This window comes from Hemitrygon akajei, chromosome 23 (genome assembly GCF_048418815.1).
Source record: "Hemitrygon akajei chromosome 23, sHemAka1.3, whole genome shotgun sequence".
In the NCBI taxonomy this organism is placed as follows: Eukaryota; Metazoa; Chordata; class Chondrichthyes; order Myliobatiformes; family Dasyatidae; genus Hemitrygon; species Hemitrygon akajei.
In genome coordinates this window covers 58,952,821-59,171,243 of record NC_133146.1, presented here as the reverse complement: position 1 = coordinate 59,171,243, position 218,423 = coordinate 58,952,821, and the positions used below count along the sequence as shown (strand labels likewise).

Sequence of the window (218,423 nt, the reverse complement as noted above, 5' to 3'; positions counted from 1 at the left end):
ATCTACACAGGTTTTTTTTAAGCTGTTAGTACAAGCAAAGCTACTGCTTTTGAGTTACAGATCTAATGGATAAAATAGACCCAAGAAGATCGCTACCTTTCAAACATCAGGAGTCGTATTGCATTGAACCACAAAACTGTTACAGCAGCCCTAAACAACGCCAATCTGGCAATGCAACAGACTTTCAGTATTGGGTCTATTTGAACTCATTTTGTAGTTTGGATATGCTGTTTCTGACCCTCTCATGTCAGATTGATGTGCTTATAGTGTCTAACTTTTAATGTGTATTATCCAGCCATCTTTAGGCAGACAGTTTCTTCTCCATGAACCAGAATAGGCTTTGAAATCATCCTGCTGTTGACATTGCAACCGCCCCAACATTGCAGGATACTCCAAATGGTAAACATTTGAACAATTTATAATAGGCTGTTCAGTTACGTGTCTTAACGGTTACTTAATTTCTTTTGAAATCATCCTCGCAGCAATTATGTAAAATATAGTCTGACAGCTTGCAAGCAGGTAGAAAAGTATGGTATTTCCCTTCATTAGAATCCTGAAGTTCAGATGTTACCATGGGGCAAAGTTATTTGGAACATGAATTTGCTTGCCTTAATATTAAGGATTTTTATCAGACGCTGCTCCTTAACTGCTGTGTTTATCGCCAAAGAGCAATATTCCATGAACTGTAAGTCCATAAGCAAATTAGACCATTTGGCCCATTGCTCTGCCATTCTATCATGGGTGATTTATTATCCCTCTCAACCCCATTCTCATAACCTTCCATTCCCTTACTAGTCAAGAAACTAGCAATCTCTGCCTTAAATTTACCCAGTGACTTGGCCTCCACAGTTGTCGGTGGCAATGAATTCCACAGATTATCGACCCTATGACGAAAGAAATTCCTCACCTCTGTTCTAAAGGGACATCCTTCAATTCTGAGGCTGGGGCCGTTGAGGGTAAAAGTGGTGTGGTCGTTTACCGGGCCTCAGTTTGGACCTCAGTCACCATTTGGAAGTGACAACCCAAGTACAACCTCATGCATTACCAGTTTCTATCACATCAAGGTTGAGATGTCTGATTTTGCAGCAACTATGGGCTTGGTTATGCAACGTTTTGACATAACTATGAGCCTTCCAGCAGTCGAGTGCACAATGTGTGCTGACGGCCAGTGGGGGAAACGACGCCAGTCCAGCAAGGGTTTAAGTTGGCTCCGTGTATTTGGGGAAAAGACGGGAGACAGTAGCAGAAGCCAACAGCTTTTCAGAAAGAGGTTCCAGGTGGGAATACTTGTGTAAAAAAAACATTTGAGATACTATAAGCAAATGCAGTAACCCATGACAAGAGCTTCCGACAGGAGGTGCTCCGGGGATACCTGGAGGCAGAGGTAGCGGCTTTTCGGCGGTGCGAGCGGCCCAGCAGCCGGTTTTATTCCTCCCATCTCTATTCCTTTTATGTCTAAATCTGGTCCCGTTTCTTACGTTGTATAATGTAATTCGGAACTAAAACGTACCCATTGTTCAAATTACAGCGGAAACACTTCATAGTGTTATAAAGTTTAAATTGTGTATCATCTAAGTTGTGTATTCTTACTGACGGCTAGTATGAAAACTTACCGCCAGCTCTTGAATGGCGGGTAAAACAGGGTATAATCGGCTTTCATATGACCGAGCTGGTTTTGAATATTTTAAGTTAACTCGCGAGAAATAGGCTTAAGTTTTCTCCTTGTATATTGACGGGAAGACGGCGAGGCGACTTTTTCGAGTTTAATCTTACCCGAGTTTGTTTTATACCGTTAGTCGTTAATCAGCGAGGGATGTTAGAGCTGCCAAACAAACAAATTTAGCTGTCGCAGCAGGGAGTTAACATCTTCGCACTGGGCCTTGAAGCAGCCTCAATATCAGTTGTGAAGTGAGTGCATCCCAGATACATTCTACAAGCCCAAGATTCCTTTTGTGCGACCGAACTACATTTTTCGCTTGTGTAAACTGCATCAATCTTAATGTCACCTCAGCAGAAACAAAAGCATCAAACACTAAGCGGTAAGAATTGTTGGTTTTAAATTTCATGAGTTAAATTCCCGACATTCGCAATTCGTGTTCTGTCGGCCAGAATTAAGCAGCAATACAAAATGTTATCCTTACGTGCTCATTGGCATGGACATACAGCAAACATTAGATATTGCACATTGGAACTTGCTCCTACAACGAAACGACGTCAGTTTTTTAAATAAGAACTTTCATCAACAAGCCTTATCATCTTCCAGTGCCTCATGCATTGACTGCGGGCGATAATGGAGCCACCGCGGACTCGGCGTTCACTTATTGCAAGATAACATAAACATTAACGTGAAATGTTTCATTACGTTTATTGCACGTATACCAAATAGCCACACATTTAAAAGATACTACATATAAATATTTGCGGAGAAAGCAGACGTTGTAACAAGTATGTTATACACGACGGCACGTGAATTTCATAACTTTCTTGGCAAATGCTACAGTGCAAAATAAAACTCTACGATTTTCCCTGTTTTCCTCACCGAAACCAATACCTTGTTTCCGAAAATCTAGCGGGAGATTTTTACCATAACTTTACTAACGTTAGTATATTAATTAACTTATATAGATAATGTCCATATTCGAAAAATACCAACTCCCCGGGACTGCATGTAGGTTAAGTTGGTCCTCCGTAGAATTTAACTTGTATTAAATAAGTAACAGTCACATCTTCATCCATCTTGAGTACTGTTAAAAGTTCAAAGTACATTTATTATCAAAGTATATATACAATTTTGAGATTCGTCTTCTTGCAGGCAGCACTGTCCACTGAGACTGCAGGTTAGTTCACCTAGTTTTAAATATACAAAATGCGACTTGTTTAATATAAACAATGCCTAACATAAATACCTGTACACACGCTGTACAGTCGGAGGTAGTCTCAATCAACACACACTCTTACCATGAATTTTGTAGCATCCATCCTTGCCCATCGATAATTCCAAAGCTTACACAGCACGATAATAAAGGTGAGGTTGGGGTGGGGTGGGGGGTGGGGGGGGGGGAAAGAATCATAGAGTACTGCAAGATAATGAATGGTTCTTTAAAAACATCTTTTAAGTCTCTTTAGAAAGTATAGCCACGGTGGTCAAGTGTTTTCCCCCAAAATCATGGTTGCTCCGTTACACGTATTATAAAGTGTTTAAGTAAGAATATCACAATAAAAGTACAGTATTATTTCTCGCCTAAGTGCCACGACCATCTATATTAAGGCAATCGAAGTGAAAATCCAGGGGCCCCACGCTCTGCGTTATCGGAAATCTCTTCACTTGTGGAATGCAATGTAAACAGAGCAAAACCATTTTAACTACAAAGTAACTCAGCCTCACAGTTCATTCCTTTACTGCCCAGATTATCCCAATCATCACCAGTGCCTACCCCGCCTGAGAATGCTGGATTCTCTACCCTGGTCCGAATCTTAGTGTTGATACGAAGTAGTCTTCTCCAATATTGCTAGAGGCGAACGCTTATGGAGAAATCTTGCCGCGAAGGCTTGGTGGTTTTTACAATGATTTGACACGTACAGAAGTAGACAGCAGATGACACCTGTCCAGCCACGTGGCTTCCCGTCCTTCAAACCTGCTTTAACCTCACAGCCGGCTCTCGGTTTTCCGGTTGGGGCTACTAGAACTGTGACTCTTCATCTTCCTGACGGAGATTGTCCTTTAGAGAGTTCACATCGGCCCCGTTGCTTTCCTGCGTCCTGCCCCACTCTGTCCAATTCTCTAGACTGCTGGGATCCAGCGTATTGCCAAACATTCCCGAGCAGCGGGACAATTCCCCAGAGCCCGAATACAGTCTGTTGTCCGCGGCGCTGGGGCAGAAAAGTAACCTTTTAAAGGCCGCTCTGAAGTCGGGACTCTTGCAGTAAATGATAGGATTGAAAGCCGAGTTGACATAGCCGAGCCAGTTAAGAAACACAAAGAGTTTGCCAGGGACTATGTCAGGGCGGAACGCCTTCACCACATTTGCCACAAAGAATGGCAACCAGCAAAGGGTAAACGTCCCCATAATAATCCCCAAGGTCTTTAAAGCCTTGTGGTCCCTGATGGCTATAATCCTGGAAGGTCTCCTTCGGCCTGCCCTGCCGTTTGGGATGAAGTGGTTGGTGTAAAACCTTCCCTCGCACTTGTCGATCTTCTTCATCTGCTTCTTGGCTTCTTGAAAGACGCGAGCATAGACGAAGATCATTATCAGCAGGGGCAAATAGAAAGAAATAATGGACGAGGCAACCGCGTAGGCTTTATTGGTTACGAAGTCACAGCAGCATGGGTCATTGTAACAGCGAATGGCTTCGGGGCCGTCATCTCGCCACCACCGCATCATGATGGGGAGCAAGGAGATGAGAGCAGAAATGGCCCAGACCACGCACACGATCACCCGCGCCCTGGTTTTGGTCAGCAAACTCTGGTAACGGAAGGGCGAGATTATGGCGATGTAACGGTCTATGGCGATCACACACAGTGTCCCAATGCTGGCTGTCACACACAGCACGTCAACAGAAGTCCACATTTCGCAGAAAACCGAGCCGTACAGCCATTTACCTCGCACCACAATTGTCGCGCCGAGTGGGACCACTAGGAGACCCATAATCAGATCTGCACAGGCCAGAGATACAATGAAAACATTGGTTAGGGTCTGGAGCCGCTGGTTCTTAGCGATGGCATACACCACCAGCAGGTTGCCCAGCACTATGATCAGGACGATGACTGCCATGACTGTGCCCATGCCTATCACCCACTGTTCAGAGAAGTCTTGCTGATGAGGTAGGTTTGGACTTACCCCGTTTGCAGAATTGACAAATATTATGGCAGTTGTCTTATTATTATGACAATCCATAGAGGAGAGTCCGTCTCCCATCGTGGATGCTGCTTGTAGAGGAGCCGAAAAGAGGCTGGAGTCTCATTTGCACGTCTCCCAGCTGATGTTGCTTCCTTCTCGCATTCTATTCCTTTACCGCCAGCAACAGGCGGCTTGCTTCAGATAAGCGGCCCGCCCGCCCCCTTACGTTGCCAGGCGGATAATCCAATGAGCTGTTACCCTGCTCTCTCTCTCCCCTCCCAGTCCAACAGCCTTGTGCGGAACCCGGAGAGTCAGCAGCACCGAGCAAACTTTTGAAACAATTGCCTCCGGATGCTTTGCAAATTTTCTTTAAGAATGTTTCCAAATTGTGAAAATGGTAAAAAAAAAATTCCGGACTTTGCAGAAAGGATAAAGGGTAAAAAAAAAATCTCCTTACAACGTTAATACAAATTGTCAAGTTGCCGTCGTAGCCGTTAACATATGACACCTGTTCTGCATCCCCAGTTTATAATTCTCAATTAGCAATCCCATGGAATTAACCTGATAGATCTATTCACACAGTAATGGTAAGTCTCTGCTCCTATTATGTGTCCTTGAGCCAGCCGCAGATTGCATGTACAACTCGTTTTGACTTCTGCTGCCGCTGAATACGTCCCACCCTTTTCCTTAGCAGAACTGTCCGAGAAGATTATTTGCTGTGCAGCGATTGTACACTATTCGTCTGAAACTCGTAATGCAATTAAAGTGGCAGCCACAGATGCAAAAAAAATCCAACTCTTTGCAGCTTGTCGAACAATGTCGGTGGCGTTCCCTCCTTGTGCGTCTGTATGCAAACCACGAGACGCGTTTCAGACCTTGAGCTGTTACAGCGAAGATTTCAATAACGAAAACAATTTAGACATAATAAATACGCTTTAAGTCCATCAATGCAATTCGTTTAAGCCTGCGGTAGTCTTCTGCATTGCACAAAGAAAGATTAAGGGGGAAACGGTGTGTATTGCACAATTACGAAAATTGAACATCAGAGTGAAAAGTAGGATACTAAATGCGCGCTCTGCTAGTCCACGGTAATCACAGATTCCAATTGCACTTGATACTGATATAGACACTGGAGACGAGACAGTGTGCAAGATTTTTGAATATTGATTAGTCCTTAACACTTGATAAGTTTTTTTCCTCCAATTTTTGGATGTAATATTTTTGATAGCTAAGTTACATACACACTTTTCTAGACTGGAAGCTGTCCTCTGTATCTTCCCCCACCCTCCCCGTTTACCCTAGACTGTGCAAATTTCATATTCTAATTTTGTGCTAAAACAATTCATTTAAATCTGTGCTTTCAATCCTTTGATGTGAAAAATAGACATCCTTTGAAACTTTAATTATGTAAATCTTTCCTTATCCTAAGCATTTCAGTTCCCAGAAAAAAACTGCTTTTGCTTGCATAACTATTTTCAATTTATTCTTACTCTCTTAGAATTATCATGCCACAATTGTAGTAGTGACAAATGAAATAATTAAATATAAAACATTTTAATTGTTAACAAATATTCTTGGGGATGCACTTGAACAATGAGTTTGTATTTTTAAACAGTTCATCTATCTTTTCTTTACCAAAACCCTCCTCTATTAAAACATGTTAATCAAAGTCATGAGATTTTGTTGATGGTGTCTACATATTGTGGGCAAATAAATTTATGGCCTTTTATGAAAAATTAAAAATCAGATTGGAAAGCAGCTGAAATGAGAACTCTTTGTATAAGTTGTAGTTATGTTCATATTTTGATATGTTTCAGAAGGGAATAGTTGCTTGAATATTAGTGATATACAGAGCCAGGTGAAGAATGGAATTAATTCAGGTGTATCATAAAGAGAAAAATACTTACACAGGTTCTCAATGGTCTACTTTTATAGAGTAACTTTTTTGGAAACCAGTCCTTAATTGTCAAAGCATCCTGCAAGACTTGTACTGGAATTTTGTGATGTGAAGGAAAGCCATTATCCATTTCTGCAGAGAGCTATTTTTGTGGCAGATTTTCTTTGGGAGTTGATGAAAAGAAGCAAATCTGAAATAGTGGATAATACTCAAGAAATGAAGATTACTTTTTCAAATATTTGTCACATGACAGCTTCTGAGACTGACACTGTGATTATTGAAAAAGTTTTTGAACTTTTTCCTAATGTTGGGCTCCTCAACTTCAGACCATAAGACCATTACTTCCTAGTTACTGTGTCTCAATCAAGATTAGTCCATCTATCATTAATCTTGTCCTTCTAACACCGAGCCAATTTTCTGATTGCTGCTTTGCAATTAATTTACTGTCCATTTATCTTCCCTAAGAGCTTGTGAAGTAAAACTTTGGTCAAAGAATAATGACAAAAACATATTTTAACTGGCAAGCCTTTAGCGACTAACATTATTCCTTACAATATTATTAAAGCCTGGTCTGAAATCCTGCTGATTACTCGTGTCCTCTTTGTTCTTGAAATGACACTCTGCTCAGTAATGACCTCAACTCTCTTTAAATATTTATTCATCTTTACCTTGCATGTTGTCAAGAGGTTTGGCAGCAATTTAACACAATGTCTAGTTAAGAATACAAAGTTTGACTTAAGTTTTGATTTTTGTATTTCTTTGTAAGACAGAACTAGACCACTTGGCCCTGCAAGTGTATGCTAGCTCATGGATCAATTTCATTCCCCCACTAATTTTCCTTGTAACCTCTTCTCCCTACATTTCTGACAACTCCTATCCGACTTTACCACTTACTCATTGTAGGGGTAATTCAGGTGATGGGGTTTACGGACTGTGGGAAGCAATATTTACGGTAACGGGGAGAGCACACAAACTCCTTAGAAAGGTGGGAATTGATCCCCGAGCTTCTGATCGCTAACGCTGGAAAGCGTTAAGCTAATTGCTACGCTACTGTGTTGCCCATCCATCTATGAAAACGGACGGAGAAGTCATCTATCTACTTCAGGAAACAGAAGGAGGGGACTAGGAGGGACAGTACCTGAAGCGCCACTTCCTGGACAACAATAAAACTGCCAGAGTAAGTTCAATGATCTAGACACATGGTAAACAGCAGCAAAGACTTCCATAAATCTTCTCTCTCCGTTTCAACCACACTACATATCACCATACAGTGAACAATTTCTGCTCAATTCCAATCCCTGTTTAACATTCATCCGTCTCCCTTCTGTGGAGTTTGCACATTTAGCTGGGGTGATGATTGGGTGGCTGGGTGGAGATACATCTCTACCAAAGGAGGTGTAAGGTGCAAACTCAGAGGGTTGATTTTCACAATGCCAAGGTTTAGAATAAAATCAAAATAGGTTTAAAATTAAAAATATTTTAACTTTTACCTTAATGACATGTCTATAGCCTAATCTTCATTTAATTCATTTGAAAACAGATGATGTTTTTCTTTTGGGTTGACTCTGAAGATCCTTCAACATGATTGGGTATTGGAGACATCGCATTTGCTAGATATCAGAGATCTTCTGAGGCCCTCCATTGGTCAGGGTCAACTGTGGATATTGTGATCCTGCTGTCTAGATATGCAAGCCTGGGTAATACGATATGGAGAGCAAGCTGTTGCCCATCTTAACAGGCTTCCACTCTCTGCATAGCTGATGAATTCAAAGGAATGGCAGAGACTGATACAGTTTGGCACCAGCTGTGTTGGAGTTGCCAGTCAACGTTGAACGCAATATAGAACTGTCTTAGGGACTCCAGCTCCAGATTTTTCCATGGGGTTTATTCCCGAAGCCTTACATGTGAGTGGGTATAGCCGCAAGGCAGCAGATGTTTGAGATCAGAGCTCTACTTCTCCTAGATGAGCTGCCAGCCATGGCTGATGAACCCCATCTGTCCAAAGTGACTGGTTTTAAGATGCCAGTATCCTGCTTTTGCTCTTTCTCCTGTCGATAGAAATGGTTCTACTAGGCTTAGTAGCTTAGTCACACCTAAAGACCAACAGCAGGACTTAGTTGTCAGATACATGCCATTGGGAGCATTTAATGGGCAGTGGGTATTATGCCAGCCTTAAAGAACAGACTGATTGATGGATGATGTAAATCAGTGTTTGCCAACCTTTTTTTAGCCCAAAGGCCCACTAAAGCATCTTGATGCTTACCAATGCCCCTCTTTGGCAGAATGTACTTTCTGGCAAGCGCCGTAGTGTAGAAACATGTCTACTGTATGTTAACATGAGAAAAACAATCTTGCTTTAAATTTTTATTTGTCTTTAAACCTAGTTTACACAGAACCTGCACACTACCACAGCCTCAATGTCAATGTGATCCTTGAGCTTGATGGTTTCTAGGAAGAGTTGAAATATCTGGTTCAAGTTCTGACAGCAAAAGCCTTAAGTCCCCACGTGTAACAATGTCCAAATGGTTTCTGTTTTTTGTGAGTATATGGTTCTCTTCTCCAAAGACCAGGAAACTTCATATGACAGGATCGCCACATGCCACAAAAGCCAACATTTATGTAAAGCATTCTGAATGTCAATAATTTCTTCTGGCAAGCTGTCTTCCTGTTCTTCCACCTTGCAAAGGAATGGGTTAATTACCCAGTCCAGAATTTCCAGGTCATTCAAATCCTTGAATCAATTCTGAGAATCCTTCTTCAGTGACTTGGTGTAAGCAATACTCTTGCAAATCACAGTCTGTGAAAGAGAGTGCCATACTTTCCATGCAGGGAAACTGTGAGAACATTCTTCTCCCAACGTTTTTCTTATACTGTGTATTTCCAATTTTCTGATAAAAGTAGACACTGTGCTTTTTGCCGGGATTAAATTGAAATTCTCACCCTGCAGTGTCAATGTCTCGCACAGTTGACTCATCCAGTTGTATCCCAAATTGTGCTTATTTTTGTAGCTCTGTGCACAGTTGTTACTCAATGTCATCACTCATTCCGTCAATACGATGAGCTACAGAGTTATTACTTAGAAGAATTCATTTCAAAATACTGATATCCATTTTGAGAACTGGTGAGCACTTCTGATAGAGCAAGCATTATTAATCTTTCACCAATTGTATGAGATTTTCTACACTTTGCTATCATCTTGGAAATGTTATAAGTTGCAGTGCGACCACTATCAAGGTCATTTTTAGCATTTTTGGCAAATGGCTCGAGTGTGCAGTGCTTTTCAAATGCTTCTTTCATCTTTTGGAATAGAGTAATACCATAAGTAGCCTTTTCAGGGTGTCTTTTATGGAAGTGTTCCTGCAACCTTGATTGTTCCATGCCTTCATTAGACAGAATTCTCGTAAAATAAGACACATGGGGTGTTGCTGATCTGATGGGAATGGAATAAAACTGCAGTCCAGGTGTGGAACATTGTATTGCCGCACTTTCTGTAGTTTCTGTTTCTTAGCAGGATTACAATTCAAGGCTTCACTGCCTTCAGAGTCATAGAGATTGCACTGTACATATTTATTCATCATTACTGGGGCTAAATTAAACTTTTAAAAGAACATATTCTGTGAATGCCTATCAGACGGCCAGTTAGGTCTCATGCCTCAAGTTAGGGTGCCACTTATTGTGCCCCCCGATGACTTTTTTTCTCCTAACGCCCCCTTAGGACACATAACCGCCCCCCAACGGGAATCACTGATCTAAATTAATGTCAAAGAGATGAATTTAGATTTTTTTTACAGATTTCCCACAAGTGCCTTCGCTTCACTACAGACCAAAGAATTGGGCTATTATTAATCTGAAATGTGAACATATAATAAACACGCAATTGTAATTTTTCCTTCAAAGTTTATCTTCAAACTGCATATTAATACTGTTTTAAATTTCAGAATAATTAACTTTTGATTATAAAATGACTTTCTCACTAAATTCTTCATATTTGCAATAATTTTAATTTTCATGTTATTTTGTATGACCTAGATTATTCTTGTGTTATTTAATAGAGCTGAACATTAGCACTTCTTACACCCACGGGTTCATGTTATCCTCTCAATTTAATTTTCCTCAACAAGGTTTGTCAGTATGTTTCATAAATAATCAGCTATGGTAATAATTAAGCACTCAGTATTATATGACTGCAAACACACTGATGCCGCAAAACTTTGGAAAAACAGGGCTGAATTGCAACAACATGTTCTTCCATTTTAATAAAAGGCCTTTGCCTATAATTGCAAGCCTTGCCAGATTTGGTCATTTGCATTGAACCTCACATTTTCCAAGCATCTTTTTCATTTCAAATAGTATAACCAATTCAAGATAATTCTGGAGAAAGTGATTGGGGTGAGTCAAAGTTATTATCCACTGGCACACTAAACTTGGTCCTTATAACGAGCAAGAGTTTGACTACTCCAAAAGAAAATCTGCTCTTAAATCTTTTTGCAGAATAATTTAAATCATAAATGTTAATTACTTTGTAGGAGTATGTGATTAAAATGATAAAACTCCAAGGGGTTGCTTGGGTCATCATACCTGTGCCAGCTCTTTGAAGGGATAATGATTCATCTCATTTTCCCCTATAATCTGAGTTGTTATGATTTGGAATGCAGTGCTTATCAACTTGGAATGCCATGCCCCCTTAAAAGGTCTCTGTACCTTTATAGGCAGTGATCATAATAGTTCATTTTCACTCATTTGCTTGTGTTAATTATCTTGAATTTGTCTCCTCTGGTTACTGACCCTTACAGCAATGGAAACATATTTTGAATTGTTCTTTATCACTCATAATCTGTAGCATCTCCAGTAAATGTTGCCTAGAACAAAGATGACAACCAGGCAGGGAGGATGCAGGAAAGGACACTCTACATCAGGGCTTCCCAAGCTGGGGTCCACAGACTCTTCGGTTTAATGGTCGGGGTCCATGGCATATCAAAGATTGGGAACCTCTGCTCAACAATCACCTAACAACATGACATTATCAATACCCTCATTCTGTCACATCAAGGAAATACACACACGTGCTCTTGAAAAATACTTCAGATCTGAATTTCTCTGCAGTTCTGTGTGATTGTCAATACCAAAGCTAACAATTAGAGTCTGAATCTGTTGAATTAAAACTTTTGTTGTTGACTTTTGTTATGTTTTGTAACTTCAAAACATTAAATTAATTCAAATGAAGACACGGGGAGTCCAATATATGGGATATGTGTGCAATTAATATTTATACTTATAACCTGTAATTAATTATTTAAATGAACAGGAATGCTTAATCAAACAAGAGTACTCAAATATTATTGAAATCGTAAATACACAACAACTCCCCTCAGGGATCTAACATGAAGCTAAACCTTCGGTTGTCAACTAATTGTATTCCAAACACCATCTCTTGAAGAGGATTCCCCCAAATTTTGTAAGTTCCCTTACTCTCCGCTTTATTTTCTTGTGGTCACATAGTGTCTAAAACTGCCCTCAGGTGTTGTGTCTTATTTTTCTAGTTAAGTCAAGCTGAGGAGATAGGTTCTGGAAAATGTAGGCAAATTGTTAGTAACTCAGAAATGCAAAGAAAGTTAGTTACCAAAGTTAAACAGTATTTTCAACATTATTCCAAATAATTCAAATGAATGAGTTAAAGGATTAGACCAAAAAAATACTGTAACTAGCAAATCTCAAAGTTCAAATTCTCAGATTACATACACGTCACCACATACAACCCTGAGATTCTTTTTCTGTGGGCATACTTAGCAAATCTATAGAACAGTAACTCTAAACTGTAACCATCAGGAGCTGTTAACTGTAAACTGTGCAAATGCAGATATAAATAAATAGCAATAAATAACGAGCATGAAATAACAGTAGAACACAGTCCTTAAATGAGTGTAGCTAGCCACTTCGGTTCAAGAGCATGATGGTTGAGCGGTAGTAACTGTTCTTGAACCTGGTGGTGTGAGTCCTAAGGCATCTCTACCTTCTACCTGATGACAGCAGTGAGTACTCTTAAACTTAGTAAACTATAGTCTGAGAAAGCAGCCACTCACTTTGCTTTACGGTTTGAAATGTTTTGTCTGGCCGATGGTCTGAAGTGCTTTGAAAGGCTGGTAATGGCACACATCAAAAACTCCAATATGCGTACCGACAGAATTACTCTCTGAAAGATGCCGTGTTGTCTAGCTTGCACTTGGCCCAGACATACCTGGAAAACGACACATGTCAGAATGCTGTTCCTAGATTTCAGTTCGGCATTCAACATTATTGCCCCACAGACCATGGTGAACAAGCTCCTACCTCTCATTTTAAGTGCAACTGAGTGCTGGACTTGCTAACCTCACGCAGTCAGGATGCATAACCACTCCTAACCCCTCATCATTCTCAACTCTGGAACATTCTGCTCGCACCGGACTGCGCAATCTCACTGTCAACTCTGCTGATGGCTCATCACGAGCAACGATGAGATGGCTGACAGAGGTGGTGGAAGGGCTCGAGCTCTAGTGTCCGGTAAATAACCTATCCTCAATGTCAGCAAGACAAAGGAGATGGTTATCAACTTGAGGAAATTCTGCACCACTCACATCCCTCTTTACGCACAGCACAGAAGCGGAAAAGGTGAACAGTTTCAAACTTCTGGGAGTGCACATCCGGCACAGTCTCTCATGGTCCCCGATCATATCCTCCATCCACAAGAAAGCTCACCAAAGCCTCTACCTTCTGAGGAGACTGGTCGATACACATCAGTACTCCAGACTTCCTGCAGATTCGCCGTGGAGAGCATCCTCACATGCTACATCACCACGTGGTACAGAAACAGCACTGTGGCTAACATGCAGGCTCTGTAGTAGGTAGATAATGCATCCCCAGCACCAGCCAACCCGACATTGAGGACATGTATACAGAAAGGCGCCAGTGACATCATGATGCATTCCACCCATCCTGCTATGGACTGTTTGTCTCACTCCCATCAGAAAGGAGGCTACGTAACATCCAGGCCAGGTCTCAAAACCAGTTATTTTCTGCAAGCCGATAGCTGTTCAACACTTCCACCCATTAACCTGCCCCACCAAAACTACATACACATCACCTAGCGTCACATCTACAGTACTGTGCACCAGTCTTGTGTGTATATATTTTTGCACAGTACTGTATTTGGCAACGTGGAGCAGAGAGCAAGTTTGTAAATCTGTTGGGAATGGCAAGAGTGGAGTGTCCTGGGAGGGGTGTGGGACAGGTGACAGATAATAATAATAAGTTCTTTATTGATCCCGAGTAGGAAATTTTTTAAGAAGCACCAGGGCAGGGAATGGTGTGGTTGCAGACACACCCAGCCCTCAGACACCAGGCAAGGTCATTTGATTCCGGACAGTTGCCTATTGATCATCACAGAACGTCTCTCCTCTCCTCTCCATTCCCTTTTCCCCAACCATGATTCCCCTCTCCCTGCCCTATTCCCACTCTCACTCCACAATAGAGACCCAGATCAGAATCAGCTTTATCATCACTCACATATGTCATGATTCTTTTTTGGCAGCTGTACAGAGCAGTACTTAAAGTTACTACAGTACTGCACAAAAGTCTTAGGCTCCCTAGGTATATCCACGTGCCTGAGACTTTTCCACAGTATTGTATGTAATAACAGTTACTTGTACATTGTGTTTTATAGGATTGCTTTTACATTTACCATGTTTTTTGGGTTTTTTTATGCTGCATTGGATCTGGTGTAGCAGTCATTTCATTTTCCTATACACTAGTGTATTGAAGAATTGTAATAAATAATCTTGAATCGAATAATAACAATAATGAATTCCCACAAGAATGATGAAGACTAACTCAGAAAATGGAAGAATTCTCCCTCTGGCACCTTATCAAAGCTCATTGAGGCTGTCGTGGTCAAATAGCCATTGGTTGTTGTTATGTCCAGTCACCTGTGGCTTTCAGTGTGAATAAAATAGGTTAAAATAGGCATACATTCTTAATCCTTTATGTCTACAAAGTGATTAAAAGTTCAAAGTATGTTTATTATCAAAGTATGTACACATGCAATCCTGAGATTCATCTTCCCACAGACAGCCATAAAACGAAACACCATAGACAGTAGGTGCAGGAGTAGGCCATTTGGCCCTTGGAGCCAGCACCACCATTCACTGTGATCATGGCTGATCATCCACAATCAGTACCCTGTTCCTGCCTTCTCCCTATATCCCTCGACTCCTCTATCTTTCAGAGCTCTATCTAACTTTTTCTTGAAAGCATCCAGAGAATTGGCCTCCACTGCCTTCTGAGGCAAAGCATTTCATAGATCCACAACTTTCTGGGTGAAAAAGTTTTTCCTGAACTCCGTTCTAAATGGCCTACCCCATATTCTTAAACTGTGGCCTCTGGTTCTGGACTCTCTCAACATCGGGAACATGTTTCCTCCCTCTAGCATGTCCAATCCCTTAATAATCTTATATGTTTCAATCAGATCCCCTCTCATCCTTTTAAATTCCAGTGTATACAAGCCCAGTTGCTCCAATCTTTCAACATATGACAGTCCCACCATCCCGGGAATCAACCTCATGAACCTACGCTGCACTCCCTCAATAGCATGAATGTCCTTCCTCAAATTTGGAGACCAAAACTGAACACAATGCTCCAGGTGTGGTCTCACCAGTGCCCTGTATAACTGCAGAAGGACCTCTTTGCTCCTATACTCAACTCCCCTTGTTATGAAGGCCAACATGCCATTAGCTTTCTTCACTGCCTGCTGTACCTGCGTGCTTACTTTACATGACTGATGTACAAGAACACCTAGATCTCATTGTACTTCCCCTTTTCCTAACTTGACACCATTCAGATAGTAATCTGCCTTCCTGTTCTTGCCACCAAAGTGGATAACCTCACATTTATCCACATTAAACTGCATCTGCCATGCATTTGCCCACTCACCCAACCTGTCCAAGTCACCCTGCATTCTCATAACATCCTCCTGACATTTCACACTACCACCCAGCTTTGTGTCATCAGCAAATTTGCTAATGTTACTTTGAATCCCTTTATCTAAATCATTAATATATATATTGTAAATAGCTGCAGTCCCAGCACCGAGCCTTGCGGTACCCCACTAGTCACTGCCTGCCATTCTGAAAAGGACCCGTTAATCCCTACTCTTTGTTTCCTGTCTGCCAACCAATTTTCTATCCATGTTAGTACCCTATCTCCAATACCATGTGCTCTAATTTTGTCCACTAATCTCCTATGTGGGACCTTATCAAAGGCTTTCTGAAAGTCTAGGTACACTACATCTACTGGCTCTCCCTTGTCCATTTTCATAGTTACATTCTCAAAAAATTCCAGAAGATTAGTCAAGCATGATTTCCCCTTCGTAAATCCATGCTGACTCAGACTGATCCTGTTACTGCTATCTAAATGTGCCGTTATTTCATCTTTTATAATTGACTCCAGCATCTTCCCCACCACTGATGTCAGGCTAACTGGTCTATAATTCCGTTTTCTTTCTTCGTCCATTCTTAAAAAGTGGGATAACATTAGCTATCCTCCAATCCTCAGGAACTGATCCTGAATCTATAGAACAATTGGAAAATGATTACCAATGCATCCACAATTTCTAGAACCAGCTCCTTAAGTACCCTGGGATGCAGACCATCAGCTCCTGGGGATTTATCAGCCTTCAGTCCCATCAGTCTACCCAACACCATTTTCTGCCTAATGTGAATTTCCTTCAGTTCCTCCATTACCCTAGGTCCTCTGGTCACTATTACATCTGGGAGATTGTCTGTGTCTTCCCTAGTGAAGACAGATCCAAAGTACCTGTTCAATTCGACTGCCATTTCCTTGTTCCCCATATTAAGTTCACCCGTTTCTGCCTTCAAGGGCCCAACTTTGGTCTTAACTAATTTTTTCCTCTTCACATACCTAAAGAAGCTTTTACTATCCTTTATATTCTTGGCTAGCTTACCTTCGTACCTCATCTTTTCTCCCTGTATTGTCTTTTTAGTTATCTTCTGTTGCTCTTTAAAAGTTTCCCAATCCTCTGGCTTCCCGCTCATCTTTGCTATGGAACCATGGAACCTGTTTCAGGAAAACAAATGCCAAAAAAAACCACGCAAACGGGAAAACCCAAGCAAGAAACACACAGAATATAAAACGTCAAACTACAGTCATTGAAACAGACTGGGAATGTTCAGTTCAACATAGCGCGCTGTTGTTTGTTGACTGTTGGCTGCAGAGCCAGCATGCCCCGATCAAAGTAGCAATAAAATAAAAGGAGTAACCAGGCACACATTAACATGAACTGCAGAGTAACCCTTAACATTTTCATAAGCTTAACAAAGAATACATTGCTGGCACACTAGAGATTTGTTCCACTAGTTTTAGATAAATAATAGCTCGCTTGTCTTGAGCTTGGCTTACAGAGCTTAATGTCAAGAATGTCTTTCCAAGAACTCCATATGTTTGTGCTGTTGTTTCCACTAAGAGTGTAAAATTACAGCCAAAAAGGAAGCTTAGTTCCTAGAAATGTGTTTTAACAAAGTTCTTTGGTATGCCCCAGAATTTGAAGATGATTTGCTTCCAGTCTGGTTTTGTAGATGCCCATCCTCATCCTATCCTATGTTTTGGTGAATGATTTGTTACTGTCTAGGGTGTTGGCCACTAAGCATGCACAGGTGTACCTGTCATCTGCATCCTGCAGCTCCACAAATGAGGTCAGGGGGCCTTTGTCCTCATGTATGTTGCCATAGGTGAAAGAATTTCCATTAGTTTTGAAGATTTACTCCAGTTCTGCAGGAGGTTTGTTGGTGGTGAGCCACAGCATCACAGTGAGAGAGAGGGAGAAAAGTACTGGGGAAATTACGCAGCCTGAATTGGACACCAGCTTTCAATGAGGGTTGACTTTGGTACTGATCCATCGGTTAGCATCATGGTTTGCATGCTAAAACACTAACAAGCTGAATTTATAATGGGAGCAGAACCTGAAGAGGTTCTACAATCCCTCCTGCTTATGGAGTGAGGTAAAAAAAGGTCACCTACTGTGGATGGGGCTGTTCCACAGTGAAGATCATGTCCACTTTATTTCTAGGTGGACAAAATCTACTGGGATTCTGGGGAACAGTGCTTTGGCCACTTGAAGGTGGTGGTTAAGGTAGATGCAGGGCGTTATTTTCCCTGTGGCAGCAGGAAGAACTTCTTCCAACCAAGCAGCACAGTTAGCACAGAATTAACAGTGTTAGTATTGGTGACAATACTCGTACTTTTAAGGGGAGCAGAATGAATGTTAGAAGAAAATGTATGAACTATTATAGAATTATTTCTAGAATAAAGTAATACTGTAAACTGAAAATGTTTATGACATGTAAAAGTATTTGCATAGAGAGAGACACATACACACACAATATATACACATACCTACACAATAGAATGTTGAACTGAATATACCCTTCCTTCATGTTTAGTGAAGTTCAAAGCACAATTTATTACCAGAGTACATCTATGTCACCATATACAACCCTGAAATTCATTTTCCTGTGGGCATAGTCAGCAAATCTATAGAATAGTAACTATAACAGGATCAATGAGGAATCAACCAGAGTGCAGAAGACAACAAACTGTGCAAATATAAATAAATAGCAAAAAACTAATGTGAACATCAGATTACAAGGTAAGAGTCCTTAAAGTGAGATCATCGGTTGTGGGAACATCTCAATGGATGGGCAAATGAGTGTAGTTATCTCCTTTTATTCAGTAACTGGTGGTGCGAGTCCTGAGGCTCTTGTAACTTCTACTGATGGCAACAGCAAGAAAAGAGCACGGGTTGGGTGCTGAGGATCTCTGATGATGCATGCTGCTTTCCTACGAAAGCGTTTCATGTAGATGTGCTCAATGCTTGGCAGGGCTTTACCCATGAAGTACAGGGGAGAATCCACTATCTTTTGTAGGATTTTCTGTTCAGAGGCATCGGTGTTCCGATATCTGGCTGTAATGCAGTCAGTCAATACACTCTCCATTAGAGAGGTTTGTCACAGTTTTAGATGTCGTGCCAAATCTCCGCAGACTCCTAAAGGAGTAGAGGTGCTGTTGTGCTTTCTTCATAATTGCACGTATGTACTGGGCCCAGAACAGATCCTCTGAAATAATAACACCCAGGAATTTAAAGTTGCTAACCCTCTCCACTAATGAGGACTGGCTCATGGACCCCTGGTTTCCCTTTCCCGAAGTCTACAATCTAACGTTGGTTTTGCTAACATTAAGTGAGAGGTTGTTGTTATGACATCTCTCAGCCAAATTTTCAGTCTCCTTCCTGTATGCTGATTGCCTCACCACCTTTGATTTGGCCCGTAACAGTGATGTCATCAGCAAACTGGAATATGGTGTTGGAGCTGTACTTGGCTGCACAGTCACAGATGTAAAGCAAGTAGAGCAGAGGGCTAAGCACACAGCCCTGGTGCACCTATGCTGATGGGGATCAGTGAGGAGATGTTGCTGCCAATCTGAACTGACTGGGGTCTGCAAGTGAAGAAATCTGGGATCCAATCGCTTAAGGAGGTATTGCTGCCAAGGTCTTGGATCTTTTTGATTAGCTTTGAGGGGTTGATGGTATTGACTGCTGAGCTGTAGTTGATAAATTGCATCTTTGCTGTCCCGATGTTCCAGGATTGAGTGAAGTGCCAATGAGATAGCATCTGCTGTGGACCTGTTGCTCCGGTAGGCAAATAGTGCAGTATTTCCAACTTTCAACGTGTTAAATTGTGGTTGTTGTGATATTGGGTCTCTGGTAATACTGAAATTTGTCTCACGATCACTAGCTACCCAAAGGGAAGAAGGTAGAGTGTAAATGGACTGAGTTGCAAAGGGAGGTATTGAGAGGGTTCACAGCTGAACTGTGCCTGTGTTTCTTTTCCTGATATTTATTTGTTATGTAAGTAATGGTCACAGTTAAATGCACAGCTGACACAAGACCATGGGACAGGGAATTTAGAGGAGGCAATTAGAATTTCATAACAAGCCTCCACCTGGTCCAATTAAAAGCAATTCAAGTTGAATAGAGACAGGTGTACTTACTTGATTATCATAGGACTGCACAGTGTGGACATGGGAGGAGTATCGCCGCAGTTGGACACTGAGGTCGGCCTTCTGCAAGAACTGGTTTCTATATCATTCAACTAGCAGACTACCAGAATGACCTTGGCAATCAATGCATTGTGACATGTGATCTGACAGTTTGAAATAGTTTTACCTACCAGATCATCTGAATTCAAAACTGCAAAGTCAGGATCTTGTAATATTTGTGTGGCTGTCCAGAAATGAAGGATCATTTGGTCCAGGAAGCCTGACTGATAGAGTGAAAAGAGAAAAAATATCATCTAGAACCTGTCACAGGGAGACACTGAGAATGGAGTTTTGAAGAATCTTACCAAATGGGATCACTATCAGATTGCCTTGATTTTTAAGTTAAACTTCTTTTCTATCTTAAAATTGAATCACTCTAAAATAAATCAGCTTCATGACGTTAAATAAACTTTATATATTCAACTCTTTTGTTATGAGAATGTAATTTGATTACAGGTTGATTGAATTTCATAATTAAGTTTTATTTTTTTCTACAAAGCAACTGACTGTTTTCTAGCATTGGAGTAAATGCGTTGCTGTTTGTAAGGTGCAATCAGACAGGAAGTGTACTGAGAGGAGTGTAGAGTTTCATCAGAATGTTTAAATGCTATGCTTCATAAAAACTTTGACTTGTATCTTACCTTTTCCTGTGCAGCCTTTCCAGCTCATGCTATTGTAATGTGGGTGTTGAGTCATGGAGAGTTCATCATGATTCATGTCGAAATGAAAATGGTAACAGTCAACTGATGTAATTCCGTATTGGTTGAACATCAATGTAACAATTATTTGGCTTTTCTATGTGAGAGGTTACTTCTAACTTTCCTTTACTTGGAAAAATAGGAAAATGTTGGGAACATTAGATGATTCATGTTTGGACTAATATCAAAAATCTACTTGTGGTGAATTAGATGTAGTTTTCAAAGGGTATATTATTTTTTCAAATCTGTTGGAGTTCGTTCCCATTGATTTGTAGCAAAATAGTTAATTAGAATGCTGTAGGACAGGGGTCCGCTGTCCCCTTGGTTAATACTATTGACCCATGGCATAAAAAAGGTTGGGTACCCCTGCTGTAGGATATATAAACTATCTCTCAACAATGGTGTGGGGAATGTTCATCAGTTTCACTAATTCATGAGAAAAGTTCTCAATCAGAATCATTATACCAAAATAAGTATAATTGATCTATTAAGGCAGGGGTACCCAATCTTTTTTAGACCATGGGCCCTTACCATTAACTGTGGGGTCCATGGACCCCAGGTTGGAAACCCCTGTATTAAGGGATTAGTTTTGACATTAATAGCATTGATAAATATGTCTATATTCAAAACTGATGACAAACAGCAGTTCTTAAGTGAGCATGAATAATATATTTATGGTTTTGCTGAAGGGTTTCGGCCCAAAACGTCAATCGTACTCTTTTCCATGGATGCTGCCTGGCTGGCTGAGTTCCTCCAGCATCTTGTGTGTGTTCCATGAATCATATATTGGTTTGTTTCATTTTAAGAAAGGTTGAACTGAATTATGAAACTTGACTTTGTATTCAGGCTAAAATATCTGGTTAAAGAATAATTAACTGCTGTCACAGTAATTGACCATTTGCAGTTTAGAGGCTTTCACCAATAAGTTATAATCCTCCATATTAAGGCCTTGTATGTTAACAGCGAGGTGTCATTCACATATTCTGTCTCGGTGCGAGTGTTCCTGGGCAACAACAATCAAAGGTAAAGTGACAGATGAAGGGATAAGCTATGTAAAGGTCTATCTGATAATGACAACCTTTAGGTAAAATTACAGGAAAAAGACAAGCTTACCATGTGAATCAGCACGTAAGATCTTGGAGATGAATCTCGTTATGTTTGCTTTCACCATATTTGCTTTAATCTAGCTGTGTTTTGAAACAGATACTGTCTTAAATGTTCCAGAGGTGGATTTTTTTTTTTGGAAGCATTAATCTGTAAATACTTAACATGCACAGAAGAAGTCAAAGGTTTGAGAATAGAACTCTTTGAAACAAAAACTTCCTAATGATCAGAGTTTAAATTTAAAAAAATTACTGACCCTTACTGGTACCAATTTTTCTCAGATTCTTGTTCAATGTATTGTAGATCCAACAAGAAATATTTTCCACAGATCTGTTTGGTGAGGGTGTGTATTTGGAAAATATGCAGTGAGGGATATGTGTTAAAGTAACCTTTAGTTACACTGTAAATGAGACGTTTAAATTGGCTTGAGAGGAAAAACAAACAGTTTCTATGGTTTAGGAGTTCTGTGGTTTTAGCTATTGGTAGATAGAATGGTAAATTGCTGGGGGTCATGTTGAGGCAAGAAGTTAAATACATGATTCATGCTTCCCCCACCTACTGGCACTAAATCAGAAGCGAATCTGAGATAAGACTATATGATATGGGAGCAGAATTAGACCATTTGGCCCACTTCATCATGGCTGGTCCATTTTCTTTCTCATCCCCAATCTCCTGCCTTCCCATATCCCTTCATGCCCTGACCAATCAAGAAACTATCGATCTCTGCCTTAAATATACCCAACGATGGCCCCCACAGCCACCTGTGGCAATGAATTTCACAGATTCACCACTCTCTGGCTAAAGAAATTCCTCATTTCCAAGCTAAATGGACTTCCTGCTATTCTGGGGCCATGTCGTCTAGTCCTAGACTCTCTCACCATAGGAAACATCCTCTCCACATCCACTCTGTTGAGGCTTTTCAACATCTGATAGGTTTCAATGAGGTCACCCCTCATTCTTCTAAATTCCAGTGAATGCTCATCATGTGCGATGAGATGAGAAAAGAGGATGGTGCATTCCCTTGAGGCCTGATTACACACAATGCTGCTCACAGTGATTGTGTGCCACCTTCTCATGCAAGGCATATTAGTGCGTCCACCATGGGTTAGACCAGAAGAAGTAGGAGCAGGGTTAAGCCAGTTGGTCTGTTGAAGTTGCTCTGCCATTCAGTTATGGCTGATTCATTTTCTCTCTTAACTGCAATCCCTTGCCCTCCCCATGATACCGCCCAATTCACATCCATGTCACAACGTGTTTAAACAGCTGTGATGTGTATGTGAGTTGTGCAGCTTTGGAGTGGGTCTGAGCATTGAACAGTGGTGGAGGTAGAAGGATGAAGACATGGAATTGTAGACTCATCAAGACAAACAGCACAGTAATAAGCCATTGAGCCCACCGACTCTATGCTATCAACCCATATCCATGCCAACCCTACATTAATCCGATTTTTTTTCAACCCCATCCATATCAATTTCCCCCAGGTTCTTCCCACACTCACCTCCTGTCCAAGAGTAGTTTAGTGACTAGTTAACTTACCAACTTGACCCAAGATATTAGCAACTTCTTTCTCCTTCCAGATGCTGTCTGACACGCTGAGTCCCTCCAGCAAATTGTTTGCTGCTCTGCATTCTAGCACCTGTAGCATCTTGTGTCTCCCGTCTATCAATCAGCACATTTTTTTTAGATATGGGAGGAAACGAGAGTACGAGTGGGTAGCCAAGCAGTCACGGAGAGAATAACATATAGAATATTACAGTACAGTACAGGCCCTCCAGCCTGCAACGTTGTGCCAAACGTTTAACACTTGGCTACAGTTAGCGTAATACTTTTCAGCGCTAGTGATCAGAAGCTTGGGGATCAATTCCTGCCACTCTCTGTAAGGAGTTTGTGTGCTCTCCCCGTGACCATATGGGTTTCCTCCAGGTGGTCAGGTTTCCTCCCACATTCCAAAAAAGATGCACAAGTTAGGCTTAGTAAGTGGGTCTGCTATGTTGGTGTCAGAAGGATGGTAACACTTGCAGGATGCCCCCAGTGCATCAACATGTTTCACCATGCATCCTGATGTACACATGACAAGTACACTTAATCTTTCTTATATTTAAGAAGAATCTTCTCTCCACCTTGTCAACTATGGTGCACAGAGGTGGGCCTGAAAATCATATTCACTCTCAACAGGGTTTCCAGTAGCTTCTCAAAGTTCTGGAATGACTTCCAAGGGAGTTGGAGGCAGTGAGACAGGTTTGGGTTCAATGCAGTGGCTACCTTCAGACAGTCCAATCCATTCACCATAAATCATCGCCAGTTTGTGCAGGCAAATGCTGCAGTTATGACAGAACCAAAGCATAAATTATATATGCAAATTAGTTACACATGGTTCCAGTACAAGTTTTCCACCATGATCTAATTTCTCTTCCTAATGTTTTTAAAATGGTGAGCCTTCAAAATCATTGCATGGCGAGTGAAAGGTATTTGTATTGGATTGAGGAGAAGCTGAAGGTCTCCACCACACTCACATGGCAGCATCACGGTGAACTGCATCATTTGCCCAGGGTAATTTGTTCATCTGCGCCACCAGTTCTCAGTCTTAATGTGCAGAGTGAAATATTTAAATTATTTTGCAGCCAGACAGATGATTGATGATCTACAGGGTTTCATTTCTCTTGGTGCCTCTGTAGGACTGGAGGGTGCATTGGATTCATTTTACATAAAGTAGTAGACCATAACATCACCAGCCGTTGATTTAATAAAACAATTCAACTCTGTCTCTCTCACACTATTAGCTCTGATATTACATAACAGGTTAAATATCAATGGAAATTTCAAATAATTTTGGTTGTAATTCTTGGCTAACTTTATTGAAGTTGAGTGTGGAGCTATATTGTTCAGATTTATGAATTGGGTGCCTTTAGATACTCTCACTGGTTCAACAAGTAGATCTGGTAAATACAAGACTCTGCAGATGCTGGAAATCCAGAGTAACACACACAAAATGCTGGAGGAACTCAGCAGGTCGGGGAAAACCTATGGAAAGGGATTGTTTGACAAAGTTGACATTTTGGTCCAGGATCCTTCATCAGGTCTCCAAATATTATCCAACCCTGACGAAGGTTTTGGCCCAAAACATCGGCTCCTTTATCCCTTCCATTGATGCTGCCTGACCTGCTGAGTTCCTCCAGCATTTTATGTGTATTGCTCTGGATTTCCAGCATCTGCAGTATCTCTTGTGAGGTTGTACTCCCTCACCTGGTCTCACCTATCACTTGCCAGTATGTACTCCTTCTCCTCCCTCCACTTTACTTTGACTTCCTCTCCCTCCCGTTCCAGTACTGCTGAAGGGTCTCGGCCCAAAATGTTGACTCTTCATTCCTCTCCATAGATACTGCCAGACCTGCTGGGTTCCTCCAGCATTTTGTTGGTAAAATGTATTCTGGTGCTTTCCTAAGCCTATCTTTATTGATGCTTTAATCACTGAGGAGATGAAACTTACAAGTAGGTACAAATGTTCCTTCTGATTACTGTCCAGCAAGCCATCATGGTGTAGTTCTTTATTTCTCAGCCTTTCTGAATGAAGGCTAATCTGTTTACTTTAGGTAGCATTGGCTCTCTTATTAGCAAGTACTAACACCACTGGCTACTCCTGTGATGGACTTGTGACTGTCCCTAGTCTTCCTAAGAACTGCTATCAGCCAAGAAGCTGGTGTGCCATGTATGTTTGTATTTACTTTTACTTTATTTTTCACAAATTCCCCAATTAAGTTACCTCAATATTATCCAGATACTGTGGACCATTTTCTCTGTATCTTTGGCAACCACTCCCTATCCTTTACAGAGGGAGTGGGTGGAGGGTGGAGATGATGCATCTGAAGTTGGGATCCTGAAGCATAAGTTATCATGTATGACTGTACAGCCATGCCAGGACTGCAGTCAAGATAACTTGTGGACCACTGTAAGTTCTAAAAAATGAAGAATCTGCTTCTAAACCAGGTGTTCCCAACCCAGAGTCCACAGACGCCTTGGGTCCACGGCATAAATAGGTTGGGAACCTCTGCTCCAAACACCGGTGCTTCACCAGGTTGTGTCTTTAGCCCCCTACTCTACTCCTTGTGCACCCGTGACTTGCATGGCCTGATTCTGCTCTACCTTCATCTACAAGTCTGTAGATGATGCCACTGTGGTGGACTGTATTTCAGACAACGGGTACAGGAGGGAGGTCAAGAGCATGGTAACATGGTGTCATGACAACAACCCTTCCTTCAACATCAACAAATCAAGGAGCTACCATTGACTAAGGAAGGTGGGAAGCAGTGCACATGATCCTGTTTACACCAGCTTGAGAGGGCTGAGATTTTCAAGTTCCAAGGAATGAACATCACCAATAGTTTCTCCTGATCTAACCACGCAGACACCATAGCCGAGGAAGTTCACCAACACTTCTGCTTTCTCAGGAGGCTAAAGAAATTTGTCCTGTATAGCACCATCCAGAGACAGAGAAGCAGTTTCAGCGACAGGTTACTATCGATGCAATGCTCCTCAGACAGGATGAAGAGGTCAATACTCCCCAATGCCATTAGGCTTTACAATTCTACCGCCAGGACTTAAGAACTTTTTAAAAGCTATTATTAATGCTTCTTGAGATAGTGATTTAGATGCATATCATATTTTTTACTGAGTTAAGTATTGTATGTAATTAGTTTTGCTACAACAAGTGTATGGGACATTGGAAAAAAGTTGAATTTCCCCATGGGGATGAATAAAGTATCTATCTATCTATCTATCTATCTATCTATCCCCTCGCTAACTAATGTTTATCGATGCACTACAGAAATCATCCTGTCTGGATGCATAACAGCTTGGTGTGGTAACTGCTCTGCCTGTGACTACAGGAAAGTGCAGAGACTTGTGGACACAGCTCTGTGCATCATGGAAACCAGCATTACCTCCACAGACTCCACCTATACTTCTCGCCTCTTCAATCAAGCAGCCAGAATAATCAAAGACACTACCCACCCCAGAAATCCTCTCTTCTTCCCTCTTCCTTTGGACAGAAGATACAAAAGTCTGGAAACAAATGCTAGCATGTTCACGGACAGCTTCTATCCTGCTGTTATAAGATTGTTAGTTATTCCTAGTACAAGAAGGTGGACAACGTCACAATCTACCTCATTATGAGTTTGCACCCATTGTCTACCTGCACTGCACCTTCTCTGTAGATTATTCTGTACTGTTATAGTTTTACCTTGTTCTACCTCAATGCACTGAGCAGTGATCTATATGAATAGTGTGCGAGCCAAACTTTTTACTGTGATAATGATATTCCTATTCCAAATTTTTAAAAAATTGTTAATGGATCACCAGCTTAACCAAATTTATTGCCCATCTCAAATTGTACAGGAGCTGGGTATGTTGGCTATTTTCGAGAATAGAGTGTTAATCGCACTGGTATGTGTGGAGTCACAGGGGCCAGACCACATAAGGAGAAAAACACAGTTCTGTACATTTTTAATATATAGTCAGTTGGGTCAATGGGTACAGCCATGTGCGAATTAATATTTTATAACCACCATAATTTAATTGGCTTAATGTAGCATTAACTATGCATTAAGCCATGTTGAACCAGAGTTACGATCAGAAAAATTGTGGTCACACAATTATTTCTGCTCAAGCAATAAATTTATAAGTAACTGCAGACAAAAGGCATGTTAGCTATCCAGTTTACTGCAGGGGGTATTTTCATAGTCTTCAACACCACTGCAATGGATTGGTGTGATGTTTCTGTATCTAAGCAGTAGTCACAAACTCAATTATCTGCAAAAAGATAGGGTGTGTTCTTTTACTTGAAGTAATCCTGTAATGGCAGTAAATTAAATACTCTCAAATTGCCACTTCAGCACTGTACTATTACAAGCATTTTTTAAGGTATTAAACTTCTGCAAGATTTTTTTAAATGTTAAATTTGTGTTTTTAATTCTAACTTTGTCTCATCTTCGATTTAGTGCCTTTCTTTGCCATATTTCATTTGACAGTCGATTCGCTTACACTAATTTGCACTTTCTTCTCAGCCCTCATTATTAGAAATTTAATCCATTCATCGCTTTAACACATGAGCAAAATGTCGTGTAAAAGTACATTTCCCCTATTTGGATGTGGTCTAGAATGAAGGTTTCAGTGTCAGGATAAGGGTAGGATATACACGTGTGAAATGAGAAATTACTCCACTCGCAGATGAAGTTCATTGACACAGAGACACACTCAGTGGCCACCGTATTAGGTACCTCATGATAAGGTTTGTGATCTTCTGCTGCTGTAGTCCATCCACTTCAAGATTCAACTTGTGTTACATTCAGAGATGCTCTTCTGCGCGCCACTGTTGTAATGTGTGGTTATTTGAGTTCCTGTTACCTTCCTGTCAGCTTGAACCAGTCTGGCCATTCTCCTCTGACCTCTCTCATTAACAAGGCGTTTTCATCCACAGAACTGCTGCTCACTAGAAGCTTTTTGTTTCCTGCACTATTCTCTGTAAACTCTAGAGACTGTTGTATGTATATATTATTTTTAAAATCCCAGGAGATCAGCGGTTTCTGAGATACGCATCTGACACCAACAATAATTCTATGATCAAAGTCACTTATCTCACATTTCACATTTCTTCCCTATTCTGATGTTTAGCCTGAGCTACAACTGAACCTCTTGACCATGCCTACATGCTTTTGTGCAATGAGTTACTGTCGCATGATTGACTGATGAGATATCTGCATTAACAAGAGGATGTACCTAATACAGTGGCCGCTGAGTGTATATGTATGTGAAATGAGGAGAAATTGCTCCCCCCCCACCCCGCAGGTGGCTGACCTGTTGAATTCACTGCCACAGATGGCTGTAGAAGCCAAGTTACTGAACCTATTTGGGGAGATAGACACAAAGGCATCATGCAGTTTGCAGGAAGAGTAGATACACCTTTGCAATTATATTGAACATACAGCAGAGTGGGCTCTGAGGGCTGGATGTGTTGCCCTTGCTATTTTTCATTATTCTCCTGCAGCGTACAACACGGTATGCACCAGACTAAGCAAAATCAGCAAGAAGACTGGGAAGTTCAAGATTCAAGATTGTTTATTATTTCCTGTACACAAGTGTAAGGAGAACAAAATATTTGTTACTCCGGATCTGATGCAACACAAAAGATAAAGAACATGATAACAATAAAACACAGCATGAACATTAATACATAGCTTGTACACATTGATTCTATGTTCATAAAGTGACACTAGGTTATACATAAGGTGAATAATGGAGAATAATAATGTGGTGATTGAGCTGGTGGGTGGAGGTGTTGATCAGTCTTATTGCTTACTGCTGGCTTCATCTCATAGTCTTGATATTTATTGTTTTTTTATTTACTTATGTTTGTATTTGCAGGTTGTTATCTTTTGCACACTGGTTGAATGCCCAAATTGGTCTAATCTTTCATTTCAGCACAACATGGAAGGCTGAAGGGCCTGTAATGTGCTGTAGTGTTCTATGGTATCTGTGGTATGATTCTGTTATGGTTATTATTCTATTGTGGATTTATTCAGTCTACCCTTAAGAAAATGAATCTCAGGGTGTATATATGTACTTTGATAATAAATTTACTTAGAACTTTGAACTAACTGTTTTTGAGTCTGGAGGTCCTGGTGTGGATGCTGTACAGCCTCCTCCCTGAAGGGAGTGGGACAAACAGTCCACGAGCAGGTGGTGTGGTCCTTCACAATGTGACTGGCCCTTTTCTGGCACCTTTCTGCATCTGTGTCCTTGATGGCATGTAGGTTGGTTGATCAGTAGTAGTCGATCGAGACCAAGAATGTGAGGCTAAAGCTGTATCTATCATGTCATTGTCATTTAGATTATGATATGTTTAACTTAGCAAGAACACACACACACACACATTTTTCCACTGTCCAATTAACCTACTAACCCATATGTCTTTGGTTTGTGCGATGGGAGGGGGCTTTGGGGTTCGGATGTCTCAACCATTCATTCTATGAGATTTCCTGTTTTGTGGATGTCTGGGAAGAGTACAAATTTCAGATTATATATTGTATACATTCTCTGATATTAAACTGAACCATTTTTGAAACCAGAGCACCCAGAGGAAGCCCACTAAGTCATGTGGAGAACATAGAAAATCCTTAAAGAGAGCAGCGAAAATTGAACCTGGGCCACTAGCGCTCTAATATCGTTATGCCGACTACCACGCTACTATACCTATTTGACCCAGGTATGAGTACTTCTGTAATATTACTTAAAAATTGACTGAAGTTTCAATAGAAATATGTTTTAGAAAGTTACTTGATGATATTGCTAGATAATAAAATATAAATACTTCAACTGGTGAGAACAATAAATGGTGAAGATGGGAGGATGCTTTTAGTTGAATACACTTCATTTATGATATAGTTACTACCATTTTCACATCATTTGATCTGTAGCATTGCAGTAATGTAGATTGCTATGGCGAGTTGGCAGTCATTGCTTTATAAGAGTACTCTTGTTTAAGGGGAATCAGAGAGAGAGTATTCATGCAAATAGTTAAGCCACTAATCTCAAAATATTGAAGTATTTTTTTTCTTAAGATAGCCATTGAAATTTGTAAAGTTCAGGACTTGTGATTTATCAAAGAGTTATTCAAGTCAGAGAATTAAAAATACATGAGAGAAACAGACCGAGTGGTGCACTCTTAATTAATGTGAGGTAAAGCGCATTTAATATTTTGGAACCTGGTGACTATCCCATTTACAACAGTTCTCTATAACCTGGTATGCTGAGGCATTTTGGCACATTTTTACCAGGAAATGAGTTCCAACTTGAATTTCACAAAAATGGCAGTCTTTTTTTTAAAAAAGATTAATGACTTTGGTCACTAATTAAGTTTATAAAAAGGCATTAATGTACAAAAGTAGCTGTGTTTATGACTTGCAGATTTTCAGAAATCCATAAATTGCTTCTCCATCCAGCAGTAGAGAGGGCTACGATATAAACAGGAGTGGTAATCTGCACATTTATCACACAAACATTTAACATGCCTGTATTAAGATCCTTACTCGTCTAACAGTAGCATTGGACCGTCTGCAATGAATATTGCCTGCAGTAATTATTACCCTCGGCTATTACTGTGATTTGCCTTGTTTTAGCCGTATGAAGTCCATTAGTGCAGCATTAGATCAATTGCCAGACTTTTCTCAGCTGCATCCCATTTGAAAGCTCATTTGTACTTAAAATTATAAAATAAGAACAATACTAAATATGGATTGGTCTAGAGATAATTTCTAAACTTAGATTAAATTTGATATGTTTATACATGTAGATAACTAAATTTTTGTGTAGAATGTTATTATTAGTCAAACTCTTGTTTATATGATCTTAAAAATGTTTCAATTTAAAAATTGATTACAAAATCAGATACCTTTTCAAAGAATGTCAGGCTATAAAAGATGGCTGTAAGGATTTTCAGAATGCATTTGATAAGGGGCTTACTAGAAACTATAAGGGTTATCTAATAGTTATGAAGTCATCTAATGGTTGTTACAGAAAAATATGAGAAAACATTGAGAAAAATGTTTATCTATTTTGTATAGTGAAACAATGCAAAGTAGGCCCTTCGACCACGCTGCCCTAGTAACCCCTGACAAGCCTAATTAACCCTATCCTAATCACACAACAATTTACAGTGACCAATCAACCTATCCAGTACATCTTTGGACTGTGGGAGGAAACTGGAGCACCAGGAGAAAACATACGCATACCACAGGGAAGACAGACAGGATCTCCTTACAGAATGGTGGCAGAATTGAACTCCGGAATGCTCCGAACTGTCATAGTGTTGTGCTAACTGCTACTCTACCGTGGCACCGGTGTTTGTGAGAAGTAATATTCTCAGCAACAAATGAAACAGCTCTCATTTCAGTATGTAAAGGTGAAAATTTACAACATGGGTGGCATATCTTACGCAACTTAACATTATTGACAAAGATAAGGGAGTGGATAAGATATACCCAACATTCCTAAAAATTAAAACAGAAATCAGAGAAATGGTTGAAATAAATGTCAGCAGATGTTGATGTGTGAAATTTGTTTATTAGAAAAGGTAATGGTTTATTACAGATTGCAATGGAAAATGTAGCATAATTTAGAAAAGAATTTAATGAGTTTTAGATTAAAGATGTAAATAGAGTGAACATTTTATTTGCATTTCTAGCACATTTTGAAATGTTAGTAACACCATGATGGTCTTTGTTTCTGTATTATACTTTACACAAAATGGAATCTGAAGTATTTTTGACTGATTAATAGTCTGACTTAGTTGGAGTAAAAATATTTAAAATTCAGCAGGAAATGTGCAATACTATGACTCGAGCCTTTCTTTAAATCCAGAAGCTTGCATTGGCCAGTTTTCCATAAGTAACAAGTAGAGAAGCAAAATCTTTCAAGCAAGTTCGATTCCCGGAACACTCTGGAATGATCCATTGTCTTTGATTATTCTTCTTATTGTGAGGAAGTTCAGATAATAATGAACAATCTTATGGGTGATGACTGCTGGACTTGAGCAGACCAAAACATTCTCTGCCAAAAGTAACACTATTATATGGATACATTGGATCAGTGCCTAGGTGGGATGATTAAAGTGGCTTGAATCTCAATCAATTACTGAATAAGTACTTTTTATATTAAAACTGCATGATTTTCTTCGCCTTGAAACCCACTGAAACCAAATCTAAATAGAAGGAGCCCACTTTTCATTCTTCAGTGATAAGCTTTGAAACTCCCAGAATGAGAGGTGCAGACAGGAATATTAAGCAGTAAAGCAATGTGTCTGATCCGTGGGGCTTCCAATTTCCTGGCTGTTATAACAAATAGGAAATCAGAACCACTGCAAATAGGATGTGTACCTTGTTCTACGATCCATCAGCACAGTTCTATAAGGAGGATGGAAGTGCAAAGCACGGAAGTAGTTTTAGTTTAAGTGATAAAATTTTATGTAAGAATTCAGAGGTTATTACAATAGTCATTAATATAAAGAAATTTCTAAAATCATTTGACTTTTTAAACATGAGGTGCTTCAATTTTCCTGATTTTATTGCAGCTGACATTTCACAGAGAAATGGTGATTTGGAAGCTAAAACATATTCAAAGGTTTTCTCCTTTGCTTTTGTCAACTTCTGGAAAAAAAATATTATGAGTTTATTAAAGGCCAGAACAAAGTTAACGAACCCACTGTGTTACTTTTAAATAATCCATCATTTTTAAATAATAATTCTCTGACTGACAAAGCAGTCATTATTTAATTGAATGTTCATATGTTACCTCATTTTGGTTTCTGTGTAACATAGTACTGTATATTTGGACTAATTCTCTGTTGCTGAGAAAGCAGAAGAATTGGTGCGGTAAGGGAGAATTTTTTTGATTAATTTGGCTGCATTTCACAAAAATCAAATGAAAATATGTAATGAAAAGAATTGAATCTATATATATCCTGTTAGTAGTGGTAGTCTGTGGTTAAATCCAAGAGATATTGAATACTATATACTTTGCTGATTTTAGATGGCTAACCATTTCTTTTGGGTGGTGGGGTGGAGTTACTTCTCTACCAAAGGAGGTGTAAGGTGCTCCTTCCCTCTGCTAGCCTGCAGGTCACCCTTGGGCAAGGTGTAGCACCCCCTCCCCGGATCAGGGTCACCTGAAGCCATGGGAGCAGGTGGTGGATGGTCGTATGAGCAGCTGGTGCAGATCACAAGTCCTGGTTATGTGACCACTGACGCCAGGCAGACAATCTCTGAAGAGTGTTGATAATGGTTGGGGTCACCCATCTTGTAAAGGCATTGGCCAGAAGAAGAAAGTGGCAAAACACTTTTGCTAAAAAGTTTGGCGCGCACAATCATGGTCATGAGACCATGATCGCCCATATCATACGACACGGTACATGATGATGATGATGAGCCATTTCTAATGGGATTGTGGGTGTAGCTAACTATTGAACACTTCGCTCTGTTGGCACACAGTAATCACAGGAAAATGAGCATGCACAGATCACAGGGCCTGTCCATGCATTTACATAGCTTTAATTAACAATATTCTAGGAAGCAACTGAGGGACACAAGTTAAAATCTCCTTACATTTGTTCCACTCTAGAAACAGATGCAGTGACTTCAGTTGAATTCCATACATTTTCATGCTTAATCTTCCAACAGGCCTTGAGGCAGGAATGATAGCGGCTCTCATCTGAAACAGGCAACACTTGACCCTACGTTAAAAGGAGGGCAAGTTGCCTCTATTACAAGGTGGGACTGATCTTATGCTTTGATAATGTTGGCTTCAGTTCACATCTTTCAAATTTCTGTTGTTGTCAGGCAGGGTATTTTGGCAAAAAAATATTATTTTCGTATAACTGAGTTATTATTAAAGAATTCAATTTACCACCAGTGGTGAGAAGATTATTTTAAAAAATAAGATGCTAGATTAATCTGCATTTGAAAATGTAATGATTAATCAGAATCAATCAGCATAGCTTTGTCAGGGCAGTATCCTGAATGATTAATTTTACTAAATTTTTTGAAGAGGTAACACAAAATGTTTTGATGAGAGCAAGAGTAGCCAATCTAGTCTAGATGGAGGGCAATACACACACACAATGCTGGAGGAACTCAGCAGTACAGGCAGCACCTATGGAGAGGAGAGTGGAATCATCTTTCTGAAAAGGGGAAGGCAGGGGGAGGGATTGGGAAGCATCAGAGAGACATACTGTAATGATCAATAAACCAATTGTTTGGAATCAAATGACCTTGTCTGGTGTCTCAGGGCTGGGCATTCCTGCACCCACAACATTCCCCATCCCGTGCCTCTGGCACTCCTCTGCCACCTGTCCCTCACCCCTCCCGTGGCACTCCACCCTCACCATTCCCAACATCCTTTGCTCCTGCCAGATTCACAAACTCGCTGTCCACTCCACATTGATAAGTACAGTACTGTGTAAAAGTCTTAGGTAACCAACTACTGTATATATACAGTGTGTGCCTTAGACTTTTGAAAAGTACTGCTGTATATATTTTTTAATTAAGTACAGTAGTGCAAAAAGAAATACTGAAGTAGTGTTCATGGGTTTATTGCCCTTTCAGAAATCTGATGATAGAGGGGAAGAAGCTGTATCAAAAATGTTGAGTGTATAACTTCAGGCACCTCTGCCACCATCTTGATGGTAGCAATGAGAAGAGGGTATGACCTGAGTGATGGGGGTCCTCAATGATGGGTACTGCCTTTTTGAATCATTGCCTTTTGAAGTTGTTATCAGTGCTGGGGAGGCAAGTTATTCTCCCATTCAGCAGCAGAAGCATTAATTTCTCCAACTTTGGTGAGAATGTGTAAAACAACACCAGTCATAACAATGTTGTTATGACTCTTAAAATGGGATTTCAAGCCATTGCCTGAACAATCCCTGGGGTCCCAAGCTGCATTTCCCCTCTGTGATCCCGAACACTTAATGTTTCAATGTTTACATCATTTCTCCAGTTTGTAAAACTTCCTGTATGAATCTTTTAACTGGTCATCTTTGGAAAATAACTCGGGATATATCATCAGTAATATCTGGTTCGGGTTTCTTTCATAGGCCATTAATAGCAAAAAGATTAGTCCTTGCATCACTTCTCATCATACTTCAGAAGAGATAAAGTCACTGGTTAAATCACCGAGCGGATAACAAACAAATCTGCAAATACTGCATGTTAAAGTCTTTAATGGTTTCAACTTGCTGACCAATCATTTTCCACAGCACAAAAACAAAGAGTGGCTCAGGTAGTATTGTGTGCTTTGATCAGGATCTTTTCTACATATACACCGTGGGAATCAATTTTTACAATGTAATTGAATAACTGTAAGAGGCTAATCTGCAAAGTGGCATGAGAAGGGATCGTAACAGACTTTAAATTTTCTCTGCACTGCATTGAATCCCGCAGATCACCGTCAGGTTTTGAGTAATTATAACCACCTGCTTCATGGCATCACATTTACTTATTGCCTCTTCCAGAACCAAACCTTTGATCTTGTTTAATTTATTAAATGATATCTTCTTGGAGACCAAGTGAGCAAAATGGATGTATCAGATGATCTCTCAAAATCTCACTGATTGTTACTGCGCGTTTGTGTTTTGTGGAATCAATCAGCCGGTTATTGGGTATTGTCTTGAATCTCTTGTTGAACGCTCAAGTTCCATGCTGACGGTTCTGTCAGCACCTACCACCAAGTCGCACCTGCCTACACCTCCCCTTCCTGTGCTTTTGACTCTAATTAGACTTGTGAGCTGAGGGGCAGTTTATTTACAATAAATAATCTCTTTTAGTTGTGCTTTATAAAGTTTTGAACTAATTGAGAAATTCAAGGCATAAGGTATCAAACACCAAAGAGGATGCCAGAATAGAAATTACGATTGTTTGGACATCACTGGAGCCTCTGGCATTATGAGATCTGGAGTTTCCAACGTCATGACATCTTAAGGTTCTGTTAAGAACTTTCTACCATTTTTGCCATCTTCCACACTTGAATGTTATATACATAGATCTTATTTGTCATGCACATTCTTTTTAGTCTGCTATAAAACACAGGGTGGCGGGGTAGAGATGCGTCTCAACCAAAGAAGATGTAAGGTGATCTTTCCCTCTGCTGGCCTGCAGGTCAGCCTTGGTAAAGGTGTAGCATCTGCTTAATCCTCCATTCCCCCCCCCCCCCCACCCAATCAGGGTCAAATGAAGTCAAGGGAGCAGGTGGTGGATGGTCGTACGAGCAGCTAGTGCACATCACAAACCCTGGTTATGCGACCACTGACGCCAGGCAGACAATCTCTGAGGCGTATTGATAATGGCTGGGGTCATCCGTCCAGTAAAGACACTGCCCAGTAGAAGACAGTGGGAAACCACTTCTGTAGAAAAAATTGCCAAGAACAATCATGGTCATGGTCATGGAAAGACCCTGATTGCCCACGTCATATAACATGGCACATAACGACAACAATAAAACAAGGATTCAATGTACATTTCTTATCAAAGGATGCATAAGTTAGCAACCTTGAGATTCATCTGTTTACAGGCAAACACAAAACAAGAAACCGGAAAGAACGCAATTAAAAAAAGACTAATACCCAATGCGCAGAGAAAGGCAGGGGAATATAAAACACAAATCATGCAAACAATAAAAGCAGGCACCAGCATTCAGAACAAAAGTGAGTCCATAGGCCCCAAGCCTGGAGCACTCAATGTTCTGCCTCCTTCAACCAAATTCATTGTCCATCCTCGTCTTTACAAGTTCACACATCCAAGCAGAGCACTTACTTGAAGAATAGATAGAACATTGTCAGACAATAATGACTTTCTCAAGGCTGGGATTTATTTGGATTTCTAATGAAAGCTCATGCTATCTTGTTAAATTCCAATACTATATCATTAAATCAATATTTTTAAAATGTTATATCAGAATAAAATATATTTGTGTTATTTTCACAAGAAATAAACATATTCGGGAGAAAGCTTCTGTTTTTGAATATGTTCTCAGGTATACATCTACCCTTTGAAGTACCCAATATCCTCTCTTGTTTCACTTTGACAAAGGAAGTTAATTGAAACATTGAATAGTACAGTTTCATTATATTAGAACCCAAGATAATATTGGTTGATCCAATAAAATTAATAAGACAGATAAGGAAATGCAAAACAAACAGGATGCCAGGGGAAGAGCCACAGAGACAAGAATACTAGACAGTTTAATTTGATTTTCGAGAAATGATGAGTGATTTTAGACAATAGACAATAGACAATAGGTGCAGGAGTAGGCCATTCAGCCCTTTGAGCCAGCACCGCCATTCACTGTGATCATGGCTGATCATCCACAATCAGTACCCTGTTCCTGCCTTCTCCTCATATCCCTTGACTCCACTATCTTTAAGAGCTCTATCTAACTCTTTCTTGAAAGCATCCAGAGAATTGGCCTCCACTGCCTTCTGAGGCAGAGCATTCCATAGATCCACAAATCTCTGGGTGAAAAAGATTTTAAAGGAAAGGTTTGGCAGGAAAGTTACAGTAAGGTGTATCACTATTCAAAGGTGTGTATATATGAATATTACCGCATTATAGGATAGTAAATATATATACAAGTAAAAATGGGAGCTTCTTCACTCAGAGGGTGGTTAGAGTCTGGAACAAGCTACCAGTGGAAGTGGTAGATGTGAGTTTGATTTCAACATTTAAGAGAAATTTAGATAGATACATTTATGGAAAAGGTATGGGGGGCTATGGTCTGGGTGCAGGTCAACGGGACCAGGCAGAATAATAGTTTGGCATGGACTAGATGGGCCAAAGGGCCTGTCTCAGTATTGTAGTATTCTGTGACTCCATAACAATGGTCATTTACATGAATAGATTTATTGACAAGAAGAGGGGGATGTATTGCAATGGATAGCAACTCTTGGCTCTGAAAGGGTTCACTTCTTGCTGCTGTCTGTAAGGAGTTAGTATGGAGCGCTGCGGTACTGTAGTGGTTAGCACAACGCTATTACAGCTTGGAGCGTTCTGAAGTTCAGAGTTCAATTCCAACGGCATCTGTAAGGAGTCTGTATGTCCTTCCTGTGGAATGCGTGGGTCCAAGCGCTCGGGTTTCCTCCCACAGTTCAAAGTCCTACCAGTTAGTAGGTTAATTAGTTATTGTAAATTGTCCCATGATTAGATCAGGGTTATGAGGCTTTCAGGTGTTGCTGGGATAGCGTGGCTTAACGGACTGGAAGGGCCTACTCCACACTGTACCACTAAATAAATAAATAAAAACAGTCTAGTAACATTCTAGTAGGTTATTTATCAACAACATGAAGCTACTTTTCTCCTTACACAAACATTCACATTTGTTTAGCACTGCTCATTTGGAGTGTGATCACTTAAAATGAATTGCTTCTCTCTATCCTGTTCACCCTATGCTTTACCTGGGTAAGTTAAGCAGAGAACTTCCCTCAGAATCTACGTGTGCAGTTATGAAGATCCCTGCTTCAGGAGCAAACGAAGCGCCATCTAGTGGTTGGAAGTACAGCTGTGGGTGTCATGCCCAAATAAGGACTGCGTATTGAAGCTTAAGAAATTTCTCAGCAAATAATGTAAGCTGAGTTGGGTTGTTGGAAGTTCACTTGTACTAATCACAGAAATTTTTACCCAAGTATTTGTCATACAAAAGCTTGAATTTATATTTTCAGAGCAGCACACACAAAATGCTTTAGGGACTCTCCAGGCTAGGCAAGCATCAATGGCAAGGGTTTCCTACCATTTTTATGCCATGAAGACTTACAAATAACCAAAGGGTCTGTTGGCTCCTGGTTGGGAATTCCTGATCTCTGGAAATGAATAAATCAACATTTCAAGCCACGACTCTTCGTCAGAATCATTCATTGCATTAAAATAATCATCAGGAATAATTTCATATTCAGTTATGAGATAGGAGGACTCTTCTTCAAACCACCCAGTCTATACCAGCTACAGGACAACTCCTTTCCTAGTGCAATCTTCCATGAAATCTATTTTCTTCTTCTCATTATCATCAAACACACCCACCTTCCACACGCCTCCCACGCACACAGTCACACACTCAGCTACATCCTATGGAAGATAAACTGAGGTGTGGGAGGAAATCAGATCCTGAGGAAACATGTGCAACCACAAGGAGAGCCTGCAAACTCCACATAGACAGCACCACAGGCCAGAAATGAACCCGGGTTTGTGGGGTGCGAGGCAGATATACTGGTCCACCCTCAAACCTTACACCTCAGAATGTCCCAACACTCTTTGTAAGCTATCAGAGACATATGGGGAACATGGCAGCCACATTTTCTCACTAAGAAGGAGCACAGCCCCCCTCACTCTCAAACCCAATCCCAAAGGAGATGTGTGGGGCTTTTTTTACAATGAATATGTTGGGTGCTGCCTGGGATGGTGGCAACTAAAATAGAGGTTCTTCAATAGACCTAAGAATGTGTAAGAAATGGAAGTGTTTGGACATTGTGTAGCAGAAGGGGTTAGTTTAGTTTGGCATTTGATTTAATTAGTAAAGCACAGCATTGCAAGCTAAAGGGTCTGTTCTGTGCTGTACAGTTTGATGTTCTGTATCCTATTCCACTTGCATCAAGAAACTATGGATTTCAAAGCCTTGTAAATCTGATTAAAGAAAATAGACCTAATAGATCTCTGCAGGAGAGCAGAATACACAAAGCCCCAATGTGATTTGAGCTGAAAATTTGAAGTAACTGCAAATGGCTAGTTGCTGGGTCAGATTTCAATCGTCAGCATTCCGTGATCCCTTCAGTATCAGAGGAATGAAAAAAAAATGGTTGAGCATTTAATGAAAGACCTCTCCCCATAGAAAAATATGACCCTTAACTTACGGTGCCTATCAGTTTAATTGATTGCTCCATTACCCCTGACCTTTCGGGCTCTTAAGACTGTTGCAATGAAGTTCAACGTAAACCCAAGGAACAGCACTTCGTTTTTAATTACTTAACAGCCATATCAAATTCAAAAAGGCATATATTAATTACACGTGATCTTAATAGATACAATCTTAACAAAGAGTCAACAATTTAATTATGGTTAAAACTGGAATGTACAGTAGACAAGGACATTGTATTCAGCTTCAACCTATGCCAGCTTAAATACTATCTGTATGAATTTATTTTCCTGCATACTTTATGAATAAAAATAATAATTTAAAATAAAGAATCAAGTATTTGCTGTTGTAATCAAAATATTTTTATATTTTCCTATTTGAACAACATATAAATTTTGGTTTAAAACCATTGAGCCCATGGACTAAATGAAGTTTGATTTGTATTTTTTGTATGTTTTGGAAATTTATTTAGTTTAGAGATATTATTAACTGGCTGTCAGAATAGAAATCAACTATTGTTAAGGTTCTTTGAGTTGTATTATGTACACTTGCTTGGGATAGTCAGCTCTCGGTAAAAAATTTAATAGTAATATATAGTTTGATATTGCCTCCAAAGCTATTGTCTAACACAACCATTAATGCAATTCCATCAATCAGCACTGATATTTTCACTCCCCCATCCTGTGTGGGTGGAAAGAAATGATTGTTCAGCTGTCTATGCTCATCTGTCACATCATTGAATAACCTGCATTCAAATTACCTTTAAATATGATTCCGTGTAGCCATTAAATTATATAAGTCTTGAATGTACTTGATTTTGATAACTGATTAACTAATATTTTTTAGTAAGCAAATCAACTGATTTTACTGTAAAGTTACCAGCTGTGATTATTACTGATTCATTGTCTGAGGCAGTTTGTGAATATGATTGAGAGGAAATTCTTCTAAGTTAACAAGGAAAGTGCATGATTGATTTAAACAACAAAGAGAGATTCAACATCAGCCTGCTTTGAATAAGTAACTCCCTTTAAATTATAAAGACAGAACATTCAGTGGATATTCAACATATCTCACAGTATTTGTTTTAGACTAGGATTTTTTGAAGATTAATCTAACTTTTCTGCATTGTGTTCTTTGCACAATTAATGATTTGTGTCTTTGGCTGTGGCCTGTCCCAGGCTTCATGACTATGGACTCACTTTTGTTCTGAATGCTATTGTTTACTTCTATTGTTTGCACAACTTGTTTTTATTTTCTCTCTGCACACTGGATGTTTGATGGTCTTTTAATTTTTTTTGTGCTTTTTTGTTTTGTGGCTGCCTGTAAGGAGACGAACCTCAAGGTTGTAAAATGTATATACACTTTGATAATAAATGTACTTTGAACTTGCGTGTTTGTTTTATTTCACTATTCACTTTCGAACAGCAATCTATTCCATTGCACATCCAGCTCAACTGTTTTCTTCTTCTATGCCTTTTTCTTCAACTAGGCTTCACCATCCTTGCATTTGTTGTATATCCTGCATTTCTGTTCTCAAATCTTTGAGGGGCTTAGGAATTGCTAAGTTGTTCCACATCTTCACTCTCAGCAGCCTTCACATTTAGCAGTTCATCTTCCATCTCCAGCAGTGTCGTCACTAAATGAATCTTCTCCTTGTGTGTATATTTCTTCTTTGATCCTGTTGTCCCCTAAATCTCTCCAATTGCTGGTTTGTGTATTTTCCCTTTCTTGCCATCTGCACTTTCCAGTTTATTTGTGTGGTTTATGATGTACGTGATGGGTATTGATATATTGTATTGAATGGAGTTTGTGCAAGATCTCCAGTCAGTACAAGAGAGTGACTCTGACTCTGAAATGTTGGTTACTACCTTTATATTTCTACTGTACACTCTCTCTGATCTCTCATGTTTTACTGAAATAGAATGGAAGCCTATGAAACAACATTTCATCATTTAATTAGGCATACTGCAGCCTCCTGGCTGAACATTGAATGCATTTTACATCACATCCATCAGTAATACTTATTTCAAGGCTACAGCTTTTTTGAAAAGAAGTATTTATGGGATTTGGGTCTCATTGGACATGCAACATTTATTGGTAGTCTGTACTGCCCTTGAGAAGGTAGCGATGAGCTGACTTCACAAACAATTGTGGTTCATCTTTAGAGATACATCGTGGAACCTGCCCTTCCGGCCCACCAAGCTGTCTCCCAGCAACCCACCAAATTGACCCTAGCCTGATTGCAGAACGATTTACAATGATCAATTAACATACTAACTGTAAGTCTTTGGACTCTGGGAGGAAACCAGAGTACCTGGAAGAAACCCAAGTGCACATGGGAAGAATGTACCAACTTTCTAACAGAAGGCTCTGGAACTGAACTCCAAACTCCAATGCCCCGAGCTATAATAGTGTCATACTAACAGCTATGCTACTGTAACATCCTTTGATTGGTAGGGAGTCTTAGGATTTAGATGAAAGGACAGGGATTATGTTTCCAAATCAGACAGTGCAACATTTGGAGGGAATTTGCATTAATGTGCCCTTGTCTTTCTAGGTCTTGTGTCTGAGAGGTGCAATGGTGCATTTTTTTAATATAAGGTTGGTGGATCGGATAACCTGGATGTTTCCAGAGTTCCACTCAACTTTGCAGTTGGAGAATATTCCACTTGTGTCTTAACAAGGGTGACGAGCCTTTGAATTTCAGGAGTCATTCACTGCAGGAATCTCAGCTTCTTATCTGTTTTGTAGACATGATGGCTCTCCAATGAAGTTTCAGGGTAGTGATGCCAACAGTATTGCTATGAAGTGTCAAGGGGAAGTGATAAACGCTTTTTTTGGGGATAATCACGGTCCTTGTTGAGACCTCATGGGACATGAAGTCAGTGATGAGACCTCCTTGAGTCGCTGCATCCTGATTATATTGCCACTGCCTGTAGATCTGCCCTGTGGGTAGGAGTGACCAACACCCAGAGACTTGAGGAATCTGGGACAATGGCTTTGAATTTGACTTACAGGATTAATCAGCGAGACAGCTCTCTTAGTTTAGACATCACTTCGCAGATGACTGTGTAGATTTAGCAAAGTCAACAGTGAGTGCCTTTGTATCTTGTTTTGTAGGGACTCATTTTTTTATACTGCTGAATAGCTTACCTTATGGGTATTCTTACAGATTAATTTTTTCCCCTACAGATATGATTTTTTAATTAACAGAACTTTAATCCCACCAGATCAGCTGTGGAATTTCACCTTTCATCTTCATATCATCTATGTAGGCTGCTGTTCCCCTAGTTCAGTAATTCTAGCTGCTATATCACTGTCTTCCACATTAGTATGCTGTTTGCATCTCCTATAGAATTATCTTCTGTTTATTTGATACATTGTGGTTTGCCTCGCCAATGCTTTTGTCCTGTTAATTTCTCCTGCCTCTACACTCCTAATGCTTCCCCACATTCCTGTTCCTGTATTTGCTTTAAATCTGCAGCACCTCCAACTTTTCCCAGTTCTGATCTGCCTGAAGAATTAAAGGAAAAAGGGGTGTGTGTGTGACTCTCTCACTCCCTCCTCACAGCTGTCTGGTTGTTAAATACAATTAACATTGTTTTTAATTGCCCTTTCCAATATCCAATGCAGTTTAATTTCCAAATTTTCAGAGTTCTTAAAGATTTCCTGCACAGATGTACAAGATAAATGGTTTTTATACCCCATTTAAGATATAAAAATTCTTACAATTAGTAAAAGTACTTCCTGAGAAATTAACACTTCTGTTAAGCTTTACAGCAATTACAATTCACTGAAATTAAAGAGGCTGTATTTGGAATACTCTGAAATATTTTGGTTCATTTGCCATGGGCAGCTGTGACGCCAAGTCTGTATGTATATTTAAGGTAGAGGTTGATAGATTCTTGATTGGTCAGGGCAAAAAGGGAAACGGGGAGAAGGCAGCAGAAAAGGGCCGAGAGGAAAATGTATCAGCCATGATGAAATGGTGGAGCAGACTCGATGGACCAACTGGCCGAATTCTGCTCCTATATTTTCTTTATTCAAGGAAGTACATAATCTAGTTGTTCAGAAGTCCCAGTGGTTCTGCATCTGGTGTTCCTATGCTCCATTCCCATTCACTGGAACCCTACACTCTATGGGCTCCAGTTTCCATATTTACATTAAATTTACCTGGTTCAAAGGAAAATTAATAACTATTTCAAAAAAGAATTATGAGTGTTAGGGAATTAGTAGAAATAACATCCAGCAATCCAGACATCCTGCTCCTCTGGCATCACTATAGCACAAACACACTGGAGTACTTCAGTTCCATTGTTCTCGTCTTGGAGAGCATATGAAGGTTCTTTTCATGGACTTTTGAGATTCCCATATGAGCAGACATTGAGAAACTTTGCTTTCAGGGGAACAATCCTAATAGTCTCATTCCCATGCTCATTTTTTTTGTAAGCTGTCTTCTCTCTCAAGTGCCCATTGTTTCCTCTTTGATTCTTTTTGCTATTAAGCCATACTATGGGATCTTTATAGAAGCAAATTAATCTAATGTGTGTCTGTCATCTGTGGGACAAAGGAGGAAACTGGAGTGCCCGGGGTAAACCTACATGGTCCTGGGGAAAATAAGAAAACTGCACACAGGCAGCACCAAAGGTCAGATCAAAACCAAATCCCTGGAGCCACAAAACAGCAACTAATTCCAGCTCCAATCTAATCAAAGCAAAGATTGATTTATATCTGAACATTAGATGATTAGGAGGCTACAGTTGGAGTTGAAGGAAGAAAGGCAGAGCAGGTTTGAAAGACTGAACTCCCTATTCCTATTTTTCTGTTGTTACGAAGCTGCTTTTAATGCATGTTATTTTGAACTGGCAAAAGCAGATGTATAAAATTTTAAATTAGGATATTGTTCAATGCAGTTTCAAAATTAACAAGACAATACAATTGTTATGAAACATCAAGTGTTCTCCACACAGCATACACAGAGCTGAAATGACCAGAAATAAATTTAATGCAATAGACTTTGCACATTTATGACAAAACAAGTTACAATTTACACTGAAGGGTTTTGACTTTATTGCTGGTGCAAAACTGGCTCTCTAGAAAGAATTCTATACATTTATATAAGAGAATATCTATACAATGCTTTGCTACGCTGTCCTAAAGTAAACAAAGTATTTTACAAATATTCAGAAATGAATAAAACACAATGAAAAAAATATAGAATACAAAAGCTTTCTTTGGTTTTACTTTGTAGCATGCCTATCCTGAGAAATTAACGAGATTAATTCCATGCTGGGCTTAATGGCACCAAATTATTTTTTTTAGTCCAGACTGTAAAATAAGGTCTATCATTATAGAACCTTATCAGAACTCCAAATGGTTTTGTGTTTACTCATCAAATAAGTTCAGTGTGTAAATTTAGAAACTCTTTAAATACTAACATAGCTTATTTAAATCAATAATTCATCCAATTCTACTGATACTTTGCTAGATACTTCAATAGATAGAAATTAAAATGCAGACCTCTGCATCTGTAAACTTTTTAACCACATTCATAATTTGATTTGGAACTTTGCTTCAAAGTCACATCTGTTTGTATTTTAAAAATAAAATTACATTGATTGTGACTGTGAGATGCCACAGAGGTTTCTTACTGCTGCAACTAATTTTTGCTGATGATTAGTGAAATAGTGAAGCTGAGCCAACTCTTGCACAAAGCTCTTTCATGTACTTGATAAAACTTTGGTTAGGTGTATTTTCCTTGAGGTTTAACCTGTTTTATAAGGAACTTTCAGTTACAATTTGCAGAATAACCAGATATATTTTTACATTATTACTAATAAAGGCTAGAACTTTCCTGAAATAAATGTTACATTTAGCAAATTAAGTGAGATTAATGTTCGGGAATTCAGCATTTCCTCATTTCAAGCATTGTTTCCATAACAAAACAATCTTAGCTCTCCAGCAAAGTGCAGAATAATGATTCCTTGGTCTTTCCCAAAATGAGTCCAATTGCAACTGCAAAACATTAATCACTATTTCCATATCTAGATTAGCTTTCTTTGTGACAGATATAATGCTGTTAGTTTCAATGCCAAATTCAAGTTGGGATTTTTACAACAGTAGGCCTCTCCCAACTGAATTTAGATCGCTAGGTCATGCTGAGAGTTTCAAACTTAAGTCAACAAAGATAACCATTCTGTTTATTAACTCATTATTTCAATGCTAATATTTACCCAGCTATTCTAATGGGTCAAACCTAAATATTCATATGTTTCTAATTCTTTATTTATCAGGACAGAAATTTCTAAGAGTTAACTGTTTTTATTTATTTAAAAGCTGAAGGGAAGATCCACTTTTGAAATGGTTTCCTGGCATGTACTGGAGAACTGTAATGGTTGTTTAAATGAGATTCCTTTCATTTGGCAATTATTACTATCTTTACTACAGAAATAGAGGCACACATCTACTGATAACACAAGTCCATCTGTCTGTACTTGAGAGGGAAGTACAAAGATGATTTCAGGTTCTTTCTCAAGATTAACAATTTCTCCAGTGATCTTCTGGCCCACAAAGAGCCATTCATGCTCTGTAAAAATAAAATACATAAATAGAAATTACATGTCCACATTTAAAGGTGATACTGTATACAAATTAATCAGCATTAGAAGATGAACCACAATATTCATTGTAAGAATTATGACTCAATTAATCACCACTGTTGCCCCAGACAAGACAGGATTCCAGAATGTCCACTAACTTCTAAAGACAACATATTCTAGGACATTAATCTCTTTCAATCCTTTGCTTCATTCATTTTCTACCTTCAATTTTATTTTTACATTAGTTCAATTTGTTCAGTGTTGAACTGCAGCATTGCAAAAATGTAACTGAGGAACATAGAACTTTGTCTTAACAGAAAATTATCAACAAGTGGTTGCAGCTTGAAAATGGAACTCAGAAAAAAATAAATACATGATGTGAAATCAATAAATTGATTATATATAGTAGATGGATGTTTGTATCGAAACTGATCAGTTTTGATGGAAGGTTATCCATCTCATCGTTTTACTTTCCTCAAAGACTGCCTGAACATCATGGGCCTCCAATATTTCTCATTTCGGTTTTACGTTTCAACCCTGAAAAACATTTCACACCTTCACACGCCACCTTGTCCATATTCTCCTTCATTCTCTCTCTCTGTCTGTCTCCCCTCTCCCTCTCTCTTTCTGTCTCTCTCTCCCCATCTCTCTCTTGCCTTCTCCCTTCCTCTCTCTTTTCCCCCCTCCTCTCCCTCTCTCTCTGACTGTGACTAAAAGAACCCTGGACTTGCACTAACAGAAATGTTTCCTGTGTACTGTTCACCCTCTCCTTTCTCTGCAACTGATGAACAACGTTTGATTTGAAATCTTAGCTCTGTTTCTCTTACCCCAGATGTTGCCTGACCTGCTGAGTTTTACTGTTCTATTTTTGTTTCATATTTCTAGTGTCTGCAGTAATTTGATTTACAAAAGTTCCTGGACTCCCATTCTGTTCTAATTACAAATGAATAGTAAAGAATAATGTTTCACTTTCTCAAGAAAAGCTTTCTGTCATTTGCAGTGTTCTATAGGATCCAAGGTATTTCTGGACACTTTAAAAATACTTGATAACGGGTAAATTTTGTACCAATGGGGGATAAAACACTTCCATTTATGTCTGGTTTGCATTACAGGCATTAAACACAGACATAATTGTATACATGCAAAATGCTAGAAAGGAGATCAAAATAGACGAATTTTAGTCATTTTTGTCAAAGTGAATAATAAGTTTGTTCTCTTAAGAGGCTTACAACCCTCCTGAAATGTTATACAGAAAATTATGTAACTAATGATACACTTATAATCCATTATACCTGAGCATTATCCAATGCACTATTTCATAATGTAACAATCAAATTTGGTACATTTGGGATTGTTTATTTGCAAAATAATTATTGTAATTAGTTTGATTGAGTGGTACAAATGATTATGATATACTATGATAACAGCATTTAGAACATTACCTTCTGCCCAGAGAGCCCAGAAACTCGGTGCCCCCTCTGTTAGTTTGGCTCCCTCTGGAAGTTCAATTTTGAGACAAAACTGCAGTGTCTGAGCTGGTCTTACAACTAATGGACTCTTGTGCACTGAAACAGCAGATTTTGGTAAACGATAACCTTTCTTTGGTTTTATAGGCAAGGAAGAGTCCACAGCATCGACAAAAGTGATTGGCAACTATAGAAAAATGAAATGTAACGAAAATGACAGTTATCACTATAACCAAATGTGAGTTCATAATCTAGTTTTTAAGGCAATTTAACTTTCAATTCAGCATTCAGTTGTTAGTACAGAAAAAGCAGAAATCACAAAGTGCAGAATACACGCGGTCTATAGTAATAAAAAGCTAAATTTGATAATAAATAATTAAATAACTCCAAATTTCAAACACACAGATTGGATTTTATACAAAGAATAATGAAAAAGTCCATGTATGACAAGGTAATACATTACACTATATTTAGAACACTTGCTTTCTTACCAGAATTTGTTTCCAGTAGGATATTTTGCAGGAATAGTTATTGGATCATCCATTCCTATATATTAAGGGTTCCCAACCTGGACACCATGGACTCCTTGCTTAATGGTACAGATCCATGGCATAAAAAAAGGTTGGGAACCCATGCTCTTTATCAAGGGTGTTGCCTGCACATACGCTTAACAATGAAATTGATGCCAAGATGTAAAATAATTTGGGTGGGAAATGTAACTTACCACAGAGACAGTCTTCATTTCCAAATCTAGCACTTTAACTTGGTGATTGTTGGTATCGGCTACATAAAGGACATTCCCATTTTCACCAACACACACATCTCCCGGCTCATTAAAAGTAGCTTGGTTGAAGTCAGGACCGATTACATTGCTGGCTTTACCAGTTCCTGCCAGTGTAGTACACTGTTTCGTTTTTGGATCTATTACTTTGATCTGAGTACAAAACAATTAATATATTATATTTGAATGCCCCATAATCAGAAACATTTAGGTGCTCAGAATTAGAACATACTCTGTTTACATTTTCTTCATTAAGGAACTTAATATTGTAAAAAGTATGTGAATTGCTGTATCCCTTGACAATCATAAAAAATATGCATGTCATTACATAATGAGTTATCTGAGACAACTTCATAATATCAATATATTCAATAGATAGACACTGGTGTATGTTGAACGATCAAAAATTGTTTTTGAAGAGGTTATTAATCTAATGATTTCCCAACATACCCAAGGGTTCACAATCTGGAGTCTACAGACCCCTCAGTTAATGGCAGAGGTCCATGATATAAAAGGGGTTGAGAACCTCTGTTATAAAGCTTAATAATCATTGAGACCCATGAAGTTGCAGTTTCCATTTCCTTTCTATTTTGATGCCAGATTTACAGGGTTATTGTTTCTGAAGCAGTTGTTATAATTCCAGATGACATATTAGATATACATATTAGATATTTTAGATATATATTTAAAACAATGAAAGCACATACTACAAAGAGGTAAACACCATTCAGCCTTATCTTCATAATGCTTGCAAATATGTAAAGCTTATATTTCAAATAAATATTTTGATATAATATTAATACCATTCGTACTGGTGAATGGCTGATACATTTTATCTCAAACCACTAAATTATACCTACCAAAGGAAAATAATTGAAAGAAAATAAATTGATAAAGACATGCCTTGTGATTGTAGGAGTCCGCCACATACAGTAAATTCCGTTTTTTATTCCAAGCTACTCCAAGGGGATGCTGCAACTTCGCATTCATTCCAATACCATCAAGATCTCCGAAAGCAAAGAGATTCTGAGAATTAATAACACATGCTTTATTATAAAATGTTTTGAACAGGTTGAAATGATTTTTAGGATAGAAAAGGGATCTTATTATATTTGTTTTTAATTATTTGGCTAATTTTTCAGGCAGTAGCCTATAATAGACTTTGCACTCTTTATATTTAGCATCGAGAGGTTTTACATTAATCTTAAGGATCTGGCCAATCCCAAGCAGTGGGAACTTCTCAGGATTTTCAGGCACGAGTGCAGTGATCATTAAATAATTTCATTATTGAAAATGTTTTTTTTTAAATTATGCAGAGGAAGGATGACAACTTGTGCTCCTAATTCTAGGGCACACTTAGTTCTGCCAGCAATGAGTGGCTTGTGCCTTCCTTGTCTCTACTCTTTCCCAGTGTTTTCCTAAGGGGCACTGGCACTAGGTCAGTCAACAGTTTTGGAGAAGAGTGTGGAGATCCCTTGCCAAAGTATTAAAGGAATGTGTACTGATCAACCTCAGCTCAACAATTGGAGAATGTGTTATCAATGTACAAATCTAAATTAATCCAAATATTATAATTAATTATTTGTAATCTTGCATTTAATTAGTTCCTCCATCTATCTTTAGTTTTGGTTTCTGTTGCACTGTTTTCTACCCAATCTTTATAATGAACTGGGTGGAGACTGTGCTCTCAGGTGCAAAATTAAATAGAGTGAGGTATCATAGAGTCATAGAACACTACAGCACAGAAACTGGCCCATCTAGTCTGTGCTGAACCATTAATCTGCCTAATCCCATCAACCTGCACCTGGACCATAGCCCTCCATACCACCCCCATCCAAGTACCTATCCAAACTTTTCTTAAATGTTGAAAGTGAACCCGCATCCACCACTTGTGCTGGCAGCTCGTTCCACACTCACCACCCCCTGAATAAAAAAGTCCCCCCTCATGTTTTCCTTAAATGTGTTGCCTTTCATCATTTATCTACTTGTAGTCTCACCCAACATCAGTGGAAGGAGACTTCTGGTATTTACTCTATCTATATCTTTCAAGGTTTTGAAGGCTCAGCACAGATGGACCGGCCATGTGATCCGCATAGATGAGTCCAGAATGCCGCGTCAGTTGTTCTACAGAGAACTGGAGCAGGGCAACCGTGCCCAAGGTCGTCCAAGGAAGAGGTACAAGGACAACCTCAAGTCAAACCTTAAAGTGGGCCAAACTCCAGCCCCGCAATCTTGAACACACTGCTGCTGATTGGTCCAAGTCAACTTCCAAGCCAACTGGCACATGCAGCGCCTCAAGGCAAATCAAGAAAGACACAGGAAGGCGTCCGCTCCTGCCCCAGCAGGCGGTGCTCCTGGCCCCATCTGCAACCGTATCTGCGCTTCGGCCTTCAGCCTCAGAAGTCATATGCGTGCCCATAGACATTGACTGTGCAACACATTCGTCTTCCTCGGACTTCGAGAGACTACTACTACCTCTCATAATTTTGAATACAAGACCTCTCAAATTTCCCTTCAATCTTCTCGGTTCTAGGAAATAAAATCCTAAACCTATTCAGCCTTTCCTTGTAACTCAGGTCCTCAAGTCCTGGCAACATCTTTATAAATTTTCTCTGCACTCTTTCAGTCTTACTCACATCTGTGCTATTGGTAGGTGACCAAAACTTCAAACAATACTCCAAATTAGGCCTCACCAACATCTTACACAATTTAACACAGCATCCCAATCCCTGTACTCAATACATTGATTTATGAAGGCCAATGTGCCAAGAGCTTTCTTTACGACCATATCTACCTGTAATATGACTTTCAAGGAATTATAGATTTGTATTCCCAGATCCCTCTGTTCTACCACACTCCTCTGTACCCTACTGCTCACTGTCTAAGACCTATCCTGGCTGGTCCTTCCAAAGTGCAACATCTCACACCTGTCTTCATGAAATTCAATCTGGCCCTTGTCAGCCCATTTTTCCAGGTGGTCCAGACCCCACTGCAAGCTTTGACAGTCTTCTTCACTGCCCACTACACTCCTAATCTTGGGCTCATCCATAAATTTGCTGATCCAGTTCAGTACATTATCATCCAGGTCATTGATATTGATGATGAACAACAGTGGACCCATCGATCCCTGTACACACCAGTAGTTACAGGTCTCCAGTCTAAGAGGAAACCATCTACTATCACTCTTTGGCTTCTTCCCGCGAAACCAATGTCTAATTCAATTTACTACCTCATCTTGAATGCCAAGTGACTAAACCTTCTTGACCAATCTTCCATGCAGGACTTTGTCAAAGGGCTCGTTAAAATCCATGTACGCAACATCTATTGCGTTGCCTTCATCAATTTTCCTGGCAACCTCCTCAGAAAACTCTCTGCTAGAGCCCATGCATTTTCTGCACTTTCCTCCCACAGGGTCCATGGGTCCTTTTCAGGCCCTGGGGATTTGTCCACCCTAATTTGCCTCAAGACAGCAAGCACCTCCCCCTCTGTAATCCGTATAAGGTCCTTGAAGTTGATGCTGCTTTGTCTCAATTCTATAGACCCCTTGTCTGTCTCCTGTGTAAATACAGATGTAAAAAATCCATTTAAGATCTCTCCCATCTCTTCCGGCTTCTTGCATACATTACCACATTATCACCTCCTTGTTTTTCTTAACTAGGGCCTCAATATCTTTTGAAAACCGAAGTTCCCTAAACCCATTGTCCTTGCCTCATATTCTGACAGGAACAGGTATCTGGAGTTACTTTAAATTACCTATCTTCACTCCTCCAAAATAATGGATTCAAATATCAGACCATTTATATGAATAGTTTGTTTAAAGCATGTGAAGGAAATGCTTTTCAAAAGTATTCACTTACAAAATTGTCCACTAAGAATGCATTAGCAGACTTGCTATCTAGGTGATATGTTTAACATAATTTTCTGTCCATTAACTCAAATACAGTTGAGCAATGATCTTCCATTACCAGATGTACGACTGTGAACAGCGCTAAATGGAATCATGCTGAAAAATAAACTTCACACCCACTTTAGCTTGACAGCATAGGAGAAGATCAGTGAAACTCCCCTTTTCACCATAATCATACTCCAGATCTCCAGAAGATGCAATGAGATAGCAATTGTAATCACATCAGGCCATTTTCAGCACCGATTCTGGCAACAAGGCAAAATGACTACTTTTAACAACCTTCAGCATAAGATTAAGGCTTTCCAAACAATTTGAACAAAGATAGATCACTAAAAGGGTACTTGCTTCAATCTTAGAACATATAACATGCAACAGTACAGCACAGTATAGGCCCTTCTTCAGATTATTGCCGACCATTAAACTTTAAAAGTTCCTTGTATAATTTTTACTGTATAGCACCATAATCCAGCTATAAATATTGGAACTTACTGAATAAAACATGACCACACATTATGGGTAAAATACATAACATACCAACATTGAAATGGATGTCAAAACTGAAATAAGCATTTAATTAATTACTGACTATAACTTTTTTTTTGGTTGTTTTACAATTAATGATTTTGAAACAACCACCATGAGTGGATGAACATGTTTAACCATTTAACCAATATTGATGTCCTGGCCAAGATTTTCCAAAGGTGGGAAGCCCACAACCTTGTAGAAGCCTGCCCAAAAAGACTAGATGGCTCACAGTACGACTAGCTCCAACCATCTGGATCATAGTGCTGGGATACAGAGGCCTAATAAATGAAACTGATTGAATCTAGGATGGGTAATATAGGCAAGGGCTGAGTACAGGATGAGAAGGATCAGCCCACCAATACCTGACCTGTTATCATACCATTCCATTGAAAGTTATACCTTAATTCAATACTTTCAACAGCAAGTCATTCATTTTGTAATGGGCTAGACTCCACCATTGCACCCAGAGGAAGACAATAATGCCAATGGCAAATTCTGAAGCTCTGAAATATATTTGAATTACTTTAAATAAATGAGACCCACAGTATATTTCAGGTTTGTCAAGAGTTAAAAAAGAAACTGATTCAAGAATGGGTGTTTGGACCTGAAACTTCCTGTCACAGGTGGAGTCTATAACCTCTTTGAAGGTTATGAGCGCATTGCCAGTGTGTGGTCTTCAGTGACTAAACACCAATTTTATGTTTGATTTGCAAATTTATTTGTTCAACCATAAATTCTCTTAGCTCTGTAATTTTAAATTATAATGATATGAGATGTTAAACAAGAGGCTTTTAGCACCCCATGTGAATTAGAACCTGTAAATCGAATCAGGTAACTCAAAGGCAATTTTACCCTGGACAAGAAATCTGTGGACTCACTGTAAAGCACAATGTTTTTTTAGGAGCCTTTGATGAGTAAGAGACATCAGTAATGGAAGTATAGAGATTAATTAAGTTTAACAATGGTTATTTTAGGCTAGGTGACATGCTTCAGAATCAGAATCAGGTTTATTATCACGGGCATGTGACATGAAATTTGTTAACTTAGCAGCAGCAGTTCAATACAATACATAATCTAGCAGATAAAAATAGTAAATAAAATAATAATAAATAAACAAGAAAATCAATTACATATATTGAATAGATTAAAAAATTTGCAAAAATAGAAATAATGTATATTTTTTTAAAAAGTGAGGTAGTGTCCAAGGGTTCAATGTCCATTTAGGAGTTGGATGGCAGAGGGGGAAGAAGCTATTTCTGAATCATTGAGTGTCTGTGTTCAGGCTTCTGTATCTCCTACCTGATGGTAACAGCGAGAAAAGGGCATGCCCTGGGTGCTGGAGGTCCTTAATAATGGATGTTACCTTTCTGAGACACTGCTCCCTAAAGATGTCCAGGGTACTTTGTAGACTAGTACCCAAGATGGAGCTGACTAGATTTACAACCCTCCGCAGCTTCTTTTGGTCCTCTGCAGTAACCCCGCCCCCATACCAGACAGTGATGCAGCCTGTCAGAATGCCCTCCACAGTACAACTATTGAAGTTATTGAGTGTATTTGTTGACATGTCAAATCTCTTCAAACTCCTAATAAAGTATAGCCGCTGACTTGCCTACTTTATAACTACATCGATATGTTGGGACCAGGTTAGATGGTTAGATCCTCAGAGATCTTAACACCCAGGAACTTGAAGCTGCTCACTCTCTCCACTTCTGATCCCTCTATGAGGATTGGTATGTCTTCCTTCGTCTTACCCTTCCTGAAGTCCACAATCATCTCTTTCGTCTTATTGACGTTAAGTGCCAGGTTGTTGCTGTGGTATCACTCCACTAGTTGGCATATTTCACTCCTGTATGCCCTCTCGTTGCCACCTGAGATACTACCAACGATGGTTGTATTGTCAGCAAATTTGTAGATGGTATTTGAGCTATGCCTAGTCATGTGTATATAGAGAGTAGAATAGTGGGCTAAGCACACACCTCTGAAATGCCCAAGTGTTGATCGTCAGCGAGAAGGATATGTTATCACCAATCCGCACAAATTCTGGTCTTCTGGTTAGGAAGTCGAAGATCCAATTGCAGAGGGTGGTACAGAGGCCCAGGTTCTGCAACTTCTCAATCAAGATTGTGGGAATGATGGTATTAAGTGCTGAGCTATAGTCGATGAATGGCATCCTGACGTAGGTGTTTGTGTTGTCCAGATGGTCTCAAGCCATGTGGAGAGCCATTGAGATTGCATCTGCCATTGACCTATTCTGGTGATAGGCAAATTGCAATGGGTCCAGGTCCTTGCTGAGGCAGGAGTTCAGTCTAGTCATGAACAACCTCTCAAAAGCATTTCATCACTGTAGATGTGAATGCTACCGGGCAACAGTCATTAAGGCAACCCACATTATTCTTCTTAGGCACTGATATAATTGTTGCCTTTTTGAAGCAAGTGGGAACTTCCGCCCATAGCAGTGAGAGATTGAAAATGTCCTTGAGTACTCCTGCTAGTTGGTTTCAGAGCCTTACCAGGTACTCCATTGGGGCCTTCCACCTTGTGAGGGTTCAGCCTCTTTAAAGACAGTCTAATATCAGCCTCTGAGATGGAGATCACAGGGTCGTCAGGTGCAGCAGGGATCTTCACAGCTGTAGTTGTGTTCTCCCTTTCAAAGTGTGCATAGAAGGCACTGAGTTCATCTGGTAGTGAAACATCGCCGCCATTCATGCTATTGGGTTTCACTTTGTAGGAAGTAATGTCTTGCAGACCCTGCCAGAGCTGCTGTGTATCCGATCTCGCCTCCAACCTTGTTCAAAATTGTCTCTTTGTCCTTGAAATTGCCCTCAGCAAATCATACCTGGTTTTCTGGTACAGGCCTGGGTTGCCAGACTTGAATGCCACAGATCTAGCCTTCAGCAGATGACGTACCTCCTGATTCATCAATGGCTTTTGGTTTGGGAATGTACAGTAAGTCTTTGTGGGCACACACTCATCCACACAGGTTTTAATGAAGTCAGTAACAACTGCAGCATACTCATCCAGGTTCGAAGATGAACCCCTGAATACTGTCCAGCCCACCAATTCAAAGCAGCCCTGTAGGGGCTTCTGTGCTTCCCTTGTCCATACCTTCTTGGTCCTCACTACTGGTGCTGCAGTCTCCAGTCTCTGCCTATACTCAGGGAGTAGATGTACAGCTAGGTGATCAGACTTCATTATCAGACTAGGTGAGGACGTGGAATAACACAGTAGGTATTTTTTTTTCTATTCTCAGTAATTTTTTTTTATTGAAGTTCATCATCAAACAAACATTTCCATAAGATGTATTTCAGACGTTGTACATATATATCATATAATCATATATGTCACAAATCTCCACATAGTATTTATCCGAGGTATACACTTTTAGAAAAGAGTGGAGAGAAAAAACAAACAGTAGGTATTCTTGATGATGGTGTAACAATGGTCCAGTGTGTTGTTTCCTCTAGTATTGCAAGTGATCTGTTGATGGTAGTTGCTTAGTGATTTTTTAAAGACTGGCCTGGTTAAAATCTCCCAAAATGATGGTGAAAGCACTAGGGTGCACTGTTTCGTGCATATTGATCTCATTACTCAGATCATCTAAAGCCTCCTTAATGTTGGCCAAAATGACCCCAGAGAACTCCTGTGGTAGGTAAAAAGGACAGCACTTTACTGCTTGATATTCCAGGTCTGGAGAGCGGAATTGGGACAGCACTGATATATTTGCGCACCAAGAAGAGCTGATGATGAGGCATACTCCTCTAAGCTCAAGTGTATTGGAATTGATGAACACGATTGGAATCCTTCGTCAGCACACCTATTTTAAATGACTGCAGTTGAAAGAGCTTTGGTTCAGAAATGAGGAGCTACAGCCTGAGATGGCAATGAATCATACAGGGGATGGTTACTTAAAACCTTGCTCCTGGAGATAGTTACACCCCTTAGATCAGGGATACCTAACATTTTTTATGCCATAGACCAATACCATTAAGCAAGGGGTCCGTGGACCACAGGTTGGGAACCCCTGACTTACATTAAGCACTGTAGAAATGATCAATCAAGAGGAGCAAGAGGGTTTGACTGCAAATGAGATAGGTATGAAAAAGCAGAAGGGTATGTTGCAGCAATGTCAGCACTGGACATGTCCAATATGCTCTAGGTTCTTGCAGCCAGTTTGGATAAGCGCAAAAAATGCAAGGTAGATGAACAAACTATGTAAGTCACCATGATGTAAGGAACCAAACAAGTTGGGGAAATGAAAAACACAATTCATTAGAGGACAGTTGAGTTAGGAAGCTACTGTTCTCAGTAGTCATGAGTATGGGATTAAAGGCTACTCCTCGGGGTTAGAGAGGAATTTTAAGTAGGAAGGGAAAGAACCAGTTGCAATGTTTGTTGTGGGAATGATTGACAGTGATAATATACAGAAGGTTCTGCAGAAGGATTATGAGAAGCTAAAGTCCAAATTAAAAAAGCAGAACCACAACGATGATAATCACTGGATTGTAACTTGAGCCAAATTCAATTGTCACAGGGAAAGTAAGATAAGAAAATTAAATGCATTGTTCAAAGACCAGTATGAAAGAATTGGTTTTCAGTACATGGACTACTGGTGCCTGTACTGGAAAAAGGGGGAAGCTGCTCCACTGGGAGCAGTTTCACTTCAATAAGTCTGAGATGAATCACATAAGTAAGGCTGTAAATAAACTAACTAGTGAGGGACTGGTTCTAGTGAGAGGACATTTAACACAGGCATTGGGGTGTGTTATTCCAAGTGTTTGACCCTTTTTGAGAAAACAACTGGCACTTTGTGTACAAGTCTGGTCTCCTGACCTACAGAAGGATATGATTACCATAGGGGGAGAGCGTGAAGATTCCAGGGATACTACAGTTGTATCAGGAAAGATTATGTAGGCAAGGCTTATAATCTCTTTAGTTTAAAAAAATGAGAGGCAATCTCATTGAAATGTGTAAAATTCTTTCAAAGATTTACAGGGGACACATGGGAATGATGCTTGAATCAAAGGTCACAGTCTGAAGTAAGAAATTTTGTCACCTTGAATGTTGACACCTTCATTTTCACTTCCCAGTTTTATTATATGTTCACTATATTCAAGATATAGAGAGACATATATACAAGGGGTGATTGATAAGTTTGTGGCCTACAGTTTTCATTACATGCACATGCAGTTCCACTCTTTGAGTGATTATGCAGAAAGTTTGAAGTTAATAACTCATCGGGGTGATTGATAAGTTCGTGCCTAAGGTAGAAGGAGATGAGTTATTAACTTCAAACTTTCTGCATAATCACTCAAAGAGTTGAACTGCATGTGCATGTAACGAGAACTGTATAACTCATCTCCTTCTACCTTAGGCCACGAGCTTATCAATCACCCATCTGTGGCCACTTTCTGGAGGTCCAAGATCCGTATGCTTCACGATCACTGGACTAACTGTTTAAATGTAGGAGGAGACTATGTTGAAAAATAAATGTGCTAGGTTTTCTAAAATTGACTCCTTCTACCTTAAGCCAGGAACTTATCAATCACCCCTCGTATTTTAGATATTAAAGATTATGGAATTAGTGATGCTGAAGTCTGACCAGATGTGAGGGGCTGAATGGCATCTGTCTGTTCTACCCCTATATAACTAGCCAGTGCCTTGAACATTCATGTGCAGCCTGGGCAGAGGGATTAAATCTGATGACTCAAGTGAAAATTAAAATCAGAATTGATCTGATGAGCCAATTAGCCAATTCCTTTTTATAGCATATTGACTGGAATAATTACTATCTTATCCTGTCTTATCTGTGAGTTTTAAAAACAATTTCAAAACAACTGCTGAAATGTAGAGACACAGCCTTAGCTAGATGTACTATTACTTGTACTTACTGTAACCACAGAAATAGCTAAACTATGAAACACATTATCTCGACAAACTTCAAACTTACTTATGTGTAGTTCATTCATACTTGCTACTAAATAAAGTCAAATAATGTGATCACTTGAAGCACAAGATGTAAGTTACTGATGCATTAATCTAATACATTGGCAAACTGATGTACATTGCCAAACTCAAATACCAGGCTACAATTAATGGATAAGTGGAAGGATGAATGATCAGTCATAAACTTTATGTTTCCCAAATGGATTCTGCATTAAAGAAATAAACCAAACCGATAAAAGTAAAAAGCCAGACTTAATGTTATTTTCATCAGTGCCACCATGAACTTAGTCATGCAACACACTTGTGTGAGAGGATCCATTTAACTTTGGAAACTTCAAATGTTCTTATGCTATTATTTTTTCAGTTAATTAAAATAAGGTTATTTGCTTCATCTGGGTTATAGCACCAGACTGAGGTATCTTAGCTATTTTGCCTTGTTTGACCAGAAGATATAGGAGCAGAATTAGGTTTTTGGCCCATTGCAACTGTTCCGCCATTTCATAAAATCCATCAATTCCATCATCCAAATAATTGACATATAACATAGGAAGAATCTGTCTCAACACAGACTCCTGTGGAACACCACTAATCACCGGCAGTCAACCAGTAACTTGTTAAGCAGCCTCGTGTGTGGCACCATGTCAAAGACCTTCTGAAAATGACAACAACTGATTCTCCTTTGTCTATCCTACTTGCTATCTCTTCAAAGAGTTCCACCAGCTTTGTCAGGCAAGATTTCCCCTTGAGTAAACCATGCTGACTACCACCTATTTTATTATGTGCCTCCAAGTACCCTGAGACTTTATCCTTAATAATCAACTTCAACATCTTCCCAACCACCGAGGTCAGACTACCTGGCCTGTAGTTTCCATTCTTCTGCTTTTCTCACTTCTTGAAGAGTGGAATGACATTTTGCAATTTTCCAGTCTTCCAGAACCTTTCCAGAATCTAATGATTCTTGAAAGAACATTACTAATGCCTCCACAGTCTGTTCAGCTACCTCCTTCAGAACCCTGGGGTGTACACCATTTGGTCCAGGTGACTTATTGACTTTCAGACCTTTTTGTTTCCCAAGAACCTTCTCTCTAGTCATGGTAACTTCACAGACAGACAGACATACTTTATTGATCCCGAGGGAAATTGGGTTTCGTTACAGTCGCACCAACCAAGAATAGTGTAGAAATATAGCAATATAAAACCCATAAATAATTAAATAATAATAGGTAAATTAAGCCAAGTGGAAATAAATCCAGGACCAGCCTATTGGCTCAGGGTGTCTGACACTCCGAGGGAGGAGTTGTAAAGTTTGATGGCCACAGGCAGGAATGACTTCCTATGACGCTCAGTGTTGCATCTCTGGTTGAATGTACTCCTGTGCCTAACCAGCACATTATGGAGTGGATGGGAGACATTGTCCAAGATGGCATGCAACTTGGACAGCATCCTCTTTTCAGACACCACCATCAGAGAGTCCAGTTCCACCCCACAACATCACTGGCCTTACGAATGAGTTTGCTGATTCTGTTGGTGTCTGCTACCCTCAGCCATTCACATAATTCACACGCTTGACACCTGGAACTTTCACCATACTGCTAGTGTCTTCCACAGTTAAGAGTGATGCAAAATACTTATTCAGTTCATCCATTATTTCGTTGTCCCCGTCACTACTTCTCCAGCATTGATTTCCAATGGTCCGACGTCCTCTCTCGCCTGTCTTATACACCTTATGTATCTGAAGGAACTTTTGGTATCCACTTTAATATTATTGGCTAGCTTACTTTCATATTCCATCTTTACCTTCTTGACTGCATTTTTAGTTGCCTTCTTTTGGTATTTGAAAGCTTCCTAATCCTCTAACTTCCCACTAATTTTGCTCTATTATGCTCTCTCTTTGGCTTTTATGGTGGCTTTGACTTCTCTTGTTGGCCATGGTTGTGTCATCTTTCCTTTAGAATACTTTTTACCTCTTTGGGATGTACAAACATATATATCCTGTTTCTTCCAATTGCTTCCAGAAATTCCAGCCATTGCTGCTCTGCTGTCATCCCCACCAATGTTCTTTTCCAATCAATTCTGGCCAACTCCTCTCTCATGTCTCTGTAATTCACTTAACTCCACTGTAACACTGATTCAGCTGACCTTAGCTTCTCCTTCTCAAATCTCAAGGTGAATTCAATCATTTTATGATCACTTGCCCCTAAGGGCTCTTTCACCTCAAGCTGTCTAATCAATTCTGATTCACAACCGTCAATCCAGAACAGCTGATCTTCTAGTGGGCTCAACCACGAGCTGCTCTGAAAAGCCATCCCGTAGGCACTCTCAAAATTCCCCCTCCTGTAATCCAGCACTAACCTGATTTTCCCAATCTACCGGCATAGTGAAGTCCTCCATGACTATTGTAACATTGCCCTTTTGACATGCATTTTCTATCTCCCATTGTAATTTGTAGGCCTCAGCCTTACTACTGTTTGGGGGGTCTGTATACAACTCCCATCAGGGTCTTTTTACCCTTGCCTCCATCCACAATGATTCAACACCTTCTGACCCTATGTCATCTCTTTCTAATGATTTGATTTCATTTTTTACCAATAGAGCAATGCCACCCCCTTTGCCTTCCCATCTATCCTTAGACATCAAGCTGCCAGCTATAATCTTCCAGCCATGATGCCTAGAACATCATCCCTGGCAATCTGCAACTGCGCTACAAGTTCATCTACCTTATTCCATACACTTCACACATTCAGACACAACACCTTCAGTCCTGTGTTCAACCTTTTCGATTTTGTCACACCATGCTCAACCTTTTGATTCGTAACTGTCTGAGGTTTTATCAATATCTGCCTCTACAATCTCTCCTCTAACTGTTCTGGCACTCTGGTTCCCATCCCCCTGCAACTCTAGTTTAAACCCCACCTTGCAGCATTAACAAACCTTCCTGCTGGGATATTAGGCCCCCTAGAAGAGAGCCCAATTGTCCAGAAATCTTACGCCCTCCCTCCTCCTTAGCCACATACTAAACTGTATAACCTTCCTAGTTTTTGCACACTAGCACATGGCACGGGCAGCAATCCTGAGATCGTAACTCTTGAGGTCCTGTCCTTTAACTTAGTACCTAATTCCTGAACTCCCTATGCAGAACCACATCACTTGTCCTACCCATGTCATTGGTACCTACATGAACCAGGATTTCTGGCTGTTCTCCCTCCCACTTAAGAATGCTGAGGACTTGATCTGTGATATCCCAGACCCTGGCATCTGGGAGGCAACATACCCTCCGGGAATCTTGTTCTCACCCACAGCAGCTCCTGTCCATTCCCCTAACTAATGAATCCCCTATCATCACAGCAAGCCTCTTCTTCCCCCTTCCCATCTGAGTCAGAGAGGCAGACTCAGTGCCAGAGGCCCGACCACTGTGACTTTCCTCTATTAGGTCATCACCCTGCACAGTATCCAAAGTTGAGGGGGATTGCAACAGGGGTACTCTGCACTGGCTCCTTAACCTCTTTCTCCTTCCTGCCTGTCACTCAGTTTCCTGTGTCCTGTACCATGAGTGTAACTACCACTCTATATGTCTTATCTATCACCCCTTTAGTATCCGGAGATATCCAGTTCAAGCTCCAACTCCTTAATGAGGTTTGTTAGAAGCTGCAGCTGAATGCATTTCCTGCCGTCGTAGTGGCTTTCCACATTCTGCTTTACACTATCCTACCTGACAATTCTACTGACCTAGCTGAGCAGATATAAAGAAAAGAAGGAAAAACCTTGAGTTTTTATTTCTTTTGAGTTCTCTGAAGACTCAAAGAGCTAAAGCCTCAAATCACGACTCTGAATCTATTGACTCAGATGACGGCTGCTGCAACGATAGCCGCTGCGCTTGCCTCTGCCTTCTTTTAATTTGCTCTTAATAATTAATCCAGAAAGGCAATTGGCCTCTGGTCAAAGCTTCTTTATGCTGCCATGACCCAGTCCTGCCTTTTATGCTCAGGCAGTGGACCTGATTTGAAGTCTCTCCTCTCCAAACTTCTGATGTCCGAATTGGCCACTGGTCAAATTTGGTCAGTTAATTTTAATTTGGAACATTTTTATAGGAAAGATGTCAATAAAATAGAGAGAGTACAGAGAAGATTTACTAGAATGTTACCTGGGTTTCAGCATCTAAGTTACAGGGAAAGAGGGAACAATTTTGGTCTTTATTCTTTGGAGCGTAGAAGGTTGAGGGGGGACTTGATAGATGTATTTAAAATTATGAGGGGGATAGACAGAGTTGACGTGGATAGGCTTTTTCCATTGAGAGTAGGGGAGATTCAAACAAGAGGTCATGAGTTGAGAGTTAGGGGGCAAAAGTTTAAGGGTAACACGAGGGGGAATTTCTTTATTCAGAGAGTGGTAGCTCTGTGGAACGAGCTTCCAGTAGAAGTGGTAGAGGCAGGTTCGGTATTGTCATTTAAAGTAAAATTGGATTGGTATATGGACAGGAAAGGAATGGAGGGTTATGGGCTGAGTGGGGGTCAGTGGGACTAGGTGAGAGTAAGCGTTCGGCACGGACTAGAAGGGCCGAGATGGCCTGTTTCTGTGCTGTAATTGTTATATGGTTATCTAATAACAATCAATGCTTAAAGTATGATAAATAATAAGTTTATATTTGCCTTTTAGGGTTTAGCTACCTCTAGAGAAACATGGGCCATGATTTTGTAGTTAGTGGCAAAACAGCAGTGCTTCCTTCTGACCTTGAAGAAAGCTGCTCGCAGAGATCTAGCAAATGGTTTTCCTCCTGGTTCTAATGCTTTTAAGTTCAGCAGTACTCCTCCCAGCAAAACCAAGCTGGCTTACTTTTCTTAACTTGGCAGGAGACAAAATAAAGACAGGACATAAACATGAGCCTTTCGAAGAAGATGAAATATAGTAGATATATAATAGAATTCTTAATATTTATGAGGTCACTACAACATACTCTTAGAATATTTTCATAAAGAAGAGTTCTTAACTAGTAAATATGGTCCAAATTTTACAGTTGAATTATTAGTAAACCTGTTGGTTTATGCTGTCATTACACTTGAAATTGACAAAATCTTTTCCCTTAAAAGTAATTTATTGTAGAAATCCATAAGTAGTTGCCAGTCACCCATTCCACTCCCACCGGCTCTATTTTTGCAGACTACTCCAGCATAATAAAGAGAATTTAGTTAAAATGACTAAAATTTCAATATTAAGCAAACTAGCCCATCTATAAAATATGCTGTAAATGTAATACACACAAAGTGCTGGGAGAGCACATTGAGCCAGGCAGCATCTATGTGGAGAATTGAACAGTCAATGTTTTGGCCGAGACCCATCAGCTGCACTGGAATGAAAGAGGGCAGAAGCCAGAATAAAAGCATGTGATAAAGGGGAGGAGCATGAGCCGGCAGATGATAGGTGGACCCAAGGAAGAGGGCTGGAAGATCGAGTTGGGGAAAGTGTGAGGTGATAGATGGAAGAGGCAAAGGGCTTTAGAAGAAGGAATTTGACATGAGAAAACAGTAGACCATGGAATAAAGAGAAGGAGGTGGGGACCTGGAGGAAGGTGGATGATGGACAGATTGTGAGGGTGAAGGAGAGGAATGAGAAGGGGTGAAAGGGCTAGAACAATAAGAGAAAGCCACCATGCACCTTCGCTCTGTCTGCTATTACTTCCAGTTGGCCAGCCATTTTAATTCACCCCATTCCCACACTAACATTTCAGTCCATAGCCTTCTTTACAGCCAGTTGAGGTTGGACACAGATCAGAGGAACAACATCTCTTATTCTGACTTGGTTACCTCCAACCTGATGGCACCAACATCAATTTTTCTAACTCCCCACTTTTGTTTTTCTTTATCCCTTTGTCTCTCCCACCTATTACTTCCCAGTTTCTCACATCATTCCCACTTCACACCCCTCACCTGGAACCATCTATCACCTGCCAGCTCATGTTCCTTCCCTTCCCTCCACCCTTTTATTATGGCTACAGCCCTCTTTCCTTCCAGTTCTGATGAAGGGTCTCAGTCCGTAACGTCAACTTTTCACCTCTGTCCAAAAAAGCTGCCTGACCAGCTGATGTTCTCCAGTGTTTTCTGTGTGTGGCTCCAGATTTCCAGCATCTGAAGTCACTCTTGTGTCTCTATTACCTGATTAGATCAGGGTTGCTTAGCACCATGGGTCCCTTTATTTTGACAACTGATGGACAAAGATGTTGGAAAAAGGGAAACATAGACCCTAAAGATCTCTAGACCATTGTGGGCAGCTTTGTTCAAGGTCCAAGGTGATCACTGTTGATTCTCTGCTGATCATTAAATCCAGGCCAGTAGCTTACCATGGCATTAAAAACTACTTTTACCTCATGCAACAAAGCACAACATTTGTAGGGTATTTTACATATTTATCTTTAATACCTAAAGGTTCTCAAAATTCACTAGTTTATGCTGGAAGATGGACTTAAGGTTTTTCAGCATAAATTGGTGAATTTTGAGAACTCTTAGACAGTGCATCATTGACATCTACTTCATTTCCTGTGTTTGATTGCACGTGTATTTTAAAGGAGCATGTTTCAGCTCCAGAGTGCAACAATATTCTTTGCATTCCCATTATTAGAACCTGCAAAATAGAGCCAGGCACTGGTTTTGTTGCAGCCTCTTAGTTAATTTGTTCATGTTATGCTGTGTTGCAGGCGATCATGGTCTTCCCAGAACCATGATTGTTCTTGGCAAATTTCTTTACAGAAGTTAACACGTACAAACAAGCTGGATGAGCTCAGCAGGTTGGGCAGCATCCAGTGAAAATCATTTTCAACAGATGCTGCTCGACCTGCTGAGTTCATCCAGCTTGTTTGTATGTTTTGATTTGACCACAGCATCTGCAGTGTACTTTGTATTCTCTACAGAAGCTGTTTGCCATTGCCTTCTTCTGAGCAGTGTCTTTACAAGATGGGTGACCCTAGCCATTATCTATACTCTTCAGATACTGTCTGCCTGGCATCAGTGATCACATAATCAGGACTTGTGATATGCACCAGCTGTTCATATGACCATCCACCATCTACTCCCATGGCTTCAAGTAATCCTGATTGGGGGTAGGAATGGGGGGGGGGGGGGGTGTGCTAAGCAAGTGCTACACCTTGTCCAAGGGTGACCTGCAGGCTAGCAGAGGGTAGGAGCCCCTTTCACCTCTTTTGCTAGAGACACGTCGCCAGCCTCTTAGTTAATTAGGTTGCCAAAAAGGTTCCAACTTTTGAAGATGATTGAAGACTCTGTGCATTGACGATTTAACACCCTTCATACTTCATCTTATCCATAATCTAATGGTCAAGACCACTGTGCCTTTGTGCCAAGACCTGAGTTTACCAGAGTTAGATCTCCTCCCATGCAGGCTTCACAACTATTTTTTCATTTGTTGAGATTCAAAATGAAATTGATTTATTGCAAGAACTGGACTGCATTGGTAGACCACTGTACCATGCTCAGTCTGGGAATTTGGGCTTTGCGTAGATTATCTCAAGGTGAAATACTGTATGTTGAGAGGTACGGCAGAGTGACGGTTATAACTCACAGACTATTTCCTGAATGTAAAAGAAGAACCTACTGCCTAACTCAACAATAGAGAGAATAGTATTGAACACTCAACAAACAATTCAGATGGAGAGGTGTTACAAAATCTGTAATGTTAAAAGACAAACGTAGCTGCTGACATCAGACCAAAATTAAATATACAATTCTGAGGTGAAACACTTGAACAGTGTAACCCTGATGTGCTTCGATGGGGACAAAATATACACCTTAAACAGTCAGAAAGCTGAGGTTAATGAATAATTACTAGTTAATTACTAGTGTGAATGGATTTGTCTTGATGTGTGAGGTCTAACTTCTCTTTATTCAAGATTGGTACAATAATGAATTTGAAATAATGATTCAAGCTATTGAAAATGTAGAGATCAATCCATCAGATACAAATATTATTTTTTTTTTAACATTCAGATGGAAGGTACACTGTGTGATGCAGCATTTTGTGCGTATTTTTGATACATACACATGCAGCTTTCTGACAACCAGCTCTGATTAGCCAATTGTCCAAATATAGGTAGACATGCAAACACTTGAGCATGCAAGTGTGCAGAGATAGGTCAATACATCGTTGATGACTGAAAAAAAGACTTAAGGGGAATGATTTCAGAACAATATGTTATATAAAATGAAAAGGAAGATAATTATTATTAAAATGACAGTTTACAGAAGAACCATGTTTAACAGTGTCTTTTATGAGTAACAAAATGTCTGAAATCATTTGAAAAATAATGTATTTATTTCCTGAATGCTTCAAAGGAATGGATATCCAAGTCCTGTCAGTTTTGGACAGCCACCAAACCTAATGCTTTTGGTATATCTGAGATAATTTATAGAAAATCCACACTGAGTCTGGTGCTCAGAGGTTGCCAAGCTAATATTAGAGCAGAAAGGAGTACTTTAGATATAAATTTTATACAGCCTTTATAAACATTATGTAGTAGACTTTAAATATTGGTGACAGCTATAATAGGAGATCCAGCCATTTAGATTCAGAAAATCTCTGGTGGAAATGTATCCTGGGTCAGCAGCCCAAAGGCTTGGTTGTCTTCAATCTGGAAAAAGATAGATCTGTTCTTGTGGAGAGCAGACGTACCTAATGTAAAGGTAGCTTAGCCCAGATGATCATGCAGTGGACACATTGAGGGGGGTCAGCATTGGAAAGAATGAGCAGCTTTAAGCTCCTGGTGTCAGCTGTCAGAGGACCTATCTTGGCCCCAGCATATTGATGTAGTCATGAAGATGGCATGTCAGTGGCTCTACTTCATTAGAAGTTGAAGAAATTTGGTATGTCGGTGTGAATTGGATACAGCCACAAAACCTACCCCTCTCCCAGCTCAGCAACCATTGTCAGTAATAGCAGCAGATGTGAGAACTTAGCAGGGGGTCACCCCTGTAAGGTGGCCAAGACAGAAACATCCCAGAGAGTACTCAGTGGGCACACCAACTGACTGATGTCCTCACGGACATCTTCAACACATCGCTCATCTTGGCTGCTGTCCCCACATGTCAACCACAATCATCCCTGTACCAAATAACTCTACACCTTCAGAAGTAGGTGTGGTAGCTGTCCAAAACTGACAGGACCTGGATATCCATTCCTTTGAAGGATTCAGGAAATAAATACACAATTTTTCAAATGATTTCAGACATTTTGTTACTCATAAAAGTGGCACTGATGCCAATCATCACGAAGTGCTTTGAACGGCTGGTAATGGCACACATTAAAAACTCCATTCCTGTCACATTGGACACTCACTAATATGCTAACTGACAAACCACTCTACAACAGATGCCATAGCACCTGTCACGTTTTGCTGTGGTCAACATGTAATCTCAGTTTTCCAGCATATCCAGAATAGTTGTCTCCAGCAATTAATCTTTTCCCTCAAAAGCTTGCAAATTTATTTAATAAAAATTACTTTATGTTTGCTAAACTGTGTAGTTAACATTCTTTGTCATGTTTATGTGTGGCATAATCCATGCTCCAATAGACTGTATTATCATGAGACTCCATGTTGAACCAGTCATTTGATAACAGTAAATCTCAAATTTCAAACATACACTCCAAATGCAGCTTTAGTCTTGCACAGCATGTTTAAAGTTCCCAGATTCTCAACGTCACATGGGCGAAACTACACTTGGTGTTCATTTAACACTGCCACTGGCTTAGTTACAGCTGAATTTACAGTAATTCTGATGACTAAATCCAGCTTTAAGAAAATATTTTGCTCAGAATTATACAGCCTTTTAAGGTTATAAGTAGTACTTTAGCTAGAAAATTTAAAAAATGGAATAAACAGAAAATTGGACTTACTGTATGGGAATTAGAACTAAGATATAGGAGTAGGCCATTCTGTCCACTTGTGTTTGGTTTGCAATTCAATACTAATAAGTGATCTTTTAGATCAACACAATTTTCCTGCACTCTCCTCATATGCCTTGAATTTCTTCCTGTACAATTAAACTAATAGTAGCAATGTAACAAGAAATGTAGCAAAATATTTTACTTTCTAACTCCAGCAGCTATCCATTATAGCCACTGAAATAATTATTGTAATTCTCTGGTGATAACCCAAAATCTTATATTCTTCAACCAACAGTCTTACAGTATTTGCTTCATAATTTAATGCACAATGTTTATATAAACCTCACTTCAAAATATTAAACTTACCAGAGGATCCCTTTCTCCTCCCACCAGGTTTTTAACAGCACCATCCTTTAATGATACAGAACGTATTGTGCTGCTCTCACTGTCTGCGACATAAATACAATTGAGTTCCTCGGGAGCTACAGACAAGCCCGATGGCTGAGCAAATCCTGCTTTATGAGGGTAAGAATTGTTTCTATTTTCCTCATTACCACTTCCAGCAAAACGAATGCAAGTTCCTTTCTTGTATTCACTAGGAGACACAAGTAAATTAATACATAAATAAAATAAATATAACAATTTCAGCTGCATTAAATCATATTAGATGTGTTTAGTTAAAGAAACAATGAAAAATATGTTAGTATTTTATACAAAGCTATGTAGGTAAACCCAGTTATATAAAAAACTGCAATATTTGAATTAAATCAACAGTTCTAACAATGATAAATTCTGTATATGGTCCAATTCAAGTTATAAACACAATCTCTCCCCCTCCCCCACCCCCTTCTTCTATTCCTCACTCTGGCCTCTTACCTCTTCTCACCTGCCTACCACCTCCCCCTAGATCTGTTCCTCCTTCCCTTTCTCCTATGGTCCCACTCTCCTCTCCAATCAGATTCTTTCATCTCCAGCTCTTTATCTTTCTACCCACCTGCTTCACCTATCACCTTCTAGCTATCTTCCTTCCCCTCCCCCGCCGGGTTTTTTCCCTTTCCTTTCCAGTTCTGAAGAAGGGTCTCTGCTGAAATGTTGACTATTTATTTGTTCCCATGGATGCTGGCTGACCTGCTGAGTTCCTCCAGCATTTGTGTGTTGCTTTGGATTTCCAGTATCTGCAGACTTTCTCTTGTCTATGAACAACATTTTCTCTTAATAAATAATTGGAACCTATTCCCAAAGAGCAACATAGCAATTTACTTCTTCCACGTAATATGCATCACTATTTTGGAAGATGCATTAAGCAAGATTTTGCAGACCCATGACACTCCCTGGAATGTATCTAGGCAGACTGGCAGCAGCCAGAGAGATATGTGGCTGCTTTTAGATTTTATTTTTGGTTTGGACTCCCTGGTGGCTCACAGGAGTACAGAGGAGCTGCATTGAAATTTCCCAGTTCCTACCTTGGAATAAATCTTTAATTGTTGCTTTTGAATTTTGAGTTTTAATATACCATGTTCAATTGTTTTGAATCTAAGGTCTTAATGCTAACCAGTAAATATTATGTAATTGGCTATCTCCAGGGATAAATTCAAACAGTAACTTCTTAAATAACTGGATTAATTAACTTTGATATAATTCCCAATTGATCACATTATTGTCTTTGAGTCAGAAGTCTTAAGGTTGATGAAACCTTCAAGACTTTGGGACAAAGATTTAGGTGGTGTACAACAGAGGCCAACTGTATTGCCAAGAGACATTCCCTTTCAGCTGAGATTTTAAACAAAAGTTCCATTTATTTTCTCAGATGAGCGAAAGGATGGGTAATCTTTTCAGATTAGATGGGTAATAAATGTTCACTTGCCAGTCTGAACTAGATCCCATACAATGATTAAATTAAGAAAAAATAAGATAAGGGATTATACCGAATGATATAATTGAGGAATTATTCCCAGAGACTTGGAAAAATTTAGCCTTTTAATTATCATGAAAATAATAATTTTCATGAAATAACTGTTCATTATTATATTGCCATAAAAGCTTGCTGAGTTAAATTGGCTGTAGTACTTCCTAAAAGGGACTACTTTTCAAAGTACTCTATAAGCATTTGGGGTGGAAAGCACTAAATAATTGCAAAGCAGATACAGATGTTTTACCAGAAATTTCCTCCAGTTAAGGTAAAGTGAATTTTAAACTGAATAAATTGAAAAATGCAATCTTCAAGTAGTTCCTGAATCTAGACAATTGATAGTGATTAGCACGTTTCTGAACCGACAGTGTCCTGGTACTATACATAATTTCATACATTTCTGATGGCCCAAAATGTTTTTATGCCTATGCCAGTAATTTGCTACTGAATAAACCTGAAGGCATGAACATTGATTTTCCCCAACTTCCAGTAAATTATCCCCTCCTCTTCCTTCTTCTTCAATAGCCTCTCACCTCTTCTCCTCACTTGCCTATCACCTTCCCCTGGTGCCCGTCCTTCTTCCCTTTCTCCTTTGGTCCATTCTCCCATCTGAATTATTCTTCTCCAGTCCTTTACTTTTGGCATAAGCACCACCCAGCTTCTTATTTCAAGCCCCCACCTGGCTTCACCTAGCTTCCCTTCCCTCCATTTTCTTATTTTGGCATTGGACCCTTCTTGACTTGAATTATCTATTTATTTCCATGGATGTTGCCTGACCTGCTGAGTTCCTCCAGCATTTTGAGTGTGTTGCTCTGAATGCCTTTATGTATTAACTGCTGTTGGTCATTTAAAAATAATATTTAAAACCAAGACCAAGGAGATGGTGGTGGACTTTAGGAGATCTAGGCCTCATATGGAGCCAGTGATCATTAATGGAGAATGTGTGGAGCAGGTTAAGACCTACAAGTATCTGGGAGTACAGTTAGACGAGAAGCTAGACTGGACTGCCAACACAGATGCCTTGTGCAGGAAGGCACAGAGTCGACTGTACTTCCTTAGAAGGTTGGCGTCATTCAATGTCTGTAGTGAGATGCTGAAGATGTTCTATAGGTCAGTTGTGGAGAGCGCCCTCTTCTTTGTGGTGGCGTGTTGGGGAGGAAGCATTAAGAAGAGGGACGCCTCACGTCTTAATAAGCTGGTAAGGAAGGCGGGCTCTGTCGTGGGCAAAGTACTGGAGAGTTTAACATCGGTAGCTGAGCGAAGGGCGCTGAGTAGGCTATGGTCAATTATGGAAAACTCTGAACATCCTCTACATAGCACCATCCAGAGACAGAGAAGCAGTTTCAGCGACAGGTTACTATCGATGCAATGCTCCTCAGACAGGATGAAGAGGTCAATACTCCCCAATGCCATTAGGCTTTACAATTCTACCGCCAGGACTTAAGAACTTTTTAAAAGCTATTATTAATGCTTTTTGAGATAGTGATTTAGATGCATATCATATTTTTTACTGAGTTAAGTATTGTATGTAATTAGTTTTGCTACAACAAGTGTATGGGACATTGGAAAAAAAGTTGAATTTCCCCATGGGGATGAATAAAGTATCTATCTATCTATCTATCTGATCTCCACTGTTCATTTCCTCTCTAATCCATTCTGATTTTCCTTCTTGTTCTGTACCTGACTTTATGTCAAACTCACTTACTGTACCTTATGCTCCTTTCTCAGTCTACGCACTGATAATTTCACAATCATTCAATCTAACTAGTCAGCTTCGGTTCCAAATGCCTATATTCCCTCATTGCACAATCAACTTGTACTTTCAACAATAATAAGAACAGAAGATGCTGAAAGCACTCAGCAGGTTAGACAGCATCTGTGGATAGAGAATTAAATCTTTTGTCATAACTGTGAAAGAAAGAAAATTAATTAGGTTTCAATAGTAGAGCAAATGGGAGTAGATGGGGAACATGCCTTGCAAAATAAAATCAAAGTTAAAAATTTATATATACTGTACACAGGGAAATTTAAATAACGCAGACACTGTTTCGGTTCATTCCTGGAGCAAATAACGGCAGCTAGTTTAAGCTGTGGATTGTTTCCATTAGATTGTTTCCATTGTGAAGCCTTGTTTACATTTACTGATATTTAGCAGATATAAATAGACAGCCCCACCAATTAAACCATTCCTAATAGCTGAAATACTCTAGGTAAAACTATTCCATGGCAGAGTTTTTTTTAACTACAAAAAGTATTCATTTAAAATTGGTTTCAAGCATTTTATTTGAGGTAACACATAAAGGCAACAAAATATGAATACAGGAACCCCATAATTAATCAAATGGATTGTCATATTCCTTAGCGGAATCCTTTTTGTACCACTTCATTAATCAACATTATTTTAAAAACTCAATTTAAAATTGCATTGCTTCTATTAATTACAATGCTTGTCAAACTACTCCAGGGTTGTCATTAATGAACACTTTAATGTGGACAGATGAACAATGAAAAACTGAAACTAATTATCACTACCTAACAGAGCATTCTTGGAGTATTTGGAGTTCCATTCACATCATCGTCCAGTGTGCAATGGAATTTAAACCATGCAGCTTCTATAAAAAGCGTGCAAATACCACTTGAGAGAGAACTACCATGCAATGAACACAAATATCTACGCCAATTGGTTAATTTTAAACTACAATTGAATGTTATGGAAGATAACTCAGTTTAATACCGCTGCAGGGTGACAGAGAAGTTAATGAAAAATTATCTTCAGTTACTTACGCTCCCCTTGGAAGTTTTCCATCTTCTAAAAAAATGACCCATATCTGATGAGTGCCTGCCATGGCAATAAACAGAACATTGTCTTTCGCATCACCTGGATATAGAAGAATTAAAAGATTGGGGATTAATTGAGAAGTATAAAATACAATGTCTAGATTGTCTAGAAATAGGGGTACCTCAACGAGAGTGTTATTATTTAAATTCACTGTGAATCTTTGGAACAGTGAACTCAGTGATGCACAATAATATTCAAGTCTGAAATCAAAATAACATTAAAGGAAGAGAAATGGGAATAACCTGCGGCAGTAGAATAACGCAGATAGATCTCCATTTATTATCTGCCTCTAAAAATCAAGGAAGTGGTGATCACTTTAATAGTTGGAGTGCTATACTCCATCTCATCAATATATTCCCACAGTATAGATTGGGAGAGAGTTCCAGCACTTGGGCCTGGTAACAATGAATGGTGATATGTTTTAAGGTCAGGATGATGTGCAACTTGGAGGAGAAACCTATGATCCAGAAATGACTATAATGATCAAAAGTACTAGAACCAGAGTAAATGTTCTGCTTTCCCCAAAGTCTGTGCCGTATTCATTGCTCATTGAGCAACAAAATTGGCCAATGCCTGTCTTTTCTGACTCTGGAATCCTCACAGGAAGTTAAGATACATTATTTACTTCACCATTCAAAATGAACATGGTCATAATACTTGTCTGGTTCTGTTTCTGACTTGCACTCTTCACTGAACCCAGACCAATCCCTTGATTGTAACAGAAGAGTGAGAGACATGCTGTGTTGTGACATTACTGATTGTGGTGATGTACATTTCTGCTGTTGCTCACATCTATGGGAGGTGATAACCATTTTGAGCTGTTAGATGTGTTCTCAATCTATTCCATTTTGCACAATCTTCAGTCATTTGAATAACAAAATCAGACCACGATTTTGGCCCACCGACTTCATGCCAATAATCACTGACCACACACCAACTCTTACTTATTCTCTCCAATTTCCCACCAACTCCCCCACCCCACCCCCAGATTCTACCGCACACTGTGAGTAATTTATGATAGTCAAATGAGTAACCAAACTACATGTCTTTGGAGTATAGGAGCAAGTTCACCTAGGGAGAACATTTAAGTTCCATCAACGTAACATTGAATTTGGATCACTGCATTATCGGTCTAGGAGCTGTGCACAATGATCTTATAGTAAGCAGAAGAAACAGTGGTTGGCCACTTGGTCTCTTATATCTGCTCCACAGGGTCACAGCTGAACCTTTACATCAGCTCTGTTCTCTTAACTAATGACACAACCCTTGATTCCCTTACTATCCAAATATCTAGTAATATCTGATTTCTGATAGGATTTTCTAATTTAAATCCACACAAATCTGCCATTTCTCCATATACATATATTTTCAATATATTGGTTACATATTAAGAGAATTGTACTTTTGAAACTTTAAAACCATAAGTTACACAGCTAATGCTAAATACTTCTATATTTTACCAACAATATTCAGAATGGTCATTTTCAACATGTTTATAGAAAATCTAGAAGAGAATCAAGCACTATCCTTGATTTAAGTCCAGTATAAACTGATGAAATGAAAGACTTCCTGTTTACACTAAAAATAATCTGTGCAAGCAAATAGCATGTAGTGGTTGAAACAAACTGTCTCTATGCAGTGTCTTTAAAGAAGCAAGTGTCTTAAAAAGCATTTTATTGAAGCATGACCAAACAAAAAAATGGCAACAAAACACATAATAGGAGAGATAACTTGAAGCTTCTGAACAGGAGTTCCCAATTTTTTTTATGCCATGGCCCCTACCATTAACCAAGGGATCTGTGGACCCCAGTGGGAAACCCCTGTTTCAGGAACTAGTTTGGGGGGGGGGGGGGTGTGTGTGTGTGTGTGTGTGTGTGTGTGTGTGTGAGAGAGAGAGAGAGCGAGAGAGAGAGAGAGAGAGAGAGAGAGAGAGAGAGAGAGACAAACAGACAGACAGACAGACATGTTTAGGTATGGAATTCAAGATCACTGGTCTCCAGCTGCAACTGCAAGACCATCATAGATGAAGTGAATAAACAATAGCAGGGAACCTGAATTAGAACAGATATTCTGAATGGCAATGGAAAAGATTACATATGATGAGTAATAAATGATTTGATATGCTAAAATTAAGACATTGCTTAGCTGAGTGGCATATAAGTAGGTGAGTGAATTAAGTCTCAATGTAAAAAACTATAGATGACGGTATCAGCAAGAGATTAATTTCTACTTACATAATTAACTAAAATGCAGATTCACCATAGTGGAGTAGCAATATGAAAATGTTATACAAAAGATAGATTTGCATTTAAAATATATTTTAACCTCTATTGGCTGGTACACCGGAGAGAACTTGATTGCTTTTCTTCAAAAATAGTGCAAATGAATTTTGTGTATCCACCTGAGGTGGCAGATTTACACAAAAGTACATCACAGTACATCCTTTGGCCTAACCAATGCTCCACTTGGGGTTCTGCACAACTTTCCAACCCAGTTCTATCAGTGTGACACCATTTTCCAGATCTTGAAATGCACCTTTACCAATTGCTTTTACCATTCCTCATGGAAGTGTATTCTACATTCTCACCTCTCTAAGTGAAGGTTCTTCTGAATTCTCCATTTGATTTCATAACATCTATGTTACATTGACAGTCTCCAGCTTACCACATCCCTATATTGCCTTTGACTGTATTTTCATAATACTAAAGATCTTTATTAGGTTATCGCTCTGATTTTTTTCTAGAGAAAACAAATGCAAATATGCTTATCGTTTTCTGAAAGACAATAGCATTGTCACTGCAGGACTTTGAATTCTTACCAACACATCACAGAGCACAGAAACAAACCCCTTGGCCAATCTAGTCCATCGTGACCTGATCTTCTGCCTATCCTGTACCATATCCCTCCAGTGCTTCCCATCCAAGTACCTATTCAAACTTCTCTTAAATATTACAATTGAACCTGTATCTTCCAATTTCCTCTGTCAGCTCGTTCTACTTCACTCTCTGAGTGAAGAGGTTTTCCCTTGGATTCCCCTTAAACATGCTGAATAGTATTTTTAAAGTTATTGTATTGATTTTGATTTGAAATCTTCCTGGAATTTGTGCAAGTTGTTACACTCAATAGTTCTGTCATAGAACCATTCAGCAAGTATCAAGCACATATTTTACACTAATTTCTTATTTTCTTCTCCTGCATTACCAGCAACTCCCCCACAAATTCTAACACTCATCAACACACTAAGGGCAATCTTGCAGCGGTGAATTAGCAATATGCACATGTTTGGAATGTTGCTGGCAATTGGACTACACTTAGTACACTGGAGGGAAACCCATATAAACTTAGGAAGAACATGCAAACTCCACACAGCCATGACTGAACCTGGGTTTTTCAAGGTGTACGGCTCTAGCACTGTGCTTCCCTGCACTGTTACCTGTTGATCGCATTTACAGTATTTATTTATTACAACGTAGAAAGTGGCCATTTACCTATAGGGTCCATGCAGATGCTAGCAAAGCAATCCTATAGTCTCATCACCCTATTTCTACTTCCTTGTAACCCTACAACTTACTTTCCAACAACAACCATCAACTCTTCTTTTATTACTTACTTACAGTGTTAATTTACAGGAGCTAGTTAATTTACCAGCACATCTTTGGGATGCAAAAGAAACCTGATCATCTGGTGAAAACCTGTACAGACATGGGAGAAAAGAATGCAGACTCCACACAGACAATGCCCAAGGTCAGGAATTAAATCAGGTGACTATCCATGAGGTAGCAGAGCTACTGATACACTACTATTCATACTGTGGCCACATTTTACTGTGCTTCCTGGGTCTCTTGCTGCATTATGTTGTAAACAAAACTATTATCTGATAGAACATATGCTATAGCAAAATTATATTATTTTCAAGAGGAAAACAATCACACACTGATGCAAATATGCAATGCTTTGAGCAGGGATTTGGTTCCCACAAAGGAATGCTTCAAATGCAACACTCCAAGAATTGTAAAGGTGAACTATCTACTGTATATATAGCATATTCTGAAAAATTAAATTAAAAGCTACTGCTTGTGGCTATACTCCAAAATACTAAGCTTACAAAATAATTCCTACTAAATTCAGTATTTTAGCTTTTATTAAAATAATTCTCCCATGTTAATATACTGTACAGGTTTAATCACTAAAACAATCTGAGGATTGCTAAAATAACAAAGTTTAACCAGTAAAACCTTCTTTTGAAAGCCACAGTGAATCTCCTGGTGTATGTGCTGAAACTCAATGAAAGAAATGCACTGTGAGGAGAAACAATTATATACGCAAGCAGAGTATGCTGTGATTAGCATTTTAGTTTCTATAAGGGAATGTTCAAACGTTCAATTTCAGAATTTACAAAGATGAGGTATGTAAAGCACACTATTATCACAAGCTGTTGTTATCATCACATGTAGATACTTGTGTTAGAAGAGACTCTACACCTTGCTGATGTACTGAATTTTGCACTCACAGTGAAAGCCTGTACCCCATAAGAGAGAAAAGCATACAGTTTAGCAAACTGGGGAGTGATCAGGGAATATTTTAATTGATAAACCATTAGTCAAATTATTTTACATCGCTGATTCTAAAGTATGTTTGTCTATTCTGCAAGCAAAAATATCTTTGATAAAGTCAGTTCAAGTTTTGTTCCTATTTATCACAGTTAATGAAAAATTATTACCTAACTCAACTAAACTTTTAAAATAATAAAATCAGAGATTTAGAAAATTAAATATATCAACCTGTTTCTGTGTTTACAGTTCAACCATGAAATCAGTGTGCTTCAAATCAAGAGTCAGACCCAATATCCACATAAAAATGAAATTAAATGAGAACACTTACTACACTAGATTTGGCCTGTTATCTCTGTAAACGGTACTAAGTGACAATGGCTAAACAGCTCCTCATTAGCCAATCAAGCATATACAAGGTTGATTTTGGACTATTTATTGGTTTAATAAACATCATGATGATTAGATTATACTAAGTTTAATCTTCAAACTATAAAATAAGCACTTACAGAACACTTGTTTCAGATGGTCCCATAATCAAGTGTTTCAAGAAAAATGCAAAGGACATATTTTGTTACTCTTGACATATTGTGTAAATATCTTAAGCACAAAGCATCCCATTAAAGTTGTTTCTCTTAAAATCAAATAATTAAGTATTGCAGTGGTAGCCCAAAGTGCAAGAATACAGATCTACCAGTGAAAGAATAGAGATGTACAACTTGTGCTATCTCATTTTTCAAGGACATAAATAGCAAGCATTGTTGTGACATCACTGTGGATAATCTGAACAATCCCTGGACTTTTTTTTCCATAATGCTGATTTAATAATTTTAAAATAGTCAATGAAGCTTTATTTGTAGTGCAGGAATTTCCAGATTTCCACAGTATCCTGCTGTCCAAAATATTCCTTGTGTAAACGTTCATGAAATGATTAAGGATTTAAGAAAATGAAGACCATCTGAATATAACATATCTAACTAAGAAAAAGTCTTTGCTACCCTGTAATGATCCTTTTTAAGTCAACATTTTTCACCACTACTTTTCTCTTCTTAGCTAGCCGGTGATGTAATGACATCCGCACCGGACTTTGAGGTGAGTGGTCCTGGGTTCGAATCCGGCCAGCTCCTTGCACACTTTCTATCTGTGCTGGGTTGAGCGTTGAGCTAGCTACTTGGCCTCATAAAAAAACAGACAAATGCTAAAGAAATGGCAAGGTTGCTGCCCGATGCGCCAGAAGGCGCAGAGAGGAATAACATTTCATCTTCTTATGCATTCCAGTAATGTTATTACGAATTAGTGCTCAGGTCTGAGGCATATCTTGTGTGGAATGAGAGGTTTTGTTTATTATCCCACCATACAGATCTTGCATTTTCATGAAGGTGCTCAGTCAACTAGTAAAGCTCTTTAAAACCAGCAAGAAGCTTTTCTGATGAATATTAAACTAACTTAGATTTGTAGAAGTTTATCACACATTTAGTCGGCTAAATATATTTTTTGACTATTTTAAAGCAACATTTTACTGCAAATTAGTAGTAATATTTCCTGCTTTTGAAAGCTCTAATAAATTTGCTTGCAGTTCCAAACAAGTAGTGGAAAATCTTTCGTTATCCTGAGAGCATAAGTCAGCTTGCCTCTTCTGGTGTGGTCCATGCAGTTTTCTGCTGAGAGCCTGGCTTTTTGCTTATCAACATAGCACAAGTAGCAAGTGACAGAATAACTTTGACAACCTATGAAGTTCCACCCCCAGTGCTGACAGTTAAAATTTATGTTTAAAAACACATTGAAACTATAAATTACAGCAAATAAAAAACTTCACTCATCTTTGTGGCAATTGATTTCTGCAATTTATTTCAATGAACCCACTATACTTGTGTCAGGTTAATGTGGTACTGGTTTCAGGCATATTTCTCAGCCTAAAACCAAGTTAATCTACAGAACAACACACAAAGAATGTTGGAGGAACTCAGCAGGTCAGGCAGCGTCTGGAGAAATGAATAGTGAACTTTACAGGTCGAGATCTTTCATCAGGCCTAGGAAGGTAGGGGGAAGATGCTGGAATAAGATGGTGGTGGTGGTGGGGGGATGGGGTGGAGAACAAGCTAGAAGGTGATAGGCAAGGCCAGGTGAGTGAGGGAGGGGGTTGAAGTGAGAAGCAGGGAGGTGACAGGTGGAAAAGGTAAAAGGGCTGGAGAAGGAGGAGTCTGATGGGAGAGGAGAGTGGATCGTGGGAGTAAAGGAAGGAGGAGGGGCACCTAAGGGGAAGTGAGAGGCAGCTGGGGCTCTGCTGTGGGAATAGTTCTGCTACAGCTTCTGCTTGGGAATTGCTAGTTATGTGCAGATGTGGCATTAGATTTTGCCTGTTTAGATTCTTAAGTAAAGAAATCACATTTCCAATTAAATTATAAGATGGAAATATTAGAATTATTGATTGAAACAGCACAAAAAACATTCAACTAACTGTACCTTTACTGGATTTTGAAAGTGATTCTACTAGTCACTCTCTGCACTCTTTTCTCTAACTCTGCAAATCTCTTCCTTTCAAGTATTTAGCAAACTTCTTTCTGAAAGTAATCACTGAATCTACTTCCATCACCCTTTCAAGTTGTGTTTTCTAGATCATAAACATCCAAAGATGTTTAGCTTGTACAGCTTCTGGTTCTTTTCCGAATTACCTTCAATATGTGTCCTCACGTTACCAATTTTTCTACCACTGGAAAGTTTACTCTATTATTAACTTTCTGTTTAAGCTGTTTCAGTCTCTGTGAGAAAAAAAGTTTTCTGTAGTATTACTCATAATTATCAATATTTTCCAATGTCCCACAGCCATATTCTAATCAGAATCTAAAGAATTAATAGCTGATTCTTTGATGAATTTACCACATCAATAATTTATAAATGGTTATGAAAATAAATGTGGCAGCACACCTTGGTCACATATAATGTCATTCACATCCTTCAATGAACATGATGGTAGGGATGACTGTACTTTTTACCATATTCTGCCAGCATATTCATAGCAATCTGTAATGGCTAGAATATGCCACAATCATATAACTTTGCTTTGTTCTGTGGAAAGATCTCCCAGGTTTCATACTTTTGTTACACTTGGAGAGAGAATTCTGAATTGCATCTGACATGGTTAAGTAATGTCAGCTATAAATACTGGTTTTAGCACTGTTTAGAACAAATGTAATGAAATTAATTCGGACCATTGCATAACCTTAAATACAGTGCTTATAAAAAAATCTCACTCCCCCCCTCCCGGAAGTTTTCTTTTTTTTTTAAAACTGTTTTACAACACTGAATCACAGTGGATTTAATTTGGCTTTTTTGAGACTGATCAACAGAAAAAGAAGCTTTTGTGTTAAAGTGAAAACAGATCTCTACAAAATAATCTATATTAATTAGATATAAAACACAAAATAATTCAAGGTTCAAGATTCAAAAACTTTATTGTCATTCCAACCGTACATCAGCTCTGCAGGGCAGAATGAGACAGCGTTTCCCAGGAGCAGTGCAATCATAACATAACAAACGCAACAATAAATAGTAAACACAACAATAAATAGTAAAACACAACAGCCACATGTCAGTTAAGATCAAGTTATAGCTGTCCAGTGCAGTTAAAAGTGTCCAAAGCAGAGTCAGGTAGGGCAGCTATTTAGCAGTCTGACTGCCTGTGGGAGGAAGCTGTTCAGTAGCCTTGTGGTTTTTGATTTGATGCTCCTGTAACATTTGCCTGATGGCAGAAGAACAAACAGTTTATGGAGAGGGTGTGAGGGGTCTTTAATGATGTACCGTGTCTTCTGGAGACATCTACTCTGAAAGAGGTCTTGGACAGAAGGTAGGGAGACCCCAATAACCTTCTCTGCTCCCCTAACCACCCTCTGCAAGGCTTTTTTGTCGGCAGCACTGCAGCTGGAGTACCAGGTTGTGATGCAAAAGGTCAGCACACTCTCAACCACGCCTCTGTAGAATGTAGTTAAGATGTTAGTGGGGAGTGATGCTTGTTTAAGTTTCCTCAGAAAGTGCAATCTCTGCTGGGCCCGTTTAACAATCCCAGTGGTGTTCCTGGACCAGGTGAGATTGTCCGAGATCTGCACCCCAAGGAACTTGAAGTTTTCCACTCTCTCCACTGTGGAGCTGCTGATGCTGAGTGGTGTGTGCTCAGGCTGAGACCGTATGAAATCGACGATCACCTCCTTGGTTTTGGTGACATTAAGCATCAAGTTGTTGTCACTGCACCAGCTCGCTAGGTGTTTGACCTCCTCTCTGTACATTGTTTCATCATTTTTGCTGATGAGCCCCACCACTGTGGTATCATCAGTAAATTTAATGATCAGGCTCCCCTTGAATCTGGCTGCACAGTCATGTGTTAGCAGTGTAAACAGCAGTGGGCTGAACACACAGCCTTGTGGGGATCCAATGCTCAGTGTGATGGAGTCAGAGATGTTCCTGCCAACACGGACTGACTGTGGTCTCTCTGTCAAGAGGATCCAGCAATGAGGGCTGAATTGCATAAGTATTTATCCCCTATTAATCCCAAATTATCCCCTTTAATATGACACACCAAATCATCACTGATGCAGCCAATTGGGTTTAGAAGTCACATAATTAGTTAAATGGAGATGACTGTGTGCAGTCAAGGTATTTCAATTAATTGTAGAAAAAATACACCTGCATCTGGAAGGTCCATCTACTGGTGAGTCAGCATCCTGGCAAAAACTACACCATGAAGACAAAAGAAAACTCCAAGAAACTCCATGAAAAGGTTATTGAAAAGAACAAGTCAGGAGATAGAAAATTACCAAGTCACTGATTATCCCTTGGAGTACAGTTAAGTTAATCATCAAGCAATGGACAGAATATGGCACAGCTGTAAATCTGACTAGATCTGTCACTCGACCATGCAAGAAGGGGACTAAAGAGGGAGGCCACCAAGAGACCTACGACAACTCTGGAGGAGTTACAAGCTTCAGTGGCTGAGATAGGAGAGACTGTGCATACAACAACCAGGTGCTTCAGCTGTAGCAGCTTTATGAGAGAGTGGCAAAGAGAAAGCCACTGTTGGAAAAAAAAATGCACTTGAAATCTCAGCTAGAGGTTGCCAAAATGCATGTGGGAGACTGAAGTCAACTGGAAGACTATGGTCTGATGAAACCAAAATTCAACTTTTTGGCCATCAGACTAAACACTATGTTTGGCATAAGCCAAACACTGCACATCATCAAAAACACACCATCCCTACCACGAAGCGTGGTGGTGACTGCATCATGCTGTGGGGATGCTTCACTGCAGAAGGCCCTGGAAGGCTTGTCAAGGTAGACGGTAAAGTGAATGCAGCAAAATACAAGAAATCCTGGAAGAAAATCTGAAGTAATCTACAGAAGAACGGCAACTTGGGAGAAGATTTGTTTTCCAGCAAGTCAATGACTCCAAGCATAAAGCTGAAGCCACATAGAAATGGCTTAAAAACAAAAAAGTTAATGTCCTGGAGTGGCCAAGTCAGAGTTCAGACTTCAATCAATTGAGAATTTGTGGCTGGACTTGAAAAGGGTTGATCACTCACAATCCCCATGCAATCTGACAGAGCTTGAGCAGTTTTGTAAAGAGGATTTGGGGAAAATTGCAGTGTCAGAATGTGCAAAGCTAATAGAGACCTATCCACAGCTCCAAAGCTGTAATTGCTACCAATGTTGCACCTACTAAATACTGACTTGAAGGGGATGAGTAATTATGCAATGAATTATTTTGTGTTGAATAATTGTAATAAATTTAGACCAATATGTAGAAATTTGTTTTCACTTAGACACAAAAAAGTCTTTTCTGTTGAAGTGTCAAAAAAGTCAAATTAAATCCACTGTGATTCAATGTTGTAAAGTAATATAATATGAAAACTTCCAAAGGGGGTGGGTATAGTATATGATCTAGGTACAGCACTTTTTATAGGTACAGTTTATGATCCAGTGTGAATTTTTCCAACAGTATGTTATTGCCTCAATAATAAATAACCTGCAAAAACTAGAACAAAACTAGAACTAGGAAGCTAGAACAAAAGCTGCAGAAAAAAAGCATGAAGGAGGTGTGGGATGGGATGAAGATCATCACCGGATGCGGTGCAAAGCGGGGGGCGAACATAAGTGGAGATGTGGAGAAAGCGAACCAGCTGAACAACTTCTTCAACAGGTTCGACAGCTCAATCTCATCCTCACCACAGAAATCCACACCAGGCTTACTTCCCTCACAGGAAAATAGCCACTCACAGGAGACCTTGCCCACGCCCAGGATTACGGCTGCACAGGTGGAAGGTCAACTGAGGAAGATCTGTACCAGCAAGGCGGCTGGACCGGATGGAGTTTCCCCACGATTACTGAGGGCCTGTGCGACTGAGCTGGGAGAACCACTACAGCGCATCTTCAACATGAGCCTGGAGCAGAGAAGAGTACCCAGACAGTGGAAAACATCCTGTATTGTCCCGGTACCGAAGAAATGACTTCAGACCTGTTGCCTTGACGTCGCACGTGATGAAGACCATGGAGCGGCTGATAATACAGAATCTGAGGCCACAAACCAGGCACGCCCAGGATCCTCTTCAGTTTGCGTATAAGGAGAAGGTGGGAGTGGAGGATGCTATCACGTATTTGCTGCACAAATCACTCTCTCACCTAGAGGGGGTCAGTTGTGCTGTGAGGATTACATTCCTTGACTTCTCTAGTGCCTTTAACACCATCCAGCCCAAGATCTTAAGGCACAAACTAACGGAGATGGGAGTAGACTCTCACATGGTGGATTGGATAGTGGACTACTTGACAGATAGACCTCAGTATGTGCGGTTGGGAGACTGTAGGTCTGACACGGTGGTCAGCAGCACAGGGGCGCCGCAGGGAACCGTACTCTCTCCGGTCCTGTTCACCCTGTACACATCAGATTTCCAATATAACTCGGAGTCCTGCCATGTGCAGAAGTTCGCTGATGACACGGCCATAGTGGGGTGTGTCAGGAATGGACAGGAGGAGGAGTATAGGAAACTGATACAGGACTTTGTGATATGGTGCAACTCAAACTACCTGCGTCTCAATATCACCAAGACCAAGGAGATGGTGGTGGACTTTAGGAGATCTAGGCCTCATATGGAGCCAGTGATCATTAATGGAGAATGTGTGGAGCAGGTTAAGACCTACAAGTATCTGGGAGTACAGTTAGACGAGAAGCTAGACTGGACTGCCAACACAGATGCCTTGGCAGGAAGGCACAGAGTCGACTGTACTTCCTAAGAAGGTTGGCGTCATTCAATGTCTGTAGTGAGATGCTGAAGATGTTCTATAGGTCAGTTGTGGAGAGCGCCCTCTTCTTTGTGGTGGCGTGTTGGGGAGGAAACATTAAGAAGAGGGACGCCTCACCTCTTAATAAGCTGGTAAGGAAGGCGGGCTCTGTCGTGGGCAAAGTACTGGAGAGTTTAACATCGGTAGCTGAGCGAAGGGCGCTGAGTAGGCTACGGTCAATTATGGATAACTCTGAACATCCTCTACATAGCACCATCCAGAGACAGAGAAGCAGTTTCAGCGACAGGTTACTATCGATGCAATGCTCCTCAGACAGGATGAAGAGGTCAATACTCCCCAATGCCATTAGGCTTTACAATTCTACCGCCAGGACTTAAGAACTTTTTTAAAAGCTATTATTAATGCTTTTTGAGATAGTGATTTAGATGCATATCATATTTTTTACTGAGTTAAGTATTGTATGTAATTAGTTTTGCTACAACAAGTGTATGGGACATTGGAAAAAAGTTGAATTTCCCCATGGGGATGAATAAAGTATCTATCTATCTATCTATCTATCTAAAACAACACTGACATGCAAAATGGAAGGTACAATATCTACATTTTACTCTTTTCCATCGTATTCAAAGAATATTATTGTTTGCACCCCTGCAGTTGAAACCTTATATTTGCCTAAATGAGATCAAACACTAAATTAAAGCTTCTGGTTTAAATGTATGGCTCATTTATCCTCCATCTGAAGTTTGGATTGCATTTTCTAGGAAATTATCACAAGAGATTCATTAATTTGAATTATCACTGCCTTGAATTAATAGAATAATATATTACAAATTCAATGGAAGGAAGCCTATGGAAATATTCAAGAAATTCCTGTTTGAAGAACGGGATGGAATAGAGGAATACTGGGTAATTTAAAGACAGAATTAAATGACTCCATTACAATTTTAAATATATACTCTTCTGAGAGAGAACTATGGAGAATAGCTTCAGTGAAGAAAGGTCAACAATTTGAATGGTTAACTCTTGTCTTCTGTAAACCTGCTGTCTGACCAGCTGAATAAATCAATCTGCAATAATCAGTATCTGATTATTCGGCATTTGCTGAATTACTTGATGTCTGTAATTTCCACTCATCAGGTTCTCTGTTCCCATGCTCCCTAAGCTTAGGACTCCTTGACGTGAGCTGGTGCTCCTTGACCACTTGCCAGAACTCCAACTCGTGTTTACATTCCACTAACCATTGCCCCTGCTCCTGCTGTTTTCAATTCCATAACACCCCAGTTCATTGAAGCTAGATTTGCTTCGACTCTCCAGGGCCCTAGTTCCCTTTAAACTCACCTGGTTCTATGGCCTGCACTCCCTGTAAAGTTGACAAAAATGTGACAATGAACAAGGTGTCATCTTTTAAAAATTTCTGATTGTCTAGAAATCTGCAAACCCACCATCCCAAAATCCTGAATGGGCAGGTTTAACATAGTTTTGCTGTATCTATTTTCTGTTTTATCATCAGATTTCCAGCTTCTGCAGTTTTTAGCTTTAAGAGAAATTTTGAGAACTTAGTTTCTTCCTGTTCTCAAGTTAATTTTTAAATTGATTTAACTAAGCTGTGACAAAGTAGCATATAGCATTTAAGGGGAAAAATGTACTAATAATTCTGATGTGGCTGTCAAACCTTTGATGATGGCATTGTAAAATAAGGTTTTGTAATATTTTGCTTATGTTGATTTATGTTAAGTTTGATTGTGCAACTAATTCTGAAACACAGTCAAAGAATTTTGTTTGGGATGTCTAAACTGTGGATCTGTCCAGTACAATATCCAAGCCATAGCATTCCATATTGAAACTTGTACAATTTTACAACTGTCAAAAATTGTATCCATGCAATTAGATTGAATTTTTACTAACTATTCCAGTTGTACATTTTAATAGAAAAATTTTGAGTCTTAAAACATCTGAAAGAATTATCTATAAGCATGAAATACTTAAGCCTTAATGGTTTAATGAAACACAATGTGAACACTGGGGAACAGAGGTTTACATAATCAGATACATACATTTGGCCACACTAGTGACCTTTGCATATTGCTTTGCCACAATGCCTATATTCCCTTGGAATGAATTTCTGGACACAATCTTCCACTGGGAAGTGAGCTTAATTGAAATTTGGAGGGTAATAAATCTTTGGAATTCTCTGCTCCGGAGAGATGCATAAACAGATTGAGGAATCTGGCACAGAGGATAAATTTAGCTTGATCACATTGAACAGCAGGCAGGCTAGAAGTTCCAGGTAGCCTGCTCTTGCTTCTATTTTGTGAGTTCCTGGCTTTTTGGCAATTTCTAGCACAACATGGGGTCTCTCTGAGTTTGACTGCAGAAATACAATTACAAACAGTGATGTGCTAGAAGACAATTAAAAACTATATGTGTCTGAATTGACCAAATTAAACCAAATAATAAAATGAGGTACCATATATTTTACTTACTTTTCTCCGTGCAGACAGTTTATTCATTTGAAATAAGTAGGACGGGAAATTACCTGGCACAAGTTCAGCTGTCTATTTCACAGCTGATGTGCCGGGAAGTCTCTGTAAAGCACAACTGTCCAACCACAAGGAGAAGCACATTGGAGTCTGCACAATTTGGGCAAAAGTGGGCATTTCCCTCATTGTTGAAACATCACCAGTAATCTGGATCACAAATGTATGAGGACAGTTCTCATCATTGACTGCCTTTCCAACACCTGAGGCAACCAATAGTGCCTTTTAGACTATCACCTAGAGCAGGGGTTCCCAACCTGGGGTCAACAGACCCTCAGTTAATGGTATGGGTCCATGGCATATAAAAGATTGGGCACCCCTTACCTAGAGAGAAGCAGTCTCCTTAACTTTGGGACAGTATTTGCCAGTGTCTAAATTGACATGTTATTTGTGGTATAAGGCAAATGGTCCATATTTCTTGCCGAGGAACAAAGTAGAATTTACTCTTGTTTGATGGTTCTTTCTCCTCTAAATTGCAATTTGGTGCAATCTGTTGCCAGTAATGAAGTAAAGGCCTGTGCCTTTACTTTGAATTGTGAAATAACTCAAAGCCATGCATGAATGCAGAACCCCATTCATAATAACTAAATAAATTTTGAACAGTTAACCATGACACCAAGTCATGTCACCTGCAGAAATTCTCCGTTGACTCAGCAATAGTTGGGTGTATAAAAGGAGGACTGGAGGATGAATACAGGGCCCTAGGGAAGGCCTTTATCGAATGGTGCAAGCTGAATCATCTGCAGCTCAACATCAGTAAGACAAAGGAGATGGTGATAGACTTTAGGAAGACCAAGCCTGTTACTATTGATGGTAAGGACATGGATGTGGTGAGGACCTACAGATACCTGGGGGTGCACCTGAATGACAGACTTGAGTGGAGCACCAACAGAGTCGCCTTTACTTTCTGAGGAGAATGAGGTCCTTTGGAGTATGCAGATCTCTCCTTCACATGTTCTACCAGTCTGTAGTTGCCAGTACAATCTTTTATGCAGTGGTGCGCTGGGGCAATGGCATCAACACAAGCAATGCCAACAGGCTCAATAAACTGATTAGAAAGGCTGGCTCTGTTATAGGAGTCAAATTGGACATACAGGAGGCTGTGGTAGAACAAAGGACCCTCTAGAAAATCCTGGCAGTTCTGGACAATGTTTCTCACCCTCTACATGGCACCTTGGCTGAATAGAGGAGCACCTTTAGTAATAGACTAAGAGAACTGTACTGCTCCAAAGATTCTTATCCTCACACTTTAGGCTCTATAATGAGTCAACCTATAGGTGGGGAAGTGATAACCCCTCCTGTTAGACTGTTATTAGGCCTGTTTACCACACTCTGCTATCATGGACATCTTTACAATACTACCATCAATTCTTATCTGGACAATGAACATGCACCCATTACTGAGTAATATTACATTAATTCTTGCAGTACCATCTTATCAGTGTGAACTTGTAAATCTTGTAATGAACTTTTGACTTGTAAATCTTGTACATCTTATTTTTAAGATAACTTATTTTTTATTTTTCTTACTTCTAATATTTATATATACATGCACTTGTAATGCTACTGTGGCACTGTAATTTCCTTTGAGATCAATAAAGTATCTTTGCATAGCAATGAACCATCAAACAAGTGAAAATACTGCAACATTTCTGGTGACCAGAAATATTACAAACCTATTACAATCTCTATTATTCTATAGATTTATTGAGTCTGCCTGCAAGAAAATTTATCTCGGGGTTATAGATGGTAACATAAGTTTACTTTGAACTTTGTAGAATCCTTAAAAAAATTATTTAAGAACACCTGAAAAACTTAGAAACATTTAATTACAGCCAAACAATTAAATAATTAAGTTAAACATTAAAATTTTTAACTATGCAATCCTGAACAGGTAGTTGGTACAGATTCTCCACTGCAGATGACAGGAAGTTGCTGTAGTTTCAGATTTCCCCATACAGTGGAGCACATTTTAGAAAAGAAGTCACTAGACAGCAGACTTTAATTTTGTGGCCCTGTACTTGCATTCCTGCATATGAAGATGCAGAAATTGTGCTCAGTTGTTACACAGCAAAGTTGACAAACACTAACAGATTTGATGAGAATTTTCAATAAAAGCCTGCCTGTCCTAACTATATTGTAGTGTGCATGGATTTCAGTAAGCAGATAAAGGCAGCATAATTCAGCTTGTAACATTGCACTTGTGCTGTTGGCACATCCTGAAACACAGGGACCTATGACCGAATTGCCAGCTTTAAACAATATTGGCAATGGAGCTTGACGAAAAAGACTTTCATTTAGAGAAGTCAATTAGTACTGAATAAAAATGAATCTACCCTCTCTTGTACTGGTTTGATCTCTCATGGTGAGGCCTTTCACATTGAAAAGATCTTCCATGCTGTAAACCTGCAATGTATGTGAGATCATGACAAGCTCCAGGTAAAATAAGCTAGCTAGATTATGCTCTGTAATACCTTAAAATGTACCATATGTGGTTTCGCTTTATCATTCTGTAAAGGCGATCCCCATATGCTCTCATTTTTTTCAATGGAGGCTAGTTCTCCAAGAATCTTCCATGATCACAGACTATTATTTTAAACTCTGAACCTGAAAGATATTGTGCGTTCTTATTTAGAAAGTGTAAACAATATTAAAACAAGTCTTTACATTCTTTCATATCCTATTGGGACTCATTCAGACACTAAGAAATGTTCAACCAATAGAATTGTTCCAAGTTGCTACAGCTTTGATGTTCTAAGATTTAGATATCTCCGACATAAAGCCTTGGCCTTTTTCTGAATTAATTACGAAGTCAGACTCATTGCCCCACATTCCAAACACTTTGAAAATGCTTCCTTTAACAATGCAAACAAAATATCAAATACTTCTTGATGCTCATGCATGCAAGATATAGAGATAAATTTGTGTTCAAAAGTAAAACCCAAAAGCCTGTCACAGATAATAAACTAGAAGGAAACATTCAGTCTTCCTGACTCTGTGGCGTCTTTGTTCCTGTTCACACGCAATTAAGACCTTTAAAGTAACATGACTGGTGTAGAACACAAGTTTTAGTGGAGACTGATTTCTGTCCATTCCCCATTCTAATCTTTCGAAAGTTAACAATATGCACTCTGATGGTAGCAATTCAAGGGCCACTTTCCACAAACTAAATCAGTGAAGAACCCCACCCTGCATCCCTTCCTGCTTTCTCTCATATTTTTGACAATGCCATACACTATGGACTAGAGTTCTTGACACATAATAAATTGCTGTTCACATCCATTGCTTTCACTAGAAATGCAAACATGACAGGGAGTCTTTTGATAGATCGCAAAACAATGCAATAAAGAAATAAAAGAGAAATAAAAAAGAATTGAAAGAAATCTGGCAATATTTGGATTTTGACAAGTACTGGAATTAACTCGAGAAAGTCTGTAGATGCTAGAAATCCAAAGTAACATCCACAAAATGCTGGAGGAGCTCAGCAGGTCAGGCAGCATCTTTAATTAACTCATTACTTTCATTCATTCAAGAAAAGTAATTCCTTATTCACTGGAATCTTTTCCATTCATAGGAAGTACCAAAGTACAGATGCTCTCTTGGCTATTACCGGGTAGTTATCAACATGTCTCTAGAAATTACCCCTAAATTTATTGGATAGATATTAAAAGGTATTGTTAGTATTATCAGAAACAATGCAACAACTTTTTCTTGAAAACACCTGCTTTTAGGCTCTGTGTTTGAGTTTTGTATGTGTACTACTTAACTGGTGTCGGTCATATTCTGGGTTTTATTGCTTGTTTGAAGTTAGCAATCTACAAAGCAATTCCATATGCAGGGGTCTGCAAAGGTAGCTTATGCAAGGCAGATTTCAGTGAATAAATGACAATGAGACTCAAGAAGTATTGCTGCAAGTTATTTTGTAGATTTATAGGCACTGTATATACTGTACACGATAATTTGCAATTAGTTTGGGTATGCAGGAGCCTGGCTGAAATAAAGACGTTAATTAAAAACAGGAACATTTGTATTTTTCCTGTGCTAGATTATTTACTAATCTCTTTCAATCCTGGGTTTTACAATCATTTTCTTGTTTAATATTCTACCAATTATTTTTGTACCTCTCCTTTGATAGACTATAGAAAAGTACAGCACAAAAATGAGGTCTTTACCCCAACACATCTACATTGACTATGAAGGATTAAACTAATCTCATCTGCTCACACATGATCCATAAATCTGTATTCCCTGTCAGTTCTGGTGTCTGTCTATATGCCTTTTAAATGCTATTATCGTATCCATTTCTACTATCGCTCCGGCGATGCATTCCAGGAACCTACCTCTCTGTGTAAACCTTTTACTCTGTATATCTTTAAACTTTTCCCCTTTCACCTTAAAGCTAAATCTTCTACTGTACTATTCGGTATCAAAATCAGGTTTAAAATCATTGGCATATGTCATAAAATTTGTTAACTTTGCAGCAGCAGTACAGTGCAATATATGATAATAGAGAGAAAAAATAATAACCATTTGATACTTCAACCCTGGGAAAAAAGTTCAAAGTAAATTTATTATCTAAGTACATACATGTCACCATATACAACCCTGAAATTCATTTTCTTGTGGGCTTTCACAGTAAATTCAAGAAACATGATAGCATCAATGAAAGGCCTCACACAAGATGGACAAATAACATTGTGCAAAAGCAACCAACTATGTAAACAAAAAAATCAATAAGAAAGAAAGAAATAAATATTGAGAACATGAGATGAAGAGTCTTTGAAGCTGAGTTCATAGGTTGTGTTCAGTTCAGTGTTGGGGTGAGTGAAGTTGTGTGAAGTTATCCCCTCTGATTCAAGACCCTGATGGTTGAGGGGTAGAGACTGTTCCTGAACCCAGTGGTGTTGGTCCTGAGGCTCCTGCACCTCCTTTCTGATGACAGCAGTGAGAAGAGAGCATGGTCTGGATGATGGAGGCCCTTGATGATGGATGATGCTTTCCTGCAACAGCACTCCATGTAGCTGTGCTCGATGGTGGGAAGGACTTTACCTGTAATGGACAGAGCTGTATCCACTACTTTTTGCAGGCTTTTCCAGTCAAGGGCATTGGTGCTTCCATGCCACGCTGTGATGCAAACAGTCAATATCTACTCCACCACACATCTATAGAAGTTTATCAAAGTTTTAGATGTGGGTTTTAGAAGTTTTAGTTCCTGGATGTGGGGGTAGAAGGGCAGGTTGGCAAGTTTGCAGATGACACAAAGGTTGGTGGTTTTGTAGATAGTGTAGAGGATTGTCAAAGATTGCAGAAAGACATTGATAGGATGCAGAAGTGGGCTGAGAAGTGGCAGATGGAGTTCAACCCAGAGAAGTGTGAGGTGGTACACTTTGGAAGGACAAACTCAACTCCAAGGCAGGGTACAAAGTAAATGGCAGGATAATTGGCAGTGTGGAGGAGCAGAGGGATCTGGGGGTACATGTCCACAGATCCCTGAAAGTTGCCTCACAGGTAGATATGGTAGTTAAGAAAGCATATGGAGAGGGATAAGTTGAACTTTCATAAGTTGAGGGATAGAGTTTAAGAATCGCGATGTAATGATGCAGCTGTTTAAAACTCTAGTTAGGCCACACTTGGGGTACTGTGTCCAGTTCCGGTCGCCTCACTATAGGAAGGATGTGGAAGCATTGGAAAGGGTACAGAGGAGATTTATCAGGATGTTGCCTGGTTTAGAGAGTATGGATTATGATCAGAGATTAAGGGAGCTAGGGCTTTACTCTTTGGAGAGAAGGAGGATGAGAGGAGACATGATAGAGGTGTACAAGATATTAAGAGGAACAGACAGAGTGGACAGCCAGCGCCTCTTCCCCAGGGCACCACTGCTCAGTACAAGAGGACATGACTTTAAGGTAAGGGGAGGGAAGTTCAAGGGGGATATTAGAGGAAGGTTTTTCCACTCAGAGAGTGGTTGGTGCATGGAATGCACGGCCTGAGTCAGTGGTGGAGGCAGATACACTAGTGAAGTTTAAGAGACTACTAGACAGGTATTTGGAGGAATTTAAGGTGGGGGGTTATATGGGAGGCAGGGTTTGAAGGTCGGCACAACATTGTGGGCCGAAGGGCCTATAATGCGCTGTACTATTCTATGTTCTATGACATGTCAAATCTAGGCAAACTTCTAAGAAAGTAGAGGCGTTGCCACATTTTCTTTGTATTGGCAATTACATGCTGAAACTAGGACAGATCCACTGAGATGTCACACCGAGAAATTTAAAATTGCTGACCCTCTCCATTGCTGATTTCCCAATGAGGACTGGCTCATGGGCCTCTGGTTTCCTCATCCTGTAGTTGATAATCAGTTCGTTGATCTTGCTCACACCGAGTGAGGGGTTGTTGTTGTTGTAGTACCACTCAGCCAGATTTTCAATCTCCCTACTATATACTGATTTGTCCCCTCCTTTTATTTGGACAAAGATAGTAGAGTTGTCAGCAAACTTATATATGGTATTGGAACTACGCCTAGCCTCATAAAGTGAGAAGAGCAGGGGGCTAAGACACAGCCTCATGGTACACATGTGCTGATGGTGATGTTGAGGAGAAGTTGCCAATATGAACTGACTGGGGTTTGCAGATGAGGAAATCGAGGATCCAGTTGCACAAGGAAGTATTGAGGCCTAGGTCTTAGAGCTTATTGATTAGTTTTGAGTGGATGATAGTGTTGAATGCTGAGCTGTAGTCAATGAAGAGCATCCTGATGTACATATCTTCACTGCCCAGATTTTCCAGGGTTGAGTGAAGAGCCAATGAAATGGCATCTGCTGTTGACTTGTTGTGACAGTAGGCAAATTGGAATGGATCCAACTTGCTTCTAAGGGAGGAGTTGATAAGTTTCAACACCAGCCGCTCAAAACACTTTATCACTGTGGATGCAAGTGCTACTGGATGATAGTCATTGAGGCAGGCTACCACGTTTTTCTTAGGCACTGGTATGATTGGAGCCTACTTGAAGCAGTTGGGTACCTTTGACTGCAGAAATGAGAGGCTAAAAGTATCAGTGAACACTCCAGACAGTTGACCAGCACAGATCTTTAGTACTCAGCTGGGTACCCCATCTGGACTGGATGTTTTCCATGGGTTCACCCTGCTGAAGATGTTCTCACATTGGCCTCAAAGATTGAAATCACAGGGCCATCAGGGACTGTGGAAGATGCTTCTATCTACCCTAGTATATCCATCTACCCAATTTATACTTGTATCTGAACACTCCTCAGTCTCCAGTGCTCCAGAGAAAACAATTTATGTTTGTTCGACCTCTCTCAATAACTGATAGATTCAATCCTTGTGAACTTTTGCACCATCGCAGAATCCTCCATATCCTTTCTATAGTGTGGTGATTAGACTGCAAAGAAACTGCAAATAGAATCATTGAACACTACAGCACAGAAACAGGCTATTTGGCCTATCTAGTCTGTGTGAACCATTAATCTGCCTAGTTCAATCGACCTGCACCTGGATCATAGCCCTCCATATGCCTTTCATCCATGTAATCAGTCCAAATTACTCTTAAATGTTAAAACTGACCCCATGTCAACAATCTCTCTTTCAGAAGTTCATGCTTTTCTAAGTGTGAGAAAATTCTGTCCCTCAGAATCTTCCCTGCTAGTTTCCTTGCCTCTCATGCAAGGCTCTCTGGCCTATAATTTCTGGGTTTGTCCCTGTTACTCTTCTTAAACAATGAAATGATACTGATCATTTTGCAGTTTTTTTACATCTTGCCTGTGGCCAAAGAGGACTCTAAGATCTCTGTCACTAAGTACTTTTTTCCCCTTTATTCTACTTTCCTTATGATGTAAAGGAACCAGGAAGATATTGAATTTATGAAGGGAAAAAGGGAACCTCCATAAGTTACAACTGGTAACTGCTAGTTAAAAACTGAACAAGCTCAAAAAAGACAAGTATTTGTACATATAAAGTTGATAAAATCCACTTTGTGACAGCTGAGATTCACTGAAATGTTAAAATATACTGATTCAATAAAACACAAAACAACTTTATTTACTGATGACAATATTTACTTGGAAACTAACTTCAGAAACAAATATTATTCATAATTTATTGTCGTAGCATATGCTTGTAAGGAAGTAACAATCTCACCAAAAGAGCCAAAAGCTAGATCCCACGGTGAACTAACTGACTGCTCCATTCCGGTTTTGCCACCTTCTTGGTCCGTTCCCTGAACTCCGGTTCCTGCTATAGTGGTCACCTTTTCTGTTACAAGGTCAATCTAAACAAGGAAATAGTGCCAGTCAAAAGACATTTCTTTCACGAGTCTGCATACAACTAGAGATATGGACACATTTGAATATGCCCTTTGGGAAATTTGACACCCCTGGGGAAACTTGATCATGGAGAAATTAACTTTCTTTTAAAGTTCTAGACAGAAACTAACATTAGTTTCAATGAACCTGTGTGAGGATATTAAAGGCAAGTGATTGAATTGGCATTCAAGTAAGAGTGTGTCAATAACAGAATGTGCTTATTACAGTACAAGTCCTCCCTCAGTTTATGAACTAACTTATTGTGACGCTGTATACATATGAACAAGAGACTGGCAGGATGGATGGGTTGGATTTGCTGCCTGCTGTAGACCTGTAAGCATGCTCTACTGTTGGGAATGGGACATTTCCGCATAGTAACACAATCAAAATGCTGGAGGAACTTAGCAGATCAGGCAGCATGTATGGAAAAGATTAAACAGTCGACGTTTCAGGCTGAGACCCTTCACCATGTCTGGAAAGGAAGGGGGAGAAGCCAGATTGAGAAGTTAGGGTGAGGGGAAGGAGTACAAGCTAGAAGGCAATATGTGAAGCCAGGTGGATAGGGGAGATGGAGGTGAAATGAAGTGATAAGCTGGGAGGTGATAGGTGGAAAAGGTAAAGGGGTGAAAAAGAAGGAAACTAATAGTTGAAGAGAGTGGATTATGAGAGAAAGGGAAAGATGAGGGGCACCAGGGCGAGGTGATAGGTGAGGAGAAGAGAAGAGGTAAGAGGGGAGCCAGAGTGGGGAATGGAAGAAGGGGGAAATGGAAAAATTACCGTAAATTACAGACATCAATGCTCTTGCCATCGGGTTGGAGGCTACTTAGATGGAATACGAGGTGTTGCTCCTGCAACCTGAGAGTGACCTCATCATGGTAGTAGAGAAAGCCATGAACTGACATGTCGGAACAGGAGTGTGAATTAAAATTAAAATGATTGGCCACCAGGAAATCCTGTTCGTTTAGGATGGAGCAAAGATGCTCATAAAGCTGTCCCCCAATCTACATCGGGTCTTCCTGATGTAAAAGTTCACATTGGGAGCACCTGATACAGTAGACAACCACAACATGTAAAAAGTGGTCGGAACACCAATCCCTATGGATCTAGTCACTGGCAGCCAATTAGAAAACCCCCTTTATTACCATTCATTTTCACCTGCCAGCAAGCCAATCTTCTGACAATACATATCAGCCCTTATGATCCATTGTATTTCTTTTAAGTTTCAGGCCAAGTTGGAATTCAGTTCTGTTGGACAAGAGGCCAAGATCTTTGGCACATTAGGGGCCTAGGATGCCAAGACTAAGCCAACCTCAACCATCCTCCAGCAATAAAATTACTCTTACAAGGCAGCAGAGTGAGAGTTCTTAGCTAGGTCCAGATTTCAAGTAATATTATGATCGGCTTCCTGGTGCTGATTTTGTCCCACATCCCAAAGAAGTGCTAGTAAGTTAACTAGCAGCAAGAAAACCAGTCGGTACCTGACAGGCAAGTGTGAGTAAATAGATTGCATATAGGTAAGAGGGCAACACGTTTAGAACCTGGCACTAACTCAAATAGCTGAATTGCCTCCTTCAGGGTTGTAGGGAAATACGATATAGTTCACTTTGGCTGGAAGAGACAAAAATTTGACACAAATTCCCAACATAATTGTGTACGTGGTCTAAACTAAAAATAAAAACAAATTGAATTCATTGTAAAAATCTTTGGCAGGTTTAAAAATTCTAAAACAAAGTTAATGTGAATATGATACAAAATTGTGGATAATATTTTTTAAAGAATATGTTAAAAATTCTTTGAAATATGAGGCATCGCTCAAAGATATCCTGGATGCTGGGGAGGCCAGTGCCAAAGAAAGAGCTGACTGAGTTTACAACTTTTTGCTGCTTAATATTAAGTTAAGTCTTATTATAGCAAAGACATCATTAACCTGGAAAGAGTAAAGAAAAGACTGACTCTGGATGTTTACTGGACTTGGAGGCCTGAGTTACAAAGAGAGAATTGGTAAACTAGGACTTTATTCCCAGGAACGTAGGAGACTAGACAAATGTGTACAAAGCAATCAGGAGCATAGACGTGGTAAGAACACATAGTTCTTTTTTCCCCAAGATAGGAATGCTTAAAAACAAAAGGTCATAGATTTAAAGTTAGAAGTGAGTGATTTAAAATGGACATTAGGGGCAGCTTCTTCACACAATTGATGGTGTTCATTCAGAATGAGCTGCCAGAAATTGTGGTTGAGGTTGGCACATTAGCAACATTTAAAAGGCATCTAGGCAAGCACATGAATAATAGAAGTTCAGAGGGCAGGTGGGATTAGCTTGCCTGGCAACACAGCCTTCACTGACAAATTAAGCCAAAGGGCCTATTTCCATGTTGTGTGACTCTTGACTCTAAATGAGACAAATGAACAAAGTTACTTTGTAGAAAATAAACAGCATGCACTATCATGAGTTCCATCAGTACTGGTTTATTTTAAAATTTTACCTTTCTTATTGCATGGTTCTCAGTATCTGCCACATAGATGATATTGTCCTTCATCAATATCCCCTGAGGTGAATTGAAAGTGGCTTCAAAAATGCTCCCATCTTTCCATCCACTCTTTGGTCCTGTTTGTTTAAGAAACAAATTTTACATACTTTATTGCACTTAAACAATAAAATTATAAATATCTAATTGATCTTGATATTATCAGACACTTAAGAATAAGGAGTGGGATTAAGAGTATAGGAACACACACAAGTGCGAAAATAAACCATATGGTCCCACTAGACTGTTCTGCCATCCAAAAGGATTATAGTTGATTTACTACATAAATCACTATTTTCCTTTCCAATTCCCATAATTTACTGATCATAAAAATCTATCAATCAATCTCCATCTTGACAACAATCTTGGATAGAGAATTTTGATGATGCTCAACTCTGAGAAGAAATTCCCTTGAACAAAATCTATTAAGACCATCCAGTTGTCATTAAACTTTGGATCCTAAATCTAATATCTTTTGCAAAAATGATTAAGAATTTGGAATAGTCACTTGGGTATAATTTTGGAAAACCACAAGGCTGAAAACCATTCCAATTTTAAATGAAACAAACACAAATTTTAAAAAGCCGCAAGTCAAATTTTAATGGAGTATTTATATCACAACAGTATTAATTTATATAATTCAAATACTTTGAAATGCTGATTTTTTTTTGATGGGTTTATTTTTAGTGTAATTTTCCCATATGTAGATGTACCTGCCTATTTTCTACCTAAAGAGACACAATCTTCAAAAGGTGATGCTTCAAAAAGGTGTCATCCATCATTAAGGAAACCCACCAGCCAGGATATACCCAATTCACATTACTACCTTCAGGGAGGAGGTACAGGAGCCTGAAGGCACAGAACAATGTTTTAGGAACAGTTTCAAAGATAATGATAAACCTAATTCTGATTCTGAAATGACAGTAGGTGCTATTAAAAGGATATCTGAGCCAGATGACTATTTCATAGTAAAGTAATAATGACATTTTTAAACTCATATCTTTCTTGATTTGTACTACTCCAGAAATGATACCAGTTTATGCTGGATTTTCCAAAGCTGTTGCTATCAAGTTTATGGTTGACCTCAATGGAGCTTTCATAATTATTAATGATGTTTTATACAATAGAAGTAACAATTATTTCTTATATGTTATTTTGAACGAAGTAACTTGTATGAAAGCACTTCAAAGGAGAACTAATAGACAAGATGTGATATAGGGGCATTTGTGTTTAAAAGCACCACTGTACCATCAAAAGCCCAAGTCTTCAAAATCTCTCTTTGAACCTTTAAGTTTCTTCTTCTCTTAAACACAAGAGATTCTGCAGATGCTGGAAATCCAGAGCAACACATACAAAATACTGCAGGAACATAACAGGTCAGGCAGCATTGATGGGAATGAATAAACAGTTAACATTTCTGGCTGAGACCCTCCACCAGATTCTGATGAAGGATCTTGGCCCAAAATGTCAGCTGTTTATTCACTTCCATAGATACTGCCCTGACATGCTGAGTTACTCCAGTATTTTGTGTGTGTCCCTGTTGTACCTTCTATTAATTTGCTTCAAACAGTTATGGTTTTATGTGAAAAAATATGATTATAAAGTTATATTTTGATTTTAAATCAACATGTATTTAGGTAACGTTTATGTTCACAAAGGAATATCTTAACAGCTTATGAACTGTCATAATATATTAAAGAAACAAGGTAGTGGTTTGCATAATTAGTGCTGATTTTAAGCTTCATTCACTATGTGTAAAAATAATGTAAAATAGCTGAGAAGTAGCAAGCATTTTTTTTCAAAAAAAAGGAAAATGCCTGTTGAGCTTTAAGTCAATTAAGGATCAAAACAACAATATTAGAATAGAATATACTTGTCATTGTCTGTATAAACTGCCTACTCACAGCACCCAATCCCTGTGCAGGTTGCAGGAATAGGCAGTCCAAACAGTTTGGCTTGGGCAAGATGGGCCGAAGGACCTGTTCTTTACTTTTCTATGACTGTACATCAACCTTCGTTTTGCTTTGATTTAGAAATGACTTCCCCTATCCCATAGGTATGATTTACAGTTAAGATGGTGCTACCAAATGTGTGCAACCGCTTACTGGTGGTTTAAAAAAAAGGCAAGAAATTCAACTAAAATCACCATTAAATACCCCTGTTCAGAAGTAAGTTGTGCTAAATTATCACCACAAATAGTGAGGAATGAGTGATGACCAGGCAAGTTTGGGGATAAGCTAAGATGGTGTGTTGCATCCAGCATCTAGCCGCAGGTTCTAACAAACCACAGTAAGGAGTTGGAGCTGCTGAACTCCAGACCATTTGGGAGGCTGAGGTGGTGATAGATAGGACATATAGAGAGGTGGTTACACCAAGATGCAGGACACAGGAAACTGGGTGACAGTCAGCAAGAGGAAAAGGGTTAAGGAGCAAGTGCAGGGTACCTTTGTGGCCATACCCCTCCTCAACAGGGATACCAACTTTGGATACTGTTGGGTGGATGACCTAACAGACAAAAGTCATGGTGGTTGGTCTCTAACAATAAGTCTGCCTCTGACTCAGGAGAAGGGAGAGAAGAGGTATGCTGTGGCGATAGGGGATTTGTTAGATAGGAGAATGGATAGGAGGTTCTGTGGGCAAGAAAGAGATTCCCGGATGGTATGTTGCCTCCCGGGTGCCAGTTGAGATATCTCGCATCGAGTGCTCAGCATTCTTAAGTGAGAGGGTGAACAGGCAGAAGTCATGGTCCATATAGGTACCAATGACATGGGGAGGACAAGTGATGAGGTTCTGCATAGAGAGTTCAAGGAGTTAGGTGCTAAGTTAAAGGGCAAGACCTCCAGGGTTGTGACCTCAGGAATGCAACCCGTGCCATGTGCTAGTGAGGTCAGAACTAGGAAGATTATACAGTTTAATACATGGCTAAGTAGTTGGTGTAGGAGGAAGGGTAAAATTTTTGGATCATTGGGCTCTCTTCCAGGGAAGGTGGGATCTATACTGAGGGATGGTTTACACCTGAAATGGAGGGGGTCTATTATCAGAGTGGGAAGGTTTGTTAATGCTGCACAGTGGGTTTTAAAAGAGAATTGCAGAGGGATGGGAACCTGAGTGCCAGAACAGTTAATAGAGGAGTTCTGGAGGCAGATGTTGGTAAGACCTTAGACTAAGTTAGGAATCAAAAGGTTGATACTGGTGTGACTAGTATACTGAGCTGCCTATATTTCAATGCAAGAAGTATCAGAGGAAAGGCAGATAATAGTGCTGAAAATGAGGTAGCTGGTTTACAAACAGAGGCAATGTGTAGTGAGGAGAGGCTGTTCATAGGGAAAACTTGCAGCCAATAAAATGAGCTGCAACGTAAAAGGCAGACAAAATCAGAAAGGGTGAACACAGGACTGAATGCGCGCAGTATGCAGATTAAGGTGGATGAACTTGCAGCACAGTTGCAGATTGGCAGGTATGATGTTGTAGGCATCACTGAATAATGGCTGAAAGATTATAGCTGAGCGCTTAACATCCAAGGATACACATTGTATTGGAAGGATACGCAGGAAGGTAGAAGGGTGGTGTTGCTCTATTGGTAAAAAAGAAATCAAATCAAAGAAGTGACATGGAGTCAGAAGGTGTTGAATCATTGTGGAGGGAGGCAAAGGTAAAAAGGCCCTGATGGGTGTTGTATACAGAACCCCAAACAGTAGTAAGGATGAGGCCTACAGAAAGAAAATGCATGACATAAGGTCAATGATACAATAGTCATGGGGGGCTTCAGTATGCAGGTAGACTGGGAAAATTAGGTTGGTGCTGGATTACAGGAGGGAGAACGTCTAGAGAGACTATGAGATTACTTTTTAGAGCAGCTCGTGGTAGAGCCCACTAGAGGATCAGCCATTTTGGACTGGGTGTTGTACAATGAACCAAAATTGATTAGAGAGATTAAGGTAAAAGATCACTTAAGGGAGTGATCATAATATGATCGAATTCTCTCTGAAGTTTGAGAAGGAGAAGCTAAAGTCAGATGTATTAGTATTACAGTGGAGTAAAGGGAATTACAGAGGCATGAGAGAGGAGTTGACCATAACTGATTGGAAAAGGACATTGGTGGGATGACAGCAGAGCAGCAATGGCTGGAATTTCTGGAGGCAATTTGGAAGGCACAGAGTATATACATCCCAAAAAGGAAAAAGTATTCTAAAAGATGACACAACTGTGGCTAACAAGAGAAGTCAAAGCCACCATAAAAGCCAAAGAGTGGGCATATATTACAGCAAAATTAGTGGGAAGTTAAAGGATTAGGAAGCTTTCAAATACCAACAAAGGCAACTAAAAAAGTCATTAAGAAGGTAAAGATGGAATATGAAAGTAAGCCAGCCAAAAACATTAAAGTGGATACCAGAAGTTTCTTTAGATACATAAAGTTTAGAAGAAAGACAAAACTGGATAATGGATGACTGAAAAATGATGCTGGAGAGATAGTAGTAGGGGACGACAAAATAGTGGATGAACTGATTAAGTATTTTGCATCAGTCTTCACTGTGGAAGACACTAGCAGTATGGTGGAAGTTTCAGGAGTCGGGGGCATGAAGAGTGTGAAGTTACCATTATTAGGGAGAAGGTGTTTGGGAAACTGAAAGGTCTGAAGGCAGATAAGTCACCTGGACCATATGGTGTACCCCCATAGTGTTCTGAAAGAGGTGGCTGAAGAGATTATGGAGGCATTAGTAATGATCTTTCAAGAATCACTAGATTTTGGAATAGTTCTGACAGAATCTGGGCCTTAAGCAAGGCAATAAACGGCGTGGTCTAGGCCCTGAGGCCTTCACAGCAGCCGTGTCCTAGTGTGAGGTACAATCTGCTGTTGTTTCGACAAATTAAATGCTGGCCTAGATAGACTGAAAAGACAGGGTGTCGGGATCCAAGGTGAGAGCCAACTTTGCTCACTCTCTGCAATGGTTACTCTTCTCTCCATTGCACTGAGGCTATGAAGACTGCCCTGGCTGCTGTGCTCCATGGCCACTAATATGACGGACTGATAAGCAAGGCAGTGGGTCAACTCCGGTGCTCGGAGCTGAGGACTCAATTTGGTTTGGAATGTTGTTGTTCCCTTGAATTGTTTGCATGATTTGCATTTTTCCCTTTCTCTTGCAAATCAGGTGTTGCTCTTTTAATTTTTATTCTTTAATTGAGTTCTTTTGGGTTCTTGCTTTTCGGCTAAACTTGAAAGCAAACAAATCTCAAGGTTATATAACCTATACATTTTTTGATAATAAATGTACTTTGCATCTTTGAAGGCTGAGAAGGAGAACTTTGTATCTGCAGGTACTTGTGTCTGCGTGAAAGAATCCATCAAACCTTTGTTGTGAATGTGGAGTAATTATTAGGCAAAGTATTCAAAAGTGATTGTTCTCCATAACATAATATATTCCTATAACATAACACATATGATTTCAGTTTTATCAGAATGATTTTCACTCCATTAACTCTCCAATGAAGCTTTAAAGATGGAAATATATCAAATTATTTCATACAAAGAAAGAACACAAATTATGTGAATCAGAGACATTACATAGACAGTAGATAAGTTAGCATTCTCTAAAATTAAACATCCTTATCATAACTACTCATTTCTCCTTAACGTATAGTTCTGTCAAATGCTGGGCAATCTCTCCGGTATATGCAGAATTTCTTATGGTTTATATATATATATATAACCATTTATATTTATGTTTACTGGCATGCTTGATATAAACAAGAGGTATTTTTACTTTAAAATGTAATAATCAGATTTGTCTTACCCCCAATGGAGTGAAGAACTTGTCCATTTTTATTGGTTACCAATATCCTATGATGGCCAGAATCAGCAATTGCTAGTTTACCTGAAGAATTATCCACTGTAATTTTACCCAAAAAAAGCAAAGAAGAAGGTGGCAAGCAATCCTTGTATAATTTCAGTTTGATTCCATGATTATTAATTTCTCCTTTTTCTTTGTAATATTTCAATGCTGCAGAAATGAACAGGAAAAGTTTTGCTTTATGTCCTTCTCCAATAAGAGTGAACAGCATATTTCCCCTTGGACCTAGAATCACAAGCGTTGGCCAACACGTCACCTGAAGCTCCTGCCACAGGTTTGCCTCGGCATCATTTACAACTGGATGTGTAATATTATAGCGAAGAATAGCACTCTGAATATTTTCAACAACTTTCTCATTCGGAAACTTCGCTGAATGGACACCAACAACTACCAGTCCATCTGGAACAGACAAAGACAGAAGAATTAATATTTAAATATATAGTGAGATACAAAAACATAAATTAGTATAACATGCTTATGTAATGGCAATGAATAATTCCAGTGCAATACCATCATAGAATTATTACTCTAAGAAATAGCTAATAAACGTTAAACAGAAAAAGACAATGTTTTCCTATCTTATAACATATTAAGGGCCAGGAAATGAATGCAATAAGCAAAGGACCCAAATGCTGAGGATCTGGTTCTAAGGGACTCAGCCATGCAACAAGAATTGGCTGGAACAAACTGGGAAGATAAATCAGAATTTGGGACTTTGGTGAGAGTGCACCCTATCGAAAACTGGGAAGAAAGTAATCATCAGGTGTGAGGTGCTCTCAAGGTTATTGTACTTGGCACAAGTGTGGCCTGTCCCCTGCTCCTCCAATTTGGGAATCACTTGAGCTGTCTTCAGGTTCATCTGGGGATCCAAAATGGAGTAGGTCAGATGGGTCACAATGTACAAGTCCCTTGACAACGAACCCAATGTCGCCCTCACCCTTTGTGTGTGCTTGCATCAGGCCTGTAAGTGAAACCTAAATGCATGGGCACCAAGTACCACCACATGCCAAAGTTCTATCTGTCCCCAATGTTGCAAAGGATGTGTCTGGCCTCATTGCCATGCAATGTCCAGTCAGCTGGATGATACCACACTACTTGTCTTTTGTGGATAAGTCCTTCCACACCAACACCTTTGACCATAAGTCCATTTGGCAGTGGTCAGCATGGAAAGTCTTGCAGACACTGCAGGAGAAGGTCTGAATGGACACAATGGACTGTTCCCCTGAGCAGACTATTCAAACCATCTGGCAGAATGCCTCATTCCCAGACCTCACCAACAGGCACGAAATCCTTGCCTGGCTGAAAGTGAGGGCCCCCCCAAGTCAGGTCTTTCCTGGATACCTGGAGCATCACTCCCTCTGCGCGCTGCATGTGGGATGACTGTAGTGAGGAAGAGACTGTAGTTCACCTCTTTGTAGAATGTGGGTTTGCAAACTGGTTGTGGGGAAAGATGCAAGGACCTGTGTCATGATTTATCCCGAGTAGCTGCAAGACAGACGACTCTTGAATTTGTGAACTGTTCTAAGAGATACACACTGAAACAGACATCAAGTGCAGTTGGCAGATCATCAACTCGGTGAAAGACGTCCTTTGGTCTGCCCGAAAGTTGTTGGCCTGTCAGCACATTGAGAGGTTCATGGAGGAATGTTCTGACTGTAACATTCCAGGCTGCAGAAGTACGTGCTGTGGTGTGCACTGAAGCTTGGCGCAGTCTCTGCAAGGGCTCTGTGGGGAAGTATCACAACGTAGAGTTCTTCTGCTACTGGAGAGGGAGGGGCTGGGTTGGTTGAGGAAGCCCCTCAATTATTGTAGTAGTGTACCACCCCAGAAGACCATATGAGTGGCAATAGTGCTACTGATGTGTAGGAATGTGATAGAACAGTACTGAAAGCATTGACGATGAATGTAAGTTAAATGCACTGCATGAGTTATTTGTGTATTTTTTTATTCTGAGGACAGCTCCAGCTCCATTCTGAACACTGTGCCACACCACCCCCAGTAAAGTGCTACAGCTTTGTCCGTCACTTCAGGCAGCTGCAACCAGATGCCACTGAGGCTTCAGACCTAGTCTTCACTACGATCCAGGACTAGACCCCTCCATCCGTCCCCTGTTCGCATGTAATAAATCAGTGAATTCAACTTGCGGTATACCAGATTAACAATGTCCAAAGGGGTCTTGCGATCACGAGGAAAGCAACCATGATGACCACTTGCTATTTGACTGTAAGCCTCTATTGAGTCAGGCAACAGCACATTCTGTATCTCCTTCATTACTTCTGCCAGTGAGCAACTTGCTGATGGTGTAGATCTGCAATACTTCAAGTTCTTAACGTATAGCAAGAACTTGCAATTAACAGAAGTACGTTTAAGAAGAATGATAGCACCTTTTGTGATCCCACAGAAGCTGCTGTGACCAGTTGTACCGCCATCTTGCCAGAAGTACTCCCCTCATCACTACCAATACTCATTATAAATGGATTGAATATATTGGATCATGCACAGTGTAGAACCACTTGCTGAAGAATAGATGCATGTGAATCAGACAATTATTCATCTTTAAATCAGGAAATAAGTACAATGCCGGATACTCTAAGCATCTGAGAAAGCCAGTTACCAGACTATGATTGCTGTACTAATATCAAACATTCTTTTGAAGGGGGCCAGGTATACACATGACAAAATTATGTTATTAGTCATTATTCATGCATTACCAGCAACACAATATAATTAATTTTAATCTGTAATAAAGATGTTTTGAATCAAGTTTGCACTAAGATTGGCTCTATTGTGGATCACAGCTTCTTTCCCAAACATCATCAGCTGGAATATTCCCTCCATCTCTACAAACATAATACAAATTACTTTCCAAGACATTATAGTTACTGCATGATTGAAAGCTCTGCAACTCAATAAAATATACACAGTTGGCTAGTCTGTCTGAAAAGTTGGTCAGTTAAGGTTCTACTGGAAATAGGAACAAAGTTCTAGACTTATGCATTGTATTCAGGGATTTTGTGATACTGAACCACAATCTGCCTTCTTCTTTACACAGCCCTGTAAAGATCAAACACTATTTGAAGAAAAACAAGCTGTTTGTCCTAAAACAAATTATTGAGAGTTTATTGTGTTCAGATTGTTTGCATAAAACTATAACACCTTAAGACTTAGGAGCAGAATTTAGGTCATTTGGCTCATACAGTCTTCTCCGCCATTCATTCACGACTGATTTACTTTCCTTCTCAAATCCAGTCTCCTGCCTTCTCCCTGTAACCCTTGATGCCCTTACTAATCAATAACCTATCTCTACCAACTTTAAATATATCCAATGATGTGTTCTAAACAGCCATTTGTGGCAATGAATTCCACAGATTCACCACCTTCTGGTCGAAGAAATACCTCCTCATCTCTGTTCTAAAGCTGCATATTAACAGCATTGAACTCGAAGGGTAATTGAAGCAATTTGATAATCCAAAGCACAGAATAAGATGCTTTATAATTACGATTCCCAAAATCAATCCTTTATAGCTACATAAATGATGTCAATTTAAATTCCTTTCCTTCTTTGTGGGTTATTATTTAGAGATACAGCATGGTAATAGGCCTTTCCAGCTCAACGAGTCTACACCACCCATTAACACCCATGTGAACAATTAACTTACTGACCAGTATGTCTTTGGAAAGTGGGAGGAAACCGGAGAACTTGGAGGAAACCTACATAGTCACAGGGAGAATGTACAAACTCCTTACAGGCAGTGGTGGGAATTGAACCTGGGTTGCAGGCGCTGTACTAGCATTATGCTAACCGCTACACTACTGTGTCACCCTTGTATTTATATGTAAAAGGATTACACATTTTAATCTTTACAGAAGTATAGCACAGGTGAGTATAGTATAAAAATTGAACTAGCAATTAATCAGTTATGAGACACACTACAAAAAGGATGCATCATATTTCCAAAAGTACAGTTTAGTAATTTAGTTTAGTAATTTAGTAACTGCAAGATATAGAAGAGATTATTTGATATAGGTGGTGCCTAAGGTGTGTTGTTTAGGGTAGTGTTGCTGATACTAATGTTGATGCTCATACTCAGGGGCAATTGATTCAAAAAATAAACCTTGAAGTCTTTTCCTAATTTAGCAGCTCCCTTTTTGCTGTCTTGGAACACTTGTGGGATCTGTGGGAATAAAAAACATGCTAAACCTCTTATCATGGTCCTACGGAAAAGGGCAAAACTACAGGGAATTACTAAAAGAGCAAGGATGTTTTATCTTATTTAAAAGTAGAAACCAAATTAAGCGGCTTCTGTGCTGCATTCCCATTATACATTCTGCTATTTAATAAACTATATACATTTAACACAAAATTGTATTTCCGTAGCAGATTTGCATGGTCTTCAAGATTTAATGGTATTCACATGCAAGAAAGTTGCTAGCCTTAGTATACACTGAAATTCAACAATTGGAATATAAGACCAATAATATATAATTATTTTTGTAACTAATTCCCAACTATAATTTTAAAAAACATACAAACAAGATTCTTAGATTAAGATGTAACATCAATTACAGCCATGGCACATTTCTTTTTTACATTTCTTTAATATTCTGCTAAGCAATTTTCCTTACAAATAAGGACCTTGTACCTTGTTCTCCTGCTTAAAGTCACTGTACTTTAAAATATCTTCAGTTGACTACAAAACGCATGCTGCCTATTTTTAGTGTTATTGGCACCAAGATGTCTGTGATGGAGTTGCAAGCAACTTGGGTGGTCAGAGGCAACACGAGTGAATCTGCAGATGCTGGAAATAAATTTAAAAAAACACAAAATGCTGGCAGAACTCAGCAGGCCAGACAGCATCTATGGGAGGAGGTAATGACGATGTTTCAGGCCGAAACCGGTCAGAGGTCCTCTTTTGATATTATATGCATAACTTTTATCACATATTAATACTTACTGAATCAGCCATTCTGATCAGTTTGTTTACTTCAACTGCTTTATGGACATAATTTATACAATTATTTTGCAATCCTAAATGGCCCTAATTCTTTTACTTGTTATGAAAACAGTTAAGTCCTTGTACTCTAACTTCATTAGTCATTGTTAGTAAGTACAGAAAACAGGGAGCATGCTTAAATCCAAAATCTACCACACATTCATTGTTATCAAAGAACATATAATCTGCAAAAACAATTCTGAAAATGGAATCTCTTACTGTCTATTAATTTTTGCATATCTTTTCTGAATGAATTTTAAGCATGAAATTAAGCTTTGTCTAGTAATAGAATTTTCATAGTAATAGAAATACGACATTGTATATGCTTTGCGGTTGAAAAAATAATGTCATTTGATAAGGTGGAAAATTTTAGTGGAAGAGGTTGATTTGATCTTACGATCTATTATATGCTATTGGTGGGGAATGGTTTCCACTGAAAACTCATTAGAAGCCTACAATTTCTGTTATTTGTTGAAAAGTATTTTTAACGTTAATGCTGTCATGCTTTCCCTTGAGAAATACATTGAAGCTGGTATTTTATAGTGAGAATATCCCTCTGTGATTGCATGTTCTTGTATGGCATTATAAATGTTTTCTGCAATATTTTTAACTTCTGATTTTCTCCCTCATGAAGTCAGACCAAAGCAAGGTCTTAAACTAAAGTACTAAAAATTCATCAATTTCCTCAGATCACTGGTCAATCATTCATTAATAGTGATTTTGATCATGGGGCTGATAGAGCACAATTCAAGATGCCAAAGGCCCCTTGCACACTTTCCTTTCTGTGCAGTGTAGTATGTATGTGAAGATAAATCAAACATGCAACTAAAGCCAGGGTCAGGCAGCCACTGAGAAGAGGATGCAAGCTAAAAGATTAAAAAGGAAGTAGCTCAGGAATATTCATTGCTGCAATAATGGCCGAAATCACAGACACACAAGGGTAGGGGTAACCTGACTCAACAAGCCAGGCAGCACCTATGGAAAAGAGTAAACAGTCGACATTTTGGGCCGAGACCCTTCATCAGAACTGTGGTAGTGGGTCTGGGTGAGCACATGGTCGAAGAGTCAGAGGCAGCAGAGATCATAGAGGGGGACCACTGACAGACAGTTTCACTGAACTCCCATTGATGGGAAGATGTAAACTTCTTCAGAGTAGGCATCCCGGGAAGAGACTTTGCAGTGTAGTAGTGCAATCACAAACAAAAGAAAATCTGCAGATGCTGGAAATCCAAGCAACACACACAAAATACTGGAGGAACTCAGCAGACCAGGCAGCATCTATGGCAAACAGTAAACAGCTGATGTTTTGGGCCGAGACCTGTCAACTGTTTACTCGTTTCTATAGATGCTGCCTGGCTTGCTGAGTTTCTCCAGTATTTTGTGTGTGTTGCAGGGATCATTGCTTGGGGTTTTACTTTTGGGTTTGATATTTAACACCATCACTTTTTTATTGTTTATTCAATACTTGAGTAGTCTTCTTAAAGACTATTGCCAGAAATCTATAAAATAGAAAATTGCTATCTAAGAATGCTGGGGTCATTAATTGAGGTAGGGATAAATCATTCAAATGCCCCTAAGCTGTAATTACACACAGTAAAACTATTCAATTTGCATATTAATTTCCTTTCAAATTGTAGGAAAATGACTATTACGAAAACTGTGAAAACCAATTCGTCCTGTTATTGGACATTGCCCTTAATAAGTCATGTGTTTAATAGGCAAACATAGTGTACACTTGTATGATTAAGTACTTCTTGCATTAATGATAAAAATCACTGTGACTGATACCTTCAGCAGAATGTTTCTGCTCCAGGGCATGAAGGTCTGGCAGCAGGTGCATGCAGTTGATACAACAGTAAGTGAAGAAATCCAGCACAACCACTTTACCACAAAGGTCTCTGTGTAAAAGAAGAGGTCCTTCGGTGTTTATCCAATCCAAACCTGAAAATAAAGAGATAAAAGATAATATTTGTTACTTGCTGACACTGAAAATCACAAGCTAATGAAATTAAGTATTTCCTGAAAGTGTCTATGTTACACTGTTAGTGTACAAATCATACAGTTCTGGAGTGCAAAAACACCCTTATTTGGTCTGTGCCAACTTTTTCCTCAACTACACTAATCTCATCCACATTGTGACAGTACCTTTCTATGCCTTTCCTATTTAGGTGTCTGTCTAAATGCCACTTAAACATAGCAATTCTATCCGATTCCACTACTCCCTCTGCAGCATGTCCCAGATATCAACAACTCGTCAAAAATTTACAACTTAAACCCCTTTAAATCTCCTACTTCTCATATTAAAGGATTATACATTGCATTGGTCTCTACATGATTTCAAACAATTTTTTAAATGTATTTGAAACAGATTTTATTAGGCTTATTTATTTGTTTGTGGGCACATTTAGTAATGTTACCCAGTAAAATATAGTAGACTTATATTTTTCACTAGTTAATTATGCATAACAGAATTACTGTAAGGTTACAGTATATTAAAGCACATCATAAAGAAAACAATCAGCAAGTTCACAATTATTGGTGTGACTGCAGTGTTTATAGCACATTGTCCACGTTTATTTCCCTTCTCAAATATCAAGAGATTGCTCTGTCTGAGTTACCAGGAGTTAATTTCAGTTACAAATTAAATAAAAAGCTAACCAAAGTGATATAATAATTGGCAGTTCAGTTCCACATAGTAGAAAGCTTATGGCACTGCGACCTCACAAGTGCCCGGGATGTGTTCCCAGGAACGAGAGAACTAAAGGCAAAGTGTTAAAGGAGTCATTATAGCGTCACGCATATAAAGATGTATTACGGACCATTCTGGTGTGAAATCCTGCCTTCCCTGCTGCTGTAGTGTCATGGCATTCTAGAGTGAACTTGGACTGATTTCACTTGCTCTCCCGCAATGTTCATTCTTCTGTGCAATCCTGAGGCTGTGAACTGTTCCTGCGGCTGTCATCTCTGCCAGTTTCATGGCGCTTTTGCCCTGCTAATATGATGAACTGAGATTGAGGCTTGGGCCTACTCCAGCTGCTCCGGGGAATGGATCCAAAGGCTCAATCCGGTTTGGAATGCTGTCATTTGCTTCTGTTGTTTGCATGGTGTGTGTGTGTGGTGTGTGCGAGCGTCTGCGTGCGAATGTGTGTGTGTGTGTGTTTCTCTCTTTCTCTGCGCAGTTGTTATGGTCTTTCATTCATTTTTTTAAAAATTGGGTTCTTCAATGCCATATTCAAGCTTGCAAATGACACTACTGTTGTTGGCTGAATCAAATGTGGTGACGAATCAGCATATAGGAGAGAGATTGAAAATCCGGTTCAGTTGTGCCACGACAACTACCTCTCACTCAATGTCAGCAAGACCAAGGAACTGATTATTAACCATAGGAGGGAAAGGAACAGCAACTTTAAATTCCTCAGTGTTATCATTATGGGTCCAGCATGTAAGTGCTATTACAAAGAAAGCACAGCAGTGCCTCTACTTTTTTTTAAAAAGAAGTTTATGAAGATTTAGCACATCATTTAAAACTTTAACAAACTTCTATAGATGAGTTGTGGTGAATATATTGACTCACTGAATCATGAACTGGGCTGGAAACACCAATGTTCTCAAATGGAAAAGCCTACAAAAAATTAGTGGATACGGCCCAGTCCATCATGGGTGAACATTGTAACAGGGAAGCAGCATCCATCAAGGACACACATCATCTAGGCCACACTCTCTTCTTGCTTCTATCATCAGGGGGTGGTAAAGGAATCTCAGAACCCACACCACCAGGTTCAGGAACAGTTATTACCCCTCAGCCATCAGGTTCTTGAACCAGAGGGGATAACTTCACTCATCCCAACACTGCACTGTTCTCACAACCTATGGACTCACTTGGACACACATTTTCAAGGACTCTTCACCTCATGCTCTCGATAATTATTGCTTATTTATTAATTTTTTTTCTTTCTTTGTATTTACTGTGAATGCCTGCAAGAAAATGAATCTCAGGGTTGTTGTATATGGTGTCATATATGTACTTTGATAATAAATTTACTTTGAACTTTGAAGATTGCTTGTGAAGGTTGGTGTTGGATGGACTGCAGTAATGGTGCAGTCACCATCTGAGTTGTGGATTAATGCTGTGTACTGGCTGCACCTGCCTCAAATACTGAGCAGCCCATTTCCAATGATCCTTCTTATCACTACCTGTTGATTATGATGGAAAATGAATCCTCATCTTCTGTTTGGTTGCAGAACTTCCCCAGCACAGAGATTTCTCTATGGTAACAAACCTCAATGGTAGTGTTTAGCTAAAAAGAGAGGGAGACAGTAGCTTTCATCACATCTAACTAGAGGTAATGAGGCAGACTGTAGGATTTGGGTGCTCCATTGACAGCTGCAGCAAGTGCTGCGAATACCAAACAAGGACTATACTTACTTTGTCAACCAGGATGTAGCTGAGTCTGTATCTTAGGAATGAGTGGCAGCCTCAATTGCTTAACCGCCCAAACAAGCAGCCTTTTGACACCGAGCCGTGGGTAACTGATTGCAGCAGACGGCAGAAATATCCGCCAGGTTCAGGGTATAGCAACATGAGCAAATTATGCAAAGGCTAATACCTTAAAGAATCCAGACTGGAGAACCTAAACCAAATCTGTCAAGCAGTGCTAATTCCAGTGTGTGCACTAGTACGTGTGTCCTGTATCCAGATGGAAGGAGTCAGTAAGAAGAATATATTTTAAAATTGCATGGAATCTCCTAACCCCCTGATAGAATTTTCATGCTAATTTTTCACCATCTTCAGATTGGAGGGTTGCAAGATTCACCTTTCTCAATTATGTGAATGACTTGGCTATTCTAAGACTATCTTAACAAAAAAATGCTTTCTTCTGCAGAATCACCTCTAAACCAACTACCACCTGCTCTCTTGGGTAAACGTAAGAGAATTCATGGCTCTGTTTTGAAGAGCACAAAAGTTTGCTGGTATCCTGGCTAATATATGTCATTCAATCACATAGTAAATTCCACTGGTTCACTGCCTCTTGAGTGAAGAATTCTCTCACTCTCTTTAACTGAAGTTTGTGTAACTGGTGAAAGTCCTCCCTATATTGGCAAATTGGTTTATTATTGTCACATGTACTGAAGAACAGTGATTGTTTTTATTTTACAACCCATTCATACAGATCATTTCATTGCAACAATCCACTGAGGTTGTACCAAGGAAAACAACAGTAGAATCCACAAAGGTTAATATCTTAAAGAATTTAGACTGGGGAACCTAAAGTAAAAGAGAAGTAATAGAAGCACTTCTATTGAGAAGTGCTAAGTCAGTTATTAGTGCATGTGTCCTGGAAATAGATGGAAGGATTCAGTAACAATACACTTAAAAATTGCTTGGAATCTCCTATCCCCGATAGGATTTTCATGCCAACTTTTCACCATCTTCAGATTGGAGGACTGCAAGATTCACCTTTCTCAATTATGTGAATGACTTGCCTATTTACTGTTAAAAACTTCTAAGACCATCTTAAAAAAAGCCTTAGTTACAGAAAAGTGCAGTACAGGAAGGCAATAAGGTGCAAGGCCATAATCAGGTAGATTGTGAAGACAAGAGTCCATCTTATCATGCTATGGAACCATTTAATAGTCTTTTAACTGTGGGATTGATCTCCTTGAGCCTGATGGTATGTGCCTTTAAGCTTTTTATATCTTCTACCCAACGGAAGGGGGAAAGGAGAGAAGTCCAATGGGTTCTTTGATTATGCTGGCTGCTTTAATGTGACATTGACAAGTGTAGGGCGAGGTGAGGCTGGATTCCATGATGCACTCAGCTGTGCCCATAACTCTCTGCAGCTTTTTTACAGTCTCAAGGAGAGCAGTTGCCATACCAAGCTGTGATGTATCAGGATAGGATGCTTTCTATCATCCATCTACAAAAATTGATAAAGGTCAAACGGGACAAGCCAAATTTCTTTAGCCTCCTGAGAAAGTAGAGAGGCTGGTGTGCTCTCCTGGCTGTGGCATCGACATGGTTGGACAGGGACAGACTATGGGTGATGTTTACAGTTATGTTCAGCTAGATCTAATTTTAAACTTAAATATTACTGTAGTTTACCTAATCTCTGCTCACATGCTCAAGTGAACTGAACTAAACTGAATATTACCGGACTCCTGGTATTCTAAGTGTTGTTTGTTCGCTTTTGCAGTTTGTGCAACTTGTTCTTTTATCGCCCATTGGACGTTTGATGTTTTCTTGAATAGGTTCCATGGTGTTTCTTTGTTTCTGGCTGCCTGCAAGAGGATTAATCTCAGGGTTGTATTATGTATAAATACTTTGATAACAAATGTACTTCGAATCTTTAATTGTGAGCCCCTCTATCCTAGGAATCAGAAAATAATGAATATAAAAGTGAAGGAACTGCATTATGAGTGGTAACCTTAGTAGCCACTAAACTTATTGTTGCATTAGATTGTCATGCAGACGATTGTGTAGATGTCACTATCCTAGCTACTTTGCTGCAATAGGCCTATGCTCTTGCCTTTCAACTTTATTTGTTAATCCCAGAGGCCGTCTTCTCCTCTGATGAGGACACCAGCAATTTTGCTGCCTCTAAGTTCTAGGCTTCATAAGACATATCTTTCAAAAACTGTAAATTCCTGTTAGGGTAAACAAAGTAGTTTTCCCTCATTAAGTTTGGTCTTTAAAGTTTTATAAATATTTATAATTGGCATTACTCTTACAAATCTTTCTTCGCTGGTGGCAAGCCCTGGACACAGAAGTACCTTATGGACTCTCTGTTGAAAATGAAAGTCATCTGAGAAAAATTGCTATGTCAGTGCTAGTTCATGTAATGTCACCCCTTTTAGACCAAAAAGCCAAAACTAATTTAGTGTTTACTTCAAAGCGATAATTAGCAAAATTAGCTGAGCTTTTATATTTGCCATCATTAATCTGTGAAACAGATAGTAAGATTTCCATTAGTATGTTGTTTATTACTAAAGTAACAAATTCAGAGTGTATTTAGAATTCTTAGACAGCTAATTGAGCACCAGAATCCCATTATATGCCAAGACAAGTTCAAAGTATGATTCCAGACTATCCATCAGTCTAGAACTACCCTTCAGTATATGTACTCTGAGAAGGTATATGAATTTCATTACTGTGTGTTGGATACTTCTAAATTTAGCAATGTACAGGCAGTTGAATAAGCCCCAAACCTTTCAGCCTAAAGGAAGAGGAAGTTGAAGTCTGAATATGTGGTAAATGAGGATGAAGTCCCCGTATGTCATTTCCATAAGTGTGGAAATGGGAAGTCACAAATGCAATGGCAAAAAGGAACACCATTACAGTGGATGCTTCTCTTAACCAGTCTGCATAATAGATTGTCAGATCAGGGGGACATCCACACAAAGCACTCTCTGTCAGCAGATTTAAGAGAGCAGAAATGATTCAGGACAACAAAAATTTTGTTTCCTGAATACCATTGGGTGTATCTTATGGATTTTGGGATGCTGATCATGAAAGTCACCATGAAATTTCCCTAATGCACATCATTTTTATGAAATCACCTATATATGTTATTTCAATTCATAATTCAAGTCAATTAAAATGTTGCCTACAAAGTAAGCTGAAAAGTTTACTATCTTGTCCAGGCATGCCTACGCATGCTTAGACAGGGCAGATATTGCATGGCAGGACAGGTCTTAGAAAGGCTGTAAATTTCTGTGAAGGATTTCAATATTTGAGACAAAAGTTTCCCAGAATAATTGATACCAAGATTAAGGAAGGCATTTTTGTTGGTCCATCAATCAAACAGGTCACCAATGACAGGCAATTTGAAGAACTTCTAGTGGGACCAGAGAAAAATCACATGGAAAGCACTGAAGAATGTTGAAAATTTCCTTAGCAACTACAGAGTACCAAACTATGTGCAGCTGGTTGACAACATGCTTCATGCATACAAAACCATGAAGTGCAATATGTCACTAAAGATTCATTTACTGCATTCCCATTTAGACTTCTTCCCTGCAAATCTTGGTGCTGTCAGCGACAAACATGGTGAAACATTTCACCAGGACAATGCAGTCATGGAGAAACTATATCAGGGCAACTGGAATCCATCCTCTCAGCTTTTCGCAGGGATCGTTCCCTCCGCGACTACCTGGTCCACACGTCCCTCCCCACAGAACTCCCACCTGGCACTTATCCCTGCAAGCGCAAATGCTACACCTGTCCCCACACCTCCCCCCTTACCACCATTCTGGGCCCCAAACAGTCCTTCCAGGTGAGGCAACACTTTACCTGCGAGTCTGCTGGAGTCGTCTATTGCATCCGGTGCTCCCGGTGCAGCCTCCTCTACATTGGCGAGACCCGACGCAGATTGGGGGACCGCTTCATCGAGCACCTATGCTCCGTCCGTCACAATAGACAGGACCTCCCGGTTGCCACCCACTTCAACTCTGCCTCTCATTCCCATCTAGATATGTCTATACATGGCCTCCTCTACTGCCATGATGAGGCCAAACTCAGGTTGGAGGAGCAACACCTCGTCTACCGTCTGGGTAGCCTCCAGCCTGGTGGTATGAACATTGAATTCTCCAATTTCCAGTAATTCCCTCCCCCTCCCCTATCCCAGGTCCCTCTCTGCCTCTCTCCCCTTTCAACTTTCTGCTTCTTTATCTCTACAGTTCTTTCATGCTTATCCCCTCCCCCTCCCCCCTTTATCTTTCCTCTGATTGGTTTTCCACCTGGCGCCTCTAGGCCCTACCCCCTCCCCTATCTCTATTACTGGGCTTCGGCCCTCTCTCCCCCCCCCCCCCATTCCTGATGAAGGGTCTCGGCCCGAAACGTTGGCTACTCTTTTCTCACAGATGCTGCCTGACCTGCTGAGTTCTTCCAGTGTTGTGTATGTATTCTGGAATCAATCAATGTTGGCTGATTATTGTTCAACATTTAAGCATGATGCCTTAGACACTGAGAACAAATGAAAATCGTCAACAAAACATTTTTTAGCTTAGTTGAACTATTGCAAAGTGTCAGCACCATTATGCAATTAAACACATTATATTCAATAAAAGGTAATTTCTTGTTTTTCCAAATACCTACGTGATACAATAGCCTGAAATTATATTTGTGCTCAGCATCAAGTGGTCTATCATAAATGAAAACATTTTCTAAAGAAGCAACACTTTTGAAAAAACCTGTTGTCCAATATTATATGTGGTAGCTCATCACACTCTCCTTACTACGTGCACATTCAAAGAAAAACCTATCCTGTTTCTGTTTTCTGCAGATGTGATTCTTGTTCCAAGAATTGAAACTTTGAGATTTGAATCTAGAAAGTCTGGAGATCACTTCTCATTCATTCACTGTCTCTAGAGCAGGGGTTTCCAAACTTTTTTTTTGCCATGGACCCCACCATTAACTGAGGGGTCAATGGATTCCAGGTTGGGAGAGCCACTTTTAAAAACCTTGGATGTGGGCAAGCAGGACCAACCATTAGTTCCAGTAATTTGCTTATTCATTTTTGAAGATGATTGTGTCAAATTCCTCCTTCCATTTGGTCCCACAATTTTTTACCACTATTAGGATATTCCTAATGTCTTTTACTGTGAAAAATACAAAATATTTGTTCTAAGTCTCTGCCATTTCTTTATTTCACATTATTAATTCCTCAGTCTCATCCTGAAGAGAACTATTGTTTACCTTAGAAACTCTCTTCCAAATTATATACAAGCTCTTGATTGCTTAACTCTCATAGTCCATTTAGTCTCTATGTGTTGTGTTAAATTTTAGAAACCAACGAAGGGTCCTTTGGCAGTATTATGATTGTTTCTTTCTATTAGATATCATCATTTACTTTCTGACTTAGCTGCAATGGATCTTATTTCTAATATATATTTTTTAAATTTCCTCAAAGGAATAAATTTTTGTTGAGAAAGAGCAAATATCCCATTAAAAGTCTGCCATTGTTATTTACTGTCTTATTTTAAACCAATTTTCCCATTTCCACTGGCCAAGCCTGCCTTTATATTTGTCTTTACCTACATTTTAGACACCAGATCTAAACCAGTTAATTCCTTGGTTGGCTCTAGTTTTGAGGTCAAGGCCATGATAACTTTGAATTTCCTCTCTATGGGATCATTTTAAGTTGCCATACTATATATACCATACATAAGAACATAAGAGATAGGAGCAGGAGTAGGCCAATCGGCCCCTCAAGCCTGCTCCGCCATTCAACAAGATCATGGCTGATCCAATCTTAACTCTAGTTTTCACATATCCCAATTCACTACCAACCCAAATGCTCTCTTTGCAGAGGACTAATTTTATTGACTTCAGTTTCACAACCAATGGACTCACTTTCAAGGACTCTTCATCTCATGTCTTGATATTTATTGCTTATTTATTATTTTTTTTCTTTTTGTATTTGCACAGCCTTTTGCACACTGGTTTAACACCCAAGTTGGAGTGGTCTTTCATTGATTCTGTTATGGCTATGATTTTACTGTATGCCACAGGAAACTGAATCTCAAGGTTATATATGGTGACATATACAGTGCCTATAAAAAGTATTCAACCCCCTTGTAAGTTTTTATTTTTTAAAATTATTTTACAACATTGAATCACAGTGGATTTAATTTGTTTTTGACACTGATCAACAGAAAAATAATCTTTCATGTCACAGTGAAAACAGATCTCTACAAAATGATCTAAATTAATTACAAATATAAAACACAAAATAATTAATTGCATAAGTATTCATCCCCCTTCCTTTAACATGACACACCAAATCATCACTGGTGCAGCCAACTGGTTATAGAAGTACCACATTTAGTTAACCGGAGTTCTGGTTTTGGAGACCAGTATGCAGTTAAGGTGTTTCAATAGACTGTAGTAAAGATACACCTATATCTGGAAGGTACAACTGCTGGCGAGTTAGTATCCTGGCAAAAACTACACCATGAAGACAAAAGAACACTCCAAGAAACTCTGCAAAAAGGTTATTAAAAAGCCCAAGTCAGGAGATGGATACAAGAAAATTTCCAAGACACTGAATATCCCTTGGAGTAAAGTTAAGTCAATCATCAAGAAATGAAAAGAATATGGCACAACTGTAAATCTGTCTAGAGCAGGCAGTCCTCAAAAACTGAGTGACCATGCAAGAAGGGGACTAGTGAGGGAGGCCAGCAAGAGGCCTTTGATAACTCTGGAGGAGTTACAAGCTTCTGTGGCTGAGATGGGAGAGACTGTGCATAGACTAATTGTTGCCTGGGTGCTTCAGCAGTTGTATCTTTCTGAGAGAGTGCCAAAGAGAAAGCCACTGTTGAAAAAAACACGTGAAATCTCAGCTAGAGTATACTAGAAGGTATGTGGCAGACTCTGAAGTTAGCAGGAAGAAGATTCTATGTTCTGATGAAACCAAAATTGAGCTCTTTGGCCATCAGAATAAATGCTATGTTTGCCGTAAGCCAAACACAGCACATCATCAAAAACTACCATGAAACATGTTGGTGGTTGCATCATGCTGTGGGGATGCTTCACTGTAGCAAGCCCTGGAAGGCAGAATGTAAAATACATAGAAACTCTGGAGGAAAACCTGATGCAATCTGCAAGAGAACTGTGACTTGGGAGAAAAATTGTCACATTCTCCCAACAAGTCTCTAGTGCTTATAGTAGCATGTTTAACTGTGTTTGGTGATCATACAGAAGTGCAAGAAACAAGAACATAGCCATTCTGACTCAGATCCATCCCTTCAAGCATAAAGCCAAAGCTGCACAGGAATGGCTTAAAAACAACAAAGTTAATGTCCTGGAGTGGCCAAGTCAGAGTCCAGACCTCAATTCAATTGAGAATTTGTGACTGGACTTCAAAAGGGCTGTCCACTCACAATTCTCATGCAATCTGACAAAGCTTAAGCAGTTTTGTAAAGAAGAATGGGGAAAAATTGCAGTGTCCAGATGTGCAAAGCTGATAAGAGACCTATCCACCTAGGCTCAAGACTGTAATTGCTGCCAAAGGTGCATCTACTAAATACTGATTTGAATGGAGTAAGTAATTATGCAATCAAATATTTTGTGTTTAACAATTGTAATAAATTTAGATCACTTTGTGGAGATTTGTTTTCACTTTGACATGAAAGAGTCTTTTTCTGTTGGTGTCAAAAAAAGCCAAATTAAATCCATCATGATTCAATAAAACATGAAAACTTACAAGGGGAGTGAATACTTTTTATAGGCACTGTATGTACTTTGATAATAATTTACTTTGAACTTTGATGAGACACCTTAGCAGTGGGATTTATTAACATTGTTTTGAGTGCAGTCATTCATGACCATAGAACTCTACTCAAGAATCTGACATTTTCCTCAAAAGACAAGAGGGCACTCTGTCAACACATAGATTATGGAAGGTGTTCCCTATATTCAATGCCATGTTTTGTGGCAGTATCCACAGCATATTCATCCTTAACAAGAGTAAGTTCTCAGATATATTCAGTGGTTACCAATGCTTGAAGGGATGGATCTGAGTCAGAATGGCTATGTTCTTGTATGATCACCAAACACAGTTAAACACGCTGCTATAAGACACCCACTCAAGCACTAGAGACTTGTTGGGAGAATGTGACAGGCCTACTCAAGATACGATTCCAGTCTTTCTATTAGAGAAATTTTCCCAAGACAGCTACAAATAGTGGTAAGCAATATTTTTCATTTAGATTTGTGTTTAAAATTAGTTGCAAGTGCAATTTTCTGGGGTTAATATATTAGCTTGAGTTTGCACCAACATTAAGTAACATAATAATAAATTTTTGAATAAATATATAATAAAATTGCAGCTGTCAGAATGTCAATCGAAATGTAAATATGCCTGGGAATCTTGTAAGAAATGCAACAGTTCAACATGGAACTATTTGCTTTGTGTGCACAGGTTTACAGATATGGAGGAAATCCTCTGCACAGGTTACATGCTGCCAACTTCCTGACTGCTTTCCTACATGGACAACTCATGGACTCAATTATAGGATGCAGAGTTCCTGCAATTCCTTAGGTGATAGTTCATCAGCTCCATTCATTTCAATTAAGAACATTTGTGAGGAAAATAGGAAAGTTTCATGTAATTTACATTTCTGAAATAAATTAAAAATATGTAAAAATGATTAAATGCCGTTAAGTGCTTTAGTTTGTATTGTTTCCATTTTAAACACTGTAATCTATTATTAATTTTGAATATTTTCTATTTTGTTTTTAAAACTTGAGATAAATTTGGATTTGTCCTGAAAGTTCATCCTAAAGATCTATTCAAGGTTAACTACAGACTTTGCATTTAAGGGCGTTGTGAGCCTTCAGATTCTGTGTGTCGGTTTTTCTACAGGAATACCAGCTGCACTAAAGCCATTACAAAATTTCCACTTGTGTTTTTAAAGATTATTCATTTTAAATTTCCATCATGTAATAAGTACTTTGTTGTGCAGGTATAAATATTAATCATTTCAAAGACCAGTGAACCTGATAATTTGTGTTTGTCACTAGACTACGTTGTGCTTGGCTTTAGATATTCTTGAAACTATTAATGTCAATTGAGTTTTGCTCATTTACCATGGAAAAACTTTCCAAATCAATTTGGCAAACTTCTAAGTGATTTTTGTTTATTCATATATGAATGATTTTTAAACTCAAAGTATAATTAATTTTGTGCTCTCTAAAGCTCTACCATTATTTCACTAAAACTGTCAACCATATTTTGAAAAAGCAAAGTAGAGTGTTCTTAGTCAGAACCAAAATCTCTGAGCACTGCAGTTTTAAATTATTCAGTATTATGAAGCTACCTCTATGAACAGAGGTAAGTAAATTCTAGCAGTAAGAAATTACTTGACACCATACTCAACTTCATACTTCTTTCATGTGCTTGATAAGATCGGACATTTTTTTTAAAACTTGTTTTACCATTTCTTTGGCTAAAAATGGGAGCAACATAATAATTTGGTCATATATTCCTGCAATTCATGTAACCAATACATAACTATCATAAATATCAAATTACCTTTAAACTTTGGTTGAAAAATATTCACACCTCTTTTAAGCAGATGATTATTGACAGGAAAATGTGAAAATTAGAAACTCTTTCCAAAACCTCATTTGAGCTATAAAAATAAATGACCAATTAATCTAATTTAAATCTTTGATGATAGGATTTACTCAAACCATGACTGAAATTATGTGGCACTTCATTAAATATTCCATAAACTCCCACATAGAATAGTTTAATTTTCCATACTATATCCAAAATTGACTGAAGGTTTCCCAAAGGGCATTCCTTGATGTGTTCCTCCATACTGCTTTACAGCTTAGTATGGGAACACCAATGCCTTTGAACGGAAAATCTTACAAAAGGTAGTGGATTGGGTTAAGCCCTCCCAACCACTGATCACATCTACATGAAATGCTATCATAGGAAAGCAGCATCCATCATCAGAGATCCTAGCTCTTTTCTTGCTGCTGTCTTCAGATAAAACCTGCAGATGCCTCAGGACTTGCACCACCGGGTTCAAGAACAGTTACAACACCTCAACCATCAAGCTCTTGAGCAAAAGATAATAATTACAGTCATCTTTTGAGATGTTCCCACAGCCAATGATCTCACTTTAAGGACTATTTATCTTGTTATTTCATGCTCTCGTTATTCATTGCTATTTATTTATAGTTGCACTTCAACAGTTTATTGTCTTCTGTGCTCTTGTTCTTTCATTGATCCAGTTTACAGTTATCATTCTATAGATTTGCTGAGTATGCCCACAGGAAAAAGAATCTAAGGGTTATATATGGTGCCATTTGTATTCTGATAAATAACCTTACTTTGAAATATGTGCTCCTATTTGTTATCAACACTTACACTGTATTACTCCTCAACCTTCAATGCTATTTTAATGTTGAAAATTGGTTACCTCACATTCTATCCTGGGTGAGCCACAGTTTTTTTTTTACCACTGATGCATTAGGAATAGCAAAGCTGTCATGTTTGTAATTCCATCAATTTTATTCACCTCTTTCTGGTTACTATCTTGGAATGAACCAGAGTGTTTACTAATATGCTCTCTTACTTATCCTTCAGGTAGGGTTCAGAACACCCAACAATACACCCAGGTTAATGATATTAATGGAGCCTTCAAAAATCTCCCTTCTTTTTCTGATGCATCACTTTTTCATCAGATCCTACAATTCCAGTTTTGCAAGTGAGCTCAGACTTAGGAGAGGGTGCAAACAAAATTTATCAGGATAGTAACAGGGAAGGGAAACTTCATTAGGTAATAAGAATAGACAAACTAAGATTTTTTTTTCCATTGACAGCCAAAGGAAAATTTCTTAGAAACTTCCACCAACATATGGTGGAAGCCAAAGGAAGTAGCTGTTCCTGAATCACTGATTTTGTGCTTTAAGGCTTCTGTACCTTTTTCCTGACAGTAACAATGAGAAGAGGGCATGCCCTGGTTGATGGGGGTCCTTAGTAATGGATACCACCTTTCTGAGGCACCGCTCCTTAAAGATCCCTTCAGTACTATGGAGGCTAGTACCCAAGATGGAGCTGACTAATTTTACAACTTTCTGTAGCTTCTTTCGATCCTGTGCCATAGCTCCCTCCCCCCCCCCCCCCCATACCAGACAGTGATGCAGCCTGTCAGAATGTTCTCAATACATCTGTAGAAGTTTGAGTGCTTTAGGTGACATACCAAATCTCCTCAAACTCCTAATAAAATATAGCTACTACCTTGTCTTCTTAATAGCTGCATCAATATATTGGGACGAGGTTAGATCCTCAGAGATTTTGACACCCAGGAACTTGAAATTACCCATTCTCTCCACTTCTGATCCCACTATGAGGATTGGTTCATGCTACCTCGTCCTCACCTTTGTGAAGTCCAGAATCAGTTCTTTGGTCTTACTGATGTTGAGTGCAAGTTTGTTGCTGTGACGCCACTCAACTAGCTAGTATATCTCATTCCTGTACACCCTGTCATCTCCATCTGAGAATCTGCCAACAATGGTTGTACCAACAGCAAATTTATACATGGCATTTGAGCCATACCTAGCCACACAGTAATGGGTATAGACTAGAGCAGAACAGTTAGCTAAGTACACATCCATGAGGTGCACTTGTGTTGACCGTCACGGGGAGGAGATACTATCATCAATCTGCACAGATTGCGGTCTTCTGGTTAGGAAGTCAAGAATCCAATTGCAGAGAGAGGTACAGAGACCCATGTTCTGCAGCTTATCGATCAGGACTGTGGTAATGATGGTGTTAAATGCTGAGCTACAGTCAACAAATAGCATCCTGACAAAGGTGTTTGTATTGTCCAGGTGATCTAAGGCTGTGTGAAGAGCCATTGAGATTGTGTCTGCTGTAGACCTACTGTGGCGATAGGCAAATTGCAGTGGGTTCAGGTCCTTGCTGAGGCAGGAGTTCATTCTAGCCATGACCAACCTCTCAAAGCATTTCATCACCGTAGATGTGAGTGCTACTGGATGATAGTCTTAAGGCTGCTCACACTACTCTTGGGCACTAGTATAATTCTTGCTTTTTTGGAGCAGCTGAGTACTTCCGACGGTAGCAGTAAGGTTGAAAATGTCCTTGACTACCCCCGCCAGTTGGTTGGCACAAGTTTTCAGAGCCTTACCATATACTCCATGGATTGGCACCTGCCACCTTCCGAGAGTTCACCCTTCTAAAAGACAGACTGACATCGGCCTCCAAGAGACAAATAATAAGATCACCAGGTGCAGCAGGGATCTTCACAGCTGAGATAATATTCTCCCTTTCAAAGTATTTAGTGTTTTTAATAAATGAGGGATGACTTCTGAAAAAAGTCATTAAATGCTTACTCCGTATCTCACTTTCCTTTCCACAGAAGTTGCCTGTACTGCAGAAAATCCATTCTTTGTAAACCTGGCAATAATTTTGGAGTATCTGCTAGATATACCGGTAAAGGCAAAGATCTGTTATTCCTTATAGATTAAAATATTGTAAAGAGTATTCTGAGCAGTTCTGGGAGCCTCATTTAAGAAAGGATGGGCTGGCACTGGAGAGATTCACAAGAATGATACCAGGAATGAAAGGGTTGAAGTATGAGAGCCTGTACTCGCTGCAGTTTAGAAGAATGAGAGGGGAATCTCACTGAAACCTATCAAATATTGAAAAGTGGATGTGTAGAGGATGTTTCCAATAGTGGGAGAGTCGGGGACCAGAGGGCACGATCTTAGAATACAAGAACGTCCCTAAAAGCGAGGAGGCGTTTCTTTAGATAGAGGGTGGAATTATTGGGTGTACTTAAAGCAGAGTTTGTAAGGGTGTTGAAAGTTACGGGAAGAAGGCAGGAAAATATGGTGGAGCGAGGGCGGGATAATAAATCAGACATGATCAACTGGGAAACAGACTCGATCTGCCAAATGACATAATTTTGCTTCTGTGAGTTATGGTCTAAAATATTGTGAAGTAAGGCAGATAAGAAAAGTAAGCATTAGTATTTTATCACTTTTAAAATTGTATGCCAAATTAAAAGCACAGTAAGATGCCAAAACAGCATTTGGAAAAGGACTCAATTAATGGTCATATTGAGGGAGCAACATTGGCCCACAATAAGAACCACACACAGAAGTTCCACCTTCTTATGTTCAGGGTGCCATTTCAGCTTTTATGGCCACCCCTCCACAAATCGTCATCACATCATATTCTTAGTGGTTACTCTTGTTTTTCCTCTCTCCACCCAAAATGATGTAATTTTCTAACACAGATCTCCAGATTCTGTGTATGACCCTCCTATAACCCTCCAAATACCATGGCAGTGTTAATGATCAATTCAATATTGTGCATAGAATATACAAAAAGTTATGCCTGAGCAGAGAATAAGACTATAAGACATCGGAGCAGAACTAGGCCATTAGGCCCATCGAGTCTGCTCCACCATTTCATCATGACTGATCCCATTTAACCCCACACACCTGTCCTCTCACCATATCCCTTGATGCCCCAAGCAATCAGGAATCTATCAACTTCCATTTAAAATATACCAACAGATTTTGCCTCCACCATAGTCTGTGGCAGAGCATTCCACAGATTCACAACTTTCCGGCTCAAAAAACTCCTCCTTTCTTCAGTTCTAAAAGGTCATGTTTTGATTTTGAGGCTGTGTCCTCTAGTTCTGGATACCCCCAGCAAAGGAAACATCCTCTCCACATCCACCTTATCTAGTCTTTTCAACATTTGCTAAGTTCCAATGGGATCCCCCTGCATTCTTTTAAATACCAATAAATACAGGCCCAAAGCTGCCAAATGCCTCATATGTTACCTCTTCATTCCCGGAATTATTATCCTTGTGAACCTCCTCTGGACGCTCTCCAATGACAACACATCCTTTCTGAGATAAGGGGCCCAAAACTGTTGACAATACTCCAAGTGCGGCCTGACTAGTGTCTTATAAAGCTTCAGCATTATCTCCTTGTTTTATATTCTATTCCCCTTGAAATAAATGGCAACATTGCATTTACCTTCTTTACCTCAGAGTCAACCTGTGAATTAACTTTCTGGGAGTCTTCTGCGAGGACTCCCAAGTCCCTCTGCACCTCTGGCGTTTGAATTTTCCCACCATTTAGATAATAGTCTGCACTACTGTTCCTTTTACCAAAATGCATCATCATAGATTGCCCAACAGTATATTCCATCTGCCACTCTTGTGCCCATTCTTCCAATTTGTTAAAGTCCTGTTGCAAATGCATTGCTTCCTCAACACTACCTATCCCTCCACCTACCTTTGTTATCATCCACAAACTTTGCCACAAAGCCATCAATTCTACTATCTAAATCATTGACAAACAATGTGAAAAGTTGTGGTACCAGTACTAACCACTGAGGAACACCACTGGTCACTTGCAGCCAATGCAGAAAAGGCCCCCTTTATTCCCACTCGTTGCCTCCAGTCCATCAGCCATTCCTCTATCCATGCCAGTATAATTCCTGTAACACCACAGGATTTTATCTTGTTAAGCAGCCTCATGTGATGCACCTTATCAAATGCCTTCTGAAAATCTAAGTAAATGACATTCTCTGCCTCTCCTTTGTTCACCCTTTGTTACTTCCTCAAAGAACTCTAACAGATTTGTCAGCAGATATCCCTTTACAGAAACCATGTTGACTTTGATTTATTTTATCATTAGTCTCCAAGTACCCTGAAACTTCATTCTTAATAATGGACTCCAACACTTTCCCAACCACTGAGGTTAGGCTAACTGGCCTATAATTTCCTTTCTTTTGCCTCCCTCCTTTCTTAAAGAGTAGAGTGACATTTGCAATTTTCCAGTCCTCTGGGGCCAAGCCAGAATCAAGTGATTCTTGAAAGATCATGATCAATGCATCCATTATCTCTTCAGCAACCTCTCTCAGGACTCTGGGATGTGGTCAGTCTGGTCCAGGTCACTTATCCACTTTAAAGCCTTTGAGTTTGCCTAGCAGTTTTTGCTTTGTAATAGCAATGGCACTCACTCCTGTTCCCTGACACTCACGGAATCTGGTATACAGCTAGTGTCTTCCACAGTAAAGACTGAGACAAAGTACTTATTAAGTTCATCTGCCATTTCTTTATCCCCCATTACTACTTCACCAGCATCATTTTCCAATGGTCCAATATCAACTCTCACCTACCTTTTACTCTTTATATAACTGAAAAACTTTTAGTATCCTGCTTTATATTATCCGCTAATCTGCATCATATTTCATCTTTTCTCATCTTATAGCTTTTTAAGTTAACTTATGTTGGAATTTAAAAGCTTCCCATTCATTTTTGCTACTTTATATGCCCTTTCCTTGGCTTTTATGCAGTCCTTAACTTTCCTTTTTGGCCACAGTTGCCTAGCCCTGGCATTTGAGAACAACTTCTTCTGTGAAACATATCTATCCTGCGCCTTGTGAATTATTCCCAGGAACTTGAGCCACCTCTATCCCGAAAGATAGAAAACCTACAGCATTATACAAGCCCTTTGGCCCACAATGCTGTGCTGAACTCGTACTTACTTCAGAAATTATCTCGGGTTACCCATAGCCGTCTATTTTTCTAAGGTCCATGAAATATCCAGGAGTCTCTTAAAATACCCTATTGTATCTGCCTCCACCATCGTCGCCGGCATCCCATTCCATGCACTCATCACTCTTCGCGTAAAAAAACTTGCCCCTGACATCTCCTCTGTACCTACTTTAAAGCACCTTAAAACTGTGTCCTCTCGTGTTAGCCATTTCAGCGCTGGGAAAAAGTCTCTTACTATCCACACGATCAATGCCTCTCATCTTACACACCTCTATCAGGTCACCTGTCATCCTCCGTCGCTCTAAGGAGAAAAGGTCAAGTTGTCATCCCTGCCAGTATCCCCCTCCAATCCACCTTGACAAAAGCTCCTCTCTCATGCCTCTGTATTTCCCATTGCGATACTGATACATGTGACTTATGCATTTCCTCTCTCAAATTGCTGTATGAATTCAATCTGCATTGAATGTACTTTAGCTCGCCAGAATTCCAGAATTTCATTATCTTCGACTGGGCAGAAAACTGCACATGCTATTAGTAATCTTGCAATGTCTTTTTTTATTTGATTTCAATTAATCAAATTTCAGACAAGAACCGGAGGAGAACTTGGGACTACTCTGACTCAGGAAATAGAAACACAGCACTTCGTCTCTTCCGAAAGAACTAGCATCTACTTGTCCCAGAGCAAACACTGCCCCAACTCCGTACTTCCTCAGAGTGGCGGCATCCGGTTGCATGCTCGCTCAAACCCGGCCAGGGACTTTATGGTCTATTTGTTATTGTCTACTTGCTGTGCTTTGTGTTGTCGGTCTCTGCATGATTCTTGAATTACTGTTGGAAGTCCATTTCATTTCCAAATCAGCTTGAAACCAGAGTCCTCCCTCCCTCCCTTCTCGTTGAGTGTCTGTGGGACAGGAAAAACTCACCTTCTTCAAACTCAGGGACTCTCAAATCCGCAGCCCTGCCATCGATCTCCCTGACGTGCTGGAGGATGAGCCGCTCTTTTTCCGCCGGGCTGTCTACAGTCAGCAGAGCGGACTCCAGCTCAGCCTGAGCAGCAAAAGCGGCAGCCATGGCGACAGCGAGAGCGATTACTGCTCGGCTGATCTCACATTCGCCACTGGAAAACTCACATCAGAGCTATGCAATTTAACACAAAGAACTATGAGTTACAAAAAGAAAGGAATTTGAGAAAATAATTCAGAACAGTTTGAGTGTCTTTTGATAAGTGTAGATTTGTGCTAGAAATCGTGTCGAATGTGCGGATTTAAGGCCGAGGTTGGCGTGTTTTGAATGGGCGCCGCTTGCTGGGGGCGCGCCATGAGCAGAGAGGATGACATTTGGGATTATAAATCTGTTCGCAAAGTCAGGCGTCCTGAAAATAGCGGAGGGGTTGGCAGCCCCCCACCTGGGAAGTTGCTCAAGCGGTCGAAAGCCGAGCGGGGAAGAAGTGGCAGAGATGTCGCTGATGGGCTCCGGTCCAGGAGTAGGAGAGGGGCGAAGTGCCCAGAGCCTGAGCGGGAGTCAGGGACCACAGATCGGCTCTCCTCCCGACCTCTCAGCCCCTCCGCCGCATCTGTACATCACCCAGCCACTCCCGGCCCACTGTCACGGCCTGCTGATCCTTCTACCCCACTTAAGCAGACTGAAAGCAGCAATGCGCCCGGTGGAAAGTGTATCCTGACAAACACCAAACCGGTGCATTCTGGCCATTGCCCAATCTGTCAAATGCCCTTCTCTCTGCTGATGATAGAAACGCCTCGGTGGCACGTTGCAGAATGTTTGGATACACCAGGTTGCACGGACAATGGTAAGGTGATTTTAAAAAAGAGTGCAGGTTTTTAAGGAATCACGAGTGATTTTTAACATTGTTCCTGGTGCAGGATTTCGACCAAAATGTCAACAGTTCAGTTCCTCCCACTGACAGACCTGCTGAGTTCCTCAAGATTTTTTGTGGCTCCAGTTCCACTTTGAAGTTTAGAGCAAATATAGCTGGTGTGTGACTTGGAAGGAAATATGGATGTTCGTGGTTCCCTTGTAGCTGAAGCCCTTCAAGGCAAAAGAGATCTTGTATTGCGCACTGGGGTGCTGTTGAAGAAACATACTGCAGTGCATTCTGTAGATATGTACAGTAACGGATGGAATGTATGTTTATGGCTTGAATGAGGCACCTCATAAGCAGGCAGGTAATGGGTTGTGGTGACTTGCTGCAGTCATCCAGAAAAGCAGAGAGCATTCAACCCTGTCATGCTCTTAGCTGAAGAGTAGACATGTGTTTGCTGGGGTGGGGGGGGGGGGGGGGAGAAAGTTAAGTTATTGCCCTAGAATACTGATATGCTCTTATAATCTCAGTATTTATGCAGCTGGTCCAATTGAGTTTCTTGTGAATTGCAACCTCTTGTTTGTAAGGGAAAATGGTAATAACACTAAATTCAAGGGGAAGCACTCAGCCATCTCCTTGTTGGAAATTATCGCTACCTGTTACCTCTATGCAACCACATGACTTGCCATTTATTAGTTAATGCCTGTGTATTATCCAGGTTCTGCTGAATAAAGACAGAGGATATTATCTTGACCCAGATAAAATATCATAGAAACATAGGAAACCTACAGCACAATACAGGCCCTTCAGCCCACAAAGCTGTGCCAAACATGTCTTTATCTTAGAACGACCTAGGCTTACCCATAGCCCTCCATTCTCTAAGCTCTGTATTAATCCAAGCCAATTTGGCCTGGCCTAGTCTGAAGTCAAACCAAATATTTTCTTTTTTTTAAAAAAAAAACAGAATATGCACTTGACCTGACCCCAGCACCAATAGTTAAGATCATGTTGGGAAGCCTGGCTCTTGTGTACTTTTCCTTAAAGTTAAATGTTGAGAATTAAAATCATGCTTGTGGTTGAGGCCACTAGGAAAAAGGCAATTCTGGATTGGGTGTTGTGTAATAAACCAGAATTGATTAGCGAGCTTAAGATAAAGGAACCCTTGAGAGCCATTGATCTTATTATGTTAAGATTCACCCTGTAGTTTGAGAGGAAGAAGCTGATGCATCAGTATTACAGTGGAGAAACAGGCATGGGCGAGGAGCTGGCCAAGGTTGATTAGAAGGGGACAGTAGCAGGGATGACAGCAGAACAGCAGTGGCTGGAGTTTCTGGAGGCAACTTGGAAGGGCCAAGATAGATACATCCCAAACAAAAAGTATTCTAAAGAGAGGATGACACAACCATGGCTAACAAGGGAAATCAAAGGCAGCATAAAGCAAAAAGAGAAGGCATATGATATAGAAGAAATAGTGGGTAGAGGATTAGGAAGCTTTTAAAAATCAACAGAAGGCAAATATAAAAGCAACATACAAAAAATTGCTGGAGGAACTCAGCATGTAAAGGAACCCTTAGGAGGCAGTGATCAGAATATAATAGAGTTCTATCATGTTAGAACTATAAAGACTATAAGGAGAGAAAAAGATAAACTTTGATGATAAGGTGGGCAATAATATAAGAGAGAATACAAAAGTTTTCCCAGCAAAATAAAGAGTAAAAAAAAAGTTGAGAGTGGATATTGAACCACTGGAAAATGATGGAATATGACGCATTGCAGTAGAAGCATTCCGACACACAAGTTTGATGAAGAGTTTTAAAAAACAGGAATTTTTTCCAATGGGAGTCTTTGATTGGAGTACAGCGCAGATGCTGTGGAAGTGTTCCCGTGCAAGTCCGGTGAAGACCTTTTAAAAACTAGAAAGATTTTCCAATGGGAGTCTTTGATTTAGAGTACGGCACAGGCGCAGTAGAGGTGTCCCCGTGCAAGTCTGTCGAAGAGCTTTAAAAAGTAGGAAGTTTTTCAACAGGAGTCTTTGATTGGAGTATAGCGCAGACGTAGTAGAAGTGTTGCTGCACAAGTTTGGCGAAGAGCCTTAAAAACCCAGGCTCCATAAAAGAGGAGTTGTCAGCGTGAGTGCAGTTGTTCTCAGAGTGGTCTTCGTCAGACTGGTAAGGCTTTGGCTCAACAGGACATTGGTGAAAGCAGACAGAAGCAAGGTAAGTAGGTAAGTTCATTCCTTATTTCTTATTTCTTTTTCTTATTTAACTCTGGCGAGAATAGGGGCCAGTGTTCTGCTCTGGTTGTCAAATGTGGGATTTCCGGGAGACAACCAGCCTCTCCGATGGCCACGTCTGCACCAGGTGCATTGGGATGCAGCTCTTTAGAGAAAATGTTAAGGAACTAGAGCTGTAGCTCCGTGACTTTTGGCTTGTTAGGGAAAGTGAGGAGGTGATAGACAGGACGTACAGGGTCAGCTCCATCTTAGGTACTAGCCTACAAAGTACCCAGGACATATTCAAGAAATAGTGTCTAAGAAAGGCAGTGTCTATTATTAAGGATCCCCAGCACCCAGGGAATGCACTTTTCTCACTGTTACCATCAGGTAGGAGGTACAGAAGCCTGAAGGCACACACTCAGTGGTTCAGGAACAGCTTCTTCCCCTCTGCTATCCAATTCCTAAATGGATATTCGATATATTTAAAGCAAAAGTTGATGGTTTCCTGAGGTCAGGGCATCAAATGTAATAGCGAGAAGGCAGGTGCATGGGTTTGAGTGGGATACAGGATCCGCCATAATGGAATGTAAGACTGGACTTGATGGACTGCATGGCCTAATTCTGCTCCTTTGTCTTATGCTGGAGAGGTAGTAATAAGAGACAAAGAAATGGCAGACAAACTTAATAAGTATTTTGCATCAGTCTTCACTGTGAGAGACACTAGCAATTTGCACGAAATTTGACTGTTGGGGCAGAATTAAGTGTAGTTGCTGTTACTAAGGAGATGGTGCTCGGGAAGCTGAAAGGTCTGAAGGTAGCTAAGTCACCTGGATCAGATGGACTGCATCCCAGGGTTTTGGAAGAGGGAGCTGAAGTGATTGTGTAAGCATTAGTAGTAATCCATCCAGTCACTGCATTCTGGAATGGTTCCAAACAACTGGAAAATTGCAAATGTCACTCCACTTTACGAAGGAAGGGAGGCAGAAAGAAAGAAATTATATGCCTGTTAACCTGACCAGTGGTTGGGAAAACGTTGGAGCCCATTATTAAGGATGAGGTTTCAAGGTACTTGGACACACATGATAAAATAGGCCAAAATCTGCATGGTTTCCTTAAGGGGAAATTTTGCCTGACAAATCTGTTCAAATTCTTTGAGGAAATACAGGCAAGATAGATAAAGGAGAGTCAGTGGATGTTATGTACTTGGATTTTCAGAGGGCCTTTGACAAGCTGCCATACCTTAGGCTGCTTAAGAAGATTCAATGGCATTACAGGAAGATTGACTGACTGGCAGGAGGCAAAGAGAGGAAATAAAGGGAGCCTTATCTGGTTGGCTGCCGGTGGTTGGTGCTGTTCTGCAAGGGTCGGTGTTGGGACCAATTCCTTTTACGTTATATGTCACTGCTTTATATGATGGCTTTGTAGTCAAGTTTGCAGATGGTACAAAGATAGGTGGAGGGCATGTGGTGTTGAGGAAGCAGGGAGTTTGCAGAAGGACTTAGATTGGGAGAATGGGCAAAGAATTGGCAGATGGAATAATGTAGGGTAATACACTTTGGTAGAAGGAATAAAGGTGTAGACTGTTTTCTAAACAGGCAAAAATTTCAAAAATCAGAGGTACATGAGAGACCTTGTGCAGGATTCTCTAAAGGAGGTTAACTCGGAGGTGGGTCAATGGTAAGGATGGCAAATGCAATGTTTAGCTTTCATTTTGAGAGGACTAGGAACTTAAAGCAAGCATGTAATGCTGATGCTTTATAAGGCTTTGGTCAGACCACACTTGGAATATTGTGAGCAGTTGTGGGTTCCTTATCTAAGATGTGCTGGTATTGGATGGGGTCCAGAGGTGATTCACGAGAATGAATCCTGGAATGAAAAAGTTTACGTATGAAGAGCATTTGATAACTCTGGGCCTGTACTCTCTTGAGTTTAGGAGAATGAAGGGGGATCTCATTGAAACCTATCAAATATTAAAAGACATAGATAGAGTGAATGTGGAGAGGATGTTTCCTATAGTGGGGAAGTCTAGGACCAGAGGACATAGCCTCAGAATAGAGGGATGTCAATTTAGAACAGAGATGAGGAAGAATTTATTTAGCCAATTGGTGGTGAATCTGTGGAATTCATTGCCAAAGATTGGTGTGAATGCCAAATCACTGGTTATTTAAAGCTGAGTTTGATAGATTCTTGATTAGTCATGGTATCAACAGTTATGGGAGAAGGTAGGAGAATGGGGTTGAGAGGGATAATATGCCACAAATATGAATATGCCTATGAAGTAAGTGCAAGAGGCAGCTCTGAACCAAGGCAGAAATGACTCATGGAAAGAGAAGCACTTTTTGTCCATTTTTCTCAGAACTCAATAAGCATCAGCAATATAATCTCAAAACTTTTTGCTGTAACTTTGAGTTGTTTTGGCATTCTTAATGTATATTTGTGCTCCAGTGGTTCTGGAGTAGGAAAATAAAAGGGACGCAATCAAGCCGAGAAGCTGCTTGGTACTAAAATTTGAAAAAAATCACTTTATGCATTTTTCCAATTCTAAAGTATTCCACCCAGCCTGATTATGAAGCTCTAATTTACAACACTAAGTCAACTTTACTTTGACCTGTTGACTTATTAATGCTGCATTTGTATGTTAAGTTTACAATTGATAGAATACACTTATGAGTTGCCATGAGGATAGAGTGCAGTTGGAATTAAAAATTTGACAGATGTTACTTTATACGGTAGAATTTTCAACCCACTCACAAAAAAATGTAGATACTCCCTGTCCCTACTTAAAGCATTCTTTTGAAAGGTTCAGAGCACAGCTGATGTCTTTCAAGGTAAAGTGTCAGAGCTATGGAGAGTTTTTGTATTTACTAGTTTTGCATCATATTCCATGCCTGTTTAACTGATAACTGGGAGGGTGTATTAAGAAGGATGAAATTCTCATGTTATTATATTGCAAAAAAAAAACACTTCCCCAGTAATCCTCCAGTATGTGTTCCTTACAATTTTCAATTCTCCCCTTTAAATAGTCCTTAATATTTTCTAAAAACATTTCTTTCTAATTTGGGCAGTCCTTAATAGTCATTACCAAATAAAGATAGGAAAGGATTCATGATTCTTCCATCAAATATATCTAACCAATTTCATCTATTCTCAAGCTGTGAAAAGATGTTCAAGATCTGCAGTTGTACCATTTGTAGTGTTTTTACAAGTTCCATCTGATTGATAAGAATCCAGAGTATTCCCATTGGTTGAAAACATGCATTATTTTCACATGAATATTACTGGTAACTTATTGCCATGCCTACTCAAGGAATGAATTAATCTGACACATTTTATGAGCTATGGTTTCAGTAAGAAATTTGCTATTACATAGCAGGATTAAGCATGAAGTTACAAGCAATAAAAATTCATTCAAATTTAGTGAAGATTAAAACTTAAGTTCAAATATATTAGCGTAATTGGCAGGCTGATTCTTGGATGACTTGGCAAAGCTGCAGGAGAATAAGATAAAAGTTTTCTCCAGGCTTATAAAGAAAATATTGTAAGTTACAACATTAGGGAAATAGATATCATTGTGTCCCTTTCTCCATGTCGAAATTTAAAGTATCTCAAAGCAAAACAATGTGTATTGATAGATTTTCTGTCTATATTTTGTGATCATCTCTTTGCCAGTTCTGACAGAGTCTTCAATCTGATATACAGTATTAATTCCTCTTATTTTTCCACAAATGTTGTCTGATGTGTTAAGTGTTTCCAGCATGTTCTGTTTTTACCAAACACTCAAATTATACCACATTTGTTACTTGCAGAGGTCTATTCTTTGGATATGCAAATAGCCAGAATAGTAATAGCAACACAGACATATCCTGAACTCTGTATCAAGTTTCAGGGATGTGTCAAACAATGTATTAATATAGAGAATATTATAGTCAGATGTATCAGTATTAAAGTGGAGTAAAGGGAATTACAGAGGCATGAGAGAGGAGCTGGCCAAAATTCATTGGAAAAGAACACTGGTATGGATGACAGCAGAGCAACAATGGCTGGAATTTCTGGAAGCAATTCGGAAGGCGCAGGACATATACATCCCAAAGAGGAAGAAGTATTCTAAAGGCAATATGACACAACCATGACTAACAAGAGAAGTCAAAACCAACATAAAAGCCAAAAAGAGAGCATATAATAAGACCATAGGATATGGGAGCAGAAGTAGGCCATTTGGCCCATCGAGTCTGCTCCATCATTCAATCATAGGCTGATCCAGTTCATCCAGTCATCCCCACTCCCCTGCCTTCTCCTCATACCCTTTGATGCCCTGACTAATCAAGAACCTATCTATCTCTGCCTTAAATGCACCCAATGACTTGGCCTCCCCAGCCGCTCATGACAACAAATTCCACAGATTTACCACACTCTGACTAAAGTAATTTCGCCGCATCTCTGTTGCAAATGGACGCCCTTCAATCCTGAAGTTGTGCCCTCTTGTCCTGGACTCCCCTAACATGGGAAATAACTTTGTCATATCTAATCTGTTCAGGTCTTTTAACATTTGGAATGTTTCTATGAGATTCCCCCTCAGTCTCCTGAACTCCAGGGAATACAGCCCAAGAGCTGCCAGGTGTTCTTCATACGGTAACCCTTTCATTCCTGGAATCAATCTCTATTATTCCAGGTTAATTTGCGGGTTGGTTCAATTCAATGTGAAATTAGATGATTGGGAAGCTTTTAAAAACCAACAGTAGGCAACTAAAAAAAGTCATAAAGAAAGAAAAGATAGAATACGAAGGTAAGCTATCTAATAATACTAAGGGGGATACCAAAAGATTTTTCGGATACATAGTGTAAAAGAGAGGCAAGAGTAGATATCGGACTGCTGGAAAATGATGCTGGAGAGGTGGTCGTGGGGGACAAGGAAATGGTGAATGAACTAAAGTATTTTGCATCAATCTTCATTGTGGAAGACATGAGCAGTATGCTGGAAGTTGGAGTCAGGAGACAGAAGTGTGTAAAGTTGCCATTAATAAGGAGAAAGTTCTTGGGAAACTGAAAGGTCTGAAGGTAGATAAGTCACCTGGACCAGATGGTGTATACCCCAGGGTTCTGAAGGAGGTTGCTGAAGAGATTGTGGAAGCATTAGTAGTGAGCTTTCAAGAATCAATTGAGTTTGGCAGGGTTCCGAAGGAATGGAAAATTTTAAATGTAACTCTGCTGTTCAAGAAGGGAGAGAGACAGAAGAAAGGAAATTACAGGGCAGTTAGTCTGACCTCAGTGGTTGGGAAGGTGTTTCAGTCAATTGTTAAGGATGTAGTTTTGGAGTACTTAGAGGCACATGATTAAAAAAAGGCCCAAGTTAGCATGGTTTCCTTAAGGGAAAATCTTGCCTGTCAGATCAGTTGGAATTCTTTTAAGAAATAACAAGCAACATAGACAGAGGAGAATAAGTGGATGTTGTGTATTTGGATTTTCAGAAGGCCTTTGACAAGGTGTAGCTCATAAGCTAAGAGCTCGTGGTATTACAGGAAAGATACTAGCATGGATAAAGCATTGGTTGATTGGCAGGAGGCAAAGAGTGGGGGTAAAGGGAGCCTTTCCTGTTTGGCTGCCAATGACTAGTAGTGTGGCACAGGAGTCTGTTTTGGGACCACTTCTTTTTACACTGTACGTCAATAATTTGGATGAGAGAGATGATGTCTTTGTGCCCAAGTTTGCTGATGATATAAAGATAGGTGGAAAGGGAGGTAGTTTTGAGGGAGTAGAGCATCGATAGGAAGGCTTAGATGAGAATGGGCAAAGAAGTGGCTGATTTAAATACAGTGTCAGGAGATGTATGATCATGCACTTTGGTGGAAGAAGTCAAGGATAGACTATTTTCTAAATGGAGAGAAAATTCAAAAATTTGAGGTACAAAGGGACTTTGGAGTCCTCATGCACAATTCCCTAAAGGTTAAATAGCAGGTTGAGTCAGGGGTGATGAAGGCAAATGCAATGTTAGCATTCATTTCAAGAAGACTAGAATATAAGAGCAAGGATGTAAAGTTGAGGCTTTATAAAGCACTGGTTGGGCCTCACTTGGAGTATTGTGAACAAGTTTTGAGCCCCTTCTGTAAGAAAGGATGTGCTGACATCGGAGAGGGTTCAAAGGAGGTTCACAAAAATAATTGAAGAACTTGTCATATGAGGAGCATTTTATGGCTCTGGGCCTTTACTCACTGGAGATAACCTCATTGAAATCTACCAAATGTTGAAAGGCCTTGATAGAGTGGATTTGGAGAGGATATTTCCTATGGTGGGGGAGGTGGGCAGTGCTTAGATCAGAGAACACAGTCTCAAAATAGAGGAATGTCATTTTAGAATGGAGGAGGTGGAATTTCTTTAGCCAGAGAGTGGTGAATCTTGAATTTGTTGCTACAGGTAGCTATGGAAGCCAAGTATTTACGTATCTTTAAGGTAGAGGTTGATAGATTCTTAACTAGTCAGGGCGTGAAAGGATATAGGGAAAAGGCAGGAGATTGGGGCTGAAAGGGTAATGGATCAACCATGATGAAATAACAGAACAGACTTGATGGGCCAAATAGCCTAATTCTCCTCTATCTTATGATCTTAAAATAGCCACTTAACATATATCTTAATCTTATTGTATGGGTCAGTGAGGGCTAATTAACACAAACATTTATTTATTATATTCCCCTGTGTAGTTACAATGGTACAGAATCGGAACATCTCATGCAACGTCTTCCTTTGATGTCCTTTAAGTATCAGAGGAAGTTAAATAATGAACTTTTTTTTTTAAATGAGGACTGGTTCTTGTTTAAATTTAGCAAATACTCCTCATATTCCATACCAGCTGAAAATATTCAAAGTAGCCTAACAGTCACAACTGCAGTATACATTCAGACAGAAAGCCTTCAGTTTTGTCATTTTTGCACTTTTCCTGCTGGACTCAAATAGGAGGTGTGGTCTGAATTTTGTGTCTTATGACAGAGTTTGGTTGTCGCTAGCAATTTTACTTGTCTGCACTATTTTTTTTATATTCATTTCTTGTTAACTTTTTAAATTTCTCTTTACCAAAGCCCACCTCTCTGCTTGTGCTTCACTCCAAATCACCATGTAGTTAACGATTTTTTTTACATCCTTCATTACTTACCCCTAAGGCCAAATAACTACCTGCAATTCTTTATGAATTTTTAGAATCCTCAAATTCCAATCTAATGTTTAACAACTTATAAACTTTAATTGAAGCACGTTTTAAAACTTAATTAGTACCAAACTTGTGGTGGAATTGAAATAAAAAGTTTTCAACGATGGTCTGACATTTAAGTTTCATCTTGCAGAACTGTCATACAATCTTAACCAAATGTACTGATGTTCTTGCTTTGGTAATCCATGGTATGATTTTTTACTTTCAATCCAAAAGACTGAGGGATATTCACATTTTCCATCTTTAGAAAGATGGGAGAATGTGTTCTTGATTTTAGCAGAGTGCAGTTAACGTCTGGTGCTGTGGATTTTGCAATATATCTCGTTCACTAGTGGTTTTTATGATCAACAGTTGTTTTATTTTTTTCTGTTATTTTCCCATGCAGCTTTAGCTTTTCTTAACCTAATATAGAATTGATTCAGAAAAAGTTATGCAGTCATATAAAAGAGAACTTGACTCAACCCTTGTGATCAGGCCTGGCTCATAGTTGACTATGTTGTGGGTTCAAGACATAGACAAGCAATAAATTTTGAGCTGGGCATGCTCAAGCTAACATGAGAGCCATTTTTGGTTTATGGCAACCCTTGGCTTGTTCTTGGTTCAAATTTTACCACCCACAAGGTCTCGATGCTTGTAAATTTGGGTAAAATCCCCCTTGTGAATCACTAAAAGATGTTTTGGACTGTATAATGCAGAGGTCAAAGTGGGGGGAGGGTTGAGGAAATCGAACCCTTGGTTTGGGGTGATGGAGACAGTGAGGGCACAGAAGGGTGAACCTTTGAGGAGAGGATGAAATCCTTATGAGATGGTTCCCTTTAAAGGGCAACAATGATGTAATAAAGGTAGAATATAAACAGGAAATACTGGAAATACTCATCAAGCTATATCTGTTGGAAGAGAAACTGAGTTAACATTTCAGATTGAAGATTTTTGTCAGCAATGATAGAGACCTGTGGAGATTGCAGGTAGGATAGGAAGACAAAATCTGCCTCAATATTCAAGGCTTATGTTCCTGTCTACATAATTAACTTTTTACATAGGTGATGCCATATACTGTTCATATCACTGTTCATTCTCTGTGAACCAACAGACAAAATTGCTGTCAATAATTTTGGTGCTGAGTCTTCAGTTCCAATGTGAAAATAACAAATATGTGAGAACTCCTGCCAGTGCTATGCAGGGCATTGATAGCTGCCCAATGGTGTAGTGGCATCAGCAATGGTCCCGGGTGGTCCTGAGTTTGAATTTGGCCAGGTCCTTGCATGCTTTCCATAGGTGCTGGGTTGAGCATGGGGCTCGCAACTTGGCCTCATAAACATACAGAAAAATGCTAGAGAAACAGGAAAGGGTGCCACCTGATGCCCCACAAGGCACAGACAGGAACTAACTACAAGGGATTGATGAGTTGTTGGAGATGTTGTCACTTAATCGAGAGTTGAAACCATTGGTTTTCAGATTCCCTTTTTCTAAGGAAGCTCGTTTAATCAAATGATTCAGCATGCAGTCCAATATTAAGATGTTGTCAAGTCAAAGATAATGACAAGTGCCCCTTTCCACACACTTTGAAAGCCAGTGGTTTAAACAAAGGTTCTATCAGCCTGTTCATGTGAATATATTAAAAAAGGCTCATGACAGCATTGGGGAGAGCAGCAGATTCCCTTATTAGCCAAGACGGATTTTTCATCCTACAATAGCACTGTCTTTATTGTTTGCAGGTTACCTCTATGTATGTAATTGGCTGTAAATAGCTAGGGATGTTAAAAGGTCACGCAAGGCATGACTATCTTTTGTAGTAAGAATTCCTAATAGCCACGTATTTATAATAATCAGTTGCTGAGAAATGGAACAAAGTTGCTGGAATCCTTCTTTACTGAATAAATATCAATGATAAATTACTCTTAAACAACAATAAACCTTCTATCTGAAAGGGAAAAAAAGATGAAATCTCATCTTGTCCAATGTTTATGCACAGGAGTGATACTGAGGTTATCTATAATTTTAATTTTCCATCCCATCTGTCTGTGGCTTCCTACATTGTTACTGCAAGACCCACTGCAAGCTTGAGGGACAACTTCTCATCTTAATTCTCGGTATGTTGAAGCCTTCTGGAATCAATATCAAATGCTCTAACTTTAGGTGTGTTACTGCCCATTACACAACTGGTGTTTAGGGCAGCAATGAAGGTCCTCAATTGCTGGCGGTGTTCAAGGCTTCTTTCATCATGTCAGTAACTTCTTCTTGGTTTTCACTACTGTCAGTCACGTAAATCCCAGGTGGAGACTCAGGAATACTGTCACATTCAGATGTGGAAGGATTCTCTTTCCTGTTTCCATAACAATTTGTTTTAATTGTCAGAACTGTTAGCCCTGAACCTTGATGACCAGTAGATCTCTACCCTTCGACCTGTTTGGCATGTATGTGACCCTACCAAGAGCCAAAGCATAAAGCTCTGACTCTAATCAACATAGCTGTCCAGGTCGTCATTGAGGCACGCAAACTTCCAAACCCAACGACAAGGTTTGGTCCTCTTGGAGGCTAACTTTAGGTAGCTTATATTATCTTCAGTGTAAGTTAACATTTCAGGTTGAGGTTCTGTATCAGAACCGAGAGGGGACGAGGAAAGATTGTCGATATATGGTAGTACAAGAAGGGGTGGTAGTGATGGTGAGGTAGTAATGGGAAACAGTGTGGTAAGTGATAAGTAGAAGCAGATGGGGAAGAGGATAGGCTGATGAAACTGTGGTGGAGTGGAAAGATATGGAAGAGGTGGACAAATGAAAGAAAACTAGGTGGATAGGGGAGTGTGTGGGAGAACCCCAGTTCTAAAGGTTACCTAAAATTGGAAAATTCACTGCACAAACTATTAGGCTGTAAATTAACAAGTTGGGAGATTTACGAGCAGGATGCAAATGTGGAGTTATATTGGCTTTGATACTATCTTATTAGAGGACAGAGGTTTTGTTTGATTTAAGCCTGATACATATATTGGCTACAATAGTTTTCCTTTGAAGTATATTAGTGGAATGAATGAATGAGGAAGAAAAAATCCTGCAGAATGGTTGAAGTCCATCAGCATCTCTCCTTGGGTTCATTGCAGAAACACCCAATATCTGTTACCTCAAAATCCTTAAACATCACTTTTTTTAAAGGAGTGTTAATGAAAGTACAAAACAGAACATTTGAGAAGTCATTAATGAATAAAATTCTACAAAAAGTTGTGTAAATGGCCCAGTCCATCACGGGTAAAGTCCCTCCCAACCATTGAGCACATACATGGTATGATACCATTGTCACAGAAAAGCAGCATCCATCATCAGAGACCCCCAACACCCAAGAAATGCTTTCTTCACACTGCTGCTATCAGGAGGAAGGTACAAGAGCCTCAGGACTCACACCACTAGGTTCAGGAACAGTTACTACCCCTCAATCATCAGGCAATAACTTCACTCAATTTCACTTTCCCCAATATTGAAATGTTCCCACAACCAATGGACTCACTTTCAATTACTCTTCATCTCATGTTCTTGATATTTATTATTTGTTTATTATTATTTCCTCTTTTGTATTTGGAAGTTGGTTGTCTTCTGCACTGTGGTTGACTACCCTAGTCAGGCACTCTTTCATTGATTCTGTTATAGTTATTATTCTGTAGATTTATTGAGTATGCCCACAAGGAAATGAATCTTGTGGTTGTATATAGCAGCATACATGTAGTGTGGTAGTAGGCTTACTTCAAACTTCTTGAAAGCATTAAATTGTTAATGCATCAGCATTTTTTGAATGGAAAGTTCTGTAATGATTTTCTTTATTTTCAGAATGTCCAGATGGTTTGCTTTGTAACAGTACCATTCCAAGACACTACAAACGTTACTCCCACATGCTACTTGCTGAAAGTAGAGCTTTGAGCCAAAATGACACTCAATCTGCATTATGCAATGGCTTAAAAAAGGATACCCTGGCTGTTTCCCCTGACTGTAATAACAATCACCAATCCTCCCAAAATGGTCAATCACTCCAGATTAAAGAAAGTCCAACAAGCAAAACCCAAAATGCATTACTACTGCTAAAATCACCTGTTAACAAAGTTACTGGAAAAAGCACAAACAAATTCAAGCTTAGAAGAGGAACAAATGGGACACCCTCATCTAAAAAAGTTCCAAAGAAAAGCATGTCTGCATTGTCAACTGATAATCCTATCAGAGAATTGACTTGTTCAGAATCACAATTAACAACACAAGTAAAATCTGCAATCAGTACGGATGGATTGTGTAATGAGACGGCAATCAATGATGTAATTAAGGACCTGAAGAGTTTCTCAGAACATAATTCTGCTTTTGCCCTTGCTTTAAATACCAATTACGATGATGATGATGATATCAATTACTCTCCACTTTGTAGTGAAGATGAAACTCCTAATCATAAATCTCAATCTTTTCCCAGGAAGCAGTTGTTTCAAGATCAAAGTATTAAACATTGTTGTAAAAGTGAAAACATTATGTTTTCTGACTTTAGAAGTCAGGAGTTAAGTTGCAAATCTAGTGTCATTAAAGACACAGTCATACCTGGTATTGATGCTCTTAGCATGGGCCCAGACCCTGCCCTATTGATTGATTGTGTCAGTATTTCAACACAAAATGGAAAAGAGAGTGAAACAAAATTACCACACCCAAAATTAAATAATAAAGATAATAAAGGGGTAACTAATCAGTCACAATCTAATTTAGCTGGTTGTGCAACCTTCATTAAATTGGAATCAGAAGACTCAAATTCTAGCAGTTTATTAATTCTCCCTCAAATTAAAGAGGAACAACAGTCTACTTTCCTTGCTGGCATGGAAGGATGTTTTGATAATCAAGTTAGCAATGAAAGGAAAGGTAATTCCAAAAACTCTAAGGAGACCCCATCGGCTGGCACTCGGAGCTTTATTTCTGAGAAACTGGGAAGCATTATACAAAAGGACAATAATCCAAAAAATAGAATTTTGGAAGTGGCATCACTAAATTCATTGGAAAAAATGTCTTTAAATACCCACAAGAGGACTGCTTCTAATAAAGAATTAAAGCAAACTGATATTGGAGTTTTCTTTGGACTTCAACCAAAAATCAAAGATGAGAAAGAATGTCTCAAAAATGAAATTCAAGGAAAAACGAAAGAATTATTTTCAGAGCTCTCATGTATTACAAAGAGACGACGACAAAGGAAGAGGAAAATTGATAGCTCTGTAGGAGATGAAGCTTGCATAGGAAATGTAGAAAAGCTTCAACCAGACCTTATTGAAGAGCAACAAAGCAGAATGAAAAGACACAGGAGAGGAATAAGTTCATACAGCAAAAATAAGCAGTGTCCTTTTTACAAGAAGATCCCAGGTAAGCTGTCAATTATTTGAACAGTGCACAAGACAAATTGTTGTAGGTACAAATTAGGACTTAAGTTATAAGTGGTTTGTGGTATTTTAGTCTAATGTTGAACTGTGCCTGGTCAGGATTTTTTAAAATGTTTTCGAGTAGAAAACATGTATTTTTTTAACATGTTTCCATTATACTATACACTTGCAAAATGCAGGAGATAGTTTTGAATTCTAATGAAATTAGATGCTGCTTAACTGTCCATTAGATAACCAGCGTATAACAAACTGAGCAAGAAGGAATATTGCTGCTGTTAAATTGTAGCTTTTTGATTAAAATATTGAAGTGGCAAAGTAGTAGTTTTATAGTTCTGGAATTCTCTCTGTTAGAGGCTTCTGGAGGTTGAATTATTAGAGTATTGAAGATGAAGTAGATATGTTTTTGGAAGATCAGCCATCAGAAAGAAGGTATAGGAGCCTTATGACTCACACCATGAGGCTTGGAACTGTTACTACCCCTCAACCATTATGCTCTTGAACCAAAGGGGTTAACTTCACTTGTCCCATAACTGAAATGTTTCCACAACCAATGGACTCACTTTCAAGGACTCTTTATCTCATGTTCTTGATATTTATTGCTTATTTATTATTATTATTTTTTGTATTTGCACAGTTTGTTGGCTTCTGCACTGTGATTGAATGCCCAAGTTGGTGCAATCTTTTGTTGATATGGTTATTAGTCAATACTTTTATTGAAAATACCCACAAGGAAATGAATCTCAGTGATGTGTATGGTGATGTATATGTAGTTTAATAAAAGCATTTACTTTGAACTTTGAAATGAGGGCTATAGAGAACTGGCAGAAAGAGACATAGGATAGATTAACCACAATCTTATTGACTGACAGGGCAGGCTGAGGGCTTACTACTATTCTTATCTTCTCTGTTCTTATGAATACTACAGTCTACACTTGTATAACAAGACTTTTACTTGAGTTCTGTTCTGAATTTCTTGCATTTGAACTTCTATCAAGCTATATAGTAACAGTTCACTTTTCTCTTTCATCCTATTGCTCTCTAGTCTGCATTGTAATGAAAATAAAGCATGTTTTTACCCAGTTTTTGCATTCCTTCAAACTAAGTAAATTTGCAATGCCCCTTTTCTAATTCCATCTATTTCCACATTGCAAAGCCCGCTTAAGCAAGTGGAGTCCAATATTCACTTTTATTAAATGCCCTCCACAGACCATGTTTAGCCAAACTCCGAAAAGTCAGTAATAAAAGAAATGTTTGCAACACTTTGCCTGCCTAATAGGAATCTGATAAATATAACAATTTGAGAGGCCAAAAGAACAAGGACAGGACAAATTGGACAATGTGGTCTGAGTGAAAGTTAATGTGTAGTTTTTCCAATCAGCCTTATTTTCCCAAGGAGAAACAAATCAGATATTTTATGTAAGTTTTCTGCATGCTATTCTGAAAAATTCTCAATATTGGTGTTATACTACAGCTAGCAATCTGAATTATCTTGTGCTTTCAGGAACTAATTTCACAGTGGATGCCTTCCAATATGGTGTTATTGAGGGTTGCACTGGCTACTTTCTTACTCACTTTCATTCCGATCATTATGGAGGTCTTAGCAAGAATTTCAGATGCCCCATTTACTGCAGCGCAGTAAGTTTATAACAAGTTTATTTAAGAAAACCAATGAAAAGTATGTTATAAAATGTAAGTAACATTTTTGAAGTTCAAATATTTGATCTGGGTTCTGCACATTTAATGATCTTAATCTGATGCCCCCGAGTTATTGGCAAGCCAGATATGGAAAGTAAATTTTGAAACAGTAAACAACATTAATAATCAATGTAGTAGCCCGTGTGATCTTAATATTTGTGTAATTATTTTGTAAACCTCTATATATCATAGTTTGTAAGATGGCATCATTTTGTTGAATCTTTTACTAAATGATTGCAGGTGTTCATTAAAGGTGCACATTTATTCTAGATGTGTGTGCAAAGTATTTGTGCAAATTGTAGTTTGTTAGTCAAATGATATGATTTCCATAAAGCAGAAGTGCACTGTATTAAAATACAAGCAAGATTTGATAGGTGCTAGTAATCTAAAATCAATGCAGTCTGATCTGAGGTTATAGTACCAAATCTTGTTGGTAAATGCAAGCTATTGGCATTTACCTATGTAAGTACAAGTAAATTTAGGATTTTGAGGCATCTACCTGAATGCATCAGTTTATCTGACAGATTCTTTGTAAGAATTTTGTATGTACTGTATGTTCCAAAATTAATTTAAAGCTTCTGGATGTTTGAGCAACAAGTATCATTTAAATAATTTGGAAAGATGGCAGAGCTGGACAGATTGGTTGTCAAAAGTTTGAATCATTGTTGTTGTGGTACAGGACATTCAGCCCATGCATTCATGCTTACTTTGCAGAGTTATCCTCTTGGTCTAATTTTGCCAGCTTGTTCCCCTCCATCCAAACTGACTGATCAATTTCATCAGTCTTCTCCATTTCCACAATCCTCATAGACAGTAAGGGCAATTCCAGATTATTGGCACGGTTCTTTTAAAGAAATTTCTTCCTCCTATTATCCTTGTCATTCTTTTCCAAAATCTTAAATCTTTTTAGCACTGTAAGCTAATCTTTTATATAATTTGTAAACCTGTTACAGTCTTGTATATCACCTAGAAATGTTCTTTTCAAACTCCTTTGCTCCAGAGGAAGTAACCAGATTTCAATTCAATCTGGTAGCTAAAATCCCTGATCTCTGTCTGAATCAGTTCTGGTTAATTTCATTCTACTCTTTCAAAGATTTTAATAGTGCGATGACCAGAGCTGGATGAAATCAAAGCCTAATAACATCCTTGCTTTATACTTGTACCCAGTGCTTTTATTAATGATGCCAAAAATCGCATGTACATGTACAATCTGTGTACATGAGTATCGTGTCTTTCTGTTCCTGCATATTCTTTAGATCTGTGCCATTAATGTGACAAGTTTCCTGATCCTTTCTGCCAAATGAATCACCATAAGATGCAAGAGCAGTATTAGACCATTTGGCCCATAGATTCTGATCTGCCATTTCATCATGGCTGATCCAGTTTTCCTCTAAGCCTCAATCGCCTGCCTCTTCTTTCCCCCCCCCCCACCTATGCCCTCATGCTCTGACCAATCAAAAAATTCTATCAACCTCTGCCTTAAATATACATAAAGGCTTAGCTTACACAACTGCCTGTGGCAATGAATTCCACAGATTCACTACACTCTGGTTAAAGAAATTCCTCCTCATCTCCATTCTAAAAGGATGCCCCCCTGTTCAGAGGTTGCTGCCTCTGGTCTTAGACACCCCCACCAAAGGAAGTATCCTCTGCACATCCATTCTATCAAGGCCTTTCACCATTCGATAAGTTTTAATGAGTTCATCTCCTCATTCTTCTGAATTATAGTGAATACAGACCCACAGCCATCAAAAGCTCTTTATATGACAAGCCATTTAATCCTGGAATCATTTTTCTGAACCTCCTTTGAACCCTCTCCAGTTTCTCTCTAAGTTAAGGGGCCCAAAACTACACAGAATACTCCAAGTGAGGCCTCTCCAGTGCATTATAAAGTCTCAACATTACATCCTTGCTTTTATATTCTATATTCTTGAAATGAATGCTAACATTGTGTATGCCTTCCTCACCACAGACTCAAACTGCAAACTAACCTTTAGGGAATCCTGCGCAAGGACTCCAGAGTCCTTTTGCAACTCTGATTTTTGAGTTTTCGCCCTGTTTTTAAAAAAAAAAAAGTCCATGCCTTTATTCCTTCTGTTAGAGTGTATTACCATAAATTTCATACACTATACTCCATTTGCACTTCTTTGCCCATTCTCCTGATCCAACTCCTTCTGTAGCCTCTTATTTTCTCAAAACTATCTACCCCTCCACCAATCTTCATAGTGTCTCAAACTTTGCAAGAAAGCCATCAATTCCATCATCCAAATCATTGACATATAATGTAAAAAGAATCAGTCCCAACACAGACCCCTGTGGAACACCACTAGTCACAGACAGCCAACCAGAAAAGGCTCCCTTTATTCCCACTCTTTTCCTCTTGCTAATCAGCCATTGCTTTATCCATGCTAGAATCTTTCCTGTAATTCTGTGGACTTGTAGTTTGTTAGACAGCCTCATGTGTGGCATCTTGTCAGAGGTTTTCTGAAATTCCAAGTACACAACATCAACCTATTCTCCTTTGTCTATCCTGCTTGTTATTTCTTCAGATAATTCCAGCAGATTTGTCAGGCAAGATTTTTTTCCTTGAGGAAACCACATCCTGAACAATAAACTGAAACGTCTTCCCAACAACTGAGGTCAGACTAACAGACATATAATTTCCTTTCTTCTGCCTCTCTCTTGAAGAGTGGTGTGATATTTGCAATTTTCCAGTCTTTCGGGACCATTCCATATCTAGTGATTCTTCAAAGATCATTACTAATGCCTCGACAATCTCTTCAGCCACCTCTTTCAGGACTCTGGGTGAATACCATCTGGTCCAGGTGATTATCTACCGAAGAACTTTCTGCCTAGTAATGGTAACTTCACACACTTCATGACCCCTGATACCTGAAACTTCCACCATACTGCTAGTGTCTTCCACAGTGAAGACTGATGTAAAATACTTATTCAGTTCTTCTGCCATTTCCTTGTTCTCCATTACTACCTCTCCAGCATTGTTCTTATGTTTGATATCCACTCTCGCCTCTCTTTTACAATTTATGTATCTGAAGAAACTTTTGATAACCTCTTTAATATTATTGGCTAGCTTGCTTTCATATTCCATCTTTATCTTTGTGACCTATTTAGTTGCCTTCTATTGGTTTTTAAAAGTTTCCCAGTCCTCCGATCTCCCACCAATTTTTGCTCTGTTATATGCCGTCTCTCTGGCTTTTATGTTGGCTTTGACTTCCCTTTTTAGACATGCTTGTGTCACCTCACAATTCTGTATTAAATTCTGCCTGTGTACCCTTTCTACCATTTTGGATACTGATGTGGGGGATGAATTCCCAGGAGAATACCATGGAGACCAGGTGACTGGCACTGAGCATGGATCCATGGTGCAGAAGGGAAAGGGAGAAGAGGGGTGCTGTGGTGATAGGGGACTCAATAGCTACAGGGACAGAATCTCCTCTGGATATGAACAGGACACTCGGATGTTATGTTGCATCCCAGGGACCAGAGTCGGAATGACTTAGTTCATGTCCACAGCACTTTGGAGGGGGATCAGCCAGATGTCTTGGTATATATTGGTACCAATGACATGGGAAGGAAAAGCAGAGGTCTCGAAGAAAGAATTTAGAGAGCTGGGCAGAAAGCTGAGAAGCAGGACCTCCAGGATAGTAATTTCTTGATTGTTACCTGTGCCATGTGCCAGGAGGGTAGAAGCAGGATAATTTTGCAGATAAATGTGTGGCTGAGAAGCTAGTGCAGGGGCAGGGCTTCAGGTTTTTGGATCATTGGGATCTGTTCTGGATGGTATGACCTGTACAAAAGGGGTGGGTTGCACCTGAACTGGGGGGTGGGGGGAGTACTATTTTTCATGAGCAAGCAGGTTTGTTAGAGCAATTGGGGAGGGTTTAAACTAATTTGGCAGGGGGATGGGAAGTAGAGTGAAGGGATCACATAGAGCAGATAATAAAAAGCAATGGCAGTGCGATTGTTAGGAAGGGCATGCAGATAATAGGGCAAAATTGCAGCCAGCAGGGTGAATATCAGTTCATTAAGGATGCAGAATCAAAAAGGGTAGCGAATACAGTACTCAGTGTTATATCTCAACACACGGAGTGCAAGAAGTAAGGAAGGATGATCTTGTTGCACAATTACAGATTGTCAGGCATGATGTTGTGGCCCCCAGAGTCGTGGCTGATGGATGTTTGCAGTTGGGAGCTGAATGTCCAATGTTACACATTGTATTGGAGGGATAGTAAGGTAGGCAGAGGGGTTGCTGTTGCTCTGCTGATAAAGAATAGCATCAAATCATTAGAATAATGTGACAGTATCAGAAGATGTTGAATCCTTGAGTTAAACTGCAAAGGTAAAAGGACCCTTATGGCAGTTATATACAAGCCTCCAAGCAATAACTGAGATCTGGACTACAGAATACAATGGAAATAGAAAAGGTGTGTTAAAAGCGCAATGTTATGATAATCATGGGAGATTTCAACATGCAGCTAGATTGGGAAAATCAAATTGGTAATGGATGTCAAGAAAGTGAATTTGTTGAATGTCTATGAGATGGCTTCTTAGAGCAGTTTGTTGAGCCTACTAGGGGATCAGCTATACTGGATTGGGTGTTATGTAATAAACTGGAGGCAATTAGGAAGCTTAAGGTAAAGGAACCTTTGGGAGGCAGTGACAATATGATTGAGTTCGGCTTGAAATTTGATTGAGAGGAAGTATAGTCTGACATAGCAATATTTCAGTGGAATAAAGAAAATTACACTGGTATGAGAGAGGAGTTGGCCAAAGTAAGTTGGAAGAGGATGCTGGCAGGGATGACAGCAGAGCAGCAATGGCTTGAGCTAATGTTAGAACAAAAGAGGACATACAACAAAAGAAAAATTAGTGGGTAGAAAGAGGATTGGAAAGCTTTTAAAAACTACAGAAAGCAACTAAAAGAATCATGGGGGGGGGAATATGAAAGCAAGCTAGCAAACAATATCAAGTGGATAAAAAAACTTTTTCAAGTATGTAACATAATAAGATAGCTGAGAATGGATGTAGGACCTCTAGAAAATGAGGCCAGAGAAATAATAAAGGGGGACAAAGAGATGGCAGATGAACTAAATAGGTATTTTGCATCAGTCTTCACTGTGGAAGACGTTAGTAGTGTGCCAGATGTTGAAGGGTGTGAGGAAGAAAAGTGAGTGCAGCTATTACAAGAGGGCAGGTTCTCAAAAGGCTGAAAGAGCACAAGTGCTTAAGTCACCTGGACCAGTTGAACTACACCCTAAGGTCTGAAAGAGGAAGCAGTCGATATTGTGGAGGCCTTAGCAATGATCGTTCAAGAATCATTGGACTCTGGTATGGTTCCGGAGGACTGGAAAATTGGAAATGTTGCTCCACTCTTTAAGAAAGGGAGACATCAGAAAGGAAATTATAGACCTGCCTCAGTAGTTGGCAAGATGTTGGAGTCAATTGTTATGGATAAGGTTACGGTGACACAGGACAAGATCAGACAAAGTCAGTGTGCTTTCCTTAAGGCAAAATCTTACCTGATGAACCTGTTGGAATTTTGAGGAGATTACAAGTAGGGTAGATGAAGGGGATGCAGTCGGTATTATATATTTGTATTTTCACACCTTTGACAAGGTGCCACACATGAAGCTGCTAACCAAGTTAACATGGTAGTACAGGAAAGGTACTAGCATGGTTAGAGCATTGGCTGATTGGTAGGAGACAGCAAATGGGAATAAAAGGATCCTTTTCTGGTTGGCTGCCAGATACTAGTGGTGTTCCACAGGTGTCAGTGTTGAGACCGCTTCTTTTATTCTGCATATCAAAGATTTAGATGATGAAATAGATGGCTTCATTGCCAAGTTTGCAGATGGTATGAAGATTGGTGGAGGGGCAGATAGTATTGAGGGAAAAGATGGCCTGTGGAAGAACTTAGACAGATTAGGAAAATGGGTAAGAACGTGGCAATGAAATACAATGTTGGAAGATGTATGGTCATATACTTTGGTAGAAGAAATAAATGTTCAGACTATTTTCTAAACGGGGAGAAAATCCAAAAGTCTGAGGTGCAAAGTGACTTCAGAGACCTTGTGCAGAATACACTAAAGGTTAACTTGCAAGTAGAGTTGGTGGTGAGGAAGGCAAATACAATGTTAGCATTGATTTCAAGCGGTCTAGAATACAAGAGCAGGAATGTGATGCTGAGGCCTTATAAGGTGCTGGTGCCTCACCTTGAGTATTGTGAACAGTTTTGGGCTCTGTTTCTAAGAAAGATGTGCTGGTATTGGAGAGGGTTCAGAGGAGGTGCACAAGGATGATTCCAGGAAAGAAAGGGTTATCGTATGAGAAATGTTTGGCTCTGGGCCTATACTGGCTGGAATTTAGAAAGATGAGGAGGGATCTCATTGAAATGTTCAAAGGCCTAGGCAGAAGTGGAAAAGACGTTTCCCATGGTAGGAGAGTCTAGGACAAGAGGGCACAGTCTCAGGATAGAGGGGTGTCTATTTAAAACAGATGCAAAGACATTTTAGCCAGAGGGTGGTGAATATGTGGAATTTATCACAGGCGGCTGTGGAGGGCAGTTCGTTGGGTGTATTTAAGCAAAGCTTGATGTGGTCAATCAAGAACCTAACATCAAAGGTTACGGGGCTAAGGAGCGAGAAAGAAGGATCAACTATGATTTAATGACAGAGCAGACTCCTGGCCAAATGGCCTAACTCTCCTATATTTTATGGTCTTATCTTTGTTTAACATGCTTCTCAGATTTGGTATTATAGTCAATTTTAAAATTCTTTCTGACAGGAAAGAATTCATTTATGTATTTAATTTAACATGGACTCATTCTAGTACTAGCCCTTGATTCAAAAATATTTCCTTGTTTTCTGTCCTTAAGGCCATCTATAAAATCCCATGTTGACCCTCTAATTCCATGAGCATCACTTTTATTAATGAGCTTGATATGGATATGAAGTAGGATTGGGACTAGGAGAACAATAGATGACCACCTCCCTCTCCTTTCTCAATCTGTCTATCTCTTGAGGCAGCTTATCTACTGATGTCTATTACAAACCCACGGACTCTGGACTGTACCTTCTCCTACCCTGATGCTTTTAAAAGTGCCATCCCCTTCTCTCAATTCCTCCGTCTCTGCTGCATCTGCTCACAAAATGAATCTTCATTCCAGAATGAAGGAGAGCTTCCTTTCCTCACAATCAGCACTGCCCTCATCTGCATCTCTTCCATTTCAAGCACGTCTGCTCTCACTCTATCCTCCCGCCACCCTACCAGGGATAGGGTTCCTCTTGTCCTCACCTACCACCCCAGCAGCCTCTGTATCCAGCACATAATTCTCTGTAACTTCTGCCATCTTCAAGAGGATCCCAGTGCCAAGCACATCTTCCCCCCCGCCACCCCACCATCACTTTCTACTTTCCACAGGGATCACTCTCTATGTGATTCCCATGTCCATTTGTCCCTCCCCACTATACCTGCCCCTACACCATCTCCCTCACTACCATTCAGGGCCCCAAACAGTCCTTCCAGATGAGGGAACATTTCACCTGTGAGTATGGTCAAGTCATATACAGTGTCTGGTACTCATGGTGTGGCCTCCTGTATCATAAACAAGATAAAATCTGCAGATGCTGGAAATCCAAGCAACACACACAAAATGCTGGAGGAACTCTACGGGCCAGGCAGCATCTATGGGAAGAAAAAGTACAGTTGGCCTAAAACGTCGACTGTATATTTTTCCATAGATGCTGCCTGGTCTGCTGAGTTCCTCCAGAATTTTATGTGCGTGGCTTCCTGTATATTGTTGAGACCCAATGTAGATTGAGAGACCGTTTTGCCAAGCACCTATGCTCTGTCCGCAATAAAAAGTGGGATCTCCCAGTGGCCGCCCATTTTAATTCCACTTCCCATTCTGCTCCGTGGCCGCCTCCACTGTTGTGATGAGGCAACACGCAGGTTCTTGTATTCCATCTGGGTAGTCTCCAACCTGATGGCATGAATACCAATTTCTCAAACTTCTGGTAATGGCACCCCCCCCCCCCCACCAAACCAATTTCACCATTCTCCATCCCCTTTCCCCCTCTCACCTTACCTCTGCCTGACCATCACCTCCCTCTGGTGCTCCACCCCTTCTTCTTTCTTCCGTGGCAATTTGTCCTCTCCTATCAGACTCTCACTTCACCAGCTCTGTATCTCCTACACCTATCAACTTCCCACCTCTTTACGTCACCCCTCCCCCACCCACTTTCACCTATCACCTTGTTTCTCCCTCCCCTCCCACCACCTTTTGACTCTACCCCTCATCTTTTTTTTCCAGTGCTGCTGAAGGGCCTCAGCCTGAAATGTCATCTGTACTCTTTTCCACAGATGCCGCCTGGCCTGCTGAGTTCCTCCAGCATTTCGTGTGTGTTGCTTGGAGTTCCAGCATCTGCAGATTTTCTCCTGTTGTGACCGATTCCATATTGTTTCTACATTCAGTGGCCACTTTATTAGCTAGACCTGTACCCTACTCATTAATGCAAGAATCTAATCAGCCAATCATGTGGCAGCAACTCAACGCACTAAAGCTTACAAATATGTTCCAGAGGTTTAGTTATGCAGACCGAACATCAGAATGTGATCTAAGTGACTGAATGTGGAATGGTAGTTAGTGCCAGGTGGAGTGGTTTGTATTTTAGAAACTGCTGATCTCCTGGGATTTTCATGCAGAATAGTTTTCTAGAGTTTACAGAGAATGGTGCAACAAAGAAAAAAAATTGGTGAGCTGCAGTTCTGTGGATGAAAATGCTTTGTTAATGGGGGAGGTCAGGTGAGACTGGTTGAAGTTGACAAGCAGGCAACCATAACTCAAGTAACCATGTGTTACAACAGTGGTGTGCAGAAGAGCATCTCTAAATGCACAACACGTTGAACCTTGAAGTGGGTGGGCTACAGCAGGAGAAGGTCAGGAATATGCACTCAGTGGCCACTTTGTCAGGTACAGGAGTTGCCTATTAAAGTGGTTACTAAGTGTATATTTGTATTTGTTAACATTACTGCAATCCAGTGGGAACTGAAGTTTTTGAAGTTTGATTTTGGTGTGGTGTGAAGAATATAAACTAGTTCAACTATGTTCAGAACCTGCTAAAATGAACAAATAAATGCACATTTCATAATGGATCCTAATGCTTTGATCTCTATTTTGGTGTAGCAAGTCATTTGCTTTCATTGTTTATTATTCTGTTATCAGAGTCTTATTGATTAAAGCTGAAGAATGCCATAAAACATAGTTTATTGAGCCAGCAGCTTCCAGTTCTCCTTTCTCAAGTTTTCTGTACCCTGGGAGGCTTAAATGGGAGCAGTTACTTTTGAATCAACCTCCCTGATGCACTCTCAGAACCTGATTTGAATGCTTGTAGTGCATGCACTGAAACTAGTCCCATTGCCTTTAGGTTTGTATACAGGTTTGAAAATTCTTCCTTCATTTTGAAAGTTTGTCCTTGATCCCTTTATGTCAATGTGGAGAATACTGTCTACATGAGGGGATGAACATTAGAGTGATGATGTTTTCTCAGCTAATTAGTGATGCTCAATACCATTCTCAGGATTTACTGAGTGGTGCTAATAGTTTTAAAAGTTGTTTGGAAAATCTGAAAGCACACATGCCTGTAATAAATAATTGGATTTGTGATTTAAAATTTACCCTTTTTGTTACTTTCAGATAACACGCAATTTGGTGATATCTAAACTTAAAGTACAGGATCAGTATGTGATAAGTCTTCCCATGAACACTGAATGTATTGTGGAAGGAGTTAAGGTCGTGCTTTTGGATGCAAATCAGTAAGTATTTGGCCATGTGTCCTATTTTAGTACTGACATTGCTATCACTTCAGTCTCTCTTAACTCTCCTACTTCCTACCTCGTATCTTCCAGTTTTTTGACTTGATGTCAGATATAGAATGATTTCTGCCCCTAATAAGAATGCTAGATGGTCTTTGCATCATAAATTTATTCTGGTCAAAATAAGAACATATGTTTGCAAAATTTAAAATTCTGCAATCAGTAATTAAATATCTGGTTGCAATATTAAATAACCAATACAATTTTTACTGAGTTAATCCATTTTATTTCTCTCATTTCCCTGCTGAAAGTATTTTTTCTTGCCATTCTAGATTTCCCAGCTGATTTCCTTCTTTTTAAGTTGAATTGTGTGCATTTTAAACAACACTTAAAATCAAAGGTGATCCAAGGGAAGGATTTGAAGTCCCAGGCACTTTGTAGATGGCTTACTGATTCCTTCTGAAGTCTTGGTATCTTTAAATATAAACTTATTCAGTGAAGACACAATGTCTGTTTTGTGGATTTGGGTTCCTTTTCAGGAACTAATCATATAATCTAAACTGATATATTATGCAGTACAACATGTGGAGATGCTACTTTGCAGATAAGGTACCCCTCAAGCTGTCTTCAGATATTCTGGCAATGTTTATCATTTAGTTTTCAACTTGACTGGTCATTTATCCCATAACTGTTTATGTAACTTTATCATCAGCTGCTTATTAACTTCATCATCATTATGTGCCGTGCCGTATGATGTAAGCAATCATAGCCTTCCTTCTATCTGAACTCTTTTCAAAACTTTTGTCTGTCCATCCCTTGATGTAACTCATGAACATCATGCACTATTGACCATGACTTTTTCTTCCATGAGTTGTTCCTGTCACTGTGAGATGTTTGAGTTTCTCTTTTCCCAGTCCATGTCCCAGAAATTCCACCTGCTGTTTCCTGATGAATGATATCGGCTTTTCATATTCTTATTTCAGCTTTTCACAACACTTCCCTCATTTGTTAATGTCTTTCCACAATATTTTCATCATTCTTCTCAAAAACCACATTTCTGCAGATTCGAGTCTTCCTTCGTTTTGCTTTGATACTGTCCAATATTCACTTCCATATGTTAGCGTTGAATGAATGTAGCACCACAACAGAGGTTCACACACATAGAAATTAATTGCTTCATTGAGCAATTGCTTAATTGCCCTACAACTCAGTGAGTTCATAGAGGTGGAAAAAAAGGAAACAAACTAGACATTGTCAGGATCATCTGGGAACTGATGGCATAAAAATCAAATATTGGGTTGAATTTCTCCCCTGCCTTCTCCCGTCTTGCAGCTTTTTCTTCCACCAAACCCAATCATCAAAAACAATATTGTTGGCTAAAGATGTTTAAGAATTTGATATGTTGATGAAAGCACAGAGGTGGTCTTCGTAGTCAGGCTGATGTGCAACAGAGATGTTTGCATTTTCATTTTGGGTGTTTTAGTTTTTTTGTGTTTGGGGATTACTGTGCTTTGAAGATGATGTTAGCTTGCTGGTAGGGCCTGCAGAAAAAAATGTATCTACGGTACTGTGCAGAAGTCTTGGGCACATGTGTATCGTTAGGGCGTCTAAGACTTTTGCACAGTACAGTGGTAATTTTTGTGTATTGCACTGTACGGCTGCCCAAAAAAAATCATAACGTGGGAGATAATCTGATGCTGATATGGGTCTCTATTGTGGACTGAGTGGGAAGGGGACAGGAAGAGGGGAATCATGGTTGAATAAGAATGGAGGGGAGGGAGCAGGAAGTGCCAGAAAGACATTGTGTAATGATCAATAAACCAGTTGTTTAGAATCAAATTACCTTGCTTGGTGTCTCAGGGCTGGGTGTATCTGCACCTGTGCCATCCCCTTCTTGTGACATTCCACTCTCACCATTCTCAATATCCTTTGCTCCTGCCAGATTTACAAGCTCCATGTCATTGACAAATGTAGTATTGTGCATAGGTATTTGGCACCCTAGCTCTAACTATCTATATCTATATATATATCTAAGACTTTTGTACAGTATATGATTATTCAAATATTTGACAGACATAATTTGTATTTTATCTGAACATCCTCTACATAGCACCATCCAGAGACAGAGAAGCAGTTTCAGCGACAGGTTACTATCGATGCAATGCTCCTCAGACAGGATGAAGAGGTCAATACTCCCCAATGCCATTAGGCTTTACAATTCTACCGCCAGGACTTAAGAGCTTTTTAAAAGCTATTATTAATGCTTTTTGAGATAGTGATTTAGATGCATATCATATTTTTTTTACTGAGTTAAGTATTGTATGTAATTAGTTTTGCTACAACAAGTGTATGGGACATTGGAAAAAAAGTTGAATTTCCCCATGGGGATGAATAAAGTATCTATCTATCTATCTATCTAATTATTTATTCTACAGCTGTCCAGGTGCTGTTATGCTACTATTCCAGCTTCCTAATGGCAATACGCTTTTGCATACTGGTGATTTTCGAGCAAATGCCTCCATGGAACGTTACTCTCATCTGAAGGGTCGAAAAGTTCATATTCTTTATCTCGATACCACGTAAGGGAAATTACTTGCATATGTTTGTGAGATAAAATATGTCCTAATTTGACTTGCCCACTAAGTTTGTGAATAGTAAATTGACAGTGCATAATAAATGCTGTTCTGTTGCATGTGTTTAAAATGTAGAAAAATACAACACAAGACCAGATCCTTCAGCCCACAATGCTGTACCAAACCAATGAAGCTACTTGACACCTGATCCTTTAAAACTGCACATAGTTCATATCTCACCATTCTCTGCATATTCATGTGCCTGTCTGAAACACCAACGTCCTATCTGCTTCCACCGTGATCTCTGACAGCACATTCTAAGCATCTTCCACTTCGTGTGGGAGAGCAGGGAGGAATTGCCCACAAATCTGCTTTGAACTTTCACCATTTTTTGTTGATGGTAGGGATGGCTGGTGAAGATATCATTCAATGCCTATATGATTTTTATAATTGAAATTTATAGATTTTATATATTTCTATCAGATGTCACCTTGGCCTCTGATGCTCCAGAGAAATCTCTCTAGAGGATGTTCCCTCTAATCCAGGCAGTAAACCTCTTGTGCATCCTTTGCTAAGCTTCCACATAATGGGGCAACCAGAATTAAATGCAGTACTCCAGATGGGGCCTAACTAGGGTTGTGTAAAGCAGCAAGCTAACTTCCAGACTCTGAACTCTGTTTTGGCTAATAAAAGCAGCCAAGCTATACACCACATTTACCACCCTATCGACATGTGTGACCACTTTCAGGAAGCTCTGAATTTGGATGCCAAGATTCCTCTGTATATCAATTCTGTTCGGGGTCCTGCCATTAGCTGTACTTTCTCTTATTTTTGCTCTCCCAAATTACAACACCTTGCACTTGCTCAGATTAAACTCAATCTACCATTTTTCCATCCAAATCTATAACCGAGATCTATCCTACTGTATTCTTTGGCAATCAACATCAATTCTAGATTTCTCATCTGATATCCACAGCACCACTAATCTTTGTGTCAACTGCAAATTTGTTAACCCATTCATCCTCATTTTTATATAAATTATTTATATGTACTGTATGTATGTGTGTATTATATTCACCACTGATCCCAGAACGGGACTTCCAGTTAGAATAAGTCCCACCTACAACTTCCCTCTTCTTCAAATTGTGAATCTGAAGATCAAAGTCACCATGGATCCCATGCTGAATCTTCTGGATGAGTCTTCCATGAAGGGACCTTGCCAAATATGGCTGTAGTACTTGCTTTTGTGCCTTTCAGTTTTTTGTGTATTTGACTGAGAAGTTTACTCGGAGAGTGGTAGCTGTGTGGAACGAGCTTCCAGTAGAAGTGGTAGAGGCAGGTTCGGTATTGTCAGTTAAAGTAAAATTAGATAGGTATATGGACAGGAAAGGAATGGAGGGTTATGGGCTGAGTGCGGGTCAGCGGGACTAGGTGAGAGTAAGCGTTCGGCACGGGCTAGAAGGGCCGAGATGTCCTGTTTCCGTGCTGTAATTGTTATATGGTTATATGGAACATGCATCTGGTTAGTATATGGGAAGGGGAATTGAGCTATTTGGTGTATCTGCTCTAAGCCAGCCATATTAGCTGATCCAAAAATAAACAGTTCCATTGGTCAAGCTGTATCTAAGTATGTTCTAGATAGTGCCATAATTTTCTATGTTAAAATATTGCCCAGGACTCCTTGGTGGGGTGGGGGCAGGATACCCAAGAACTTGAATAATATATGCTGCGTCTGATAATTCAGCACAGAATTCCATACATTGGCAAAAGACAAATCTTTGGGCTGAATGACAATAAATGTTTATTAAATATATTTAACTATTCTAAATACATGGTATTTGTGGTTAAAGTAATTTTGCTGTAGCCACCAGACAAATTGTTTTAAAGGAACTTGGTGTGCTCTCGAGATTGGAATTGCATTTTACTGGAAATCAGTTAATGTGTTGATTTTGTTGTCTTCAGTGGATGTTGTGCAAACTACTCAGACTATAATAAATCTGTTGATTGAGAACATGTGTAGAATATCCTTCAAAATGACAGCAATAGTAGAGATAAGTGTTTATACAGTGAATCATTAAATTGTTATTTGGAATATTCGTATTGACCACACGATAAATACTTTATCTTTGTGCAACTTTGTTTATTTGGTAGATATTGCAGTCCAGAATACACCTTTCCTTCCCAGCAAGAAGCCATTCAGTTTGTGGGAAATATTGCCTTTGAAAGTGTAACAATGAACCCTAGGACATTAGTTGTCTGTGGTACATACTCAATTGGAAAAGAGAAGGTTTTCCTTGGTAAGAGCTCCATTTATCATTATTAAAATGGGTGTAAGTGTTTTTGATTTTTCTTGCATGTTGCATCACCTCCGTTTGTTACAGAATAATGCATGAAAATGTGCCCTTTGGCTCAACTTGTATGGGACAACCAAGGTGTCCACTAAGCTAGAACCCTGTGCTAGCATTTGGATCATCTTCCTTAAACCAGCGGCTTCCAACCTTTTTTATGCCACGGACCCCTACTATTAACCGAGGGGTCCATGGACCCCGGGTTGGGAATTCCTGCTCTAAATCCTATCCATATACTTGTCCAAATTTCACATAAATACCATTTCACCTACCTCGGTTACTTTCTGGCAACTTATTCCACATAAACACCACCATTCAGCTCACCACTAAATCTGTCCCTCCTCCACTATGCCGTCTAGTATTTGGTTCCCTTTCCCTTAAGAGAAAGAACTGTGTGCATTCACTCAATCCAAGCCCCTCATGAATTTCGACACCTCTATAAGGTCACCCCTCAGTCTCCTATACTCCACGGAATAAAGTTCCAGCCTGCCTAAACTTTCACGATAGCTCAGGCCCTCAAAATCCTGGCAACATTCTTACATATCTTCTCTGCGCTCTTTCTAGCTTAATGATAGTCTTCCTAAAACTCTGTACAGTATTCACAAGTGTGCAATCACCAATGTCTTGTATGATTATCACAAAACTTTGCAGCTCCTACACTCAATACCCTGACTGATACCAGCATTCCATACCCTTGCTTACCATCTTCTCAACCTTTGGCACCACTTTCAGTGAAGTGTGTGCCTGTACTTCTATGTCCATCTTCCAACACACTTCCCAGGAAGCTTCCATTCATAATAAATTGTAAACTGATTTGACTTTCAAAATGCAACACCTTGCCTTTAGCCGGATTGGATGCCATTTGACAGTCTTCTGCCCATTACCTAGCTGATCAAGATTCCTTTGTAATTTTTGATGACTTTCTTCACTGTTTACGATGCTATCTATTTTAATATAATCTACAAGCTTACCAATTATGCCATATAGCTCCTCATCAATATTGTCCAGATATTAAAAAATATATATATATCAACAGGTCCCATTCCCTGTCACTGGTCTCAATCTGGGAAACAATCTTCCATTACTTTCTGCTTCCTTCTGCTTACCATTGCACAAATTATGAATCCAGCTAGCTAGCCCCCTCTGGGTCCATTGTGATCTAACCTTCAAGACTAGACAACTATGGAGAACCTTGTCAAAGGCCTCACTAAAGTCCATAAGTCAGTGTCTGCTGCCCTTTTCCCATTTAGACACCTCTCTGAAAAGTTTTCCATGCACAAAGCTATGACAATCTCAAATCAGATAATTTCTGTCAAAATGATATTAGATCCAGTCTGTCAGAATCTAGTTCAGTAACTTAGCCATCACTGATGTCAGCCTCACTAGCCTATTATGAAAATCTGCAGATGCTGGAAATCTGGGGAAAAAAATAGTAAAATGCTGTAAAACCTCAGTAGGTTAGGCAGTATCCTGGAATTCAAGCAGTCAGAACTGACAAAGGTTTGTAGAACTGTAACATTTCTTTCCAAAGATGCTATCTAACTTGCCAAATTATTAAAGCATTTTCCTTTTTAAATCAGCTTACCCACCTGGCAATGAGATTGCACAAATATGTATGCAATCAACTCAAACCCAACTACCAACTTCAGAAGATTTTGTTAGTGAAATAATATTCTTTAGGAATTCACATGTTTTAGTATTTTGATCATTATTCTGGTTCAATAAATGGAGATATTCATGGTGTATCTTGTAATTTTGCACAAACTATAATGGCCCATTAATACTTCATTACCTTTTTATTCCTATACCTATTTATTGAACCACAAAGGTTTACACACTACCATTGAACCACAAGGAGTTGAACATTATCATATTTGGTTGTACACTACCATATTTTGATCACATACATTCTGGTTCAATAAATGGAGATCATCATTGGTATATTTTGTGATTTTGATGTGCAGGCTATAATGGCTCATAATATTTCATCATTACCTGTTTGGTGAATCACAAAGGATAAATGTGACCAATATATGATAGTATGTAAGCAACTCGTACACACATTTCAAGTGAATGTTGTATTCTTTTAGCTGTGCCAGTGTGTTCCTTTTTGTAATTGCCTAGGAAACAAACTCCCAAGTCTTGTTATATTTGCAAAGAGTCAGAGATGACAATGAGGACTTAATTTTTTCTGTAATTTTTTACAGCTATAGCTGAGGTGCTTGGATGTAAAGTCTGTACTACTAAAAATAAGCTTGATATTCTTCAGTGCTTGGGTTGGGAACAGATAACTTCTGTTATCACTCTGGACTGGGAAAGCTCTCAACTTCACTTATTGCCAATGATGCAGATTACTTTTAAGGTAAGTTACCTTGAACCCTTTTTTCTCTAAGCGATAATTGACTTTGCCTTTAAGCACTGACTATGATTTGTATAAATAATTGTAAATATCAAACTATAAATTTCAAGAAAAACATGTTTTATAGCTTTAGTCAAATAGAAATCTGTCTGCATGTAATATTCAGCAAACAAGCAGACATAACTTCTGTGCATACAATTCCAAAACAAAATGTTTAGTGCATGTAAATTGATTTTGCTGCCTAGGAACCATTTTGAAGACAGAAAAAATAAAATAGTTAACCTGAGAATAAGAACTATATGCTTCTTTACCAAGCGTTTCCTGGGTTCAGTTTCAAAGAGCGAAAAGTCCAAGGTACCATTTGGCTTCTCCTTAGCATCTAATATTATCCATAAAGTGCGTGTACACAGCAAGTAGTTGTACTTAAAAATGCTACAAAATGTGATATCTGCTTCTAGGCACCTGTGGAAAATGTTCTGAGAGAGCTTATCTCTCTGAAGATAGAAGCAGACACTTTTCCTGATAATTCAGCACTTGTCTACAAAAGACAAATATCAGATGCGGGAATAGTTCCTTTGGCATGTTTGAAACTAATCTGGTTACATAAGAACATAAATAACAAGAATCAGCTGTCTGTCCCATTGAGACTGCTCCACCACTCAATAAGATCATGGAGGATCTGACTGTATACTGGGCTCTATCAACATGCCTTTTGCCCTGTAAACCTTTAATTCTGCTGCAATGCAAAAGTCGATTAACTTCTTAAATATTTAATGAGGTAGCCTTAACTGCTTTCCTGGGCAGACATGTTAAACAATGCAACTGTTCTACTACAATTGCCTATATGAGCAGACTGCACTCTTGCTTGAATAAGCAACCCAACCACTCTGTTCTCTGATCATTAGTTTATCCTCTTCATGGAAAAATCCTCTTATGCATGTTTGCAAATAGCCTGTTTAATTCTGAATGACATTTGTCTTCAACATTGCTGGTTTGAGGGGGAGATCATGTGTGGCTGAAATCCTGTTCCTTTCAGGTCCTGCCTATTTGTGTTTTTCCTTTGATCCCATAGATTATTTGAGATACAGGTCTGCACAGTGAAATTCAATCAATAACTGCAAATCTGTACTTGAATTTCATTGCTATTGTACTGAACTTATGTAGGGTGGGTCACTTTTAGAATCAAATGTGTATTTGAAATCAAAGCTGTTAATTTCAACATGATCGAAAGACTGGAAGTATGGACATACTATCAATCTATGCATATGTTATCTTTATTTATTTTTATGGTGTGTTTTTTTATTAGTGTTCTCTATCTCTTTTGTGCTGCATCAGATCTGGAGTAACAATTATTTTGTTCTTGTATACAAGAATAGTTTCTTCCATTCTAACTGATTCCCATCTTTCTTGCAGCCCATTAAGTTTATGGCACATTTTTGAGAATGTCTGGCATTTGCCGTTATGATTCTAGACTGCATTCACGGTTATGACTTTTTGTTTTCCATGAGAGTAATGAATGCATTTTGAAATTTCATCCAAGTTATTTGAAAATAAGTTATTTGCAATGGGTGTTTCATAAGAGCCCAGCAATTTATGGTGGCATCATGATTGTTACTGAATTAGTAACTTGATCCAGAGTATTTTTTAGATTCCAACTTTGAGGCTGTAAAACTTGACTGTAATTAAATAGATCTAGATTTTGCCTTTTCTATTTTTTTTAAAAAAAACCACACAAATATCTGTAATGGTGGCTGTAGCAAAGTCCTATCTGGAATGCTAATATCCTTTTATGGAAGAGAATCCGCTACCTTTACCCATTTTGGTCTATGTGAGCTTATACTACAGCACTGGAATTATTTTTGAAACCACCACTGAAAATGACCTAGCAAGGCATTTGGGAGCAATGATAGGTGAACATTTAATGTTGGCCTTTCCAATTATGTTCATATTTTAAATAATTTTAAGCTAATTAGTAAATGAAAAATAATAGTATATTACTTGATTGAAATACAGTTTTGAGTGAGTATTAACCTCTATGATCTCTTTGCCCAGTTTTACGGCATGTGTTACTTAAAATAATATGACTACGATTTTTCACCATTGTGAAATCAGCTGATAACTGGCATTTTTGTCTTGGATTTATTTGATTTTTGCATTTGTAATGATTACAAATGTTATTTGTTTTAAATTCGTTAACCACCAAAGTTTCCATGACTTTTCTTTATTAAGTGAATATTTTTCTTCCCTCGAAACTATTTTTAAGAATAATCAACTATTCTATCTTTGATTTGTATTAGTTTGGAGAAGGTTATGTAGTGTGCATATTTTTTAAAAAACTTCAGAATAACCTGAGTTATTGAACTGTTTCTGTTTCTTAGTTTTCCATCAAATATGCAACTTTGAACTAATTCCATACCACACTGGAGAAACTGCATGTGCAATACTTAGACTGAATAATTTAAATTAAAAAGCATGGGCTAAATTAAATAATACATGCCCAGCATTTTTCAAAATCTTCAGTCACAATGCTTTTGTGGGTATGAAGCCATTTTCAGTTACTGTATGGCATCAGCCTTGGATAATAATGCATTTGTTTTTATTAAGTAATTTACTGACAATATCCTGTCCTTTTGCTCTGGCAGTAAAGGGGTCTCCACATATTAACAAATCTGTAATAAGTATACACACAAGGTGTAGCATCTGCTTAGCTTCCCACCCCCACCCCAAAATCAGGATCAAGTGATGGGAGCAGGTGGTGGATGGTCATATGAGCAGCTGTTGCATATCACAAGTCCTTGGTTATGCAACCACTGACGCCAGGCAGACAGTCTCTGAAAGCGTATTGATAATGGCTGGGGTCACCCGTCTTATAAAGACACTACCCAGAAGAAGATAATGGCAAACCACTTCTGTAGGGAAAAATTGCCAAGAATAATCATGGTCAAAGACCGTAATTGTGCACATCAATACAACATGTCACATGATGTATATCATAATAACATTAGTTGTTTTCCCCTCATTAGAATATGGAAATATTTGCCACTTGATTATGATGCAGACACTTTTTTTGAGATGAAATTGGAGAATAGTTGAAAACCTCTCTAAAGTAATCTGTTTCAGTTAGGGCCAGCATTGATCAATGTTCCTCATTAATTATAAATACACAATACACTACATTTTGTTAGGTTATTTATTCAAAAGGGTTAATTTCAAAATTGTCTTCCTCAGTAATGATAAATGTAAGATGTACAGTGTTGATAAAGACATGAAGGAAGAAAAATTTAAAATGAGGCCTATGAATGTCAAAATCAAGGTAATAGGGATAACTCCCCACTGAAGGAACAAGTTGGAAGTTGATTCATGCATAACAAAAACAGGCCATTACAGTCAGCGCTCATCCACATGGGTCACCTCAGCTCCAGAACATGAGCACGATTGTTCAAAATAGTGTCATACACACACTCGGCCTTCCTCAGCTATTTCATCAGTAGCATTCTCTTCATCGTGCTGTCAGAATTACCATATGTTTGGTGATAATTCTCTTCAGTTTTTGTCGCTCCTTTGATAATCAAGTATTCCATGATATATAGCAATATCTAGATGTCTGTGGTCATGAACTGTTGAGTGCCAAGTAACGTTCACCTCACAAAAGTGCTAGGTGATGATTTTCTCTCAATAATAGACTCCCGTGAATTTGAATGCCATCACTTATCTAAATTCCCTACCATTAACATTCTGAGGGTCTGCTTTGACCAGAAGCATAGATGGTATCATCCACAAATTCAGAGGCTTTAAGTACAGCTTCAAAGCTAAGTACCCTAAAGTGCATGATTTGTGATATGTCACACAAACTTTGGAAGTTTTTTTTTAATTTTAAGATTTGAAGAAAGAATTTTCACCCCAATCGAGGCACACAAAATTTCTACATAAAACCCAACTAAATGTCCTGACGAAGGGTCTCGGCCTGAAACGTCGACAGTGCTTCTTCCTACAGATGCTGTCTGGCCTGCTGCATTCCACCAACATTTTGTGTGTGTTGCTTAAATGTCATTTAAGTTTATTTTAATTACATGTAGTTGGAAAATACAGGAAACACAGATGATGTGGCAGACTTTTTCTCTTTCTTGAGTGGCAGTTACCCAGATTTAGAGGCTCGCTAATGAAAAGCCAATGGTGAAAATACTGTACATGTACTGAGGCTAGATCTTCAGGAGAGCAGGAAGTTCAGGGAGAGATAGAAAAACTGCATAAAGTTGAGGCATGTTTGATATGAGGTGGAGGATGCACATGGCTTTCAGTTGCTAGCAGCACACTTGCCTTCTGGATATAGCTGTTCTCGCCTCCTTTCAGCTGTTTATCAAGCTCTGGAAATCTACTCCATTGCTGGTAACTGCAAAACTGTCTTGACATCTGAGGTACAGAAGTTTATTGTCATATGTAATTTACTAAACCACATCAAATATCTCTGAATTTTATCATTACTTTTCCATCCCAAAGGTGTTTTTTATAAAAAAAAATCTTGCCCTTCCCCCCCTCCATTACCTTTCTTTTCAAGTGCCTTTCCTCCCTCTTAATACCCTTAGAACAGAGGTAAGGGTGTGTTGTTATTTGAGTAAGTCCAGAGGAGGTTCATGAGGATGATTCTGGGAATGAAGAGGTTAACATAGGACTGTTTGGAAGCTTTGGGCTCATACTCACTGGAATTTAGACGAATGCAGGGGGATCTCATTGAAACCTACCAAATATTGAAAGAACTAGATAAGGTGGATGTGAAGTGGATGCTTACTATGGTGGGGAGTGTCCAGAAGTAGAGGGTATTGCCTCAAAATTGAGGGGCAACCCTTTAGGACAGAAGTAAGGAGGATTTTTTTTTTTTTTTAGACAGTAGTGAATCTATGGAATGCTCTGCCACAGACAGCTGTGGAGGCCAAGACCATGGGTATATTTAAAACAAAAAATTGGTAGTTTCCTGATTGGTCAGGGCGTCAAAGGTTATGGTGAGAAGGCAGGTGTATGGGGTTGAGAGATCTGGGTTCAGTCATGATGGAATGCCAGAGCAGACTTGATGAGCTTTGTGGCCTAATTCTGCTCCTGTATCTTACGGTCTATCAACTTCATTAATTTTCCATGGTAATTTGCAAGTTACACAATGACTTTGTTTTTCTCTTCTTCATCTCTTCCCATGAGTTAATACAGGTTTTCGTCTGCCATCCATATCCAGGTAATTCAGCAATTTTTATGCATAAACTAATTGATTTGGCAAATGAAAAAATTTGCAAAAAGTAATGTAGAAAAATAATGGTTAAGTACAATTATTTTTAGGATAAATTGTCTATTTAGTCAGTTTATCCATTTATGTTGTGACAATAACAGCACAGAATGTTACCTTTTATAAGGTAGGAAAATTACCAAGTGGTAGGATTTTAAAGTACTTCACAGGAGAAGGCCACTCAACCCATAATATCCTTGCTAGCTAAAAATGTATTTTAGGTCATTGCATTTGTGGCACTTAGTCCATAGCTGTTCTATTATGAAGTTTCCAATTTTTTTGTATTTTTAAACATAATTGTTTCTATATGCAGCACTTTTTGAGGAAGAGTGTTCCAACAGAGCACATATTTACACAGTATGATAGTGTTGCGGTTAGCGCAATGCTATTACAGCTTTGGACATTCCACAGTTGGCAGTTCAGTTGAGCTGCACTGTAAGGAGTCTCTGTACTGGGATGCATGGGTTTTCCCCAGGTGCTCCAGTTTCCTCCCATGGTGCAGGGATGTACCAGGTGGATTAATTGGTCATTGTAAATTGTCCCGTATTAGGTTAGGGTTAATTGGGGTGTCAGAGGTGGCTGGGCAGCGTGGCTCGAAGGACTAGAAGGGCCTACTCCATGCTCTATGGCTAAATAAATAAATTTGAGTGGTTTTTATTTTCTCAACTTTCAACCAATTAATTTTAAAACTTCCTTCTCTAATTGCTGACCTTTGCTAAGGGAAATAGAGTAAACAGTACAGAATTATCTGGGTTTGTCATAGTTCTATGCATTTTATTTAAATACCCTTCTGGCACCTTTGTTTGAACAAACACCTTAGATCTCTTCAATTTTTCTAGTGCTATCACATCCATCCATAATGTGATGATCAGAAATCATATCTTACAGCAATGAAACAGAATCTTTTGGCTTGTTGAGTGCAATAATGCAAGCACCCATTTGCACTGATTACGTTTCATTCTGTCCTCATTCCTTTTCAACACATCAATTTGCCACTCACCAGTACAAAAGTGGCCATTTACAGCTGTAAGTTAACTGACCAACCCACTTTTCGTAGGGGTATGGTTGGAAACTCAAAGAAAGTGAAAACTTTGCATAGCTCTGCCTTGCTGGAGTTGAGGCAGCAGCTCTACCAACAGACAACAACAACACACAAAATGCTGGTAGAACACAGCAGGCTAGGCAGCATCTATAGGGAGAAGCGCTGTCGAAAGAGGTGTACTTTCAAATCTCTTACTATCTTTCCTTTTGGTTAGTCCTGACGAAGGGTCTCGGCCCGAAACGTCGACAGAGCTTCTCCCTATAGATGTTGCCTAGCCTGCTGTGTTCTACCAGCATTTTGTGTGTGTTGTTGTTTGAATTTCCAGCATCTGCAGATTTCCTCGTGTTAGCTCTACCAACAGTGCCACTTTGTGCACAGTATTCTTGCTATGGCTTAACTGAAGTTTTATTCAATTCTGTTACAACTTTTTAGTTTTTATCTATCACTTCACCAAAAATGACAGTTTGTTCAATCCTGTCTTAATCATCACATGTGCTTATCCTGCTACCTTCAGGTATTATGGATTTGCACTCCAAGATCCTTCTATTACTTTCTCCTTCATTGAATTCTGCCATTTATCTGTAAGCCTAATTGCCATTCCAAAATTCATTTCTTCATACTACTTCAAAGTGAATTGTATGTACTCTTCCTGTGTTCATCTGTCCAGTCCATTGTTAACATCTTGTAGCTTGCAACACTTTGTTACAGTCAGCTATATTTCCAACTTTAACATTGTCAGTAAATTTCTTGGTTGTGGTTTAAATCCAAATAATTTATTTGTACACTAAAAAGTGAGGGACCTAGTGCTAAGATGAAAGCCTCACTACTATTAGCCCTCCTGTTACTAAATACACACCAACCATTATTTTTTGTTTTATCCTGCTGAGCAACTGGTACTTTCACCTGAATCCTAGGGATTTTATTTATTCAGTCAGCCATGTGACACATTGTCAGAGGCTTTGCTATAATTTTTCTCCTGTGGGCCACTCTCGTCTCCTATCAGATTTTTTCTTCTCCAGGCCTTTACCCTTTTGACCCACCTGGCTTAACCTATCACCTTCAAGCTTGTCCTCCTTCCCTCTCTCCCCCCACCCACTTTTTTCTTCTGGCATCTTCCCCCTAGCTTCTCAGTTTTGAAGAAGGGTCTCAGCCCTAAACACTGACTATCTGTTCATTTCCATGGATGCTGTATGACCTGCTGAGTTCCTCCAGCATTTTGTGTGTGTTGCTTTGGATTTCCAGCATCTGCAGAATCTCTTGTGTTTGATTTGCTATAATCTAGTTGTTTAAATCTGGAGAGGGAGATAATGGGTTCGGGAGCTGAATCTTAGTTTGGTTATCATTGGTGGAGTGAGAAAGTCTAGGTTCAGTTTGTGACATTTTCTGCTAACAAATTGTAAACCATGTGGAAACTATTGAATACTTGAACTAAACTACAGTTGTGAGAAATAATTGAGCAGTAATTTCATTATACAAGCTAATTTCTGTACGTATTGGCAGTGTTTCGTGCAAGATATTTGCAGTCAGTATTGAAGAGGTTAAATAGCATGAGCTGGGATTTATTTCTATCTAATTCAAGATAATCCCTAACTAGAGAAAATACTGAAGTTATTTGGATCTCATCACGTGAGAGAGAACCTTAAATTTTACTAGTCTCTGTGGGATATCCTCTATTTACTTCCTGAGTTTGTTTTCCTGAGATGGCTGATAGCAGCTAATTAAGTTGTTTTAACAAGATAGGATATTTCTCCTATACAAAAGGATGAAAATATGAAATATTAAAACTTGGTTTTAAAATTTAATTAACACTATTCCTGTTCCGACTGGTTTATTTAAAAAAAACAAATAATGCAACTAGATTTCTTATTCTTTGATTCTTTAGACTTTGGAAAATAGAATACATTGCACAACAAGCAAAATCATTTTAATCTCCATTAGCATAAAATAATGTAGAGGACAAAATAGCTGTCTAACTGATGTAAAAATTGATAGGATATTTATTTTCAAAATTATCTTCATGGTATGCTTGCATACTGCTTGAAGTTATGTATTCCTTAAGAGCTTGTCATTTGATTGTCCAACCTTGACGTCCATTTGTAATTAACTGTGTTATGTCAGTAGCATGTTATTTACTGCTACTTGTAAAACTTAAGAATTTATACTTGTATAAATCTAGACAGTATGATCATAACCTGGAATTTAAGCATTAGTTATCCAATGTAACAATAACATGTCACTTAGCTTATTTAATGAGCTGTTTTATGATATTAAATCCTGTCCTTTTAGCAGATACTAGGTTAACTGTGCCAACAGTTATCTATGCTGTCCTGGATATTTATCTCCAGAATTTTAATGCAGTTAATTAAATAATTGGTAATGTTTCTCGATTGTAGTGTGGAATTACTCTTTGACATTGTAGGAAATTATAAGACCCATTAAGGCCTTGAGATATAGGAGCAGAGTTAGGCCATTTGGCCCATTGACTCTGCTTTGCCATTTTATTATGGTTGATTCATTTTCCCTGTGAGCCCCAATCTCCTGCCTTCTCCCCATATCCCTTCATACCCTGACTAATGAAGAATCTTATTAACCTCTTAAATATACATAACACTTGACCTCCACAGCTGCCTGTGGCAATGAATTCTACAGATCCACCACTCTCAGATGAAAGGAATTCCTCCTCACCTCCATTCTAAAAGGACATCTCTGTATTCTGAGGTCTTGGGCTCTCCCATCATAGGAAGCATCCTCTCCGCAGCCACTCTGTCAAGGCCTTTCACTATTCAATAGTTTTCAATGGGGTCATCTCTCATTCTTCTGAATTCCAGTGAGTAGAGGCCTAGAGCCATCAAATGCTCATCATATGATAAGACTTTCAATCTTGAAATTATGGTATACAGTTGTTAAGTATTAACCTATCATTTTTCATGACACCTATCAGTTTTCATCAGGACGCCTCAGACTAGGTTGACGCTCCACTGCTGTACTGAGAGTCATATGCTTCTGAAGACACAAGTTTATAGATTGAACTTTCTCTGCAAAAGTTCCCATGGCATTACTTTGAAGTATGGTGGACAAGTTATCTGAGGTGCCCAAGCCAGTCCTTTGGTCACAATCACAAAAACCAGATTGATCATAATCACAAAGCTGTTGATGAAAGCTTGCTGTGTACATTATCTGCAAAATTAATCATCAACAGTGGTTACACGGCAAAAGTTAACAGGAAACTGCTTTGGAACAGTGAGGTTAGAAAAGGTGCTAAAACCATGCCTATCTTTATGTATGTTTACAATAATAGTGCACTAATAAAGACAGAATATTCCTTTTTGTGATCTTTAATCTGTGTTTGCAATACTTTCTAAACCTTTTCATTTGGATTATCAATATGGCTGTACAGGTGTCTATATGAATTATCAATAGTGTGTTAGTTTAGTGATCAGTGTTAAATCTTTGCAATTCAATTTATCAACATCTACTAAATCAGTAAAAGAACATGCTCATTATTAAATAATCTGTGGATATTCTAAATTGCTTCTGAAATTTTACTTTGCTGTAAACTATGGCAAGTACTTTCCAGACAACAGTATGATGAAAAACCGGTTACATTTTTGATGGTATTTGCTGAAAGATGTATGTTGGCTGGAACATCAGAAGAACTTCCTGTCTTGAAAAAACACATTTGAATATTTTATGGCTAGAACCTAAAATGGTGCATTTAACTGTGAATATTGCAAGAGAAGTTATTTTCTTAGTTTTTACTGATGACTCTCTCCCCGCACCCGTGTTGCTGATACATGAATTAGCATGTTTTCTTTTTTTAAAAAAAGTAACAAATGACCAGCACATGAAAGTCAAAGAAACACTGCAAATGCTGTAAAACTGAAAGCAGAAAATGTTAGAAACTCTTGAGTCAAGCAGTATCTCTGGAAAAAGAAGTGGTTAATGTTTTAAATTTGAGGTCCTTTGTCAGAATGTGGATCTTTTGCTTCCACATTCAGTGGATCATACTTCTCACTGTTGGCCATCTCGTACAAGATTTCACCACTAGGAACACCTGCCCTCCTTACTCCTTTCAATATTTTGTAGGGATCATTGCCTTTGTGACCTCATCTACTCTTTTATTTCCAACAACTATGTTGAGTATTATGGCATTTTCCCATGCAGCCACAGGGAATGCAATGCCTGTTCATTCACCTTTTACGTAAGAACATCAGAAATAGGAGCAGGAGTGCCTACAAGCCTGCTCCGCCATTCAGTAAGGTCATGACTGATCTGGCCATGGACTCATCTCCACCTACCTGCCTTTTCCTCAAAACCTTTAATTCCCCAACAATGCAAAATCAATCCAAACTTGTCTTAAATATATTTACTGAGGTGGCCTCCACTGCTTCATAGGGCAGAGAATTCCATAGATTCACCACTCTCTGGGAAAAGCAGTTCCTCCTCATCTCTGTCCTAAATCTGCTCCCCCAAATCTTGAGGCTATGTCCCCTAGTTCTAGTCTCAACTACCAGTGGAAACAACTTTCTTGCCTCTATCTTATCTATCCCTATCATATTTATGTTTTTATAAGATCTCCTTCATCTGAATTCCAGTGAGTACAGTCCCAGGCAACTCAATGTCTCTTCACAGTCCAATCCCCTTTATCTCTGGAATCAACTTGGTGAACCACCTCTGCACTGCCTCCAAAGCCAGTACTGTATATCCTTCAAGTAAGGAGACCTAAACTGCATGCAGCACTCCAGGTGCAACCTTACCAGTACCCTGTACAGTTGCAGCATAACTTCCCTGTTCTTAAATTCAATCCCTCTAGTAATGAAGGCCAAGATTCCGTTTGCTTTCTTGACAGCCTGCTGCACCTGCAAACCAGCCTTTTGTGATTCATGCACAAGCTTTCCCAAGCCCCTCTGCACAGCAGCATGCTGCAACTTTTTACCATTTATATAATAATTCACTTTCATTTTTCCTTCCAAAGTGGATGACCTCACATTTTCCAACTTTGTACTCCATCTGCCAGACCCTTGCCCACTCACTGAACCTAGCTATAGCTCTCTGCAGACTCTCCATATCTTCAGCACAATTTGCTTTTCCACTCAATTTAATATCTTTGGCAAACTTAGATGCACTACACTCAGTCCCCTCCTCCAGATCGTTAATGTATATTGTGAACAGCACCAACCCCTGCAGCACACCGCTCACCACTGATTGCCAACCAGAGTAACACCCATGTATCCCAACTCTCTGCTTTCTATTAGTTAACCAGTCCTCTATCCATGCTAATTTATCACCCCCAACTCTATGCATCTTTATCTTTTGGATAAGTCTTTTATGTGGCGCCTTATCAAACATCTTCTGGAAATCCAAGTAAATAATGTCCACCTGTTCCCCTCTATTCACTGCGCTCATTATATCCTCATTCCCATTCCCTAATGCACAGGCTTGGATGACTTGCACTGCTTCCAGTCAAGTATGCTACATTCTCCATTCACATTCGGGTGTACCAAATACATATTGGATGATCACTTTGCAGAGCTTCTGCATTCAGTCTATGTGAATAACTTGAGCTTCTGGTTGCCAGCCACATTAATTCACCATCCTTCCATTCTGCCTTCTGTTTCTGGCCTGCTTGAGAAGGCTCTTCCAACCTGAGCATATTACAACTTTCCAGATTCAGAGTTCTTCTGCTTTAGGTAACTGACTTTTTTCTGTCTGGATCAGGACTGACCACTTCTACCAATCATCTATCTATAAATTCTGACTTGGGTTTTTTTCCCTTCTTGAGCATGACCAGACCTGTTGAGCATGATGCACAGCCCTGACTATTAGTAATACGTGACAGACAAAGAAGCATCTTTTGTTTCTGATGCCCATTTGTTCACATTCTATTGCCTTATCCCATACTCTCCTCCCGCCCCCCCCCCCCCATCTTCCTTGCACCAAAATCTGACTTGTTTTCTCTTTCTCATGGTTCTGCTGAAGGGTTTGAACCTGAAATGTCAACTGTTTCTCTTTCCACAGATGCTACCTGACCTGCTGAGTGCTTTCAGCATTCTCAGCCTTCTCCATGTGGTCCATGTAAGTGTGGACCAGCAAGTTGGGGCTGCAGTCAGGATCTTTAAATATGCTGCAATCAAGCAGTTCAGAATATTATTTTAAAATGTCTGTTTATACCACTGTTAAAGCAATGGACTATACCATGCATTCATTCATGTGAATGTAAGAAATAAATCCATTCCAATTATTTACTTGCTCCACCATTTAATTAGATCTTTTACCTTGATGCCATTTTCCAATATTAATCCCATTTCCCTGAACCATAATTCCTGTGAATATCTTTTTATTGTGAAAACAATGAGAGCTCTCATTAACATATTCTATTTGAATGGATTTGATTATAAACATCTATTAAACAAAATTGATCAGTTCTCCATATGACTGATAGCACATATTCCTGTCATTTAAGAATAAACAGAAAATATCTTCTGTTGAAGATCCTAAGTAAAATGACTTGTGTCTCTCATTTGTGAGCATCTTTCATGACTTCAGAAAATCCCAAGGCACAATGCAACTAATGTACATTTGAAGGGTAATAAGTGTTGTGGTGACTTGTTTCCTTTGACAAATATTGTGGAAGTTGCAGTAAGGCAAGGGTTAAAGACAACTTACAGGCAAGAATGACTACAGTGGTGTGCAGTCAAACTCAGGCAAAGGAGACCTTTGACGTGAGACCACTGGAGCCAATCTTACTACATACAGATAGGTGAGAATTACTGTGGCAGTGTGTAATCAACATAGAAAAAACATAGCTTCCCTTTACACAATAGTGGATGCCAGAGATAGACGTGATGGGAATAATGGAAGGATGTGAAATACACCCAATAACTAAGAGATGATTGCTTTACTAACATCAAAATGTCATCAGTTGCCAGCTTGTTTCTGTTGATTCAACATCTCTATTGTGAATGGTGACTGATCTTGCAAGTAAGGAATACAAACATGTACAGCTTGTCAAATGGTCGATATCTGTAACAGATAAGCTAATTCTGCTAAAAACAGCAGTTTTCTGTTCAGACTTGAGCAGTCTAGGTGACGGGCCATGCTGGTCTCCTTGTAGATAAGTAAATAAAATACGTTTGAGTCCTAAGAATGTCTGTGTTCTGGGGCCAGTAATTTTAACAGTGTATTGGTAGTTGGATAAACTGCACTTTTATTTTGATTGAGAATCAAATAATGGCAAGGAGACTGGCGATAAGTTACTGTCTTCAGCAAAACTCCAATAATTTGTATTGTATGATGTAGAAATCCTGATGGTTTGACATCAGGGTCACAGGTAAGATTCCTGTTCTTCCCTTGAACTTAGCAAGGTGCTACTTCCAATTCATGCTATAAATCTAACAAAGAGACTGGGTCTTGTAATGTGTTAGAACCTCTAGCGATATGTAACAGAAGAAAATATAGAAACTGCTGCACGATGATGATTGAGAATCAATACAAGTGAATGTATTGTTGAACTCTAAATGAAATGATTGATTTTTTTGTAGTTTGTTTTGTGTAGTGCTTAAACTGCTTTCTTTTTCTATTTTAGGGTTTACAAGCTCACATGAATAAATTTCCTGGGAAATATGACCAAGTTGTAGCATTCAAGCCAACTGGATGGACTTACTCAAGCCAAAATGGCACAGGTCTTGACATCAAACCTCGGGTCCAAGGAAAGATTGCTATTTATGGTTGGTGTATTTTCATTAGCGTTTTTTTTCCCTCCACGTTCTTTAAGAAATTTTGTGATCAGCAAAAGTGCAATAGGAAAGCTTTTTGGTCAATTATGGTTTAATTTTGGAATGTAAAAAAACAATATTTGGACTGTAGACCATATTCATGGTGACCTAAGTGATACGATGAATAGTATTACTTTTTTTAAAACCTAAAATAATTTACTGCCCAGTCTCACTTCATGAAAATCCTTTTTAAAATTTTATTCTAGTCATGTTTTTGTGAAGAAATGGAAGTTTTATTGTGTTGCGTATACAGTACTGTGCAAAAGTCTTGGGCACCTGAGCTACATGCATGTACCTAAGACTTGTGCACAGTATTGTATTTGTCAACATAGAGTGAAGAGCCAGTTTGTAAATCTAGCAGGAGCAAAGAATTTTGGGTATAGTGAGGTTGGAGTGCCATGGGAGGGATGTGGGACAGGTGGCAGAGAAGGGGTGACAGGGTGGGGGGGGGTGGTGGTGCAGGTGCAGACACACCCAGCCCTTAGATACCAGGCAAGGTCATTTGATCGCAAACAGTTGGTTTATTGGTCATTACAAAATGTCTCTGTGGTACTTCCTGCTCCTTCCCTTTTTCCCAACTATGATTTCCCTCTCCCTGCCCCCTTCCCACTCTCAGTCTACAATAGCAACCCATATCAGAATCAGGTTATCATCACTCGTGTCTATCAGGAAATTTGTTTTATATAGTAAAAACACTACAGTACTTTGCAGATGTCTTGGGCACTAGCTATATGCGTGCCTAAGACTTTTGCACAATACTATAGCATAAGGTGCTAGCAAAAAAAACCAAAATTAAACCATGATGTTATTCATCTTGTTCAACATTGAGCACAATTTTAAAAAAATTATTGAAATCATCAGGGGATTGCCAAACATATAACAAAATGTGTGTAATGTGGTGTATGTAGAGATGATGTATTAGCGTTCACCCTATTACTAATCTGAATTCCATTCTTGAAATTCCCATCACTTGCAGGGGTGCCTTATAGTGAACACAGCAGCTACCTTGAGATGAAGAGATTTGTACAGTGGCTTAAACCAAATAAAATTATTCCTACAGTCAATAATGGAAGTTGGGATGAAAGAAAAATGATGGACAAAATATTTAAGGAATGGATGACTGAATCTGTGCAATAGAATATGATATTTAAAAGTATTGTGAAGATGTTAATGATTTATTCTACTTTGAATTCATCAAAATATCTTTCAGAAAGATGTTTTAGAATTATTGAATGTATTTTGAGTTTTAAGAATGTAAATGTGATGTAACTGTAATACCTTAATATTTAAAACTGAACAGATTATTTGGGATAAATCACCTTGAATGATCTGCCACACGAGTACAATACATTAATATAATAGTAAACTTTTCTATATTTTAAAAAGTACTTGTACCTGAATTATGAAAGCATAGCGGGCTTAGTAATATAGATATTAAGGTATGGTAAAAGTATTCTTTTTAACTTAAGATTTGATAAATGTGCTGCAAAATGTCACATCTCTTTATTTCAATTATTTATTTTGATTTATACTGGAATACTGGCTACATTAACATTTTAGCAAAAGAAATACATGCAAACATGTAAATTCTATTCATTTCTTACTAATAAAGATGAGCTTTTTGAGACATTTGACTATTGCCCTATAGTTATGTGTCTTATGCAGGTAAAATGTTTTATGTCTACAGATAAAGGCTGTTGAAAAGAAAGGTATTTCCATACAGGGATGATCATCTCCATTGATTATTTTTGATTGCATCAGATGGACCATGTACTGAAAGTAGCACATAGCCTGAGAAGGATTTTTTTAATATAAAGGATTTGGAGAATCTTGATGTGGGTAAGAGGTGAAAAGTTGGGAAAAGCCTTGACTGAAGTTAATAGTAAGGATAGAAGTTTTAAAATTTGGATATTGTCAAATGAAATTAATTTGAATTAGAAAACACAAGGGAATTGGGAGTGCAGGGCATAGTACAGTTCATATATTGCATTTTGGTTGAGGTAATTATGTAGGATGGAAGATGCATCACTGAAAAGGAAACATTTTGAATAGTTCAATCTGTTAATAACAGAAGCATTTTGGAAGTTGTTAAACTGAGGGCAAGAAGGAATTGTGCAATGTTATAGGAGTGAAAGCAGACAGTTTTGTTGGTAGATTTGTGATCAGAACCTCACCTGTGTCAACGTTGGGAATGTTCAAGTTCAGCCTTTAAACAAGGTAAAGAATGGCCCTTAATATTTCACATGCCTGTAATTTTCGTTCTTTATTTTTGTTGCGTGCTCTCAGTAGTCAAAATGGTTGTGGATAACATGTTATGGATTCAGTGGTCTAAATGGTAAAGAAGAGTCTGTGAAAGGACAATATACAGTTATTAACAATCTGTCAAAGAACATGCTTAAATCTGCAATCAAGATGAATGCTGATAGTACTAAGTATATTGATGAAATGATCAACTTTATAAATTGCAAAGAGATATTTTTAATAAATGCTGAATGGATGCATTCTCATCCTATGCTCAAGTTATTATAAGTCAATGGACCTTGTAGTCCTGGAACAACATCACTGAAGACCAAAATCCCTTTTTCTGCCACTTACTTGAATTCCTCTTCCAGGTGATGCTTTCAAACAAGCACAGACTAACCAGAGCATTGAGGCCCTCCATTGGTCGAGGTTGACCATGGATGTTGTGTCCCTGCTGTCCACATGATACGCAAGCTGGGGCAGTATGATATGGAGAGCAAACTGTTGCTCATCCAGCAGGCTTTCCCTCTCCACGCAGCTGATGAATCCAAAGGAATGGCAGAGACTGATACAGTTTGGTACTAGTGGCATCACAGGAGTTGTCAGTCAGTGTTGAACCTCCGCATAGGACTGCCTTAGGGACTTCAGTTCTGGATTTTTCCTCGGGCTTTACTCCTGATCCTTTCCCATGAGTGGGTGTAGCCACAAGACAGCTGAGGTTTGAGATCAGAATTTTTGTTCCCCTGGATGAGCTGCCAACCTCGGCTGACGAGCTCCATCTGCCCAAAGTAACTGATCTTGAGGTGCCAGTAAGCCACCTTTGCTCCTCCTCCTGTCAGTAGAAATTGTTCCATTGGACTTCATTGTTTAGCCACACTTGAAAGCCAGGAGCTGGACTTGGTTGCCAGAGTCTATTTGTGGCTCATGCCATTGGGTGCATTTAATAGGCAGTGGGAGTTTTTATTCCCACTGCTACCCCGGCTGTAAAAGCCTTAAGGAGCCAACAAAGCATTAGTGTTAGGTTTATCCTTATGAACCAATCAAAATATAATCTGCAGCATTATCAAATAACTCAGTTCCAACCCTGGTATCCATTCTCATCCCTTTTTAACTGCTGAAATCTTCATCTACAGCAATCTTATTTTATGCCATGGAGCCTTGCCATTAACTGAAGGAGCTGTGGATCTGAACAACAGTATTTATTACGGTTAATCTATTTCAATTCCAATGAAACAGTCTGTTGGGATCAAGGATGACTTGATTCCACTCCAATTCTAAGGTGGTCAATTAAGCCATTGTGGAACCTACAGATACTGTCACTGATGGGCGGTAAGTTCTTCATGAGGTAGGCTGGCAAATTGTTTTGGAAGTGTTGTGCATACTCCTAAGATTTTGTACAATATAATAAACTTTGTTTTGTCCTTTATTTGTGAATAGTTGTAAAATTGTAATGCTTAAAGTGTGATGGGAAACATGGCTGAGCAAATTAAAGATTAAAACTCATGACAGGTTCTGTTAACTGCAGTAACGTTCTTTGGTTTTGTAATCATCTGAGAAGTTGCCACAAAACTAAGAGCTTGGTAATGTGATCTTTTTGTGTACAATTGATGGATTGGGAATAAAAATGTGGCTAGCAAAAATACCAGTTATTGGGGGATTAGAGGTGGTGATGGTCAGCAGCTTTAAATGCCTCCGTTATTATTTCAGAGGATCTGTCCCAGTCTAGCACACATGTCACTTGGTTTTATTTGGTAAGAGGTGGTAGCATTCAAGCTTGTCACAGCCATCAAGCATCCTTCTGTGATTCCAATTTTGTCCGGAATTGCCACTTTGCATGTAAGATGTCTTTTTGGAGGTCATACCTGGCCCTCTTTTAAACATAAAGATTCTGCAGATGCTGGAAATCAAGAGCAACACACACAAAATGCGATAAGAACTCAGTAGATCAGGCAGCATCTATGGAAGTGAATAAACAGTCAAGTTTTTGTGCCAAGACACTACTTCAGGACTATTGTTGTATCCCTGTTCTTCCCTTGGTCACCTGACTTAAATGTCACTGATCTAGCCCTCAGAAGATTGCAGGTCTTTGTTCATTGAAGGGTTGTATATGCAATGTTCATTATGTGCTGTTTTGTATGATGTTGGTGATCATGGTCTTTCCATGACCATGATTGTTCATGGCGATTTGCCATTGCCTTTTTCTGAGTAGTGTCTTTACAAGACAGGTGACACTAGCCATTATCAATACTCTTCAGAGATTGCATCAGTGATCACATAAACAAAACTTGTGATATACACCAGCTGCTCATATGACTTAATATGACCCTGATCAGGGCTAAGCAGGTGCTAGTACACCTTGCCCAGGGTGACCTGCAGGCTAGCGGAGGGAAGGAGCACCTTGCACCTCCTTTGGTAGAGACATATCTCTGCCTTGTCACGTAAGACATGTGCATTGATGACACATTTACTTTGAAGCTCCCTAGGGGATGAGGACCAATCATTTATTTGATTGGAAGCCTGCAGGAAGAATGGAATTGTAATGGATATGAATATCAATTAGGAAAAAATGTAATTCAACAGAGATTGGGATGATTTACTTTTCAGTGACAAATTGACAGATTAAAAACACAAATGACTAACTGAGGAAGATGGTGTTAAACCTTGCTGCTGTACTGCAGACCTGGGCAAAGCTATGTATCAAGTGAGGTTGTGAACAGCTGTGTTCTTAACCACTGGAAGCAGTGAATCCAGTGGGCTCAATATGTAAACATTGATGTTTGAATGAGGAGTTGGGGATGAAGCTAAGAACACTGATTTTGCATTGAAAAGTTTAAAGCAAACTTCTCAAAATACATATGTCACTGTATACAACCCAATACAATTTCCTTGTGGGCATACTCGGATAATTCAAGAGTCATAATAGAAACAAAGAATCATTATGCAAAAGACAACAAATTTTGCAAATACGAAAGAAAGAAATAATAATAATAAGCAATAAATGTTGAAGATGGTGAAGAGTCCGTGAAGGCGAGTCCTTCGGTTGTGGGAACAGTTCAGTTATTTGCTGAGTGAACCCCTCTGGTTCAGAGCCTGATGGCTGAGGGGTAATAACTGTTCCTGAACCTAGTAATGAGAGTCCTGAGGCTCCTATACCACCTTCCTGATGGCAGCAGTGAGAAGAGAGCATGACCTGGATGGTGGGACTCCCTGATGATGGATGCTGCTTTCCTGTGACAGCCTTCTGTGTAGGTGTGCTCAGTGGTGGGGAGGGCTTCATCCATGATGGACTAGGCCATATTTACTACTTTCTATAGGAGTTTCCGTATAACGTCATTGGTGTTTCCATATCAGATAGAGGAGAAAAATTTGAAGACAACATCACAGACCTCAGAGGCCAATGGTTGAGAACTACTAATTAGCTGTTATTAAGTGTAGAATTTTTGTTTTTAATCCACTTGGTGCTCTTTTGCCATAACAGAGTTTTAAATAAAGTGTGTATTTCTATTCCACATGGGTTGTTGTTGGGTTCGCTGCTTTTCACATTATATGTTAATGATCTGAAAAACGGAATTTAAGGCTTAGTGGCAGAATTTGCAGATGATATACTCTTCAAGTATGTCAAGTGCAAGAGGATAAGACATGAGAGAATAGGACCTATCAAGTGTGACATTGGAAAAGTGTGTATGGAACCGGAGGAGATAGTAGCAGAGGTTCTTAATTAATACTTTGCTTCAGTATTCACTACAGAAAAGGACCTTGACAATTATATGGATGACTTACAGCAGACTGAAAAGCTTAAAGAGGATACTCTGGAGCTTTTGAAAAGCATCAAGTTGGATAAGTCACTGGGACCAGGCGAGATATAGGCCAGGCTAAAATGGGAGGTGAGGGAGGAGATTACTGAGCCTCTGGCAATGATCTTTATATCATCAATGGGGACAGGAGAGGTTCCAGAGGGTTGGATGGTTGCAGATGTTGTTCTCTTATTCAAGAAAGAGAGTAGAGATTACCCAGGAAATTATAGACCAGTGAGTCTTACTTCAGTGGTTGGTAAGTTGATGGAGAATTGTCAAAGACAGGTCGTGCCTTACGAGATGTGACTTAACAGATTGATGAAAGTAGTTTTAGATGTGGTGTATATGGATTTCAGCACAGCATTTGATAAGGTACCCCATGTAAGGCTTATTGAGAATGTAAGGAGGCATGGGGTCTAAGGGGACCTTGCTTTGTGGATCCAGAATTGACTTGCTCACAGAAGGCAAAGAGTGTTTGTAGACAGGTCATATTCTGCATGGAGGTCGGTGACAGCGTGGTGTGCTCAGGTCTGTTCTGAGACCCCCCCACCCCCTTCGTGATTTTTATAAATGACCTGGATGAGGAAGTAGAGAGATTCATTAATAAATTTGCTGATGGCATAAAGATTGGTGGTGTGTGTAATGTGGAGTCGGAGGTTACAGTGGGACATCAATAGGATGCAAAACTGGGCTGAGAAGTGGCAGATGGAGTTCAACCCAGCTAAGTGTGAGGTGGTTCATTTTGGATGATGGATAGATATATCAGAATGGGAATGGGACGTGGAATTAAAATGTGTGGCCACTGGGAGATCCTGCTTTCTTATTTCTTTTTCAGAGAAAGCAGGATCTCCCAGTGGCCACACATTTTAATTCCACGTCCCATTCCCATTCTGATATGTCTATCCATGGCCTCCTCTACTGACAAAATGAATCCAAACTCAGGTTGGAGGAACAACACCTTATATACCGTCTGGGTAGCCTCCAACCTGATGGCATGAACATTGACTTCTCTAACTTCCGTTAATGCCCCTCCTCCCCTTCTTACCCCATCCCTGACATATTTAGTTTTTTTTCCCCCTCTCTGCCCATCACTCTGCCTGTTCTCCATCTCCCTCTAGTGCTCCCCCTCCCCCCTCTTTCTCCAGAGGCCTCCCGTCCCATGATCCTTTCCCTTCTCCAGCTCTGTATCACTTTCGCCAATCACCTTTCCAGTTCTGAGCTTCATCCCACCCCCTCTGGTCTTCTCCTATCATTTTGCATTTCCCCCTCCCCCCCCCCCCCCCCCCCACTACTTTCAAATCTCTTACTATCTTTCCTTTCAGTTAGTCCTGACGAAGGGTCTCGGCCTGAAACGTCGACAGTGCTTCTCCTTATAGATGCTGCCTGGCCTGCTGTGTTCCACCAGCATTTTGTGTGTGTTGTTTGAATTTCCAGCATCTGCAGATTTCCTCGTGTTTGCTTACTAAAGTAAGTACATGTTTGGCACAGTATTGTGGGCCAAGGGATCTGTACTGTGCTGTTCGTTTTCTGTGTTTCTATATGGATATAAGTGGAGGGGCACCTAGTGTTGCGGAAGCAGGAAGTTTGCAGGAGGACTTGGGACAGCTCAGGAGAACGGGCAAAAGTGGCGGATAGAATACAGTGTAGGGAAATGGATAGGGAGCAAATTCAGAAATCGGGTGCAAAGGGGCTTGGAAATCCTAGTGCAAGATTCGCTGTAAGTAACTTGCAGGTTGAGTCAGTAGTAAGGACAGCAAATGCACTCATTTCAAACTAACTAAAATATTTTTAAAAAGGATGTAATGCTGAGACTTTATAAGGTACTTGTCAGATCACATTTGAAGTATTGCAAACAGTTTTAGGCCCCTTATCTAAGAGGATGTACTGCCATTGGAGCGGGTCCAGAGGAGTGGATGAATGGAAATGGAAGGGTAAGGGTATGAGGAGCATTTGATGGCTCTAGTTCTGTACTTTCTATAGTTTAGAAACCCACTTATATTGAAAGGTGTAGATAGAGTGGCTGTGGAGATGTTGCCAATAGTGGAGAGTGTAAGACCAGAGGGCACAGCCTCAGAATAATGTCTCTTTGGAACAGAGATGAAGAGGAATTTCTTTAGCCAGAGGGTGGTGAATCTGTGAAATCCATTACCGCAGATGGCTGTGGAGGCCAAGTCATTTAAAACAGAGGTTGATAGGTTCTTGATTAGTAATGGTGTCTAAGGTTTAGAGGAGATGGCAGCATAGGGGTGAGAGGGAAAAACAAGGTAGCCATGGTTGAATGGCAGAGCAGGTTTGATGGGCCAAAAACCCTAATACTGTTTCTCTATCGTATGGTTTAAACATTCATAGAATATAATATCATGAGGTGGATGGAAAAGAGTGATATTGCACTTTCAAAGTGACCATATGCTGGCCCTTCTTGTCCAGCATATTCTGGGTACTAAGTGTGGGACTAAATGCCATAGCCTGCCTATTGTAATTGATGTCTTTTCATCATTTCTGATGAAATGATGCACCGCAAGATCTCCCTGAGTATTTCCATCATCCTGAAATGCAATTAATCAGAGCACGATCTAATCACTAGACAATAGTGATTTTGCAATTCACTGTTCCCCATCCACTGCTAGACCTTTTTTGGACACAGTTTTCTCCAAGATGGAAATGGTTTCCAGGAATAACAGCAATGACTGAGTTTGGAATGTCTATTTTTTTTTGGTGACATCAGAAAATAATTTTACTAATTGAATTAATTTAAAACAATACTTTATATTAAGTCATCCAATAATCTTTTAATTACAGTACGGTAGCATGGTGCTTTGCAGTGCAGGTGACCTGGGTTTAATTTCTGCCACCATCTGTAAGGAGTTTGTACATTCTCCCTGTGACTGTATGGTGCTCTGGTTTCCTCCCACAGTCCAAAGATGTACCAGTCAGTAGGTTAGTTGGTCATTGGAAATTGTCCTGTGATTAGGCCAGGGTTAAATCAGGGGATTGTTGAGTGGTGCAGCTAGAAGGGTCTATTCCACACTGTATCTCAATAAACAGATTACACTTCAAATATAAGATAATAGTTTAGCCATGCTGTTATTAAAATTCAAAAGAATTTACCATATGTTATTGGCAAAATTTATGGTGAAAAACTTTCAGAACAAACGTGTATGGATTCTTTGAGTCAACTTTAAGCAACCATTTTTGGGTCTCTGTCAGAATTTGCAATCAATTTTCATTGGTCATGTTGGACGCAGGTGGTAGAGTTATCTTAGAAGTGCATTCTGTTGCATGCTGTATTGAATTATTAAATTCTGTGCAATGTTTTGTATAATAAACTTTGCTGATTGCATAGACCTTTTAGTAACCTCCTGTTATGAGCATTTTTGTTATGATGCCAAACAAATCTTTGCATTTTTCTTCACTGAAAGCATTTAGCTTTATTGAAATTTGTTACATACCTTTCATAACTATTGCCTGGTTTCACTATCGTTGTAGCTTTAGCTTAAATTAGTTGTCTTACTGGTTTTTTGCCTTGAGAAAACGTACCGGTAATTGCTTTTAGATTGCTTTGAATACTTTGATTTAATTACAATGGTAATTGAAAATTGATTGACAAGAACAAGAACAACTTGTCTAACTTAGTAAGATCTTGCAAGGTACATGGCAGAAGAATTCCACAAAAGTCCTGAGGAAGGGTCTCGGCCCAAAACGTCGTCTGTTTATTCTATTCCATAGATGCTGCCGGAGCTGTTGAGTTCCTCCAGCATTTTGTATATTACTCTGGATTCCCAGCATCTGCAAAATCTCTTGTGTTTAAAACGAATCTAACACCAGTCCACCCAATGATGTTTGAGGACACATGATAATGGCTGTAGTAAAGCGGCTATACTTCATTTGGCGTTTAAGGAGATTAGTTATTTCACTGAAGACTTTAGCAAATTTATACCCATGTACTGTGGAGAACATTCTAACTGGCTGAATCACCATCTGGTACGAAGGCTCCAATGCATAGGATTGAAAAAAGCTGCCGAGGGTTGTAGACTCTGCCAAGCCTCCGCAGCATCGAGAACACTTTCAAAAGGTGGTGCCTCAGGAAGGCAGCATCCATCATTAAGGATACTCACCACCCAGAATATGTCCTCTTGTTATTGCTACTGTCAGGGAAGAGGTGTAGGAGCCTCAAAATGCACACTTAATATTTTAGTAACAGCTTCTTCCGTCTGCCGTCAGAGTTTTGAATGTTACTTCACTATTTTGCTTTTGTTTTGCACTACTTAGTTTATATTTCTTATTGAGCCCTATAGTATTTTTAATGTATTGTACTGTACTGCTGCTGCAAAACAGATTTCACAATGTGTTAGTGACAATAAGCCTGATTCTGATTCGAAATGAGATTGAAGGTGTGTTTTAATGGAGGTGTCTAACGGACAAAGGTTACAACTTAAGGAAGAGGAATCTGAAGGCAAGCTCGCCATAGATGCAGCAAATAACATTGGGAATGCAGTCTAGATTTGAATATGTACAGTCAGCCCAAGTGCAAAAGGCAGGAGGACATTAACAAGGTAGAAGGGGAAAGCTGAGAGTTTTATAAATGAAACCATTGTAGACCACTGTTTAGTCTTTGCTAAAGGATTATGGAGCAGGATGCAAGGATCCATATTCCAGATCATCCCTGGGAGCTTTGTATCAGAGCTGTTCTGAGTTGTCCTAGCAGTACAAACTGAGTTAGATGTCAAGTGCTGCTGGAAGGTTATCAACTTGGGGAAAGAAGCCCTTTGACCTGGCTGAACTTGTTGATCTTCCAGTATACCTGGGTGCCAATGCACATACTAAAGCTTGGGGCAGCAAGGCTACACTCCTTCTGCTACCACATATGGGCAGTCAAGAGTTATGGTTGGGTAGGAAGTCCCCAAACAATGAAAGGGGTAATACCTCCTAGGGCCATATGATTGCAAATGATTCATTCTCTCTGTCTCTCTCTCATACATCTCTACCAAGAGAGCTGTAAGGAGCTCCTTCCCTCCGCCAGCCTGCAGGTCACCCTTGGGCAAGGTGTAGCATTTGCTTAGTTCCCCCCCCCCCCCCCCCCCCCACCAATCAGGGTCATGTTGAAACCAAGGGAGCAGGTGATGAATGGTCGTATGAGCATCTGGTGCATCTCACGAATCTTGGTCATCTGACGAGCACTGGCGGCAGGCAGACAATTGCTGAAGGGTATTGATAGTCACCCGTCTTGTAAAGACAGCCTGGAAGTAGTAAATGACAAATCACTTCTGTAGAAAACTTTGCCAAGAAAAATCATGGTCATGGAAACACCATGATTGCCCACGTTGTACGATACGGCACATAATCCTACAATGTGTGCAGCAAGAAGTTGGAGATCTTTTACTAGTCTGTTGTAGCGAGTGGAATCTTTGTGCCTTTATGTGGGGTGAGCAGCATCAATGTTGATGATGCAAAAAGACTGAATAAACTCATCAAAAAGGCTGGATCTGAACTTGGCTGCAACCCGGAATTAGTGGTGGAGAGGAGGTCACTAAACAAACAGTTATCCATGATGGACAATCAGTCACATCCTCTCCATGATCTATGAATAAGCAGTGGAGCCCCCTTTCGAACGGGCTCATTCAGCTCCGCTGTCACAAGAATCATTACAGAAAATCTTTCCTACCAGATGCAATAAGGAAATACAACAGTTCATCTCTGTGTGACAGGAGAACACACATCATAGTACAATAATCTGTTTTATTATTTCATATGTTGTTATTGCATAGTATTACACATTATTGCACGTTGGTAAATTATTGTACATATTATGTTTTATTAATATATTACTAATTTTGTTTTTGAATGTTGCTGCTGTAATGAAATAATTTCCCAGGTGGGATCAATAAAGTGCTTATTATTTTTAATGATGATGACTATATTGACCAAGAATGTAAAGTTTCTTTTGCACTATTTCATCTTCTTGTATATATTTATTATCATGAATGAAGTATATTTTAGAAATAAAATGTCTACAGGGTTCTTCTACACACATGGAGGAGAGTTTGAGGTGGGGAAGCTCCTCATAAAGATGTGTCACCGCGGAGCCATATGACTGACTATCCACTGTTTTCTTTGGAAGTTTATACGACTGAATGTAATGACATGTTGCACAATGACGATGGTGACTATGGAATGGAATTAGCATGAACGTATAGGTCTTTGACACCGTTTCTCACATAGTGGCTAGTGCATCACTAATACAGTTCAGGGTATCCAATTTCTGAGTCAGCTCCAGCGTCCTCTAAGAAAATTTGTATGTTCTCCCGGGGACTTAGTGGGTTTCCTCCGGATTCTCAGGTTTCCTTCCACAGTCCAGTAAATTGTCCTGTGATTAGTTAGGTTAGGGTGAAATCGGTGGGCTGCTGGGTGGTACGGCTCGATCCGTGCTGTATCTCTAAATAAATAAAGTATTATTGGAATATAAAAAGTAAGTGGGTATGAGGTAATGGGTAGGCAGGATCAGGGCAGATAATTCTATATAAGACTAAATATACATTGTCAATGGCCACTTATTTGTCTTTGCCCCTGTTATGAAATATCTGAGCAAGAGCTTTAAGTGTGACTTTCACCTGTGATTTTACCCATTCTGACATGTCACTCCATGGCCTCCTCTATTGCCACAATGAGGCCACACTCAGGTTGGAGGAGCAACACACCTCATGTTCCATCTGGATAGCCTCCAACCTGGATGTCATAAATATCGATTTCACCAACTTCTGGTAATTTTTCCCCCTACCCTTCCCTTTTCTTCAATTGCCCACACTGACTCCCCTCTTATCCCTTTTCTTCTCCTCACCTTCCTATTACCTCCCTTTGGTGCCCCCTCCTCCTTCCCTTTCTCCCATGCTACACTGTCCAATCAGATTCCTTCTATTCCAGCTATAGACCATAAGATCATAAGACATAGGACAGAATTAGGCCATGCAGCTCATCGAGCCTATTCTGGCATTTCATCATGGCTGATCCATTTCCCTCTCAACCCCATTGCCCTCTGCATAACCGTTCATGCCCTGCCTTATCAAGCTCCTTTCACCCTAATTATCAATCTCCACTTTAAATGCACCCAGTGATTTGGCCTCCACAGCAGCCTGTGGTAACAATTTCCACAGATTCGCCACCCTCTGGCTAAAGAAATACCTCCTCATCTCTGTTCTAAATGGGTATCCTCTATTTTGAGACTGTGTCCTCTGGTCCCAGATTCCCAGTCCTTTAACTTCTCTATCTATCACCTTCCATCTTCTTACTTCAAAGCCCTTCCTCTCCACCCACCTGGCTTCACCTATCTCATTTGGCTTGTCTTCCTTCCCCACCTTCTTATTCTGGCTTCTCCCTCACTTTCTTTCCAGTCTTGATGAAGGGTCTCATCTCAATTCATCGAATGTTTAATTCTTTCCATAGATGCTGCCCAACTTGCTGAGTTCCTCCAGCATTTTGTGTATGTTACTCTGAATTTCCAGCAACTGCAGAATCTCTAGTGTTAATTTTACTGAAAGATCCACAACACTCCTCTTACTTGTGCACAAATGGATAGTTTTATAAATTGAAAGACTAGGTCTCAATTTGGAGTGGAACAATCTACCGTGAGTAGATAACAGGAAGAGAAGCAAAAATACGTAAAATGCAGAATAACTGAAACGTTAGAAGCAAGATAATTAGAAATTTGATTCAATCCTAATTTTGTATGACATATCTTTTACCTAAAATACAATTGAATATTCATTTATCACCTAGATGCGACTGGTGTAATTTGATCCTTGAACTGATTTAGCTTTAAGTTAATCAATATGAGTAAAGCATATCAAGTAACTAATGGTTGCCCTAGTAACCATCTTAGACAAACATGTTTCATTACTGATTAGACTCAAAAGACTGGGTTGAAATTTCTTGATAAAGCAATTGTAGACATCAGCCAGCATTAGTTCTAATTAATCAGGTTCCATTTCATCACTGGCTAGGTAATACTTGATGTACTTTCCTTTTCTGGTTAAATTTATTTTGATTACATTTCTCTTTCTCATGCTCACACTCTTCACTCCCCCACCTCTATTGATAGACAATAAAATAAATTCTTCAGCACCAATTTTCTGGTCTTGAACAAAAAAGGAATTGGGAAGAAATACATTTTCTTTCTTTTGAAATTAATCGTGTGTTCGAAAAAAGATAAAAATTTATCCTTGCATTTAAACAGGACTTGTACAGTGCTTGTCTGATACAAACATATTCTTACTTTCTCTACTAGGTATTTTACAAAATATTTAAAGCTATACATTACAAAACTTTTCTTTAGCCTAATATTTTGTGCTACAAGTGATGCCTATCGTATGATTTATTTGGCGACTGATTAAAGTTAGGTTTTTGCAAATAAAATGTGAGGCATTTTATGTTTAAGAAAAACAGTAACAACTCACTTACTGAACTCCAAAGAACTGAACACAAAACATGGTAAAAGCCTAATTATGTCATCACGCAGACCAGCTTCTTAAAGTGAACCCCAGCTCATATTGGTGGTTGTGAATTACGTATGTTTGCACCAATTATGTTGCTCTACACCCAACCCACTAATGATTTGTTTCAAGCACAGAAATGCTGATAATTTATTTGAATGTTTTTGGTTTTGTCCATTGTAGATGGCAGATTCCAAACATATTGATTTGTTTTTCCTTTTATTGCTCCATCAATTTCTAAATTGTGGTATTCCACACGTTAGTACTGTACAATAAGTTCAATTTCCGTTCATCCATACACATGTATACTGTCAAATGAAACAGCATTTTTCCAGACCAAGGTGCACGACACAGTACCTATAACCCATAAACAACACATAAAATATTACCAGAAATTAATTGACAAACGAGTTGAGTGGAGGCCTCTGTCAGTCAGGGTCGACTATGGATGTTATGTCCTAGCTGTCTAGATACACAGGCTAGGGCCCTACAATACGGAGAGCAAGCTGTTGCCCATGTAGCAAGTTTCCCCTCTCCTTGCATCTGATGAATCCGAGACTGTGACAGTTTGGCACCATCCGTGTCTTAGGAGATGCCAGTTGGCATTGAACTCAATGTAGGTCTGCCTTATGGACTCCAGTTCCAGATTTTTCTCTCAGGGTTTACTCCCGAAGTTATCCCTATGAATGGGTATAGCTGCAAGGCAGTAGAGGTTTGAGATCAGGCTTTTCCTTCTCGTAGATGAACTGCCAACAACAGCTGACAAACCTTATCTGTCCCAAGCAATGAGTTTTAAGGCAGCAGTAACCTGCCTTTCCCCCTTCTCCAGTCAGTAGAAATAGTTCCGCCAGGGTTAGTAGCTAAGCCACACATGAAGGCCAAGAGTTGTCAGGGGTTATTTGAGGTGCATGCCATTGAGAGCATTTCATAAGTAGTGGGAGCTGAGCCCCATTACTACCCCCGGCTATTATAACCTTAAAGAACTAAATTAACAAATAATAAAATATATTCCAGAAGATTGATATTTAGCATAAGGTGCATTTCTGACACAAGTTAAAAAGTATGAAGTAAATAGTAAACACCACTGGGCATTTCATACGTAATGAGACTGGTGTAGTGGCAGAGAATTTGGTAGTCTCACACCCTGGGGGAAGGAACTGTTCCACATCCTAACAGTTCTTGTCGTAATGCTACCGTGCCTCCTGCCTGAAGGTGGGGGATCAGAGAGATTGTGGGATGGATGTGAGGGATCCTTGACAATGCTAAGGGGCCCTGTGTATGCAGCACGCTGATAGCTATCTTGGATGGGTAGAAGAAAGATCCTGATGATGTTCTCAGCAGTCCTTGCCATCCTGTGTAGGGTCTTGTGGTCGTATGCCATGCAATGCCTGTACCAGATGGTAATGCAGCCGCTCAGAACACCCTCAATGATGTTCCTGTAAAAACTGGATAGAATGGATGAGGAAGCCTTACTCACCTCAATCTCCTCCTGAAGCGCAGAATCAGATAACAGCATCATTATTGTCAAATGTGGAAATTGTAAAACAAAAGCAACACAAGAATGTGGAAGCAGGAGGAGGCCAGTTGGCCCCTCTAACCAGCCTAGCCATTTAGTATGACTTATGGCTGACTGACCCAGGACTCTGTTCGTCTTATATACCAGCTCCACATAGTCCTCAAAAAACTGACCAGACCCGGGCCTCGACTCCTCTGTGTAACCCTCAATATCCTGATATATCAAATATTTAAATACCTCTGGAGATCCAAAATCTCTCTGGGTTACACAATTCCAGACTAGATTTTGGAAACTGTCAATAGCTCAGGCAAAATTTGTTTGTCTCCATAGATGCTGCAAAATCTTCAGACTGTTTTCTCTGCTTAGCAAAAGCCTAAAAGGTGATATTGGTATTGGTTTATTATTGTCACATGGACCGAGATATAGTGGACAACCTGCCTTGCATACTGTTTCTACAGATCAGATCATTACAGAGAGCAGTGAGCTGGAATAAGGCAAAACAATAACAATGTGGAATGAAGTGTAAAAGCTACCGAAACAATGCAGTGCAAGTAAACAATAAAATGCAAGATCATGACGAGGTAGATTGTAGATTGTGAGGTCAAGAGTCCAACTTATCACACAAATCATCCATTCAATAGTCTGATAACTGTGGGATCAGTGGAATAGGAACTGTCCTTGAGCCTGGTGGTACATACTTTGTGTAGGAGGGAGGGCATAAGATTTTTAAATAATGGGATCTCTTCCAGGGAATGTGGGACCTGAACTGGAGGGGGCTATTATCCTAGCAGGAAGGTTTGTTAAAGCTGCACGGTGGGATTTAAACCAGAGTTGCAGGGGGGTGGGAATCAGAGAATAAAATGAGGTAGCTGGTTTACAAACAGAGGCAATGTGTAGTGAGGAGAGGCTGTTCCTAGGGCAAACTTTCAGCCAACAGGATGAGTTGCAACAATGGCTAACAAAAGAAGTCAAAGCCAACATAAAAGCCAATGAAAGAGAATATAATAGAGCAACAATGAGTGGGAAGTTAGAGGATTAAAAACCAACAGAAGACAACTAAAAATGTCATGAAGAAGGTAAAGATGGAATATGAAAGTAAGCTAGCCAATAATATGAAAGAGGATACCAAAAATTTCTTCAGATACATGAAGTGTAAAAGAGAAGAGAGAGTGGATATTGGGCCATTGGAAAATGATGCTGGAGGGGTAGAAATGGGGGTCAACGAAATGATGGATGTCCTGAATAAGTATTTTGCATCAGTCTTCACTGGAAGACTCTAGCAGTATGGTGGAAGTTCCAGGTGTCAGGGGTCATGAAGTTTGTGAAGTTACCATTACTAGAGAGAAGGTTCTTGGGAAACTGAAAGGTCTGAAGGTAGATAAGTCAGCTGGCCCAGATGGTGTACATCCCAGGGTTGTGAAAGAGGTGATCATGGCAGGATTAGTACTGATCGTTCAAGATCACTAGATTCTGAAATGGTATTGGGAGTTTGGAAAATTGCAGCTGTCACTCCACTCTTCAAGAAGGGAGGGAGGCAGAAGAAAAGAAACTATAGGCTAGTTAGTCTGACCTCAGTGGTTGGGAAGATATTGGTGTCAATCGTTAAGGATGAGGTCTCAGGGTAGTTGGAGGCACATGATAAAATAGGCTGCAGTCAGCATGGTTTCCTCAGTGGAAAATTTTGCCTGGCAAATTTGTTGGAATTCTTTGAAGAAATAACAAGCAGGACAGTCAAAGGAGAATCAGTTGATTTTGTGTACTTTGGATTGACAAGGTGCCACACATGAAGTTGCTTAACAAGCTACGAGCCTATGGTACTACAGGAAAGATTCTAGCATGAATAACGCCTTGGCTGACTGGCAGGAGGAAAAGAGTGGGAATGAAGAGAACCTTTTCTGGTTGGCTGCTGGTGACTAGTGGTGTTCAACAGGGGTCTGTGTTGGGACTGATTCTTTTCTAGTTATGTGTCAATGATTTGGATGATGAAATTGATGTCTTTGTTGCAAATGATACGAAGAAAGATGGAGGGGCAGGTAACTTTAAGGAAGTAGAGAGGCTATAGAAGGACTTAGACAGATAAGGAGAATGGGCAAAGAAATGGCAGATGGAATATGGTGTTGAGAAATATGTGGTCATGCACTTTGGTTAATTATTTTCTAAAAGGAGAGAAAATACAAAAAAGAAACTGAGGTGTAAAGGGACTTGGGACTCGTGATGTAGGATACCCTAAAGGTTAATTTGCAGGTTGAGTCTGTGGTGAGGAAGGCAAATGCAATGTTAGCATTCATTTCAAGAAGACTAGAATATAAAAGCAAGGATGTAATGTTAAGGCTTTATAAGGCACCGATGAGGCCTCACTTGGAGTATTGTGAAGAGCTTTATCTTAGAAAGAATGTACTGAAACAGGAGAGGGTTCAAAGGAGGTTCATGAAAATTATTCCAGGATTGAATGGCTTGTCATATGAAGAGCATTTGATGGCTCTGGGCCTGTATTCACAGGAATTTAGAAGAATGAGGAGGTGCCCTCATTGAAACCTATCGAATGATGAAAGGCCTTGATAGAGTGAATGTTGAGAGGATGGTGGGAGAATCTACCAGAGGACACAAGCTCAGAATAGAGGGGTGTCCTTTTAGAACAGAGATGAGGAGGAATTTCTTTAACCAGAGTGGTGAATCTGTGGAATTCTTTGCCACAGGCAGCTGTGCAGGTCAAACCACTATGTATATATAAGGCAGAAGTTAATAGATTCTTGATTGGTCAGGTCATGAAGGGATACAGGGAGAAGGCAGGAGATTGGGGCAGAGAGGAAAATTGGATCAGCCATGATGAAATGACAGAGCAGAATTGATGGGCCAAATAGCCTAATTCTGCTCCTATATCTTATGGTCTAAAAATACCTAATTACATGGAATGTTAGTTGGAAAATTTCAATTTTTTTTTTTGTTTTGGACTATATCTTATCAACTAACCTCAATAAGTACACCTGATAGGTATTTGATGTTCATTGGCTCTGCACAATCAGTATTTTCTCTTTACCTACCATGTTTCTCATACATTTGCAGAGAATTCATTGTAAAAATGAAACATTGCAGGTGCTGCCAATCCAAAATATAAATAGAAATTATTAGAAGTTCAAGTCCCATGGTCATTAAAAGTGACAAAGGTTCAGATTAAACAAATCTTAAAATGCAAAGAAGAGGCTACTTACTGTCTGTTACACCGCTGGTGTTTGGGGCAACAGTGAAGGTCCTCCATCTCTGGCAGTGTTCAGAGCTTTCTTCATAGTGTTAGCAGCTTCGTCTCGGTTTTCACAACTGTCAATCATGCAAGTCCCAGGTGGAGACTCAGGAATACCGTCGCACTCAGATGTAGAGGGATTCTTCATTACTGCAACAATAAAAAAGGAAAGTCTGTGAAAGGGGGTAAAAATGGAACAAGAAACAAGATTAAAGAGACCTGATCAAAGAACGTAATGAAAGAGAACTGCATTTTTGAAAATATTATCAAAAGATGCTAACGTGTATCAGACCTTCTTTGTCAATCCAACTGCTTCTTCTAAGCATTCATGCACAGATAAATTGGTCATTCTACTCTTTAAAGTTCAAAGTAAATTAATTATGGAAGTACAAATATGTCACCATATACGACCTTGAGATTAATTTTCTTGCAGGTATTTACAGGGAATTAAAGAAATACAATAAAATTCATGAAAAACTATAAATAACAAAAACTGAAAAATAACCTATGTCAAAAGAAGACAAATTGTGCAAATTATTTAAAAATGTAAATAAATAATACTGAGAACTTGAGGTGTAGAGTCCTTGAACATGAGTCTATAGGTTGTGGAGTCTCTTCTTCATTGAGGTGAATGAAGTTATCCACACTGGTTCAGGAAGCTGATAGTTGTATGGTAATAACTCCATAATAAACAATACAATAAACTAGTATAATTTAAATAATATGCATTCTAACTCTTCTCCCTTTTTCCTGAAAGTGAAATAGGTTCTGAGTATACATTCTACCACACCAAATATTGGCACAGATTTCAGCAGAGCACATGCCTTGAATGGTTCTTTTGAAGGAATGTGTTAGAAAACTCCTTCAGCGAGCTGTGACGGAGTAAGTGACAATTACAAGGAAGGCCAAGAAAGATGCGCGATGAGTCAGGTCAACTGTCAGCTCTATTGAAGCAAAGGGAAGCATAGACCATTAAGAAATTGATTTATAAATGCCAAAATTATTGTAGGCCTTTGATGGCCTATCAAACAGTTAAAAGTATAATGATAACTACAATGGTGTCATCTACTACGTGTTTTACTGAGATTCATGGCATTGAAAATCTGCAGAACCATGTGTTGGAGTTGATTGTTTTTTTACTACTTTTTAATAAGATATTAGTTAAATTAATGCAAGAGTAAATTTATCGTTTCAATCATAGCCTTTTTACTGATATGATCTATATTTTTAACAATTTGTACTTTTAGCAAACTCGTAATTTTCACAGTATGTGATGGTTTGTTTCCACTTACTGGCACAAGACAGTATAGCTGTTACATATACCTTTTCATGTTTTAATTGGCTAAATGTTAACACTTTACCCTAGTGCTATGATTTTGCAACCAGTGATTGGTTTATTCTTATCTAAGGAATTTCTGTTAATTCGAATATAAGTGTGATAGATTTTTCAAAGGTGCCATCTTTATATTGAATCTGCCTTGCTTCTCAGCTATTCACTTAGTTTCAAATGCTCTGTATCTTTGTTTAAACTTTAAAATAAACAATCATGAAGAACCAATGAATCAAAGATTCTTACTCATTCCTAAATTTCTAACAGAACCCAGGGATAGGAAATTACAGACACATGGAAAATATTTATTGAAGCTACTTGCGGCAAAGCCTCCCATCCCCATGACTCCACTAATAAAATCTAGATGGGATGTTTATACTGAGGTCAAACATGTTCAGCCACCTGCTCTGTACTGGGTCAGAAACAGGAGCTTTAGACAGCTCATTAATCATTAAAGTCAAAACACTGTGTGCCGAACACAGAGAGCAGCAAATGACACACTGGACTTCAGGGAATCCTAATATCTGAGTAGGTAGCACCGTCTTGATGTTTTGATGATCCACAAAGCTGTAGGTAGGACATCAGTCATCCAGTTAATTTGCTGTTGTATTGATAGTCTTTGACAGTGAGAGCAACCAAGACAAGGAAAATTAGAGATCTTAGTTGCAATGTTTGTTCTATCAGCTTGTTGCAGATATAGGTTATCACTATCATCATCATGTGCCACGTCATCTTGATGTGGACAGTCAGGGTCTTTCCATGACTGTGATTGTTCTTAGCAAATTTTTCACTGAGGTGGTTTGCCATTGCCTTCCTCTGGGAAATGTCTTTACAAGACAGGTGACCCCAGCCATCATCAATACTCTTCAGAGATTGTCCTGCCTGGCGTCAGTGGTCACATAACCAGGACTTGCTATATGCACCAGCTGCTCCTATGACCATTTACCACCTGTTCCCATGGTTTCCCATGACCCTGATTGGGGGCGGGGCTAAGCAGGTGCTATACATTGCCCAAGGGTAACCTGCAGGCTCCCAGAGGAAAGGAGCACTTTACACCTCCTTTGGGTAGAGATGTATCTTCACCCCGCACCCAATGCAGATGTGGGTAAGGCTCACATTTATTACCATTCCCCAAATACCCTCGTTCTAAGTTGCTGCTGGAGCAGTTAGGAATCTGACCGACGACCATAGATTCTGGGTCACAAGTGGACCAGACCAGGTAAGAGTGACAGATTTCCTTCCCTGAAAGATATTAGCAAACAGTTGAGTAGTTTCACAATCCTTGTTAGTGGCACCAGATTCTCCATCTGCCAAACTCGCATCTTTGGATCCTCAGTAACATGATCACTAAGAGTTCTTGTCAGCTTGAATCTGACGGGGTTCTGCATTGTTTTAACTGACTGAGGGTCTAGTACAGGACCACCAAAGAATGGAAACATTTATTTTACAAAAGCTATCATTAGGTAAACTTTATTCATTTGCTTATTTATTGAGATACGGTGCGGAGTATTAAATTGTGCTGCCCATTTACCAACCCCTGATTTAACCCTAGTGTAATCACAGGACAATTTACAATGACCAATTAACCTACTAGCCGGTACATCTTTGGACTGTGGGGGGAAACCAAAGCATCTGGAGGAAACCCACATGGTCACAGGGAGAATATATAAACTCCTTACGGACAGCAGTGGAGATTGAACTCAAGTCTGGTACTATAAATAATTGTGCTAACCACTACAATGCCATGCCAATTAAATAGCATCTGAAAGAGAGTGAGGAGGAGGGTAAAAATATTTTTCATAATTAAAATCAAAAATGATTTTATCACTGGACATTGGGCCATATATCCGTACAATGTTGGCAAACTTACCAGCTACACAGGGGAATGAAATAGTTTAGTTTTCATTCTAAAGGCATCATTGATCAAACTTCATAATGAAACATCGACCTACAGCACCTCTCTTGGGTTACAGGATAATACCACACTGCATAACACAACACACTCTAACTGAATTCTTCAATAATACTTCTTTTTCCAGCTATGAATTGTTCTTAGAAGTTAGTAGCTCACTGAGTTCACAGGATGTTCCTCAGGAAGAAATATTAGTTTAAAACTGTGCATTGACCAGCTGGTGGAAGCATTTGCAAAGTCCAAGATGTTGTAGTATTGGTAGTATTCTAATTTGTTATGTATTTCAGTTAAGTACATAATTTGTTACTCAGTTAAATGGTAGTTTGTCTTTTTTATATGAAACTGGCTAATTGGCACTCCACTTAATTGCCCAAAATGTACAGGTCCTGATGTCTCCCGTTTACAGTGCCTATAAAAAGTATTAATATTCATCTTCCTTGGAAGTTTTCATACTTCATTGTTTTGCAGCATTGAACTACAGTGGATTTAATTTGGCTTTTCTGACACTGATCGACAGAAAAAGACATTTTGAGTCAAAGTGAAAACAGATCTCTACAAAGTGATCACTGGAAAATGATGCCAGCGAGGTAGTAATGGGGCACAAAGAAGTGGCGGATGAATTAATGAATACTTTGCATCAGTCTTCGCTGTGGAAGACACTAGCCGTGTGCCAGAGGTCCGTGAGTGTCAGGGAGCAGGAGTGAGTGCCATTGCTGTTACAAAGGGAAAAGTGCTAGGCAAACTCAAAGGTCCTAAGGTGGATAAGTCACCTGGGCCAGATAAACTACATCCCAGAGTCCTGAGAGAGGTTGCTGAAGAGATAAATTATGCATTGGTCATGATCTTTCAAAAATCACTTGATTCTGGCATGGTCCTGGAGGACTGGAAAATTGCAAATGTCACTCCACTCTTTCAGAAGGGAGGAAGGCAAAAGAAAGGAAATTATAGGCCATTTAGCCTAACCTCAGTGGTTGGGAAAGTGTTAGAGTCTATGGGTGTTAGAGAATGGGATTTCAGGGTACTTGGAGAGTAATGATAAAATCAGTCAGAGTCAGCATGGTTTCTGTAAAGGGAAATCTTTCCTGACAAATCTTTTAGGAGTTTTTCGAGAAAGTAACAAGCAGGGTGGACAAAAGAGGGGCAGTGGATGTTATTTATTTGGATTTTCAGAAGACATTTGATAAGACTGCTTTACAAAATGAAATCTTATGGTTTTACAGGAAATATACTGGCATGGATAGAGGAATGGCTAACAGGCAGGAGGCAGCGAGTGAGAATAAAGGGGGCCTTTTCTGGTTGGCTGCCAGTGACTAGTGTTCCTTAGAGGTCAGTATTGGGACTGCTACTTTTCACATTGTCAGTGATTTAGATAGTAGAATTGATGACTCTGTGGTCAAGTTTGCAGATGATACAAAGATAGCTGGAAGGGTAGGTAGTGCTGAGGAAGCAACGTGATTGCAGCAGGTCTTAGACAAATTGAAAGAATGGGCAAGAAAGTGGCAGATGGAATACAGTGTTGGGAAATGTATGATAATGCATTTTAGTAAAAGGAACAATAGTGCGGACTACTGTCTAAATGGGGAAAAGGTTCAAACATCAGAGATGCAAAGGGAATTAGGAGTGCAAGACTCCTAGGAGTTTAATTTACAGGTTGAATCTGTGGTAAGGAAGGCAAATGCAATGTTGGCATTTATTTCATGGGGAATAGAATATAAAAGCAAGGAGATAATGCTGAGGCTTTATAAGACACTAGTCAGGCTGCACTTTGAGTATTGTCAACAGTTTTGCACAGTCCACCCTGAGGCCCTGCTCATAGTCATTCCCCACCACACTGGCAATGGCAGAACCCCATCCACTGTCCAGAGACAATCATTTCAGCCCACATGGGCATCGTTCCAGAAATAGCAGATCCCACGACTCTGATCCTAAAACCCTTGGCCAAGAGTTTAGTTTAGGCAGGAGCAGGGAGGGAGGAGTGAGGATAGTTTTAGGGTGACAAAATAATTATCAAAAGTCATTCACTTCAAGATGGTACATTTAACTGCAGCCAGCCATGGGTGTACGTTTGCAGTGATGTCCAGATGGGGCTGATGACTGTCGTTCACATGCAGTCAAACTGCACACAGACATCATCCCAACAGAATGAGTTCGTTCAGTAGCCCTGCTCTGCTGCACAACTAACCCCAGTGCCCAGGGGTGTGAAGTTGCCCCCCTCCACAGACCCCCACTGCTGTCACACAACTTCTTGTTAGGCATCTTTGCTTCAAGTTCAAGTTTAATTCTCATTTGACCATACATGAATACCCATGAGTACAGCCAAACCAAACATCATTATTCTGTGCAAAACACGTACACAACAAGGCACATATAAGGTATATCAGTAAAATACAGACACACAAAAAATATATATAGTCAAAGAGTCCATGAATGTTGCAGCAGTCTGCGGTCGTACACATTACAGCTTATGTTCTGCAGAATGAACACCGGGACCAGCACCGACTCCATGCCACTCTGTACCCAGCAGTCTGGTGGAGCACACCAACTCCAACACCTCACTCCTGGGGTAAACCATTGACACTGCAGCTTGAGGTGTAGACCTCACTATGACCAAGGTGTGGTGAACTAGATATACCTGTCTGTACTGCTCCTGTGGCTCCTCCCACAGACCCTGCTGACTGCTCCTGTGGCTCCTCCCACAGACCCCCTGCTGACTGCTCCTGTGACTCCTCCCACAGACCCCCTGCTGACAGCTCCTGTGGCTCCTCCCACAGACCCTGCTGACTGCTCCTGTGGCTCCTCCCACAGACCCCTGCTGACTGCTCCTGTGGCTCCTCCCACAGACCCCTGCTGACTGCTCCTGTGGCTCCTCCCACAGACCCCTGCTGACTGCTCCTGTGGCTCCTCCCACAGACCCCTGCTGACTGCTCCTGTGGCTCCTCCCACAGACCCTGCTGACTGCTCCTGTGGCTCCTCCCACAGACCCCTGCTGACTGCTCCTGTGGCTCCTCCCACAGACCCCCTGCTGACTGCTCCTGTGGCTCCTCCCACAGACCCCCTGCTGACAGCTCCTGTGGCTCCTCCCACTGACCCCTGTATAAAGGCGACTGTGGGCTGCTGCTCTCCCTCATTTTCCCCAGGATGTAGTGTTGTTTATTCTTCCAGTCAATAAAAGCCGATATCTCGCTTCCTAAGTCTCAGCGTGAGTTATTGATGGTGCATCACAAGGCCACTGAGCCACCCTGCTGTCTGCAAATTAATCAGTAAATCTGGCTTTCAGCACTCTGCATTCGCAATGTCCACCTGGGTCTTGCGATCACAAACAAAGTGACTAAGATAATCACTCGATATTAGGTTACACTCTGCCTTCATGTTCCGACTTCTCCAACATCTCTCTAAAAATAGTGTTTCACCAATGGATGTCAGATGACAAAACTTTAAGGGAAATATCCTGGCAAAGCTGGCAACCCTTCTTCCTTCCTGATTGTAATTCTTTTGTGATAAAGCCTGGTATCCCATCTCTGTTGGAATAATCTAACTCTTTCAAAACTGACCAAAGGAGCTTCTCCTGACTCCATGGACTTAGCAGAAGACAGGACAGTTTTAGGAAAGTGTATCCAATCATTTACACCATGTCAACACGTCTGCATTCTCGTAGGTCTAATCATTTATGGCACAGTAGCCTAGTGGTTAACACAACACTTTACAGCACCAGCAACACGGGTTCAATTCCCATTGCTGCCTGAAAGATGCCTGCACGTTCTCCCCGTGACCACATGGGTTTCCTTCCACCAACCAAAGACCTATCAATTGGTCATTAGGCTGGGATTTAATCAGGGGACTGCTGGGCGGTGCAGATCAAAGGGCCAGAAGGGCCTATTTTGCACTGTATCTTAATAAAATAAAATAAAAATAAGTGTATCTAATCATTTGCATATGAATGCACACCTGTATTCTACTGTAGCTAATATAACCATAGAACCATAGAACATTACAACACAGAAACAGGCCTTTTGGCCCTTCCTGGCTGTGCTGAACCATTTTTCTGCCTAGTCCCACTGACCTGCACCTGGTCCATATCCCTCCCTACACATCTCATCCATGTACCTGTCTAAGCTTTTCTTAAATGTTAAAAGTGAGCCCACATTTACCACTTCATCTGGCAGCTCATTCCACACTCCCACCATTCTCTGTGTGAAGAAGCCCCCCCCCCCATGGTCCCTTTAAACTTTTCCCTCTTCACCCTTAACCCATGACCTCTGGTTTTTTTCTCCCCTAGCCTCAGTGGAAAAAGCCTGCTTGCATTCACTCTATCTATACCCATCATAATTTTATATACCTCTACTAAATCTCCCCTCATTCTTCTACGCTCCGGGGAATAAAGTCCTAACCTATTCAACCTTTCTCTGTAACTCAGTTTCTCAAGTCCCGGCAACATCCTTGTAAACCTTCTCTGCACTCTTTCAACCTTATTAATATCCTTCCTGTAATTTGCATATGAATGCACACCTGTATTCTAGTGAGTCTGATCGTTTGCACCATGTACACACACCTGCATTCTAGTGTAGTGAATCATTTGCACCACGTACACACACCTGTGTTCTGTGGAGTTTTAGCCCCATATCATCTGCCCCTATTGTCGAATTATTTTCTTCCAGACCATTTCAGGGACATTCATGTCCCTTTTCAAATTGTTGACTGGTTTATGGATGAAACCTTCCACCACAAACATGGTAATAAACCTTATCAATAATCTTTAATTTTCAAGGCAGAAGTAAACTCAAAGATATGGCAATGGATCCTCAAACGTAATAAACTCCAAAACAAAAAAAACATTGAAATAATCTTAGTGGATTTCTCATTGTAAAAGGAACAATCCCCTTTTGTTTTGTTAACAAGATAAACAAGAAATGAATTTAGACTGCTGTTTGAGTGATTATAATGGCCAATTTGTTGCTGGAGACTTTTGTTCTTCGGTTCATTTTTGACCCATTACATCAAATGGGTCTTAATTAACAGATGGCGCTGATTGATTAGGGTTAAGCAGCTTCAGGCAATGTTGGAAAGAAACCATAGCTTTGATACCTTCAAATCGTATTTTTTAAATTGAAAACTGATGTTATAAGACTATATTCAGAAATACACACTTAGCTCATTCTATCAGGTCTGTGTTGTACGTGTCAAGCAGCAAGCTTCTTAGATCTTTACATGGCATGGCGTACCCTAGTATTACTTTATGTTCTCTTGCCAGAAGTGTAGCAAGCTCTGCAAAAATTAATAATCCTAAATTATCTTTTGCTGCTTGAATGCAAGAAAAGACCTTTATAAAGCTGACGCACATTTAAAAAGCACATTCAGTTTTGGTACTAATATCATAATGATAATATATTTCCAACTTAATAAATATAAATAGAAAAAGATAGGTATATGGTGAAGTTTAATGAGTTGGCGCCTTATCTCAGTAAAATAAAAACAAGTGTATCTAATCATTTACACCACATACGATTGTATCTAGTCATTTAGAGGATGAGCTGACATTGGAGATTCATGAAAGGCTTATCATATGAGGAGCATTTGATGGTTCTGGGCCTCTACTCACTGGAATTCACAAGAATGAGGGGGGAATCTCATTGAAACCTATCGAATGTTGAAAGGGTTTAGTAGAGTAGATGCGGAGAGGATGTTCCCTATGATGGGAGTCTAGAGGATGCAGTCTCAGAATAGAGGGGCGTCCTTTTAGAATGGAGCTGAGGAGGAGTTTCATGAGTCATCGGGTATATTAAAAACAGAGATTGATAGATTCTTGATTACAAACAAGAGAAAATGTGCAGACGCTGGAAATCCAAACAACACACACAAAATGCTGGAGGAACTCAGCAGGTCAGGCAGCCTCTATGAAAAAAAGTACAATGTTTCTGCCAAAGGATCTCAGCCCGAGTGGAGCGGAGAGCAAGTTTGAAAATCTGGCAGGAGCAAAGAATGTTGGGAATGGTGAGGGTGGAGTACCACGAGAGGGATGTGGGACAGGTGGCAGAGGTGGAGTGCCAGGAGCCCGGGTGGTGTGGGTGCAGATAATCCCAGCCCTGAGATACCAGGCAAGTTCATTTGAATCCAAATGATTGGTTTATTGATCATTACAAAATGTTTCTCTGGTGCTTCCCTTTCCTTCTTCTTTTCTCATCCATGATTCCCCTCTCACTGTCCCCTTCCCACTCTCAGTCCACAATGGACCATATCAGAATCACGTTTATCATCACTCACACATGTCATGATTTTTTTATGTGGCAACAGCACAGTACAATACATAAAACTACTACAGTCCTGGGCAAAAGTCTTAGGCTCACCAGCTATATTTGTGACAACTATATAATTCAAATTTTGCACAGTAATGAGTGTATATACACAGACACACGTACACATATATATTCATATATATATATATATACACTCAATGAAAGACAGTTGGTGAGGGAGTTAAAATGTATCTTGCTTAGTGGACTGACAGCAAATGGTAATGAAATGGTAAAATACTTGTACTGTCTGGTTCCGATACGCTAAGGGAGTTAAACCAATTTTGTGGTACACATGTTTTAAATGAGTACATATCTTTCGGTAACACACCATGCAATCTGATAGCAAACACGAGGAAATCTGCAGATGCTGGAAATTCAAACAACAACACACACAAAATGCTGGTGGAACACAGCAGGCCAGGCAGCATCTATAAGGAGAAGCGCTGTCGATGTTTCGGGCCGAGACCCTTCGTCAGGACTAACCGAAAGGAAAGATAGAAAGAGATTTGAAAGTACACCTCTTTCCATTATTTTCCTCTCTCTGCTAGATTATGTATTTCATTGAACTGCTGTTGCTAATTTAACAAATTTCACGTCACATGCCGGTGATAATAAACCTGATTCTCATTCTGATTCTTACATCTTAAATCTGTACCTGTGGTGTGCATTCATCATTCCTTAAATTATTTACTTCTAGCAGAATAGAAAATACATTTCCTTGTTAATGAACCAAATAATTTCTGCTCATAACTTCCTGCAGCTACTTCCGAACCTGTGCAGTAGCACCCCTCCCCCATACCACGTGCTGATGCAGCCCGTTAGAATGCTCTCCATAGTATATCTGTAGAAATTTGCAATTGTCTTTGGTGACGTACCAAACCTCCTCAGACTCCTAATGAGATAGAACTGTTGTCATGCTTTCTCTGTGACTGCATCGATATGTTGGGCCCTCAGAGATGTTGACATCCAGGAACTTGAAATTGCTCACTCTTTCCACTTCTGATCCCTTTATGAGGATTGGCATGTGTTCCCTCGCTTACCCTTCTGAAGTTCACAATCAGTTTGTTGGTCTTACTGACGTTGGGTGCAAGGTTGTTGTTGCGACATCACTCAACCAGCTGACATACCTTGCTTCTGTATGCCTTCTCATCTCCATCTGAAATTCTGCCAGAAATAGTGCCATCAGATAGCGTTTGAGTTGTGTCTAGCCGCACAGTCATCAGGACTGGAAAGGAAGAGGCAAGACACCAGAAATATTAAACATTTCTCGTCAACAGTACAACAATAGAATAGTAGAATATTTTTCTAAAAATGTTTATAAATCATTGACCATTAATAAATATGAAAATGATCTGCCATTGTTATTTGTAATACTGTCTTTTCTTGTATTCCCATTCTGGACAGTAAAGGTTTGTATCAGAATTATGGTACTTGGTAAAATGGTTGAGATAATTACTCAGTCCTAAGAAAATAAAGGTAAAATGCAAATGCTGAAAATCTGCAAAAAACAATGGTGGAAAGACTGAGCAGCAGAAGTGGCTTCTGTGAGAAAGGAACAGGAATTAATGTGTCAAGCTGAAGACTCTTGATTGGTCTAGAATTGAATATCTTATTCAGCCAGTGGATTTGGAATATTTTACAGTTTATTTATTTATTGTATTTAGAGACATGGTGTGGTAACAGGCCCAATGTGCCTACGCCATCCAATTACACCCATGAGCCAATTAACCTGCTTTCCCTTCGTAATGTGGGAGGGAACCAGAGCATCAGGAGGAAACCTGGAGAGAACAAACAAGCTCCTTACAGACAGTGGCAGAATTTTGTAGGGATATTGCAGGCAGGTCTACTTTGCAGCAGAATATCTTCACTAAATTGAGTAGCATTTGACCATTTGGACAAGCTGAATTTAGTTTAAACTTGATTTAGTCCGGTACATTGGGATAAGTGATTTGGCCTGAGGTCAATGAGACTCAGAATCAGGTTTAATGTCACCGGCATATGTTGAGAAATCTGTTGTCTTTGCAGCAGCAGCACAATGCAATACATAATAATAGAGAAAAAACTGTGAATTTCAGTAAGTGTGTGTGTATATATATATATATATTTTAATTTAACTCTTTAAATATATAAAACTGTTAAATAAGTAGTGCAAAAATTAAAATAGAAGTAATGAGTTAGTGTTCATAGGATCAATGTCCATTCAGAAATCAGATGGCAGAGGGGAAGAAATTGTTTCTGAATTGTTGAGTGTTAATACTGATCAAAATAATAGTGTAACAGGTAACATGATATGCCATTGAAGGCATGGTCTTCCTTTATACATACATTTCTGAAACAATGACTTACAACATTTTTATTACTGATTATAGGAAAAACTAATTTGTCATATGCAAATCCTTCGCTGATAGGATCCAAACATTTGGCATTAGTACTAGCTTTAGAACATGTTGTCTTTTAAGTAAATCTTGAAAAGAACACGTATCAGATTACTCTGATTGAAGACTGACAAAATGCAGCTGTAGAAGATGAGAACATGGTTGAAAGAGAGACAAAATGTTCATTCTGGTCCCTTTGTTAAAGTTTCAGGTGAAGAAGAACAGATGGCTCTGATTAGGTTTATCAGGGAACAATACGAATGTGTTTGAAAGATGGCAGTGATGCAGTGATTCAAGATATTCATTGCATGGCTGGGGGAGGCTGCTTTGTTACAGATGTCAAATTTTAGACATTAAAGCAAACTGTCTAATTATCTGTTCAGTTGCAAGCCACGGTAGTGTTGCAGTTAGCACGATGCCATTACGGTTCCCAGTTCAACTACAGCGCTGTCTGTAAGGAGTCTCTGTACATCCTCCCCATGAAATACCTGGGCTTTTCATGGGTGCGCTGGTTTCCTCCTTCAGTCCAAGTTCATATCAGGTAGGTTAATTGGTCATTGTAAATTGTCCCAATGTTAGGCTAGGTTTAGTCAGGGTTGTCATTGTCTGCTGGGGCAGCACTGCTCAAAGAGCAGGAAGGACCTGCTCCACACTGTATTGCTAAATAAATAGGATTCTCTGTTGTTAGTTGAGGAAAGAAACCACAGAATCTTACAGCATGCGAACAGCTCATTTGGCCACACTCAGTCTGTATCAACTATCACGTGCCATTTACCCTAATTCTACATTGATCTCACACCATTCTCCATCAATTCCCAGCAGAAGTTCAAATCTACAGTGGCCGATTCACATGTCCTTCAGTCGTGTGAAGACACAGGAGCATTGCAGAGAAACCCATGCATTATCAGGGAGAATAGACAAACACTAGCATTGGAGATCGACATCTGAACCCAGGTTAGTGAAGATGTGGAGTAGAAGTTCTACTGGCTGCATCACTATGCTACCATTCAGGTACAATGTGTCTCCTTCAACCAATTAATCCAACAAACTGTCTTGTTTGCGTATATAGGACTATCTTTTCAGATGCATGGATTGGTTGCTGCACCTCCTTAGTTACTGGAACAAACTACATCGGATAAAAGATTGCTGTGAAATACTTTGATATTTCCTGAGGGGTTTCTCAGATGATTATGTGCAAGCTGCACATAAAATATACAGACATTAAATGCTATAACTGTAGCACTGGCACTGAAATTGACAAACCGAGCAAAAAGAATTCAAACCTGTATTCTGCAAGATAATAGTAATGGAAATTCAACAATTGCATACAACCTATTTTTATTATAACTTGCTCAAACCGAAAGGTAGTAAATCAATTTGCTTACTCCTTATCTGAAATGCTGGGGCTGAAAGTACTTTGGATTTTTTTACTTTGGAATATATAATGAGTTAATTTGAGATCACCATCATTCCTGATGCATTTCATGGTAGCACCATGAATTTATGTGCTACCGGTAAGCAGTCTTTGTCTCACCCTTGTTCATCACACATATGTACTTAACAGTAAAAATTATTGCCTGCCATTAATATGATGAAAATAGAATGTTTGCAGGGTAACAAAAGCAGCCCAGCAGTAACAGAATACCTGAATCAGCTGTTGGACAACTACATACACCAGGAAGCTTTCACTCTCCATCACCAATGATGTGTTTTGATTAAGAAGTCACAGTACACTCTATCTATAGGTTTTATGAAGGTATTGTAGACTTGTTCTGGTGTTAGGTTTTCGTCAGCAGCAATCTCAGCAAACTCATCAATGAATTTCTCTGCTGCTTTGTGTTCAGCAGACGCTTTAAAATGTAATGCCATGGCTTTTCGTAAATTTCTGCAACCAGCTGTCTGAATATTCACAAATACCTTCAATTTTCAGTTTGTCATGATAGATCTTTACTTGTTTCATGATCAGTACACTGTTAAGTGGCACACGTTCACTCTGACGCTGATGAATCCCCTCTTTCAATACATGATCGAGTGCTTCATTTTTTGCTTAATGCAGTGTTCTATTTTTCATTAACTTCTGGTCACTTCTCAGAACTGGCTGTGGTACACAAAGACCTGTGCTTTGCCTGGAACCTCCCCATGCCATGTGGTATTTTCCATTTCTGACATCATGTCAGTGCCCAAAAATAATTTCAGATTTTGATGTTTATTGGATGATAGATTTTTGGATGAAAAGTACTCAACCTGCACTTCCATGAATGTTATATCTTATAAAAAATAGAGTTTCTTTCTTCATCTAATTTTCAGGATCCAATCTGAAATCTTATAAAACAGATATAGTATGTTCACATGGAATAACTTCAGAACCTACAGATGATTATGCAGTAACATTAGCAATTTATTGTTTTTACATCGAAGATTTGTTTACATATTCAGAATATTTGCATGATTTTCAAATTAAACATCATTATCCTTCATCCTGGATGTACTCCAACCCCCATCAGGCCAGAAGGTTGTCCGATGAGTCAGCAGCTCTGTGAGCGTTCTCTCCAAGACTACCCTGACATAACATATCCTTGGCAAGCAGTCAGCTTGGACAGCCCTTCAGTGACCCACTGCCTGAACCTGTGAATCACCTTCTTAACCAGGACCAGGAGTTGACCAATGAAGAGAGCTACTCACATACCCTCCACCACCCTCCTCTCACTTACCACCTACCCCGCTCCCACACACTTGGTGCCAAAGGTCTGGGGCTGATGTGCACCAGAACCAGACCAGCTGCTTTGCGCACTCACCTGAAGACTGCAACCTTTCACATAGAACACAGATTTCTCTAGGCTGCAAAAACTGGCAAACAGCCCAGGGAGGCCTTGAACCAGGTAAAACTAGTATGACACTATTCTATGCAACACTCTCCACTGCTGGTCTGCAATGTAAAGGGTCAAGACTCCCACTTAGAGAGACCACCACCGTGCCCCCCCCCACCCCCCGCTGTTAGGTTGTAGAAGCGACTACCGTGGCATGTCCCAATGGAAGATAAAGGTAAGGAAGTGGAGAGTGTGTGGGAGCAGCTTGTACTGTGTGGTGTGGAATGACACTGAGGATATTCCTAAGAGATGGCTCATGTTGTGTGGAACTGGCTACCATGGTTTCAGAGCCCAATTCCAATCAACATCTCTGACTGAGTGGGAGCTAGAGTGATTTTATTTATGAAGGCTTTATCTTGCCTGGAACATCTTAGAAATATTGACAGAGGATCAGGGACACCTCATCTGAAATTTGGCAGAAGAATCCTGGATGAGCATAGGGCTCTCACTATGGACACTGCACAGCTGTCAGTAAAAGATTATAGATACTGTATATTTCTTGCCCATGGATCCAAATGAGATGTTGAATGGTGCACTTATATAAACAAACAGCTTGCAGCAAGCAAAACATCAAGAGCCAGATGGAGATAACCACCCAGACCTAATTTGAAAATCTCTGTTTTACACAACTTGAAACAATTATACTGTGATTTGGAATAATGGAATTTAGAACTAAAACTTAACAGATTGCTTTCCTAGCATTTTTCACAAAAAATGTAAATCCTTTCAGAACTCCCAGTTGATCTTTTTTGCAGTACCACATGCAATTTATCATCTGTCCTATGTGCTTGGTCATAGACTCTGCTCGAATATGTAGCCTGAACTTAGAGTCTGTTTTATTGTTTATGCAGCGAGCAATCCCAAAAGTAAGGTATTCAAAGTGGTATCAAAACTCCTTCAAGATAAGATAAACAGATAAGATGCAAAGCAAACAGGAACAGCAGGATAAATGCCTTTTTAAATCCTCATTAAGATTATGTTCCAAAATAGAACATTTTTCCATACTTGCAACTCATGAGTAAGTATTATATACTTCTAAATTAGGTACAAGAATTAGGCCTTGGAATTTCTGAGCTGGAAGCGAGAAAGACCTCACTGAAGAAGAAACAGTAAGCCAGACATTCAGATTGTTGCAGTTTAATTTTCCTACGAAAACTGAAAAATTTGAGGAGTTCAGCTGGAAGTGAACAGACTTTAGGGTCTGAAGTCTGGACAGCAGTAAAATTACACTGAGTGCACATGAATCTATCTATTTATTTATCTGTCTACCTGTTTATCTATTTCTTTCTTTCATTCTTTCTGTATTTGCACAGCTTGTCGTCTTTTGGACACTGGTGGAACAGCCAAGTTGGTGTGGTCTTTCATTGATTCTATTATGGACTTACTGAACATGCACGCAAGAAAATGAACCTCAGGGTTGTATATGATGACATACATGTACTTTGAAAACAGGCTTGCTTTGAACTTTAAGTGTTTGATGGTTATCAGTTTTGTGGAGATCAATGTGAAGCTGTGCATTAAAAATTAAATTAGCACAAATTCTGTGGTTGGCAGCCACTGGTCTTGAAGTAAACTCTCAGTAAACATCTGACGATCTCTGTGGCATTGAGCTTTCCATTTCTAAACTCAGTCCCGGACAACCAGCCAATCAAACTAAAGAATTCTTCCAGACAGCAAGCCAGCCAGTAGAAAATAAATTTTTAAAAAATTCTTCAGCTGCGAGGTTATGATTCAAATTGAAATACAAATAATCTTGGCATATTGTTTTAAATTTTAAAATGCTTATTTATATGGATAGCAGTGAAGAGTATGATTGACTCTAAATGTGGCCTTAGTTTAAGGGCAATTAAGGATGGAAGTTCTATGCTGGCAATATCAGTAATGCCCACGTCCTATGGATGAATATATATTTACAAATACTCGCACACAAAAAATTAGTTATTTACTGGTAAAGTTTGCTAAGCATTAACAAAAAAGAGAACATTATTATAAGCTCATGCAACACAGCCTAATGTTTTAGTTTGGTTTACTGCAGGAACAGTTAGCAAGGAATTACTAACTGGGAGTTGGGAACACTGTTGTTTGCATGATTTTTTTTGCCTTTCTCTTGCACATCGAGTGTTGCTCTTTTATTTTTTTAAAATTCCTTAATGGGTTCTTCCGGGTTTTTTTCTCTGTGACTACCTGTGAGCAAGCAAATCTCAGGGTTGTATAATTTATACATTCTTTGATAATAAATGTACTTGAATCTTGAACTGAAGTTTTCAACAATTTCACTAATTCAGGAATGCCATGCTGGAAGAGGATTTAAAGCAATGAATGCTGTGGAGCAGTTGGGAATTACTAACAGCAGCTTTTGGTTTCTCTCACTGAACTGTATATGTGCATAGTTCAGAAGCTGCTGTCAGTTTTACAGTCTAGTAACAGCAAATACAAAGTTTGCTATTGTTAACCCAGTGAATTTCAGTCAGATGTACCGTGGAGAGCAGTCTAACTGGTTGCAAACAGCATCTGATACGGAGGAGCCGATGCATAGGAGTTGGAAAAAGCTGTAGAGATTTGTAAAGTCAGCCAACTCCATCATGGTTATTAGTCTCCCTCAGCATACAAGACACTTTCAAAAGGCAGTCTCAAAAAGGTAATATCCGTCAGTAAGGATCCCATCACCCAGGTCTTCTCATTGCTGCCAGCAGGAAGGAGGTATAAGAGCCTGAAAACACACACTCAACTTTTCAGGAACAACTCCTTTCAGTCCACCATCATATTTCTGAATGGCAACGAACCCATGAACACCACCTATTTTGTTCTCTTATTGCATTATTTATTTATATATTTTTATGTTTCTTACTGTAACTTACGGCATATTTTATGTATTGTACTGTACAGCTGCCACAAAATAACATATTTCAAGACATACGGTATGTCCATAAGACCATAAAACATAGGAGAAGAATCAGACCATTCAGCCTATCGAGTCTGTCCCGCCATTTCCATCATGGCCGATCTGTTTCCTGCCTTCTCCCTGTATCCATTCACACCTGGCTAATCAAGAACCTATCAACCTCTGCCTTAAATAAATCCAATGACCTGGACTCCAAGTCACAAATTCCAAAGATTCACCACCCTCTGGCTAAAGGAATTCCTCCTTATATCCATTTTAAATGGGTGTTCCTCTATTCTGAGGCTGTGTTCTCTGGTCCTAGACTCCCCACTATAGGAAACACCCTCTCCACATCCACTCTATCTGTGTCCTCTGGTCCTAGACTCCCCCACTGTAGGAAACAACCTCTCCACATCCACTCTATCTGTGTCCTCTGGTCCTAGACTCCCCCACTATAGGAAACACCCTCTCCACATCCACTCTATCTGTGTCCTCTGGTCCTAGACTCCCCCACTGTAGGAAACACCCTCTCCACATCCACTCTATCTGTGTCCTCTGGTCCTAGACTCCCCCACTGTAGGAAACACCCTCTCCACATCCACTCTATCTGTGTCCTCTGGTCCTAGACTCCCCCACTGTAGGAAACACCCTCTCCACATCCACTCTATCTGTGTCCTCTGGTCCTAGACTCCCCCACTGTAGGAAACACCCTCTCCACATCCACTCTATCTGTGTCCTCTGGTCCTAGACTCCCCCACTGTAGGGAACACCCTCTCCACATCCACTCTATCTGTGTCCTCTGGTCCTAGACTCCCCCACTATAGGAAACACCCTCTCCACATCCACTCTATCGAAGCCTTTCAGCATTTGATAGGTTTCAATGAGACCCGTGCCTCCCTTCATTGTTCTAAATTCCAGTGAATCCAGACCCAGAGCCATCAAGCACTCCTCACATGATAAACTTTTCATTCCCAGAGTCATTCTTGTGAGCCTCGTCTGAACCCTTGTCAATGTCAGTATGTCAGTGATAATAAACCTGATTCTAATTCGATCTCTGAGAAACTTTATTGTTTCAAAGTCTTCTGTATTGGTTTCTTGGGCTCGGTTAGCTTGGACTGTTTGAAACCAATGGAAACAAATACAGCTGCGCCACAAGTGAATTATGCACTGACTGACGAGCTTAATGGGACTGTGTTATCTTTTAGTGCGTAGTAACGGCAAAGGTTTAAACATTATGGTATCATGAAGCATTTGAAAAAGCAAGGTGAAAGGGAAGAGAGGTAGTTACATCACAATAAGTTGCTTCTCTAATCTTCTCCCTGCAATAAGTGGAATGTCAGTAAAGATATCCAACTTTCTGAACTAGTCACTGTGTTTGTGATCATGTTATTGAACTGCTAAAACAGCTCCATTTACATGTAACACACACAAAATGCTGATGGAACATAGCATCTATAGCAGGGGTTCCCAACCTGGGGTGCGAGATGGAATTTCAGGGGGTGCAACAAAGAGTGGCTTGTGTCCTTGAGTGATGAGCCAGTGTGCCTTGGCAAGCGGTAGTAACATTTGTCCCAAGCACACTCCAGTCTCCCGCTGCCTGAGTCAGAGTTGAGGAGTCTCATCAGTGTTACCTGGACAGTCGCACCTCAGAGTTGAGGAGTCTTATCAGTGTTAGCTAGAAGTTTACATCTCAGAGTTAAAAATCATCTCATAATGCCAAAATCTTTATATATCCCGAATCAACCATCCAGTAACGACTTCGCATTAAAACCAAACCCGCAGACAGTAGGTAAATTATTCAATTATAAAAATTTTTAAAGCCGCATTTTGATAAAAAGCAGCTGAAGTTATTCATTCGTATTTGTCTCAACGCATTAAAGAAGTTTTTGAATTTCAAAGGTTTTTTTTCCT

The 218,423-nt window shown here is 39.6% G+C and overlaps 3 protein-coding genes across 3 annotated transcripts; 1 reads left to right on the top strand and 2 right to left on the bottom strand.

Annotated features, from left to right (window-relative positions):
• Positions 1 to 2,349: 2,349 nt before the first annotated feature.
• On the bottom strand, positions 2,350 to 4,992 carry adrb1 (adrenoceptor beta 1). Its single transcript, XM_073027804.1, has one exon. The coding sequence runs from the start codon at positions 4,914 to 4,916 to the stop codon at positions 3,681 to 3,683; it is 1,236 nt and encodes a 411-aa protein (XP_072883905.1). The 5' UTR covers positions 4,917 to 4,992; the 3' UTR covers positions 2,350 to 3,680.
• A 40,107-nt stretch (positions 4,993 to 45,099) lies between these two features.
• Positions 45,100 to 131,158, bottom strand: nhlrc2 (NHL repeat containing 2). The gene is made up of 11 exons (XM_073027795.1): positions 131,002 to 131,158; positions 111,806 to 111,958; positions 104,967 to 105,422; positions 99,133 to 99,254; positions 96,485 to 96,614; positions 73,909 to 74,002; positions 69,582 to 69,810; positions 49,862 to 49,984; positions 48,902 to 49,111; positions 48,154 to 48,364; positions 45,100 to 46,698 (listed from the first exon to the last, which is right to left on the bottom strand). The coding sequence occupies exons 1-11, from the start codon at positions 131,147 to 131,149 to the stop codon at positions 46,442 to 46,444; spliced, it is 2,133 nt and encodes a 710-aa protein (XP_072883896.1). The 5' UTR covers positions 131,150 to 131,158; the 3' UTR covers positions 45,100 to 46,441.
• Positions 131,159 to 131,341: 183 nt separating this feature from the next.
• On the top strand, positions 131,342 to 186,359 carry dclre1a (DNA cross-link repair 1A (PSO2 homolog, S. cerevisiae)). Its single transcript, XM_073027794.1, has 9 exons — positions 131,342 to 131,885; positions 145,123 to 146,673; positions 148,192 to 148,325; positions 158,101 to 158,219; positions 160,655 to 160,798; positions 162,944 to 163,089; positions 165,348 to 165,502; positions 179,396 to 179,537; positions 180,562 to 186,359. The coding sequence occupies exons 1-9, from the start codon at positions 131,369 to 131,371 to the stop codon at positions 180,720 to 180,722; spliced, it is 3,069 nt and encodes a 1,022-aa protein (XP_072883895.1). The 5' UTR covers positions 131,342 to 131,368; the 3' UTR covers positions 180,723 to 186,359.
• Positions 186,360 to 218,423: the final 32,064 nt, after the last annotated feature.

Coding starts and splice junctions, on each gene's coding strand:
- adrb1 (XM_073027804.1), bottom strand. CDS start 4,916: ATGGGAGACGGACTCTCCTCTATGGATTGTCATAATAATAAGACAACT.
- nhlrc2 (XM_073027795.1), bottom strand. CDS start 131,149: ATGGCTGCCGCTTTTGCTGCTCAGGCTGAGCTGGAGTCCGCTCTGCTG. Junction 49,112..49,861: donor CGGACTCCTACAATCACAAG/GCATGTCTTTAT, acceptor TTTTGTACTCAG/ATCAAAGTAATAGATCCAAA. Junction 46,699..48,153: donor CTGGGCTCTCTGGGCAGAAG/GTAATGTTCTAA, acceptor TTATTTTTACAG/AGCATGAATGGCTCTTTGTG.
- dclre1a (XM_073027794.1), top strand. CDS start 131,369: ATGGGCGCCGCTTGCTGGGGGCGCGCCATGAGCAGAGAGGATGACATT. Junction 158,220..160,654: donor GTGCTTTTGGATGCAAATCA/GTAAGTATTTGG, acceptor TTTATTCTACAG/CTGTCCAGGTGCTGTTATGC. Junction 165,503..179,395: donor TGATGCAGATTACTTTTAAG/GTAAGTTACCTT, acceptor TTTCTATTTTAG/GGTTTACAAGCTCACATGAA.